At 35.7% G+C, this 208,219-nt stretch overlaps 4 protein-coding genes across 6 annotated transcripts in view; 3 read left to right on the plus strand and 1 right to left on the minus strand.

Annotated features, from left to right (window-relative positions):
* The window catches only part of LOC136027718 (SID1 transmembrane family member 1-like), a 97,279-nt gene extending 48,463 nt beyond the window's left edge, over window positions 1-48,816 (plus strand). Inside the window, exons 10-20 of the mRNA XM_065705172.1 lie at window positions 3,144-3,288; window positions 5,075-5,158; window positions 8,564-8,793; window positions 11,226-11,489; window positions 14,298-14,445; window positions 23,410-23,607; window positions 28,456-28,573; window positions 31,936-32,175; window positions 34,545-34,783; window positions 37,485-37,709; window positions 46,285-48,816. Coding sequence (XP_065561244.1) covers window positions 3,144-3,288; window positions 5,075-5,158; window positions 8,564-8,793; window positions 11,226-11,489; window positions 14,298-14,445; window positions 23,410-23,607; window positions 28,456-28,573; window positions 31,936-32,175; window positions 34,545-34,783; window positions 37,485-37,709; window positions 46,285-46,347 — 1,954 coding nt within the window. The 3' untranslated portion in view covers window positions 46,348-48,816. The remainder of the gene's footprint in view (window positions 1-3,143; window positions 3,289-5,074; window positions 5,159-8,563; window positions 8,794-11,225; window positions 11,490-14,297; window positions 14,446-23,409; window positions 23,608-28,455; window positions 28,574-31,935; window positions 32,176-34,544; window positions 34,784-37,484; window positions 37,710-46,284) is intronic.
* Window positions 48,817-54,537: 5,721 nt separating this feature from the next.
* Window positions 54,538-158,141, plus strand: LOC136027282 (rho GTPase-activating protein 44-like). Of its 2 annotated transcripts, none has more exons than XM_065704370.1 (16): window positions 54,538-54,681; window positions 68,662-68,766; window positions 88,771-88,921; window positions 90,735-90,811; window positions 93,114-93,299; window positions 95,327-95,420; window positions 101,820-101,970; window positions 113,781-113,930; window positions 117,076-117,256; window positions 121,034-121,246; window positions 134,438-134,520; window positions 136,512-136,689; window positions 142,641-143,130; window positions 145,259-145,450; window positions 153,280-153,814; window positions 154,367-158,141. In XM_065704370.1, the coding sequence occupies exons 2-16, from the start codon at window positions 68,702-68,704 to the stop codon at window positions 154,486-154,488; spliced, it is 2,868 nt and encodes a 955-aa protein (XP_065560442.1). In that variant the 5' UTR covers window positions 54,538-54,681; window positions 68,662-68,701; the 3' UTR covers window positions 154,489-158,141. The 2 variants fall into 2 exon arrangements, with proteins under 2 accessions (XP_065560442.1, XP_065560444.1); XM_065704372.1 differs by having other exon boundaries at window positions 54,559-54,681; window positions 68,593-68,766.
* On the minus strand, window positions 158,095-180,818 carry LOC136027283 (large ribosomal subunit protein mL62-like). Of its 2 annotated transcripts, none has more exons than XM_065704373.1 (5): window positions 180,639-180,818; window positions 172,334-172,379; window positions 171,090-171,232; window positions 167,734-167,903; window positions 158,095-158,291 (listed from the first exon to the last, which is right to left on the minus strand). In XM_065704373.1, exons 1-5 carry the CDS (start codon window positions 180,771-180,773, stop codon window positions 158,204-158,206), a joined length of 582 nt encoding a protein of 193 aa, XP_065560445.1. In that variant the 5' UTR covers window positions 180,774-180,818; the 3' UTR covers window positions 158,095-158,203. The 2 variants fall into 2 exon arrangements, with proteins under 2 accessions (XP_065560445.1, XP_065560446.1); XM_065704374.1 differs by lacking the exon at window positions 158,095-158,291 and adding an exon at window positions 163,488-163,615.
* A 15,591-nt stretch (window positions 180,819-196,409) lies between these two features.
* Window positions 196,410-208,219, plus strand: part of LOC136027284 (NAD-dependent protein deacetylase Sirt6-like) — a 39,031-nt gene continuing 27,221 nt past the window's right edge. The window contains exons 1-2 of the mRNA XM_065704375.1: window positions 196,410-196,552; window positions 206,480-206,607. Of these exons, the coding sequence (XP_065560447.1) occupies window positions 196,487-196,552; window positions 206,480-206,607 (194 nt within the window). The 5' untranslated portion in view covers window positions 196,410-196,486. The remainder of the gene's footprint in view (window positions 196,553-206,479; window positions 206,608-208,219) is intronic.

Here is a 208,219-nt window from a genome sequence, read left to right on the forward strand (position 1 = left end):
TAGGGTTTGTGAAGGATTATCTGCGTGCAACAGTGGGAAATGACAGACGCAGTGATCTCATGATCATGGCCGTTGAAAAAGAGGAAAAATTGGATTCGGACATATTAGTCGACGATTTGTCCAAACAGCGAAATTGCCGCTACCCCCTGTTTTGAGCAAGTTTGCTCAATCTTGTTCCGGTTTTTGTGTCTTCATTAAAAAATGTGGGAAAATCCTTGCCCCACTTCTACTATTTTGTGAATTGGCTCCACTAATAGTCCAACAGATTGGTATCTTTTATTGGGCCTTCTTCTACTTGGCACATTTTATGCTAATGAAAAATATTGCCTGAATACAACGGCTTTTATACAATGTATAAAGTGATTACAATATTAGCATTTATCTTTTTGGCTCTTTTAATGCATTTGAATGTGACGTTATTGATATGAAAAGGGTTTTTCCAAAGTTAAGGCTCCAATAGTGAGCTGACCATCAAAATATTGTCATGCCCCAAAGGTGGGGCATGCGCCCCACCGTTGGGAATCACGGCTCTAAGGCGTTGCTGGGTTATGCTGATATACCTTTTTGATAATCCACATGTACATAATGTGTTTTGGTTTAGTTTGACACTGCCCTCAAAATCCCCTGAAAAGTTTGTTTCAATACCCTTAGCATTAGCAATAGTAGTAATTACAGCAGTAGTAGTCGTAGGGGCAGTAGTAGTAATAGCAGTAATTGAAGAAGTGGTAGTAGTAGTAGTATTATGCACATAACGCTTTTTTATTAGTTAAAAATTCCCTTCGTCATGCCCTAAAAATTTCTACTTAATACCCTAAACCGTTTCTGAGATATTGATGATACGCCCTTTTGTCAACCTGCATGTACATAGTCCGTTTGGATTTAGTTCAGTATACTCCTCATCAATCCCTAAAAATTTCACCTTAATACCCTTAGCCTTAATATTACTAGTACCGGTAGCAGAATCATTAGTTTTACTACTGCTAGTAGTAGTAGTATGCACATAGTGCCTTTTTATTTGTTCAACATTTCTCTCAATATACCTTGAAAGTTTGAAAACTGTTCTTTAGATATTGCTGATACGCCCTTTCGACTGCCCGCATACACATAGTGTTTTCTTATTTAATTCAATATCCCCTTAAACATTTTCTGAAGGTTCTGCCTTAATAGCCTTAGCAGTAGCAGCAGTAGTTGTAGTAGCAGTAGTAGTTGCTCAGTATTCCCTGAGAATTTTGCCTTAATACCCTTAGTCTTAGTTGTAGAAGCAGTAGTAGTGGTAGTAGTAGTTGTACTTCGCACATGTTGCCTTAGGCCAGTTGAACATCCCTCTCATCACACCCTGAAAGTTTCAACATAATAACCCAAGGCGTTCCCGAGATATTTCTGAAACGCCTTTTGACAACCTGTATGCACATAGTGTGTTCTGGTTTAGTTCAATTTCCCCTCAATATTCCCTTTAATCTTTACCTTCAACACCCTTAGCCTTAGTAGTAGTAGTAGCAGTCGTAGCATTAATAATAATAGTCGTAGTAATAGCAGTACTAATAATAGCATTAGAAATAGCAGTAGTAGTAGTGTCGCAGTAGTAGTAGTAGTAGTAGTAGTAGTAGTGCACATAGTATCGTTTGATTAGTTCAACATCCTTCTCAACATGCCCTGTAAGTTTCAATCTAATACTCTGTGTCGTTTTTTTAGATATTGCTGATATGCTCTTTTGGCAACCTGCATACACATATTTTAATTTAGGTCAGCTTTCCCTCAACATTCCCTAAAATTTTCACCTTAATACACAGTCCTAGTAGCAGAAGTATGCTTAAAAGTAGTAGTAGTCCTAACAGTGGTAGTGGTAAAAGTAGTTGTAGCGTAAGGCATACTACCTTTAGGCCAGTTGAACATTCCCCTCATCATGCCCATGAAAATTTCTACATAATACTCTAAGCTGTTCCTAAGGTATTCCTTATAAGCCCTTTTGACAACTTGTTTGAGAGTTTAATAGTTTAAGTAGTCGTGTTGGTAGTAATAGCAGTAGCAGTAGAAGTAATAGTAGCAGCAGTATTAGTAGTAGAAGCATGCGCATATTTTCTTTTGGTCTGTTGAACGTCCACCCCCCTCCATCAGGCTCTGAAAGTTTCAACCTAATGCCCTAAGCCTATCCTGAAGTATTGCTAATACGCTCTTTTGACAGCTTGCATGCGCATAGTGTGTTTTTATCTAGTTCGAATTCCTCTCAAGATCCATAAGCCGTTCCTGAGATGTTGCTGATACGCCATTTTGACAATTTGCATGCACATAGTGTTTTTTGATTCAGTTCAACACTCCTGTCAACATTTCCTGAAAGCTTCATCTTTTACCCTTAGCCTTTTTTGAGCCCAGGGTCAAACTTATCTCCGTTTCTCGACATCAAATTATATATTTAAATTATGTTCAAATTGCTAAGGGTTTGGGGGGTCATTTCGTTCCCAAAGGCAGAGCTAGTGGACCTTTCAACTATGCTAAACAAAATGTCTATCTTAATGCTTAGACTGGATGTCTTTAGAAGTTGACGGAAAAAGAGGGCGTTGGAGGGAGGCTGGTTGCCCTGTAGTAACTTTTGACCCATAAAAAGGGCACTAGAACTTTCAATTTGTAATTGAATAAGTCCCCTTCAACGTTTCTATGACAACTCCTTCCACGTGAAGTGGCTTGCTGAAAAGAAAAAAAAAACAAGCAAATGTGTCACAATAGAACACAGTAAATAAATTTCGAAATAAAACCAAACAAACAAAAATCAACATTACCACTTACATTCAAAATAAGTCCCGATGCAAATTAGCGTGTTTGGGACGATCCAAAAAAAACGGCCAAAACTTCTTATTTTACCCTCATCTTCCACCCCTACTAAACCATTAATCAGTATTTCGAAAATTAATATTTTTATATGGAACTTGAATACATTCCGCACTCTACACTATAACTCATCGTAATTCCTGACATGCACCAACACTCACCCAATCCAGTGAATGAGTCTATTTCTCGTTTAACTTATCCGGCCTATGGTAAGCAATTTTCGTTATTGCTCTCTGTTCGTCTCTGTTCTCAATTTTCGTCTTTTAATCGATTCACAAGTGAAAGTACCAACAATTGATATGTTTTTCGCTTCTTTCTAGACTGGACGAAGAAAGAAACATCATAGTTAGTCCATCAGAGCCGGAATTTTATCAGTATGTATTCGATGAAAACGTCACTGCTGTGCTTGTCAATGTTACTTCTCCAGACGATCTTTGTATGACTGTATCTGTGCAAAATTTAACTGTAAGATTCATTCAGTTTCTCCGCATTTTTGTCTCTTGTGAACTTCTCGTGTTAAATACTGAAAGATTAATATAGCTATTGATGTCAAAAAAATGTCGGAATATGTTGCATTTAGTAGGAGTTTGATATTCCATATTATGGAGTAATTTGATAATATGCATGCTTGACTGCATGTTGTTTAGTGGACAGACCTGTAATAAGAGTGGTGGGCCTTTGGGCCTATTCTCCTCTCCCCTAAAAATTGAGCTATCAACAGCTTTTTCTTTGGTTTCTTATATACTCCTTGTCATTCGCCTACTTTTGGCACTTCTTTTGGCTAATGTTTATTTCAGGGCAGAAATCAGATAGAATATACCGTGATATTTTTGATTCAATGATCTTTCCAAACATAAAAGTTGCTGCTGTCGCAATTGTGTCATGCCAAATAATTAGGTCAGATAAAGCCCTATCCTATATATAAAGTTTCTGGATTTTTTTTTCTTTTAATTGGCTTTATTTGGGATTATGAACAAACTGCTGATAAAAAATAAGTACAAAGAATAATGGAATACTCACAAAAGTAGCAATTTTTTGTATAACCTAGGGCTATACATGACCTTATTAAGGGGGGGGGGTCTAAGACGTGATTGCGACGACAGTGATTTTATTTGGAAAGAACATCGAATGGAGGATTTAATAGTACATTTCTTTTTTTCTTATCTGATATCTGTTCTGTAATAAACCTTAATGAAACTAAAACCTATGAAAGATGCTATGTAAAAATTTCAGCTTTTTTCCTAAAAAAATTATTTTCTATGTAAACCTTCATAAGTTTGAAAATGCGCGTTCCACTTCAATCAGCCGCTGCCCCTGATCACGTCTTGGACACAATATTTTATAAACTCAAAAACCTAATAGACCATAATATACTATTTGATAGACTTTTATTTGAGTTTCAAGTTAATTCTTATTTAACTAGAATAATTTTATCAATTTTTTTTTTTGTAAAACCCGAAGAGCGTAATCCCTTTACTTTTCTTAAGACCTTCATCCAATTACAATTTTGTCCCCTATAAAACATTTCCAGGCCTTATTTTATTTCTAATAAGAATTAATAACCTGGACGGTGACTTTTTGAATTATTGGATCTTTTTTCATTTAACTCTCCTATATGTATGTTGTAAAATTTATAAACTGGCTCTATTTTAATAAATTTTAAATTGACATCTATTTTAATAGATGTCAGATGAACCCATTACAAGCAATATGACCTTCAATCCTTCAAAGCCTCTAATTTTGTCAGTACATTTTATAAAAAACTTATCTAATTTTGCTTCCTCTATCTCCTCCTCGGTGCTGAAATATCGTTTATATCTGTGAAACTGTTGGGGGATTATAATTTAAATTGAGTTAAAATGCGAATTAGTGGTTTGAAGCGTTGCGTTACCGTCCTGGAAAATAATGAATTTAAGATCTAGTACAATCTATACATATGGACAACTTTAATGTTAAAAGGTTTGGTAGACGCTATTATCTACTAGGTGGACTAAGATCCTCGTGCAGTTATTTGATGCGTTTTAATATCTTCTCGTGTAAACATGTGAACAAAAGTTATCCTTTTTTCTGTAAAAGGACTCTTCCGAAACAATCTTCCAATTATTGCAAAGAGAACAATTTCGCAGTGTTTTTTCTTACAGTTCTATCTCTTTGTGTCCAGTAAAAGATGGAGTCAGTTTTCACTATTGTTGTTTGAACAAAAGAATAGTGTTTCAAAAAATTGTCTTTTTACATTGCTTCGATTTTTCAGTGTCCATCATTTGGGAGGGATGAGGAAATGCGGTATGACAGCATTAGGCAGACAGCTTTAGACAGAAGTGGTTTAACTATTACCGTAAGTGATAATTGCTTCTAGTTTTCTTTTAAACGTTGAATCTCTGCAGACACATTGTAAAAACATACAGGCTCGTTACCTCTCTTTTTCTAAATATTATTTTTATCTTTCTTATTTTACCTGAGCCCACTGTTGTTTTCAAAACCTTCTGCAGGTAAATTTTTAAGCTTTGTGTTTTTCAATTAGTCACTTCTGTTTTTTCCTGATGATTTTTAAACTTACAGTCATAAGACCTAGAGCCAAGAGACAGTCAATGCACAAAACACTGTAATTTGGCAAGCCTCTTCCCCTAAAAAATGTGGCTAAAAAAGGACTCAAAATTCGTTTCTCGATAGGCTCAAAGCGTGTGTATTTAAGTCTTTGGGCTTGGGGAACGCATGTGTAGAGTTACAAAGAAGAAAAAGATTGGTCAGCCCTCAAAAGAACACTGCCCAACTTAGGTCTAGAAAAGGACCAAACAGGGATTTTCCCAAGCCGCTTCTTATGGATTGTTTTTTTTTTAGCAACTTGGTATGGGAGTCAATCGATTGGAGATTGAAAGCTGTTACCCTCTTACGAAGGCTGAAAGTGACTCGAGGGCAACCAGCCTCCCTCCAATGCTCATTTTTGCTAGCCCTCCCCCAAATCCCAACGACATTGAATCAAATTTTGAGACATTCCATTTGGTTAAAAATGTTGAAAGGTATATAGTTATGCCTCCAGAATTAACCTCACCCGCCAATCCTAGAAAAATGGTCGTAAATACCTTAAATTAGCCATTGTTCACAGATAGACTTTAGCAGAAAATGCGACCATCCTTGGTTTTGGTTTTCCGATCAGCTAGGAGCTCTTACGGGTCGTTCACTATGCGAATATTCCCAGAGTTTCCCAAGGGTATACTCTTGAGATGCTAAACGTGCATAAGTAAATAAAAAAAAAACGTTAGCTGCATCCGAGTTTTCAAATCATTTGCAATATCTCGGGAATGGCTTTGGAGATTGAGTCGAAGCTCTCTGGGGCTCTTGGGGGGAGTTCAATGGAATTCAAGTTCTGACTTAGAGGAGAGGCCAGAGATTTCTGTTTGTTTTAAGTTTGAATTATTTTCTTACTTTATTCTTACTCGTCTTTGGTTTTGTTATGGCTCTGTACTTTTCCTCGAAAAACTTTTTTTGGAAATGTTTTTTTTTTAATCAGACTAATAAGAACCATTAAGGAAGAAAAATAAAAGTATTTCACATTTAGAGAAAATTGAAAAGAGGAGATTAGAACAACAAAAGTACAAACACTGTTTAAATGCAAAAAAAAACTGTTAAAATGATTATGTATAGATTAAAAATTTGGAATTTTTATATTAATGTTGAAGTAAATGTCTGCCTCTCTAAATGTGGCCAGCGGATAAAGAAAAAAAGCTTATTTTGTAAACATTTCCAAAAACGGGTGAGTGGACTCTTAGGAGCGCAGATACTAAATTTCTTTTTTATTAAGAAGATCTTTAAGTATGCTTTGGGAACGTGTTATTAGCGGTTTGAATGGTAATTAGAATATAGGAGGTGCCTTTAAATGTAAATTTAAAGTAAAGCTTTTCTTTCAAAAGTAAAGAGCAAATTGAAAGCTAAAAACAAGTAGAAAATAGCTAGTTTATGTCAGCAAACCTAAAAGGAGTAATATTTAATATACATAAAGAACGAATAGACATGATTTGAAACGGTGAGTAACGATGCAACCAAAATAAACGAACAAAATTTCTACAAACGAGGTCAGTGTTATCGCTCCTCCAATTTCCAAAAGATAGGTTACTGTTTGTCCTTTACTAAAGTTAAATATGCTGTTTTAATTGAATTTGTCTTAATTTGTCTTGGCAGATTGAAAGCATTACAAGTTCGCCAAGTCCTATTTGTCTGGGCCGATCCAAGATATTCCTAGTCGCTCCATTTAGTCTACACTGATTGAAAATCTTTTCCCGACGGTGACTTCTTTGGGTCATTAAAGACTTTTTTTTCTTTTTTTTTTAGACTTGACTTTATTAAACAAGAAATGATATACATAAAAAATAGAAAAATATACATAAAAGTATTCTAAATCTAGTAACTCCTTTGATCTCCGCTGATCAAGCATATTCTAAGTACGGTAAGACCTATGGGTCTGGGTAGACCCTGTATTGGGCCTGTTTCGACACAAAATATCGGTCGACTATGAAATTTGGGATTCTATATCTACTTAGTCTTTCCTAGTCAATCTTTGCTAATTCAACTTGATTGTATTGATTATGACATTAGGGAATCCAGAATTTTATCGTGTTTTTAGTAACAGATATTGTGTGCATATGGGTAGATAGGGCTTCTTGACGTTTAGTATGTGAAACACACTCTGCTATATGGATTTTTCCTATCCTAAAAACTACTCACGCTACTAGATCAATAGCACGGCTTCTGAACGAGGGAATAGATTGTAGATGTTGAAATACCAATAACCTACGGAAAGATACTTCTTTTTGCTTTGCGCAAAGGTCAGCTTTGTCATTTTTTGAAAAACATTCATCTTAGTGGGCTGAACTCTGTGGAATATGTTTGTCATTCATTAGCTCTAGTATTCTTACTAGGAAGTAACTATGATTTAATGTTATATTCGTCGATTGCGGTTTTTTTTAAATTGCAGCAAGGTCAGCTCTGCTAGTTTTTGAAGAGAATTCACGTGGGTATATTGAACTGAGTGAAACACGTGTATTGTACGTCAGCCATAGTAATCTTGATAGGCTTCTGGGATGCTAGTGTTTATTGTAATATATTTAAAGATCTTGCATGTCTATATATATATATATATATATATATATATATATATATATATATATATATATATATATATATATATATATATATATATATAAAATCGATTATTTGTGGTTTTCAGTGTCCTTTGGAAATTAGGCTGAACCATCAAGTTAGCAATGTGAAAATCTTGCAGAATAATATAGATCCATGATGATAAACATAGGCTATAGAAATTCCATCTGAAAAAAGACATAAAAACAAGAAACAGAAAATTCAACTATGAAGGAAGTAAGGATTTTGCCATATGAGAGCCGAAACACTCACCTCCCGATCGTATAGTGATTAATGCGAACGCTGGATGACAGAAAGTGGGGGCAAAAGTTCCTAGTTGCTATTGGCAACACGTGAAGATATTGGAGGGAGGTGACAAAGGCAAATGTATATTCTTGAGGGCTGAAGTTCCGACCTGCCAAGCTGCGGGAGGTGTCGTAAGCCAAAGAAGCGTAATTTTTGCTAGCAGAATCTATTTGCTTTGGCCAGTATATTTGTGTAAATCGAGCTTTTCAATCTTGAATCCATCTATAGGCATAATAAGGTATGAATTTTCTTTTATAGCCATACACGGATAAATGGTTATGTTTTTTTTTTTTTTTTCCAGAAAGAGAAATTTCCAAATGGATTCTACTTGGTATTTTCTGTAAAGGCTGATGATTATGAATGCAGTGGAAAAAAGGACCAGCAAGTATACATGAGAAGAAAGCGTATAATGTTCAGAATAACTGAGAAATTAAAACCTAGTCAGTTTTACACTGCAACGCTGGGAGTTATTGGAATCTTTATGTTGTTTTATATTCTTGGAGTATTCATTTGGATTGTGCATTGTATTACGTAAGTTGGATTTCAACCCTTTATTTCAGTCAGCACTGTATTATGCAGTATTTTCCTGCAGTTTCCATTCTCTACTTTATACATTATTTTTGTGGTCATTATTTCGGCGGTGCTGTACTGTTGATAAAGCTATTAGCTTTCAAACTGTATCAGAGCTATGGGTCGATTTTTTTGCAGTTTTATATATCCTTTGAGGAAAGCAGTATTGAAGTATAAGTACTGTACGCAGGTGTGATACCTTTTTAAGGAAGCTTTTAAGTAAAATACTTTTCTTTTGTTTAAGTTTTATATATGGTTTAATTTTATCTCTGCTTTAATATGCGGATAAAGGAAAAATTTAAATTGAGCGTTGATTAAAATCCATCGCAAGATACTTGATTTAAATTAAGAAGTTTCTTAAATTAAGTTACTGTTATTCTCAAGGAAAAGGTTGTGATCTAATATTGTTATGAACAAACACTTCCTGTTCTTTATCTATGAATTTTTATAGGAGTGAAAAATGCTATTTGATAATTCTCTCAGCATGTGTTTACTCATCTCGCAGCTTTTTTGTGTAGAAAATTCCCTTTTTATATCTTCTAAAGAGATAGCTAGTGTAAAATTTCCTTGCCAGGTTGAAAAGAAGGAATTTGTATTTGATTAGGGGAGTCTATTCGCGAAAATATGTGTTGGGGGCAATTTTTTTAATCTAGGGGGACAACTCTGTTGTTTTATCGATTATTTTCATTAAAATGCCAAAAATAGTTTTCAGTAAAAGTACCAAAATAAGTATTTTCTCTAATCAAGCCCGCTCTCTCCCCTCACTTGACATGCCTGAAATTGATGGCTGTTGTTAATTCTATTACCGTATAGTAGTTTATAGTGTCGTACCATAGTAGATTATAGTAGTAGTATTTTCAGAGAGGTCAATTTTAGCTCCTTGATTTATCAACTAGCTAAGCTGTAAGCTAGTAAAGAGAGTACTAGGGTCCATCGCAAACAGGACATCATTGTAAAAAACCAAAAACCAGAGGTTTACACTCCCAGAGGTTTACCTTTAAAGCAAAGAAAATCACAGTTTTGTAATTGGGTGCTCTGGTATGTCCCTTTTTCTTTCTTTCTTTTTTTGACACTACTATTTAGTTGCTGGAAGATTGCAGAGAGGCGGAGTGAGAGCGTTTGGAAGCTAAAATATACCATGAAAGCTACAGCATTGTCCCCTAAATATAGAGAAATATGATCAGATATCTTTTTTGCGCTAGTTGTGTAGATTTGCCTTGCATAGGCTGAGAAGTGAGAATTTTGCTTGTTTTAGGTTTCAGTTTTGCTCTTTACTTCCATGAGAAAAACTTTTTTTGTTAATAGCTTCCAGAAGAGCTATACTTTCCATAGCCTTCTGCAACGCATCAAAATGTGTAGATCCCAAATTTGATTCTATTTTGATAATTAGATTCAATTTCATTCTATAGAATCAAATATAATATTTGGATTCTCTTACATAGCTGCGCTTAATTTCACTGGTTAGTTGATCATTCTATCTGTTTTTTTGCAAACTGAAGTCAATATTTTGGTAAAATTGCGATGCTTTGCGATAGAATTGCTAGATAGAATAGATAGAATTGCGATAAAATTGCGATAGAATCAAATAGAATACTTTGATTCTCTTACATAGTTGCGCTTAATTTCACCGACTGGTTGACCATTCTATCTGTTGTTTTGCAAAGTGAAGCCAATATTTTGGTAAAATTGCGATGCTTTGCACTGAGATTTTAAAATCATTCTCCCAGGTTGTAAGTCAAATGCTATTTTCCTATAGCGGTGAAATGCGTATTAACAACAGACACGAGCAGATTCTTTGATGAAAAAATAAATGTGGCTTCATTGAAAGCTTTAACATGAATAGGCCAGACAAATTTGCATATTTTTTTTTTTTTTTAGCTTGATAAAAAATTAATTAGTGGGGACACCTCTAATTTTCAAAAGTAGTAATAAAACTATTTTTACAAGACGTAGAGCATTGTTAAGTAGCCTCTCGATTTGCCGAAAGATTCCAAAATTTTTGGCTGTGAATTTTTTTTATTATTATCAGTTTTCTTTAAAATTGGCCATTTAAGATATGCTTCTTTTACTATTTGTAAGGGTTGTACTAATCATACAGCTTTGATTTTTTTTTTGTCGTTTTGCAGATCTTATACCGATAAATAATCCCAAAGATTCTTAAGTTTGTAGTTATAAGATATGATTCTTAGCAATAATTTTTAATATCCAAGATTTACATGTTTCTCATTGGCTTAAGTTGGCGAGTTAGCTTAAGTCAACAGTCTTTAGATATTCTGGCACACCCCCCAAGGAGCAATTAAGCCAATGAGAAAGGAGTAAATCTCGTTTACGTTTGGAAAATCTTGTTCGCTTTTAACCAGGGAGATTCGCTTTAAGAGCAAATTTTTTTCTAGTTCTGGACCTGCCCCACCGTTAGAGCGAAGTTTATTAGAAGCAGAAGATAGCCAAAGATATGGAACAGCGTCATCACTTGATCGTCCCATTTTCCCCGTTAGAAGTTACGAAGGAAGATTAATTGATAGTTTCGGTAGCCGTCGCCATATTACCGCTTCTGGGTCTGTATCTGGCAACAACGAAATCGATTCGAAAGAATCTTCACTAAACGAAGAAGAGATCGATATGCTTGAAGATGCTTATCTTGATAAAGATGTCTTCAGGTAAATTACTCAACCCTCGCACTAACGAGGAATACTTTTCTTTTATTTTGTTTCATTTGTTTCAGTTAGGCTCAGAAAAAGAAACCTGTGTTTAGTCACCTGTCTCTGGTTGTATCTTTTATCTCACTATTGGGGAGTGCCATCTAAATTTTCTTAGGGAAAAGCTTATCTGTAAAAAAAAGTGAACACTTATTCTTTCAAGAAAAACTGAAACGAGATAGATTTCAAGTTTTGGGGAAAATTTTTACATTTTCAGTTGTTTGAATGTCTTTTCCTGCATTCTATTTTTGTATGCTGTTTGACCACTGTTATAGCGCACCAAATCTTATACTATTTGCATCCATCTAGTCGCTAAGAAAAATTTAATTTATGGAACTTTAATTTTTAGTTTCTTTCATGGGTGGGAAAGTATTTCCTAAGCTCCACCAGTATTGTAGTTCCAATGACCATACAATGTTCTGAGTAATATAGCCTAATATATTTCTAAGCGTACCTGGAAATGGGGGGCATTTTCACTTGAATTCAGCCAATGTTCACTGCCCCTTATCTCTCCAAAGAATTTCAAAAACTTCACTTTTTGGATTTCAGCAACTCCTCTCCCTTAAAAAAAGAAAATATCCCCAACTAAAAATTTGGCTATCTATTTATATTACTTGCTTTTGTTGCTGTTCCTTTTGTTAGGATCTTGGTAATTGCTGGTAAACTGATTTTAAAGGGTAGAATTTTGTACGCGGCTTTGTTTATATAAGTCCATGATATCTGTTGTATAGTTAACAATATTCCTTTAGAACAATCCAGTGTCCTTCGATATGGGGGTAAAACTGAGATTACAAATGGTAGCTCCTAATAGTATGCCATGTTTTGATTTTGCAAGCAAAATAAAGCACAGTGTTTAGTTTTCATTAACTTTCAAATATTTGCCTTAGGTACTTAAATGAGAGAAGAGAACCCTCCGCTTCATGGTGATCCTTGCCCCTTCTTTTCGAGCTCCTTTCCTCTATGAAGGGGTCCAGACCTGTTAATCTAGTTAAATGGCATGTCAAAAATTCCAACCATCTTCTCTCTCAGGCTATATTTTCAATGTTCAAGACATTTCAAGTTTTCAGTTAGATTTTCAGTTGTTTTCTTCAACGTTACAAGGTAGTAATCACTGTTCCTCTATACAAGTTTCTTTATATTGAGGAATTTTCTGTGGATTCTTTTGGGCTTCGGTCAGACTGACCGTATTTCAAACAGTAAGCTGTATGAAAAATATGCTTTCTACAGCTATACTGATCATGCTTTCTACAGCTATACTGAGAGAAAGGTTGAGATGGTTAGGACACGCTCTGCTGAGGAAGAGTGACAGATTGTCAGATCGCTCTTTCTGGCCAACCATCCAGGGCCAAACAAAAAGCAAATTGTCCCCTATTGTAGTGGGAAGAGGTCATAAGAAAGAATTAAAAAAAAAACGGACTTCATAGGAGTGTGTAACGATAAAAGTTTTGAATAAATTAGGATAGAGGAATAGTGTGCGCAACTGTATTGGCGTCAGGAGTCTTGGTGTTTCTTTTAGTTAGTAGTAGTAGCAAACAAATAATTATCAAAAGTTTTTACACTTATAAACAATAATAAAGTAGGTGGGTTACCATAGTGTTCCTACTCTTGTTCACTTCTACTTAATATGAGAATATCTATCTGGCTTTTAAAGTTACTTCTTTCTTTCTTCTGATTCATATTTTAAGCTAGTGAGTTATTAACCTACGACAATAGGATTTGCTAAGAAAGTGTCCAATCTGACGGTAAAGTTCCTTTTGTATACTAATTGGGTTTTCCTTCCTCTTGCTTTCATAGCTTGTTTTCATGGAATTATTGTTTCTTCATTCTTACTTGAAAATATTAATTGGGTTAGGAAATTGTCCAGGCTAATAGGAAGTTCCTTTTGTATACTAATCAGGTTTTGCCTTGCTCTTGTTTTTATGGCTTCTTTTCATAGAATCGTTGTTTCTTCTGTCTTAGCTGAAAAAATTGTTCATATATTAAGATTTACATTCATGATTCCTTATCGAAATAGTGTTTATATATATAGCTGGCACGTACGCAGGGCGGGGGGGGGGCCTTCGGGCCTGCCCCCCCCCACCCGAAATTTTGTGAAATGCTTAATTTCCCCATGGTTTCTTGGGATTTCTGGGAAAAGTAGGACATTTCTTAAGAATCTAGATACATGTGTGAAGCCTTTTTTGGGGGATTTTACAGCATGTAATTATCCGGTCAAGTCACTACCCAATTATTAACCCATTTTCTGTCTAACTTTTTACCCTCTTTGAAGTAATTAGCAATTGTATTGTTATTTTTTTTTTGTAAAGAAAGTTTGCTTTCCACAGCAAGATAGAATTATCCTTGATATTAGGGCGTTTATCCCCCCTTTTCAGGATAAAGTACAGCTTTTAATGGATCAATTATAGAAACTATCATTTTCAGTTAAAATCTACGTTTTTGCAGTAAAAGAACTACCTCCCACAGCACCCATACCGCACTGTTAACCCTAAAATTTGCCTTTCAGTGGGATATAATAGATTAATCTCTGGTTCTAAATCGCTATGAACATAACCTGAGCCCAAAACGCACTTTTGAGGCTTCAGTCTTCTTCCCATCCGCTACAATACTACAGATTAAAATTAATCTCTATTTTTCGATGTACGTGCTTTTTGCATTACTAAATAAAAAAAGTGCTACTTTATATCTGCTGTTTTGAAGGTTTTGCCCCCCCCCCGAAAAAAATTCCTGCGTACGTGCCTGATATGTATTGTGAAGCTTTTTCCCTTTCAGGACAAAAACGTTTCTCTACGTCTCTGACTTGGCTCGCAAGGACCATAAGTTTTTATCAAAACGGTTTTACTCATACATTTGGCAATTATTAACTCTGTCTACATTTTATGCTCTTCCAGTAATACAACTTGTCATTACTTATCAAAAGGTAAAATTTACTTACTAATTACTCGTTTACTGAATGAATGAAGGAATAACATTCTGTAAAACCACGTTTTCAAAAATGAAAAAGAATTTATCAAATTGCTTCTAAAATAGCTGATATAGCGAAAAGAGGTTTCATTTGCTAAGTTCGCTATCTGTTGTGGCTAATTAATGAAATTATTATTGAAGTACCCAGTGGTTGGAACGGTCCTTGTTGATAACTTACTTCTTTTTTGTTAATCTTTTTTACAAATAATAATTTTTTGAGTAAAATGTATATTTCCTTTAGAAGTATATCCCAAGTCCTAGGAGATATTTTTTTATTAAAAAAAATTATCGGTCCAAACACATCTAAGTGAGGGTGGTCTGTCCCATTAAATGATCGATTTTAGGTTTTATAAGATTTCTCCTATCTTCAAGTTTTTATGGGGAGGTTGAACCTAGAACCCATTCCCCCATTTGCGCTCTTGCTAGCCATATTGCTGGCAGAATTTCAGCTAATCAATAACACAGGCTATAATCTGTCTGCCCATTCAAAACAATTTGAGATTTATGCTGGCTTGAAAGTCTTTGGCAACTTTGGTCACTTTCATTCCTGACAAATGAAGTTCTAAGTGTGTAATGTGTAAAGTGCGGTTTTTGCTCCTCATGGGAACGATCTTCATCCGTTTAATGTTCATTTGAGCCTTCATGTGAAGACCATATTTTAGACTGAATTTATGTCTGTTACCAAGGCTAATTTCATCGGCAGCAGCCTTTACCATTGTCCTTTCATTGTTTGTAATAGTGTGACTATTAGTGAAGCCATTTCATTTTGAAAAATAAAATATTTGAATCACTGCAAGTGTGTCATTATCACTTTCTTTAGTTGTTATTGTCCTTGATTTTGATTAATTTAAAAAAAACTTTTTCCACATAACAAGTTTTTCAAGGAAAAGTAAAGAGCTCCATTAAGCCAAGAATGAGCAGAAATAAATTCAAATAATCTTCCAAGCACAAAACTACCACAAATCCCTATCAATAAATGAATGAAACTCAAAACTAGCAAAAATTACAATAAATAACCGAGTCAAACTTAAAAAAAGCAAAGTAAGAAAAGTTAAAACTTTTGAAATATATTTTGTTTTCAGTAAAGTAAGAAAAGTGAAAACGTTTGAAATATATTTTGTTTTCAGTAAAGTAAGAAAAGTGAAAATATTTGAAATATCTTTTGTTTTCAGTAAATTGCAAATTATGTTATGGTCTTGACAAGGTATGGAGGTTATCAGCCCTACTCATGTTAATTTTTGCTCATTTTGAGTTTGACTCGGCTAATTATTGTAATTTTTGCTCGTTTTGAGTTTCATTTATCTATTGATAACCATTTGCGGTAGTTTTACGTTTGGAGGATTATTTGACTTTATTTCTGCTCATTCTTGGCTTAATGGAGCTCTTAAGTTCTCTTTTAAAAACTTGTTTGTGGAAAAAAAATTTTTAATTAATTTCTGTTCGTTTTTTATTGACATCGTCTTTTTCATGAAAAAAAATTTACATCTTTTCAGTTTTTTCTATAAGAATCTATAGAGTGGGTTGCTGTTTGCATGTTGGAGAAACATTTTCAATAATTTTTAATCCTGGCACAAACAGTATTTTTTAATTTAATTTTATAGCTTCTGAAGTTGACCTGAAAAATAAAACTTTATATCATTCCCATAAGATTATATTTATGTTCTTTGACAACCTGGATACACTTACGCTCTTTTTATTTATTTAAATTGTAAGAGCAGATGTAGTAATAACAGTATCCTCAGAAGTTTCAACTTAATACCCTCAGTCGTTCTTGATATATCGCTGAGGTGTCTTATTGATAACCGTAAACACAATGTCTTTGGATTTATTTTAAAAGCAACATTTTGTTTAAATCATAATGGGCCAATTGCATAATTGTGGGGGCTCCACATGTCTAATATATCTAAATATAGTTGCTGAACCATTCTGTTGTGCTAAACGAAACGGCTGTCTCGGAATTTTGACTGAATGCGTTTGGGAAATGAATGGGTTTGAGAGAAGGGCTGCTTGCCCTCCAATCTCTTTTCACTCTTAAAAAGGGCAACAGAACTTTTAATTTTGAATCGAATTAGCTCTTTTAAAAGTTCCAGTGATATTACTAGCTATTATTGAGTGGTGGTATCTATGATATTGCTTATATGCCCCTTTGAAAACCTGTATCCATACAGTTTTTCGTTTAATTGAAACACCTAAACGATCCCTATAAGTTTCATCTTAATACCCTTACCGTCATTTGATACAGTAATTGTATTGGTAGTATTAAAAGTATACATTTAGTTCCTTCTGGATAGTTCAAACTCCCGCAAAACTTACCCTTAAAGGTCTAATTTAATAACATAAATTGTTCTTCAGATATTGCTTTGCTACCTTTTAGAAAGTCCACATGCTCAGAGTTTGCTTTGATTTGGTTCAACATCCGTCTAAATATTCCTTAAAAGCTTCACCTTAATACCCTTAGCTTGTGCAGTAGCTATAGTTTTAGCCGTATTAGTGGCATTAGTATGTACATAGCACCTTTGATTTCTTCAATATCCCCTTCAACATAGGCAGAAAGTTTCGGTTTAATCAACCATTCCTGAAGCATTTCTGAAGCATGCAGCCGATTGACAACCTGTAAGGGCATTGTGTGCTTCGAGTTAGTTCCGTATAGTTTCTATATTTCCCCAATGTTTCACCTTTATATCCTTGGTTTTAATGGTAGTAGCAGTAGTAGCAGTAAAATAAGTTGTTGTAACTTAAGTTTTAGTGGCAGTAGTAGTGATAGAAGTACTAATAAGTGACAGTAGCAGTAGTATGAAAAGCAGTAGCATTAGGATGTAAATATTTTCGTTGGTTAGTTCAACATCTCTCACAGCAAGCCCTGTTAGTCTCAACTTCACACACCAAACTGTTCCTAAGATATTGCAGTTACACCCTTCTGACAACCTGCATACAGAGGGCGTGTTCTGGTTCAGTTCATCTTCCAAAATTTCACCTTCATATCCTTAGGCATAGTTATAATATTATTAACAGTAGTATTAATGATATTACTAGTAAAAAAAATTGAATAGCGGTAGTACTACTAGCAGTAGTAGTATTAACATATTACCTTTTGGTCAGTAGAACATCCCTCTCATCGAGTCCTGGAAGTTTCAACTTAATGCAATTAGCCATTGCTATGACATTGCTGATATGTCCTTTTGATAACCTGTATGTTCATATACTTATTGAAATTTTCATATCAATGCTCTTAGCCCTACAAGCAGTTGCAATAGAAGTAATAGTAGTAAATATAGCAGTAACAGTAGTATTAGCAGTATTGTGCACATGTTGCTTTCTAGTGTGATAATCTTCCACTTTAAGTATTCACAGAAAGTTCTAACTTAATACCCAAATCAATTTTTGAGATACGCTATTTTGACAATGTGTATGCACATAGTGTCTTTGGATTTAGTTCAATTTCCCCTTAATATTGTAAATGGAGTAGTTTGGTAGTATTTGTGGTGGTAGTTGTAGTAGCATTGATAGCATACAAATATTGTCTTTTTGATCATCTCCCTTTTATTTCCTGAATTTCCAAATTAATATACTCAGTTATTCCTGGGTTGCACCCTTTTGACAATCCGTATACTCATAACTTGTTTCGATTTAGTTCAACTCTCCCCTCAACATTCTCTGAAAATCTCACCTGAATATCATTCGTCTTCTTGGAAAGTAAGTTCAGACATGCATACGTTTCTCAATAACATATACTATGTGTAAGCAGTGAATGAATTGCCTATCTTTCAGTCCTTGTCCTGAGGACCATGGGGAGGTTGACATCCCCGAAGACATAATTCCTTATCTTTTAACAATGCTGAACAAAAACAGATCTCTTATAATTTCGATCTAATATTTTTGGGGAATGAAAGGCTTAGGGGAGGGCTGATTGCCCTCCATTCACTTTTGACTCTTAAAAAGGGCACTAGAACTTCCGTCTTCCAGTCAAATGAGCTCCATCCGATCCACAGTTTATACGACTACCAGTTGTCCTGGGGACTATGGGGAGGTTGACATTCCCAAAGACGTAATTACTGGACCTTTCAACAAGGCTGAACAAAATAGCTCTTTTGAAATTTCGATCGAATATGTTTTGGGAAATGATAGGCTTTGGGGAGGGAGATGATTGCCCTCCATTAACTTTTGACTCTTAAAAAGAGCACTAAAACTTCCAACTTCCAATCAAATGAGCTCCATCCGATCCAAAGTTTATATGACTGCTCGTTCCACAATACCTTATATGCCCACGGCATAACTTACAACCCTTGCCAATGGGCTCCGGGGGATTTTGTCCACCCTAATGACATTGTTATTTGGGCTATTGTTTTGGACTATTGCTAGCAAACTGGCTATGTCACAATTTCAATTGGATGCGTTTTGGGAAAAGAGATGTCAGGGAGGGGGCCTAGTTGCTCTCCATCATTTTTGACTCTTAAAAAAAAAACTAGAACTATACCTTTCAAATCAAATGAGCCTCTTCTAAAGTTCACACGACCACCTCTTCCGTATAAACCTTATATGCCCCTGGGGTATAACTCACAACCTATACCCCCAGACTCTGGGGGATTACGTCCCCCTCGAATGCCTTATTATGTGATCTTTGGGCTATTTTTGAACAATTGGCTATCTCAAAATCTTCATTGGATGTATTTTTGGAAAACACGACATAGGGGGGAGAGGGGAGAGGGAGACTGGTGCCCCTGATCGCTTTGAATCTTAAAAAGGGAACTAGAACATTTGATTTCCGATCCAATGAGCTCCCTCCTGAGTTTTTATGACCACCCTTTCTTGAAGAATATTATATGCTCTCGGGGTATAACTTGAAACCCTTGCGCTAAGGGCTTTGGGGGGGGGGTGTCATCCTCAAAGCTATAATTTTCAGACCTTTCAACTACACTGAACAAAATGGCTATCTCAAAATTTGATTAGATGTGTTTTGGGAATTGATGGGTGTGGGGGGGGGCTGATTGCCCTCCAACAATGTTGACTATTAAAAAGGTATTTTCAATCTCCAATCGAATGAGCCTTTTTGAAGTTTCTACAACAACAAATCTCAAAATTTATATCAGATACATTTCAGGAAAATACGAGGTGTGGGGGGGGGGGCTATCCTCCCTCCGATCACTTTCAATCTAAAAAAAAAATACGAGGTGTGGGGGGGGGTCTATCCTCCCCCCGATCACTTTCAATCTAAAAAAAGGGCACTAGAACTTCAGATTCCAGTTTAATGATTCCCCTCCGAAGTTTATACGACCACCCTTTCTATAAAGACTTTATATGCCCCCAGGGCATAGATTACGACCCATGCCCTGAAGGATGGGGGGGCATTATCCTTAAAAATATAATTTCCGGATCTTTTAAACACGCTGAACAAAATGACTATCTCAAAATTTTGATTGGATGTGTTTGAGGAAATTTTGGGTGTGGGAGGGGGGTTAGTTGCCCTTTAGTAACTTTCGACTATTAAAGGGGGCACTAGTCCCTGCAATTTCCAATCGACTGAGCATTTTTCGAAGTTTCTGTGACAACAAATGGTCATCTCAAAATTTCTATCAGATGCATTTCAGGAAAATACGAGGTGTGTGTGTGCGTGGGGTGTATCCGCCCTCCGACCACTTTGAATCTTCAAAAGGGTCCTATAACTTCTGATTACCAATTCAATTTACCCCTCCAAAGTTTAAACGACCAATCTTTATATTTATATTGCTATATCGTTCCTTTCATAGAGATCACAAGTTGTAAAATACAAAAATACCTTCTCTAACCCCCTCCCTAGGTACTGTGGAATACCTCAAGGAACCTTATTGGGACCACTATTATTTCTTGTGATGATTAACGAAATTGGTAAGGAATTCCCCCAAAGATGGAAATATGTAGATGACTTGTCGATCCTTGAAGTATGTCATAGGAATATTAAAAGTGACCCCGTTGAAATCCTAACCCAATGTTCGGATGAATCTAAGAATCTAAATATGACAGTAAATCCCACTAAATCACAGATAATGACGATCAACTTCTTGAAATCTACTCCTGCTTTTTGCGACCCGATCCCACGCGAAATGCTAGTGAAACATGTTAAGCTTCTTGGTGTCACAATTTCTAATGATCTTAAGTGGGACACACATGTTCCCAACACTGTTAAACAAGCAAATGTTTCACTATCCATTTTTAAGCTGCTAAACAAATTTAATTGTCCTAAGATACATTCCCTCCGTGTTTACTTATCCTTTATCAGGCCGTTATTGGAATATGCATGTCCGGTCTGGCATTCGCAACTTTCAAATGAACTTAGTGACAAACTCAAGTCGGTCCAAAAGCGTTCGCTCAGGATCATTTACAAAGAAGGCGAAATTCCATACTCCTTCCTCCTTAAAGCTGCACGCATTACCACCTTAAAAGAAAGGAGGAAAAAAATTCGCCTGCTTTTCGCTAAATCAGTCATTTCCAATCCCCGTACTGAGGACTTACTCCCTGATTTTCACAATCCTATTAGACTCCGACTCCCCCGGTCAGCCTCCTTAGCAATCCCAACTTACTCTCCGATTCATGCTGTTACAGAGAGGTTTCGTAAAAGTTTTATACCCTTTATTCTGGAACACCTTAATAATAATTTGTGATTATGTACTTGCCAAATTCCCCTTTTCCTCTATTGCCGTTTTTTATTATTTTTTTTTATTTACTGCAATGTTTTTGTAATTTAATTGTTAAGTTTACTGATTTGCCCTTTATCTTTGATGATTTTGCTTTTTTAATTTCTTTTTAATTTTAATTGTTTGACCTAATGTACTGTTTTGATTTTTTTTTCTTAGCTTTTACTCACATATAAAGCAAATTCGGCTCTATAGAGCTTGTAATAGTCTTTTGAAAATAAATATTATCTTATCTTATATAAAAACTTTATATGTCCCTAGGGCATAACTTACAACCCTTCCCTTGAGGGCTGGGGTAGTTGTCATTCTCAAAGACATAAGTTCTGGACCTTTTAACTAAACTGAACGAAATGGCTACCTCACAATTTTGATTGGATGTGTTTGGGGAAATGGTGGGCGTCGGAGGGGTGTTAGTTGCCCTCTAGTCACTTTTGACTATTAAAAGTGGTACTAGCCCCTTCAATTTCCGATTCAATGAGCTTTTTTAGAAGTTTCTATGACAACAAATGATCATCTTAAAATTTCTATTAAATGCATTGTGGGAAAATACGAGGTAGGGGGTATCCACCCTCCGATCACTCTGATTCTTAAAAAGGGTACTAGAACTTCTCATTTCCAATCCAATGAGCCCCCTTTAAAGTTTGTATGATCACCCTTTCTACATAAACCTTAAATGCACCCAGGGCATAATTACAACCCTTGCCCTGAGGGTTGTGGAGTGGGTGGGTGTAATCCACAAAGACATAATTTCTGGACATCTCAACTTCGTTGAACAAAATGGAGATCTCAAAATATTGATTGTATGTGTTTGGGAAAATGGTGGGCGTGGAAGGGATGACTTCCCCTCTAATCACTTTCGACAACTAAAAGAGGCACTAGCCTCTTCAATTTCCAATCGAATGAGCCTTTTAAGAAGTTTTTACGACAACAAATGGTCGTCTCAAAATTTCTATCAGATAAATTTCAGGAAAATACGACGTGGGAAGGGGAATATCCACCCTTCGGTCACTCTGAATCTTAAAAAGGGCGCAACAACTTCTGATTTCCAATCCAATGAGCCCCCTCCGAAGTTTATAAAATCATCCTTTCTATATAAACTTTAAATGCCCCCAGGGCTTAACTTGCAACCCTTGCTCTGAGAGCAGTGGGGGTGGGGTGTCATCATCACAGACATAATTTCTGGACTTTTCAACTACGTTGAACAAAGTGGACTGTCTTAAAATTTTGATTGGATGGGTTTGGGGAATGGTTGGCGTGGAAGGAGGACTAGTTGCCCTCCAATCACTTTTAACTATTAAAAGAGCCACAATGTCTTTCAATTTCCAATCGAATGAATCCTTTTTTGAAGTTTCTACGACAACTCCTTCGGTACGAATTGCCCTGGTCTAAAACCAAAATAATAATAAATATATTATACAGTGTGCCCACATTGCTCTTTACTTAGGCAGCGCTATGGCGCTGCCTAGATTCAGCTATTGGTAATAAAGTTGCTAGTTTACGAACCCCTTTACTTTGAGGATTGACTGTTTGGATCACTACCAAAATTCATCCCTTTCATAAAATTTGACTATTGGATGAAAATATTGGGGTTAATCAACCTCACGAAGGTATTCGGTATATGCCTACTATATAATCAACTTGGGTGGCTAAAGTTCAACCATTCAGAGTCGATTATTTCTTCCAGATAAAGGGGCATTATACAAAAAAGGAAATGTTTCTTTTTTTTCAATTTCTTATGGAGCAAGTTTTTTCTTATTCAGCATCTGAACATGTCGTAGGATATTATGTTGAAAAACGTATGTTGTTGATCAAGAACTTAGGAAAGTGTAAATCGAATTTTAAATGAAGTGTAAACCAGGATGTTCCTATCCTTACAGAAGATAAACAAAAAGGAAATGACTGCTTCGTAGGAAGAAATGAGCAGTCACTATATGTTTACAGAAAATTACACATACTTGCCTAGTATAAAACTTCAAAACAACATTTTTATGAGATTCCCTTGTTAGAATCGAATTTTCGATTCAAATCATTTTGTCATTTTTGTCAATATCTATGTTAAAATCAGTTTCGTTTTGCAAAATAGCATTGTTTAATAATTTGGTTAAAAATGGTCGTAACATGACAATTTGGTTAAAAATCGAGTGGGTGAGAAGAGGTGTATTGCCATGCAGATGGGTTATCTAAGGTTTCTCCTTACACCTTAGTTTTTATCCAAATCAGACCCTTTTTTTATTCAAATATTTTGTATTTAGGTACTTAACGATACTGGAGATCAAGATTTATGCTATTACAATTTCCTCTGTGCTCATCCTTTTGGTAAACTGACCGATTTCAACCATGTTTTCTCCAATGTTGGATACGTTATGCTGGGAATACTTTTTTGTATTCTTGTGTTTTTCCGTGATGTTAAGCATAAGCATATGAGAGAAAAGAATAACAAGCTTGAAAAGGTAATCTTGTACTTTCCACTTGTATGTCAAAATTAAATGTTGTGTTTATGGCGCAGCTCAGTTAGGTGGTTTTCTTAAAATTAATCTTTATTTAGTATATGCAGGCCTGCTTAGTGTACAAAATTAATGTTAATTTTTTGGAGTTTTACTGGGGGATCTAATTGACCTGTTTCCCTTGTAATTTAACTCCATTCAACTCGATCCATGTTTCACTCAGTCCCGTACAATTCAACGCTCAACTAACTCAATCTGCCCTTTTCTCTCTATCCCATGTACTTCAATCTTGATTCAACCCATATAAGCGGTTAGTTAGGTTAAATGAGGTTGCGTTAAACGGGGGCTGGGTTACACGTAAATCAATTGAAGTTATATTGAATTATTCTTGAGATATATATCAAAACCTGAAACAAGCTGAAATAAAGTCATATATTAAGATTAAATTAAAATGAAAACGAACTGAAATTATGATATGATGAATGAATAAATGAAACCTAAAACGAACAGAAGTTAAAATGAATAATCACGCCAAGCTTAAAAATAACAGATGTTACAATGGAAGAATAAATGAAACTTGAAACGAATATAAATTATAATGAATAAACAATTCAAGCTTAAAATGGACAGATATTACCACAAATAAGACAAGGGTCAAAGACCACTTGAACCTATTTGAGGCCAGAGCGTCATTTGCACTTTACTGAAAACAAAATATGTTTTAAACAGTTTTGCTTTTATCATTGTAGCATTGAAAAACCAAAAGTTTCCTCAAACCTCCTGGAATTCTTTTCTCTATTTATCATTTATATTCGCCTTATATACTTGTTGCACCTTAGGGTTTCGTTTTCAAGCCGATTGGGGACATAAAATTTCTCGGCCTGTTTGTGTGAATCTATTAGTCTGTTGGTCTGGGATAATCAAAAACAATGTAGTAACGCCATTTAGTTTGATCATGCTATAATTTCAGTCTAGTGACTTCTGAATGACTCTTAAAGTCATGAAAACCTGTTGTTAAGCAATTCTCTTTATAGAGGGTGACAGGGCTACCGGAATGCCTAACATTTTGGCTCCTAATTTTTTTAGCTAAAAAAAAATTCAGGATTTTTTAGTAGTGCTGTTTATTTAGTAAAATTGTTAGCAGAGGTAGTGGGAGTCAATGGCTATTAGGAATTTAATTTGGGGGAAATCAAAAGTATTATAATAGGAACTGTGTAAAAGAAAATTTGTTTGGGCCCTTTTCCGGGCCCCATATCTGTCAAGCATTATTGTTTTTTTCCATAAGTGCAATCAACACAGAAAGTCGGTAATACGTTTCTGGACCCTCTTTCGCTGTTGCGTAATTATCCCTATATTTTTATTTTGGAGCCCATCTGGGCCCTCTAATGCTGATTTCAGCATCTTGACACAGTTCAGTCACTTCAGTAAAAAATGGATGAAATATAGCACTCCTCTCTCCCATATCTCTAACTCCGCTCTTTAAATCGTCAGCATGTTTGAGAAAATATATGAGACTTAGAGTTTCTAATTGCAAAGATGGCGACAAGTTAGGTGACAGACAATAATGAACATATCTTTAAATAAAATGATTGCTTTTAAGTGATCCACTCATCTAGTCTCGCAAAATTTGTTTAATCTTGTTCTTTTTGTCCCTGTGATAGGATTCCTTTGTTGAAAAATTTGTTTGAAAATTGCAGAGCGTTTGAATTGAATTCTAAAGAAATTAATGACTTCTTTCAAAGTTTCTAGACAATTTCTCATAACAGGCATGTTGTACGAATGCCACAGGGCTAAGTTTAAGGAGTGACTTGCACAGTGAAAATAGACTCTATGGGGAAACTGGCCGCTGCTTGATGAAAATCCGTCTTAACGTTGCCTACTGAAGTATTTTAAATTGATTCCCATTTCATCTAAGGTTTGTGTCAACCAACTAAGGTCTGCTTTCAACCAACTTTTTCGTTTTAAAAAAGTCTATAATCATTGTCTTTGTTTTGACATGATAGACGACTAATTGACTAACAGGGGCGTATACTTCTATATAAACACTGAAAAAGCTCACGCGTGATTTAAATGAAGTTTAACAATCTTAGGAGCCCAAAGTCATGACAGCACGTGGCTTACTTGGCGGCAGCTTGGTATTGTTCCCAACTGCATTTTCATAAAATGTGTGAAGGTCGTACCTACTTGTTGTGCATACATTGCTCTATATCAATTGGATTAAAACTCGTAATGAATTTGGTTAATTTTTAAGACAGTTGCGTTTTAAATTTTATTTTGTAAAATTGATAAATTATTCATTTTCTTATCCCCGACACAATAAGATTTGTGGCGTACATTATCCCCTTTTTTCATTTTTATAACAAAGAATTATTTCCAGAAATATGTCGTTTCTGAATATTTGAAATCCAACACTATCAATTCCTTTTTCATTGATTAGGATGAGACGATTTAATTACTTTCTCTGTGTTGTTTCTTAATTGTTCTACTTCTAGATTTCTTAATAAGAAAAAGTTGGAGCAGGTAAGCCGAGAGAAAGCAGGGACTTTGTACAAATACCATAATCGAAAAAAATACTTCTTAAATATAAATGGCATTGGGCTAGGGGTGGATCCAGGATTTTCTTTCGTGTGGGGCACTTAATAGGTTGTTCCAATAACTAGCGAACAAAGAAATACCAGCAATTTAAAGGGAACCTCAACAATTATACGTCGTAAGTAGGTAGTGGAAATGGTCGTAAATTTAATCTAAAATCGGGCGAGGGTTGAAGTTCTAATAAATTTATGGAAATCAAAATGATGTAAAAATATTGATGCAAAAAATAGTAAGTCATAAAAACCACTCTGCCATAAAAGAATAAAAAGCTGTTTACTCTCTGTATAAAAATATGATATTTAATATTTCTATATTATTTTTAGCCTTCACACTTTTGACCACTATAGCGAGTAATTTAACCTTTCTATTATCAAAAAAATAGTCTTGAACTATCTTTTGGAGTCATGAATCCTTTCGGAGTCATGACTATTTGCATAGGTCTAACCGTTTACCATGTCGCCTTATAATATGGCATTGGTTAGGAATTATGACGGTAATGAAGAGTAGGAAATGAGGATTAAGATACCACTCGTATTCGTCAATGCAAATATCTCGTTTAATATTTTCAGTACTGAAGATTCACTGCTTTGTCCAGAAAGATGAGAATTTGTAAAATATTTGCTCAATCTTAGATTTCAAAGTTTGAAGATCAGGTGCAGAATCTATATTTTGAGGCAGGAACACGTTTAATGAATAACATGTCATAGACGCATTGGAAAATCTATCGGTCATGTAAGAAATAATGGATTCTAGTACTGGAACATAAACAGCTCTTTTCCAATAAAGGGGGACTTTGTCTTGGTCATCTTGTGAGACAGTGGGATAATTTGATCGATAAGTTTGTTTTTTTGCTATGCTTGGAATGCAAACAGTCACGTCCATAGCTTCCATTGCTTTCTCTGCACTTTCAAATATAATCTGGAAAATCTCATCATACTTCTCCCTCTTTTTATTTAAAACCTTTAGGGGTTTGGATATTTTTTTCTGAGGGTGAAAATTAATCTAATGTTTACGTCTGAAGTAATCTGCATAGTGCAAGAGGTGTGTCAGTTATATCACTCAAACAGTAAACAGTAATAATAAAGTCGCAGGTTACAATTGCGCACTGCAAGCAATTAGCTTTTGTCAATGAACAACTGTCACGTCATGAAGACGCAATTCTAAGTGCTTCAACAATTTGAGGCATACTATTTCTGAATCTCAATATACTTTTGTGACGTTCACCCCAACAAGTTTCGCAGCAACTTTGTACATGATGACTTAAAACACTTTTAAGAACAAAATTTTGTTTTTCTGATGCACTAAAAAAAAAACTTGCAACTTCTGTAATATTACCTACAGCATTCCTGACATATTGACTTTTATTGCACTTGGAAATTGATAGGTTAAGAGCATGATATTTGCTTCCACAGAGGCTAATTCTTTTAGCACATTTTTTGGATCCCTGATACTGCCCCTCACATTTCAGAAATGTTGAAAATGCATCGAGCAAAATTAATGCCAACACAATTGTCAATGATTAATCAAATATCTTCCATTAGCTTAAGCACAAATTTGCCTAAAATTTCACCTGTAATGTTCAGTTGTACCCTTATAGTTCGCTTCTTGAAGGTCCATAAATCCAAAAAAGTCATCTACAATACTGCTGTCATAAATACAGTGCAGATAAAGACTAAGTTATAAGGTATGTGACGCATCCGTGGTTTCGTCAAATATCACACTGTAAAATTCAGCTTCGTGGATTCTTGTTTTTATAGTACTTATAGTTTCTTCAGCGGAACATTGTGTCAAGACATTTGCCATCGTTTTGCCAATATACCCCAACCCCAAATCTACCACTTTGTTAGGGAGTGGGTGCCCCCGCGCTCCTTGCCTTGATCCGCCACTACTTTGGATCTTTTTAATCCCTTTGTGTGTTCAGTGGAACTCGGATACTTACTACTGTTTTCGTTTCTTCATTTTCTTCCGTTTTTCGCAAATCTAAATGAAGAGATGTTCAAAAGAAAATGAGTAAACTATTAAAACACAATTGATGGCGTTTAAAAAAAATACAAGCTATTATTCATAGAGAATTGCATTATAAAAACCGTAATGATATGGACGAACCTATTCATTTTCAAAGAAAGTTTTACCAGATCTATTATCCAACAATTTGTGTCCAAGTTTGGTCGTTTGTTGCGTAAAAAACTAACCAGACTTGCTTACTTTTTTATCATTACCAAAGCATTACCAAATGTTTGAGAAATATCTGTTTCATTTCAGTACTATGGTATTCCTCAATTTTATGGCCTCTTTTATGCAATGGGAGTTTCCTTGATTCTTGAAGGTGTGATGAGTGCTTGTTATCATATCTGTCCCACACATGCGAATTATCAGTTTGGTAAGTATTTTGAATCTTTGTTTAATGGTGAGATATGCATATAGGGTCAGAGGGATGAATCTCCCTGGAAATACTGTGGAGAACTTTTTTTTAAGTGTTGGATTGACGAGGCTTTTTTTTTTTTTAACAGTGTCACCCAGAACAAACACCCAGTACAGTATGAGACCTTCTTCACCCAGCAAAGACATATTGTTTGAGAAGTCTCCAAACGAGATTTCAACACGCTTTTTTTTTATTTTTATTTTTTTTATGCCCTGTCGCTTGTCTCTTCCTGCAAAAACACTGCCCAAATTGTCAGTTCTCGTCGTTAACAAAGGTTGTTAACGACAACTGATAGAAAAACGGTAAACGTAAGGCAGTCATTCTAGAATTAGTTTTATTTTAAAATTGTGTAAGAAGACTTGTTGATAAACAGTTTATTATTTATCAAATCTATTGAAAAGCCTGCTTTAAATTAATCCGATACTGATTAAAAATTCTCAAGCCCTTAAATGTGAAAAAATTATGTTGTTTATTCTAGAATTAGTCTTACTTTTATACTTTGCAATAATATTTGTCGATAAGAGCTATTTTTCAAACCTTTTAAAAAGTCTATCAACGGCAATGAATATACGAAACTTTGTATTTTCCATGTCGTGGGCGCGGGTTTAATTGTTGCTGTTAGTTTTTTTTTCTAGTTGTTTTTTTTACTGGGAGTTATTGTATCCAATCAACGGTCGTATAATTTGGGACAAGTATCATTCAAGGATACATTGCAAATGTTCGTGGCCCTTTGAAAATATGAAAATTTGTATTTTCTTTGTCATTGATGCGTGTTTAATTACTATTGTTCTCTTTTCACCTGCGGTGACCGGACCAAACCAACACTCGTACAGTTTTGGCAAGGACTCATTTACAAATGGCACCCCTTAATAACAGTCAAAAGGTATCAAAAGGTACCCCTTATAACAGTCAAAAGTGATTTTAGGGCAACTAGATCCCTTCCTGTGCCGTCCCCCCTGGGGTCTATCATTGTCGAATGTAGCGTCGTGTCAAGATTTCAAGATAGTTATTTAATCAGAAAGTTTAAAGTATAAAAAAGAAGCTCTCATAAGATAATGGGAGCTTTGCCATCCCCGGTGCAAGGGTGCAAAGCTATCAGGGATTGAATATTTTATAGACATACTCTTAAACAAACCTTCGAAGAAATATAAGCATATTATACATTATAAGACTCGGATTTTACCGACATGCTAGTCAAGATATTTCCAATTTAAGCAAATGACTAATTTCAAACTAGAAAGTTTTCGAGTGAAATATATTAGAGATTTGAGAATGCTAAACATTTTTTGTGACTGTTTCTGTTAGGCCAGGCTGAAAAAACCTTACGGCATGATATTTTACCTGTCAATCATTCGTTTGCGATTTTGTCCAAGAACTGTGTCTGTTGAACTCCCTTAGCCGGTTTCCTGGACCATTCCATGTAGAGGGATTGCTTTTGACAGAGCTGGTCCTTAAGTGCTCAGTGCGGGGAATCTTCTCTTGTAATCTTCAATTTTTAATTCTTTGAAGTGGTGCCAGCATGGTTTTAGGAATAATGGCATGTACAGAGGAATGAAACAGCTGAGTGATAACATGTTCTTAGGACGAAGAATCCCACCCAGTTCTCATGCACAGGAGGATCAGACCGATCTAGTTCTGTACAACAAAAAAGTTTTAGCAAGAAGTGAATTTCCAAAGGACGAAGTTTGACAACTTTTTAATTGTTTTATAATTGAATAGAATGTTGAACAGGATGAAGTCAGGATGTTGATTCTGATTGGGTGCTTAATTACTCCTTAGTCTTGAGGACATTGAAGTTGAACATCCAGGCATCATACCGCTCTAGTATATTTAGAAGATCTGACTGTAGGTAGCTAAACAATTGTAGCTATTTGTAGCTAAACAAATATAATTTCCCGAGAACCTTCTCTCTTTTACGTGTCTTAACAAATTATGTAGACACGTAGGCACGGGGCTAATTGATGACATTTAGAAGAAAGTTGAGCATATTGCAACATTTGAATTGAACATTGAAAGCAGATGTAGTCCTGTTTGAATAGAAGAGTGTATGCCCTTCTCCTCCCTTTGTCCACTTAAAACGACGATCCCGAGGGTTGTTCGCATTGAGGTTATGGTCCTATTTTATTTGAAGAGGGCAATTTCAAACGTTAATTGCGGGTTCCTATGCTTTTTTATGACTTGGACGTGATTAGATGGTAAATAGATTCCTCCTTCCCTTTTGGCCTTGGATGCCATTATCTTCCATCCCTTTTGGCCTTGGATGTCATCAGGGAAGAACATGATGTGAGATTGAAATTCAAGATAGTTTTCAACTGAGAAAGAATAAAATGTACAAGGCTATGCTTCTGGAAGCAAAAATTTATTAAACAGCCAATTGGGAATGTATTTCGATTAAGCATCCAATATGAGTGCCTAGGGATCGAAACTTTCTTATTGTGGGAATAGTAATAATTAACAGATAACGTTAGCCTTTGAATTGAAGCTTTCCAGAAAAACTGGAGCTGACTGTAAAGAGTGAGGGTTTAACTAGGACGACAGCCTAACTCCTATTTATGAATACCTTATTTCGTTTTAAAAGCAGATACACACATGTGGCCTCTTTATCTTGAAGAATTATACTACAAAAAGGAAACTCTAGTGAAGAGATCGGAAATGCGGTATACCTTAATATTTAAAATAACCCAGAATATAGTATTTTTAAAAAGGACAGAAAATAAACTTCAAGACAAGTTCAATGAAGTTAAAAGGTAACCTTAAAATTTCGAAGAGAGGTTATTCGTAGTTTTGAGTTTGCTTCTTTTCTTCCCCAATGCCTTAAGTACGAATGCTCTATCTTGATTAATGTGACAGAATATTTTTTTTCCAAAGTCTAGATAATGAATTTGAGTTCAAATAGTTTGAAAGGCGATTCGTATATTAAAGTTAAAAACTTGCAGTTACCAACTAAATACAATTTTTTTCGTCTAAAACATTTGATAGGGTTTTCTATAATAATTTCGTTTTATTACAAAAGACTTGTTCGGTATGACTATTTCATGTATGAATGGGGCAGAAGCTGTCTCGCATAGGATAATTTATATTCATTTTACTTCCATTTGAAAAAGATCTGTTTCGTTTACTATAAACCGAAAAAATAGATACTGTATTCGAAGACTGATTGACATAAAAATTAAAAAGCGTAAGCTTTAAAGCGTAAACTAATGAGTGACGATTTTTATTAATCCCCATAACTTAAGATTTAGGTGTAGTTGTGCTTTTAAGGGAAAATATCTGTTTCACTAACTTTACTTTCACTGTAATTTTTGTCATTTTCTTTACAGACACAACTTTTATGTATGTAATTGCCATCCTTTGCATGCTCAAAATCTATCAAACAAGGCATCCTGATATTGTGGCCACAGCTCAAGCCTCTTTTGGGATTCTGGCATTTGTTGTTATTGCCGGTGTCATATCAGTCTATGAAAGCTCCATATACTTTTGGGTCATCTACACAATTTTGCATCTGATGGGATGTTTAGCTCTTAGTGCTAGTATCTATTACATGGGGAGATGGAAACTCGGTAAGTTGTGTTAGTCTTTTCTAAAGTTTTATCCAGGGGAACTGCCGAAAGCTGATCTTGGGGCTAAGTTGTCACACCTTCACTTAAAAGAAATACTTAGGATATTTTTTCCTCTTCTTGAAATAAGTTTTTCGCTTGAACCCCAGAGGACTTTTTTTTCTAATCAGTTTATAAATTCTAAAAGTTTTTGGTTTCAACTTTGAACAGTTGAGCAATGTGCAGTTCGTGACGTCACAGTTTCGTCTATAAAGAACGTATTGGCCCTGTGGTGTTTCTAATTTAAGTTCAGTTAATTTAATTTTATTATAAAGAATTCTAGATTTCTTACACTGTTGTTTCAATGAGAATCACCTCTTTATAGTTATCTAGCTGACCACCCGGCATGGCTCAGGAATCCTTACAGTGCTTTATTTTCTGGTTTTCGTATCACATCCCTAATTTTTCAATTTTCCTGGTTCCTTTACCGCCACATTCTGCCCCCGCCCCTTACCGCCTACCAAATAACTCCTTCTTACTCCTCTTAAGATTTTCGTCACACTTACAGCTGTTTTTGCTGTAAAATCAAAATATTAAAAAAACAAGTGATTCCGCCTGGATTTAAGTCAGAAACATACTGCGTGAAAGGCAGTTAACTAAGCAGATTAACTTATGAAAAGATGTCATTTAAGCTTTTTTGTCATAGGTGATTCAAGTTAAAGAATATTCAAATTAAACCACCCTCGCTACTTTTTGAATTTCTTCTGTACGCAAAACTTGAGATAGTTAAGTGTAATAATATCAGATGCCAAGACAATAAGTAATATAAAACCGCATAATATAAATAATTTGACTAATTATATAAATAATTGAAAGTTAATCTCTATGTCAATCTCTTCTTACCTTCTTATACCAGAGAGGGTCACATGTACCGAGTATAAGTCCAATTGGGAGACTCATTTAAAAATACATAAATGTCAGACCGACAGAAAGACAAATAAGGCATTTAGGGCATAGATAAATGTCATCTTAAGCTATTCCTACTGTGGAAGCAGGGCTTACTTCGCTCAAAGTCGTAAATAGTATCCTTTTCAAATATCTTTTTAATCCATGTTTTTTTTCTACTTTGCTACGTCATTTTTAGCTACTTTCAGTGTTTACTAAAAAGCCTAGTCTATGTGAAACTATCAACGAAGAATAAACCGGGAGAGATTTCAAACAATATATTGGAATGTGTTTGTGTGCGTGAGTAACGGTGGAGGTTAATCTTTACTTAAAAGTAGCTGCAGATCCGCCGTAAAAAAAAATGTTTTTCACGAAGATTACTCGAGAGTTCTCTTATTATCAAGTGATTTTTATACAACTGGGATGTACAAACTCTGTTATACAGCAAAGGTTGGGATTAGGTCTGAAAAAGTTCCCAAGCTGCCAGTAACAGAAATCGACAGAATTTCAAAAGCTGCCGACACTTCAGCTGCACAACTTGTGTTTCGACAGCTTTTCTTTGTGCAAAAAGTATTTTTATATGTAAAAATGGTATTTTGCGACAAAATCTGCCAACAAATTTGAAAACTGCCAAGTAGCATTGGTACTATGCTACCCTACTTTTTGTGCGGTGGATTTGGATTTTCGTTGATTGAAGTTAAAAATACTTTGCATGAAAACACCTTTAAGTTCAAATCATTCCTTCCATTACCCCAAAAGAATAGAACTGGGTTGCCTGAAATATCCCAAATGAAATTATTGTTTTTTCTAATTTTCTGAAAACAGAAAATTATTTTTCTGTTTTCTGTTTTAAACAGAAAAATACCGTTTAATTTATCAGAATTAACCACTTAACAAATTAATAGATATTTTAATAGAATTCAAGCTTGAGTTTTATTGTATGATAATATTACATTTTATGCTTTTTAATTAATATTGGGTTATTTTGATAATATTAAACAAGTTAAATGATCTAGCGTCAGCTCGGGATATACTAGAATCTCTAGCCAGTTTGCCTGTAGTATTATCACACTAATATCATGCTTTTATCAAAAGGAATTTTGTACATTGCCGAGTCAAAAGGTGCTTCTGTCAAAAGGTACATTGCCGAATCGTCATGCCGAAGATCATTTGATATTTTTAATCTCTCGGTTAATCAAAAACTTACAAAATTCAGAAAAGCGTTCTGATTTTTCTTTTCTTTTTTCTCTCTTTTATTTCTGTATTAAAGTTTTACTTTTTTTTGTAATTTTTTTAAGTTGAAGATTCAGTGTTTAGTCTATGTCTATACAATGATCCGTTTTTTGTGTCACTAAAATTATCCAACTTCTTATATTTCCCTTAGTATGCTTGTTTTACTAACTCTATGCTTTGTTGCTATTTCTTCATAATTTTCATGTCATTTTTAGACTTTGGAATCTTTAAGCGAATTTACCTTACGTGGTTGAATGACATACGTGCTGGATTTAGTCACTGCTTTCGACCAATGTATCCTGATCGTATGATCCTCCTAGCGATTGGTAACTTATTTAACTGGGCCTTAGCTGCTTATGGGCTACACACTCAACCCCCAGATTTTGCCTCGTACCAACTTGCTATTTTCATTACGAATTTGATGCTCTACACCCTCTTCTACATTGTCATGAAGGTAAATGAAACTAATATTAATAATAAATATGTTTGGCTGACAGTGCTATCATTAATTTTAATCATAGAATTTCATGGAAATTAAATGATAAGTTTCATTGGCAAAACGTCTGACCTTTAATTCTTTCCATTTCGAAGTTTCTACAAATTTGAAGCGAACGACCTGTAAGATTGAAGAATCAAAGTCAATAGATTAAATTGTAGTTTATTTTTTACTCTAACTTTGTTCTTATGTCCTTGTCAAGCTAGGAGTTGTGACGCGAATAAAAAGCTGTTTCATGTTTAGTGGTAAAGTAGTTTGGGATTAAACAAAGACTATAAGTAAAAAAGAATCCCTTAAATTCCCTAGACAAAAATATCAGGAAACAAACCTCTGGTGTCATGCTTACAGCAATGTAGCTCGTGAGCTACCACAGCAGAGCAATAAAATTATGGGCTTTGCATATAGCATTGGACTGAGACTAGAAACTCGTAAATGTAAAACTAATAAGTAAATGTAAAACTAAAATAATAAAGATCTTTTTTTTTCTGAAGATGGTGCATATCTACAAGAATAAGTGAAAAAAGTAGATTGTGCCTGAAATATATCTGAATCAAATAAGATTAAAGTTCCAACAAATTTTCGAAAATTTGGTCTTCCTGATATGAATTCTTGCGTTCTTACTTGTCACTAGCTACAAATCCCTACTAAATTGAACTGGGGTTCAATAACCTCTTAGGTGGATGTTTACGACGAGAATCGAGCCTTTTTCTCCATAGTGGTCCAATCAGTATATGGACCTCTGAAGTTTAACTTTAGCTTCTGAACAAGTTTGGTTGACTTCCGCCAGCCCGTCTAATAATTAGCCTGATTAGAAGATATACCCTATTGCTCCGTTTTCTAGAGGTCGCATCGTGTTTGAATAAATATGTACAATTATTATTCTAGCTCTTACTTTCCACAAAGTTTGAATGGAATCCGTCCTCCCTTCCTGATGGATGTGCTCATGACAAGTATTTAGACAATGTCACCTCTCATCAATTTCATTGAGATTGAACAACCTCTTCAGGTGGATTTCCAGATGACGGAAATTTAAGGACAGACTCTCCCTACAAAAACCATATCGATTCCAAAACGCACAACACGAAAATGTAATCTCAGTTTCCTTCAAATCTTGTCGAATTACGAAAACCTGTTCGTTAAATTTTTCGATTAAAAATGTTAGGCCCCTCCTGTTCTATTCCCTACAGAAAGAATATAGACTGTGAACCCATAAAAGTAGAAGTAGAGCACTAGAGACTAACGAGACACTTGCCCCCTCCCCTAAATTCGCGCCACTGCTTCCCACTAAATTTGATTGATATCTGACAGGCACAGATATATTATTATAGTGAAAATTACATCAGGTTTTTTTTTATAATGTCACAAAAATCTCTACAATAATTTTTTTCTTTGCAATTATTGCTTAATTTTATGCTATTGCTTAATTGCTTTAATTTGCTATTGCTTAATTTATATAGCAAAATCTTCGAAATAAACAATAGAAAGTATGTAATAACTGATTATTTTTTTTTTATCACCTTTACGCAAGGAAAATATAATTGAAAATTAACCCTTTCTGTTAATTGTCAGGTGACTCTCGAGCTGCTGTACAAGTATTTAGACTTGAATTTAGTAACTATTGTCAAGGGTCAATGCCTTAAAAGTCTCATTTCTGTATTTTTTGACGTCTTTGAAAAATGACAAATCCGCTTTAGCAGAAACAAAAAGAACTAGAAAAGGTTTTTTCTTTTAAGAGTGGGAAATAGGAATTACTGTTTTGTGAAAGTGTTAATTTTTTTCAAATTTTTGGGTAAGCTATGATAATTTTCATCTGAAAAGCTATTGAGTTTAGCCCACTAGTAAAAGATCTGAATGTTTATTTTTCTTGTCTCTATCCTGTCATTGCGGTAAGCAGCTTCGGACTTTTGTATGATGTAACAGCAATGTCCTTTTTAAGTAAGATTTTTTGGATGATTCTTGTATCTGTATGTTTTATAACCATTCTCATGAATATTAAAAAAAATCGCGTTCCCTGCTTGAGTAGTCGTTTTTTTTTGTTTTTTTTTTAAACACAAACATACAAAAGAAACCCAATAGAATTTGTGTTCAGGTGGTGTCATGTCGCCTGATCATGGTTGCAGCGATAGCTGCAACCTAGTAAAGAACTAACCACGACCCATAGTAACCAAATTTTTAAAACGCGTTAAAAAGAACTGTCTCGTGAAAAAAAAAATGCCATTTGTATTTATTCAGGAATGGTAACTTATATCTCAATTAGCCTTAAAAGTTTTTTTTTTTGTCGTAAAAAAAATTCGAAAAATAGCATGAAACCCCTTGAAAAATGGTATTGGATCGAAAGGTAAAGTCCGCCGCTGGTATCACCTTTGCCAAAAACCCTATACGGTGAACTTACAGCCGCCTCCCCCTACCATGAACAACAAGGAAGATCGCTTTTAGCATAGGTAGCGCTGATGTGTCCTTTTTTTATTGCTTCTTGTTCTTTTTGTAAGTATTAGGGATTGATTATAATCAGTGAATTCGTCATGTCATATCGTTTTGTTGATTTTGGGATCTAACGACGAGGAATCTGTTCAATCTATATTATGATGTTTTAAGTGTTCCACTATTAGCTCTAATGGTAGAAACAAAAATCGATGCATTTCCGTTGTCCTTATTTCAGATTCGTTATGGTGAAACAGTCCTTGTCCAACCCTTGATCTACATCTGTTTGTCACTGGTTTCTTGGGGGGCTTCTTTTTATTTCTTTATAATCAAGGCTGCCACATGGAGGATGTCGGCTGCTGAATCAAGACACTACAACCAAGAATGTCTAATCTTGAATTTTTACGATTATCATGATGTCTGGCATTTCCTTTCTGCGTCATCAATGTTCTTCAGTTTTATGGTAAAATTCTCATTTTTTTTTTTTTTTTTTTTTTTTTTTTTTTTTTTTTTTTTTTTTTTTTTTTTTTTTTTTTTTTTTTTTACTTGTCCGTTTGTATACTGTCTTATTTCCTTTCGTTTTGGCTACTAAACGGAAAGTTCACAGTTTAGAAAGTTAAAATTGCTGCATAATAACTAGAATCATCCTTTTCAAACCATTCTGTAGTAACCCAAGTGAATATTTCAAATTTAACTTAAAGTAAGCCCGCTATGACAAACCTGACGAAGTCCCATGGGTTGTTTATAAGGAAAAGAACTTAATATAGTTTCGTTAACCCTAAAAAAACTTTTGATATTCCCATAAAAGCAGAAAAGCACCTAGTAAAGTGCAAACTTCTGCCCATAGTAGCCAAAAATTGTAAAAAGCATTTTGAATAAAACTGTCTACTGAGAAAAAGATTCTATTTAAAGGTGATTCAGCAATAATAATGTTATATAGGATTATTATCTAATATAGTAGAAGTCTATTTTGAAAAAGAGCTTGAAGCTCTGCGAAAATTCAGGCGGATTGAAATGAAAAAGTCTACCATTGGGATCACCATCGCTGAAAGCCCTTGCCTGTAGGTTTTGAGTCCTCGAAAAACAAGGAAAAAGTTTTTTTGTATTAATTGAAAAAATTCCGAAAAAGAAGTTTTACTAAGAAAAGTAAAGGCCATATTAAACTTAAGATCGGCAGAAATAAAGTTCTATTATAATTTAAACTCAAAATGTTACTATTAAAGAAAAAATGAAACCCAAAACGAACAGAAATTGAATAAACAATCATAGCAAACAAACACACAACAGGTGCTAATAAAAATGAATACATTAGTCTTAAAACGAGTAAAACTTAACTTGAATATGCAAATCAAGCGTAAAACGAAAAAAAAAATCACTAAAAACAAGAGTTTGGCTACTGTCCCCTTCCCTAACTGTAAGAGCGTAAAGCCTATTGCGTCATTGGCGCTTTACTGAAATCGAATTATATTAGAAATATTTTCTTTTGTATTTATTGCAACATTGAAAATAAAATAAAAATTACAACGAAATAAAATCTTGAACTGATTAGCTTTCAGGAATTAATATCATTATATATAAAATGTTGAGTTTAATTGTATTAGTTCTTTCCAAGGCTGTTCAAGACATTTATAGTTTCCAGTAAAGAGCCAATGACGCAGTAGGCTTTAAACTTTTACAGTTAAGGAAGGGGAATGTAGCCGAACTCTTGTTCATAGTGATATTTGATCGTTTTAAGCTTGATTTGCATATTCAATTTCAGTTTTAATAGTTTTAAGATTTATTTATTCGTTTATTCATTTATTTTAGTACTTGTTGCACATATATTTGTTTTCTAGGTTTGTTTATTTAATTTTTGTTCGTTTTAGGTTTCATGTATTCTTTGATAGTGAAAGATTTTTTTTCGTTTTAAGCTTGATTTACACATTCAATTTAAGTTTTACTTGTTTTAAGAATTTTTGTCCATTTACATTAATGCCTGTTTTATGTTTGCTTGCTATGATTGTTTATTTAATTTCTGGTTATTTTGAGTTGGAATGATTGTAGTGTTTTATCTCTGATGATCTTAAGTTTGATCTTTTCTTTGAATTAACTTCTGTTCATTTTTAATTGCCAAAGTTTCAAGTTTTTCAAAATTCACTATTTCAAAATGATTTTTTTTTTCAACATCGAAGTTTCATTGAAGTGTCAAAACTAGTATGAAAGTAACAATATCAAAGCAACAAGGCATCGAAGTAAAGAAAGTATCAAAGTAAAAAAAAGTATCAAGGTAAAAAAAAAAGTCTCAAAGCAAATTAATTGCCAAAGCAACAATAAGCAACATGCATAGCTTACAGCCTTTGCTCCGTAAATTTGATGTTGAAATCAGTAAATCCAAATATCAAAGTAACAGCCATCAACTTCCATAACTCATAACCCTTAATCCGGGTGCTAGGGGGGTGATTTCAAACCCTGAATTATAATTATCTGTCCTTTGGACTATTTTGAACAAAATAACTATCTCAAAATTTTGACCAGGTGCCTTTGAGAAAAAGGGGTGGGGAATGGTTGCCCTTTGATCACTTTTGACTCTAAAAAAAGACAACTAAAAGTTTCAATTTCCAATCGAATGAGCCCCCTCCAAAGTTAATACGACCACCCATTCCACAGAAACCTTACATATTAACTGTAGCTAACTTGCATAATAAGGGATTTTTCAACCCCTAAGGTATAGTTCTTTGGATTTTGGACTATTTTGAACAAAATGGCTATTTAAAAATTTTGATCGGATACATTTGAGGAAAAAAGGACGTGAAGGGGGGGGGGTTGCTGTCGGATCATTTCTGACAGTTAAGAAGGGAGCTAGAACTTTCAATTCTCAATCAAATGGGCCTTCTTCGAAGTCTATACTACAACCCCTTCCATAGAAACCTTTTGTGTTAAGAATAGACAGCTTGCATAACTTACAGCCCTTGCCCTGGGGGCTGAGGGTTTGTTTTTTCAACCCTGGAGGCATAAATATTTGACCTTCGGGCTATTTTTAACATAACAGCTATCTTAAGATGCATTTGGAGAAAAGAGGGCGTGGGGGGCTAGTTGCCAATCGATCACTTTGACTCTTAAAAAGGGGCTTGAAACTTCCGATTTCCAATTGATTGAGCACGCTCAGAAGTTTATACGACCGCCACTTCCATATGAACTGCCTCTGGAAAAAAAAATTTAATGTTGAAGCTATTCAAGATTTATTGATTCATTTATATTTGCATCTGTTATCTTTATGTTTGCTATTATCTTTAATTTCAATTTCAGCTTGTTTTGAGTTTTACTTATTCTATAATGGTGGTTTCTAGCTTTTTTTAGTATAAACTATAATAGGAATTAAATTTTTGCTACTCTATAGGGCAATATGGCTCTTTACCTTTCTTTGAAGAATTTCTTGCGAAATTTCGTGCGAAATTTGAATGGAACAAACTTATATAAATGATTACCATTTACAAGCAGTATATAGAGCTGTGGGACCCACACACATATATACACATGCGCTTCTACTGGGAGGATATTGGGGGGTTGGGTTTGATGTTAGTGGGTGGATTGGGCTCTCTGTGTACAACCTTCAGGCGGTGGCCCTGTTTTCATAGATCTCAGTGCACAACTAGCTGCGCATACAGGAGATCTGGAATCAAAATGTCCTCTTTTCTTAATAAGAAACCTTGTATGTTATCAATGGAAAACTTGCTTAAGTCACAGTCCTTGCCCGGGGGCTGCTATGAATTTCTCAACGCCTGAGTTATAGTTATTTGACTTTGAACAAAATGGACTGATTTTAACTCTATTTGTTTTTGTTTTTTATTTTGAACTGTTATATGTAAAATAGTAAAAATTTTGATCGGGATTATTATATTTCCATGAGTTTTGGAAGAAAATATCGTTCATGTTTTTTTTTTTTTTTTTTTTTTTTGGGGGGGGGGGTCTGGTCCTGGAGGAGTAGAGATCAGCTCCTATAAGTTTTGGAATAAAATGTCTTTAATAATTTTTTCCATGGGGGCGGGGGATCGGGGCATGGAGGACAAGAGGTCAAGTCACATAAATTTTGGAATAAAATATCGTTAATATTTTTTGGATGTGAAGGCTTGGGACGTGGAGGTCAGGGGGTCAAGTCCCATAAGTCTTGGAATAAAATACCGTTAATATTTTTTTGGGGGGTATGGAGGGCCAGGGGTCTTCTCCCATAAGTTTTGGGATGCCGTTAATTTTTTTTTGGGGGGGGGGTCGGGCCCTGGAGGGCCAGGGGTCAGCTTCCACAAGTTTTGGATTAAAATATCGTTGATGTTTTGGGGGGCATGGAATGTCAGGGGTGAGATTCCATTGCTTTTGGAATAAAATATCGTTAATAATTTTTTTGGGGTCGGACCTTGGAGGAGCAGGAGTCAGCTCACATAAGTTTTGGAATAAAATATCGTTGAAACTTTTTGAGGATCGAACCATGGAGGGCCTGAGGTCAGTTTCTATATGTAGAGGGAGCCATAACTTTCAATTTCCAATCATTTGAGCCCCTTTTGTAGTTTATACGACCACCCCCTCCATAAAAATGTTATATGCCCCTGAGGTATAACAGACAACGCTGCCCCCATGCTCTGGAGGGCTGTGTCGACCCCGAAGTTGTTGTTATCTAATCTTTGGATTATTTAGGACAATATGACTAACTAAAAAATTTTGCCGGATGCATTTGGGGAAAAGAGGGCGTAGGGGCGGGTCTTTTTGCCCCCTGATCACTTATGACTCTTAAAAAGAGAACTAGAACTTTTCAATTTCCAATCAAATGAGCCCCTTTGAAGTTTATAGAACCAGCCCTTCAACAAAAACCTTATATGCCCTCGTGACATAACTAACAACACCTGGTCCTGGACTTTGGAGGGGGGGGGGTGTCGACCCCGGAGTTGTTGTTTTTTGTTTGATGTTTTTACTATTTTTAACAAAATGGCTATCTTAGAATTTTTGTCGGAAGCATTTGGGGAAAAAAAGGGGGAGTTGCCCTCCGATCAACTTTTACTCTTAAAAGTGCCACTAGAACTTCCAATTTCCAATCGAATTACCCCCCCCCTCCGAGGTATTCTCGCGCACCCCCTCCATATGAAGTGGCACTTAGGAAAATACTAAAACATTGAAGCCTAATGGTCATCTTGTGAAAATGCTTCATATATGAGTTCATGGTTGCATGAAAGCTGCAACCTTCTGAAGTCATGGCTGTAGCAAAGCTGTAAATTTGTGTTTCATTTATATAGGTGGTAGTTTCAAAAATAATAATGGATGTCTTTTGTTCGGTAGTAGATTTCAGTGTTTTTCTGTCAAGCTGCCTAAGGGAAAAGAGGAAACGGTATGGCGTTTAGCTAGAGTGCATCAGCTGCATAAAAGTAATTGGGAACAATTGATTTCGTAAAGAGATTAATTAACAGTAAAATAATGGTGACAAAATCATGTCAGTGTTCTCCGAATATTAATTTAACCATTAACCTCTCGAATAACTGAAACAGAATACATGTCAGGAACTATTAAAGAAGAAATGGAAGCAAACAGTGACATTAAAACTCTAAACAGACAGAACTTACCCTGCATATAAATGACTGAGGTTTCCTTATCCCCTTTCCTTTAAGTTAAAGTTTAACCCCCCCCCACCATACTTAAAGAACGATTGCCAAAACACAAGGGCAATGGGAGGGGGGTAAATTATTTTTTTAGTACCTCAAGAATGGAAGCTTTTTGAGAGGCATTGTTTTGTTTAAGGCGTCTATCGTAAAGTGCTAAAAGTCTCTACCTTGAAAGAAGCTGGACCTAGCACTGTTTTCGAGCTACCCATGCCCTCTTGAGGTGGAAGTTAAAAATTTGAAAAGACAATTCTTGTAAAATGGTCAATATTTCCTAAGAGAAGTTTAAGATACTTAAAGAATTGATGTATTTTAAATACGCTTTCTTGAAGAAAAAAAGATATATAAAAAAAAGTGTCCCTATCAAAGGTCGTAAACATAGAACACTTAATCAAAATTATCGTGAAAAATCAACGAAGCTGACTTGTTAGCCGAATAGTTATTTAATCTGAAAAGAGGATGCATATCCTCTATATATATATATAAGAATCAAAATAATTATGATTGTGGTACAGTAATTATTTAGTTGAATGAATGATTATTGCTCCTTTCGGGCTTGTTAAACGTGCTTTCCTATTATTCATGTGCTAAGTAACTTCGGGTGTTTTATAAGACCTGTTAGTCTAGCTAACTAGAACTTCAAATAATGACGACCCCTCCCCCCACCAAAAAAAATATGTATATTTCCAAGTTCTAGGGCCCCTTTTAAACAACTGAAGAGTTCGCTTCTGGAGAGACTTTGTATCTAAATAAGCTTATTTTTGCTAAGTAGCACTCAATGTGTATTTTGTAATCTCATCTGTATTTAATGTAATTAAATATACCGAAGAGCTTAAGTTTGATTTACCAGATTGTATCCTGACACAGTGGGGTAGAGGCTACAGAACAGACTACATTCTACGATGGAGTAAGACAAGATTGCGGAGGATGTACTGTAGTAGCTCAAACTTCTAATCGAAGCTACTCAACTGTGTTGTTGGAGTTAAGATCTATAAAAGAATTTATCAGTGAACCAATGGATAATGCCGCAAAACTCTTGTAATGCCGTAAAATAATGTAAATAACACAAGATATCAAATCGAAATCATAATCCTGGGGAAGCATCAACTTTGTACTCTGTGGCTCTTCTAGGGTTACATTCAAGCTTGAAATTGATCTGGGACTTTCAACCCTGTTTCTTGTCGGTGGTCTTGATTGAGACCTTAATTACTACTTGATCCTTGAGGTTGACACTATACAAAGTAATGATGTAAAGGTTTACTTCGAAATAGCAGAGGTGTAGCAGATGTGCAGTGCGGTTTATGAGATTGTTTAAGGGAAAAACAATCGTCTGCACGACAAAGGACATTCAAATTTTGAGGAATCGACAAACCCCAAAGAGGTTAAACGGTGTCACAAAGAAAAAATTTGTTGTTTTAGTAAAAGTCGATTGGTTCTTTTTTTTACTTCGTGTTTAAAAAAAAAAATAAAGACATTCTTCCATATCGTTGGAGTGGTAGTAACTTCAGCTCTATTACTACCGATTTGAAAAGTCTTGAGCCCTGAGTTGAAACATTTGAATTCCTAACGAGCTTGCTCAAGCCCTCCTTTTTCAGGAAGCTCCGTCAAAGAGGTTGTCGAATCTTAAGGAAAACAAACTATGAGATATGTCTGCATTACCCCAATCTATAGCCAACTCCTGTGTCCGTGGTAAATGAGTGCAAACGCTGTATGCTTTGACTCTGTAAAACCATACTGTCTGTCGACGGACGATAACGGTGCTGTAGGCTTGGAGCTCGTAAGAAGGGTAGATCTTGGGTAATGTTTGTAAAATGCGGCGTGTCGTTGTTTCTTTATAAGAATTGAGACTGTTTCTTGAAATTTTACATTCGCTAGGGTTTTCGGGTCCTAGGGTTCTAAGGAGTCTTAAGAAATAAGTCTGTAGTAGTTTTTTCAAGATAATTGCTTTGGGTAATTTTTATTCTTAACTACCCTGCTGCCTGTTGTCGTCAAACGACAATGTTCACCTTTATAACTTGCGGTAACTACGATAACTTGCGGAGTACCCCAGGGCTCTATACTAGGTCATCTTTTATTTTTAATATTTATAGATCGGATTAAGTATTATTTGTCAGAGTCTGGTATAATCCTATTTGCAGACGATACTCTTTTACTTGTAGCTGCTCCATCAGTTGATCTACTTTTTGATAAAATGATAAAGGCAATGACCGAGTTTATTGAGTGGGCAGATTTCAATCTTTTGACATTAAATTATAATAAAACTAACTACATTCTATTTTCTCGGATATCTAGTATTGAAACTAATTTAGAATTAATAATAAATGGAAATCAAATAAAAAGAGTAAAGGTAACAAAGTATTTAGGTTTTATGATTGATGAAAATCTATCATGGAAAACACATTCAAATATTATAGCTTCAAAGTTGTCCAGATCTCTGGGTGTGCTTCGCCGAGTTAAAAACCTAGTATCCTATAAAATTCTTCGGTTACTTTATTTTGCTATTTTTTACCCGTATATTTGCTATGGTTGCTCTTTATGGGCTAGTAATTTTGTATCATGTTATAAAAAAATCAAAAAAATCCAAAATAAAGCCGTTAAACTTTTATCACCTAAAACTTTATTTACTCATAATATTAATGAACTTTATACTAAGAATCAACTTTTTGATATTTCAAAAACAAGAGACTACCAAGTTAGTATTTTCACATATAAATTTATTAATAATATACTTCCCTCTTCTTTCGAAAATTTTTTCTCCATTAATTGTAATCTTCATAGCCACGATACACGAGGGGCATCAAATCTGGTACACCCATTTAGAAATACGGCTAGAGCTCCTTTCGTGATTAGAAATTTTGCCCCCTCTGTATGGGATATTATTCCAATTGAAATAAGAAATTCGAGTCATTTGGCTTCCTTCAAGGCTGTTGTTGAGAGATTCTTCCTTGCAAAAGAATAGTATGTTAATGATGCAAAAGTATAGTAATAATGCGTGAGTGTCATAAGTAGAATCTTTGTATGTAGTAATATGTAGAGTAGAAATGACTGCCACCTGCTGCCAACAAGCCCCTCGGGGCTTTTTTAGCAGGTGCAGCAAAATGTTTTGTATACATGTTTGAAATAAATAAAATAAAATAATCTATATCCCTGATCTTGCTCTGTTTTTATGAGAAAAAAAAAGGTGCAAAACATTTTAAGATCCGAGACGGTCAGAAACTTTTCCGCGATAAAAATTCTAGTCGGAAATGGTTAGAGGCTTGAATGTTCCTAATTTTGTTTCTCTAAACTTACACTATGGCCCCCTGTTCCCGGCTTGTCCCCTCTATTGATGTTTGTTGTTTCCATTTTGAAGTGCTTCCTCGTTATTGTATGTAGATTATATATTTGCACCTTTACTAGCTGTTTTTATTTGTCTTTCAGATCTTATTATCATTGGATGATGACCAGGTGTATCGACCGAGAGATAAAATCCCTGTGTTCTAATTATTGGAAGCGAAAGTGGAAGTTTTACATGCCAGTACTACTAATATAGGGCAGTAAATATATTTTTACTCTCGGAAATATACTTGTCATGCGGGCACGAAATTTATGAGTGAATATTTTATTGCGACTTTGTAGTCTGATACCTCAAAAGTCTACATCCTATGACAAATTCTTGAAAACAAGTCAGATTCTACTCAAAAAGGAAATAAAGTGATCCTTAACTCATTTTGACCCAAACTGCTAAAATGACAATTATATTCTCGAAAGATGAGTTGCTCTTATTTTTCATCTCACGTTGGACCTTTTTGCACCTATAAATGCTATTTATAACAAATCATGGGTGTTTCATTATAAAAGAGACATCTCGAGGGATGCTATGTTCTCATTTTTCATTTCTCCTTGGACCAGTTGCATCTATAAATGCTAGTTATAACAACTCATGGTTGCTTCATTATAAAAAAAAAAAATGCTAATTCTATTTTATTTTCTTTTAATTTTATTCTATTTTGAATTCCTAGCATTCTATGAATTAATTATATTCTTTGGTGTATTTTATTCTTTCTGATCATTTTTAGATCTTCGTTACTCGTAAAAGGGGGGGGTGTTTAAGAGGTGTTTGAGTATGTCTCATGCCATGGTTTGGGTATTGATATGCACTCATTTAGTCATTAGGTCCTTCCCTTCATCCACCTTGGAGAATTCCGTGTTCTCTCTTCAAATAATAAACCTTGGCACTTGTGCTGATATACGTTCTCTTGGTTTGAAGAAAAATTGTCTCGGTACTATAATACATGTTCAATTTTTGTTCTAAAGATAATTTAAATTGCTGTTTTAATCGACCACTGTAAAAAAAGGTTCTTAACTAAAAAGGGAAGTTACAGAAGGTATTAGACGTAGAATCATAATTGTAATAAATTTATGTGAAAGCAGAAAAGATTGTATTGCCTTTTCAATATTCCGCTGCTTCATTAATATTTCCTATTCCAAAAACCGTTTAAAAGCTTAAGAGTTTTGAGATAAAGACATAATGAAAATTATTCTCACTCTTGTTATTCTTGGCGTTATTCATCCTAGGAACTTGTATTGTTAATAAATTTTTAAGAATTTCTTCTAAACTTAAAAATTTAATCAATCTTCAAAAATTTTAATCAATCAAGGAACGAAAAACCATTAGCATAATGGATTGCTTCCCTTTTCTCAAACAGAATTCTTAGTTGAAAATCTTGTTTCTATTCTATATCTGTTTGTAAAAGAGCTTTATAAATGACAGAAAACTTTTTTGATTTTCTTTTCTTTTGGTATTTACTTCTTTTTCTTCTTTCTAAAAGTTGTATGGATCTCTAATACTGTGTATAAATTGCACGAATCTCTCAAAGCCCTGATCTTTTGGCTAGCAAAAAACTAGCGTTAACGACTTCTTTTGGCTCTCTCCACTCACTTGGACCTCCGGCCCTTGCGCGCCTGATGGTAGCGTCACATATCCTTTGCTCGGATGATGCTCAAGCCTTTTGCCCCTATATGCTTGTTAATCTCTTGTAGCATTATCTTTTGCTTCTAGCCTAGTTGTTTTCGGCCTTTTTGACTCGGGGGAGCTTCTTTTCGCAGATGTCAGGGAATTTCTTTTAAAGTTGTGTCAGTTATTAGAACAGTGGATAAATCCTTGTCTGGGGACTATGATTCAAGCCTGTTGGTGGCATTTGATGACAACAGCCTTCGAGACGAATGCAAAGCCAAGAATAAATGGAGTTTTGCATTGCTGTGTTGGTCTCAGGTCAACAAAGCCTCAGCCTTCTAATATGTCATGATGTATTGTTTACTAATGTATGTATTTACTCACCAATTTCAGTTGCAAAATACAAAAGCACTTGGGTGACTCACATTTTGGTATTTATGCTAAACTATTTAACACTTTCCATTTTTATACGTTTTCAATCCTAAAATTTTGTTTTACATCTACTCTAACTTCGAAAAAAAAAACAGAAAAAAAATCTAGTACTTTCCTGGAAAGTCGGCTTTCTTAGGATATGTGTGTTATAGAGTGAAAAGGTCATATTTCTTTATCCTTTCTTCCATTTCTGCCGCTTCTTCTTTTTTAGCATAGATAGATTGTTTTGCTTATATTTTATCCTCCTTTTAGTTCCTTGAAGTGATTGTATTTGTCTTGCAACTACATTTCGCGTCTAGAATTTGTGTACACGCTTTTTTTGTTTTCTTTTTCCTTGGTGCTTATTATTATCATTTGTTTTGATTATCATATATTTGTTTGTTTGGTTGTTTTTTTTTGTCAGTGACTCTTTTCTGCTTTATCCTCATTTCTACTCTATCTGTAAAAATAATTGTGATATTAGTCGCTGACCTACCTACCATTTTGAATATTTTGAGACGGTTAATGTGATATCTACCTAGTGAAAATTTTGTAATTTCTTTTTTTATGCATTCTTTGTCAATAAATCCTCTTTGTGATCCTCTACTAGGTTGCAGATACCGCTGCAATAACGAGGACAGTTAGACATTAGTTTGTCAACAAGTAGATGCGATAATTAGTTGAATTGCTCTGTTATAGAAGCCAAGGAAAATGTTGAGTTTGATGGGCGTTTAAGGCATAGTCAAATTTTTCAAATGACAAACTGCATTGAGCTGATCACACACAATAAAGTCTTCTAAAACTTCCCATGAAATAGATTGGGCTTCTGAGATGTTGTCAAGTGTAAAAGTTTTGTCAACTTTACGAAAAATTTACCTCAGAACACTAGAAAACCGTCCAAAAATATCTTCTCGTTAAAGCACATTTAGTCTTGATATTTTTTTTTTTTTTATCCAATGATTTTCTAAGACTGTCCATCAAATTCTAAAAACCTAAAAATTACTTTTTCAGTAGTAATTTAAATTGAATATAGAACATTAAATTCATTAGTATAAGGAGATCTGGCTTTCATAGGCTCACCAGGCCCTTATCTATCTTTACCGTTGTAAGTTCAACTAAACTGAATCTTTGTAATAACAAATCTGTGGAAATAATTTTTCTGAAGGTAAAAGTTGTCATCTGATGTTAATTGGCCCATAAACGGCTGTATGCTTATCGAAAAGCTGTTGATCCGTGCAATAAGTTTTTGAATAAGATTGTTACTAAGAAACTCGAGAGAAGCGAGGTGAAGTTGAGAGAGGTATCTTATGTTATATTGATTATCAATCTGCCTAATTCATGGTCTTAAATGGAACAGAACCCATCTCAACCCTCGTCCTGTGGTCACCCTTGAATATAGACGTATTTTATTCAAAGATTCCATCAAAAGAATTTTGTCCCATCACCTTGCCGATCACCTTGCTGTTCGCGTCTTATGGATAAATATACTTGTTTTATATTTCTATTAAAGTATAATGTAATAACTGTTTTGTTGCCAAAATTAATGCTTTTCTTATTTATTTAACTTCACCTGCTGATATAGATCTGATATTACACTATGATCATTTTTTCTTGCATAAAATCTAGGATTGTGGACTTAACAGACATGGGCATTTGTCATAATTCTTTTCTTTTTGGAAATTAGAGTTTTCGGATTTGCACTCGTGCTTCAGAGTGTTGAGCTAACAGTTGAGCTAAACTTGGAACATTTTCAATTAGCCCAGATCAAAGGAAGCTATAGAAACTAGGTGCCACTCTTTAGCACTTCGGGAGCTTCTAACTCTGTCATGTTGAAACTTTCAGGGGTGTTGGAAAGAGGGAAGGTAAACTGGAAAATGCGAGTTGATGGCTATAGGGGACTATGAGGGAAACATGTTTTGTTTGTCTCTGGTTCTTACGGAAGTTCGTTGGCTGTTTATAGCTAAGGTAAAATGTTGTATGATGACAAAAACAAAGCTGTTGTCCGCTCAAAAGGGCTGTTTTGGAAACATCATGAACAACAAACTTCAATCTTACGGGCATTTTTCTTAAGCCATGAAGATTTGAAGTCCCAGGGCTGGGCGAATGGGTAGGTGTAGAAGGGTTGTAGTATTTGGCACTTTGGGAACCATTCGTCCTGAAATCTGTGCCAAAGATACTACCTAGCACCAAAGAGAACCCAACCCCAAAGAAAATTTTAAAGAAATTCTGGCAAGAAATTCTCCCAAAAATAGGCTTTGATATCTGAATTGGTTTTTGCTCCGATCGAGCTATAATCTGTGCAGAAAATGGCAGCCATAGATCGTTACTGCCGATATTAGTAGTGGCCAAGATTAAAATCTTGATGACCGAGTTTAGGACATTCTAATCAAAGATTTCAGCCTAGTTTAGGCACTCACCGAGTACTGGGGTCTTGCCATTCTCGAATTTTGGCCTACGAGAATTTTGCGACGTTTAGCTTATTATTTTTGCTAATTGATTTACACGGTTCAACGTGGCAACACTGACGAAATTGTGGTACTGCCATGACGATTATTAATTTAGAGACTACCAAAAAAAGATGGTCTTAGAAAAAATTTAAAGCAAAATAAATAAAATAAAATCCGGATATCAGTGAGTTTAATAGCAGAAATCACAACTTTGCGAAAGTTTTGTTTGAAACTGATGTGTTGTACTAAAGCTTTGTTAAAACCTTAATTCCGACTGCCTGCCTCAAAATATCAACTTATTCATCGTGGGAATGTCCCTACGCATCCCCCACCTCAGAAAGTAAATATATGAATCTATATTTCCACTTCCAGTCAAAATAAAGGTGACTACCCCCCGTTCCCTTAACGCCACGCCTGATAGGTAGTGTAAACGCTGCCTATTCTTTTGATGAAGAGCTTATAGGGATAAAATATCCACTCTCTTAAGATTATTTTGAAAACCTGGTTAGTTGGTTGGTCAGGAAGCATATCTAGCTTTTGGTATTAGAGGGGTTTTCACTCTAATACTAAGGTTACTAAGTTGAAACTCTGTTTTGGGTTAAGTATTTACTAGATATTATTCTTTACTAGATTGGTGGTTAATTATTTACTAGTTTCATGGTTTGTTCAACTCGATTCTTGGTTTGTTCTTTACTTGTTACATTATCTTGTCAGTAGGTAAGTGTGTTGCACCATTACCGTAGATAAGCATATGATGATTTAGATTTTTCAAACATTACGTTTTATTTTTAAATTTTAGTTATTATGGACTAGCGTCCACTCTTTACTATAATTCTAACGGACTTTCAACTGAGACATATAAACTTCCGTTTAACTTGAAAAATGGATAGCAGGAAATCCAATCAAATTGCTTTTCTCAAGATATTTCTGTAGTGCTAAAATTTAGCTCTGGCGGAATATTTATAAATTATTTTATACATGAGGTAAAAATAAATCATTATCGTCATTATTCAAATTTAACTGAATTAATAAATGGTTTGAAAATACGAATATTTGAGGAAATTCAACTCTCCTGAAAACTTACAGCCCTTTGAAAATATTACTTCCGCTTTACAGAGAGTAACCAATCCTTTCACTATTGCTGCTAGTATTGCTAATCGCAGCACGCGTATTCTTGCCGTGATTACTCCCAAGAGTACTGCCCCTACCATGACTACGTTTCCCATGGTTAATGTTTAAATGACTATTATTACCACTGCTAATAAGCCCTATCCTGACAAACAAATTGCTGATGAACAATGTTGACCAACAATCGCAAGATCAGGTTTGTTTATCAACAATAATTTTTGCGAGAACACAATTTTTTATCAGTGTTGGAAATAAATGGCAATATTCTCAAAATCAGTATTCAAAATCAACATTGTTTTAAAATTTTTAAATAAACTCATGTTTACTCCTATAATTTTCTTTGTGTATGCACTTTTTTAATATCTGATCAAATCCTGATTCAATTAAATACGACAAATTTTTTTCGGTGCTCTTTGGAGGGAAAAGGGGTAAACAATTAAAACAAAACGTATTTTCTCATGTCTTATTTTAGGTAAGAAATCAGGTCAAAATATACAAAGCAATCTTTATTGCAAGTTAACTGTTTTTTTTCTCATTTTAAGGGAAACTGAAGTATTTAAAAAATCTTTTGTAAATAAAAAAAAAAATTTAAATATTATCAGTTTTTTACGAAAAGCTGCATTTTTGTTCAACAATGTAGTAGAAAAGTGGTAATAACTTCATCATGCATTTAAAGATCAAAATAGTGTCTTTAACATTATAAAAAGCATGTAGACGTATTTATATAAAATTTTGTTTTACTTTTAGAGTCTTAGCAAAAAATTGATTTGTGAATTGAAAATACAGTCATTCTTTAAAAGATACGTACTTTAGAAGTTGAGCCAAAAAAGTTTGGTTCCAGGCTACAATTATAACTTCAAAGTGAGAGATGAAATAAAACTTTAGTTGATTAAACCGAAAAACAAACAAAACTAATTTTAAAACAAATTAACTGTGTTACATATGTAAATCAAATATCCTCAATAATCTAAAACAGTGGATTCCTTTCAAGTTTTAATCAACATTGAAATATTTTCTAAAAGTTTCTGTGTTGGCCTTATTTGCTTTTTCTCGCTTCAACTTTGAATATATGATCAAGAAAACCTGTGTGACATGAATCGTGGCTCAGATTGTTCTGACACGGAGAGCAGCTAGAAATAGGGCATGAGAGACCATTTGGCTGTTGGAAAGGGTCATGTTTGGAGTTGTGACGAACCTCTGAAAAACAAAGACTTCTGAAAAAAGGACATGGAGCCAAAGATGTAAAACAAGCTTTTCTAAATTATTCAGTGGTTTGGAGTTTGGTCAAAAAATTATTAACACTAAAAATTGTGCCAAAGTCCCTGTAAGTCTAATTAGATGCGTGTTTTAAGACGTTAAAATGTATTACTAATTTTAAAAGAAAATTCTTCAAGTTTGTTCCAGCCAAACGAATTCAGGCAATTTTTCAGCACATCCACAAGAACTCGCTGAAAGTTACCAAATAGCAGAAAAACTTATGAAATTCAAAATATTCAGCTCTTTTCTTGGATCTTCTTTCGCGGTATTGTACATGATCCTTGAGAAAATTGCCGGCCCCGAAGATTGCGACGGCACGGTTCTTATGGGCTAGAGTTCTTGTCAGTGTGTTGCATTATCATGCATAGGATATGATTATTAATGTTAATATTTAGTTTACTATGGTTAGAGTGGTTCTTTTCCTTAACTTTTCAAAAAACTTCTTTTGATATATTTCCTTGCCATAAGATAAATGTGTTGCATCATTATGCATGTAAAAGATGATTTATTTTAATATTTCAGTTACTACGGGCTAAAGTTCTTGTCAATGTATGGTGCATCATCAAGTTCGTGATATGACGATTAATGTTAATTTTAATTTATGATGGGATAGAGCTGTTGGATTCATTCCTAATCTATTATAAATCAACAAGAGTTAGTTTTTACTATAAATGATTACAAACAGTAAAAAGCCTACTACAGTATTGCTTTTTCTGATTTGGAATAGTAGGAAACAAACCTCAGAGAATCAGACAGCTAAGAAACTCCAGTTCATGTTGTGGTTTGTTCTTTACTAGGTTTCAGACATATCTAAAACCTTGATCCCGATAAAACTTACTTTTATAATTAACTGTGAAATTTTTAGCTCTAGGCTAAAGTTTCTACTGTTTTAAAAAGTATAGTTGAGAGAAACAGTCAAACCTTAGGGTAAAGAGCGGGGCGTTGATGAGGAAGCAGCCCCTTTCATATACGAAGTAATTTCTGTTCGTTTTAAATTTTAATGTCGCTCCTTACTTTCAGTTAAAAAAACTTGTTTTTTTAACTGATAAATTAGGCGCACCGGTGATAATTAGCGCGGCGTCGGGGTGTTGCTAGAAGTCGGAGAAACTAAAGATAGACGAACACAAGCTAAATAAATTGATACCATTGAAAATTTTCAGTCCAACTTCTTTATTATATACGTCTTGATTGTGGTTGATCGTGATACGTTTTGTTTGTGATTTTCGTTACTGACAGCCAATCTAAACCTATTTCTTTAAGAGGAGTCTTTTAATTGGGATTCAAATCTATTGCAAGCAATTATAATAAGCTATATTGATCATGGGTATGACAAGTCTAAGAATCAAACTGACCTTGTCAGTTATCTCTTTTTGTGATTCTGTTAATCCTATTAGCCATAAGAGGCACTCATATCCGGAACTTCATTTTCGGATTATTAGGGTTACTTTATTTCTGTTGATCAATTTTCTTTAGATAGCGCTTTGTAAAAAAACTGACAAACCACAACAATGCTTGTCTAACTAGTTTTTTTGTATGATTTGAATGAAATTCATCTTGGTTGATTAATTTCCAACTATCTAATTTTATTATAGAACCAGAGAAAGTGATAAACACATAGTTGGAATTACATTATAGAAGGTACATTATGTAGTGGATTAAATTAGCCAAAACAGAATTTGAAAATAATGCTAGGCTTGCCAAAATTGGCCTAAATCTGATTAACTAGGCATTTAGATTTAGTGGTATGATTTGGTAAAAATATAGTTAGTTGACTTCTTGCTATCTCGGAAAGGGTTTAGGTTAGGAAAATGAAACTTTCAGGGATGGGTCTACAGGCTAAAGTATGCCATGGGAAGGTATTTTAAAGTACCCACCTCCACTTCTTCTCCCTCTAGAGAGCCCTGAAATTTGCCTGCATGACAGCTCTTTCATGTTTCTTTCATGAAAGAGGATTCTTTTCATTGGGATTCAAATCAGTCGCAAGCAAATAAGCTATATTGAACATGGGTATGACAAGTCTAAGAATCAAACTGACCTTGTCAATTATCTCTTTTTGTGAATCTGTTAATCCTATTAGCTGTAAGAGACACTCATATCCAGAACTTCATTTTTGGATTATTAGGGTTACTTTATTTCTGTTGATCAATTTTCTTGAGATAGCACTTTGTAAAAAAACTGACAAACCACAACAATGCTTGTCTAACTAGTTTTTTTGTATGATTTGAATGAAATTTATCTGGGTTGATTAATTTCCAACTATTTAATTTTATTATAGAACCAGAGAAAGTGGTAAACACATAGTTAGAATTACATTATAGAAAGTACAGTATGTAGTGGATTAAATTAGCCAAAACAGAATTTGAAAATAATGCTAGGCTTGCCAAAATTGGTCTAAATCTGATTAACTAGGTATTTAGATTTAGTGACATGATTTGGTAAAATTATAGTTAATTGACTTTTTGCTATCTCAGAAAGGGTTTAGGTTAGGAAAATGAAACTTTCAGGGATGGGTCTACAGGCTAAAGTATGCCCTGGGAAGGTATTTTAAAGTACCCACCTCCACTTCTTCTCCCTCTAGAGAGCCCTGAAATTTGCCTATGACAGCTCTATATCTAGGGAAGTTTTGACAAAACAACATTTTACCTTATTTTTTGGTTACTAGTTGCATTTTCTTTGCCTTTAGTTCTGAATTCCAATTCAATTCAAAAATGGAATTGAGCAATGTTATGAAACTGAAAACAATTTTGTTGTAGGGTAAGACAACCAGTACTGGGACACTTTGATTGCTCTGCCTATTCTGGGACAGAATCTTTGATTGAATTACAACATATCCAATGCTGGGACAAAAGACTAATCCTGGACACCTAATCTATAGCCTACATTTTTTCTGGGTTGCTTCTAAAAAACCTATTGTCTTTTGTCCCAGTATTGGACATGTTGCAATCCAACCAAAGATTGTGTCCCAGAATAGGCAGAGTGAATAAAGTGTCCCAGTACTGGTTGTCTTACCCTACTTCAGTTAAGCAGAAGATCTATTTTGTAAGGTTTAACTTTTATAACACACATATATTTAAAGGTTGTCAAAGTTCAGGGCCCTCTAGAGGGAGAAGGAGTGGAGGTAGTTGCTTCAAAATATGTCCCTAGGACATTCTTAGTCTGTAGGTTCATCCCTGAAAGTTTCATTTTCCTAACCTAAACCCTTTCTGAGATAGCAAGAAGTCAATTAACTAGAATTTTACCATATAGTTTTCTTGAAGGAATTCTTTTAAAAAGATTAAGTAGGCTCTTATTGTTGCACTTCTAGTCTCTGGAATTAAACACTAGGCTGTGAGGTTCTAAAAACTAGCCTACCTTGGCCTACTGTAAACATTTGGTTAAAGTCTAGTTGAAATTTCTGTCTATGGAAAATAGTTCACAAAGTTGAATGATGCTCAGAAACAAATCATGTGCCTAAAAAAACCCTTGGAAGGTATTTTGAGGTCTCCAAGCTAGGCCTACCACTAACCTTACCCCTCTGAAGCGCAACAATCTTGACAAAGCTCTAGAATTGTGCCTCTTAGAAAGGAGACATGATGGAACAAAGAGAGACTCTTTTAGATTTCTTAATTACCTTAAATCACAGCTTGGAGTGAAATAAGGACTTTTGATCCTGTTGAATCACTCCTTGTGATGACAGTCGCATACGTGGTTGATTAGATTCGGGTGTATCCCAGTCAAATCTCCATGGTTTGTCACTCCACTCAGCATCCAGACGGTGTTTGAATACATCTGTTGATTCAGCAGAAACAGTGTTCTCCTTGGGGTTGTTCCAGAGGTTCACAATCCAGTTCAAGAAGAAGCTGCCTCTTGCTCCAGTCCTTGTATGAAATTTGCAGATTTTTTTTGGGTGTTCTCATGTTATGTGGGAGGGGTCAATCTCCAGGAGCTCATTTTCTTGATTGGTAGAAAGGAGTTCATGTGCTTAGATGATATCCACATGTTTCCACCTGTAGACTTAAGAGGGGAGGTTGAATTCCCTCAGCTGTTCACTGTGGGGCTTGTTTTCCATACCAGCAATCAGCTTAGTGGCCCTTTGTTGGATTTTCTCAAGCACTAACTTGTCCTTTTTAAATCAAGGGGTGGCCGGGATGGTCCCCACCTCCAAACACATTCTTACCAGTCCTTTGTAGAGCTTGGTGATTACATGTCTACTTCTGCTGGAAATGATGTGTTTAATGATGCCTAGGGCTCTGCTAGCATTGGCTGACATCTTCTGTAAGTGGGAGCTGAATTTCAACTGGGAGTCTACAATAACTCCAAGGTCTCTCTCCTCCTGAACATGCTCCAGTATGTGGTGACTTCCAGGAATTATGCTTGTCTTCATTGTCTGTGTTTTAACAATTCATCCCTAGCCAGGATACCACCAGATGGCTAATAGAATATAGTGCAGTAGAAATAGAATTTTTTTTTATTCAAACATTATGTATAGGAAAAAAACGTCTAGCCAACTAGGTGACTAATAGTAATGACAGTGCAGACCTATTGGCTATAGGGTGAGCAACATTAGTGACTGTGTATACAGGAAAGGGGATTAGCAAATCAGCTAGGTTTTTTTTTTCTGGCTCCCAATTTAAACCTAAGAAAGTCAAGTAATAGCTTTTGTTAGTAGGCCTATTGTAGAAATAGAATTGTTAAACAAAACATTGCCAAAAAACAATGTCAGCTAATAAATTAAATACATACAAAATATTTAATGTTTTGGCAGGACTTTCAAAAATACAAAGAGTAAATAGTATAATATATACATGGGTCCTGTGGTGGCGCAGTGGATTTGACCTTAGCTTGGTAATACGGGACCCAGAGATCGAATCACGCTGCAGGAACGCACTGCAGGGCCGACGCAGGGACCATAGTAGTCAAGAAGCGTCGTTAATTCTTAAAAAAAATAATAATATATACATGGGATATTAATAGATAACTAGTTACTAACTCTATAAAGTATTTACTGTTCTCTCATTAGCTGACTAGTTCAATAATTCAAGCTGAAATGTATGTATAGGTGAGATCTAATAGCCAACTTATTGGCTAATCTAAATGTGTGAAACCTCAGAAACTTTATTGATAGTTGACTTAATGGAAAAAGTTCACTGTTTAGAAATTGATCACAAAGAAATGGTAGGAATCAGCAGTATCTTCCTGATTGATGTAGAAGAAAAAAAAAACACTTGAAGTTATGTTGGATTCCATCACTAACAAATTAGACTTTGCAATTCAAGTTCTAGATATAGGGTGATCAATCAGCAAATATGGAACTAGGCTTATTAGTCAGTCACAGAAGTTTATTTCTCATAAAGTGTCAAGAATGAAAGGAATAGAATCTCAAGCCAAAAGTTTACAGCAAGTTGGAATCATAAAAGTCAAACACAATCCCAGGCTCAAGAGAGAAACACTTTCAAACTCAGAAAAGCTGAAGCTTATCAAACTAGTACTATTTCAGCCAAAGATCAATTTTCCTATAAACAAGGAAATCCAATCCCAGGGTTCCAAACATTAGTTGTGTGTTTTTTTTTCAACTGGCACAATGAGTATCTACAACTAGAGTATATTGTTGAGAACGATGTTGCCTACTCCTTTGCCTGTTTGTGTTTCTAGCTGAATCTGGCCACAAATGCAGAAACAATGATTCTTCATTTATAACATGAATTAGAGACTGGCACAAAATGCAAAGCAAGAGTGCCAAGGCTGGAATGCTCATCACTCACTTCCAATCAAATGATCACAAAGCTTCTGTAGGTGATCTTGTTTGTTTTATAGAGAGAGATAAATTATTACCAAGCTTAGTTAACAGGTAAAAATTAATGGAAGATATAGAGCCAGAAAAAGAAAGGTAAAGAGGGTGTTGTATTATATATATGTTTCTAGATGTTACCACCACTCTAGGTAAGCAAGTGTAAACATTTTATGGGAAGAATCATCATAGGGAAAATCATATTGAGCTACCCAATCTTTTTTGAGAAAAAAACATCAAAACAGGCCATTGAATAAAAAACCAGATGAAGCCAAATGTGGCCTGCTATCTGTTGGGTAGTAGCTAAAATAAATTAATTGTGATTGTTGCAACAGAGCTAGTTCAAAAATTGTAGCAGAAGCTAATGAAGCTGGTTTTTTGGTGTCTTTCCAGACAAAACACCCACTGTCAGCCATTTACAGTATTTAGCTGTAGATGTAGTGTGCATTGATAGAGAGGGAATTGCTAAAGAGCATTTACCCATCATTATAGATTCTGAGTCAAAGAAAGGAGCCAAAATAGCAGAAGAAATAATTGGAGTGCAACTACGCCTCCTCCCATGTTCATTTTTCCCAAAGTCACCAGATCAAAATTTGAGATATCCATTTTGTTCAGCATAGTCAAGAAATTTTAAGAAGTATGTCTTTGAGGATGACTTAATCCCACACATTCCCTGGGGGAAGGGCTGCAAGTTATGAAATTTGCCCATTGTTTACATATAGCATGGGTCTCCAAACTATGGCCTATGGGCTGTATCCAACCTGCCACATAATTTCATCTGGCCCACCAAACAAATCCTTGTGTGGTGGTCTTGAAAAAAAAAATGTTGTATGTCTGGCATTGCAGAATTATTCAAAGCTGGGGCTGTTAATTGGTGGTGCTCAGGTGACTCAGACGAAGTCACTTTTCCTCTCTCAATTGTGTGAATTACAGATACTAGTACTGGTAGGTATGTGTTGTGCATTTCAACCAATCAGTTGTGTGTAACCGTATATTCTGGGGATGGAGGGCGAGTGGGACTTTGTTGTATTCTGTGCGGTTCTGTGAGATAGAGCATGGGGGTGAGTGAACTGAGGTTTTGATAGGGTTTGATTGCTGATGACATTTTGCAAGCAGTGTTGTCATTGGCTATGTGGTTAGGGTGCTTTAGCACTATGAGCAGAATGGAGTTCAGCAGTGTGGTTGGGCATTCACATGTAAGCAGAGCATTGGCCTTCACAACAAACCATTTGCTATGGAGGATTTCATGTGCTTTTTAACACCCATACAAGCTGTTTTTCCTGTAGAAATTATTTTATTTATTTTACCCTTATGTTTTGAGATATGGAAAATACAAAGAAAAGAAAAGTAGACAGTGAGTGTTGTCAGTTCAATGACAAATGGAAAATAAAGTACTTTTTTGTGAAAGTAAATGATAAAGCTTTATGCCTCATATGTAGAGACAGTGTTGCTGTTCTAAAGGAATACAATATTTGTCAGCACTATGAATCTAAACATGGCTCAAGTTAATCTCACATCACAGGAGCAGAACGCACTAAAAAGTTTGAATCATTTCAGTCTGCATTCTCAACAAGTTGTTTTCAGTAAGAAAAAATCTGAAAATGAAACTTCAACTAGAGCCAGTTACAAAGTTGCCTATGCGTTGGCTAAAAAAGGAAAACCTTTCACTGATGGTAGTATCATAAAAGAGTGTATAGTGGAAGCAGCAGGAGAGGTATGTCCAGAAAAAGTAAACCTCTTCAAAATGATAAGTCTTGGGTCAAATACTGTTGCTTGTTAGATTTAGGGGGCAACATAATTCAGCAAATAAAGGAAAAAACAAAAAGCTTTTGCTGGTATTCTCTTGCTTTGAATCAATCAACTGATGTGTGTGATACCTCTCAGCTCTTAGTATTCATTCATGGCGTTGATAGTGAATCAAGTGAATCAAGAATCAGCATCAGTTCACAGCATGGAAAGCACAACAACTGGAAAAGACATTTTCAATGAAATAAGTAAAACTATAACAGAATATAACCTGGAATGGAAACAAGTGCAGTGTGTGACAATTGATGGAGAAAAGAATATGTCTTGGGCAAAATGGGGTTTCGTTGGGCAAATTACAACTGCTTGCAAGGTTGGAGGATTCTCAAAACCCATTTTTCTGCATTGAATTATTCATCAACAAGTATTGTGCATAAAATATGTTGATATGCCTTGTGTCATGAAACCTGTTGTTTCTGTGGTTAATTTCATTAGATCTCATGCACTCAACCATCACCAGTTCCATGATTTCTTGAAAGAAATTGATTTGGGGTTTGTTGATGTTGCCTTATTATACAGCAGTTAGATGGCTTAGTTGTGGAAAGGTTTGCTGCATTTCTTTGAGCTCAGATCACAAATTGATTTATTTCTCACAGAGAAAAATAAACCTTAGTCATTATTATCAGATTGTGAATGGATTTGGAAATTGACATTTTTTGCAGATACGACAGGTTATATGAATCACTTGAATCTGAAATTGCAAGGCAAAACAAGTTTGGCCAGTGACTACTTAGTTCATGTCAAGGCATTCAGAGCAAAACTTGCGCTACTTGAAGGCCAGATGAAAGTTAAGAATTTTGCTCATCTTCCATGTTGTGGAAAATTTCATGCAGAAAGTAAAGTTGAATTTCCTTCTTCATTTGCAAATGAAATAATTTCAGATTTGAAAAAGCAGTTTCAGGAGCAATTTGCTGACCTTGATGCCGAAAAAAAAATCAGGCTCTTTCATAATCCATTTGACTGCAATGCTGAAAATCTTCCAACTCTATTTCAAATGGAAATTATTGATCTCCAGGCAGATGACAAACTGAAAGATAAGTATAGAGAAGGAAATCTGATTGAGTTTTATAAATGTCTGCAGCCAGATCAATTTCCAAATTTGATAAAGTTTGCTTGTAGTTTTGTTTCCATTTTTGGTACAATGTACTTGTGTGAACAAACATTTTCCAAAATGAAGTATGTAAAATCTAACTATCAAGCAAATTTGTCTGATGATCATTTGAAGTCTATTCTTACAATTGGCTCATCCTAATCTGGAACCTGATTTTAATGAAAATTTAAAGTCAAAATGACAGTATCATTCATCACACTAATTTTGTTGCATAAAACTAAAGACAGGAGTCTATTTAGTTTACCCTGATTTGTTCCAACAAGATATGTTTTAATTTTTTTATGTTTATACTCTAATATTTGAGGAAATTAAATTACTGGCACTGATTTGTTTTTTTTTTTATCCCTTCGGCCTGCATAAATATGGGAAATATATAATATGGCCCTTACATTGAAAAGTTTGGAGACCCATAACATATAGTATTGGTTATTGGGAAGTATACTGACGTTTACAGGCGGATTTTTTTCTGATGGCATGGGGGAAGAAAATTTCCATGAAGGGGGCCCTGGATTTTCCAGCTCTATTAAAAAAAAAACAATGAGAAACTAAATAAAAAGCAAGTTTTCCAACTGAAAGTAAGGGGCAGCATTAAAACTTGAAACAAACAGAAATTATTACTAAAATGTGGGGGTTTGTCCCTTCCTCAATACATTGCTCTTTGTGCTGAAGTATTTTTACTGATTTCAAAAGACCTATTTATTCTAATTAAATGGCCTTTGGTATTCAGGGGTCATTCTTAAGTAATTGCAACAAAACTTGAACATTAGGGGGCAAACCCCCTCATATACATAATAAAAATATACAAATATAGAAGTTTGTTATGTAAGTTAATTTGTAAGTTATGTATATTTATTACTAATAAAAATGTTTGTAAGTGAAATTAAATACTCTAGTGGTCTTTTTAAGTAACAAAAAATTAGAGGGCAACTAGGCCCCCTCCCCCACCCCTTTTTTGTTTTTTAACTGAAAGTAAGGAGCAAACTTAAAACTTAAAATGAATCAAAATTTTTTTGTATATGAAAGGGAATGTCCCTTCCTCAACGCCCCACTCTCTACCCTAAAGTGTGACTCTTTCTCACAGCTCTTCTTTTTAAAACAATAAAAAACTTTAATGTAAAAAGTAGGGTGCTGAGGGGGAGACAGTTCCTTTCATATACAGAATAATTTCTATTTATTTTAAGTTTTAAATTTGACTACTTACTTTCAGTTTAAAAAAAACTTCTTTTTTAAACTTAACTCAATATTTAAGATGCCTAGAGGGAACATTACCGTTCTTTTGCAGGGATTTGCAAAAGCGCTGGAAGCATCATTGACTTTGCTGAGTTGTTCTCTCTAGCAAAAAAGAACAGACAAGGTTGCCTTTATTTTACAGTGCATTCACTTTAGCAAAAATTATCACAGTGGCACTGGCTGAAGGTGAACAAATATATAGCAAGATGAAAGTCATCAAGACAGTTTGAGGTCAACTATGGGAAATGATTATGTCAGAAAAATACCTACTGAAAAAAACCTCTACCTATGTGTAGAAAAGTGGAGAATTGAAAAGCTGTGCAGCTTTAAAAGTTTAGCTTATTTTCCTTGTCTTGATTGTGGTTTTCCCTAAGTTTTTCTCTGCAATGTATGCCAATTTTCTGTAACTAATAAACATTATTTTAACACATAAAAAATTAAGTAAAAATGTTGGTTTTTGTCAGCACCCCCCAAATTCATCAGCACATTTTGGGCGTCCACCCCCCCAAAGGCAAAAGGGCGCCCTGTACCTTGGACAGAAATTTGGTTGAAAAGAAAGAAACATAATCCTACCATTTGATTCTCCAACCAATTTTCTTAAAAAATCCAAAAAACTTTAGAGTTCTAGCTGAAAGTTTTTTTTCTATCTTGAAAAGTAGCTGAGTTAGCTGATTGAATCCAAGACCTCAAAACTTTTGCCTAAATTTTTGGTTTTTAGTCTTTTTTATAAACTTTAGGTTTGAAAATATGATTTCTGCTATTCCAAAACAATTTTAAGCCAAATCCAGGCTTTTGTGCCAAGTTTAAGAAATATATTCTGAATCTTTGAAACCTTATAACTCAGGACTAAGGAAAAGAATAAGGTCATTAAAGGTCAGTTTTCTTTAAAAGGGGAAGGGATGGATATAGGCACTTGAAAATATGTTCCCAGGGTAGCAGTGAGGCTCTGGATTTATTCCTGAGAGTTTCATTCACTTTTCTTGTCTACTTTCCAAGGCAGAGAAACGTCCCTCGTCTTGAATTACCACTGTCATCACCATTGAATTCCCTCCTCTCCCCTAATACATGCAGCATTAGGCTAAATATAAAAGTTTCCTGATTTTTTTTCAAAATGGGTAACAGTATTGCCTGAGTATTCACTTCACAAAAGAAACACAATAATAACAAAATAGTAGTACCTTGTAATTCCCTAATAGATACAATTTCCAAAATATAATATTTACTGTCCTGTCAATGCCCCTCCCCCCTCTCTTCTGTCTAATAACTCCATATAAAATAATATATAAGTTATTTTTTTCCAAATGTAAATAATACATCTCAATTGTTTTTCATTTCTTTATGCATCTTGTCACCTTAATTACCTTCATTTGTACTTTGAAGCAAAATAAGGTCCAATGTTGGATCTGTTCAACTCCATCGTTGAGATGGCAGTTAAAACACTTTACACAGAATATAAAAGTAGGGTTGTGACTGTGTTTACAGCCCAGTGACATGCCTTCTGACTAACACTATGCTAAGATAAATGAAATTTAAGCCCACGTGGTAACAGTGACCAAATATAGGTGCCAATCACCTAAGATAGGTATGATACGTATCAATCACTGTTTATGAGACACAGATGATGGGCAGCTCTAGTTATATCTTGAAGTTTTGGCTTCCTGTTCTTTGTTAAGTCTCCTTTTAAAAACTTCAGCTGATGTTGGACACACTGTTTCCTCACTTAAACAGTTCCCATCATTGATACCCTTTGGCTAAAGAAGTCTTGTCTAATTCTGCAGTTAAATCTGGACTTATGAAATTTCTTACAATTACCTTGTGTTCGTCTTTTGTTGGGTAACTGAGTAAAGAACTTATTTTGGGATTAGTTGACAAATTTATATGTGAGTAGCATGTAACTGTGCTTGTGTTGGAAGGTCAAAAATGGGAGTTTTAGGCTAGATAGCCTTTGACTATATGGTTTTTTGCCAAGTTCAGAGATGCACTTAATGGCCCTTCATGGTGTACCTTCAATCAACTGCATATCACATATAAAAAGCATACACACTTATAAGAAGTACCAGCAGATAAGGTTCCAAAGTCAAGAACTTGGTCTTGCAATTGCCTTGCATAGCTTCAAGAAAATACCATGTGGTTGGCTTGTAAGTGTTCTTTCAATAAGTCCAAGACTTCAATTTGCTTTGGAAACAGTATATGTAGAGTGTTTGTGAAATTTTAGAAGATAATCTTTAGTGACTCCCAGGTCTTTGCTACTTGTGCAAATTGGGAGAGGAATGGCTGTGAGGTCTTGCTACCATTCATTGTGTAATGGTGCTGAGGATTATTGTTACCAAAATGAGTCATGACACATTGATATACTAAAAGAGAGAAGTCACCTGTCTTCCCATGCCTATATGTGATCAAGGTCAGATTGTATTAATGATTTGTCAGATACACCAAATAGTTTTGTATCATCAGTGTAATTGCTGACTTTGTAACTGCTGGTTAAGTGATTGCTGCCTTAGGGAATCATGTCATCTGTATAAAGAAGAAAAATGTGTGTCCCAAAACTGTTCCCTGGGGAACACAGCTTAGGACATAACAAGGCTGGGAGTAGGTACATTTGCCATCTGTTGTGAAGCACCATACAGTCGGAGATCTACCAGCCAGGATGTCCATTAGCCAGTCTGCTAATTCATGGTTGATTCCTCCTGATGTGTTAATGGGTAGGCCTAGTTGTATTCTTGACCTGTTGAAGCCTTCATGAGATTGCTAAAGAATTGGGATCAGTTGGATAAATATATTGTTCAAATATATTGATAACAATGGAAGGAGTCATGGAAATCTGAATAATAGGCTAGCAACATGCTTCATATTGTAAAGTAAGAATTTCAGCATGGTTAGTGTTTTGTATAGTTTTTGTGTGTAGTGTAAGATTATATCTAGAAACAATAGGGGAAAAATTGTATTGACAGAATAGCTTCATGCTCATACAATAGGCCTATCTAGTACTGCAGCAAACTGATCCAACATCATTTTTCTGATTCCCCTCTTGGTGTGTTGGTCATTTTGCCATCATATTCTATTCAACTTCCTAAATAGCCTATGAAAATTCTTTCATTTTACAATTGCTTTATGTTTGTATTTTAGTATCAGCAGAGTTGGATGTGTCCATGCTCTTTGCCTTACTCACGTTTAGTAGAATTTTGCTTTCTCTGTCTTGTCATTTGTGGCACTTTTCCAACATTATGACATGAGAAAATGACTGATTTGGTTTTTGTTCACCTGTCAGAAGGTACCCAGAAGTACATTTAAATGATTTTTGCCTGAAGCAAACTACCACCTAATGTAAATTTTTTGCTCAGTGAATAATTGATCAAGAGTGCACTATCCTTATTCAGCTTGCCGTAGCATGTTTACCGATAATTAAGGGCATTTCTACTTACCTGCATTTACTTTACCTTTTAGATAGCCAGCAGCACATATTACATTATCCCTAGGAATGTATTTAGTGACTGACTATAGCACGTTGTAGAAAGTATCTATTTCCTCAACATGAACTGTATGGTCTGAGTATAGCAAGTAGTGATGGTCATTTTGTTAGACTTATAGAAAGCAAGCTGTCATTGTATGTTTGTTAGCTTGGTTCAGTAAATCGATGCTTTGGGTACAAGTTGCAAAATTACAAGTCCTACTCCAGCATGGTGAGCAAAGTGTTGACCACTAAGTACTTTGGCACATCCATTACTAAAATCCTCTAAACACTTGAACTCAATCATTTAAGAAACCTCGCTAATAAAGGTCAGGGAAGCATGATATTCACAAATTCATAAATAAGGGGGATTGATCTGTGGCCTAGAATCTTGAGGGGGAACCCCAGGAGAAAAACACATGCAACTAAATTTTCTACAACAGCCTTGTACATATCTTGGATAGGAACCTGAAGATAGGTTTTTTGAATATGAGAATGATGGATCAAATTTTCAAGACAGAGCAAGTTACCAAAGAGATAAGATAATACCTCATCAATATGCTTTTTCTCATTGAAGTAAGCTGGACTGGAAATGATTATTACAGAAAAGACGATAAAACAAACTGTTACTGTTTTGTTCAATAGATTTTATCATTAAATTATCATAAATCACACTTGCTAGCAAGGATGAATCCTGTGTATTAGGGCTTTCAGTATAGTTCAGGTTAATTTTCAGTTTAATACATGAAACAATAGACTGTATGTCTTATTTTAAACTAAGCACTATTATAATATCTAGCCCAATTACATTACGGATTTTTTTTTATTTTCAGATTTATTTCTAGTCTAACTGACCCCCCTCCCCCTCCCCCAAGTCTAGATATAGTCTTAGACTTTTTTTTAATGGTATAATGCAAACCAAAACAGCCAACATAAATTTGTCTTGTACAGCCCAGAGCTATATCTAGGCGAAAGAGTGGAGGGGGGCTGGGACGCAGTGAAAGTAAAAGCACCAATTCACTTAACCCTAATTTAGTTCAACTCCTTCAGCACTCTAGGTTGAATGGTGTTGAGTTGCAAAGGGTTGACTTGAATGGGGGTTGAGTTATATGCACACCCAGATGGAGCTGCGCCTCTAAATAGGTTTTATTCATGTAAACTTCTCAGTGTCATCTGCTTGAAACTGGTTTTTTACACTATTTGATAAGCTGTGATAAATGATGTCCAAAAAGAGATTCCATGTTGCAATAAAAATTAATCACATCAAAGGTCACAGAATAGTGCAACAAGGATAAAAGTTCTTGCACTCACAAGTAGTTGCAGTCACAAATAGCTGCATTTACAGCAGTTGTGGTAGTTGTTGTATTGGTAGCACTGAACCTTTCTACTCATCGCCCTTAGCTGTTCTTAAGATTTTGCATATATAACCTTTTGATATCCTTGCTTCACATAACGTCTTCTGATTTGGTCAACATCAACCTCAAAATTCCCCGAAGTTTCTCCTTAATACTTTTAGACTTTTTGGACACACTCAGGATTAAATATTCTCCCTTTTGATTAATAAATATTATTTGTTAACCGTGGGTAAATTGCATACATATCGCCCTCGTTTCCGGGGCTATTTGGGTTGTATCTTCCCTGAAGCCATTGTTTTTGGACCTTAAAATATTTCAAACAACATGACTATCTCAAAATTTTGATCAGTATTAATTAGGGGGGGGGGTGGCTATCCTTCATTCACTTTTGACCCTTAAAAAGGTCACTAGAATGAGAAATTTGCGTAATTTTTGGTCCTTGTTCTGGACTTGAGTGGTTTTTGTCATCCCAGAAGGTGTATTTCAAATATCTTCAGCAAACTGACTGTTTAAGAAATTCAGATTCAATACCAGGGATGGTTTGACAGTACCCAGGGGCCAGAAAAAAATGGGCTTCAGTCACTTTTGGTCCTTCTAAAGGTGCTAGACCTTTCAATACGAAGTGACTTAGATAATAAAAAATATTTGGGAAACATTTAGATTTTGCTTAGTAGATGCTACTGCACTGACTTTGATTTCCTTGTGGAAGTATAATTTATTTCTACGAATCAATTAGGTGTTCTGACATTAAAATTGAAGAAAAAAAAATCTATGAACAAAAGTAGACTAAATCCATCTTATGTCTGAGACTCACTTTAAGTGTTTTTTTTTTCAGATGCTACAAATAACTTTATAGAGATAATATAAAGTTCATCTCACTGATTCGCCCAATGACTTATTTTAGGTTCCTGTTGATGAATAAAAGAAGAATGACATAGTAGAAAATGGCTGACAAAATGAAAAAACAGTTTTTCTTTGTAAAAGGACTGGCAAATCAGTCGTTATTTAGGTATGATTCAATTTTGTTTCATTTTAGTTTTATTGAACTTGAAATTGATGTGTATCCATTGTTATGACGTATCAACTGCAACTAATATTTGTTCAATATTTAAGTTAACTTTTTTTTTAATAATCTAGCTGTGTTGAAGTACTTTAATCTTATATTGATCTCTTTAAGAATACTTTCATGATTAATAACCTTTGTTTAAAAGTTAAAACAAATTGAAATTCTTATAAATACTAGTCTAGTTTAGATGCTATTATATCGAAATGCCAGGGAAGCTACCTAAAACCCCAAGTGCTGGGATTAAGTTTTCTTCCAATCCCTGCTGCCATTGGTTAGCCCCATTGTTACTATAGTCCCCACATAAAATCACCAATAAATGGTTCACAATGGCTTGAAATGAGGAAAACACCAAATATGTAAACGCAGCTAAGCTCTGGCACTAATACATGAGGGCATTAGTCTTTGAGTTCACTGCCTTTCTCAATATCTGGATTTTACAGTAATTTTTCAATACAACTCTATTTTATTTGTATAATTTTGCCAGTTTTAGAGTTTTACCCCCCCCCCCAGAAAACAAAACAAAAAAATCCTGTGTTTGTGCCTGCTGAAACTGCCCCTTCATTTGCTTCTTTCTGTCAAATCAATCAAATTTATTTTTCGTTTTTCAAATGGTTTACAATAAAAAACGGAAACATTTTCAAGTGATTTCAAAAGTAACAATCTTAAGAAATCTTACGAAAAAGCCCTTCCGCAATGTTAAGAAAAAGCCCTACTAGGGAAAGGCAGACCTTGGCCCTCGCCATGTGCGTCCCTGACACAGCGTCGAAATGTCGTGGTGAAAAAGCAATATTCCAGTCTTTAAAGGAGAGAGGATGTTGAAAGGATGATACTACCCCTCATTATTTTCAGAACTTTATATGTTGTATTCAATGTACAATATTGGAATCGAGCAGAAATAAAATAACACGATTTTTTTCAAGGGAATGTAGAAAGCCACAATAAACCATAACGCAAACAGTAGTCATCCTAAATACAAGTGAGGCTATCCTCCTCCTCTTCTCTTTCCCTGTATGCCAAAATCTGTTGCTCATGTTTTACTGAAATCATTTAGAATACAACAAATATACCCTATTGTAGAAGCGTGAATCGGTTGAGAGCTGGAGATTATTGCCCTCTATATGTTATTGTCCATTTTAGATGTGGGGAAATACATTTTTTAGCATTTCAAATGAAAAAAATTGAAAAGATTATGTTGCCTTCCCCCTAAATTTTGAAAAAAAAATTGTATCTTTATTTTTTTAAAAGAAGAATTATTACTTGCTCTCTCCTTACATTTGTGAATTGGCACCCTTTGTGTTGATCAAACAGTTCGTGGTAACGAACTGTAGTAAGGAGCGACCCGGCTCAATAGTAACCAAAACTCTAAAAAATGGAATTTTTATACCAATAGCTGCATCAAAAGAATCGCATTTAAATGCTGATTTTAAATATATAAGTTTCATCAAGTTTAGTCTTACCCATCAAAAGTTGCTAGGCTGAGAAAATTTGCGTTTTTTTAGAAAATAGGGGGAAACACCCCTTAAAAGTCATAGAATCTTAACGAAATCATCAGAGAACCCTACTATAGAAGTTTCAAGCTCCTATCTACAAACATGGCCCCCTCCCACGCTAATTATTTTCCCAAAGTCAACGGATCAAAATTCTGAGATAGCCATTTTATTCAGCGTAGTCAAAAAACCTTATAACCATGTCTTTGGAAACGACTTACTCCTCCACAGTCCCCGTGGGAGGGGCTACAAGTTACAAACTTTGACCAGTGCTTACATATAGTAATGGTTATTGGGAAGTGTACAGGCGTTTTCAGGAGGATGTTTTGGTTGGGGGGAGGGGTTGAGAAGAGGGGGATATACTGGGGGAACTTTCCATCGAGGAATTTGTCATGGGGGAAGAAAATTTCCATGAAGGGAGCGCAGGATTTACTTGCATTATTTAAAAAAAAAAGAAAAAATACATATGAATTTTTTTTTCAGCTGGAATTAAGGAGCAGCATTAAAACTTAAAACGAACAGAAATTATTACCCATATGAGGGGCTCACCTCCTCCTAATACCTCGCTCTTTACGCTAAAGTATTTTTAGTAATGTCAACTATTTATTCTACGGCTTTTGTGATTCAGGGGTCATTCTTAATGAATTAGGAAAAAATTTAAGATTTAGTGTAAAGAGAGAGGTACTGACGAGGAGGCGAACCCTCTCATATGTGTAATAAAAACATGAGAATAAAAAATTCTTTACGCAAGCGATTTAACGAAAATTACACCATCAGATTCAGTGTATCAGAAAACCATATTGTAGAAGTTTCAAGCTCCTATCTACAAAAATGTGGAATTTTGTATTTTTTGCCAGAAGGCAGATCACGGATGCGTGTTTATTTGTTTTTTGTTTTTTTTTTTTTTCCCAGGGGTGATCGTGTCGACCCAGTTGTCCTAGAATGTTGCAAGATGGCTCATTCTAACGGAAATGAAAAGTTCTAGTGCCCTTTTTAAGTCACCAAAAAAATTGGAGGGCACCTAGGCCCCCTCCCACGCTAATTATTTCCCCAAAGTCAACGGATCAAAATTCTAGAGATAGCCATTTTATTCAGTGTAGTCGAAAAACCTTATAACTATGTCTTTGGGGACGACTTACTCCCCCACAGTCCCCGTGGGAGGGGGCAACAAGTTACAAACTTTGACCAGTGCTTACATATAGTAATGGTTATTGGGAAGTATACAGGCGTTTTCAGGAGGATTTCTTTGGTTGGGGGGAGGGGTTGAGAAGAGGGGGATATGCTGGGGGAACTTTCCATCGAGAATTTGTCATGGGGGAAGAAAATTTCCATGAAGGGAGCGCAGGATTTACTAGCATTATTCAAAAAAAAAACAATGAAAAACTAAATATGAAAAACTTTTTTTCAGCTGGAAGTAAGGAGCAGCATTAAAAATTAAAACAAACAGAAATTATTACAAATATGAGGGACTCACCTCCTCCTAATACCTCGCTCTACACACTAAAGTATTTTTAGTAATTTCAACCATTTATTTTACGGCTTTTGTGATTCAGAGGGTCATTCTTAATGAATTAGGACAAAATTTAAGCTTTAGTGTAACCCCCTCATATGTAATAAAAACATGAGAATACAAAAGTTCTTTACGTAAGCTAATTTATAAGTTACATAAATCTTTTACTAATAAAAAGATTCGTAAAAAATTAAAAGTTCTAGTTGCCTTTTTAATTAACCAAAAAATCGGAGGGCAACTAGGCTTCCTCCCCCGCTCTTTTTTCTCAAAATCATTCGATCAAAATTATGAGAAAGCCATTTAGCCAAAAAAAAAAAAAAAAAAGCAAATTTCGTTTTAATTATTCCTCTGCGGATAGCCAAAATCAAAACATGCATTGATTCAAAAACGTTCAGAAATTAAATAAAAAAAACAAGTTTTTTTAACTGAAAGTAAGGAGCGACATTAAAACTTAAAACGAACAGAAGTTACTTCGTATATGAAAGGGGCTGCTTCCTCATCAACGCCCCGCTCTTTACGCTAAAGTTTGACTCTTTCTCTCTACTCTTCTTTTTAAAACAGTAAAAAACTTACTTTTATAGTGCTTGTCAACAGCACTATGATAAGATCAGATTTATTACAAAAAGCCTGCAGGCCATAGCAACACAGTACACAGTCTACAAACAAAGCTCAGGAGCAGAATACAACTTTAGATAATATGAATAAACAAAAAGACAAAAGAAACACACCAAGAATCAACATTTTAACCAATAAACACCAATAACAATAAAAATCAAATCCTAAAACCATAATAAGCTATCTTCTCAAACATGACTCCCTATTTTTAATGCCTAAACGGGGAAACTTATACAACTGTTTAATATTACATGCGTTCCTCTCAGCCATCCGCTCCCAAAATTAACCAGCATTCACTCCCAAACACTCATCCAAAACTTTCATTACGCAATTCAGACATCTCTTCACATTCGGATACAAAATCAAATGAATTATCATTCACACATCCATACATAAGCCAAAATAGGGTTCAGTCGCCAGCCTAAACTCTTCCAAATATTTTCTTCCCTCACCTAAATCCAAACTATCCTCTCTTACCAACAACAAATTCTTCAAATCCTCTTTATTCAACCCAAGTGTAAAATAAACCTCAGCCCCCAAACACTCTTTAGCTTGGGAGTAAAACCTCGAAGACATAGATTGGTCCTAATGAGCTTGCCACTCTTGGATTTCTTGGTTATTTAGGGTTCGCTGGACTTCCTCTTGGATTTTTTGGTCATTTAGGGTTCACTGGACTTCTTTCCATACTGAGACGTTTTCACCCATTGGACCTTTTCCTTCATTCCACATCTCCGAAAGGTCATAAAGGTCCAGTATTTTTTTGACCTGATTTGGCCACGAATCACGTCTACCGTCCTTCAAGCTCTCCAAATAAGCTGACTTAAGAAGTCGAACTCTAGGTAGCCTAATTGTTTTCTCCCAGAATTTCGCCATTCTAACCAATGTAACACTCCTTTAAATAAAAAAACCTAACATTATGAATGTATTAACTAAATGAATCCTAACATTCTCTTAAAATGTCTTAGCTGAACTACTTCTAGCTTAGCTGCTTTGCCAAAACTCCAAACCTCAGAACCCCAATGTAGACTAGAAGCTACTTTTGTCTGGAAAGCTTTTCTGGATTCTCATGTCAGCTAGATGACCTAAATTACTTCTCAAAAGCAAATTTATTACCCTGTAACCCCTTGAGTCACAACCTTCTATATGCCTAGACATCCCCCTTAATGCACTAAACTCAACATCGAAATAAACAAGTATTTCTTTATCCTCTAACATCGTTCCTCGAAAATTAAAATCAACCTCGGAATTAACATCTCCTTTGCTCCTAAATACTAATACTACTGACTTCTTAGCGTTCAACTCTAAATCCTTCTTTTCTAAATAATTTTTTATTATATCTAATTGCTTCTGAAATTATCTCTGCTATCCGCCACTAGAGCTATGTCATCTTGCGAATAATATACATGATAGCCTAAACCAATCCAAAGATACATAAGGGGGCTCTAATACTTCTCATAAAACTATCTGAATCATTAACAATCAAGGAGAAAAGCTTAGGGAATAAAGTTCATCCTTGTTTTACACCCTCATGAGACATAATCAGCCTAGAAAATTTTCCCATAACCTTCACAACAAATTTCACCCTCTGATATATATCTGCTATTATTGTTACAAGACAAGACGGCAAGCCGGCAACGAATCGACTCTATTTATCAAAAAAAAGAGAAAAAAAAGGGGGCGACGAAGAGAAAGAAAAGAAAAGAAAAAGACCGAAAAGAGGAGGACCGCACGATATTCAAATCGTCCAAAGTGTTGAATGTCAACCTGAATCCGCTTGCATCGGGCTAAGTATTTTCTTCTTATCTAACCAATCTCTTAGCTTAAAGTCCAGAACCTTACAAAACAATTTACTTACCACATTTCCCATAAAGATAGACCTGAATTTTTCATGTAACTTCCTTTTATAAATTCCTTTTATTTATTAATTCATTCTTATAAAGAAGCACTGCTGCCGAAGGGTCCCATGAGTGAAACCAAAAAGCTTTCTCCCCTTCAAACGAGAAATTTGCGGCCAACATGGGTTTTTAAGCTGCCCTTCCTAACCTCAGGGTCTTTGTAGATAGATCATCTGTCTGTGGACGCGAATTACCATTCATCTTTTTCACCTGATCCCAAGTTTCTTGTTGAGATACAGGCCTAATTAAGTCTTAATCACTCTCTCTTAAAGGATATGTTACCGTCCCTAGACCTAACTCTCTATCCTCTGAACCATTCGAGTCATTCACCTTGACATATTCTGACTCCCCATTTTCAAAATAATCTGACCATGTCTCAACTGGCGGGACATGTACGAATCTAAATCTATTTTCAGTTCCTGTTTATATCTCTTCAAAATTGTAACAGCGACCAAGCAGTGTTTCCACGATTTTTTTATCGAAATCCCATTGGATAGTAGGAAAACCGCTAAAAGTCCCTTCCTACTCGGCAAAAAACTCTAAATTGCCTCTGCTGTATGTATTGAAGGTGCAGCTACACGATGCACAAACCGTGCAGTCTTTTTTTTTTGTCCAAAATGATCACAAGTTTATTTACACAGATAGAATAATACTTTTAATTAAAAAAGTATGTAGTTTATGTTGCCATTCAGAACAACTGTCCAAATATGCTCTGCTGAAAGATGCTGCTTTTTCCACATCTCTAAACCTGTCTTCTAGCATTTGCTAAGCAGCACAGACTTTTTTATTGCTAAATAGTACCTTTACTTATTCGTCCATAAGCAAAGGAACTATTCACTTGTGCTCTCGTGATTGGACACATTTGAACGAATTTTTTTTTAAAGTCGTTAGGATTATCGTGGTTGCGAATATGCTTAAGTCCCATATGGATTACCATCAATGAAGAAAAAGGATACAAGTATCAAGGTTTTAATCAGTCACCAGCGCCCACTAGTCAGCTTCTTCAAAATAAAAAAATCGCCAAAGCAGGATTCCAAAATATGCAACCTCACCCTTAATCTCTCGTCTTGATTAGTGACGCCATCGTATGAATCGTATCCACATGGTCTTCTTTGCAGTTGTGGTATTACTTGGCTCTGGCTGCATTGCTCATTTGGAGCGTTCTCTCTTGACAAAACCCGATGTGAACGGGATGTCACTAATTGCAAGGTGAAGTAAGGAAAGAGGAAGCCATGGTCCTTGCTTGCGCCAAAGACATGTGACTTCCTGAAAACGAAAAATAAATGAGCAACAAAAAAAATGCCTTAAGTATTTATTTGCACATCATTGTCGGAACTGGGACATATTATTCACGAACATTTTGTTTCATTTGGCAATGAAGAGAATTGTTTACAAAAAAAATGCTAGCGCTTGGACACTAGTAAAGCTGCCTTTTCTGAGGAAGTTTTAGTCTTTGCTAGTGTTAGCTTTCTTTGCATTTGATAATCCAAGACCATTGATATGGCTGTTTTATCAGGTATCTTCATTATATATTTGTACTCCCATTAGACCAGTTGTCATTGACTGAGTAAGACGGTTGTGTTGCTCATTTTTAACGTTTTTTAGCTCACTGAATAGTCTCTGTCACGATATTGCTAAAGGAAAGAGTCAGTACCCGTTGGATCAATATTTTGGGATGAAGAAAATGCACATCTCGACCACTATTCGTCGGATCAAGTATGTATCCAGTGTTCTTTTCCTGATACATTTTGATGATACAGATTTACTGAGAAGTCAGTCATTACTTGATGTTTCCAGTCTGCATCAATCTTTGCTTTATTCATAAGGGTGTACAAAACTTGTCGAGATGGGTTGATAGAATTCTAAAGCCCAGTTCATTGACAAATTTTGGCACTAAGACTTTGGCAAATTCCAAAGTAAGATTTTCAAAGTTGAAGCATGCTTTTGTTTGGGTATTTGCTGCAACGTAAAAGCCTCAAAACGCTTTGCGAAACAGTGCAAGTTGTCCTCTCTCGAGTAATGGGTCACTCACTAGCGAAGCCATGCTCTTTCATGCTTTAATGGCCTGACATTCTTGTTGAAGGGGTAAAAATATCCATATTCCCTTTTTCATCAATTTTCAGTATGCTTGAAAGGATCTTGCAATACAAGTTCATAAATTAGCAGCAAAGGCTCTGACTAACTCTTCTGCTTCTTGTCTTATGAAAGTCAAGCAGTGTTTTCACCAAAGGGTTCCGAAGCGTTTCTAATACTTTATCATAGACATGAGTTGGGTCTTGAAAAACACATTTGTGAAACACGGCTTTAATTCTCCTATCGCTTCCCATCCTCCATTATAAATTTCTACAATTCACTGTTTTTGCTTCCTAGTTCTGGATTTAATGTGACACGCATGTAAAATAAGAGTTCTGTATTTCACAGTTAACAAATAATGACAGGTTTCAAGTTGGTTTGTTTCCTTTTTTTTTTACTTTGTTGTTTGGGCTAAAAAAAAAATTATATATATATATTTTTTGCTTTACACTGTTTGTATAGCGTCTACAGAAATTACACGCACGGGAATTAATTTTGGGGTAGGACCAACCCCCTTTCCTCCCCCATACATTCATAATGATTTTAAAATTTGATATATGTAATGATGTATAAATAATTGTTTTGTGGGACCTATAATTTTGTTTTTGGCCTATTTTTTCGTATACCTCCGTTTCTGTTTATTGCGATAAAGTGGTAAGAGTTATTGACTATATCAGAGAGGACTATCTGAAGTTGACCTGCCAAGCTGTGAGTTTTTCGAGAAATGTTTCTGCCTTCGAGTGGAAAGCTCCGTTCAAGCAGACATGCAAGCAGGGAGTATTTCGGATTGAAGTTAGAACGAGCGACGACTCCCTTGCTCCGTGGTATCGATTGAGAGGGAGGGGCGTTTACCTCCTAAGATCTTCCCTCCTAGAGTTTGAAAAATATCTTCTTTTTTTAGTATTTTCATTGAAAAATTGCTTTGCTTGGTATTGTCATTCAAAACCAACAAAATTGCCCCCTTGTCATTTTTTTCACAAAGTAAATAGAAAAAATTTCGGATTCAGTAAGGATCAGTTTCACAAGGGTCTAAAAGTGGTGCAATCTACTTAAACCAACGGTTTCTTTTTGGGAATTTGGTTGAGTTTGTGATTTCGTTTTAGTGTTTGGGACTAAGTTAGAAGAATGATTTCACTTGTGCCTCCTAAAATTTAATAATTTTCTAGTGAAATTGGAGACTTCCCTTTGCTCCATTCTTAATAAGGATATTAGAAACTTTGGTCATAGCAAGAAACTGAACTCTTGATTTAAGAGAAGTTATCTGAACTTAATATCAACGAGAGGCCATGTTTTCTTCTAATGCGGATCTTCTAGGATACTTGTAAACATTTTGTCGCCTTTCCTGAGGGATAAGACAAAAATTAAGTGTCTATTCTTTTTCAAACAGTTCGTGGTAACGAACTGTAGTAAGGAGCGACCCGGCTCAATAGTAACCGAAACTCTAAAAAATGAAATTTTGATACAAATATTTACATCAAAAGAATTGCATTTTAATGCTGGTTTTAAATATATTAAATAAAAAAAACAAGTTTTTTTAAATGAAAGTAAGGAGCGACATTAAAACTTAAAACGAACAGAAATTACTCCGTATATGAAAGGGGCTTTTCCTCCTCGACACCCCGCTCCTTGCGCTAAAGTTTGATTCTTTCTCGCAACTCTACTTTTTAAAACAATAAAAAACTTTAGCGTAAGGAGCGGGGTGTCGAGGAGGAAAAGCCCCTTTCATATACGGAGTAATTTCTGTTCGTTTTAAGTTTTAATGTCGCTCCTTACTTTCATTTAAAAAAAACTTGTTTTTTTTATTTAATTTCTGAAAGTTTTTGAATTAAGGCCGTGATTAAGTGAACTTGAAAACATCGAGCTTCAGAATTGAAGTAAGGTTACCCTTCTGTCTTTTAATTCTCTAGAGATCGTCGATTGTCAAAACTTCAAATAGCACCAATTATCAAGTCTTGTCAAAGGTTTTGATTGACAGCTTCCTTTGGTGAGATGCTTCAGCCGAGAAATAATAATATATTTGACAGTGTCTTGCAAAGCTTGGTTACCGACCAAGGGAGATTAGAAAATGAGCAAAAGAGCACTATCATTCTCAAGTACAAAATGCCCATGTATATGCAGCTGTGACGGCATGCATAGAATGCATTTTAAAATTTATTGTTTTTTCCACTTTATTTCCTAGGGATAGGCTATTTAAAATACCTCATTTCATTAATTCGAAACTAAACAGCGAACTTAGTTGAAAGCTTTCTTCGAGGATTCTTAGAAAACCAAAGTTTTCTTACAAATTAAATTAAAAAAAAAATAAAACTGAAAGTAAGGAGTGACATTAAAACTTAAGACGAACAGAAATTACTTCGTATATGAAAGGGACTGCTTCCTCATGAACGCCCCGCTCTTTACGCTGAAGTTTTTTACTGTATTAAAAAATAGAGTTAAGAGGAAGAGTCAGACTTTAGCGTGAAGACCGGGGCATTGATGAGGAGACAGCCGCTTTCATATATGAAGTAATTTCTGTTCGTTTTATGTTTTAATGTCACTCCTTACTTTCAGTTAAAAACACTTGTTTTTATTTAATTTAATTTCTTAACGTTTTTTAATCAATGCATGTTTTGATTTATGCTCTCCACAGATGAATAATTAAAACGAAATTTGGGTATTTATTTTTTTGGCTAAATGGGTTTCTCATAGTTTTGACCAAACGATTTTGAGAAAAAAATAGGAGCGAGGAAGGAGGTATAGTTGCTCTCCGATTATTTGGTTACCTGAAAAGGCAACTAGAACTTTTAATTTCTTACGAATTTTTTTTATTAGTAAAATTATTAGTAAAAATAAATTTTACTAGTTAAAGACATACGTAACTTACAAATTAGCTTACGTAAGGAACTTCTGTATTCTCACATTTTTATTACATATATGAGGGGGGCTCACCCCCTCAACAGTACCTCCCTCTTCACACTAGAGCTTAAATTTTGTCCCGATTTCTTAAGAATGACCCCTGAATTACAAAAGCCGTAGAATAAATAGTTGAAATTCTAAAAATACTTTAGCGTAGAGAGCGAGGTATTAGGAGGAGGTGAGCCCCTCATATGCGTAATAATTTCTGTTCCTTTTAAGTTTTAATGCTGCTCCTCACTTTCAGTTGAAAAAACTTTGTCATATTTATTTTTTCATTGTTTTTTTTTAATAATAGTAGGAAATCCTGCGCTCCCTTCATGGAAATTTTCTTCCTCCATGAAAAGTTTCCCCAGCATATCCCTCTCTTCTCAACCCTGCCCCAGACCAAATGAAAACGCCCCTGAAGACGTCTGTACACTTATAAGGATTTAGTTATAAGGATTTCCGACTACGCTGAATAAAATGGCTATCTCAGAATTTTGATCCGGTTACTTTGGAAAAATAATTAGCGTGGGACGGGGGCCTAGGTGCCCTCCGAGATTTTGGTCACTTAAAAAAGGCACTAGAACTTTTCATTTCCGTTAGAATGAGCCCTTTTGCAGCATTCTAGGGCCACTGGGTTGATACGATCACCCCTGAAAAAAAAAAACAACAAATAAACACGCATCTGTGATCTGCCTTCTGACAAAAAATACAAAATTCCACATTTTGCAGATAGGAGCTTGAAATTTCTACAGTAGTGTTCTATGACTTTTAGGCAGATCACGGATGCGTGTTTATTTGTTTTTTTTTGTTTTGTTTTTTTTCCAGGGGTGATCGTATCCACCAAATTGTCCTAGAATGTTGCGAGAGGGCTCATTCAAACGGAAATAAAAAGTTCTAGTGCCCTTTTTAAGCGACGAAAAAAATTGGAGGGCACCTAGGCCACGCTAATTATTTTCCCAAAGTCAACGGATCAAAATTCTGAGATAGCCATTTTATTCAACGTAGTCGAAAAACCTTATAACTATGTCTTTGGAGACGACTTACTCCTCCATAGTCTCCGTGGGAGGGGTTACAAGTTAAAAACTTTGACCAGTGCTTACATATAGTAATGGTTATTGGGAAGTGTACAGGTGTTTTCAGGAGAATTTTTTGGTCGGGGAGAGGGGTCGAAAAGAGGGGGATATACTGGGGGAACTTTCCATCGAGGACTTGGTCATGGGGGAAGAAAATTTCCATGAAGGGAGCGCAGGATTTACTAACATTATTAAAAAAAAAAACAATGAAAAAATATATATGAAAAAGTTTTTTTTCAGCTGGAAGTAAGGAGCAGCATCAAAACTGAAAACGAACAGAAATTATTACCCATATGAGGGGCTCACCTCCTCCTAATACCTCGCTCTTTACGCTAAAGTATTTTTAGTAATGTCAACTATTTATTCTACGGCTTTTGTGATTCAGGGGTCATTCTTAATTAATTGGGCCAAAATTTAAGATTTAGTGTAAAGAGAGAGGTACTGACGACGGGGTGAACCCTCTCATATGTGTAATAAAAATATGAGAATAAAAAATTCTTCACGTAAGCTAGTTTATAAGTTACGTATATCTTTTACTTATAAAACCATTCGTAATAAATTAAATTTCTAGTTGCCTTTTTTTATTAACCAAAAAATTGGAGGGCAACTAGGCTTCCTCCCCCGCTCTTTTTTCCCAAAATCATTCGATCAAAATTATGAGTAAGCCATTCAGCAAAAAAAAAAAAAAAAAAAAAAAAAAAATTCAAATTTTGTTTCAATTATTACTCTGCGGAGAGCCAAAATCAAAACATGCATTTATTCAAAAACATTCAGAAATTAAATAAAAAAACAAGTTTTTTCAACTGAAAGTAAGGAGCGACATTAAAACTCAAAACGGACACAAATTACTTCGTATATAAAAGGGGCTGCTTCCTCATCAACGCCCCGCTCTTTACGCTAAAGTTTTTTACTGTTTTAAAAAGAAGAGTTGGGAGAAAGAGTCAAACTTTAGCGTAAAGAGCGGGGCGTTGATGAAGAAGCAGCCCCTTTTATATACGAAGTAATTTCTGTTCGTTTTAAGTTTTAATGTCGCTCCTTACTTTCAGTTGAAAAAACTTGTTTTTTTATTTAATATATTTAAAATCAGCATTAAAATGCGATTCTTTTGATGTAGCTATTGGTACCAAAATTCCATTTTTTAGAGTTTCGGTTACTATTGAGCCGGGTCGCTCTTTACTACAGTTCGTTACTACGAACTGTTTGATAAAGTTGGAGGACAAGCAATATAAACAAAGGTATTTTATTTCAAATGACAATACAATTAAGTATGTAACTACAAAGAAGGATAGAATGTAAGGAAAATGAATTTTCCTGTTACCGGTACTAGACGATTAATCTTATAAGTACGGCTCTTGTATTGGAACCCCCTGTGGAACTTTGGGATCAAAGCATCAATGAAGAATCCTTTCAGCTTGGGAAAAATCTTTTCGGTCCAAAAGCCTGGATTGCGGTCTATCTTTTCAATTTAGAAGTCTTTCTGGGTAAAAATCATGAAAAAGCAAGTATATAGCTGAGCACATTCAAGCTGACTGATTGTACTTGGTAAAAGTAGTCGTGGCCTCGTTTGGGGTTGACCAGTCCATTCTTTCCAACTTCCATGCAATAGTCCGCCTTAGACTCTTTTCGGTTCTTTATCCACTAGCCTATCCCCAAATTTCTCGCAGTTTCGCAGTTCCATACCTCGCTTTGATTTAATTTTCCCCATGATTTCGGCTTTTTGTGCATAACTTTCCTGAAGGCTCCTGACTATTTCTCATTTCTATGTTTCTTCATTGCATTGAAATAATTTATGAAAATTTCACACTATTAACAAGCAGCTGATTATTCCAGCTTGTCATTTTCGTCTCTAGGGGTTATTATCGGCGATCTGAAACGACTCTTTATGGCAACCGACTTGTAAAAATTTCAGGTAGCTGAAAATATTCTAGGGGACTGTTAGAAAACAGGAAAATACATCAAAAAATGGTTCCAATCATCTTATAGGTTATTGTCTTCTGCACATGATAGTACCAATTTTGTTCCAAAAGCAATATCCTTCATAGAGTACACTTGTGAAAAATCCCTAGACATTTTCTAAGATTTCTAAGCAATTAGAGGAAATAGAACAAAATCCTTTCAAACATTTTGTAGCATCTTCAAGAAGCTATGGCCTGATATTAAAAGCGGCATCTTCCGCCAATGAATACTTGAGTACTTTTTAAATATAAATTTTCAATTTAACATGGGATTTTCGAGTTCCATCAGTTCACTTAATCACCCCCTTAATGCATGTCTGATTTTGGCTCTCCGTACATAAATTACTAAAATGAAATTTGCATGTTAATTCTTTTTTTGGCTAAATGGCTTTCTCTTAGTTTTGATCAGACGATTTTGAGAAATAAGGGGTGGGGAAGGAGGTCTAGTTGCCTTCCAATTTTTCGGTTACTCAAAAAGGCAACTAGATCTTTTAATTTTTAACGAACGTTTTTATTAGTAAAAAAAAACGTAACTTAAGAATTAACTTACATAACAAACGTACATAACTTACGTTACGTTTTATCCCAATTCTTTAAGAATGACCCCTGAATCAGAAAGGCCGTAGAATAAATAGTTGAAATTATTTAAAAAAAATTTAGCAGAAAGAGCGAAGTATTTATCTCCTCCTAAAAACCTCGCTCTTTATGCTAAAGTATTTTTAGAACCCTTCATATGCGTAATAATCTCTGTTCGTTTTAAGTTTTAATACTTCTCCTTACTTTCAATTGAAAAAACTTTTTCATGTTTATATTTTCATTGTTTTTCTTTATAGTAAGGCTAGAAAGTCCTGCGCCCTTTTCATTGAATTTCTCTTCCCCCATGAAATACTCCTCCAAGGAAAGATCCTCCCATATAGCCCCCTCCCCTGAACCCCACACCCAAACCAAAAAAATCCCCCTGATAACATCGGTACACTTCCCAGTAACCATTACTGTATGTAAACATTGGTCAAAGTTTGTAACTTGCAGCCCCTCCCCCAGGGACTGTGGGGGGTAAGTCATCCCCAAAGACAAAGTTATTATGGTTTTCGACTATGCGGAACAAAATGGCTATCTCAAAATTTTGATCCGTTGACTTTGGGAAAAAAATGAGCGTGGGAGGGGGCCTAGGTGCCCTCCAATTTTTTTGGTCACTTAAAAAGGGCACTAGAACTTTTCATTTCCGTTAGAATGTGCCCTCTTGCAACACTCTAGGACCACTTGGTCGATACGATGACCCCTGGGAAAAAAAAAACAAAAAACAAAAAACAAATAAACACGCACCTGTGATTTGTCTTCTGGCAAAAAATACGAAATTCCACATTTTTGTAGATTGGACCTTGGAATTTTGTGTTTAGGGTTCTCTGATACGCTGAATGCGATGGTGTAATTTTCGTTAAGATCCTATGACTTTTAGGGGGTGTTACCCCCTATTTTCCAAAATAAGGCAAATTTTCTCAGGCTCGTAACTTTTGATGACAAAGACTAAATTTGATGAAACTTATACATTTAAAATCAGCATAAAAATCCGATTCTTTTGATATATTTTAGAATCGAAATTCCGTTTTTTAGAGTTTCGTTTACTATTGAGCCGGGTCGCTCCTTACTACAGTTCGTTACCACGAACTGTTTGATAAGTTTCATGAAGATTAGTTTTGCCCATCAAAAGTTACGAGCCTGAGAAAATTTGCCTCATCTTCGAAAATAGGGGGAAACACCCACTAAAGGTCATACAATCTAACGAAAATCACACCATCAGATTAAGCGTATCAGAGAATCTTCTTGTAGGATCAAGTAGGATCACAGGATCAAGTTCCTATCTATAAAAATGTGGAATTTCGCATTTTTTGCCAGAATACAGATCACGAATGCGTGTTTATTTGTTTTTTTTTCCCAGGGGTGATCGTATCGACCCAGGGGTCCTAGAATCTTGCGAGAGGGCTCATTCTAACGGAAATGAAAAGTTCTAGTGCCCTTTTTAAGTGACCAAAAAATTGGAGGGCACCTAGGCCCCATTCTAATTATTTTCCCAATGTCACTGGATCAAAATTCTGAGATAGCCATTTTATTCACCGTAGTCGAAAAACCTTATTTCGTCTTTGGGGGGACTTACTCCCCCACAGTCCCCGTGGGAGGGGCTACAAGTTACAAACTTTGACCAGTGCTTACATATAGTAATGGTTATTTGGAAGTGTACAGACATTTTCAGGAGGATTTTTTGGTTGTGGGGGGGGGGTTGAGAAGAGGGAGATATGTTGGGGGAACTTTCCTTGGAGGAATTTGTCGTGGGCGAAGAAAATTTTCATGAAGGGAGCGCAGGATTTTCTAGCATTATTTAAAAAAATGAAAAAATAAATATGAAAGAAGTTTTTTTCAACTGAAAGTAAGGAAGAATTAAAACTTAAAACGAACAGAAATTATTGCGCATATGATGGGCTCACCTCATCCTAATATCCCGCTCTTTACGCTAAATTATTTTTAGTAATATCAAAAATTTATTCTACGGCTTTTAATTCAGGGGTCATTCTTAAGAAATTAGGACAAAAGTTAAGCTTTAGTGTAAAGAGCGAGGTACTGACGAGGGGGTGAATCCCCCATATACGTAATAAAAACATGAGAATACAGAAGTTCGTTACGTAAGCTAATTTGTAAGTTACGTATATCTTTTACTAATAAAAACATTCGTAAAAAATTAAAAGTTCTAGTTGCCTTTTTAAGTAACCAAAAAATCGGAGGGCAACTAGGCCTCCTCCCTAGCTCCTTTTTTTCTCAAAATCATTCGATCAAAACTATGAGAAAGCCATTTAGTCCAAAAAAAATGAATATGCAAATTTCTTTTTAATTATTCATCTGCGGAGAGCCAAAATCAAAACATGCATTGATTCAGAAACGTTCAGAAATTAAATAATAATAAAGAAAAAAAACAAGTTTCTTTAACGGAAAGTGAGGAGGGGCATTAAAACTTAAAACGAACAGAAATTACTTCGTATATGAAATTGGCTGCCTCCTCATCAACACCCCGCTCTTTACGCTAAAGTTTTTTACTGTTTTAAAAAGTAGTGTTAAGAGAAAGAGTCAAACTTTAGCGTAAAGAGCGGGGCGTTGATGAGGAAGCAGCCCCTTTCATATACGAAGTAATTCCTGTTCGTTTTAAATTTTAATGTAGCTCCTTACTTTCCGTTGAAAAAACTTGTTTTTTTATTTAATAGGGAGAAGAAAACGGAATAGCAGTGTTCATAAAGTAGTTCTTTTCGTTTAACTCAGCTCTATATGTATCTCATCACTATATTTGTTTCTTACATTAAAACGGATAATTTTGTTTTCCTTCAGCAATTTGTGGTTATGAAAGTGTGTTGAATTTCTATTGTTTGCAGCTGTTCAATGAAACTTAACTTATTGATCAGCTTTGATCATTAGCTTTGATCAGACGATATTGAGAAATAAGGGGTGGAGAAGGAGGCCTAGTTGCCCTCCAATTTTTCGGTTACTTAAAAAGGCAACTAGAACTTTTAATTTTTAACGAACGTTTTTATTAGTAAAAAATATACGTAACTTAAGAATTAACTTACGTAACAAACTTTTATAACCTTATATTTTTATTATGTATACGAGGGGGTTTGTACCCTCGTTAATACCTCGCTCTTTACACTAAATCCTAAGTTTTGTCCCAATTCTTTAAGAATGACCCCTGAATCAGAAATGCCGTAGAATAAATAGTTGAAATTACTAACAATACTTTAGCATAAATAGCAAGGTATTTATCTCCTCCTAAATACCTCGCTCTTTATGCTAAAGTATTTTTAGAACCCCTCATATGCGTAATAATCTCTGTTCGTTTTAAGTTTCAATGCTACTTCTTCCTTTCATTTGAAAAAACGTTTTCATGTTTATTTTTCATTGTTTTCTTATAGTAATGCTAGAGAATCCTGCGCCCTTGTCATTGAATTTTTCTTCCCCCATGACAGATTCCTCCAAGGAAAGATCCTCCAACATAGCCCCCTCTCCTCAGCCCCACCCCAAACAAAATAAAATCCCCCTGAAAACGTCTGTACACTTCCCAATAACCATTACTATATGTAAACACTGGTCAAAGTTGGTAACTTGCAGCCCCTCCCCCAGGGATTGTGGGGGAGTAAGTCATCCCCAAAGACATAGTTATTATGGTTTTCGACTATGCTGAATAAAATGGCTATCTCAAAATTTTGATCCGTTGACTTTGGGAAAAAATGAGCGTGGGAGGGGGCCTAGATGGCCTCCAATTTTTTCGGTCACTTAAAAAGGGCACTAGAACTTTTCATATCCGTTAGAATGAGCCCTCTTGCGACATTCTAGGACCACTTGATCAATACGATGACCCCTGGGGAAAAAAAAAACAAAAAAAAAAACAAATAAACACACACCCGTGATTTGTCTTCTGGCAAAAAATACAAAATTCCACACTTTTGTAGATAGGAGCTTGAAACTTCTACCGTAGGGTTCTCTGATACGCTGAATCTGATGGTGTCATTTTCGTTAACATCCTACGACTTTTAGGGGGTGTTTCCCCCTATTTTCCTAAATAAGGCAAATTTTCTCAGGCTCGTAACTTTTGATGGGTAAGACTAAACTTGATGAAACTTATATATTCAAAATCAGCATTAAAATGCGATTCTTTTGAAGTAGCTATTGATATCAAAATTCAATTTTTTAGAGTTTTGGTTACTATTGAGCAGGGTCGCTCCTTACTACAGTTCGTTACCACGAACTGTTTGATACCGCACAGGATGTTAGTTCTCTTTAAAGTGTCAACCGATTGCCAGATTAGGCTATTTAATATATGTGCCTGCCAATAAGTATCTTGATGAAAATTCTGACCTATTTTGTGACGCGTTATTCTCGTTCCCTTGGCTTTGGCAGGTGTTTACCATAGGCAGTAAACACCGTTTTAACATAAAAAAGTCTTTGCCCAGCCTTGTATTACTCTCTTGCTATGCTGCAACATGTTATTCGTAGGTCTTTCTTATGTATACTTATTAGCCGAAAAAGGAAGACTGTGCATACTAACATTCTTTCTTCTCCTTTTAACTCTATTAACTATCCCATTAGTATTTGTTCCAAAATATGTGTCTTTTATGAAATATAATGAAGTGAAATAAAACAACCCGCTGTAGTTCTCTTTTATTTTTGGTAAGAATAGTTGCAAATTTTTTTCAGGAACAACTAAAAAAACTAAGTATATATCAGCCTGTTCTGATCCTCAGCCAATCTACTGTGAAGTACCCCAGGGAACAATTTTAGTCCCTCGCCTTTTTTGATTATGGTAAATGAGTTGGCGAATAATAAGTCGGATCGCTTTAAGTTCGTTGATGATTCTTCCGTACTGGAGCTGGGTGAAAAGAGTGTTTCAAGGGAGGCAGACAGAATAATGGTGGGTTTACCACGCTAAGCTGAAGAGGGCAAAATTATCATCAATCGGGAAAAATTGCTCTATTAACTTTTTCTTTTCTGAAGGACAACTCATCCCTTTCTTTATAGAATGTTTCTGGTTGCAGCATCATGAATATCCAACTTTATGGAGTATACCTCACACATGACTTGAAGTGGGAAAAACAGACACAGGAGATGATCAAACGGGCAAACCTGGGTATCCTTTTTTTAAATCTCCTTGCTCGTCATGCTTTCCCAGCCCCCACCTATTGCGTATTTTTCTTGCATTTTTCAGAACCGGCAGAATATGCTTGTCATTTTTGGCATTACTGTCTGACTTCGGACCAGAAGGACCGCCTGAAAAGGATCAAATACCGAGCTCTTCTGGTAGTGTTTCAATATTTCAAAGTCCCCTATTGCTCCCTTTTGAAACAATTTTCCCTTACAACTCTTTCAACGCACCGTGATATATTGTGTTTTTGATTTGGTGCCGGTATTTTGGAAAATCCGCGGTTTCGTGAACTCCTCCCCCCTGAGTATCTCCTTTCCCACCAACAACTCCCGCGACAAGTAGCTTAACCGGTACCAAAAATACAACCGGTGCCAGCGTGGCATATGCGTTACACAAGTAGTTTGTTCCCTCGTTCGTCAAGATTTTTAATGCTGCATTCACTCGTCAATAATTGTACATATTAATTTGCTTTAGTTCATTATTCGTTTTTTTATAAAGCTTTTTTTCTTTAATAGTTGGATATTTCAATGTCTAAGGCTTTAGTTTGACTGCGTGATATTTCGAACCAATGTATAAATTGGTATGACGATGGCTATGGCTGTGATTTTTATGTGTTTAGTACTTTATATTTTATTATGACAAGAACTGCCGCTGATCGGCATTACCGAGTAAGGCGTTTGATAATAAAATCAAACTAACCAATTGTGGTTGTTTTCTGGTATTTTTATCGTGTATTTTCTTAATTTTCCTCGAAACAAATAAATTATTTTCTTTTTCAACAGGACTGAGAAGACAGAAGTATTAGATGAGTCATTATTGTTAGCTGAACGGCGGATTGATGCACTACAAAAAGCATGCAGCGTTTCGGCCCGAAAAATCCTTTCGTGTTTAGCAGGCCATGGGACAGATGCGACTACTGTTGAAAAAAGAAGTGTGAGAATATATATATATATATGTTATACATATTGCTCTGGACTAATCCCCTCCCTGCAGAGAATTCCTCTCCATGGAAAGTCCCCCCTACCAAAGAAAAAACCCTGCAGACAATTATCCCTCCGGGAAATTGCCCCACGTGTAAAATTGAGCAGCCAAAAGAGGATTATAACCTACTAATGCTCAAATGGACTAATCCCCTCCCTGAAGAGAATTCCTCTCCATGGAGAAAGACCCCCCTACCAAAGAAAAAACCCTGCAGACAACTATCCCTCCGGGAAATTGTCCCACGTGTAAAATTGAGCAGCCAAAAGAGGATTATAACCTATTAATGCTCAAATGGAACCCAGAGCATTTCAACAAATTGTCCTGCCAAACACTTTGTCCTGAAAAAGTGTATCAAAAAGACACTTCTTAGAATAAAAAAGTATTAAGCTATGTTTTTAATTTATTTGTTTTGTTGTTTTTTTGTCAAAAACGATATACATCAGTCCTTTTCGTGTATACCCTTAGAAAATTATAGAGACTGTATAGAAGACTATAAACTCGGTTCTAATAATCAGCGAATAAATTTTACTCACTGTTTTACTGACTAAAAAAGTAGAAATATCTATGCAACTATTGGAAACATTGTTTAATGAAATCCTTTTTAAGTAGATTATATCTATCAACAAATTCCTCTCAGTTTTTTTCGAATGCAAAGTTATCTAGTTGCAGAGTCTGTTTCACGGCTGACTAATAAAAACAATTTAGTGTAGGCTCTTATGAGGAGAAAAAAAAATCTTTTATACATAGCATCCCCGTCGACGTTAAATATAAAACAAAAATAGAATTTGCAGGGATTTCTGTTTCTTATAAAAAGATGACAATATGTTGGGATGAACTGAACAGAAATAATTCAGAATTTTTTTAAGAGAGGAGGGATATATAAGAATTTAGTCGAGAGAGGGGAAAGCCTCATAAAAAACTGTCAAAATCTTGAGACCTTTAGCTTTCTACTTCCTGTGTGACAGCAATCAGAAAGGTATAGATAAAGAATAAGAAACTAGGATTTGCCTTGTCCCTTCACCTTCCCCATTCAACAAAGCTTTCCTTGAAAATTTCACCTCAATCCTCGAATTGTGAGATAAAATATAGGTGACGTACCAAAGCTATAGCTTCTGAAACATACATTTATGAAGAGAAAGAAACAAATTCCCTTCCTGTCTTTAATTGAAGTCAACTCGATCCTCTAGTCATAAGAAACAATAGGATAGACTTATCAAAACTGTAACTTCAGAAATGCTCATTTACGAAAAAAAAAATTTAACCTTCCTTCCTGTCTTTAATCGGAACTAGAGAAAAGTTCAGCTCGATCCTTTAGTCGTGTAGCAAAGTAGGATAGATTTTCCAAAACTAATTTTGAAAATAGTCATTTACTAGATCAAAAATTTCCCTTCCCTTATTTTACCGAAGTCTTTGTCCATCTGCACGCGTATCTTGCTCTAGTAATGGGTTTTTACTTCTTAAATGCAATGTTTACCCCCAAAAAGAATGTATTCTATTTATAGGAGAAACTATTGATTTTGAGGTCGGAATCCACAAGGCTCCGACTAAGATTGCTATCAGTAGCATATTAATGACTGAGGTGGTGCGGCTTGTTAGTCGGTTTTACGGCTTTGATGCAGTCATACATAAAAGTAAACAGTTTTTTCTGGACTTGTGGACGTAGTTGTACATATCACTGATATTTCACCATGAGAAATAAAGAGAAGAGAATTGCCATTTTGTTTTGAAACTTTATGATGTATTATAAGTATTGTTTTAATTTCAGAAAAAAATTCCTGAGATTCTTTTGGCTAATTCCATGTTAGAAGCCAGCACTCCTTTTGGAGATTCCAGCGTTTTAGGGTGAGTCTAACTCTCTTTATCGTGATCTTTCCCTTCCTCTCTCTCTCTCTCTCTCTCTCTCTCTCTCTCTCTCTCTCTCTCTCTCTCTCTCTCTCTCTCTCTCTCTCTCTCTCTCTCTCTCTCTCGTCTCCCTCTCTGATGCTATCTGTGTCTCTTTCTTCTTATATATATATATAACTCTGTCCCTGAACATGACATCAAACGGGAAGGTAGAAATCCTCTAGGCTTAGATCGTGCAGATGATTTGTATGTCTTAAGTGGTTAGAAGAGTTCACAGTGCAAGGGTAAGTTTGAAAAGAAACGTTAAGAAAAACAATTCGCTTAGACTAGGAGTAAATGAGGGTGAAGTGGTGATGTTTGGTGGCAAGAAAAATTATCAAGTGGATAACTCCACTTACACGGGTAGTATTGCTAGTAGTCCCCGAAGCGGCGCCGAAATATAATTCGACCTACATTCGACTTCTTTGACTACTCTATATTTATGTGGCAATTCCCTGGTATCTCTCTCTTCATTTGAATGCTCAGAAAACCATTCCACTTATGTTCACTTTGCCATAGTTTTTCCATTACTAGCATCCCATTGATTAATTGCTTTCATATTCTGCAATCTGATCTACAGCCTCTCTCCTTTGACTTTTGAGACATATGGTAGTAGGATAGATTTTTTGTTAGTTGCTGTTATTTTTGCTTTATTGAGCCACAGTTGAAAATTCAAGGCACTTACCCAGAAATAAAACTCAAACACTTCCCTTAAAAGCTTTGACAACATTGTTTTCTTATATAAAAAATAAGCGTGTTGTCGGTGTGAAGTTAACATCGAACGCTTAGCAATAACTATTAGTCTTGTGTCACTGAAAACTCTTGCTGCCGCACTTGCTGATGGCAGTGATAGAACTTTTCTTGCCGGAGCTGCAATCTGTGGCAGCTAAGTCGAATGTCTTTTCTAGAAGGCAATGGTTGTATTGATTACACAACCGAAAAAGGATCTTTTAATATCTATCAACCAAATATCACAACCATCTAATAACCACATATCATATCAGTGGCACTCAGGGTACTCATATCAGAGACCTGACATGTTATCTGATCAATCAGCATCCTTTTCTTTGATCTGCGATCATGAAGAAATTTAGAGTTTCTACCCTTTTGGGAAACCCTATTAGCCATATTTACACGAGTCGCTGGGTAGTTGATCCACTTACAGCACCAGATATTACAGTCTCCTCTTAACCCTCTACATAGGCTACTTCCTCTTCGTAAAATATAATTTCTGTAACGACATGGCTGTGACATTTCTGCAACATTATCTGCTTTATGGCTCTGAAACATTGGTGCTTCAAAAGACTGAGAAGATCTGTTAATTTTTCAAGAGGATTTGTCTAAGGATAGTTTTGGGTACTCGTTTGTCAAACAATAAGTTCTGCTGAAAATACGGCTCGGTACCATTTTCTATGGCTATAATGTAAGAAAGTTAAGATGACTAGGCCACTTTCTACGAATGAAGGATGACAGAATGCTAAAGATTGTGCTTTTCAGCCATCCTTTTGGGACAAAACAAAAAGCAGGTTGCCCCCTGATTGGCGTGGAAAGAGGTACTTAAAAAAGACTTAAAAGAAATTAAAACTTCATGGGAGAGGCAAAAAGTGAAACTTAAAATATGTTGGGCTGCAGCTGTGTTGGCATCGGGTAGCCCTGTGCTGCGGCAAACTTTTTGTAGTAGAAGTTATAGTTTTTACGAACTATGGCAACTTGTTATGAACATATCCTGAAATTAACCTGTGTTTCGTCAATTATTTACTCGATCACTGTACCTCACTATATATTCTTTATAACCAGGAATGATTTGGCCGCTTTTCAAATGAAGATACTAAAAAAAAAAAAAATCAAATTTAGGGGGGGGGGATTTAATACTATTGTCCAGATGAGACTTCCTGTATGCTGTAATGAGCCCTGCTGTATGTATTGGTGACGTCTGAGATTTTTCTAGAGTTTTCTGTACGATTTAATTATTTCTTCTCCTTTTTTTAAAACAAAAACTATAAATGCAATATTTGTAAATACGGTTCCAAAAGGGACTTTTTATAAGACGAACTTTTGTACTGTCTTATGTTTAATGCTTCCTCTTTTTGAAACATTACTTCTTCCTTTTTTTGAACACACATTTCTTCTTTTTTTGAAATGTCCTTGTGAAAACACTGTTCCTAAACATCCACATCTGCATTCTTCGCTTGCTACATCGTCCTAGTTATTTGGTCGGATCTGTGCTAAAATTCTAATTGAGGCAGTGTCTATTTTCTTGCAGGCGGATTCTCCATGAAGTAGGGTCTATAGAGAATGAACTTGGCTATGAACTGCTTCAATATGAATTGAAAGTTGAACAAATAGTAACCTCCCATTTACAACAAGTTGAAAGCGAAGTAGCTGCCATTTTGAAGAACAGGCGAATCCTGAATAAACTGTCACTGGAAATGGATGCTTCTCGAAAAGTGTATGTAGACTTTAATCACTCTTTGTGCTTTGCTGTAGATTTCTATCCTCTAATAATAATGTTTTTCTTCTTTTCTTCTTAGATGAGATGATCCGCTTTGTCTGACCAGTTCACTAATAAGACATTTTTTTCGTAGACTTTACGTTATGACTTTGAAGGGTTGGCACCAATCATATTGGCAATTCAACTTGTTCTTTGAAACCTTTGATTGAACACAAACAAATCAAAACTCCAAATATTTGTCGTTTTCTAAAAATTTTTAAAAAAGGACATACGACAGCTCCCTCAAACTGGTTTACTGCGGAAATCAAGTAAACTCAAAAGGGTGGGCATACAGATGTGTTTTTTATGTTTGTTTTTTTTTAGACCTTTTGTGTTTTTGGCTTCTTTCTGTTTTTTTTTTTTTTTTTCTTATCACAAGTGAATGTGTAATGATAGTTCACCAGCTAAGTTGAAACATTATAAACGAGCCAGTAAAAAATGCATTCATTTTTAATTCAAAACTCAATCACTAGACGTTAGTAAGTAAATAGAAGTTTCACTGAAATCTTATATCTTTTTTTTTTTTTTTTATCTGACTGAAACATAAAAACTGGTATGTTTTTTTATCCTTAGAAAGCCGTTTAATAATAAAGTATTGTTATATTATGTATTCAAAAGTGGGTTTTATATCACGGAAAGTATCTTGCATGAAAAAAAGGCAATTCCTTGGCGAGATGGGCGTTTAGTCTTTTACATTTTTTTAAAACTGTCGTTTTCGTTTGCTCATTTGAAATTTGCTCAATTTTTCACTTCAGTGGTTACGTGTGAGTTGTTTTGTGAAAGAAAAATGCTATTTGGAACATGCCTTAAACGGGATTTCTAGTGGTGTTGTAAATAGTATTTATTTGCACAGAGCTTACTTAAAAAAATTAAGGAACTGAGTGTGTTCATTTTGCAAGATGTCAAAATTGGACCTTAAAATTGTTAGATACGGCTTCGTTGACTTAAAAGAAAATCTTCAGGAATTAATTAATTTTAATTTTTCTTTCCCGTGTGGATCTAAAAACGTGTGGCAACATTCCCTAAGTATATATCAATGAAAGATGATTGACACTTGCAATAAATAACTTTTTAAAAGGCTCATATACACTTTTTGAAGGTCGATCTATCTATTCTAGTAATAAACTACAAGTAATTAGTCCAGACCGAGCGAAATCCTGAAAAACAGAATTATTTCACGCATTAAAAGAATCCATGTACAGTAGTTTTGAATTTGAGTGCTCTTTGTAAATAGCAATGAAGATTGCACCAAACCGAATCGACAATTCTACAACTTTATACTGCAAAATAGAAGTTTTGGTCTGAGTAGGACCAATTGATTTAATAATTCTGAGATAATTAATCAGTTTTGAGCTATCGAAAAACCATCTTATGGTCCTCTTGATTTTAGAGGACATAGTGCCTCGGGGCGGGTTGTGTTCCTAAATATATATGCTTTGTGACTAAAAAATTTTTTTTTTGTGGATTTTAATTTCAAACTCTTTTGAGACCATTGATTCTTTTGACGCTTCTATATTATTGAAGTGTTATATGCCGTTTTTCGTGAGCAAAGTAGGATTCAGAGTATTTTTATAGAAGGAATTTCTGGTGCTTTGAAGCGGTATATTTGATTAAAATTAAAGTCACTGAACTTCCTAGAAAGATTATTCTGCCCAAAAGGGTTGGTATTTTACATATCATCATTGTATTTTTACTAGTAAATAAACAGGATGCTATTTATAAAGCATTTTTTTTGAGGATTTTGCCGCCATTATGAACGAGACTCGAAATAAATTGAACCGCATGTTTGTACCCACTCAGCTGTTTCTTTTGTTTAGTTAAATGATGTGAAATCTGGCTGTCGAACCAAAGTGTGACTCCTGCTAAACCCAAACTTTAAATTGCATTGTATATGTAATGATGAAACGAAACCCTTTTATTTTTAAATAAGTTCATCTACTTCTAATCAGAACCCAAATAAAACAAATAATGTTTACACTTTTTAGGTATCAGTCAAATCGTATGTCTTCAGGGAATACCAAATCTGACCAACTAAGGGAAGATATGGAAGACAGCTACCAAAAAGTGGAAATATCAAAGGTAATTGTGGTTTGGAGCACTGCTCCTCATTTCTTATATTTTCTTCTTTCATGATCAATGGTCCGTGACTCCCAAATGCAATACAGTGTGGTATCGTGGAAATCGTGAAGCTAAGAAGTATTCTAATAAAGTTTGCAAAATTTTCAATAATTTTTTTGAAAAAAATCAGCAAAGAAATAGACATAGCAGGACTGTTCCAGCTCCAAAATTAAAGTTCTTAGAACCCTTGTTAAACGCGAGATTATATGAGGAATCGTGATACGAATACTAAGGCTCGAATTCATATTCCTTAATGGTCTAATCATTACAGGATTGACCTCCTTTTTTGCAGTTTGGAGCAACTTAGTGGCATAAATTGAAAGTGTGCCTCACGTCAAGTCCAGCTATGATAAATGACTACTGGAAACATAGTTATCAACCAATGTATTTGCAATTGCTGACAAAGCGTCTATGCACTCGATACCGCGTTGAAACTGAAATCGAGGGGGAAGAGTGTAACATTTTTCTTAAACTCTTGAATAAATAATAATACAGAAAGTTTGCAGGATGTTGTTGAAACAGTAATAGGGTGGAAAGATGTACACGGGACACGAGTTTACCTCTCTTTACGATTAGAGTAAGATCAAATACTAGCTGCATAAGAAGGATCAGATGCTCTGGGAGCTGGGGTCCCCCTCCCCATGAAAAATCCCACCAAACACACAATTGAGCAACCGAAGAGAAAGTACAAAAAAAGGTACCTCAAAATATCGATCAGATGTCTTAAGGGTTAAACAAAAGGACTAGATATCAAAAACAGTTTTTGGGCAGGGGCTGGCTGATCCCGATCACTTTCGACTTATAAAAGAGTATCCTCCAAAATTTCTACTACCACGAAGGAGGGGGGTGAGGAAGAGGTAGCCTTCCTTCTAAATGGAATAAATTCTGTTAATTTTGGGATTTAATGTTATTCTTTACTTTCGTAATAACAGTGTAGACCAGAAATAAGGTATTAAATGTTGGTTTGTAACTCCATCCCCTCCCCCGCCCTTTCCTTAGAAATAATCCTGATTTTACCTGATATATATATATATATATATATATATATATATATATATATATATATATATATATATATATATATATATATATATATATATATATATATATATATATATATATATATATATATATATATATATATATACAAAAATATCACCTACAAAAACTAATATAAAAAAAAGCCCAATGGCCTTCAAGGTGGTCTAATCAAGGTTACCGAACCCCAAAACTCTTCAAATGGCGTATATTTATTTGTCAAAACATTAAAATAATGATAATAAATCGTAATGCTAATCATGCTTATAGAAAAGAAAAGAAAAATGTTTCTTAAAGTGCTCTTATTTGTTAATCACAACTTAATTTTACCATCATAAAAGTATCCTTTGTCCAAAGTGGCCCTTTTATTATATTTAATTCAGATTATATTAAATATTGATGCTTAAGTGAAGCTTTTGAAAAGAGCATTGATAATTGTCGAAGCAATCACTTTGGTTTTGAATCGGCTAATCAATAAATAATTGATTAACTGATTCTTTATACATTTTGAAAGAAATGTATAGAAAAGGAAAAAATACAGTTGAAAATTTAGACTAATGTAACGATATAAACTAATACAATGCTGGAAAGAATATCTTTTGCCATTTATATTTTCAAACCTTCATTAAAGTGCATATACACTGAATAAAACTAAATCAATATTTTTTTTTTTTTTTTTTTTTTTCATTTTTTTTTTTTTTACAGAATGAGGAAACTTATAACCTCATGGTAAAAAAATACTGTTTATTAAGGAAGCACCCAAGATCAACGCTCTTTGCCAAGTAACAAATTAATAAATATGATATACCAATATAGGTAAAAGTAAACAGGGCCCTGCAAAGTGACACAATTCTCATATCTCATGGTAATAATGTCTATGTTTTTGGGTGCAAGTTCTGTTAGAAATTAGGGACCAGTCGCATCAATTAGACCCCTAACTTTTTCCTTCAAAAGGGCGGACAGAAATATAAAAAGTATTCCTGGATATCATTGCCAACATTCATGTTATAGTCTTCCTAAGAATTCAAGGGAAGTATGGAAAGTTAATAATTTACTGTATCTAAGTCACTTTCTTTACATGAACCCTTTCTTTATTTCCCTTTTGTTTTCAGGTGATGACAATATTCAGTCAAATTAGTCTACTACGAACATCAAGTAACTCAAACACGGTGTTTATGCAAATGACTTTGCGTTTTTTGCTTGATTCTACTCCTTATTGCTTTGTCTTTTTTTTGGGTTAGGGACTTTTTTATGCAGACGATATCGCGAAGCTGAAGAAATGGCTTGGCTCCAAGCTATATCCAAACGTTTTGTGTCAGAATTTTGCAGGTTAAGTAACAGGGTAGATTTTATGAAGAAAGTCAACATACATAATTTTGAAATCTAATATTCTATATGCTTAGCCCTGATGACATGTCAGTGACGCTCTCCTTTCGAGAAAAAATGAGTTGTATGTCTAACAGAAGTTGATTTTTAGCCACGTTGAGAAATACCATTCCCTCCACCGCACTTACCTTGGTACAGTTTGTTTTTGCAAGAACAAAACTGTTCTCTTTTAGTCTTGTATCGCTGAATGATAATGTGTGTATTAAGAATATTTTTAATCCAAATAAATTACTGCATTGAAACTACTTGATACCCTCTCAGATCCTTATTAAACAAGCAACCGGTCATGTTGCTATTGTTTGGCCAATAGAACGTGTTTGCAAAAAAAAGAAATAAGACAAATAATAGAACTAAAATTGGTACAAGATCTTCAACTTATATGCTTTTATAAGTGTACCAGGATTAAGTTGAGACGTAGTTCTCCTGATCATGTTCTCAGTTTATGTTGATACGGGTAAAAAAAAAAAAACTACAGAAGATGAACCTCTTGTCTTACTCTTTGTTTTGAGGCTTGTCTTTTTATTTTATTTCCTGGGTTCTCATCTTCTTTTTCCTTTTTTGTTCTGAGACGTTTGAGTGGAGATCTCGGCAGAGGTGCCATTTTGGCCAAATCTTGGGGTGGGCATGGGGCATTTGACAGAACTTGAAACTTTTATTATGAATCTAACCTACTTTCAAAGTTTAAAATGATTAATAGCAAATAGCGTAATTACTAATAGGCGTGTAGATAGTTCAAATCATTTGAACAGAATGGATTATGTTGGACATAATGGATAATTATGGCCGGAAAAGGACCCTTTGTGGTGGAAGCTTGGGCCCTTCTGAAAAATCTTGGGTGGGCATTTGCCCCCCCCCTGACCCCCCCCCAAAAAAAAAAATGGCGCCTTTGGATCTTGGCCGAAATATTAGCATTTTCTCCTGTTTCCCTGGCCACATTTTACCTCTTTTTTGTGTCTAACAGTTTCTTAGATTTCTGCGAGTCTGCTGTTCGTTATTTTCGATCCTCCTGTTGTATTTTTGTCAATATTTGTTGGGACGCTTAACAATTTTCTTGAAATAATTGCTGTTATCTCTTCTAATCTTCTAATTTCATTTTGTTTTTCAGCAAAATTCTAGTGGGATCTTTATTGATTAAATCGTATGTTTATTTATTCATTAAGGATCAGGAATGTTTTCGGCTGTCTTTTAGATGGAACTTCCAGATAAGCTAGGACGATGAAATTTGGCAGGCGTATCAGGGACCGGACCAGATTAAATTAGAAATAGTCATTTCTCCGATTTGACCATCTGGGGGGGGGGAGTGGGGGGCCGGTTAATTCGGAAAAATAGAAAAAATGAAGTATTTTTAACTTACGAACGGGTGATCGGATCTTATTGAAATTTGAAGTTTGGAAGGGTATCGTTTCTCAGAGCTCTTATTTTATATCCCGACCGGATCCGGTGACATTGGGGGGAGTTGGGGGGTGGGGGTTCTAAAATCTCGGAAAACGCTTAGAGTGGAGGGATCGGGATGAAACTTGATGGGAAAAATAAGCAGAAGTCCTAGATACGTGATTGACATAACCGGAAAGGATCCGCTCTCTTTGGGGGAGTCGGGGGTTAATTCTGAAAAATCAGAAAAAATGAGGTATTTTTAACTTACGAAGGAGTGATCGGATCTTAATGAAATTTCAGTCTTCCACGTCTTCTGTGAGAGTTATTCTTAATGTCAGTTTTTTATGGATTTCATTGGGGTAAGGGGGTATCACTACAATTCTTCTGAACCTTTTGTCAGAGTTTGGCTCTACATTCGCTTATTAGATTTTACTGAGAGGAGAGGGTAAATTCTCTGTGAGTTAATACTTCCTTCTCCTACTTCTTTCGATCTGTCGATGGCCACACGTAGTCATTTTAGGGACAGGAATTAACAGGCACAACTAAGTGTTGTGCCTTATTTGTTGTGCTTTTTTTTTATTTTTAGTGGCATGTTCCAAAGGTACCACTAATGCAGAAGTTGCCATAATTTTAAATTCTTGTCCCAAACTTTATGATCCATCGAGAAAGAAAAATTCAGCGAGGCAGGTGAATTTTAGATATCTGAATTGACTTGGACACGAGGTCAAATTTAGCATTGAATAATGGTGCCCTTTCCGTCTATTTTCTAATCTTTTTCAATGTAGTTGGCCACATGTTAGTCATAACTTAGCTTTGACAAGCAGAAGAAGTGGCGGTACACAAAAAGAATCTGGAATAACTAGATAAACGTTTCATAATTTTAAAACTCGTCATTTTAGGGACAGGAATTAGCAAGCACAACTAAGTGTTTGCTTTTTTTATTTTTAGTGGCATCTTCCAAAGGTACCACTAATGCAGAAATTGCCATAATTTTAATTTCTTGTCCCAAACTTTATGATCTATCGAGAAAGAAAAATTCAGCGGGGCAGGTGAATTTTAGATATCTAAATTGACTTGGACACGAGGTCAAATTTAGCATTGAATAATGGCGCCTTTTCTGTTTATTTTCTAATCTTTTTCAATGTAGTTGGCCACATGTTAGTCATAACGAAGCTTTGACAAGCAGAAGAAGTGGCGGTACACAAAAAGAATCTGGAATAACTAGATAAACGTTTCATAATTTTAAAACTCGTCATTTTAGGGACAGGAATTAGCAAGCACAACTAAGTGTTTGCTTTTTTTATTTTTAGTGGCATCTTCCAAAGGTACCACTAATGCAGAAATTGCCATAATTTTAATTTCTTGTCCCAAACTTTATGATCTATCGAGAAAGAAAAATTCAGCGGGGCAGGTGAATTTTAGATATCTAAATTGACTTGGACACGAGGTCAAATTTAGCATTGAATAATGGCGCCTTTTCTGTTTATTTTCTAATCTTTTTCAATGTAGTTGGCCACATGTTAGTCATAACGAAGCTTTGACAAGCAGAAGAAGTGGCGGTACACAAAAAGAATCTGGAATAACTAGATAAACGTTTCATAATTTTAAAACTCGTCATTTTAGGGACAGGAATTAGCAAGCACAACTAAGTGTTTGCTTTTTTTATTTTTAGTGGCATCTTCCAAAGGTACCACTAATGCAGAAGTTGCCATAATTTTAAATTCTTGTCCCAAACTTTATGATCCATCGAGAAAGAAAAATTCAGCGAGGCAGGTGAATTTTAGATATCTGAATTGACTTGGACACGAGGTCAAATTTAGCATTGAATAATGGCGCCTTTTCTGTTTATTTTCTAATCTTTTTCAATGTAGTTGGCCACATGTTAATCACAACGAAACTTTGACAAGCAGAAGAAGTGGCGGTACACAAAAAGAATCTGGAATAGCTAGATAAGGACCTCGTAACTCAGGTATCTTATTTTAAATCCCGACTGGATCCAGTGTCATTGGGGGAAGAGAGGGGGGGCTGGAAATCTTGGAAGACGCTTAAAGCGGAGAGATCAGTATGAAATTTGGTGGGAAGAACAAGCACAAGTCCAAGATATGTGACTGACATAACCGGACCGGATCCGTTCTTTGGTGTATTGGGGGGGGGGGGGTAATTCGGAAAAATTAGAAAAAACGAGGTATTTGTAACTTGCGAACGGGTGGTCAGATCTTAATGAAATTTGATATGTAGAAGGATCTTGTGCTTTAGAACCCTTACTTTAAATCCCGACTAGATCCGGTGACATTGTGGGGAGTTCGAGGGGGAAACCGGAACTCTTAGAAAATGTGAAAATTGAGGCATCTTACTAATGGGTGATCGGATCTTAATGAAACCTGTTATAAATTTGCGCAATTTTTATTATTTTTTTACGTTTTAATGTCCACTTTTTACATATCCTTTCTCACTTCCTCCTTAAAATTTAGTATCGCGTATATGTTCTCATAACTTGAGTTTTTTTTATGAGATTCTTTGCTCCATAATTTAATTTTAATTAGATTTTTCCGCTTGTTCTAGGATTCTTTAGCAACAGAAATCTACACTCTTTTAGCCAGGGAGCCTGAGTTTGCAAGTACCATTTTGAAATATGCTCAACTGAAAAGAGATTACCATAGAGCTGCCTGGAATTTGCTGGAAAGAAACATTCCTAAGCTGGAACAAGTAATCAGTGAGTAATTTTTGTTCTTCAGTTTCTTTCATTATAAGGTTTGTTGCACAATCAAATAGTGGATAATCTTGCCCTACCCAAGAGGAAAGGGCGTATCTTACATTTTTGTACTTTTTGCGGTCAGCAAAAATAAGCCTGGTAAGTTTTTCGTTAAGCAGTCTTTGTTTGAAGAATTAAATGATGAAAACGTCTTTAGGAACTGAAATTTGTAGCTCTATTGTATAGTTTCAGTTGTTTTTAGAATCCAAAATTGTATCGGGTAAGGCCTAAGGGTGAAATGTTTTTTGTTATACCGGTCAGTGTACGTCTCCTGTACCCCCTATGAAGTAAATATGTTTATGCAAATGTATTCATGGATAAATGTCCTTTAGAAAAACTTTTAAACTTTTTTATAACTTTTCTTGTTTTAAAATAAAGTGCGACATTAACCCTTTTGTTTAGGGCGTGGTGACTTGTCACTGACAAATACATGCACTGTGGAAAGTATACAAGCAAAGTGGGTCGGGAGGATGTCTTACTTGTCGCTCTGTCGATATTGATTCGAAAAATCCTCCTCCCTTCGAAACATTGAGAATTCGGTTGCCTAAAAATGCTCTGAAGTGGTGGAGGAGTTAAATTCGGGAAAATTTGTACAATATGCCATTGTTTTTGTTCTGGTGGGGGAATCTTGCCTGCTGTAGAATCAGTGTTGCGATGGGTGGTACAATTGTACCAGATTCAGTACTTTTTTCTCTGACCTGTACATCTGTACAACTTTTTTTTAAAGTCAGAAAATCAGTACATTTACGTCGAACTGGTACAAATTCAGTACATTTTCTCCAAAACTAAAAAAAAGAACGATTTTTACTTGTAAACGGAACCTTTACCATTCATTGCTATGGCAAATACTCTCGCGACTTGTCTGTCTGCTTTTATTTAGAGGTTAACTCTATGGTAAATTTGGAGTCGTTACGGAAAACGGAAAGTTGCCGCGGATTTTCAAAAACTAAAAATGCTATCATCTTAACTCCAGTTGTGAGGTAAGCCTGCTGAAGTCTTCTTCAGATTTGCCATGTCAGCAACGCTAAGTATGTAGTGTAGTGGCTTATTCAGATGATTGTTATGTACGGTATTTGTGCAACACGTCCTTCTTGCAACCCACATTGCTACAGGCTCGATCACTAACTTAGTGATCTAACAAAATGCACATTCAAACCTACAAGTTCAGACTGTTCAAAATATCTATCAGTTATAGTATGAATGACAATAGGTTTTATGTGAGCCATACCTGTATGCGATTAGCCCCCATGTTTCTTAATGAAAAGCAGATAGATGTTAACTTGTGGAAAAGCAGATAGAAGAGGCTTAGAGTAGGAGTGACTAGGAGTGTAGTGGAGAGCATATCGGCTAGACATATGCCATGGTGAAATCTACTTTCATGAACCTTTCATGTGCAGCATACTTGGGTAGAGGTATACTTATTTGAATGTTTGTTGACTTTGAACTTTGCCATTTTCATGCACTTGCTGTGACTAAAGTTAACTATCAATTAGCCAAAGTAGGCAATTAGGGGCCTCTGAAAATAGTCTACCTGAATAGGTATTTTGGATCTTCATTCTACCATTTAGCCCAGAACTGCACTGTTTATATTTAAGTATGGTAACTGTTTAAATAAGCATACCTCTACTGTACCATTGCTAGTTTTGGAATAAAAAAAGCAGGAACCTTTATTGTATTTTTTTTTTAACCTGTAGGCTACTCTACCAAAATCAGGATAATTAAAAAGATGACAGGCGCACACATCTTTGTGATCAGAGTTTTCACTGTCTTTGTCACCGTGTTTATTGCCCAGAACTGCACTGTTTATATTTAAGTATGGTAACTGTTTAAATAAGCATACCTCTACTGTACCATTGCTAGTTTTGGAATAAAAAAAGCAGGAACCTTTATTGTATTTTTTTTTAACCTGTAGGCTACTCTACCAAAATCAGGATAATTAAAAAGATGACAGGCGCACACATCTTTGTGATCAGAGTTTTCACTGTCTTTGTCACCGTGTTTATTGGAATATCAGTACATATTTCGATCACCCATGCATTATTTACTGCTATCACATAACACAGTTTTTCAGGGAAATCTCTTTAGGAAATCCGTACTTCTGTGTTGTGTGATTGTAGAAGGGAATCTCTGGTTTTTTTGTCAGCATCTGTTTACCTGATCAAGGGTAAAGCTAACAAAAAAATCCCAAAGTAAAATTACTATCTAGCCTAGTATGCTTGTCATTCTTACCGTGAAAAAAGCTAGTTTTAATCCTCTTTTTTGATTTACCATACGTAGTAGAGAGTAGCTAGTAGATACATGGAATTATATGCTATATATCGTTTTTAAGGACAAAATGAAGCAATCAAAACTTCAACAGTTTTTCAAAAAGCCAGGACCTCCAGATGAGACAGATAAGGGACAAGAAAATCCGAACAAACCCACTGAAGAATTGCACGAGGTGACAGAAGTACAGACTGGAATAAACCCTGATAGCCGAGCAAACTTGGGCAGTGATAAGAACAGCAAAAACTGTGACCAGGATATGATATCACTAGGTGAAGAAAGCGGCAGCAGTACTGAATCTAGTGAATCTGAAAAGTCTGACTCTGATGACGAATGTGTTGATGAGAGAATGAATGTCAAGGCAAAGCCAAAAAAGAAAAAGACACATTACAAGCACAAATTTAACAGTGACTGGCTTTCTGACAAAGACCTGCAGAAATGGATTCGGAAGGATGAGAAGGACAGTACGAGATTTATGTGCCTGGTTTGCAACAAAAGTTACATTGGAGGAAAAACCCATGCTCTTCGACATTCCAAAAATAAATTCCATGTAAAGAACTTTGAGGTAAAGCAGCATACAACTGATCTAGCAAACTTGTGCTCCAGTAACGTTGAATTTAAGAAAAGTGTGATGTTGCAGAAGAGTGTTGAGAATGCAGAGCTGAAGCTCAGCGGCTTTATTGCTGAACACAACCTGCCATTTAGGGTTATGGAACATCTGCCAGAAATCCTAAAAAATGTGTTCCCTGATTCCGTGATCGCAGGTAAGATTACGTGCGGCCGTGACAAAACACGAAATATCATTGTGAAAAAGTTGGCACCTGATGCAGACCAGGCTCTCTCAGAGAAATTGCAGAAATGCAAGTTTTCAATCTTGTTGGATGAATCGACAGACAAATCTGTTGTTAAATCTATGGCTGTTGTTGCTCGCTTCTGGTGTCCTCAGTTAAAACGTGTTTGCGATCGCTTATTAGGACTTGTCGAGGTGCCATCAGCAACAGCTCAGATAATGAAGGGAGAAGTAGATAAGCTACTCAGCGTCAGAAATATCCCAAAAGAGAACTGCATAGGTTTCGGATGGGATAATGCCTCTGTGAACATGGGGGAGGTAACGGGGCTGAAGGCTCTTGTGAAAATTGACAATCCGTATGTTATTGTTGTAGGCTGTGTGTGCCATAGCCTTGCACTATGCGCGTCTAACGCCTCCAAAGAGATCCCACTAGAATTTGATGAGTTTGTCCGTGATGTATATAACTATATACAGCATTCACCAAAGCGTATTGCAGCATATGCAGAGTTTCAGGGGATAACAGATACGAAAAACCATAGACTGCTGAAAGTCTGTGACGTCCGTTGGCTGTCTCTCGAATCCATAGTTATGCGAATTTTAGAACAGTGGAGAGCTCTGAAAGTGTACTTTTACGAGGAATTCAAGGCCATCAAGTCAGCCTCTGCTGAAAAGGTCCTGAAAATGATGGAAAATGTGTACACGAAACTGTACTTGCAGTTCCTGGGCTTCATTTTGCCGCAAGTCAACAAGCTGAACATATTGTTTCAAGCTGAGGGGGTTAGGCTGCACTGCCTTTGCAACGAGGTCTCTACGGTATTTGGGACCATCCTAAGGAACTTCCTACGTCCGGAAGTAGTTGAAAACAAGCCGTTAGGGACCTATGATCCGTCCAACCGAGAGTATTTCTTGCCTCTCGAACGAATCTATGTGGGAGCAAACGTGGAAGCTGAGGTTATCGAGAAAAATATTCCTGCCCCAACAGTGCATGCGTTCAAACTAGTGTGTCTGAAGTTTTATGTGAAGTTGGCAAAGGAGTTTAATGTCCGCTTTTACTGCAACTCAACCTTTAAGGTTCTGCAGAAAATGAAAGTGATCGACCCGGTTGTGGCTGCCTCTGGCCGAGAGGATTTAGTACCAGTACTAGTCATGTTTCCTAACTTAGTCAACCGACAATCTCTAGAAGAATTGAGCTCTCAGTGGCGATCAATCCCTGCTGAATCAAAGCATTTGCCACCCCAATACTTGAAAAGTCCAGAGGTGTTCTGGGGGAAACTGAACGAGCTTAAAAATGGTCTTGGCTCTTCAAAGTATGCAGAGCTTTGTACATTCATGTTTTCTGTCATGTCCCTTCCACACTCATCGGCCTGTGTCGAACGTATTTTCAGTGCAGTGTCGGTGGTTAAAACGAAGTCTCGAAACCGCCTTGCAGTTGACACCATTTACTCCTTGATTCGGACAAGGGAGCATATTCGTGACCATGGTACTTGTGTCTCCTGGAACCCTCAGGAAAAAAAGAAAGGGTCTGAAGAACAGGCAATTGTTGAAGTAGAAGATGATCAACAGGAGGAAATTGAGTCTCTGCTAAGAGATATTGAAGACGTGATGATCTCGTGATAATTCCTAAGAAGTTTTAGTTTTTAAAAGAAGTGAATATCTTGTTTTTCTGTTCATTCCTACTTTTGTATCCGATGATCTAACATAAAGAAAGATAAATAACGCCGTAAAATGGGCCGTAATTTTAATTTGAGCTCATTCCGAGCTCCACAACTCAACAACCCCTTTCTCGATTAGAGCCAGGCCCATAGACATAACATATGTCCTCCATGGACAAAGCATATTTGGAGTTTTTGTTTTGGTTTTCTGCGGTTTCTTCCGCTTCACTCTGCTTAAAATTGCTATCCTTTTGGTTATCACTTAGGTTAGGCTACTGCCGCTTTCCGTAAGCGTTGTTCAAATTGGTTAAATAAGACGAATAAGGGATTTTCGGAAGAGACATCTCTGGGTCCGTGGTTCGTGGATCCAGTGGAATTTCTTCGCGACTCAACCGCTTTTCCTTTGTGGCAGATTTTGCGTGACTTTCCAGCTCTGAGTTACCTTCATTTGGCAGAACTAATTTACCTCAATAGGCACATTTTGGCTCTTTGGCTACTGAGCACGCTCTAGAGCCAAGCTCTATTCCAGAAAACACGAAGGTGCGGAAAAATAAGGTTAGAAAAGAAAATGGGAGCCATCGGGAAGAGAGAGAAAAATAAGCGAAAAGAACGGTATTGTATAGATTCGTACAGTAGCGCGAAAGAAGATCGCGTGTTGCGCGAAGCGCAACACGCGAAAAAAATTTTTTTGCGTCTGGTACATTTTTTCCCGTGAAGTACATTTTTAGACCTATGTCTAGTACAATTCAAAAAATCAATATCGCAACACTGTGTAGAATGTATAAAGTTTAATGTGGCTTGTCAAAAGCTGTTAGCATAATACCATTTGTATAGTACTGGAAAAGGGAAAAACTATTCCTTAAGCAGGATGCGATGTTTCTTAAAACTACACCTTTAAATTCAACTGACTTGAAAACCAGACAATGGAAGCATTGGTCCGCTTATGGGCAAGTAAACCGCATTTTCCCGCTGAACGATGGTCATGTGTGTTCGTTTGTGTGTGTGTGTGTTTTGTTTTTTTAGAGATGGTTGCATTGAACTAATGGTCTTAGTGGAATAGTCCGAGTTATTTGAACGGGAATCTAAAGTAATTGTAACTCTTTTTTGTCCAACTGTTCGTGGTAACGAACTGTAAGTAAGGAGCGACCTGACTCAATAGTAACCGAAACTCTAGAAAACGGAATTTAGATACCAATAGATACATCAATAGAATCGGATTTTTATGCTGATTTCAAGTATATAAGTTTTATCAAAAGTTACCCATCAAAGGTTGTGAGCCTGGGAAAATTTGCCTTATTTTCAAAAAAAGGGGGAAACACCCCCTAAAAGTCACAGAATCTTAATGAAAATCACACTATCAGATTCATCGCATCAGAGAACACTGTTGTAGAGGTTTCAAGCTCCTATCTGCACAAATGTGTAATTTTATATTTGTTGCCAAAGGAAACATCACAGATGCGCGTTTGTTGGTTTTTTGCTTTTTTTTCCAGGGTTGATCTAATCGGCCCAGTGGTCCTAGAATGTCACGAGAGGGCTCGTTCGAACGGAAATTAAAAGTTCTAGCGTCCAATTTAAGTGACCGAAAAGCTGGAGGGCATCTAGGCCCCCTCCCACGCTCATTTTGTTCCCAAAGTTACCAGATAAAAACTTTGAGATATTCATTTTATTCAGCATAGTCGAAAAGTCTAACAACTGTTTCTTTGAAGACGACTTCATCCCTCAAAGACACAGTTATTAGATCCCCCACAGTCCCTGGGGGAACGGGTGCAAGTTATGAAATTTGCCAATTGTTTACATATAGTATTGGTTATTGGGAGTATACAGATATTTTCAGGGGGATTTTTTCGGGAGGAGGTTACGTGGGAGGATTTTTTCGTAGGGAAATCTATGGCCAAATTTACCGGCATTATTTAAAAAGAATCAGAAACTAAATTAAAAAAAAAGTTTTTTCGACTGAAAGCAAGGAGCAACATTAAACTTAAAACGAACAGAAATCATTGCGTATATGAGGGGTTTTGCCCCCTCGTCAATGCCTCGCTCTTTAAGCTAAAGCTTTTTAGTACTTTAAAAAGAGTTATTTATTCTAACTAAACGACCTTTGTGATTCAGGGGCCCTTCTTATAGAATTGGAATAAAATTCGACCTTTAGCGGGAAGAGCGAGGGGTTGAACTCCCTCATATAAGTAGTAATTTCTATTCGTTTTAAGTTTGAATGTTGCTCCTTACTTTAAGTTGAAAAAGCTTGTTTTTTTTTTAATTAAATAGCAAAAGGGATCGCAGTGTAGCAAACTGCCTTTTTTGGACATTATTTGCCGCAAAACAACAATTTTATCTCAATTAAGACTGAAATATCACCGAGCGATAGCCAAATGGCTCAGAAATGTCAGGAAGCTATATAGAAAACCTCTCAGTTTGAATTTCGCTATTACCGTGTGAAGGTGTATTCGTCTCTGAAGATATAAGCTGTCTGTACAAATGATAATCATATACAATTATTTATCATTTGACTGTCTGATTCATTTGAGACTCCAATGATTTGTCAACAGAAGTTCATAGCTGCACGCATGTTACAAATGTGCTTATTGAAGCTGCAATTAATTGCTGAATTAATCTGTCGAGCAAAGAAAAAATTGAAATAGTGGGAGTTGACGGGTGGGCAGCTTCCTCATGTTTAGGATGGCCTTATTCTATCGTCTAAAGTGAATTCACCCAGATCAGCCCATTTTACCCTTGAATTGCTGTTGTTCAAATGTTAAATATTAGTGTAAATAACCGAAGGTTACGAGAGGGGATATAGCAACCCCTTCTCTTTTTAGGATAATTTTTTATTTTAGAACGAACGTAAATTAACGGAAAAGAATATCTTGTTTTCACGTGAAAGTAAGAAGCGACCTTAAATCTTGGAAGGGTCAGAAATTATCCAGTATGTGAAGGTCTGCAACCCCTCCTAGTCCCCCCTTCTCCACTCTGAGCGTTAAAGTTTGACTTTTTTCTCACTCCATCAAGAATGAATAACATGTAACACGAGAGGATTATGACAAAATTACTGTTTCTCGTAAAGCTTCCAGAATCGTAAGGCTCATTTAGTTACTTTGAACAGCAAATTTTCCAGTTCTGATGTTTCGAAAAGTATTCGGTAAGTATAACGCTTAGGTCTAACAAGACACGATGTCTCACATTTTATTTTTGAAGAAAAGTGATAAAGCATTGGCTTCTATATGTGGCTCGTTTTAAATTAGCAACATTGATAGGGTGTCAAAAAATGAGAAAAGCTGGTTTTAGGAGCATAGCGTATTCGAAACTGTCGTTAAAGAAGGTATCATCATACAAAAAAAAATCTTCCTGAGGCATGCCATTCAAAGTTTGAGGGATTGGCAACTATGGCTTTTGATTGATGGAGAAGAAACGAAATCCGAGTGTCGGTCCTGCGATCCTTTTGTTGGTGAACCCGAACATCGCTCTTTGCTTCGATTTAAAAACAAAATTGTTCTACTCTATAAATAACAAGATCTACCTTTTTTATTCTTACGATTCAGAAATTCCGATTCACAGACTTTTCTTTGCGTATAAAGGACCTCATTAGGGTTTATAAAAATGGTTTGAATGTGTTGAAATGTTTTGTGTTTTATAGGTGAAATTATAGTTGAACATTTATTCTAATTTCACTTTATTTTTGGGAAATTGTCTGAATTTTTTGAGTTAGTACATAAGCTAGGAGCTAAAATAAAATTTTACTTCGTAATCTTTGAGACTAAAAATTTTGAATTTGTAGGGTTTTGCCAATAATGTATTCACAGTTTAAATGATTAAAAATCGTACGTTTAAAAGCTTGGACTTGACTTAAAATGTTTGAAAAATAAATACTTTTTTGTAATCGAAGTTTTTCAGTTTTTTAATTTTCAGTCGTCGTCGCCATCAGCCATAACGTTCTTTTTCTTATTCCAAAGGCTTCTGTGATTATCGACAATGAGTTTCTCGTGTTTTTTCTTTCTTTTTGAACTTTCTAAGCAAAATCTGCTTTTGTGGTAATTGCTGACAGCAGGGACACATTTATTAGGATTTTGTTTTTAGGGTTAAAAGTTTATAATTAACAAAAAGATTGACTGATGCATAATATTTCATTATTAGATATTGTATTTCATTATAAGATATTAGTGCCCAATATATTTCATTTTCATTTATTCGGGGCTTGGAATTAGTCCCTAAAAGTCCTTGAAATCCCTACCCAGTCCCTTGACTCCCCGCAAGTCCCTAAAATTTTCTATTTGAGATAATTATTATACTTGAAAACTGAAGCATGATATGTTTGAAAGACACTTGTTGGGTAATATTGCTTCTCCACAAATCCGCTTATACTGGTCTCTTGGCTACACCGTTGCAGTTCAGAAAGAAGCAACAAAACAGTGGGAAATTTGTGTGTAGCCAAAGTGTTTATTAACTGTTGTAATATAGGCGGTTAATACCAGCACAAACTTGGTCTATATCGTGGGTGGGATAGATGGACCACATTATGGTACCGTTCAAGGATGGAGAGTAACTTTGGCTTATAGGCTGGGTAGGATGGACTGGTCAAATCAGCTGCAATTTCCCTGAGTCCGCATCTAAATGTCATAAATACGATGTTTGTGAAAGAAGCTAGAATACTTAGGTGCTTGAAATGTCTTGTATTATATTTTTTCTGGCAACAGCTGCGATGGCAGTAGCAATTTGTTTGAAGTTTGAATATCTAGCTAATGAAGGGCCGTGGCCGTATTTCCGTTAAGAATTGTTGAAAAACAAAACATTCTGATCCTTACGCATTAGAGTATGATGACATGACGAATTTTGTCAATGGTAAAAAGCTTCAAATAAGTATTAGGCACTTTTGCTGTCAGCAAGACCAGGTCGTAAGCCAATACCTTGATCCTTCTTTTACTGGGGCATGCAAGCGGAAAATTGAAAGAGAGTGGACTTACGGAGATGAATAATGCTGGTCTTCAGTCGTATCAGATGACCACGTTGAGCAGCGATGGTTATACGTCAACAAGAGTGTTTTGAGCAGCGATGGCTCTATGTCAACAAGAGAGTTTTCAAGTAAAATTAAAGAACCGAACAACCAAGACGCAGGAAAGCATTTCTAAAAGATTGGTACCTGCATGTTGTGAATAGTGCGTATCGCAAGACTATCTCGGTGAGGATATTGCAGGCCTGGTCATTGAACTGTTTTACTTTTCCCCCGGATGGTCCTTAAGATGTGAAGACTGGTATGTTATTAAACACGAGTCAGTACCCCAGTGCAAGCTCGTGAGGTAGGTTCCTACGTGTTTTTCAACCTCATAGAAGTGACGGAAAGAGTGATTGAACAATTTAAAGCCATGTGGACCTACTTTCTTGATTTTGTCCCAAGGAAAAGATCATCGTTAGTAAGTGGCTCTCAGTATAAGAGGATAATTTCGTCAGTCAAATTAGAGCTGGTGCTTTGCTAAACTGTACATTGAAGTCTCCAGTCCTGACCCATATCAGGATTTGTGTACCTATTTTCAGAAGGAAGAGCCTCTGGTTCACACTTACGCTTTGACGCTGTGGATCATGTTACCAGTTTCTTTTCTCGTGTCTCGAAACCGGACATTTTCTATGGGGATTTTTGATGCAGTAGTACTAGACTGCATCATAAAGAAGTATTCTTGGCTCTTGAAAGTATCAGCTGTGATGAAAAGACGCAACGGTTTTGGAAAGTATGAATCGAAAGACAAAGGCTCTGTTTCTGTTGGGCATCCTCCAGCATTTTATCGCCACTTCCAAGCATTTGACCGTAGAAATTCGCTGTACATGGTAGGAAGAGGTGCTGTCCCACATAAAATTTTTATTTTCCTTCTTTGAGAAAAGTTCCTTTGACCTTTAAAGGGTTCTAGATTTCCTACGCCAGTTGCCAATTAGTATATATGTTGACAGGTTTGATGCTGTGTGGTTTGATCCAGTTGGATGGTGAACCTGAAGATCTGCATAACTAACGAGCTGATAGCTTTTGGATCCATCTCCTCACATGTAGCAAGGATAGGATATATCCTTATTTGACTAGTGTCATAAGTGTTAGTCTCGTCATTTCATATGAGAGGGCAAATGTAAAACGTAAAATTAAAAACTCACTTAACCAGCTATAGACATTGATACTGGAAAGAACTCCCTATGCCCAAATGACCTTCATAGATGCATAGAAGCCGTAGTTTAGAAAATTGAGTTGTATTCCATCCCCTCTGAGATTGTTTCTTATGCGAGGTCTGACCAATATCTTGAATACTTAGCTACCAAGAAATTTGAAGAGCTGAAAGATAAAAACATAAAGAGATTTTTCTGACTTAATCAGTGAGATACCTGATCTAGGTATCTCGTACTCTATATCAGTCCAGCTAATCTCAAGTATTCTTCGCAGGTAATTGTTCTGAAATCTATGCAATCTTTTCTGTACAGCTTAAGACAGACTAGGAATCGTATTCGCATGTCAATATGGATACCACATTGCTATTGAACAGGCGGAGCTTCAGAACGTATCTGCTACATCTCCAAACATTATTTAATTGAGAGAATGCTGCACTTGCATCTGCAATCCAGATCATAATTGCCATCGCAATGACCCCCTTGAGTTATTGTGATACCCATGTACTTGAATTCGGTAATTTTCTCAATTTTAATTTCCCCACGTTTTTCTTAAAAACAGTTTTTAAATAGTGTGAATATAACATTTTCGATATAATGACGACTTTAATTCTTTGTAGGCTTATTTTACTATTTTCATTTTAGTTTTTATTTTGCGGTGACGTCTTTGTACAGGCGGAGGTGCGGAAGCAAATGTGGGAAAGAAAATAGTTTAGGCTCAATTGTTTGAATTTTTTTTTAGGGGAGATCCTTATGATCAATCCTATTTGAGGGCAGTTCTTCTTTTTCTTCTGCCTCTTACCCTCCTGTGTATTGTTTTGTATAATAGGTTTTTAATGATTGATCCTTCTATTTTTTTTATTGTATTTTTCTTTTTCAATATTTGTTCTGAAGTATTCTTATTATATATCTAATCAGGTGACATCTTTCAGGTGACAATCCGGCTCGTCCTGTGTTTGGTACTAAATTGGAAACACATTTGGAAAGTTCCGGTAGAACTATAGCCTTCCCAATTGAAGTATGTATATGTGCCCTTCTTGAAGTTGGTTTGGAAGAAGAAGGGCTTTTTCGTGTTGCTGGAGGTATGCACAAAATATTTGATCGGTGCAAGCTTAGAGAATGAATTGATATAGCTCGAGTTAATGTTCTTCTTTTATATAAAGGGTTTTTTCCTTCTGGCCAGTATAGTTTATTGATCAGAAAGTTGGTCAGTAATACTATCAGAGTCATAGGATTTAGTAAAATGTGGTGTCCCCCATCTATTTTTGCCCCGAGCCTAATCATGTAAAATGGATTGATCATAGGAAGTTGGGGGAGGGTTCATTAAAAGTTTTATTGTCCTACTTAAGGATGAAACCGATTAGAAGAAGAGAAACCAACAAACCTTTTAACACGCGTGTTGAGCTTTGAACACTCGTGTTGAAGTACTTGAATATATGAAGAGTGTAAGAATTAGCGGGTAAAATTGTAAAAATTTCGAAGTTTTGGGTAAAATAATCTGCTAATTAAGTCAAAACAACTTAATATCAAATAACAAAAATTAGAACGATTCCATGAATAGTCATTTTTGACAGAATTGTATATAAACGGAAGACGTTGATATCAAATAAAAAATCAAATAATTTAGTCAATCTGAGAAAAATCTAATTGTATTTTGTTTACTTAAGAATACTTTATTTACCTATGTGCCCATTCAGATTGATGCTTTTTGACTAAAATGATTTTCTGAAATTCTATCAGCCCTTGAATAATCGCATTTGTCAAGTGTAATATTTCCTATTTTGTAGCCGTCTAAACATGAAAAAACAGGAGGGTTACTACTCTTGGATTAAACTTGCTCGGAACAGTATGAATCCATACTTGCAGTCAAGGCCGTATCCTGGGCGGGGGGGGGGAGGGTGTTTGAACTAGGGCCCGAACGATATATCGGCCGACTGATAATATCGAGCTGATATGAAGGTCAGTGGTAGTATCGGATCTCGGAAAAAAAATATCGGTTATCGTCTCGCTTTTTTGTGCAACTTTTTCAGAAGCTTGCACCAGATTTCTTCAGGTAATTTTTGCTTGCCCAGTCCTTGGGGGTGGAGCCACCAGCTAAGGGTGAACATGGTGGAGAGTTCAGCAGAGGTGAGACAAATGAAGTCAAAGTATGTTTGTTGTCAATACTTGTTAATTAACACCAGGTGCAGCAATGTTCTAAATGTATGGTGACTTCAAGAACAGAATCCTCTACCAAAATAACCAAAAAGAATGCAATAAACCATTCGTTTTTGTTTAATGAATGTTTACTTGCGTAGGTGAAAGATCTAAGATTCAATCGGTTAAAACAATGATGACTAGTCAAGGGCGCAGCTAAGGAGGAGAGGGGATGTTTTAAGGTGAGGAGGGGGTTTTTCCAAGGTTTCGCCGCCGCGTGACAACAGCTTGGAAATTTTTCTTGTGTGTCCGTATTTGTCGGCATACTGGACGATTTTTCGACATACTTTTTAAATCCCTGCACCTAGCTGCACCCCTTAACTATACTAAATCTAGCCGCACCCCTGTATCCAGTGTCCCTAGAATAGATTCGTTAGTAAGACACCATATCATATGAGTGTAAAATAAAGTTTTCACATTAATATGTGTTTGATCAAAATTCAAAGTCCCGCTATTGGAATTTGGTTTTGAATATTCAGTTTCAATAAATATCTTACGCATCTTTCAGTTATATTTTCACATATTTGTTTTTCAAACAGTTTGTGGTAACGAACTGTAGTAAGGAGCGACCTGGCTCAATATAAACCAAAACTCTAAAAAACGGAATTTTGATACCAATAGTTACATCAAAAGAATCGCATTTTAATGAGGATTTTAAATATATAAGTTTCATCAAGTTTAATATTACCCATCAAAAGTTACGAGCCTGAGAAAATTTGCCTAATTTTAGAAAAAAATGGGGAAACACCCCTTAAAAGTCATATAATTTTAACGAAAACTACACCATCAGGTTCAGCGTATCAGAGAACCATAATGTAGAAGTTTCAAGCTCCTATCTACAAAAGTGTGGAATTTTGTATTTTTTTGCCACAAGACAGGTTACGGATGCGTGTTTATTTTTTTTTTTTTTTTTTGTCTTGTTTGAACGCCCCGCTCTTTACGCTAAAGTGTTTTACTGTTTTAAAAAGTAGAGTTGAAAGAGAGAGTCAAACTTTAGCGTAAAGAGCGGGGCGTTGAGAAGGGAACAGCCCCTTTCATATACGGAGTAATTTCTATTCGTTTTAAGTTTTAATGTCGCTCGTTACTTTCAGTTAAAAAAACTAGTTTTTTTTATTTAATATATAGCTAAACCTGCTTCTTTGATTAAATTTTTTTCTTATTTGTCACTTTCACAAATATCTGCCATTTCGTTTGTGTTCAGAAGCTTTTGATCAGAAGGGTAAGCAAAATTAAACAATTTTTGTAAATGGCCTAATTTTTGGAATCCGCAGTGAATTATTGAGGTTGTTCTTTGCTGTGTAATAGACCAGAAAGAAACATGTGAGTATGAATATGGGCAGAGAATGGGGGGTTTAAAGTTCAGGTAAGGGTTTTTTTCCAGAGGGGAATTTATTGGCAAATTATATCACTATCCTATCGACACGCAACCAATATATTGGCATCGATATCGGATCCCAGAAATCCATATCGATCGGGCCCTAGTTTGAACCCCTCCCCCCGAAATATTTTTCCGACTCATAGAAAGTAACGAGAACGAATATAAACAAAATTTTTATTCATTTTTTCAAGTTTTTTGTAAGCCCCCCCCCCAAAAAAAAAAAAAAATCCTGGACAAAATCCTGCTTGCAGTTCAACAATCGTTTTAGACTTACAGGGATGAACGTTCTTGCGCCGTTAGAATGGAAATTTCCTTGTTATATAGTAGTCTGGTAGGGGCTATGCAATATCCGGTGAGAAAACCTTGTTTTCGCCTGCTGAAGAACTAAGGTCGCCATTTTTCCATCATCTAAAGTAACTGAATAACGTAAGATTTATCAATAGACTTCGTTTATATCGGATCTTTTCTCGTATAAAATAAACATTTGATTGAAATCTGGCTTGATGGCTGGTGTCCAAGTCCCACTTATCATTTGATAGAAAATTAGCTCTTCCAAAGATTGGGTTTAACACCCAGGTTCTACGTATAAAACATTTTACTTCTATTTTAGCTATATCTGTGAAGTGAAGAGAAAGTAAAAGTTTTTATTACAGGAAGTTCAAAGATCCGTAAATTAAAAGCTGTTTTCGACGCTGGTTACTGTGATCTAACGGCTGTAATAGAAGACGCACGCGATCCCCATGTTATAGCTAGCGTCCTTAAGTCTTACCTGAGAGAATTGCCTGAGCCATTACTCACTCACGAGTTGTACGAAGAGTGGATTCACAGTGTCAGGTGAGTGGTTAGAATCGTAAGGTATAACAAACCTACCAAGGAATCATGCTTCGCTAAACATGAAAGTGGAATCTATAAAATTTCTATTTTTTATCTAGCTTCAAAGAGCAATTACTAACGATGGAAATTTATTCACGGCTGTACTTTCCGCCGCATCTTTTTGTTTTGCTTGTATGTACATTTTGTCATGAGAAAATGCATAAAACAATGTACTTGAAGCTCTTTAGCAAGACAACAGTACGATGAGATTTTTTGGATGTTTAATCCTAAAGAACTATTTGAGAACAAAAGTTGTTCTTTAAGTCTGCTAACTCCGGGGCTCAAGTTCAAGACTCTCTACATACTAGGCAGGCTATATACCTCTAGACTGTACTACAATGGTATTTTCAGAGAGCATAAAATCTATACAGGGGATAGGAGTCAACGCCCAGCCAACATAAAAATATTCATACAATTGGTGTGGTGTGGGAGCAGTGCTTTGGTTTTGTCCTATTTTTTTTTGTGTGTGTTAATTTTCTTTTGTTCACAAAGTAAGGTCTTGTTTTCCTTGTCAGGTCAGTGTCAATTTTGTTCGCATTTTAGCTTATCGTGAATAAGATATAAGGGTCTAATCATTGTAGTTTTTACGGGAAAAGTGTGAACCATCCTCAGGATCAGAAAATGCGACAATTACATTTTGGAAAGTGATACATAATCCGTGGGTATAAAACTACCCAAAAAGGGTGGTTTACACGTTTCTAATACCTAGAATTTACAGTGTTTGAACTAAAGTAGAGTTTTTATAATCTATATTAAAGAGGGATTATCTAAAGTCGTTCCTTCAAACTTTCGTTTTTTCTAACCATGTTTTCGATTTTAAATGGATAGCTCTGTTCAAGCAGGCAGGCAAGAATTCTAAAATGAAGATACACTGAAACCTTTAAGTGCTTTAGATGTGTGACGGTTTCTTTGACTCGTCTCTAAAATATTTTTTTAGACTTATAAATAGAAAATTTGAAAGATCCAAGAAAAGAGTATATTTCCACAGTTCCAATTTTATTGCCATCTATTTGGCACTAGCTCCTTGTCTTAACAATTTCGGTTCAGTTATGCTCTTAATTTTCTGCGTTTGGGGTTGAGGCAGAAGAATGGCATCACATGCAATTTCTGAACGTCAATAGCTCTCTCATTGTTAAAGCAGCCAGAACTTACTCTTTTGTTCCCATCGTAGTATCATTATTAGAAAGATAGATTGTGGAAAGAAAATAAACTCTTGAACTAAGAGAGATACATTATTTTATTTATTTTCTTTTTTTTTTAATGCTGATCAATAACTCTTGAAGGACTGATAAAAGGCTGTAGCGCAGGTTTTTTTGTGTTTTTTTTTAACATAAATCAGTACCGAATATACCGTTTCAAAAATTCTGAAGGGCGGACAGTCTCATCGCTGTGATACACATATAAAAATCGTATTATGACTAAAAAACGAGCTAATACCTGACTCGGTGCAAGAACGAAAATATTCCTGAATCGGTGCAAAACAAACATAGAGTTACAAGTACAAATGGGCCTGTGGTCCCTCTGTCCCCCTCCCCCACTTGGTAACAATTTAGAAGAAAGGTAGACATGCTGTCCCTTGTTTGATGCAGAATCATGCCAGCATTCTTAATTTGCGCTAATGAAGACACAAAGTTCTCTCCACCCCATCAATTGTCCCTCCGACCGCCAAATTTTTTTACTGAACGCCGGGGGTGTCTTTTTTGGTTTGAACCAAAGCCGCGCAAGAATATTCAACATTTATGGTTGGAGAACCAAAGTGGGCTAGTGTCCTCCCCAATGCCCCCCCCTGCCAATTTTTTAGTTAAAATCCTGGCAAGTTGCACCTTGCTTGAAACGGAATCATGTAAGGAGTTTCAATCAGTATGACTGGAGGACCAAAGGGGGCCATGGACTTTAGTGCCCTCGTTCTCATCCTGTCGCCAAATTTCTAGTAAAAAGAAAGAGGTATGTGGTACTTTGTTTGAAAAAAAAACATATAATTATTTTCAATCTGTGTCATTGAAACTAGAAAGTGAGTCCATGGTCTTTCCCCCTTCTTCCTATCTCCCTCCCAGAGATGGAAGGATTTTACATTTATACGCTATTTCTGACCCCTACCTACCTACCTTCCGTCGTGTGGTATTAGGGTTCATTTGATTGGCAAGTGATTGGCAGTGAAATTTGATTGGCAGTTATGTACAGCCAAAGAGACGTCAATTAAGGTATTTTAGTTTTTTCATTACTCAGGGATTTCTCCTCCGTCACGAAGAATGACTTGTAAGAAGCATGCAAAATTATGTCCATCTTCAAGGGAGAATGGTATTACAGTTCTGCTAACTAGTCTACCTTCTATTCGTTTCTGACTATGTTAGGCAAATTTTCCCCTTTTTTTTTAACACCTCTTCTCAGTGGCATTACATTTCAAATTTTTCGAAAAAATACTTAAAATTTAGCTGTAAATGCCACGTTTTCGTATTTCTACTTTAAATATTATAATTTATTTGGAGAATTGTATTAGCTTCAAAGTAGTAGTGAAAGAGTAGTTTTGTACTTTTGTACTTCTACAAAAGTAATTCTACCTACAAAGATATGCCATACCGCAAAGAGAACGTCCTCCTGTCACAGAAAGTCCGTCACTAAGGGATATAGCAATAGCTTGTCCATAGGTTATTTAAAAGTAACAACATTGACTGGGCGTTCAGCAACAGAGAATAAGTTAATTTTAAGCAAAATTAAGTATTTTGAGACCGTCTTTAAGGAACGGTTTTGTTTTCTGTAAGAAAAGACTTTCTTGGGACATACCATCTTTAAAGTTTTCTGAGGTTGGCAGCTGGAAGTAGCAGCTATTGGCAAAAAATAAAACCAGAGAATGGCCTCTGCGACATAGTAGTCGGCCAAGTCGACCAAAGGCAGCTGTCACGCTTCACCTTGCCTAAGTAACGTGGATTTTTTTTTGTAGCTTTTCTACTTTCTTTCGAGCTGTATTGGTTCAAATTACTTGAAAAGAACTTTAATTTGCCTATCAAACTAAGTTGCTTTATAATATTTACTTATCCGTTATTTACTTTTTTTCTGTCGAAAAATCAAAAAAAGGTAAAGAAAAAGAAGATAGGACAAATAGATCACAAATATTAACAAAGCAAACAGAATTAAAACAGAACCTAAACAGTAAAATTACGTTTTGTTTCTTGCTTGGATTGTTATTTGTGTGATATTACGTAACCTTAAATAGAGTTCGAAAGATCTCGGGTGCAAACAAGGTGAAAACCAAATAGAATAGAATGTATCGTGGTGACCATAATCTATTATTTGAATTTGTAACTTGTCTAGGCAGTCCTTAAATTTTGTCACACCTAACAACGAGTATCAACAAACGCGTGAGATACAATACTCAATCTGAACGAACTCAACCTCATGCGGACTATGCTAACATGCATGCATGTAAATTATTGGCCAATCTTTTTTTTTCACCAGGCAGTCTGTACATTAAGATGAAGACTCAAGTAGTGAAATAACAGCTAATAAGAATGATTAAGCACTTTCTAATGAAATAACGGATAATTTAGATAGAGTAGGGAATATAGAATAGGGAATATGGCAGGTTAAACAGAAAAAAACCTCATTTCTGGGGGGGGGGGGTTTTCTCATTGAACAAATCTAGGAATGTGATCTACTTTTCTTTTATTTACAGTATCAAGGCCAATAAATAAAGACGTTTTTTTTACTATCGAGATTTAACCTTTGAATTTTTCTTAACAGGGCATCGAATCTTGACGGTCAGCTTCAGTCTATGAAGAATGTATTGAAAAAGATGCCCAAACCGTATTTTATCAATCTCCGCTATCTAGTCAGATTTTTTTCCGAGTTGACGAATTATCAAGACGTGAACAAGATGACCCCGTCGAATATTGCCATTGTTATAGCTCCTAATCTAATATGGATCCCTGATGAAGATGGAAAAAATGCTCTTGGGTGAGTTGATCGTGCTAATTGAACAGTACCTACTCAAAAGAACATAGGAAATAAAAAAAAAAAGCTGAATATTGCCTATTAAATTTCGATATGTCACGAGGTTTAAAATTACTAGCACAAAAAAGGGTATAGTAGACAAATAATAGTGAAAAGTTGCCTTCGTCTAAATTGTCAAGACAAGTTTAGCGGCAGTCAATTATACTAAAATAGCAAAAATTTGCTTTAATCTTTTTGTCCGAATAATAGCCTTAAAACAAAGCTAATTATCGATAGATGGCAATGGTGATGTTCATATAAGGAAGGGAGCTAAATTTCAGGTCCTAATTTGTTATGGTCTCTAGACGATCAGTTTCTTTTTCCCTTTTTCCAGAAGAAGGGCGAAAATTCAAGTGGAATCGCTAATTGAAATTAACCATACGTCTAAAAGTGTTGTTTTAGTTGTGTATCAGTTGCGGAACTCCTTTTGCAATCCACCCCTAATCTCACGTGGACTAGATTTCAAATCCACCCAAAAGTGTCAGAATGACAATTGTGCTCTAAAGCTCGAAATTTTCAGTGGCAGGATAATTGATAATTGAAAAGGTCTTTAGAATGATTTTGGGATAGATTTTGGTGAAGCACCAAGTGACGATTTGTGTGGCAACGTTATAAAAAATATCTTTGAGTATTATTGGAAAGGTTTAAGCTTAGAAGGAAAGAGGTTTTGTATGATAAGTTACCTGGAGACAGATTTTATGAGAATAATTGAAAATAGGGCAAGTAGAGAAGGCTTGAATAAGGGAAATGCGAAATGGAGGGCTTTGAAAGTATCTGGAATATGCAGCCAGGCTGCTTATTAGTAAGATATCGGCTTGATATAATAATAATTGAGAGTTCGATCCAGATGAGTAATCAGTTCGGTCCAATCCTAGTTAAAAATAAGAACGTGGCATCAATCATAGGGGTTAGGCACCGCTATTGCGCTGCCTAAGTTATGGTTGCATAAATGTTTCATCTTCGGTTTAAGTATTAGGTTAATTTATGGCAGTACAATAATTTGCAGAGCGATTTGGGCACAATGTTTGTTTGTTTGTTGTTGTTGTTTTTTTTTTTTTTTTTTTTTTTTTTGGGGGGGGGGGTGTTTTAGACCAGGGTACTTCGTATCGAAGGTCAAAATAGTTGTCAAAAGTAATTGGAAGGCAACACTCCCCATGTCCATCAATTCCCAAAACACATCCAGTCAAAATTTTGAGATTGCCATTTTTTCAGCGTAATAGAAAGGTCCCCACGCGCCCTCAGCGCAAAAGTTGTAAGTTTTGCCCCAAATAAGGTTTTTATTGAAAGAGTGGTCGTTAAAACTTCGGAATGGACTCATTTGATTGGAAATCATATGTTCTAGTGCCCTTTTAATGAATCAAAGTAATCGGAGGGCAGTCCAATTCCCCCCCCCCCTCCCGCGTCGTATTTTTCACAAATGTATCCGACAGAAATTTAGATAGCCATTGGTTCAAAAATTATCCAAAGATCATATAATAAGGTCTTTGGGGTTGGCAGAATCCCCCAAAGTCTGGGGAAAAGGGTTGTAAGCTATACCCCAGGGGTATATAAGTTTTTTATGGAAGGGTTGGTCGTGTGAACTTTAGAAGAGACTTGTTTGATTCGAAATGTATAGTTCTAGTTTCCTTTTAAGAGTCAAACATGATGGAGAGCAACTAGCCCTCCCCTTTCCCTGACATCCTCTTTTCCTTAAACGCATTCAGCTGAAATCGTGAGATAGCCTTTTTGTTAACAGTAATCCAAAAATTATATAACATTGTCTTTAGTTTGAAAACAATACCCCTAGAGCCTATGGGTTGTGAAGGTTGTAAGTTATGCCCTGGGGTATATAAAGTTTTTATAGGGGGGCAGATATCCTCCCCGCGCCCATCATTGCTCCAAACACATCCAATTGAAATTTTGTAATAACCATTTTGTTCAACGTAGTTAAAAGAGATATGTATTTGAGGATGGCAACCCCACAGTCCTTGTGGCCAGGGTTGTAAGTTGTGCCCTTGGGTCATATAAGGTTTTAATTAAAAATGATGATTATATAAGCTATGGGGGGGCTTTTTGGACTAGTAATCATAACTTCTAGTTTTTTTTAGGTTTGAAAGGGATCGGAAGATAGCTAACCCCCCCCCCCTCGGAAGCCAATGATTCCTCCAAAAACATTCAATAAAAAATTTTAGATAGCCATTTTGTTCAGCGTAGTTGAAAGGTCCAGTAATTGTGTATGTGAAGATGACACCACCCCACCCCACACACACACACACACACACACACACACACACACACACACACACACACACACACACACACACACACACACACACACACACACACACACACACACACACACACACACACACACACACACACACACACACAGCCCTCAGGACAATGGTTGTAAGTTATGCCGGACTGGTGGACGGGGGCATATAATGTTTAAATGGAAAGGGTGGCGGTATAAACTTCGAATAGGGTTCATTGGAGTGAAAATTAGAAATTATAGTGCCCTTTTTAAAGTCAAAATGATAAGAGGGATACTAGCCCCCTCCTTTACGGTCTATTTCTCCCAAGTGCATCCGATGGAAATTTTGGGATAGCCATTTGTTCAAAAGCAGTCCAAAGATCACATAGCAAGGTTTTTGGGGCTGACACAAGCCCCCAGAATCTAGAGTCATTATTGGTATTAAACCAATGATGAATTTGAATGTACCCAAAATAAGATTGATATTCTAATTAAACTCAAAACGAACTGAAATTACTAGATATGTGAAGTGGGAAATTTTCCTGCTTGCACTCCAATCATAGCGCGATTGTTATTTGCGCTTCGCTGAAAGCAATATATATTTTAGGCGATTTGAAAACGAGAGAGAAATAAAAAATGGAAAGCCACATATATTTTTAAGTAATTGGTCTTTTATTATTATAACATTGAAAAATATGTAGATTAGTGAAAGTTTTCGAGTTTATTGCGATTACATTTTCTAGCATCAGTCTAGTTTCATCAAACTAATATGCATTAAAGCTCAATTAATATTTCTCTATTCCCAACATATTTCTTTAAAATGCATAAAAGAGCCGAATAGATTCGTTATTACAAAACTTGACTGCAAAGAATAAAATGGATTTCTTTAAAAAATTATACTACTTATTTCTAAAGGTAATTGAGGCACCATTACTCCAAATGTTTAAAAAAAAATTAAACTAAAAGAAGAGTATTGACATAGAACTGTTTCTTTTAACTTGAAAATTTTCTTTAATTTGGTCTTGATTGTTATTGGAGAATTCGTTTTTAATTATTTTATTTTTAATCAAAAAGTAAATTTAAAATTAATTTAGTTTTCATTTGTTATAACATCACCATAACGCAACGAAGGAAAACGACCTCCCATGACGAATCAATTTTTACAACAACCAAAAAAAAATGGTGCTTTCTTTCGCTTCTCTTTCGTTTAACAAAATATAAACTTTATTTCATTGAAAACAAAATGTATTGTGAACAGTTTAGTTTTTGTATGGCTATATCTAAGTGTATTTTCGAAGCAAAGGCCATGATTTTTTAGAGGGTTTCAAAAAAACTACAGAGTGTATCAAAATTTATTTATATTATTTTTGTAGTCATTTTAATTTATGATTAAAATTGAACCTTTGCGTGAGGGTTGGGGGGGCCGATACATAATAACACCTGTCACTCCGGATGCATTGTTTGGGTGTTTTGTTCGAGGGGGCTTGCAAAAAAAACTCAGCAAAACGCATCAACACTATTTTATTTGCATTTTGTAGCTTTTTACGAGTCTTAATCTTCATCTTCGTCTTAATCTTCGGGTGATGGGGGGTGGGGGTGAGCTGCAGCCAGGCAATTACTTTACCCTGGATACGGCCTTGAGTTTTTTATTTGACTAAAGTCCATTTTTTATTTCTCGCTCGCTTTGTAATTGCTTAAAATATATATTGCTTTCAGTAGAGCGCGAACAACAATCGAGCTATGATTGGAGTACAAGGAAGGAAATTTTTCGCTTCATATATCTAGAAATTTCTGTTCGTTTTGAGTTCGATTAGAATATCAATTTTATTTTGGGTGTATTCTAAGTTCATTATTGGTGTAGTTTTTTATTAAGTCTAATATCCGTTTGTTTTAACTGTTTTATCTCTTACACTGTTTTAACTCTTATTATATCTGTTTTTTTATTTTTAATTTAAACTGGAGCACAAGACAGACAACTTCCTGGTTCAATTAAATAGTTACTTGTGTTCGCTTTGAGTTTGAGTTGAAGATTAGTTTCATTGTTTGTAACTTATAAGTTCATTATTGATTTCAGTTGTTTAAGTGGTTTCTTTTAACGTTTAGTTGATTATTCATTATAATGTCATTTTTACTTTGCTGAAGACATATTTTGTTCTTTACTTTTGTTAAGAAAAACTTGTTGTTGTTATGGCACTTGGTATTAACCAACTGACATATAGCAATCGCAAATTCTGTCGGTCTGTCGGTCCCTGTTTTGCTACTTTAGGCACTTCCAAGTAGGCTAGGACGATGAAATTTGGCAGGCGTATCGGGAACCGGACCAGATTACATTAGAAATAGTCATTTTCCCGATTTGACCATCTGGGGGGGGAGTGAGGGGCCGGTTAATTCGGAAAAAATGGAAAAAAGAAGTATTTTTAACTTACGAACGGTTGATCAGATCTTAATGAGATTTAATGTTTGGAAGGATATCGTGTCTCAGAGCTCTTATTTTAAATCCCGACCGGATCTGGTGACATGGGGGGGGAGGGGGAAACCTAAAATCTTGGAAAACACTTAGAGTGGAGGGATCGGGATGAAACTTGGTGGGAAAAATAAGCACAAGTCCTAGATACATGATTGACATAATCGTAACGGATCCGCTCTCTTTGGGGTAGTTGGGGGGGGGGGGTTAAGTCTGAAAAATTATAAAAATGAGGTGTTTTTAACTTACGAACGGGTGATGGGATTGGAACGGATCTGATCCATTGGGGGGGGGGGGGGTTAATTCTGAAAAATTAGAAAAAAGGCGTATTTTTAACTTACGAAGGAGTGATCGGATCTTCATGAAACTTCATATTTAGAAGGACCTCGTAACTCAGATCTCTTATTTTGAATCTCAACCGAATCCAGCGTCATTTGGGGCAGTTGGGGGGAGGGTTGGAAATCTTAGAAAATACTTAAAGCGGAGAGATCAGGATGAAACTGGACGGGAAGAATAAAAACAAGTCTAAGATACGTGACCGATATAACCGGACCGGATCTGCTCTCTTTGGGGGGGGGGGGGGGTAATTCGAAAAATGAGGTATTTGTAGCTTACGAACGGGTGACCTAATCTTAATGAAATTTGATATTTAGAAGGATCTTGTGCTTTTAAGCTCTTATTTTAAATTCCGACCAGATCCTGTGACATTGGGGGGATTTGGAGAGGGAAACCGGAATTCTTAGAAAACGTGAAAATTGGGGTATTTTTATCTTACGAATAGGTGATCGCGTCTTAATGAAACTTGATATATAGAAGGATCTTATGTCTCAGATGCTCCATTTTCGGCTCGAATTGGATCCGGGGACATAGGGGTTGGAGGAGGGAAACAGAAATCTTGGAAAACGCTAATAGTGGAGAGATTGGGATGAAACTTGATGGGAAGAATAAGCACAAATTCTAGATACCTGATTGACGTAACCGTACCGGATTTGCTCTCTTTGGGGGAGTTGGGGGGAGGGGTTCAGTGATTTGGCGAGTTTGGTGCTTCTGGACGTGCTAGGACGATGAAAATTGGTAGGCGTGTCAGGGAGCTGCACAAATTGACTTGATAAAGTCGTTTGCCCAGATTCGACCATCTGGGGGGCTAAAGGGAGAGGAAACAATAGAAAAAATGAAGTATTTATAACTTACGAGTGGGTGATCGGATCTTAATGAATTTTGATATTTAGAAGGACATCGTGACTCAGAGCTCTTATTTTGAATCTCGACCGGCATTAAGCCTCTGATTTTCCTTTTAAATGAATCTATTGGTTCTTAGAATTTTGTTAGAGCTCATACCATATGAGCTCTTGGCTCTTAGCTCTTCTTGCCTCGTCACAAGTGCCATATGAGCTCTTAGCTCTTGTTTTATTTAATTAAGGATATTTTGAATGTTTAGAGGAGTGTTAAACAACGAAAAGGCAGTGTATGATTTAAAAATTATCGAGAGAATCTTGAATATTTAGAAGTAAAGGAAATTTTAATGGCACTTAGTATTTACCAAGTGACATATAGCGATCGCAATTTCTGTTGGTCTGTCGGTCCCGGTTTTGCTAGTTCAGGCACTTCCAGATAAGCTAGGACAATGAAACTTGGCAGGTGTATCAGGGACCAGACCATATTAAATTAGAAATAGCCGTTTCCCCGATTCGACCATCGGGGGGGGGGGGCGGTTAATTAAAAAAAAATTGAAAAAAATGAGGTATTTTAACTTACGAGCGAGTGATCAGGCCTTAATGAAATTTGATATTTAGAACCTCGTAAGTCAGACCTCTTGTTTTAAATCCCAACCGGATCCAGTGTCCATGGGGGGGGGGCGGAAATCTTGGAAAACGCTTAGAGTGGAGAGATCGGGACCAAACTTGGTGGGAAGAATAAGAACAAGTCCTAGATAAGTGATTAATATAACCGGACCGGATTCGCTCTCTTTGGGAGAGTTGAGAGAAGACCTAATTCGGTAATTAGGAAAAAATAGAAAATTAAGTATTTTTAACTTACAGACGGTTGATTGGACCCTAATGAAATGTAATATATAGAAGGACCTCGTGTCTCAGAGCTCTTATTTTAAATCCTGACCCTATCCGACGACATTTGGGGGAGTTGGAAGAGGAAACCGGAAATCTTGGAAAACGCTTAAAGTGGAGAGATTGAAATGATACTTGGTTGAAAGAATGAGCACAATTCCTAGATTCGTGATTGACATAACCGGACCGGACTGGCTCTCTTTGGGGGAGCTGGGGGGATTTGCTAGTTTGGTACTTCCACATATGGAAGTACCCAAGATTTGGAGTATGGCTTGTAGTCTAGGGGTATGATTCTCGTATAGGGTGTGAGAGGTCTCAGGTTCGAATCACAGAACACCCTAATTTTTACATGAAGAAGATTTGAAACTAGATACTTGATCAATATAGCCATCGCTGAAAGTTGGTAGGCATATCAGGGACCCGACCTGATAAAATTAGAAATAATGGCTTCCTCGATTTGACCATCTGAGGGGAGCGGAAGGACGGTTAATTTGGAACAGTTAGAAAGAATGAGATATTTTTAACTTACGAAAGGGTTATCGGATCTTAATGAAATATGATATTTAGAAGGACCTCATATCTCACAAGTCTTGTTTTAAAAAATCCCGACCGGACCTTGGAAAACGCTCCAGGGAATCTTGGAAAACGCTTAGAGTGGAGAGATTGTAATGAAACTTGGTGGGAAGAAGCTCTTGGCTTTTCCGATCTCGTCACAAGTGCCATATGAGCTCTTGTTTTCAGTAAGGAGGAGTTACAGAAGGCAGTAAAAGAATTATAAACAATATAGTTTCAGGCATTAAATCTCAGGCATACTAGGATGAAAGATCTTTGACATATGGTGGTTGCTAAATTAGAGATAATATACTAAAGATTACGGATAGGAAATAAGACTCTTTGATACGTTCAGTAAAATACATCAATATAAATTGAAAATTGTTGCATAAATATCTGGCTAATGCTCAAAAGCAGAGAAATGGAAATGAGAATGTGCCAAAACCTTTTCCAGTTGGGATAGAAGCACACTAACAACAGAATAATACTACTTTATCACAATTATTATTCTCGTCAATGGTATTGAAGATATTTTTTTGGATTTTAGTGCAATTTTATGAAACAGTTAAAATTGTGATGTTAAAAAAATCTTATGGTTTCGAATTTAACAATGCAATGCATTTTTTCTTGTTTTCCACTTAAAATAACACAAGAATTTTTTAGTTAGAAGGAATATTTCCTGAAAAGTAATTTATAGAACATTCTGTATTGCTTTATATATATATATATATATATATATATATATATATATATATATATATATATATATATATATATATATATATATATATATATATATACTAGCTGTTGGGGTGGCGCTTCGCGCCACCCCAACACCTAGTTGGTGGGGCGCTTCTTGCCCCCCCAAGCCCCCCGCGCGCGTAAGTCGTTACGCGCCATATTAGTTACGCGCCATTGTAGTTGTGTCCCTGTGTCCCACCTGTGAATATAGATAGATTTATATGTGTGTTTCAAACTACGTAAAAATTGCGAATATACAACATTCTTGGCTTTCCCATTGTCTGTGCATATACAAAGCCGTATGTACTAATAATGACGTCATATGCAAACGCTCTTTTTACAAACAAACAAACATGCATACACACAACTCGTTTTTGTATAGATAGATAGATAGATAGATACAATACAAATTAACTGCGTAAAACTTGCGAATATACAACATTCTTCGCTGTCCAATTGTCGCTGCATATAAATGGATTGTCAGGTTTACCGACCCTCGAACATGCAACGTACAATTGTCCATGGGAAAAACAATCAGTATTAAGATCTATACCACATTTTTCTAATGATTGACCTTGAGCTTTGTTAATGGTGATTGCAAATGCTAATCGAATTGGGAATTGCAATCTTTTAAATTGAAAAGGCAGATCCTTTGGAATCATGGGAATGCGAGGAATAAGAACAGCCTCACCCTCAAAAGGCCCTTTCAAGATTGTGGCCTCTATTAGGTTTGCCATTGTTTTTTTTACGGCAAGTCGCGTGCCATTGCAAAGCTTTGGTGGGTTGATATTTCTTAAAAGTATTATTGGTACGCCTATTTTTAGTTGTAGCACGTGTGGTGGAAACCCTGAAAGATCCAGGGAATTTAAAAATTCAGATGGATAATTAACCGCTTCATTTGGTTCCAAAACTGTGTCGACTGACTTGTAAAGGACTGCCTGGTCTCGAATCTTGGTCAAAACAATATTGTTGATTTCGTGGACGTCTTTATTTTTGGGTGCGAGAATCGCTCTTTCACTTAGCCATTTATTATTTTTATAATTTTTTAGAATATTCGGAAATACTTTTTCAATCAATTCATTTTTGGGCGTCACTAAATTACAGAAATCAGCAGGTAGTTGTATACGTCCTGAAATTGAGTCTACTAGGAGCTTTCCGTTTCCAATTGCCAGCAATTGATCTGAAAATGTTTGACCAGAGTCATCGTTTTGCAATCGGACACGCATATTTGTAGTTAATTTTAATGTTTTTACGTGTGCCCATAAATTAGAATTTTCAGGCAAGCATTCATTTCGTCTGCAGGAGTTGATCTAGGTATTATAGGTAATGTTTGCCTGAAATCTCCCGCAAGCAATATTAATGTGCTGCCAAAGGGTTTCGACTTCCCTCGCAAATCTTTCAAGCATTGATCCAGAGCCTCGAGCGATTTTTTGTGTGTCATTGTGCACTCATCCCAAATAATAAGTTTGCATTGCTGCAATACTTTACCCATCCCAGATGATTTGGAAATATTGCACGTGGGGGTTTCTGTAGAATGCAAATTCAGAGGCAATTTCAAAGCGGAATGAGCAGTTCTTCCACCAGGCAGCAATGTTGCGGCTATTCCGGACGACGCAATTGCCAACGCTATATCATTTTTTGATCGAATTGATGCCAGAATCAGTTTTATCACAAACGTTTTACCAGTACCTCCTGGCGCATCCAAAAAGAAAATTTCTCCAACGTTGTTATCGACACAATGCATTATCGTATCATAAATGTCTTTTTGTTCCGACGTTAACTTGGAAATGTCATTTTGTACATACGACAATAGATCACTCGTACTGTAACTTTGTTCATGATCCAATTCTACACATGTCGAAACAGCAGCGATACGGTTAGGTGAAGGCATTCCCAAATCCTGAAGAGGTTTATCTTCGGACATTTTTGACTTATATTTTTCCCATAACTCTGTAGGAGCTGATGGAGAGCAAGTTGTTAAAATGATGCCAAACAATGCACGAATTTGACTTGGGGTTGACGTTTCACACGCGTCATTGTCGCAGTTATCCCAGTGTTGGTCATTCTCCAATAAATTCAGAGCTTGGCATGCACTACGGTAAGTGTCATGTATAGTACCGTTTACACTTCTCAAATACTCAAAGGATGTCGGACCGGGTACATTCACCAAAAGCAGGCGTAGAAAGAAGCATTCATGTTGATTGGGGTGAACGGTGTAGTCATCCTATCGTGAAATCTTTGAAGATGGTAGGTTGGCCGTCGACTGACTTACCCTGTTTCCGACGTTCAAATACTTTATTTTTAGTATTCCACGTGTAATACGAAGGCACTTCCGTATACAGCAGTTTTTTTTGCAAAAGAATCATTTTTGCAAAACGAAAAGAAACCGGTTAACTTTGTATCCGGTGGATTCAGGGCTCTTTGTTGCACGTTGGTTTCCGAAAAATAAACACGTTGACCATTCTGTAAATGTACCGCTAAGTGAACAACAGCTGGACTACGTTCATGTATCGGAAATGAAAGAATTCGCCAAACAGCTTCATTACTGCTTATGTATCTTCCAGCCTGATATTGTACGATTTCGTCGATATCTTTGATTTCGGGCTGCAAGCCAAAAACTGCCATGTCATTGCCTTTGTTGACGTATTTACATATGTATTTGATTGCCTTTACGGAGTTACAGTATTCAACGTTTATGTGTGCATTAAATGTTTTTGATAATAATGGGGAATATGGAACAACCCACTGGTTATCTACTTCGATGGTGGTACCGTTACGCTTCTTTATTATTGCTGTTTTACCGCCATCTTCAGTAGATCTTCTTCTATATTGTGGGTAACCATCATTGCCAGTAATTGTGTTGGATACTAAAAGTCGAGGATATTGCTTTGTGCACCTTCCTTTGGCCATGCATGGTGAATTTTCGTTCAGTGCACCGCAAGGTCCATGTATCATATTTTTTACAATAATATCATGTAACCCCTTATCGACATTTTCATCAGGTATTTCAGCGGATATCACATCATCAATTTCGTTCGAAGGAATTTTTTTATGTAGCCAGATTAGTATATGTGCGTGTGGCAAACCTCGTTTTTGCCATTCCACTGAGTACATCCAGCATCGCACTGACCCAAACACTTCAAGTTTTACTATGTAGTTTATCAGTGATTTCAACTTTTGCCGGAAGACACGGGCCGTAATGTCATGTCTATGAACCGCCGATTGTCCTTGAAGTAAAAGCTGCAGTATCTCGTCCCAAGATTGATTACATGTAAATGTAATAAATAAATCTGGACGACCATAGAGACGAACATACGCAATAGCATCTTGAGCATATTCATGCATATGACGGGGACTGCCAGCATATGACGAAGGTAAAATTGTTAATCTTCCAACGTTTGTGGTATTACCGTCATTTATAACTGCATCTCGCAAATGAATGTATTGTTCAGAGCGGAGCTTGGTCTGATTCAGGCGGATATATAGCAAACGTTCTGATTCAATTTTAGCATACATATCAACGACGAATTGGTGAAACAATTCACGGCATTTGTTCTTTCTTTCTCTATCAGCCTCAAGCCTGTTTCCTTGCTGTTCTTTTGATTCCTCGGCACGCTTTCTTTTCTGACTTTCTCTATCAGCAGCAAGTTTTTTGGCATAGACTCTTTGACCATCTTCCTCGGCTGTTGCCATTGTAAGTTCATCAGTCATTTTAAAGTTAAACATTAATAGATTTCTACGTGAACACATGTCTTAAATATCTTTAATGACGTCACCGTCATAACAAAAATGACGACAACTATCTTCATGACGTCAGTCAACACACAAACATGACGTCACCTGACAGACACATCCACAGACAACTTATTTTTATATATATAGTATTTTTTACAATAATATCATGTAACCCCTTATCGACATTTTCATCAGGTATTTCAGCGGAAATCACATCATCAATTTCGTTCGAAGTAATTTTTTTATGTAGCCAGATTAGTATATGTGCGTGTGGCAAACCTCGTTTTTGCCATTCCACTGAGTACATCCAGCATCGCACTGACCCAAACACTTCAAGTTTTACTATGTAGTATATCAGTGATTTCAACTTTTGCCTGAAGACACGGGCCGTAATGTCATGTCTATGAACCGCCGATTGTCCTTGAAGTAAAAGCTGCAGTATCTCGTCCCAAGATTGATTACATGTAAATGTAATAAATAAATCTGGACGACCATAGAGACGAACATACGCAATAGCTTCTTGAGCATATTCATGCATATGACGGGGACTGCCAGCATATGACGAAGGTAAAATTGTTAATCTTCCAACGTTTGTGGTATTACCGTCATTTATAACTGCATCTCGCAAATGAATGTATTGTTCAGAGCGGAGCTTGGTCTGATTCAGGCGGATATATAGCAAACGTTCTGATTCAATTTTAGCATACATATCAACGACGAATTGGTGAAACAATTCACGGCATTTGTTCTTTCTTTCTCTATCAGCCTCAAGCCTGTTTCCTTGCTGTTCTTTTGATTCCTCGGCACGCTTTCTTTTCTGACTTTTTCTATCAGCAGCAAGTTTTTTGGCATAGACTCTTTGAGCATCTTCCTCGGCTGTTGCCATTGTAAGTTCATCAGTCATTTTAAAGTTAAACATTAATAGATTTCTACGTGAACGCATGTCTTAAATATCTTTAATGACGTCACCGTCATAACAAAAATGACGACAACTAACTTCATGACGTCAGTCAACACACAAACATGACGTCACCTGACAGACACATCCACAGACAACTTATTTTTATATATATAGATATATATATATATATATATATATATATATATATATATATATATATATATATATATATATATATATATATATATATATATATATATATATATATATATAATTGCGCTTGTTTAAATTACTATCTTTTAAAACCACCAAACCAGATGATATATGATTTTGTTCAGTTTTTGAAACCCTTCTCGAAGTGCTATTGCTCAATTGTGCTTCCTGTTTGATGTCTTGAAGCTTTAATTTTATGCAAATTAAGTTATTTTTAATATTGTGCCAATGTTTCTTTTTGTTTAATTTATAGGTTGAATATGAGCCTGGCAAATACATATAGTTGCATCCTTGAGCATCTTATAAATCATTGTGAATACTTTTTTCCTGGTTCAGGTAAGTCCTAGAAATTCAATAATGACAAAATTTAAATACCCTCAAATTTTCGCTATGTTATTGTTTAGACCCTTGATTCCTAACATGGAGCTCATTTTATGGGGTGGAGGGGGCGTATACTCTTAAGGAGGATCCGAGAATAATTCATACCCTGATAATGGGTCTTTGGGTCTTCTCTCTATGGTGGGTGTGGGGGTATACTCTTAGGTGGAATTCTGAGAACTATCCATAATAAGGTTTTTCGTAGGTCTTGTCGAAAAGGGAGGAAGCTACTGGTCTCTGCTATTGTATGCATCAAATAATGTATTAGGCAAATTTATGGAATTTGAAAGCATGAATTAGGGAAGTTTAAAAATGATTCAGAGATAGTTAAGATTAGAATTGTTCTTAAATAATCCAACGGTATTAAATTTTTATTGGAAAAAGTAAATAACAAATCAGAGCCTGTAAGATTATATAGATACTAGAAGACCATATTTTGTTGGCTCGTCATACAGGATTCAAATTAATTTGGTCTTTTTGATACCGTGAACGGTTTAATGATTATTACCTATTTTAAGATATCCTAAGTCAAAAAATGACCCGAGTAATTACCGATCCATTTCTATTATACCTTTTTTTTTCGAAGATTTATGAGAAAGTAGTCCATAAAAGAATGTATGATTACCTCCAGGAGCAGAATCTTCTTTGTGATACCCAATTTGGTTTTTGTAAAGGACTTTCTACGGACCTTTTAATTCTGAAATTTGGTTGACTGGGTGAATGATGCATTTGATAAAGGCCTAATACCCGCAGCTTTACTATTAGACATTTAAAGGGCATTTGATACTGTTGATCGTGATAAATTACTCCAAATTCTTGAATCAATTGGTGTACGTAATGTGGCTTTAAAATGGTTTTGTTCGTATTTTAGTAATAGAGCTCAAGTTGTACAAAATGCAAATGCAATATCTGAGCGCCATCTTTTACCGTTCGGAGTGCCACAAGGTATAATAATGGGACCACTGCCTTTTCTCATTTATATTGCCCATGTAGTTGTAGCTAATATCATAATATTCGCATATTACACACTTTTTGTTGCATGTGAAAATCTCCCTTCTTTATTTAAAAAATGGAAATTGCCCGGACAGAATTTGTATCGTGGGTGCTTAATCAAAGTACTTAACACTAAATTATGGTAAAACAAATTATATTTTATTTTCTAGAATCGGATCAGTCCAAACAGACCTCAATTTAAAAGTAAAAAATAATATTATAAATAGAGTAAAAACCATTAAATATCTTAGATTTATTATTGATGAAAATATTTCGTGGAAAGAACATGCCAAATCAATTGGTAACAAACTTTCAAGGTCCATTGGAGTTGTCCGCCGTCTTAAATTCCGTTTCCCTAAAAAAAAATCCTGAAAATGACTTATCATTCTATTTTTCATCCCTGTTTGTCTTGATGCTCTATATGGGCAGGTAACTTCATCTCATGTTATAAGAGAATCATCCAAAATAAGGCCATTGAAATTATATTACCTCTTCAGCATTCAGATAACATTAACCTCCATTTTAAACTTACTAAAATATTTGATGTTTCAAAGACAGGATTTTCAGATTGCAACTTTTTGTTTTAAATATTTTAAGAACCTCCTTCTATTATCATTTGAAAATCTGTTCTCTTTAAATCAAGATTTGCATACTTATGAAACGCGAAATTCATGTGACATTGTCCACGAGACACCGTCAACAAAAAGAGTTTCTTTTTTTAATTAGATTTTTTGCACCAGCTATTTGGAATCGAAGGACGTCTTGAACTGATTCTAATAGAGGGAAGGGGGATGCTCTTCCCTTTTTGCAGGTATATAGCTCTTGCAAACATAGACCATTTTGACTTGTGAGTTGGAAAAGAGGTGTCTATTCAGAAAATTAAGCAAGAAAATTTTTAAAATATTGCTAGTCTTGAGAAGAAAAAAAACAATCATTCTGATTGTTGTTTCTTTTAGAAAGTATGGATTTCTATATAACGTGCTCGAAAGTGGTTTTGGAGCAGGCGTCTCCCAAGTCAATTCAGAGTAGTTCCCGTGTTTCTGCTCCTGAGTTTACACAGGAAGCACCGACCATAAAATTTCATAAAAGGGTCGGATCGTTTGATGCCGCTGTTGCTCTGGCTAATGGAATTGAGTAAGTTGTTTTCTTTCGTTAAAAGACTTGATTAGTGTCTGAACGTTCCTTCAGAGTCTGTAATAACTATCTATTAGCCCATTCTTATATTTATTTCATTCGAATTAAGCCCGAAAGGCTTGAGAAAAACTTCAAAGAAATATGAAATGTATCGTCGATTGCCTGAACTGGCGTGGAAAGCTTTTTTTATCACTGCAAGTCTTCCACGTCTTCTGTGGGAGTTATTCTTAATGTCAGTTTTTTATGGATTTCATTGGGGTAAGGGGGTATCACTACAATTCTTCTGAACCTTTTGTCAGAGTTTGGCTCTACACTCGCTTATTAGATTTTACTGAGAGGAGAGGGTAAATTCTCTGTGAGTTAATTCTTCCTTCTCCTACTTTTTTCGATCTGTCGATGGCCACACGTAGTCATTTTAGGGACAGGAATTAACAGGCACAACTAAGTGTTGTGCCTTATTTGTTGTGCTTTTTTTTATTTTTAGTGGCATGTTCCAAAGGTACCACTAATGCAGAAGTTGCCATAATTTTAAATTCTTGCCCCAAACTTTATGATCTATCGAGAAAGAAAAATTCAGCGAGGCAGATGAATTTTATATATCTAAATAGACTTGGACACGAGGTCAAATTTAGCATTGAATAATGGCCCTTTTTCTGTGTATTTTCTAATCTTTTTCAATGTAGTTGGCCACATGTTAATCATAACGAAACTTTGACAAGCAGAAGAAGTGGCGGGGGAGAGTCGGGTAAGACGGACCGGGGGGCAAGACGGACCTTTTGTCATTGCTCGACTTGAGCGTCACCTTTTTATCACTTGTAGAGCTAGAAACAACGGCCATCTAGTGGCAAGTTTTGGAGCGAAGTCTGAGAGTTGAAGCCAATCTTGTCTTCGAGAAAAATATTTTTATTCGTTTTCACATTCTCGAAACCGGCTTTTGAGGTAAATGTTTTTCTTTTCTGGTGTTTCTAATGTTCTGTTTTATACTGTGGTAATTTTTCTTACAAATATGGAGGTCTAGGAGAGTGTGTGAGACATTAATTTTTTCATTGCAGCGCCATCATATGTTATAATTTTTAACTATTCCGAAAAAGCAGGTTTAGGTTAAGATGGACCACAGAGACAGCGGGTAAGACGGACCGGTCCGTCTTGCCCCCTATCATCTGGGATCTTTTTCGAAGTTATTATTTTTTACGTATTTTGTGAATATTGTGTTGCATTTATTGTTCCCGCATGTCAATTAGAAATATATTAAGCTGTCTCTCTTTTGCAGAATGGGAAAGTATACTAGGAAAACCACCCGCGGTCTCCACGACCAGGACTCACTGAGAGCAGCTACTATGCGAGTTAAATCTGGTTCGCCGCTTCGCAAAATTTCGAAAGAGGTTGGTTTGCCACGAAGCACAGTGCGAAGAGCAGTTGCAAAACTCGACGCAGCAGAAGATCCCCAATCAGTGGAGTTGGCAACTACCTTCAACTTTAAAAGTATGTTCTCAGCAAACGAAGAGATACTTCTGAGGGACTATATGATTACGGCACAGCACATGCATCATGGATTTACGAAAAAGGAAGCAGGTCAGCTTGCATATGAATATGCCCAGGCCAAAAGGAAGAATATGCCGAAGAACTGGACTGAAAATAAGTGTGCAGGAAAAGACTGGATGAATAGCTTTATGAGTCGTGTTGGGCTTTCCCTAAGGTCCTCCGAAGCGACAAGCCTTGCCAGAGCCACCAGCTTCAACAGGACGAATGTCAGCGAATTCTTCAATAATTCTTCAATAATAATCCGCCGAATAGAATATATAATCTAGACGAGACTGGAGTAACCACCGTTCAGAAGACACCAAAGGTGGTTGCAGAAAAGGGATCAAAGCAAGTTGGACGCATTACTTCGGCTGAGCGAGGGACGCTGGTAACAGTCGTAGGATGTATCAACGCAGCTGGCCAGTCGATAGCCCCTTTCTTTGTCTTTCCACGAGTGAACTGGCTTCAAAGTTTTCTCAATGGCACGCCCCTTGGAAGCACAGGAAAATGCCAGCCGTCTGGATGGATGACAGCCGAAATCTTCCCGGATATGATACGCCATCTGATCTCCCAAACCAGTTGCTCGCCCACAAATCGACTTCTGCTGATTATGGATAACCATGATTCGCACGTCTCATTGAGCGTGGTTAATCTTTGCTGGGAAAACGGCATTGACGTCTTAACGCTTCCGCCACATTGCAATCACAAGCTGCAGCCTCTTGATGTTGCTGTTTATGGGCCATTCAAGCGATACTACAATGAAGCAGCTAACTCGTGGATGATTTCGAACCCAAACAAGAGGATTACCATTTATGAAATCGGAATATTCGTTGGAATCGCTTTTCCAAGAGCTTTCGTCATGGAAAACGTACTAAGCGGGTTCCAAAAAACAGGAATATACCCTTTCAATAGGAACGTTTTCCAAGATCACGACTTTCTCAGCGCCTTTGTGACAGACCGACCAGCACCAGAGACGTCTCCCGTGACAGGCCAGTCTGCAGTTCCATCAACCAGCCCTGGCGACGAGAGCTTGAATAACGACGTGCTGCCAACTACCAGTAGCTCAGTGATTTCTGCGACTATGCCAGTGACTCCAGAGTCGGTTCGTCCTCACCCTAAGGCGAGTTTCTATGCAATAGACGGAAAAACGTCTAGGAAAAGAACAAAGTCCAAAATTCTGACGAACACACCTGAAAAAACAGACTGGAAGAAGAATTTGATTTGAAAAGGAAAAAATCAGAAAAGAAAGCTCAAAGAAAAAGGCCTGAAAAGAGAAACCTCTCCAAACAGCCTGGGAACGGGGAAGACAGCTTCGATGAACATATCGAGCTGGATGATGAAAGTGATGACAGCTTGCATTTGGATGGGTCAGAGGAGGAGGAGTTTCTTGATGGAACCGAACCAAAAAGTGGGGATTTCTTGGTTGTGAAAGTGCCGACCAAGAAGAGCTTCAGGAATTATGTTGGAGTTGTGTGTGATTGTGAATCTGATGGTTTCCAAGTTCAGTTTTGGAAGCGATTAGCTCCATCGAGCAAATTCACGGCAACTGAAGAGATGAGCTTCGTGAGAAAAGAAGAGGTCATCATGAAGCTGCCAAAACCGACCCCTTCGGGTGGAACGACGAGACAGTCGGCTCAGTTCGTGTTTCACGTAGATTTGGCCTCGTACAGTGTTTAAATATAGTTATTTGCTAACTTTTTACTTTTTTACTTACTACTAGTATTGCAAGTATTCGAAATAAAATTTTTTAGAGACAATCAATCTTTTTGAGCAATTGGGTCCGTCTTGCCCAAAGGGCTGGTCCGTCTTATCCTATGGGGTGGGCAAGATGGACCTTTTGACCTACTTCAGTTTTTTTTATCTGGGCCCGGAAATACGGCTGATTTATGTGTGAAGAAGGTTTCTTTACGTAACTCAATGTTTTGGGGACAAGTTAGACACCTTTCGTCAGTCGTTGCTTGTTTCCAACCTCTTCCGCAGACGAAAAACCAAAATGGGGTCCGTCTTACCCGACTCTCCCCTACACAAAAAGAATCTGGAATAACTGGAATCTGGAATAACTAGATAAGCGTTTCACAATTTTAAGACTTGGTGCAAAATGTTTGGGAATATGTATAAAGAAATTCCCTCTGATGTATCAAATAAGTTGATATTGTTTTCTTTTTTATGATATATATATATATATATATATATATATATATATATATATATAAAACAAACTATTTTTGTTTTGATTATTATCATGATATCTGTTTGTGAAACAATTTTATATTATAAACCCATTCTACAAAATAGAGGGGGATGGAAAGTGGCATTTTAGAAATTTTACGAATGTTATTTCTAAAAATTTTAGTTTGGATAGCTGTGACCTAACATATGTCGGTGATTTACGTTTTCTTTCTTTCTTTTTTTCCCCATTCGATTAGCTTTTCGATTGAATGCTTCTGTCACAAAAATGAAACAAAAACTGGAATAATTTATTTTAACTGGTATTTGATGACTAAGTCAGTTTGGATATTATTACTTTTATTATATGAAAAATAAACAATAGGTCGGATTTCTAAGAGTGGTATTAAGCTTGATGCAATTTTTTAATTTTTCATTTTGTGAAAAATTAATGATAAACATCTGTAAATTGTGATAAATGTAAAAACTATTTATTGTAAAAACTATAGTAGATGGAGAACTAAAGATTTAGCCAGTTTGCTGCTGAAGTAGTAGTATTTCATTATGCGAAAATTTTCATTACTTTTTTTTAATTGATCAGATTTGGTCTTCAAACTATCTTTCGATACTTACATTTATCGAATAGTATTTCAAAATAACTTTCATGGCTTCAGTAATTCAGCCTCAGATGCTTGCTTTTAAGTGATGAGACGAGTTTGTTTAATCCTAGATTCTTATCCTTGGACATTATAAAAGGCGGAACTGCATTTTCGAGTCAGTAAGCTCTATATATTTTATATTCTTTTTCTTTATAAGTGTGAGTGACTGCTTATATTTTCTATTCAGAAATCCAGTTTATATATTCTAAAACAAATTAGTTTGTGACAGGAGGTTTATACTTTTCTATAAAATACCTGGAAATCCACTGTTATGTGTGTCCTAATGCTCAAAATTTTAAATGGTTGAAGAAATACTACCTCCATTTACTGGATTACAAAAATCACGATATTAATATTTTAACTTGTTTTTAAAGAGTTTTTTCGTTGTTTCGTACTTTTTGACTAAACTAAGAACAGGGGTTTCTCAATCTACTTTTAGACACTTTTCATATAAACTTCCATAAGATCCTTGACCCCACCCAACTCAAATTCACTCCTCACGTTGAGAAATTTTAAGAAGCTTTTAATTTATTATAACCATCATAGAATTGTCTCCTAAAACGTGGAATTTCTCCAACGGGGGAGGGACATTACCTTTTGAACCACTACTATAAACTAAAAATTAGACTATTATAGAAGAATCTTCATTATTTCTTTTTTATTCTGTAAAATTGCTCAAAAATATTTAGTTTTATCCTTTCATTCTATTCTCTACTTTAAATGAAAATTGCCTGAGTGATATTTTGAATGTGGTGTGCCGTATCTTCTTTTGCTTCTACTTATTTTTCTTATGTGTTCCTTGGGAATTTAGGATGGTGATTAAATTCAAAAGGCAAAATGCACGTGTATATAAAGGGTCAATTTTATCGATCAGTTTTTGTTCTTAGAACAAAAGCTGATTTGAGGAGAAACGCGCTGAAATTTCAAACTTTTTGTGATTTTCTTCTTAGAACTGAATGATGTTTGAGCCATTTTCCTCCTCTTGAGTTTTGCCTTTGAATGGTTGATTGGTTGATGAAATTTAATTTCATAGAAAATTTGGTTTAATGCGGTTAAATCCGTATTTAATTAAAATTTACCTACTAAATTTATACCAACTATTATACTGCGCTGTGTGTACCTTCTATTTGGCAAAAAAAAGACGGATGTAGAAATGTAAAACACATTTTTTTTTTCTGGTAGTCATTATTTTGACGTTGCCTTCCATTGTATATATCCCAGGTACAATTTTAGTTTCTTAGTAATTTAAATAGTTCCTATCACAAATAGCTGTTCTTCTTATTAGGAATAAGTTGATATGTTCTTGACTGTCCTCCTTAGTCTAAAAAATACATTTCAAGCAATCCTTGCTTTTGTTAATGAACATTGTAGTAAGAACATCTACCGTAGCTGTTTTATGTTTTTTGGATCATTTCTAAAGGTGGTAAAGTTTTTGTATTTTGGGAAAAAATTCGAGCGACGCTAGATGTTTATAGAATGTATTTAAAGATATTCAAGATATTTATAGATTATTTATTTATGTTTAGTGAATGTAATTACCTCGTTGCTTTAATGTCAAACGCACAAGGATAATTGTCAACCAGTAATCTTAATTTTGTAACTTAGGTCCCCCAGTAGCCCAAAGCTTCCAGTAAGAAGAAAGAACAAACAGGCTCCTGTTCCGCCAACTCCTCCAAAATTAGAAGAACCTATTCCTACACAATCCGATCAAAAGATAGAAGTTGAAAAAGTCAGACCCCCACTACCACCTCCGCCGTCTGAAAGGACTGCTACTCTTCCAAGATTAAAGGAACAGAAAATGAAAGAAAGGAATCAGTCAAAAGAGGATTTGCTCGCAGAAATAGATAAAGAAGTTCATAGGAAACTTGACTTGGAAGAGAAGAGAAATATTGAAAGTGGCGAAGTTGTTGAAAAACAAGAAAAGAGCAATATTGGACTTTCAAGGGCTGCATCAATAAGAAATAGGGCGGCGTTGTTTGAGAAACCCTTGGTAGATGACGCTAGCAGAATGTCAAAGAGTACTGGCACCCTGACTGGGGATGTTCCTGAAACGTCTGTTGTTCAAAGAAGGTTAACCTTTTTGGAAGGACAGCAGGTAATGAAATAAATATTCGCATCTTTCCATTTGAAGAACATATTTAGGACCTAAGCTTTTTTTTTTTTTTTTTTTTTTTTTTTTTTTTTTTTTTTTTTTTTTTTTTTTTTTTTTTTTTTACGAAGCAGAAGACAAAACAGAGACTAGTTAGGAAATAAATCCTTCATTCTTTTTGAAAATAGTTCTCTATTGTGAATTCTCAATCCTTAAAATAATTTATGTTGAAGGGGGGAAGGGGAGACAAATTTTCTCCAATCCTAGCTGAAGTGCAAACGCTGCTGTTTTGTATTTTCTACGCTTGTCGCCCGACTCAATTTTAACGTTTTTGCGTTTTACTGTCATTATGAGTGATTAATTGCAATATTTTGTTTATATTTCACATAATTTTTCACTGCCGTTGGTCTTTACTGTCATTTTTTTTTTTTTTTTTTTTTTGCTGCAATATTTTCCTATCAATATTACATCCAGAGCAACAAAGACACTTGTTGAATGTTCGAGGCCATCGAAATGTACTCATCAATTTTATTTTGTATTATCGCATCGTAATATATGCAGGGGTGTTTACACAAGAATTCTTTCTGGGGAAAAAGGGGTTTGACAGAAAAAGACTTACAAGTCAGAGATAGATAAGACTATCTATATCTCATTATAAATCTGTCGAGTAACCTATATGGAAAATTTGCTCTTTTTTTAAATCTCAAATGGTAATTTTTCAAATATATAAATGTGTTTATTTATTTTGGTTCACGCAAAATAGGTTTTAACTTTGGTCTAGGTCGGAGCTCTACGGGATTACCAAACATAGAAGGGCTTCGCTAAATAGTGTAAAGTACTTTCGAGAAAATGATCATATGTAAAGAGTTGAAACAATATCCTTATAAAACCTTCTTAAGTAATTAATTTAGTTCATAGGCTTTTACAGAGTCTCTGTGAAACAGTACAAGGGCTTTACTCGCCGTAGCCAACAGAATAATAATAAAACGCAATAAATACCTTTAAAAATACCCGAATTTTTTTTGATTTTTTTTCCTCATTTACCATGGGAAAATTAGGATTACCTACTGAGTGATTTCAAAATTGCAATTCCAACCATTTTAAGGGAATACTGTTAAAGGGTTTTATTCAGCTCCAGGAATGTAGTCAATTTGTATATCAAAAGTACAGTTTAATCCGTGAAATTGAGTCAGGGTAGCTTCCGGTTAAAATGAGTCTGGAGCCTATGGTTAAACAAATTCCCAGGTAACATCTGAATTTCGATACCAGGTTAGGCGAAAAACGTTTGGTATTGCTGCAACAACAAAAGAAGAAGTACAGTTCAATGAATTTATTTCATCACTTTTTTTTGCGTCATAGGAAATATATTTGTGACTATTTAGATCTACAAATTGATTCAGCGACGCCTCGGACATTGGGTTTCTAAAGTGTTTTCTCAATCTTCTTAAGGGTGAAAAAAATCCTGTCAGTCATGTTGGTTGAAACCAGGAACGTAGCGAAACTCGAAAATAGTGCATGGATATTGTGGAAAAAGCATGTATCACAGGCATTTATGGTGTATTGGATTTTTTCATAAAAATACATTCTGTGGGCCAGGCTTCACAGTACTGGAACCTGATCCAACTGTAACCTGAAAGCTGTTAAGCCAAAACTTGAATTCTATTGCTAAACAGCTTAAGCTCAATGGTGCCAAATGTATGGGGGAGGATATAATGCGTTTCTCAAAATATAGGGGGAGAGACATTATTTTTTTCAAATGGAAATACGAAAAAGGGTATTTTCCATTGACAATACCAAAAGTATATACCGAACGCAAGACTCCCAAGGGAAAGCTGGAAACATGTGTAGGTTTTACAAAGGGTAAAATTTATCGTGTTGCATCAAGTTCTAGGCGACACTGCATCTACGTTTGTAGTAGCTGCTGAATGTTAATCGGCAAGTATCGTTAAAGCAAGAAGTTTGTAAAAAATCGCTTCTTGGACAATACTTTCTTTAGCACATAATTAATTCGTATAGAAAGCCGAAAAAAATGGAATGGATGAAATATTTCCATGATTTTTAGTGTTTCGGGCTAAGGCGTTGAAGTGGGCAATATTAGCAAGGCATGGTTTATAATTCATTACTTTTCTTTAAGGTTCAATCAGTAAAGATGCCAGTTCCAGCAGAAAGAATACGACCTCTTGGAACTGCTCCTGCTGAATCCAGTATTCAAAGATCCAATGAAAAATTTGCCACTGTTGTTGAAGTGGAAAAGTCGAAACCTTTGATTCCAGAACGTCCAACAGCTCTCCCGCGGCTAGAAAGGAAAAACTCTTCGTCAAATGAGGTATAGAAAGCGAATTATATTAATCTTCATCTGTAATTTACTATGTTCTATATATTGCTGTAGAATGAATCAATTTATTAACTCAAAAAATTATCGTTAGTCAGGCTGACAACCCCCATGCCTTCTCAAGACCAAAACATAATTTGCGCTTTACTGAAAAAACAAAAACAAATGGCTATGGATTGTCAGTTGAATTGACATATACCGATATTTATTCCTTAAAGTTTTTGATAATTTGTTATTTATGAAAGTAAAAAATAGCGAAAACATTTAAAACATATTTTGTTTCCATTAAAGCGCAAATTATATTCTGGCCTTGAGAAGGCATGGGGTTATCAGTCCTACTCATGTTAATTTTTGACCGTTTTGAGTTTCATTTACTTATTGTGTTGCGAGAGCAACACTTTGGTTTTGTCCCGGTTTTTTTTTTTTTTTCCTATGCCGCCGATCTCAGCTTATTCCTGGAAACTGGTAAGGGTCTAACCTGTGCGGTTTTTACGGAAAGTGTGGACCTCAGGCCGGATTGATGAATATGACATTACATTTTGGAAAGCTCCGTAGAACTCTTGCCTGGGGCCAAAAAGGATGGTTTTTGCTTGTCCTCGAGCCAGAGCCTATGGTGTGCGAAGTGAAGTGGAGTTATATAGCCTATGTCAGAGAGGAGTATCTGAAGTTGTGCAGCCAAGCTTTCGTTTCATCAAACCATGTTTCTGCTTTCGAGTGGAAAGCTCCGTTCTAGCAGGCAAGCAGGCAGGCACCAGTTTCAAATTGAAGATGGACTAAAATCTATAAGTGTTAAATATATGCGGTAGTTCCCCGGCCCCACAGCCAATATATCTTCTTTGAGTGATAAATAGAAAAATTTACAGAAACAAAAAAGTGCGATTTTCCCACTGGTCCGAAAGTGCTGCCATCTATTGTTTCTAGCCATTTCTGTTCGTGATTTCAGCTGACTTTACCATTCTTTTTTTTCTACTTGGGATTGCAATAGAGAAATGGTATCAGATATACCTCTTAAACTTTAAAAGTTCTCTCATTGCTAAAGAAATTAGAGCTTATCCTTTGCTCCTTTCTAAGTGGTGGTGTTAGAAAGTTGGCCTCCGGCAAAAAAGTCAACTTTTGAACTAAAACAGATAGAATTTTTTTTCAATGACAATCGATAGACCTTGATGAGCTGATCAAAGTATATGTCATCCATTTTTTGTTACAAAAATTCCTTCATGACATACACCAGTTTGAAAGTTTCAAGGGGTTGACAACTTCAGTGGTAAGGTACACACTTGAACCAAAAATAGGCCGATACCAATTGTGAGATATGTAGGGGACTTCCAAGCAACAGTCGATTATTAGCTTATAATCATCTTTGGCAATGAGAAGTTTGCAACTTTTGCTGATTGGTGTACCTATTATCTGTTTCTGGTGTAATTGATGGTAAGAACAACTTGGTTCCCGATTGTAAGACATGTAGGGGAGTTGTAAGTAATAATCGGCTGTTAGGCTACAATGACTTCAGCGACAAGGGGTTTGGAACTTTTGCTAGTTGGTGTACCCATTATTTGTTTCCGGTGAACTTGGATGTATATCCCAGGAGAGGGACTTGTAAGTAAGAATCGGTTGCTAGAGGAGGCTCACGAGGGGCTACAAATTTGTGCAAATTGCTACACATCTATGGAATCAGGGACCCATAAATTTCCTGTAATGACTCGCCATCCAATAATAAGCGATCCTGGATGGCGAGTCATTACAGGAAATTTATGGGTCCCTGATGGTATTTTGATCCTGAAAAGTTATAGATAGCTTTATAATACCAACTAGATTACATAAGATAATGTTCCAAGTTTCCATTCGTCACGATGTCTACGATTGAAAAGGATAAAGTTCAACCGGCTGCAAAGTGACATTTAGGTGCCTAGTAAGTAATAATCGGCTGTTAGGTTACAATCATTTTCAGAGATGAGGAGTTTGCAACTTTTGCTTGTTGGTGTACCCATTATTTGTTTCCGGTTGAACTTGATATCTATCTCGGGAGAGGGACTTGTAAGTAAAAATCAGTTCACTTTAGGCTAGAAATTTGTCCAAATTGGTGTACATTGTATTCGATCCCTGTAAATCTGTCGGTAAGAAAGTTCATATCGATGGTCTATCAATCACTGTAACCTAGAATTAAGATGTTACGCAACGGGTACAAACGATAATACAAAACAATGAGGTAGTTTCGTAATAATTAATAGAATGTCATCTATGGTATTTTGATCCTGAAAAGCTCCGGATAGTTTTATAATTAATACCAACTAGATTATACAAGATATTGTTCCTAGTTTTCATCCGTTACGATGTCTACGATTGAAAAAGATAATGTTCAACTGGCTGCAAAGTCAATTTAGTCCTTTCTTTCAATATTCTTTTGTTGTTGTTTTTTCAACGCTGGGGTGTGATCATGTGATTACTGATTGCGTTCTTCTTTGAACATACTGTTTTAAAAGCTTCGATAGGCTGACAACTTCAGCATTTAACCGATAGCGAAGAAACAAAACCAAAGTGTTGCTCTCGCAACACTTTAATCGGCAAAGCCGGACAAAGGTTGCCGCAACGCTTCACGTTGCCCAGGCAACGTAGGTCTAGTTTTCATTTACTTATTACGCTTGGAAGATTATTTGTCTTTATTTCTGCTCATTTTTGGCTTAATAGAGCTCTTTACTTTTCTTTGAAAAACTTGTTTTGTGGGAAAAGTTTTTTAAATTAATTTCTGTTTGTTTTTTGTTGTTTTTTTTTGACATAGTCTTTTTCATATTTTTAATTTTTTATATCTTTTCAGTTTTTTCTATAAGAATCCATAGTTTAGGTTGCTAATTGTATGTTGGAGAAACTTTTTCAACAATTTTTAATCCTAACTCAAACCGTATTTTTTTATTTAATTTTATAACTGCTGAAGTAAACCTGAGAAATAAAACTCAACATCACTCCCATAGGTTCTATCTATGCTCTTTGGCAACCTGGATATACTTACACTCTTTTTATTTATTTAAATTCTAAGAGTAGAAGTAGTAATAGCAGTAGCCCCAAAAGTTTCAACATGATACTCCCAGTCATTCTCAATATATTGCTGGGGGGTCTTATTGGCAACTATAAGCACAATGCCTTTTAATTTAGTTCAAAGCAACATTTAATTTTAAAGCATAATGGTCCAATTGCATAATAGTGGGGGGTGGACATGCCCAATATCCCTAAAGACATAGTTGCTGGACCGTTTTACTATGCTGAAGAAAATGGATGTCTAAAAATTTTGACTGGATGCGTTTGGAAAATAAATGGGCTTGAGAGAAGGGCTGCTTCCCTTCCAATCTCTTTTTACTTTTAACAAGGGCACCAGAACTTTTAGTCTTGAATCGAATTAGCTCCTTTAAAAGTTTAAATGATATTTGTAGCTATTATAGAGTGGTGTTGCCTATGATATTGCTTATATGCCCTTTTGAAAACCTGCATGCATACAGTTTTTTGTTTAGTTGAAACTCATCCTAAACGTTCCCTAAAAGTTTCATCTTAATACTCTTAGCTTCATTAGTTACAATAACTGTAGTGATAGTATTAAGTTTATACACATAATGCCTTCTGGCTAGTTCAATCCCCCACAATTTACCATTAAAGGTCTAACTTAATTTTGTAAGTTGTTCTTCAAATATCACTTTTGTCACCTTTTTGAAAGTCACCTCCTGCTCATAGTTTGTTTTGATTTAGTTCAATATCTACCTAAATACTCCTTAAAATTTTCGCTTTAATACCCTTATGTTGCGTAGTAGCAATAGTTGTAGCAGCATTACTAGCAGTAGGCGCATAGCACCTTTGGTTTCTTCAACACACGCTAAAAGTTTCAGCTTAATACCATCAACCGTTCCTGAAGTATTTCTGATGCGTCCGCTCGACAACCTGTGTGGGCATAGTGACACTATGTATCGTGACACACTGTAACTGTATCGAACTGATTTGAAACACACTATGATAGTGTGTTTCGAATTAGTTCGATACACTTTCTATATATCAAAATTTTTCGCCTTAGTACCCTTAGTTTCAACTTCACTCGTGAAACTAATCCTAAGATATTGCTGTTACACCTTTTTGACAACCTGCCTACAGACGGCGTGTTGTGATTCAGTTCACCTTTTCCCTCAAAATTCCTTGACGATTTCACCCTCATACCTTAAGGCATAGTTGTAATAGTAATCTCAGTAGTAGTATTGATATTACTAGCAAATAGTATTGAATAGCGGTACTACTACTAGCAGCAGTAGTATTAACATATTGCCTTTGGGTCTGTAGAACACCCCTCTCATCAATTCCTGGAAGTTTCAACTTAATACAACTAGCCATTGCTATGACATTCTTATATGTCCTTTTGATAATCCCTTTGTACATATACCTCTTGTAATTTTCATCCTAATGCTCTTAGCCTTACAAGTAGTTGCAATAAAGTAGTAGTAAATGTAGCAGTAACAGTAGAATTAGCAGTGATGTGCACATATTGCCTTTTGGTGATATGATCTTCCCATTTAAGCATTCTCTGAGAGATCCAACAAAATACCCAAATCAATGCTTGAGATACGCTATTTTGACAATATGCATGCATATAGCATTTTTTATCTTGTTCAAATTTCTCCTAAATGCTGTAAATGGAGTAGTGTGGTAGTTGTAGTGGTTGTAGTAGTATTGGTAGCATGCAAATATTGCCTTTTTGATCATTATCCTTATCATTTCTTGAATTTTCCAAATTAATATACTCAGTTATTCATGCGTTACATCCTTTTGACAATCCGCATTCACGTAACATGTTTTAATTTAGTTCATCACTCCCCTCAGCATTCTCTGAAAGGCTCACCTTAGTGCTCTTCGTCTTTTTGGAACGCAAAGTTCAAATATGCCTACCTTTCTCAATAATATATACTATGTTTAAACAATGAACAAATTGCCTTACTTACAGCCCTTTTCTTGAGGACTGTGGGAAGGTTGACATTCCCATAGACAAAATTACTGGACCTTTGAACAAGGCTGAGCAAAATAGACTTCTTAAAATTTCGATCGGATCTGTTTTGAGGAATGATATGCTCGGGGGGGGGGGGCTGATTACCCTCCATTCACCTTTGACTCTTAAAAAGGGCACTAAAACTTCCGACTTTCAATCAAATGAGCTCCATCCGGTCCAAAGTTTATACGACCACTCGTTCCACAAAAACCTTATATGCCCTGGGGTATAACTCACAACCCTTGCCCATGGGCTCTAGGAGATTGTGTCCACCCTAAAGACATTGTTATATTGTCTTTGGACTATTGATAACAAAATGGCTATCTCGCAATTTCAATTGAATGTGTTTTGGGAAAAGAGGATGTCAGGGAGGAAGGAGGGGGGCTAGTTGCTCTCCATCATTTTGACTCTTTAAAAGGGGACTAGAATCATACATTTCCAATCAAATGAGCCTCTTCTAAAGTTCCATGACCACCCCTTCCTTAGAAACATTATATGTCCGTGAGGCATAAATTACAGTCCTTACCCCCAGATTCTGGAGGATTCTATCAAACTCAAAGGCCTCGTTGAACAAATGGCTATCTCAAAATAACCCTGGCCCTAAGAGCTGTGTGGGGTTGTCATCCTCAAAAACACAGTTTCTTGACCTTTCAACTACGCTGAACAAAATGGCTTTCTCACAATTTTGATTGGATGTGTTTGGAGAAATGGTGGATGTGGAAGGGGGGTTGGTTGCTGTTCAATCACTTTCAACTATTAAAAAAGGCAATAGCCCTTTCAATTTCCAATCGAATGGGTCTTATTCAAAGTTTCTACGACAACAAATAACCATCGCAAAATTTCCATCAGATTCATATCGAGAAAATACGAGTTGTTGGGAGGGGGGGGTCTTCCACCCTCCGATCACTTTAAATCTTAAAAAGTGCACTAGAACTTCTGATTACCAATCCAATGAGCCCCCTCCAAAGTTCGTATGACCACCTTTCTATAAAAACTTATACGCTCCCGAGGTATAACTTACAACCCTTGCCCTGAGAGCTGTGGGGAGGGTTGTCATCTTCAAAGACAAAATTTCCAGACCTTTTAATTATGCTGAACAAAATGGCTATCTCAAAATTTTTATTGGATGTGTTTGGGGAAATGGTGGCCGTAGGAGGGGGTTGGTTGCCCTTCAATCACTTTCGGCTATTAAAAAGGGCACTAGCCCTTTCAATTTTCAATCGAATGAGCTCTTTTCGAAGTTTCTATGACAACTCCTTCGATACGAAGTGCCCTGGTCTAAAAAGAATAATGCATAATACATTGTACCCACATCGCTCTTTACTTAGGCAGCGCTATTGCTCTTCCTAAGATCAGCGGTCTGTAGCTCTGAAGATTGGTAAAAATTGCTAGTTCGAATTTTTTTATGGTTATGGGAATCGAGAAACTGGGTAGAAAAAGTTTAAGTGAAGTGTCTAAAATTTTCATTAGTCCTTCAAAAAAAATATATCATGTTGTATATTGTGTCAAGATAAAATCATCCTAGCTGAGAAAGTATACTGTTTTAAAACAATTTTATGTTGTATTCCTGCCAAACATTAATTGACTCTCTGAGAACTGAAGAACAACATTCAGCATCTCTTCCAGATTGTTTAGACATAATTCTGGAAAAACCGATCTTGAACACCAAATTTGGATTTCCAGGGTTGTTTCCTTAAACTTTTGATTCGATTCCTCTTATATTTTAATCGAGTAGTACTATGAAAAGTACGCAAGATGATATGAACTTTCTTATATACGAAATTGCTTTGTTCACTTAGAAGATAATTTCCAAAGTTGTCGTGACGCATCAAGTTTTTGATATCCTAGAGGTAACTTTTTTTCTAGACAATAAAGAATTTTTTTCTTATGCGGAAGGACAGATCTTCTAATAACTGTAGTTGGTTTTCCAGAAATAAGATTCCTTCTGTAGCTTTTTGTTAAATTTGTCAAGTAAAATAAAGAATAAGTTTTCTAGATAAGAGCATCAAAGGGTAGTTTTGCAAAAACAGGAATGTTTTTGTAGGGTTAAAATACTTGATAATTCCTAAAACAACTTGAAATACGAATGAACCCCCTACTAACTATTGGTTCATTTTTCAAAAGAATATTATAAATTGGGTCAATATTGAAATTTCCTGTGTCCCTATTTATTGAAAGATTAGCAAATTTTTTGCTTTTTATTATTTCAATAGCCTCCCTTGCCCACTGAGAAAAACCTCTATCGTTAGAAGCGAATTTATAAATAGGACATTCTTCAATTGGGTTCATGTCTTGATGACAACAATTCAATGATTACAGAATTTGTGCAAAGTCTTCCTGAGTACGTCTAGAATATAACCTTGGTACACAATCTTGCCAGTGCCTAAGAACATGGCTCTATCACGGGATTATCCTTCAATCCTTAAAAAGAGGAGTTTCTTTATCAGAAAACTGCTTTTTATATTAATCATTCATTTATCATCTAAAATTTACAACCGTTAAATTAATTTTTTATATACGCTTGCTGGACTCAAATATTTATGATGCCCTCATATTTATATCACAGCTGTTGTCTATAATTAAGTATAACTTTTATATGGTAACTTAAACTATGTCCACACTGTCATTTTTCGAAATTCTAGTATATGAAACCAAGCAATGCGGAATTCCTTCCTTTGAAGAGAGGTTTTCTTTTTCAGGTCAAAGCTCTAGATTCTGTACTGACGAGTTCGAAATTGTCAGTGAATTCACGTTCTTTTAAGACGGTTTAATGTTACCATGTTTAAAAATGGCGACGGATTTGTTCTCTTTTTAGGTTGGTAAAGCAGTTTTAGAGAAAGCTCACGTTTACTCCGTAGACAAACATCAGCCGTCTTTTGTTCAAGTTCCACCGCAGCAAGATGGACTTACTAGGAAAAACTCTGTGAATAATTTCAACATCGAATCGAAACAAGAAGACAAAGCTGGTAAACAGATTCAACCAGTGGATCCAGGTATCCAAACTGAGATTGTGCACATGCCTTCCAATATTACTAAAATTCAGAATTCTAACGATCTTAAAACCAATTCAGTCAATGATAAGGAAAATAGTGGTGATAAAATCGATTTTATTGAATCTGGTGGATTTGCCGGTGATATTGAAAAATATGCTTCAGATGAGCCAGCAATGCAAGAGTTTACAGGAAGAAAACAGGATGAGACGACTGACAGAGAGTCTAGTGACAGTGACGCTGAAGGACGCAAAAAACCTGCCAAGCCACCTAAACCTGAAAGGATAACTAAATCTGTCGTCAGGAATTCCGCTGAACTAGGTGACACTGTCACCCAACAAATTTTGGAGAACACAGAAGGTAGGTCTTTTTCTCTTTCCCTCTGTATCTCTCTCTCTCTCTCTCTCTCTCTCTCTCTCTCTCTCTCTCTCTCTCTCTCTCTCTCTCTCTCTCTCTCTCTCTCTCTCTCTCTCTCTCTCTCTCTCTCTCTCTCTCTCTCTCTCTCCTTCTCTCTCTCTCTCTCTCTCTCCTTCTCTCTCTCTCTCTCTCTCTCTCCCCCTCTCTCTCTCTCTCTCTCCCTCTCTCTCTCCCTTCCTCGTGGTTTGTGACTGCTACTTTGATAAAAAAAAAATTTAAGTAGGGACGAAGGAATGAAAGGGAATTAATTTGCGTGGTGTACTGCTAACTATGTGATTTTAGCAATACAAAATGTAATAATTTGTTGTTTTGTTTGCAAATTCAGAGCGATATTTAAGCTTCATTGATTTTTTGGGATTCTTGTGGCTATTAATACTTACTAAAAATTATATTATGAAGTTGGGCAAATAACTCCAGTAAGATTTGTCCTCGTAAAAGTGGGAAGATCTTTCCCCCACCTTCCAGTCAGATATGTCAACACCATATCTATTGCAGGTGCACCTGTAGCAGTTAATGATAATGGAAGACCTCCAACGGCGCTTCCACGACCTTCTACCCAGATTTTTCCTGCTACCAAGTCAAGAAGTGATAGTAATGCTGAAAGCACTGATTTTTGAGATGACCGACAAATTGTGACATCTACTGGTGCCTTTTATAGCACAAAAAAGTTTGAGTCTTTGAAGTCTTTCATGTGTTAATTAGAAAGACAATGCTTAGCCCTTAGATGCGCAACATCTCTAGTCCTACCCTCCCTTATTCTTTTGCGTAATATTTATTTTCTGTGCATTTATGGCTCTGTAAATGAGTAGTTTCTTTTGATTTTAAGTTTCTTCTAATTTTCCTTTGAACTGGGTGGAAAATTGGCGATATTTATGCTTACGATATTTATTGAGTATTGCTACCATTAGTGAGCATTCAATGCACTCTTACGTTGCATTTTTTTTTAATTCTTGGGCAGAAAATGAAACCAGATTACAAAATCTCATAAATCAAGAAGAGATGTGACATGACAAAAAGAAAGATGTGACTAAGATTCAGTTGTTATTAGAATTATATGGCTGTACAATGGTTCATATTAAGGAGGGGTTGTGCAACGGCTCAAGTTGCACCTAGGATTCTTCTACACCACAGGAAATGATATTGCTTTGCTCTTAAACAGTCTTTTAAGAAATTAATCATCTTTTTACTCTATTAAGACCTTTAAATAAAACTAAAGTTAGCTTAAAATTTGGTCAAAAAAATATTCGCTGAAAAGGATAAATCGTTATGGATGCTTTCCTAATATCTACAATTCTACTCAGTTCTGATGTTACTTAGTGATTTCTCTGTAATTGACATATATTTGCATTCCAGATATTAGTTTTCAAATGCTTGCATAATCCTGGATGGATCATTATTCGATTTGTTTTCTGTAATTGCCAAAAAAATATACAATTGTATAGTGATAAGTTTCTTGTGTCTATCCTCTTTATGGAGGTTTTTCAACATAAATTAGTGTAGAACTTCGATAATGGCTTCAATATATGTGCTTTTGTGTTGCCAGATTCTTTTAAAAAGTGGAGATTCAGTGATTCTCAACATTGCCTTTTATGAGGCAAACCTTCATAGGTTTATCCTAGTTTTCATAGGTGCTTCATAGGTTTATTTTTCGTCTTGTTCTGAAGTAATAACTGGGCTCGTCTTCTAACTAAGATGTGTTTTAGTTGTGATTCATGCCATATTCTTTTCCAAGTACATATCTAAAATCAAGAGGATAGAGAAAAAAGCTATTGACCCTAACATTCTTGCAAAACGTCGACTAAGGGCTTAAAAAGAGATTTTTTCGGAATATGCCCGTGAGTAAAGGTCAAATTTGTTAGTATTTATATTCTTGTGCTATTTGTTTCGTTTTCGTCTTGTTTGAATGCATTGGTCTCAAAGTTTACTGAGCCCTTGAAGACAATGCACGACTACGTGTTGTTTCGTACTAAGACTACCCCTTGCCAGAAATGACTGGCTGCAGACCCCTAATGTAGGAAAACAGCTATTCAAAATGTATTCAAGAAAATAAATATGAAATTTACAGGAAAAACAATGCTCAAAAAGATTGCTTTCTTATATATATAAATTATAATGTATATGGGTTGATGGCACAAAGGATGAAGCATGAAAAATACACTGGGTTATCTCATTCTCTTTCGCAGAAGACGCGTGCTGGTACAAGCCAATACGCTGAAAGATAAGGGTTCTGGTATCGACCGATCCCTGATACATTTGTATAGTACAACCTTATGTTTGGATGTCATGAGACATACAACTTCCTCCTGCTTTTATGCATATGTGCACAAAAGGGCCAATTTTACTACTAAAGGCTTAAAAAATAAAAAAAAGAGTTAATCTAGACGTTCCAATAAGAAAATCCATTTATGTGTACAACTTAAACTTAAGATAGAGAAACGGTAGGCAAGATGTTCGTTTTTGTTTAGGGTTCTTTTTTTTCTTAAGTGGTAAATTTGGAAATCAGAGTAATAAAGGTAGCCTACTCCCCAGATTCTCATTAGTCAGCGTTTCTGAAAAGAAGACAATAATTCAACATCTGGTTACCCTCTTAAGGCACGTGGAATATCACGATTTTCTCATATTTATATGAATGATTGGACAATTTTTGTGGACGAATTAGTCCCTCCTCCTGTCCTTCGAAACAAGTCCTGCATACGGGCCTGGCCTTCATATTTTAATAAGAAGGTCTCATAATTTTATGTCAGAATTTTGAAGATATACAAATCCAGAGACGCTTCTTCTTCTTAAATATCATCTGTTGGAAGTTATGGAAAGACCTATTTTCGACACGTTAGACGAATACAATTGGGTACAACCCAACTACTTGCCAATAAAATTATATGGTATAACTCCTAATATGTGACTCAAATTATCCAGCTTTGAAGTTGCTAACGACTATTGCGAAGCTAAGATACAATTGGACTACATCTCTTGTCCTAAAGCAGAACAAACAGCAATATTTATTCAAGGGTACTGAAAATTAATGATTTTAAATGTGAAGCTCCAAATGTAATTGGTGGTTTTTAAAACCTCTGAAATACCAATGTGGTGGAAATCAAACGTTATGTATGGAATGAATCGTCTTACATAAAAACCGTGATAAATTTTACAATAAATAAATCTTAGAATAGAAATCATAACATCGGTGCTGCAGAACCTTGGGGATCGTAAATCTCAATTACAGAGTTTGCCAGGTCATTTGTATAGCCCTATAATTGTGTTCAAGTCTTGATTGATCATCAGAGTACATCAGAGGTTTTCCTTTTCTTTGCCAATTAGGCTTGGTTCCTTTGGTATCTACTAATAAACGCATTCAATTTCAAAGGCGTTATGTTCATCACATGAAAGAACACTGTCAGTCAGTATGTGACTAACTACACTCTTTGTAATATATATCAGTATGTAATTATCACGCTGTGTTAAGGAAGCTGGCTAGTTAATCAATTAACTAGCTAATTAATAAAAGAAGCTGGCTAGTTAATAAATTAATTTTTGCGCTCGGCAAGACAGATATTCTTGCTTTATTCAAAAACCAAAAAAAAGGCTTCTGAGCTTAGGAATAGACCGAACTCGGTAGTCGAAAATGGTCTTGGCTAGAATAACCTTGATTCTAAAGCTTTTACTCATATTCGTTTTTTCTCTTTTTTTGAGTACAGCTTAATCGCGGTAATTGCCCTTAAAATAGAACTATGTTGTATAGTTGATTGCTCAATTTAGCTTTGAATTATAAACCGATTGATTATACGCTAAAAATGAAACTGAATCTCTGTCGATCATCAGAAGAATTATCTTTGCTCGATTTTTGATCATTAACAAAAAAGAAACAAAAAACGTCCTCGAAAGTTGCCAGATTGTTTAACACTAAAAGTATGTAGTAAAGTAAAAATAAAGCTTGTTCAAAAATGAATGAAGTTACATTCAGACTTTAGAATCGGAACAAGTAACTGATGGTCTTAAAAGCCCAATTGCAAGGTTTTTTAATTTTATCAAATATTTGAGACAGTTGCTGAAATGCTATAATGTTCAGGCTTAAATTACAATGATGTCCCAAATGCTTTAGTTTGATGTTACTTGAAGAGAATATGATGTGACGTTTGAATATGTACCAGTGATTATAATTTTGCTTAGCATGTGTCTTTTGCTATTGATAAGTTACGTACGTTGCTGTTTGTTTACCATTGCAGTTGGCTGATATTATGCTTTATTTAAAAATAAATTTTCAAACAATGAACGAATTGTATTGTTTTAATGCAGGTGCTGATCTTTCCTCTTTCAAACAATGAATGACTAATGTTATTCTAATACGGGCGCTGATCTTCCTTGTTTTACTGTTGTACGGTTTTTCTTTTCTCTTAATCTTTCCATAGCTGCTCGTTCTCTCCTAGAAAAAAAAATGAATGAGAAACAAAACAAAATGATTTTGACTCCAACTACTTTGCATTACAGCTCAAATCCTGTTTTTTTTTTTTTTTTTTTTTTTTTTTTTTTTTTTTTTTTTTTTTTTTTTTTTTTTTTTGCCAAGAGTAGGTTTGAGAAAAGAAGAAACTACCCAAAAGAGGTATTACGAAATTCTCGGATAACATATTACAAAACATCAGATCTCCAAGTCATGCCCAATGGCCAACTCGGCTTACGAATTTTTTCTCGGCGAGTTTAAGTTCTTTAATTCAATAATAAAAAAAGATTTTCACAAAAATATCAGATTATTCACCCACAGTGAGGTGAACCCGTGTATGGGTCATACGCTTAACAAAAAAAATAATTAATACTATCTCAATTACCGGAACAAATACTATCTCAATTACCGGAACAAAAAGATGTTCCTTTAACTCTCTACGTGGTAACAAAACAAAACACCCTATAAATTGTTAACTAGAGATTTATTTAAATTTGCAAAACTATGAAATTTATTCCAATTATATATAATGCTGTGACCTTTCTGAATTTATTAAAGGCTAACGAACTCCAGAACTGACACGGGTCGAATAACCATGTGAAATCTGATTATCATCAATAAAAAGTATACTATGCAAATAAAAACCAGATCTACGTTGCATGGGCAACGTGAGGTGTTGCGGCAACGTTTGTTCGGACTCGCCGAGCAAAGTGTTGCGAGAGCAACACTTTGGTTTTGTTTCTTCGCTTCAATTAAACGCTGAAGTCTTTAATCTGAAAGGATATTAAAATAAACAAGTCCCCTACATGTCTTACCACTGGAACCAAATTGGTCTTGCCATCAAATACACCGGAAACGAATAATAGGTACACCAACTCGCAAAAGTTGCAAACTCCTCATTGCCGAAGATGATTATGAGCTAACAGCCGACTATTGCTTAAAACTCCCCTATATGTCTCATGATTGGTATCGGCCTATTTTTGGTTCCAGTGTGTACCTTACTACTGAAGTTGTCAACCCCTTTAAACTCTCAAACTGGTATATCTCATGAAAGAACTTTTCTACTAAAAAATGGATGACATACACTTCGATCAGCTCATCAAAAGCTATCGACTGTCGTCGAAAAAAAAATCTATCAGTCTTAGTTCAAAAGTTGACTTTTTTGTCGTAGGCCAAGTTTCTAACGTCATCACTTAGAAAGGAGCAAAGGATAAACTCTAATTTCTTTAGCAATTAGAAAACTTTTAAAGTTTAAGAGACATATCTGAAACCATTTCTCTACCGCAATCCCAAGTGCGAAAAACCGAGTGATAAACTAAGCTGAAATCACGAACTGAAATGGGGAGAAACAATAGATAGCAGCACTTACGGACTCGTGGGAAAATGCCACTTTATTGTTTCTGTAATTTTTCTATTTATCACTCTAAGAAGATATATTGGCTGTATAGATTCTTTTGGCTGTATAACACTTATAGATTCTAGTCCATCTTCAATTTGAAACTGGTGCCTGCCTGCTTCCCTGCTAGAACGGAGCTTTCCACTCGACAGCAGAAACATGACTTGATTAAACGAAAGCTTGGCTGCATAACTTCAGATAGTTCTCTCTGGCATAGGCTGTAAAACTTCACTTCGCTTCACACACAAGGCTTTGGCTCAAAGACAAGCAAAAACCATCCTTTTTGGCCCCAGCCAAGAGTTCTACAAAGCTTTCCAAAATGCAAAGTCATATTCATCAATCCGGCCTAAGGTCCAAACTTTCCGTAAAACCACAGAGGTTAGACTCTTACCACTTTCTAGGAATAAGCTGAAATCGGGGTGCTAGGGAAAAAAAACACGACAAAACCAAAGTGTTGCTCTCGCAACACAATGACCAGGTAAAATATGTCGAAAATGTTTTATCATATAAAGAACGGGATGGAAAGAAGGGAAAAGATCCAGTGGAAGAATGTTTAATATTTGATCCATACTTTTCGTTGAAAAGTAAGTTGAAGAAGGGTAAGAATACGGGCTAGCCTGGCAATTTTTCAATGTACACAGAGCTTTATTTTGTTACCTCTAAAGGAGAAGAATATGAGTTTCAAAAGTATTCGAAAAAATAATAGGACAGTAATTTATATATGAATGTACTGGAGAATGATAAGAGATTTCAGCGCTAAAAAGCGGCAAAATAAATTTCAGAGGGTTCACCATTCCAGCATTCCTTAACCCTTTCATTCGAAGATAAATGACATGACTTGTAAATGATAATCTTGAACATATTATTATCTTGATATTCAATATTATCAACTGTTCCTATTTCTACGAACAGGCCCCGAATATTAATCGACATCACTTCCTGTGCTGTTCTTCCAATACGAGAGAAGACGATGAATTTTGTCTTAGAACAATTAATAGACAATTCATTTCTTGAAAGCCATAGGATAAGTCTTCTCAATGTTGATTCCAACCTGAGCTTCTAAGACCTTGAGTCGGGCTGCTGATATCGTATGCCGTGTCATTGGCAAATAATATATTAAGGTCAATATCTTTGGCACTATTACTGATATCGTTCACGCAAACGAGAAATTGCAGTAGACCCAAAATAGATCCTGACTGAAATTAAAGAGTTTCTGGGGATGATGGTCACTTCCGCCGTCATACTAATTTCGGTTTCTTAGGTATGACATTGCCTGGTCGTTAACAGGGCCTCTTATACCGCAGTTATCTAATTTTGCTTGCAATATCACGTGACGTGTCAAATGCCTTTTTAATGTCTATAAAGATCGCAAAAGGAATATGACCTTTGTCGAAGGCATCATGAACAAACTGATCCATGGCCTGAGTCATGAGTCATGGCACAATATTAAATATCCAGCTCTAGCGTTTCTCCTTTTCAATTACAAGCCTTGTGTCAATATGATTAAGTATTCCCACCTGATTAGCTGGTTTACTAACAGTGGGGCAATTTGAAAACGACATTTGTGACCCTTTAAGGAATTGGAAAATTATTGATGACTAAAGAGCATTCAAAACGCCTCCGGTTGAAACCGGTTCAGTACTGAGCATTAAGTTCTTTTCTTAAAATCAACACGGAATCGGAAAAGAAGGCCATACGAAACTTGTTCTTCAGATATATCAAGATCCTTTTAAGTCGTCTCCTTTTGTGGCACAGAATACCGTTATATTGAAGCAGTATCATACTACGGATCCTTTCCTAGTCGTCGAAAGGAAACTTGCCAAATTTAAAACTGATGTAATCAATGCTTGATCATTTCTGGACTAGAGCGATTTAATAGAATATGGGTGAAGTGTAAATTATGTTTTGTTTTTCCTTTTTTTTGTACCCCATCTTTATTTATTTTTTTTTCATTTTGACGAATAATGAATCAAATAAAACATTAATGTCACCAACCAAGAACAAAAGCCTTACGTCATTGGTCACAAGCCTATTTCTTTTACATCCTTTTCTAGTCTTTTCATAGGGCTATCTCAGTCCTGTATCTGAACTGTTTGACAACCCTTGTGAAATAACCAGGCTACAGTTCTTTAACCCAATAAGTGTTAACTCCCTTTCAACTAATAAAAAAAATTGTAAAAATTCCTTTGTTTTTATCCTAAAAATAGAAACAATTTTTCAAGTGCCTTTTATAGATAAAAGAATTAATAGACAAGGAAAAAATCTATTGTGTTTTGCAGGAATCTCGACCGATTAAACGATCTACAGCCGAATATAAACCAGTAAAAAGGGCCCTAGGAATGAATCTTGTGAGGCGCCAATATTTTTAAAGCGAGAAAGTTTGGTAAATAACCTTGAAAATTTATTCTAGTCATACGATTTTGGTGAACATTCATCGATTCATTAGTGTTAAACCATAAACAAAATTCAGTATAGCTAAAACATTAGGTTCAGAAGCAAAGCTATAATGAGCCAGATTTTTAAACTCTGCGTTTTAATGGAGGACAAGAAAGGAAAGACGTTGAAAGAACACATAAAGAAAGAAATACTAATGCGCTCAAAGTGGAAAGAAGTAAACACTAAAACTTCGTTTCTGACGGGACGATAGGTAATGAAAGCGGTATGTCGAAAAAGGATTTGGAGATTTAACTGAAGCTGATAGATGATTCCTATCGGAAATTGGTAAATGCAACCAAACTGGGATTGGACTCCACGATTTTTTGGTAGGTCAAAATTTAGGAATGTGGAACGCCGTAGACGATTTGAGTGACGGAGAGCACATCGATTGAAGTAGTGAGACAGGAAATTTGGGATAGAGCTAGCGGTGGCTTAATCTGCAAGCTACTGATTGTTCGACTGCATTATTTGTAAGAGGCTGTTCTGACCCGTATCAGGCGGTTTCAAGTAAATTCACATGAGAGTAAAAAGCGTTTTCACACTCAGAATCACACTAAAAGAGGTAATAAACGGTGATGGAGTTCTAAAGCGAGTGATGTCATGTTCATGGTTTCATTTTTAATAGAGAAAGAGTAAAACTGCAGTCTGTTGTTGAGATTTTGTACCCAGTGGAGAATAGAATCTATTCCCAGTGAAATAGCGAAGTATTTCAAACTATACTATATGTATCCCATTTAACAAAATAGGATATGCACAATATATCAAGAATGGCTTAGGAGAGAAGGCAGAGGCAAATTTAAAGACATTACCTCTATATAGGCCATTGAAATAGCATATATGCGATATACCGCATATACACCATAGGGGAGAAGCCTGAAAATCTCAAGAAGTACGTTTGTGTGTATGGGGCCTTTAAGTTCCATGTTGAGGACGACGAGGCTAAAAGTTTTACGTCTCTGGCCCAACTAAACGTTTTTACATGAATATGGTCTAGCTAGAAAAGTGAATCAAAGACAACGTTACACCAGATTACCAAGTAGCGCATCCATAATATCTTGGAATGGCTTAGGGTATCAAACTGAAACTTCCAGGGAGTATTGATTTTGACTCGGGAGGGAAGCGCTAAAATATTTCCCCTTGTCCACCTAACGTTTCTACACTATCAAACCCTATGGGACCTATAATCTATTCACGATCGAATACAGAAGTAAATCAGAAGACACTGGATATTCGAACAAGCCTAAGAGGAAAAAAATGTTTTGAAAAATAAAACGGGTTATGTGACGAAACTTTAAGCTGATTTTCAATTCTTCTGAATAATGTATTGAAATTTAATCACCCAACCAAAATTCTATAACAAAACATTTATTACAAATCTATTGCACACAACTACAGCTGATCAAGAGTTTTGACAAGAAATTCAAATTTTGTTCAAATTTCAATTGCAATCCAGCATTTTAATTCTTAAGCAGACGAACTGAAAAAAAATTAATAAATATTTTTAATATTAACCAATAAAAAAGCTATATCAATAGAAAATGAACAGAAAGAAGATTTTTTTCAAAGAAAAGAAAAAGCCATATCAAAATTTAAGACGAGAAGAAACAAAGGTATGTAATAACTCAAACGACTCAAATTACTATCAATAAATAAATAAAACACAAAACAAATAGATACTAAATAAGATATCACATCAAACGCAGAGATTACAGATACTGCTTTAGATGAATAAATGAACTCTAAAAAAAACAGAAATTAACGCAAATATTCGGTTCAATCTTAAAAGAACAGTTTTACCACACAAATGGGTTGGCCTCTCTCATACGCCTTCTAAAGACCAGAGCGCCACTTGCGCTTTGCTGAAAACAAAATGCAATTTAGAGAACCATCTAGAGTTTGAGACATATAGCAACCTCAATCCTAACCCTTGATTAACCTTGTAATGTTACTTTTTGGCTGCGTAGATGCTGATCTTATGATACATATAAACACAAGCCCGAAATGTTAACCATTTTCAATAAACAGTAAATGACACTCTGACCTTTAGAAGGTTTAGGGGATGGTTGTCCCATTCCAGCTAGGCGTAATTTTGTTTGTTTTTAGTCTGACTTCGTTCGTTTTAACAGTCACCTATCTGTTATGTTTATGCTGGATATAATTATTTATTTTAATTTCTGTTCGTTATGAGTTTCATTTATTTCTGTTCGGGTTAAGTTTAATTTAATATATGACTATTTCTACTCCTCTTAGGTTTTAATATGGGTCTTTAGTTTACCTTGAAAAACGTATTTCAGAAAATGTTTTTGAATTAATGTAAAACATAAACATATTTAATTTTGTTCCTACTTAGGATAAGATACGACATTTATTTCAAAAATTGCTATCAAAAACACCAATGGGCTGAATTTTAATTTTGAACTCAATAAACGAAAACAAGATAAACGCATCAAAAAAAGCTTAAGAAACAATGATACACTTAAAACTAGAAAAAGAACGCAGAAATTAATTTGTCAGGATGAATACATCGTTCACTAATAATCATTTAGAACTGCTATTTTATCAATTTATCCAGATTATATATACATATATATATATATATATATATATATATATATATATATATATATATATATATATATATATATATATATATATATATATATTCGCTTGCAATGGCGGGCGCTAATAATTAATTTCGGTTTATAATTTCCACTATTTAGCTTCATTTCTTTTTTCCTTTACACATTAGGTGCTTTCAGGCCTTTTTTCTCTCCCTTTCCATGTTTTAAAAGCAGGGGAAGGAGCATCGGTTCAGATTATCTGCTGAACCAACTTTTTCACTGTTATTAGCCTTACCCCTCTGTTTGTGGCTTCTAAATCTTTGACTTTACTCATTCATTGCGGTTATTCAATTGGACACGAATGAAATTAATTAACAGAAGTTAGTGTCTGAGCAATGAAATTTTCTGCTTCCGTTCCATGTTCAAGAGACAATTCAATTGTGGTTCCCCGTCCGGTTCGTGAACCCTCTTGCGCAGTTGTTCTTAAGAATCTACTAGCTTCATTGACCACTCCAGTTTCCCGGAAAAAAATAAGCTTGATGTCCTTAGTGATCATGAAAGTACTATCTGTATAACCTAATAGACTGGGAAATCAGCGGGTTGTTGTGACTTGTGTCTGCCGAATATCCACCAACATCAGCCATTGGTGAACTGTTATAGATCAAAATAAAAATCCTTGATCGAAAACCCATTTGAATTGCACACGGAGTTCCTAAAAGCATCACTCACAAAAAATTGCACGACAATATACATGGTTTCATTCGTGTAGATAATATTGGAGATAAAAGGACCTTTTGATCGGATTTTCTTGATATTCCCTCCCTCGATTTTGCTATAACCGCTGGTTTAAGACTTAGTTATGAACTGTTCAAGCTTTGGGGTTTAACAGCACTTACCCCAGCACTGTATTCGATAGCAAAGCACCGATCATACGATTTGTACATGCCGAAGTGCTTCCAATGAACTAAGATGCCCATGCTGTGCTGGTCTACTCATTAGCGCAAGGGATATCCAAGTGCCGCCCATCCAAAATGTGTTAATTCTAAAACGATCGCGTTTCCTGTAACCCGAAACGCTCCATGCTCAGAAAAGCCCTCTCGGATGCTCCGAACTGAACCATGTTAACCAAAAAAGCCTTTGTCTTGTTTCCGTAAATATACATGGAACTAAAGATAAATATTTTTTGGTCGATGAGCTTTTGCAACAAGATGTAATTTTCCTCCAGAAATATCTACACTCTAAAGGTGAGCGAGAACACCCTTAAAGGGTGCTCCTCGCATTAATTTTTATTAAATAAGCGAGAAAAACTAAAGGCAGGCTTTCTAGTAGTTTAGTCATTCTTATCCGAAGTCAATCCGTACCAACACTCTTGCATTGTGATCTGAATACCCTAGCTACTCAACATGACAAGTTAGCTTACATTAACGTTTTTTTTTCCTGGTGACCGTCGTGAGTTACCATCATTTTCAACGTTTCCTAGTGCTAGTTCTCGTTAAGAGTTGGTTCTCCGTAGTATATTTAGAAGCAAAATCGAATGGATCATCTTGAGTCAATTGTCACAGTCAATGAAGACAAACTTGAACAGGACCAATTACCTCTCTTTTGCTCAATGTACTGGTATAAAGTGCATAACTGGAGGAAAATAAGCACTGAATTGTTTCTGTACGCTCTGTGTTCTTTACTGGTCAAAATAAAAGTAACAATTCGCTTCTTATAGGTCTCAGTTAAGTGTGACTGCAAAATTAGATTTAAATTCGTATTACCATCAAGTGATTTCGTGCCTCAAGTCAGCTGAAAAAGTCGCAGTCCCTCGTGATTGTGTCAGTAGAAAGACGAGGAAACTATTACAGAATGTTTACCCAAAGATTAAAAAGGTAAGACAAAAGGCAAAGTTTTGGTTAGAAATATAGATTACTCGTTGTCGGCCTAGTTCAGGCGTATTGTTTTCTTTGAAGTAAAAGACGAATAGTGAATTTGAATCAAGCCACCTTAATCCTAGTCTCAACGGATAAGGTGCACCTCGTGACAAAAAGTCGTGGAAAATGTGATTAATATTGAAAAGTGCTCACCAGTTTCAGCCAGTGATTATATTTCACATTATCAGTCTATTTTTCCAGAGTTTAAGACCGTAATACAGTCACATTTTGGTCTTCTGTCAAAAACTTTTTTACGAGTGTCTCAATACCGCGTGCCCTCGTTCTGCATGAATGTCATTTACTTTTAAGTCATTTACAGTTAGTTTGTGAAATGTGTATCGCTCATTCTATTGTGCCTGATAGTTTTTTATCCTGTTCAGTTACTTCAATACTTAGATGGGGAAAAGATGCATCTACTTATATTAATTACCACCCAATTACTGTTTCCTGTTTTCTAAGCAAGATTTATGAATATATTCTTCTTCCAGAAATACTTTAAAAATATGACTTTACAGATTACCAGCCCCGAAGCTCATCATATTCTTGGGGAGTTCTTAAGACAGGTTACTTGACCGAAAATACACTGTATTTATTCCTTTTGACACTTTTGGTGACACTTTTTCTTCTTCTTTTTTGTACTTTGCAGTGTCTATTATACATAAATAAACAATGATAACAATAAGTTTTATGCACAACCATTTGGTTGAAAGAGAGTATTTTTGGATTTGTTTTTTTTTCCTTGCGTCTGCTCGTGGGTCTGAGCAATGAGAATGATGTTAAGTGGCTGTTATTGTAGACTTGGCAAAAATCTGCTTCTGAAGAATACACTTACGGGATGGCAAAAAAGGTCTTCGTCTATCTTTTTTCTCTCCTTTTTAAAATCATTTTTTAGGCAATCCTTGTGAATGTGTAAACTGGAAGTCAATAAAGAGCTTTGAAGTCTAAGAAAAATGAAAAACTGGACCAAGCCAGATTGGCTTCTAAAAGACTTAAATTGTCCAGCAGGCCGAAAAAACGCATATTTATTGTGTAAAAAAGTACCCATATAAATTAAGGGAGACTGGAGAAATTCATTTTTTAGTGTTCTAAATTTGATTAGTTTACAATGCTTTACTTACCGTTTTCTAATTTTTTCCAGAGTTTCTTCAGTTACAGGTGCTGGAACGAAAGCTGCAGCTTTTATAACTGTTCTAATTTTTTCCAAAGCATCGGCTAGATTCAACTGCTGAGATCTTGTTAAGTCTGACTTCATAACAAAATAGCCATCCTTCGTTATGCGATTTGGGTTCTAAATAAATAAGGGAATATCTCAGGCCTGAAGAATGTGTAATCTATTTATATATACCAGTTATAAAAAAAGGAAGAATATAAATAACAAAAATGTTTACCGCAGATGTCAAAAGATTTTCCCAGAGCAGGAGGAGCGCATGACGACGGCAAGAAGTGCTTAACGCATAACACTCCCAAATCTTATTGGTGGATATCTGCGTAACTTTAAGGCGGTGCAGCGGTGGGAGGGATCGACTTTAGTCAGTAGTCACCAAAACTCATGTCTACATGCTAGAATTTTCCCGAAAGGGATTCTATGGACCAATATAGACTTTTATCTGCCATGCCCTTTTAGCACAGCAGATTTTTTTTTTTTCAAATACTCGACGTTCCATTCTTCATTTTAGAAAGCTATTTAGTAGACAATGCAGCACCTAAAAGTCGTCCCTTCATCCTATGTTTCAAAAAAATGCTTTGAATTGTGTCTACGCTCTGTGAGTTTGAATAATATTTTAAAATTAGCTAAAGAAAAGAAAAAAATTATCTTTGTCTTAAAAATTATTTTTTTGTCATTTTTTTAACAAGATTTGACTGTTAAAGAACGATTCTTCGTGTGAATCTTTACGCTAATTCAAAATATAGTTTTCTGTTTTCTAGCACTCATGGTTTTTTAGAATATTTTTTTAAGGTTTAAGTTGTCTTTGGAATCACGTCAAAATCAAGCAGCGAGTATTTAAATAAACAAATAAATAAAGGTATTGGACACTAGGTAGAGGAAAAATTTAAAAATCAAAATCGAGCATAAATTAGATATACAAGATATCAAACTAAATATAAACGTAAATTCCTACGAACGAAGAAAACCAATATGAAACGAGCATAAATTAAAAAGGAAAATGAAGTAAAAATTGAAACATAAAATGGTGTTGCTTCGGTAGCATTAAGTGTAGCAGCAACCTTCAGTCGGATTTGCTGACGAGCCTATTGCAGCTTTTTACTTTACTATCTACTGTAGTTTTCGACTCTTCGACATTTTTAAAATGACATTTTCCGAGAAGAATTTTTCTCTTTTAAAAAATGTTAACCTATTCCTTTAAGATTCGTGGTAAAACACGCTGTTTTGGCTTAAAACCAATTTTATTCTTCATCTTCTGAAACTGCATCACTACAGTTATTTTTAAAATACATCATCAACATAAGCTAATACTGTATTACTTTGGCCCAAAACATGAAACCTTGCCCAACCTTTGTTGCTATATAAAAAGAATGAAGCATCTATAAATTAAGGCTATGTTGCTTTGCCTCAAAGCGTATCCAACACGTTTTCGATTTATTTGATGGCAAAATGGCTTAATATTACTTTTATATTTGCTTAGTATGGATGGCTCTCATGGTGTCAATAAAATTACTAAAAATGTTCACAAGTTAATAGACCATTTTGCTCAAATGACTTCGTTGACTTTATTGCAGTCAGAAAAAAGTTGAGTTTGTTTAACTTTTTCCAAGAAAGTTAGCAAAGTTTACTCTGGGAAATTTCTCATGAGCTTCAAGAAACTAAGTCTTGCAGCTGAACAGTTACTCATTTCTTTACTCTGAAATAGACTAATATATGTAATATAAATATAGAGTCTACGTTTATAATTGTGTCTACTTGTTTAAAAAACAGAGGTGAGACTTTTAAAAGATCTTTTGATCAATACTAACTTTTTCAGCGAAAAAGTGCTTAGAAAGAGGGAAAGTCTAAAAGATAAAATTCTTGTGTCAGCATTAGAAACTTTATGGCATGAAGTTTTATAATAAAAAAAAACTCTGCTAGCTTTAGTGACCGTTAAAGGTATCATATTCAATGACCAGTGGAGCTGGTGGACAAAATGCGAACTAGGTTGTAACCAACGATAGATAATAGGTTTCAGTCGCTTGATTAAAAAGAAAATTATTTTCGTCTTTGTTATGCAAAATTGGTGGCTCTCGAATTTAAATTTATTAAGCATGCTTTGGCTTGGTCGTTCTCCAAAGTTGCACTCCCCAGTGTCTACTTCATCTCTCCAGCATAGCATTGGCTTTTAAACACAAAAAAGGTCCATATCTGTTCAGGCCTATGTAAAAACTTAAAGGTTTGGTGACCCACCCAATTTATCTACGAAATACATTTTTTGGAAAGAAATATCATCTGGATGACATGGTTTTATCAGGTCTCTGATTAAGGAAAACGGTCAGTAGAGAAACATCGAAATGTGTCCTTTTAAATGTTGTTGCCATTCCTCCTCAATATTTGAGCGATTATACGTGTCTTCTTTTTAACATATTATTTTTGTTGCATCTTTAGATAAGACGAGATAAAACGTTAAATCATGGTGTTCTAAAGTCATTTGCTAATTAATAAATCAACAGTTCAAATACATAATATCATGTAAAACAGCATATATGTGAAATGCCTCATGTAGAAAGCCACAATACAGATTATTGTCTGCAATAATGTTTTGTTTGTATAGGCCTCAAATCTGTGCATGGTTAAGTACGGAATTTGTAACCCGGAAACCGTTTGTTCACAGAAAATGGGATATTTTATAAATATCCCATTTCATAATTTTTTCTGATAGTATTTCGGTCCTATCAGGGCAAAATTGTTGGCTTATGGCATAAATAATGAAAACTAGTCTGTGGGGTATGATCCTCTTTGTTATAAAAAGACACTAGAACCATAATATTGATTAGGGGAGGGCCTAGAATTTTGATTAATTTTTTCGTGATAAATTTGAAGGCTAGAATTTTCTGGCCTTTCTTTTTCCCTAACAGATTTGTATAAATGTAAGTGAAAACTATGGGCTATACAAGATTATTAACTCCATCACTATTAATTTAGGATTGGTAATTTCAAACTTAACAAGTTCTGCATATACTCTAAATGGTGCATTCTTTTCATGCATGAGGATCACTCTTTGCTGGCCGTTCATTACCAAAACCAATTCGATGTAAGTTGGGAAGATATGGCAACGGGTGTCTTCTTTGGAACAGTCATAAAAGGGCTGTACGACATAACAGACAATTTTATTACAGAGTAATATAAATAAACTGACGAAATTTGCAGGACCTGTCAACGAAACAACATAGGACCATTTTCAGATGGAATATAAAAAAGTTATTTTTGTCTATTTTATGCTTATATGAAAGAAAAAATACCTTCAAATAAATGATCAAGACATACCTGTTCCAAAATTTTTTCTTTGAGTGCCTCTGGAATCCACTGAGCATTCTTTAAATGAAACCTAACGTCTACTTTGGTTGCAACCTTGTTCACATTTTGTCCACCAGGTCCACTGGCCATTGAATAGGATACCTTTAACTGCTCTGAAATCAACAGTATACACCCATTATAATAAGTAAACATTAAAGAAAATACTGAATAGTAGCAAAATTGGTACATAAAAATAGTAAAAGTCCCTGGTTATTTAAAATCAGGATTCTACAATTGCTTGAAAAATTGTCTGATTAGAATTCCACCAGATCACTGCCAATACTTTTAACTTTCACTTACAAATGTACTTCCAATCAATCAGGATTCTATGGTTGCTTAAAAAACTATATGACGAAAATTCCTTTTAGGGGCTCAATCTTGACCCTCTGTTTTAGGAAATTTTAAAATGCCTGTTCAAGTCCAGTTCTCAAACAAACTACATGTAGCTTCCCAACAAAGGGGACTCTCCTAGACTAGTCTTCAACTGAGTGTAACTTAAAATTCAATACCCTGACATATAAGTAGTGCTTTGTAACTTCATATTAGCAACAAAATATAATTTCAAACTTTCAAAAAATACACTCATAGGCTAACTAGATAGATTTCAAAAATAGATTGTAAAGAAGTTGAAAAAGAGCATTTATTGCTGCTTTTGATTTCAATGCACCAATCATCTAGTTGGTGAATATATTCCTATTTATTTCTCTAGTCCTTTACTGAAAATATGAAGCAATATAGAAGTTTTTGTACCTGTACTGTAACAAAAAGCAGTTGAAGATTTTTTAACTGTATAAAAACTAACACATTCTTATTTCTTTGCATTAGTTTTATTTTTTCAGGAAAGTGTAACTAGTTTGCAACTACAGTAATTTGAACAGTAACTTGTAAATAAACTTTTGAAAAAAAGCTGATACTAATTTGGGGTTGGGCATTATCCATTTTCAGTTTGTTTGTTTTTCAGACTTTCTTAAATAAGTTTATTCATACTAGATAGTTCACGTTTAAAGTGTGGAAAAGCTGGGATGATGGTAAATGAGAATTATAAATTACAAAGATCAAAAGAAAGATATAGAAGAGAAGCAGAGTAAAATATTTGAAAATAAAACCTTTCAGGAAGCACAGGTTAATCTATTGAAGAAAACAAACACAATCTTCCAGTTCTTCCAATAATAATGTTGGCTATATAAAACTTTATTAAAATAAAAAATAATTACCAATTGGCACATAGCCTGTGAAATTTGTGCCATCACCAGCTGGTTTCTGAAAATTAAATCACGTTAAGAAACCTTTTATGTAAAAAACAAGACTTTCTAAAAAAGTGCAGAGCAGATCATAGTGCATTGTAACTGAAAGTTTAAAAACGTGTATTAAAGAAACTATCTTGTAAAAAAAAATAAAGTTTTAAATATCATTTAAAACTGATACAGGAATGGTAAATATTACTTCAGTAGAATCCTTACTGCTAAAAGTTTATTGCAAAAAAAATTGTGGGATTTTGAGAAAGAGCTTTAAACCCCACGAAAATGGCGGCTGATCAAAACAATAACTTCATCATTGGTGTCCTCATCGTCAGGACCTTTGACTGGAGGGTTTCAGGCTCCCATTATGAAAAACAAAGAAAAACATGTTCTTTTGCCTGTGTTTTCACTCCTATGTCTCTTTTTTTTCTTTTTTTTTCTCTGGTGCTAGTGAAACACTGGAGCATTGTGGAGCTGTTTAAGGGATATCTTGAAATCGAATACTCATATCTGCATGCTTTTTATAGACTCAGCTTGATAACGCCAATGTAAAGTGGCAAATGGCCCCAAAAATAATCCTTTTTTGGTGCCATTTCTTGAGCGGAAAGGCTTAGAAGCATGATAATGATTCCATTGAAATCTACACTGTCAAAAACTCTTACACAGAGATTTACTTCCTCTTAAACACTCCCCCTCCCAGGTGTCTTGGCAATTGAAAACTCTGTGTTTAGAAAAAAATTCCTAATGAAAAGGTTTTTTCACTTAAATTTGGTTCAGGAATAACGACGATTATTTTTATTAATCTGAACAGCAAGGTATCATCAAGAAAACAGTTTTTCAGTAAATTTGAAAGAGCTTGAAACATTGATGTGTCTTTTTTTTCTTCTTCTTTGTTTCTCCACCACTGATACGACAATGGAAGATAGAAGAGAGCTGTTTATGAGCTTATCTGAAAACTAATGCATAAATCTACATGCTTTACATAAATTGATCTTGACAATACCATCATAAAATTCCATATTGTACCAAAAAGGCTTCTTGTGTCATTTCTGGAGTGAAAAGCCTTGGAACCATAAACAATCTTTGGCAATCTATCATCCTTCATCCATAAAGCATCCTAGCATCCTCAACCTTCCTTTCATTATAGGCCTAGAAGGGGGATAGAACCCTGTTTTTGCAGAGCTTATTGTTTGATATATGGTCAGTGAAATGGATGTGGTATCTAAATCTATCCTAAGACAATGCCCCTGGAAAACATCCAATGAAGTTTTCTCTGCCACTCAGAGCACCCATGTTTCAGAACCATACTTGACCACTGTCATTTTCATAGCTTCCAATATTCTAATCTTGGTTCATAGACTTATCTTTATATCCTTCCAAACCTTCTTGAGTTGTGAAAAAACCTGGACCTTGGCTATTCTTATTCTTATGTCTTCACAGCATCCACCATTTTTCCTAATAATACTATCCAGGCAAGGTAAGATATCCACTCGACCAATCTCCTTGTCACCCAACATGACTTTATAATATTCATTTATTCCTAGTCTTAGCAGCCTAATATTGTTAACAATAACTTTCACACCTATTCTTGCACCCTGACCCCTCATAACCTCAAAAATTCACTCGTTTTAGTAACATTATTATCTAGGACACTCAAATCATCTGCATAGCTTAAGTTTAGGAGCGTTTTACCACCCTATTTGATTCAATATTATCTTATGGCCTTTGCTGTGTCTCTTAGGACAAAGTCCATCAAAATTATCAGTATAAACAGGGATAGGACACAACCTTGTTTAACTCCTGATTCAATAGCAAACCAGCTAATAACCCCACTTCCAACTTTAACTGCAGCAATATTCATCTTTTACATACAAATAATCATTATTTTGTATATTGGCAGGTCTAATCTCACCAGGATAATCTGGCAGCATCAGTATATGTGGCAGAGTTGAATTGATGCAACTATTGGCTTGCATTAGAGAATAGATGATGTAGTCAAGCAGTTTCCATGTTTTTACAAGTTCTTCCTGCACTGATATTACAACCAGTGGGGAGTTGGAAACTTGTACTACCTTTGGAGGAGGTAATGGCCAAAGTATTGAGCCCAAGGTGCAGTGATCTGTATCACCACTAACAACTCCGTAACTATCTCTTTGGAGGGGAAATGGAACCCCCTACTGATATTGTTATGATGGTAATTCTTAAAAACTCTTTTCCTACCCCACCAGGGCTTGGAGAAAAATCTTGAACAGCTGTAAAAAATAACTCAGTTTTATTTCCCAATGTCAACTCTGGCCAAACTCACAATATTAACATAGAAATATAGACTCTAAAGTCTATAGATGAACTCTGAGGTCTGAAAGTGAACTAAAAACAAAATCACTATTTCCATAAAAGGAAAACTTGTGTTGGGGTGGACCAAAGAATGGCACAAACCAATCCAACAAATTAGAGTTCATATCAACTGGCTTTTTGGTTTAGCATTATCTTTCAATGACCAAGATCAGCCAGACAGAAATAGATTTTAAACAAAACTTTACTTATTGCAAAATGACTGCCTTTACAACAAGTATTTAGATTTACAAATTACACCTTCAAATTATATTATAAGCAAAACTAATCGAGAAGAAAACAGATCATTTATCTGAAAAAAAGGCACAGCCACAAACATGTACTTATCTTGAATACTATACAAGGATAAGGACCTGTACTAAAGATCTTCTATTGTCTGAATCAAATTCCCGTTAATAATCTATAACACTTAGGACTAAAGGGGCATGACTGATTCAGACACTTATTAATTATTAACCTAGAAGTGATATTTTGATCAATACATCCTCCCCTTTGTAAAACTGCATTGTTCTTCTCTAAAAACTTTCTCTACAACACCTTTTAGACTAATAGGTATCAGCATGGTAAGTAATTTGCTGCCCATGTAAACCAGGCTGATCTCTTCATAATTATTATGGTCACTCTTATCACCTTTCTTATAATAGGTTTAATTCAATTGAACTTTTCCTAGAATTGCTTGGTACTTTCCTTGTCCAAAAATTGTAGTCATAATATTCAGTAATTTGTCTCTAACTTTGAAACCACCAAACTCATTTAGGACGCTATCAGCACTTGACACATTATTATTTTTTAAGCACTTTCTTTAACTCTTCTTTCTAAAATAAATTTTTATTCACTTCCAAATTTTCAGAGAAAATTCACTCTTTTCTGGACTTACAGCATTTCCTGCAACCTTATCATGGCACAACATATTCTCAAAACGTTCTGCCCATCTCTCTCCCACACTATCCTTATCTCTAATTAAGGCCTGATTTCTGTCTTTAATTTAACTGGGGCAGGTCAACTACAAGATTTTACTATTATTCCATCTTGCTGCATCTTCCAGATCTTAAGCAATTGTAGCCATGGCCTCGATTTTACATCTTCTTCATTCATATGTTAATGCCTTCTCTACTTCCCTTACTTTTATTTTATTCTCATATGATCTGTTACTCAAAACTTCTTTTATAAGCCCCTACTCTTTTCCACCTAGCTTAATATTCAACCATTTTTGTGGACTGTGAGATAATTAAACATTTTCACCTTTTGATATTAATTGTTAATAATAACTTAGCATGCATGATATTTTTCTCTTTAAATAACATAAATGACCTTAAAAATGCAACCTCCAGTCCTTTTTCTTGCAGAATTTTCAAATTTGTAGGTCTATGATACCCTACTAGCTAATTTGTGATACTGTAGCCTAATGGCTGAAGCTATGACATTAGCTAATTTATGTTATCATAATCTACAATAGCCTAGACTAATTTGTCTAGATCATATAACACACTTTTTTATAAACCAAATAACTACCAGCCTATTGAAGTATCTTAATTGACCCATTTTTGTCATTATTTTTTTTAATTAATAAGCAAGATGTAGACCCAGCCCTGAAAAAGTTAAAGTTCTAGTTAGAGTGGCTTATTGTTACCTTGAAAAATAGTTGAGCTAGGTGAATGAAAATTCCAGGAATGAATCCAGGGCCTAAGATATACATAGAGTAGATTTTGTTAGGCTATGATGTTGAGCTTAAGAGTGATGTTTTTGTTAAAGCAACTATCTCTAACCTTTTCTTATTTTGCTGCCTCTTGTTTTTCAGTCTTTTTTACATTAGCTCTTGTTTCTAAAATGCATGTCCTTTTACTTTAGCAATATATATGAAGGCTTTTTATCTAAATCTAAGAAATAAATTTACAAGTTTTAACACTTTATATATAAGGTTAGAGCAAAGGTGCAGAGCTCAAAACACTTTCCTTGTGCCTTATTTATGTAGTATATCTATTTTGCAAGGTTTCACTACTATGACACAAGGATAATCAAATGTCAGCAAAATGTCATACACAAACCTGTAAAAAGACTCCCAGGTTTTTTTTCAAAAGTAGCCTAAATGAAAATAAACTAAAGAGATTAACTAAAATGGAAGACCTAGGTCTATTTCATCTATTATAATAGATGAAATAAGCCTAAGTCTTCTGTATTTTTTAGGCTAATTATTTTAACTGACTATAATGCTGTAAATTGTCAAGAGAAAAATCAAGGGATTACTAACTTTAGGCTAGAAGTAATGAATTAATTTATGTTTATCTTGGTTTTGCTGTTTCAAGTTTCATGATTGAAATGTACTAGGAAATGTTTTCTCTAAATAAGCATTTTGCTGGCAAATCAAAGATATTAGGCATGTAATATTGGTGCCATTGAATGCAGGAGAATAATTGGAATCAAAGGAAAATAAACTTTGGGACAAAGTTGTTTATTGTGTTTTTGAGCTCAATAGTTATGTGATTATTATTCCTGCCAGAAACAAGTAATTAGACTCTGTTTGTCTAATATTAAGCACTGTCTGAGTACTGGAAGCTATTCAAGCTTTTTCCTATTTCTAAGGCTTAGAGGGTTCCATAGAAGTTTACATTATAAATCAAGACTTAGCAAAGGTATGAGGCACAAAATCATTTCTTGGGGCCAACAACAATTTGAGTTGTAGAATCAGACCATTTTTTTAAAGTTTGACAAACCTTTAGCATTTGGTCACTTCTTAAACAAACATGTTAATAAAATAAAAGTAGTGGTAGATTTTTCAGTTCATTGATTATTAAGATAGTTACCTTTAGAATATGAATTTCATTGTGAATCTGAATATAAATTCATCTCTGTTGCATATTTTCACCACCACCACCCATATATATATATATATATATATATATATATATATATACCCTGAATTGTACATTTACTAAAGTTTTCAATTCACTGATTATTGAGATAGCAAAGAAATAAACATAGACTACACATCCTGAATCTAAATACAATATGTATTTCAATCAGATTTTCTTAGGTTATGTTGGGAAGATTTAATTTTCTATACATTATAAATAGATTACATATATACAACTAGGGGTATATATTTGATGATAAGGGGGGAAGCAATGGGTAGTAACAATCTATAATGAAAATGAATTTTATACTTAAATTTGGGATGAAATTGTGATTCTAAGTATGTCTATTTCTTAGCAATCTCAATAATCATTGAGCTAAAAAAACTACCAAAGTAGTACCATTAGATGCCTTATTTTACACTCTTCTTGGAAAATTTTTCATTGTTCATATTATTCACTTATAAAAAAAGTGAATGTAGTACTCAATGCCTTTTTTAAGCACTTTACAAATATAATAATTGCTTCTATTGCAAATTCAAATTTAAGCCATTTTTAAGCTAACCTACTCTTTGGATTGGAACCTTATGGCATATTGATCCACACCTCCATTAGTCGGCTTTCATATTTTTGATATTTGATTGGAAACATGTATTTTAATTGAACATTCAGCATCAAGGAAGAAGAAAATGGCATAATATTGTAAAATTTATTTTTCTAACTTAATCATGAAAAATTGGTGCTTGTGGATTATATAACATTAAAAAATGGATTTATAACAAAACCGAAAGTTTGAGGCCAATATTTTACGCCTTTTTTAGATGCATAAACTAGAAACATTTTGGTCATTTTTAAGAGCTCAAAAACTGCTTAAATTTGAATTTGTAATAGAAGCAATTATTATATTCATAAAGAGCTTAAAAAAGCATCAAGTGGTATACTAATTTTATTTGTTAGCTAACTCAATAATATGAACAATGAAAAATTTACCCTCTTCCCTAATATCAGTCATTTTCTGACAATGTACATCCCTTTCTGATGGTCCTGGGTATAGACCTAATATCTTGTTCTGTTGTTCTATATCATGTTCTCTTTGCTAACTAATTTTCTTATATTACTGACAAGGTGAAAAACATTTTACCATATGAATTCATTACAATAGTTAGAGGTAAACAATCATCTAAAAAGGAGGATAGCAACTGAAGAAAACATGATAATCTTATGAAATTGGGATTGAGCAAAGTTGTGAAGCTGAAAAAAGTTTCATTTTCCTAACCTAACCCCTTTCTGAGATAGCCAAAAGGCACTAAACTAGAATTTTACCTATTTGGTAAAATTTCTACTTTTAAAACTAATGCTTGTGTATGTTCATAAATGGATAAAATTGGTGCAAACAGTATTACTGGCTTTCATATAAAGTGAATATACCACTCAATGCCTTTTTTATGCCCTTTACAAATATAATAATCACTTCTACCACAAATTCAGATTTAAGCACTTTTTGACCTCTTAAAAATGACCTATATATGGGGTCATTACAAATCTGTAATAGTTTAGAAACAAAGTTTTGCTATATATTTGCATATCAGGGGGTGAGGTTAAAGCATAGCATATATTAAATATGTAAACTAACCATTGCTGTATTTTTTTTTTTTTTTTTTTTTTTTTTTTTTTTTTTTTTTTTTTTTTTTTTTTTTTTTTGTGTGTGTGTGCTTTTTGCTGTTACACTGGTGATTTCTCTTGTCATTAAAATTCAATGTGCATAAACACATAAAAAAAACAGCAATGGTTAATTTACATATTTAATATGTGCTATGATTTACCCCCCCCCCCCCCTGATGTGGAAATATATAGCCCAAATTTGTTTCTAAACTATCATAGATTTTTTATATCCCATATTTAGGTCATTTTTAAGAGGTCAAAAGTGCTTAAATCTGAATTTGTGGTAGAAGCAATTATTATAGTTGTAAACAGCATTAAAAAAGGCATCAAGTGGTATATTCACTTTATATGAAAGCCAGTAATACAGTTTGCACCAATTTTATCCATAAATGATCAAGCATTCTTTAGAAAAACATACAGGTATAGGCAAGCCTAGGCTAGGTAATAAACTCAAAAGACCTTGCCAATAGGCCTATATTAATTAGTGTTCTACTTCTATTAATGAGTCATTCATTGACCTAGCATTATTTAAGTATTGGTAAATTTCTAGTTAATTGACTTCTTGCTATCTTGGAAAGGGTTTAGGTTGGGAAAATGAAACTTTCAGTGATGAATCTATAGACTAAAGTATGTCCTGGGAAGGTATTTTGAAGCAACTACCTCTACTCCTTTTCCCTCTAGAGGGTTCTGACCTTTGATGACCTTTAAAAATATGTGTGTTATAAAAGTGAAACCTTGCAAAATAGATCTTCTGCTTAATTGAAGTTCAACAAAATTATTTTCAGCTTCATAACTTTGCTCAAATCCATTTTATAAGCTTTTAAAGATATGCAAATACACTTCCCAAATTTTGAAAAAAAAACATTGATATGGCTCAAAATTCTACTCAAATAACAGGAATTGTATTTTCAGAACTAAAGGCAGAGAAAAAGCAACTAATAACTGAAAATTAAGGTAAAATGTATTTTGTCAGAATTTCAATAGGTATAGACCTGTCATGTAGGCAAATTTCAGGGCCCTCTAGAGGTATAAGGAGTGGAGGTGGTATTTTAAAATAGCCTACCTTGCAAAAGCAGAAGAAACCTATTTTGCAAGGTTTCACTTTTATAACACACAAATTTTTAAGGGTCATCAAAGGTCAGGGCCCTCTAGGGGGAGAAGGAGTAGAGGTAGTTGCTTCAAAATACCTTCCCAGGACATACATTAGTCTGTAGCCTATATTCATCCCTGAAACTTTCATTTTCCTAACATAAACCCTTTCTGAGATAGCAAGAAGTCAATTAACTAGAATTTTACTGAAGTATTTTCAAAGATATCGAAACCCCCTCCCCTTGAATTTGATCCAACAAATATAGGCTAGTCATCATTCCAATGAGACAATTAGATTGGGCTAGTCTAATCAACTGGCTGCCACCTACCTGAACAGATCTCAAAATATTCAAAGAGCTACCAGGATATATATTCTCTAGGCATATTGAGCTTTTATATTTCGAAGCAGAAGTGAAATATCTTCCATTCTGAGAAATCCAGTTAATAAGTCTTCTTCTCAACATTTTTCCCAGGTTGAATATTTTGCCAAATGTCTGTGAAGGAGACTGTCAGTTCATACTGCAAAGCTCACTTTTTTACCGACAAAAAAAGGAACTGTGAGACGAATCAAGCAAACTGACAAAAAAAAGTGTTAATAGAATGTAGAAATATTGAAAATTTCGTTTAGAATTGGAATATTATCTTATATTTACCAGGTTTAACTGAAAGTACTACTATCTTCAGAAGCATACAAAACTCCTGATTATGGGAAAAACATTCTACAAATAGTACAAATATCCTTTATGGAAACGCTGTTTGTATCACCGTTTCTTTCAGCGGCGAACAAGCTTTTTCTAGATGTTCAGAAAAATGCTCATAAGGGTACCTCCGTAAAATAAATGTTTCATTTAAGTGAAATAGAATCTACAGAAAAATGAAATAATTTTCTTTAAAAACTTTAAGTCTGTTTTTTCCCCAAGAATATTAATGTCATTTCAGGAGGTAGGGGTCTGGCAAGAGCTATTGCCCCCTGGTTTTAGGAGGAGTCCCAAATCGGTTGTTAATTTTTTTTATTGGTTGATGGTAACCTATAAACATGTTGTGTCAACGGAGATGATCTCAATTTCTGTTTCAAAGTGTTTTCTGAATGTTCTGGAAAACGTAAATATTAAAGTAACAGGATGAAAATCAGGGAGAGTCATGTGAGGTGTTCTATCTCAATTAGAAAGAGCCTTATTTATGCTAAAGAGAATGTTCAGACATTCAACAAGCCCAAACTACCAATATAACTTTATTTCTATTATTGAAGTGAGATAAGGTACCATAGTGTTATAAAGCCTGCAGAAACGCAATTTATTTTCTGTTACGGCTAACAAAACCAGAAACATACAAACACAGAAGTAGCTTGCAGTCCTAATTAATTTTTTTATAATAATAAAGTAAAAAAAGCTTTTGTCTGCTTTCACATGAGAAACTTGATGACAGAAAGTATGTCGGGACTCCCTGACAATTGAGTACGGGCTCGGTCGTTGAAATTATGTTTTCAAAATGTTATCATGAAGCCATTGTTACGAGTCGTGCCTTTTCACGTGCAACCCCATATTAAGGCAATTGCACCTTACACAATCTACGTTCATGCAATCTGCATTCAACTTCTTATCTATAGACCTAATCTTGGTGTGATAGTTGAAGCAACAACTTGAGATGGGCAGCATTTTTTTTCTCAAATTTTAAACGTATTCTTTTATCACAAATACCAATATTTGACTCTTTTTATGTTAACGCTCAGAAAGCCCCTCACATATAACTGTTCTTCAGTTAGAGAATATATCTGTAACAAGATTGACATGCTGTATAAATAAGTGAGCAAAGTAGTGAATATATTTGACTATGTTTTGGCAATTATCAAAACAACTAGCAAAAGAAATTTGGCTGCTCAGGCCCACTGATTTGCCAATAGACTTCCAACATTTGAATCTATTTTTGCGGTCCACACAGCAGAAATGTTTTCTGTGTCCAAAACTGTCTTCCCAAGAAACTACAAATAGTAAGACAGTTTTCTTCTAAAGTTAACAGCCTTATTATAACCACAAAAAATATTACCATAGATATGTCGACTGACTAGGCTTTTTTTTGAAATTCTCAAGAAAGCAAAATAACAAAAAGCAGCATATTCACTTTTGCATATAATGTCAGTCTCTTGTATGTTTTCTGAATTTCCAATACAAGAAAAGATACGTCCCTCCAAATTAACTTGTGTTTTATGGTCTTTAGCTGCTTGTAGTACCAAGATTTGACAGCAATAATATAAAACAGAAAACAGTGCATCAATGTCAGAGTCATAGACATGCTAATGAATTAAACTCGCGCCTAAAATGGGGACAAGGGATTGTGTTGTTTAGTCAACATTCTCATCTCTCTGGTTTGCCACTTGCAGTTAACACGGAAATAAATTTCAGGCGACTGGAAATAATCATGAAAATGTTGCATGCAATATTGAACGATCAGCGTTAGCATCATCTTCATTAGGATTAAATAATAAAAAAAGAAGTGTTTTTAACTGCAAGTAAAGAGCGACATTAAAGCTTAAAACGAACAATCTTATTATTCCGTATATGAAAGGGGTTGTCCCGTCTTCATCATCCCGCTCTTTACGCTAAAGTTTGACACTTTGTTACAACTCTACTTTTTAAAACAATAAAAAACTTTAGCGTAAAGAGCGAGGCGTTGAGGAGTGGACAACCCCTTTCATATCTGGAATAGTTTCTGATCGTTTTAGGTTTTAATGTCGCTCCTTACTTGCAGTTAAAAACACCGTTTTTTATTTAATTTCTGAACATTTTTGAATTAATGCATGTATTGATTTTGGCTCACCGCACACGAATAATTAAAACGAATATTGCATAATAATTTTTTGGCTAAATGTCTTTCTTATAGTTTTTATCGTACAATTTTGAGAAAAAAGGGATGGGGGAAGAGGCCTAGTTGCCCTCCAATTTTTTGGTTACTTAAAAATGCAACTAGAACTTTTTTTCACGAACGTTATTATTAGTGATAAATATACGTAGCTTAAGAATTAACTTACGTAACGAGCTTCTATATTCGTATATTTTTATTACGCATATGAGGAGGTTCACCCCCTCGTCAATGCCTCGTTCTTTACACTAAAGCTTGAATTTTGTCCCAATTGAGAACAGGAACTTTCAGTTCCTGTTCTAATGGCCCCTGAATTACAAAGGCCCTAGAATAGGTAGTTGAAATTACTAAAAACACTTTAGCGTAAAGAGCAAGGTATTGTGAAGGAGACGAACGCCCTTATATATGTGATATTTTCTGTTCATCTTAAGTTTTAATGCTGCTCCTTACTTCCAGTTGAAAAAAGTTTTTTTTTTTTATTATTTTCTCGTCGTTTTTTTATATGATGCTAGAATATCCTGCACCCCCTTCATGGGAATTCTCTTCCCTCATGATAAAGTCCTCCATAGAAAGATCCTTCCCTGTGACCCCCTTCCCCTCAACCCCCCTCCCATCCCAACGCGAAATAGTCCCCTGAAAACATCTGTACCCTTCCTAATAACCGTTACTATATGTAAACAATGGTCAAAGTTTGTAGCTTGTAATCCCTCCCCAGGGATCTGTGGGGGTTTAAGTCGTCCCCGAATGCATAGTTATTAGGTTTTTTGACCATGCTGAACAAAATGGCTATCACAAAATTTTGATCCGGTGACTTTGGGAAAAAAGAGCCTGGGAGGGACCTAGGTGCCCTCCAATTTTTTGGGTCACTTGAAAAGGGCACTAGAACTTTTAATTTCCGTTAGAATGATCCCTCTCACGACATTTTAGGACCACTTGGTCGATACGATCACACGTGAAAAAAAAAGAACAAACAAATGAACACGCATCCGTGATCTCTCTTCCGGCAAAAAATACAAAATTCCACATTTTTGTAGATAGGAGCTTGAAACTTGTACTGTAGGGTTCTCAAATACGCTGATTCTGATGGTATGATTTTTCTTGAGAATTTTATGAGTTTTAGGGGGGTAAAATAAGAATTTAGGCCGTCCTGGCCGAGTGGGTTGGTGCGCTGGATTCGGGATCCTTCGTCTGAGAGGACGCGGGTTCCAATCCCGGTGTACCCAATTCTTCAGTTTGGGACGGGGGTCAGTGGCGTGACTCTGTAAGCTTAGCCAGAGTCGACCCAGCTCTAAATGGGTACCCGGAGAAATCTGGGGAAGGTAAACAGGAAGGGTGTGCGAAAGCACAGGATGGCGGGCCCCCAACCCCCCATTGAACTTCCTGGCTGAAGGGCCAAGAAACGGAGATCAGCACCGCCGGTACGGACTGTAAAGTCTAATGCCGTATCCTTTTTTTTAAACTAAGAATTTAAAAGTAAGAATTTTATGACTTTTGATAGGTAAAACTAAATTTGATGAAACTTGTATATTTAAACCAAGCATTTAAATACGATTCTTTTGATGTAAGTATTGGTATCAAAATTTCATTTTTTAGAGTTTTGGTCACTATTGAGCCGGGTCGGTCCTTACTACAGTTCGTTACCACGAACTGTTAGATGTATTGTGACGCACGAGTTGAAACTTGCCGCATTTCTGAGTGTCTGGTATTCTGATGACAGATGTTTTAAGTCAGAATTCGGCAGCGTTACTATTATAAGCAATAAAATGGAAAGAAAACACCATTGCCAGTGCATGATGAACCTTTTCAAGGTGCAAAACTATTTATTCAGCTGGTCAACATGAATTATTATCAATAATTCCTAGCCTTGACCAGTTTATACAATATCCAGCCATCATGACAGAACTTAATCTAAAAAGTGGTTAAGATTTAGAATTTCTCAAAGGTAAGCAAAATGCACCCAACAATAATTTGGGATGATATTCACAGCTGTCAGAAGGAAATGACCAAATTGAAACCATAAATTTAACAATAATTTTTTTATACTCAATTTTTTGTATACATCCTTAATTAAATGTTTTAATTATAATGAATCTTTACGAACTATTGTGACAACATACCAAAAGGAAATCAAAAACTTTCTTTATAATTGTGAAAAAATAATATTTTACAGAGGGGTAATGAATAACGGCAGAATTAGAAACAGTTTGGAAATATAGTACCAATATTCCAAAAAAAAATAGAAAATTCCTGCATTGAAGTTTTCTGTGCAATTATAGTCAGGTCCGGATTCAACTCTTTCGTCTAAGGGGTGGAAGCGTCTTAGTTTGTTTTTGACCATGGAATCAAAGGAAGACATTAACTAACGCGCGAAGTTGTGATCATATATTGGAATGTGAATGCAATAATACGGAGAACATTACAAGATTTGATACATTATATATTCATAAGATGAAGTCGAGCCTCCTGGGAATATTCTTCCCAGATTAATTCTTTCGATCACCAGAATAGAATGCCTTTTCAAAATCAATAAAATACATGTACATTTTTTGTCCCATTCCCTGAACTGTTCAAGCATTAGTCAAAGCATTAGTTCAATTAAGATCAAAATAAGATCAGATCAAGACCTATCAGGTCGAAAGCCGTGGTGTTCTTCTTTGAGCTGTGAGTCTATGACTGTTCTTAGGCACTGTAATATGACTGTGGCTTTTATTTTACTAGGCAAAGACGTTCAGTTGGTATCCCTCCAAATGTCACAGATAAGCGCATTGCCTTTTGTGAAAAGTTTGACCAGTATGCCTCTGGTCAAATCTTTTGGAGCTTTTTCAGTTTCCCGAATGACCAATAAGAGAGCAGTCCAAACAGTCATTCAGACTCAAATAGATGTCTTCAGCCTCTCTGCTGTGATCCCCTTTAGTCCAGATGCACATCTATTTTTCAACTTTTTCCCTGCTGTCGTCACTTCTTCGGTGCTGGGAAGATCAACACTTACGTCAATTTGTAAGAAAGGCGGATCCGGTCCTGTTTCTGGAACATTAGGTTTGGGTCTAATAAAGCCTTTCTCAAAATATGAGGCCCGTGTTTCGTCAGATTTCTGTGGCTCCAAGACTATCTCTCCGTTTTCATTTTTTACAAAGGATAGCCTATTTGTTTTCTTTTCAAATATTTTGTTTGTCAGTCAATAGACCATTTTCGAGTATCCTTTCTTAGCAGCTTCTTCAGCAAGTGCTGCTTGTTCCTCAATGCCAGTTATTTTGTTTTTCATAGCACTTCTTTTCACTACCTTGTCTTTTTCTTTGTAACGCAGTTGTAACTGGGCTTTTTGCTTAGGGTTCGAAGCGTCTCTTTGCGCTTACTGATACATTTCAAGGTGTTATCCGATATAAATCGTTCTTTCTTTCATTTCTTGAAGTCGAGACTGGTCTTCGCAACATCATGATACACACTTCTGACTAAGGTCCATATTGTTTCAACATCATAATCATCAGCTCCGTCAAGCAAGCTTAACACTTTCAATTTTTATATAGCGATGTGCAGAAGTTTTTGCGGATGTCAGGATCTTTTCCACTTATTTGCGTGGTATTGTTTTTGTTTTGTGGCTTTAGACTTTCGCTCCTGAGCTTTCAGTTTCATTCTTACTTTGACTATCATCAGGATATGATCCGAGGTAGCATTTGATCCTCTAAGGCCCCCCACGTCAAATAGGCTAATTTTTATAACGTCTTTGAATGACAAATAGGTCAATTGAATCCTCAATTGAATCGGTCTGGGGACATCCATGACTACCTATGAATTGTTTTGGTTTCGAACACGCTTATGCCTATCATCAAGCCGTTTCTTAGTGCCTAGTCAATTAGCAGTGTTGCATTTTCTTTTATCTCTCCCATACTATGGGGGCCCACAACTTTAGAGCAGTACTGGCGGTCAGCACTGACGTTAGCATTTAGATCATCAACTACACAGAGCATATCATTCCAGGGAAGATCTTTCTCGGCTGATTGTAGGCGATGTTGTTCATTTTTGTAAGAGTAGATATAAAGCTGCCTGTCATTATTTGTTCCCTTACTGGGTTTCAATTTGTCATCGATTTTTGTGCAAGTGCTGACATCAGAATTCCTACTAAAGTGTAGTGGACGGGTAAATGACCTTTAAAACCACAGTATGTCCATCACCAAGCTTCTCTAGTCAATGTTCTGTCCAGTGTATTTCAATGAGAGCCAGTATATCTATGAGGTATTATCTAATCTCTTTAATAACTTGCTCTTTTTTGGAGCTCTGGTTCATCATTCTTACACTCCAAAAGCCCATCTTTAGGTTTTGTTTCGTTGTCAAAAATTGGGCTCAGGGGAATACTTGGGTCGTTTTTCCATAAAGATAATGTGTGTGAGGCTGTTTTAGACATTTTGGTTGCAGATGTGTTTCCCTTGACGGTTGTCACTGAAGGTCCCGAGTCTGGGCTAGAAGCCCACAGACCAACCCTCCTTTTTTATGAACTTGGGAACGTCACGCTCCCCCTACTTCTGTGAGGCAAAGATCCTTACATGGTTACGTGAATACTGATACAAAAACCACAGAAATTTCCCTCTGCAAAAATATTAGCTCGAGTCGGTAAATGCCGCAATTTTGCTGACTCAACTTCTAAATGCATTCAATAAATAAATAAGAAAAATATCAATTTAAGAGGAATCCAAATACTTGAAAATACAAACAGAGCCTTTTTCCTTATATAACTTCTTTCGCTTCCAAATTCTTGTTCTCAGACGTTAATGCAGCACTTCCTCCGGCTCAAGTTACAGATTAATCAAAAAGATGAATAATAGACATAATTACAACATACAGCTGATCAACATAGATTAAAATACCGACAGAGCCTCTTCCATTATCTTGATCTGGTTCTGTAATTCGAATGCACCCACCTCTCCTTACATTCTACGGCTATAGGTTTAGTGCGGGAAAAGAACATCAGTGCTACCTTTGCATAATCGTGATTTTCGTTATTGTTTCTGGTGGGCGATTGTAAACTTCAGGCTCCGGTTTTTTATTTCATTTGGATATAATTTGTAACATATTCTTTTTCCAAAATTCTACAAAAAGGCTATTATTGTAATTTAAACCTTCTGTTCAGTTGAACATAAACTTCCATTTATAGTGCATAAATGCGTTCTTTCCTAGGTTGCAATTATTACTTCTTCTGGGCTGTTTATCGAGAAAATCTGATTATCGGGGAAATTTTTAATTGCAATAAGTCTCTCAATTGATGTTAAAATAGCTGAAGGAATGGATTTGAACTTGGTGCCAGTCAATTCTACATTAATTCTTAATTACAAATATATTATTTACTGGCTACATTTATTTGGAAGCTAGTAAATGTAGTGATTATGATTGCTTTGCTTTGCTAGTGCTTGTGTTTATTCTTGCTGTGTGTGCTATGCTTGCTTATATTGCTTTTTCTTTATAGGAGCTTGGGTTAAATAAATGCATTAATTACAATCGTTGCATGGTGTCAGAAGTGGGATCTTGGCATTGAAATCTAACAGCACTATGGAAGTCCAGCACCCATCCATAAACTGGGATGCCACCTCCTTGGCAGATGAATGGAATCGATTTGAACAGCATGCCCGGTTGATGCTTATAGGACCGCTGGCAGAAAAGACAGAAAAATCTCAGTGTGCCTACCTGCTTATCTGGATGGGAGAAAAGGGACGAGAGATCTTCAATACTTTCGAAATGGAAAAGAGTGAAGCCAACAAAATTGAACCCCTTATCAAATACTTTAAAGACTATGCAAGCCCAAAGAAAAACACTGTGTTTGGAAGATACATCTTCCAGAAGAGGGACCAGTTAGAAAACGAAAGTATTGAAAGGTACATCACAGAATTAAACACATTGGCCAAACCATGTCTGTACACAGAACAAGATGAAATGATTCGTGACCGAATTGTCTGTGGACTTCGAAACCAAGCTGTTCGAGAGAAACTGTTAGCGAAAGGTGACTCATTAACTCTTGAACGTGCAGTGTCAAAATGTAGAACCTACGAAACAACCCAAGCTCAGCTAAAATCATTCAGTGGTAGTAAACCAATATCTATCAAGCAGGAAGTTGATGCAATCACACGTGGTTCAAGCCGGAATAGTTTCCGAAATCTGAAAGTTTCTGTTAATAACCACATCAAGGGTAGAGAATGCTATTTTCGTGGTGGATCTTGCTCGACCAATCATGCATGTCCAGCGAAGGGGAAAATATGTACACAGTGCAAGAAGCCAAACCATTTCGCAAGGGTCTGTCGCAGCAACAAAAACGTAAACACCATTGATGAAGAAACTGAGTCATTCAGAGAGGCAGTCGATGATCAAGAAACAATTTTCCTGTGTGCCATTGACAAAGGTAGTGGCAAAGATGAAGCGCTTGTCCCACTGACCTTAAACAACCAGCTTTCAGTGAACTTCAAAATTGACACAGGAGCCCAAGCAAATGTCATTCCCAAAAACATTTTTGACAAGCTTGACCCAAAACCGAATCTGCAATCAACTAATCAGCGACTGACCAGCTACTGTGGTGCTAGGATCCCTGTCATTGGCACTTGTGACCTTACCTGTAGCCACAAACAGTACCCTAGGGGTGCTCACAGATTCTATGTAGTCGACTCAGCATCAACCCCAATAGTGGGATATCGATCCAGCATAGACTTGAACCTCATCAAACTGGTACTCAATGTTAATGCGGAACAAACCAGCATAGACGAGAAGTACAAAAGCCTCTTTGAAGGCATTGGCCGACTTGAAGGGGAATGCAACATCCATCTAAAAGATGGGTCCATACCAACCGTCTATCCGGCCAGAAGGGTACCAGAGGCATTAAAAGACAAAATCCAGGACGAACTTAACAGAATGGAAAGAGACGGAATCATTGTAAAAGTCACGGAGCCCACAGAATGGGTAAATTCAATGATGATGATCGAAAAGAAGAACGGAACTGTAAGGCTATGCATAGACCCAGTAGACCTCAACAAATGCATAAAGCGCCCTTACTATCCCATACCTACCTTAGAAGATGTTACAGCCAAGCTGCATGGCGCAAAGGTGTTCAGCAAAGTGGATGCTCGGTCAGGGTACTGGTCATTAGTCCTTTCTGCAACTGCATCTGAGATAACAACATTCAACACTATATACGGGCGTTATCGATTCCTAAGAATGTCCTTTGGCTTACTTTCAGCACAAGATGAGTTCCAGCGCCGTATGGAAGAGGCATTTGAAGGGCTGGAAGGAGTAGCCATCATTATTGATGATATTCTAGTGTATGGAGCAAACCAAGAAGAGCATGATGAAAGACTCCAAGCTGTTAGGGAAAGAGCACTAGAAAAAGGTGTTAAATTCAACAAGGATAAATGCAGCTTCAGTGCAAGCAGCGTATGCTATTTTGGGCACGTAATTGGAGCCGATGGCATGAAACCAGGCCCAGAAAAACTGTAAGCCATAAAAGAGATGCCCAGACCTCAGAGTCGCGAAGAGCTGCTTACCCTCCTTGGAATGTTGAACCACCTCACTAAATACATTCTCGACCTGTCTACTAGAAATAAAAGCCTTCGAGACATACTCAAATGTGAGCCATTCTCTTGGAGTCCCGAAAATGACCAGACGTTGGTAGAGCTCAAGCAGTCAATTGTGTCAGGCATCTCCTTCTTCAACTAAAAGAGCTTGAATGTGGAGCTGAAAGTCGACGCGTCCAGCCATGGCTTGGGAGCGAACCTCTGTAGTGATGGAGAGGTAGTAACATATGCGTCCCGTGACTTAGCAAAACCGAGCAAAAGTACTCCCAACTTGAAAAGGAGATGTACGCTATTGTCTATGGATGCAAGCACTTTCACCACTACCTCTATGGGAGACGCGTCAACGTAATCACTGATCACCACTCGCTTGAGACAATAGTCAGAAATCCTATCCACAAGGCCCCTCCAAGGGTACAGAGACTAATGCTACAACTCCAACCATGCGATATTCATCTGCAATTCCGGCCAGGTTCAGAAATACCAATCGCCGACGCTCTTTCTCGTCTCCACCTTCCGGATATCGATGAGAAACTAGCAACAGAAATAGACGTGCATGTTCATCAGATCTCTAAACATCTTCCTGTAAGTGATGAGAAAATCCTACGAATCCAGGAAGAAACTTCCAAAGATAGCCAACTCAGGATTCTGGCGAAAACAATCCATGAAGGCTGGCCGAAAAGCAGAAAAACATGCCAGTCAGAGGCACGTCCGTTCTGGAATATCCAGCATGAACTGTCAACAAACAGAGGGATCATCTTCAAAGGCGAGAGATTGGTCATACTCAAGATATTACAGCCAGGCATCCTGAGACAACTCCACGCTGCTCATCTTGGAGCAGAAAAGACCAAGCAAAGAGCCAGAATGCTGGTTTATTGGCCTGGCCTGAACGCAGACATTGAGCAGTATGTTCGTAATTGCCAAACATGTGCTAGAAACATGCCATAAAACCAAAGAGAGTCTATGATCAGTCACGAAATACCATGTCTTCCTTGGCGAAAAGTCGCATCCAACCTATTCACGCTCAAAAATAATGACTATCTTGTAACAGTGGACTATCATAGCCGTTTTTTTTAAGTAGACAAACTCAGCTCCACTACGTCAAAGGCCGTCATCTCTAAACTCAAATCTCATTTCGCCAGATATGGCATCCCATCTATACTAATATCTGACAATGGCCCTCAGTACTCTTCAGTTGAATTGCCAGAGATTTTGATTTTGCCAGACATGTCCTGGCAGATTTTGCCAGGACATGGGGATTCACTCACAGAACATCAAGTACAATCTACCCCCAGTCCAACGGCCTTGTGGAAAAGACTGTCCAGACAGCAAAGAGCCTCATGACGAAGGCATCAGAAAACGGTGAAGACCCATACTTGGGACTGCTCGAATACAGGAACACACCCGTGGATGAACTAGCTTAGCCGTCCCAGCTTCTGATGTGTCGTCAATTGAGGACACTTCTAACATGTACCACTGACCACCTAAAAAAGAAAGTGGTCAGCAATCGCAAGTTATTAGAGAAACGCACAGCTCTCCAGAGACAACAGAAGTGTCATTATGATGCGACGTCTAGGCTTCTTCCGTCAGTAGAAGTAGGGAAATCAGTATACGTGCAGATGACTCCGGATGGCAAATGGAGCCCAGCAAGAGTAATTACCAGTCTGAGGCCCCTCGATCCTACGTAGTTGAGACAGACGACGGGTCTGTCATAAGACGGAATAGAGTTTACCTCTCAAGCCGCCTTGGCATTGACTCGGAGACTAGAGACCCTGGTGGGCCAACTGTCATATCTTCGGCCCCATTCTCTACTCCAAACAAAGAAATTCCGGCTCAAAAATCACTGTCACCACCCGGAAATCAGCTCAGCAGATCACCGCTGCGCTCCTCAGCACCACTAGACCGAATGGAGACAGAGCTCACCTCATCTGAAGCCTCAATTCAGCCATGTGGAGCAGCACCTCTTCCCCAAGTCAGTGCAAGAACACGATCCGCAAGAGTGATCAACCCGCCAAAGAGATTGAACCTGTAAATAGTTGTGTGAAGTGAAAAGTATGCAATGTGTATCCCAGGAGTACATATAAGAGAATTGAGCCTAGCGCCTTCTCGTACTCATAAAAAAAAAAAAAAAAAAAAAAAAAAGTGTTAAGTGTGATAGTAGATTTTACTATTGTAACAAACCTGATGTGTACTTAGAAAACACAATAGAGAAGCGAGCCTAGCGCCTTCTCGGGATGTAAATAAATTTAGTGATATCTCAGATAGTAATGATATGTCCAGTACTGGTGTATTGTGAACCAATTAGTTTAAAGTGAAAAGAAGGGAGATGTAGTGATTATGATTGCTTTGCTTGGCTTTGCCAGTGCTTGTGTTTATTCTTCCTGTGTGTGCTACGCTTGCTTATATTGCTTTTTCTTCATAGGAGCTCGGGTTAAATAAATGCATTAATTACAATCGTTGCAGTAAAGACCTAACCACTAACAAGAATTCTGGTGGTTTTGCTTATCCAAAGAATAACTCTAAACTAAAGAGAAAAAGTTTAAATAAGTGCTTTAAATATAGAACTTGTTAAACCAAATTTTTTGAAACAGAGTTAATCAGTAAAAATTTCTGTTTATTAATAAACGACCTAGTTTCTATACTTTATCAAAGCCTGTTTTGAATAGTATCTATTTTAAAGAGACAGTTTTGGAATTAAGATTCATCTCATTTAAGCTTCTTCTATAATAATCTTCATTCACAAATCTGTTTTGCTGAGTCTGAAGTGTGGCAGTGGGCTGAGCTCCTGAATTCAGTGATCATCAATGATATTTATTTACTATTATTGCCTTGAACATGAAATTGTAATTATTGCATCCAACAGTCTTGAGCTTAGATGTCTATTAAAGTTGATCTATTTTATTCCAACGTTGTATTGTATTGATTTGGGCAAATACAACCATTCCTCTATTCATTCATTCATTCCATGAGTCTCTAATAATAAATATCGGGGAATCCTTTTTCTGCCATCCAAACAAAAATTAACGCGTAGTAATTTTATGAACTATTGTGTTTTCCTATCAAAACATTGCTTAGAAACTTGTGAAAGAGACAGAAAATATGACTTTAAATATTTCTTAGTGTCAGTAAGTTCTATTGGTGGTTGCTTTGACCTTTTTTTCCCAACCATTGCCTGGCAGAGATGCTGTAAACAAAGTTTTGAGAAAAGACGAGTGATATCAGAGGCAACACTCTAGCGTTACCTCCAGCAAAGAGCCATAAACCCGCAAAGCATTTTTTTCTTTTATAAGCCAATTTGTGTGGAAGCGGTGATGGTTGAAGCTTTGGAGGGGGCTCTTTCCATTGGGGATTGAAAGGTCTAGTATCATTTGTAAGAGTTAAAAGAGATTGGATGGCAAGCATTCCCACTCCTGTACATTTTTGCTATCTGGATCCCCGTAACCCCCAAAGATATCAGATAAAAATTCAGAGATGGCCATTTTGTTGAAAATGGTTGAAATGTTCAATAGCTGTGCCTCAAAGATGGCACGATTCTTACAGCCCCTTGGACCAGGGCCGTAAATAGTGAAATCTGCGGATTGTTCAGACACAGGCTCCGTAATTGCTCAATAGGCTCTATGCTTCTTTGATGGAGGGCATGGGATTGTCTTGAATTATTTAGTACACGTTTCCCGGGTTAAAAGAACAATAAAGTTTATTTTATGTCAAAGGGATCATGCCAGTTCATTTCTCACTTTATATGTTTTATTAAGAAATGACACTAGCTTTCTTTAACTAAAAGAAATTGGTAAACTTTTCTTGTTTCATTAATGAAAGATTCATTCCCTCTCAAACAAAATTCAGGAATGGTAAGGATTTGCTAGTGCAGGAGAATGCGATCGGTCGTTCATTAATCCAATGAGTGTAGATGATTTATGGCGTGCCACTAAGAGCTTATTGCTTTATGTTGTCAATAGATATTCATCTGCAAAGAGGATACACAGACCCAAAACCCTCCCATTTATGTCGAAGGAATTAAAAATGTCCAGTGCAAAAATTCTGGCGGTTGCATTCACAGAATTTGAATAATGTATATTATTACCAAAGAAACAAACAAGCATGCGACAAGGTCAGAAATATCTCTAGAAAGATTTCTAAGTCCTATTACGAGGCAATAGTTGCATCACATAAATAAAATCATAAGAAATTTTGGAAATATACCTCAGATGAAAAGCCTGGAAGACATTCAGTTATCCAGATTGCATATAATGGCTGTAAAATTGATGATACCCAAGCAATAGCAAATTCCCTAAGTCATCAATTTGCCTTTACCTTCACACCTGATGACAGAGTTCCACTCCCTGATCCCCTCCCCCCAAAAAAAATATGAGATCTTAAATGTATTGCCACCTATTACTATCAATAGAGTTAACCTTGAAACCCATCTTAAAAATATGAACCCAAATAAATCAGTTGGACCAGAGGGTATTTCCCCTAGACTACTCAAAAAAGCACATGTTGAACTCTCTCTTCCTCTTACCCAGCTTTTCCAGAAGTATCATGCAGAATGAAATTTAGCGCATATTACCCCAATGCACAAAGACAGTAATAGAGATGAGGCAGTTAACTACAGACCAATCAGTATCACCTCTGCTGTGAGAAAAAATACTTGAAAGCATAGTCAACTCTAGAGTCAGTCATTCAACATCTGATTCAAAATAAGCTGTTGGCCTGTGCCACCATGGTTTCCACTAGATTAGTTGAGACAAACTTTATTGGTCCATATGAAAATGTCACCGAACTTATGGACAAGGGTTTCCCGATTGACACGATTTATCTGGACTTTGCTAAAACATTTGATAAGATATGCCACAGGCGACTGCATATTAGGCTTTAAGGTATTGGTATTAATACAGAACCTATTGACTGGGTGATACTTTTCCTTGGTAATAGAAACCAAGCAGTTAAAGTGTTTGGGAATAATGGACAATCCTTTCTCTCTGATGTTGTGGAATTAAGATGGGGAGTACCTCAAAGCCCAGTCCTGGGCACAAATTTATTTAATATTTTAATATTTAAGAGTACTTTCAGTAGTCGTTCACCCTCAGCTGTTTAAAAGCTCTATAAAGGATTAATTCGACCTACGCTAGAGTTTGGCATGTGCATTGCCAACCCAGTTAATAAATCCGATCAGGATACTCTACAATTAGTTCAGAGGCGTACAAATAAATGTGTTCGAGGTTTCTAAAACATTCCTTACCCTTCCTGGATTGAAAAACTAAATTTATTCTTACTGGCTTATCGACGAAAGAGAAGGGATGTGATTATGGCATTCTAGCTGCTCAACCATAAAGAACTTATCCCAAATGTCTTTCAACCAGATGTCTCTTCAAAGACAAGAGGGCATGATGAAAAAATTTCAAAAAGCGAGCCAACTCAAGACTACGTAGTAAATTCTTTTCTACTTGGGTGGTGAATCTATCGAACTCTTTATACCAGGAAACAGTCTCTTCTGCCAAAATTGAGTAATTTGAATCATCAGTTGACAAGGTATAGTGGAGCAAGCCCTGACGATTATTTGTGACTCATCTATCAGGCAGCACAAAATATTCACTGACCAGTGAACACAGGGTCATCCTATAGCTGGTAAGTGGGGTTTAAGGTAATTTAAGGTAAGTGTTAAAACACGCCTGTAATTGCCCGACGTCAATCAAACGAAGAAAGAAAAAAAATGCAGGGTCTGGCGAACCTCTAAGATTTCCGTCAAATAAAAAAGAAGAAGAAGATAATTTTCCTCTAAAATGTCCTTTAACTATGCTGAGGGCCTCTCTCCCTATGAAGAAAAAGGAAAACTAGGACTTCCAGAGGTAACTTTAGGCTAGTTGATTTTGCGGAATTAATAACCTTGTTAACCCATTTGTATTGTACACCTAGCCTACTTACCAGCAAATTCTTTGGTAAAATTCCTAGGCTATTTAGCAGGTTTTTGCTTATTAAGAAAGATGATTGCTTTCTAGTTTAGGTAAAAGTCAAGAATACCAACTTTTCAGAAGGATACATGCTAGAACTAAGAGAGACATTTATAGATTGCTTATTTTGGGTAATGTTTATATTAACAGACTAGCCCAATCAGGTAGGTCTAACTGAGAAATAAATATACTGTAAAATTCTAGTTTAGGTACTTTTGCTATCTTGAAAAAGGGATAAGTTTGGAAAATTAAATTATCAATAGCCTAGTGAATCCAAGGCCAAAAATATACTCTGGAAAGGTATTGCCAAGCTTCCATATTAACTCTCTTCTGACATCTAAGTCTTAGAAATATGCCTATTTGACATGTATATACTTATTGAAATTTTGATAGAACATTATTTTACCTTAATTTTTGGTTAACAGTTTCTTTTTCTCTTGTTTTAGTTCTGAAAATTCAATTTCTGTTTTTTTTTTAGTAGAAATTTAAGCCAAAGGGCTTACCAGTGAATTTTTTAAATATAAGAAATGTATTTGCATATCTTTGAAAATTCATAAATTGGGATTACATAAAGCTGTGATGCTGAAAGTATTCTTGGGCTTCATTTAAGCAGATGGTCTGATTTTCAAGGTTTAACTTTCATAACACAAGGGTTTTTTAAAGGTCATCAAAGGTCACTGCCCTCTACAGAGAGAAAGAGTAGAGATAGATGCTTCAAAGTACCTTCCCTGGATATACTTCAGTCTATAGACCCATCTCTGAAAAAATTATTTTTTAAACCTAATTCCTTTCTGAGATAGTAAAAAGTAGCTAAACTAGGATTTTACCAAACTTATCTCTATAGTGAAAATTGCATCCTGAATCCAAATTCAACATTCATTTTTGTCAGAAATAAACTTTACCCCCTTCCCAATAAGTTAATAACAGAAAGCTAATTGTCATCTGATTCTGAGAATTAAAACTTTATTGCTTGATATTTATTCTATAAAATCACAAATTTGAAATATACTTTGTTTTTCAATTGCTTGTTCAAATAGATACCATATGATGGCAAATTACTCCCACTGGGCTGGCTCTAGTGAGAGGTAATTGGGTCTATGCTCACATTGTGTTATGCTGTAGTAAAATAGGGGCAGTCCAAAACCCATCTCTGTTTTTTTCAGAATGCCAAAGAAAAGTGATATTTCCAAAAAGAGTTAGTTTACCTAATATACCAATCCAGGGCATATATTTGCACATTAGGGGGGGGGGGTGAAGTAAAAATATATATATATATTTATATATATATATATATATATATATATATATATATATATATATATAGAGGTGAGGTAAAGTTCATTTCCAATGTCAATGAAATATCAAATTTGGATTCAGGAATTAATTCTGACTATAGAGATAAGATTGCTTCTTAGGTACCTGAATAGTCTATTACCCCTAATTTTCTGTTCATTTTCATTCTATGGACATCTAATGGTTTTATAAAATAGGGGCATTGGATTATTAGCCCCCAACCAGGCATTGTATTCCAAGCCATGGTTGCCAGGTTTTCAGCAGAATGTGTAGCCCAAACCAGCATTATCACTAGTTGAAACCAGCCTAAAATTAGCAAATGCCATTATAACCCTATTATAGTGCTGTTATGGATAAAAGAAGGAAGAAATTCAATTGGCATATCAGATAATCTGCACATAAGTATAGATCAAAAGCAAACTAGAGCTCTGTGAATGAACAAAAGTAGCAACCCCCTCAACTTATACTGTTGTAAAATTGACTAGTGTGTCACTGAAAACAAATATTATATAAAAGCAAAAAGGCAAATTTACACATTCAGTTTATTGCATGCATACCAAGATCTTCTTGAAAAACAGTGTTACAAGTGGCTGTTTTTTTCTAGCAGCAGAAGAACAACCTTTATTCCATTTTCTTGCTTTCAGTAAAGTGCTCATCAATTCCACTTGAAAATATCTTTATACTTCCCAATAACAAATATCAAATATAAACAATGGGCAAATTTTCATAACTTACTGTCTTTTCCCTGTGGAGCATGGTGGGTCATGTCATCCCCAAAGGCATGGTTACTGAACCATTTGACTATGGCTATTTCAAAATTTTGATTATACAATCTTTGGAAAACAAAGGGGGCTTGTACTCCATTATTTTTTGTCACTTAGAAAGAACAATAGAACTTTCAGTTCCTGTTCTAATGAGCCCTCCTCTTATCTCCTAGTAGCATTGGTTTGATACAACTACCCTTGGAAAAAAAATAAAGAAATTAACACACACCTGCAATCTTTCTTGTAGCATGAAATGCAATCCAAATTTTTCAAAAGGGAGTTCAAAACCTTTACCTTTTTAACTGGCCAGAAATGTCATTATGCTGGTTTAGAAAAAAGAACTATGTAACCAATTTCATAGCTAGGTCCCACCGCTCAGCAGGTGGTAGGCTTGTATATATTGATTCCCATTGTAATTAACAAACTCAAAATGAGTCAGCTTTGTTTAAATACTTTGGAAAATGGAGGGTTCCATTGGGAACACTTCAAACTTTGAAGGGTTTTCTTATCTAATTGCATAATACCTTTTTTCACTTCATTTTTTTTACATGTTCTGATGCTTGCTTTCTTGCAAATGCTGGTATTCCTCTTTGCAGCTTATCCTTTAACTATGTATTCCCTTGTTCTTCCTGAGGCATATCTTTTAGCTGCATATTTGTTTTATCTTCACTTTTGTTCTTGAGTAGTTTTAATTCTTGCTGCTGCTTATCTTTGAACTGTATGTTTGTCTGTTCTTTACTTTTATTTTTGATTCATTGTAACTGTTGCTGATGGAAGTATTCACTGTATATATATGTTCTTCATTTTCAGTAAAAAAAGGTGGATACATCATTTGGTGCCTATTTTTATGCTCTTTGCAAATTCAGTAATTGCTTCTGGTGCTATATCCATTTGAGGCCTTAAAAGGGCTCACAATAGCCTATAGTAACCAACATTTAAAAGATATATTTTTACAAGACTAGTAAAAAAAAGTGCCATTTGTAGCTGATTCAGAAATGATAATTAATATTTTCATTGGTCTTAATACTAAATGGTATTTTGAAAATCAATTTACAGGGATTTTTAAAAAGAGCCTGAAACCCCTTAAGAATGACATAGTAAAACAAAATGTATGCTATTGTCAGGACCAGATAAAGGACAGTTGGGCCCTATGCTGCTATCAAAATTAACACTATTTTTTCAAATAAATGTTGTTAATAATTCCTGTAAGTGTTTCTCCTGGAGAGAGATCATTTTTCTATGCTGAAACTAATAAAAACTATCTGATATCAATATTGAATCAGGAATACCTTAAATAGTTCAGCCATAATGCAATTGAAAGTGAAGACACAAGGATATTAGATTTTCAGACAATTCTAGAAGAATTTTTTGAAACAAATCTTTGAAATGCATAAATTCATGTATTCATATTCAGCAATGTAAATCTATATTCAATAAATGGTTCTATATTTTGTAAATGAGAAACAGTTATTATTTATTTATTGATTCATGCATTTATATGTGTTTAATTTTTTTCTTGAAAATGTTTCCTTATGGTGGGAGGGGGGGAATCAGGTTGTTTGGATTTTCTGGCCCCCAAAAAAACAATCTAGACCAGTTACAAGTTTGGGAAAAAATGTTGAGAGCCTCCATTTTGGAAAAAAAAACATGTGAATAACATCATACTTTTGAGCAAATTTCAAAAGCACAAATACATCATTTTCGCCTCAAGGGTGGTTTTATTGTTTTTAAATATCTTCAATGCATGTAAAAATACACAAGAAACATAGCTGGTTAAAAAATACCAAATATAGTGAGTATTTACAAAAAGCATTTTCAGTAATTTCATAGTACCTAGAGGATAGAAATGTATATTAAAAATTACTCAAAATAAACAAACTGGGCCATCAAATGAGACAAGATCAAGACAACCTGAGAAATGTAAACTCATAGGGGGTAAAAATAAGCAACCTATACCATCAAATGCAAAAAGACCCATTCAAGCAGCTAAGGCAAAGGGCATTTAAAAAAATATTTGAAGTAACAACAAAAACAAGAATGAAGAAAAAAATACATTTAAAATACTTGCAAATACTATTATTAATGATAAACATTGCTTTAGACATACAAAAGCAAGGATCAGAACATGTCAAAAATGAAAGTGAAGAACCAAGAATTGTACTGTTAGAAGAAAAATGAAAGCAAGGATCAGAAAAAGTCTAAAATTAAAGGGAAGAAGAAAGAAATATTACATTAGAATAATAAAACCATTGCAATCTTTGACACCAACAAATTGTGGTGTGAAACCCAGTACAACCATGCAAAGATGCTGCAAGCGACATAAGTGTAAATTTCAAGTCATTGGGATCCTACAATGCTGTATGTATTCACTGTGGTGTCCTCTATTTTTCCTCAGAAAAAGTAGCCAACAAAGGTGATTTATTTGGATGTTGATGTTTGCTTTTTCAAATTGCATTGTCACTTCCACAGTTTCCTAATGAATTGGTTTGGCTTGTTATAGGATGTCACTTAATGTCTAATGACTCTTTACTTCAGAGGTCTACTAGCAAATGCAAAACTTGAGCTTATGTTTTGCTTTAGCTTCATTCACCATAAGTGATGATTGAACCATCAAAAGTAATGATGTTTTCAGCTTCAATATAACTTATCACAAAATCAATCTAGTCCCAAATCCATCACAGACCCCCTGAATGTGATTTTGAACCACCTTCATATGGCAAAAGGTGCTTTTTAGACCCCAGTGAAGCTCTTTTACCTAAGAACACATTGCCCATCCTTTAAAACATGGGATCTCTTGTGTTCTAATGGAGCTTTTGGAAGAAGTATTGCAAGATACAAACAACTATGCGTTAGGTTACATGAACATGTGAAAAGTCAAGGATGATGTAAATCACCCCATGTCTTCACCAGGGCAGCAGCCTTGGATACAGGACAAGTGACAATGAGAATCAATGTATCAAAACATGCCATGTAGCCATCCCAGGACTGGTGATAAATCCACAGTTCTCTTGGTACTGTATATACATGTGTATATTGTGTTTTTATATAGTATATAAATAATATAACATATAGTGTATAATATATATATAACATATAGTGTATAATAATATAACATAGTGTATAACATATAGTGTAAGTATTGCAAGATACAAACAACTATGCGTTAGGTTACATGAACATGTGAAAAGTCAAGGATGATGTAAATCACCCCATGGCTTCACCAGGGCAGCAGCCTTGGATACAGGACAAGTGACAATGAGAATCAATGTATCAAAACATGCCATGTAGCCATCCCAGGACTGGTGATAAATCCACAGTTCTCTTGGTACTGTATATACATGTGTATATTGTGTTTTTATATAGTATATAAATAATATAACATATAGTATATAATATAGTATATATATATATATATATATATATATATATATATATATATATATATATATATATATATATGTTGAATTTAAATTTTACGAAAATTTTTAATATGGAGAAGGGCCCTGCAAAGGAATTTCTAATTGGGCCCATACCTAGTCAACCCAGCCCTGGCCATTGGATCACCATTATTGAAAATTCTAAATAGGAAAGTTACAGCCCCCACCTAGAACAAAAGGGAAAGTCCCGTTTTTTGCATAGGTATCACTAATGCATCCTCTTTTCTCTCTCTCTCTCTCTCTCTCTCTCCCTCTCTCTCTCTCTCTCTCTCTCTCTTTCTCTCTCTCTCTGTCTCTCTCTATCTGTCTTTCTCTCTCTCTCTCTCTCTCTCTCTCTCTCTCTCTCTCTCTCTCTCTCTCTCTCTCTCTCCCGCACTGAAGCTAATTTTTCTATAAGTATGAGCTAATTTTTCATACTTAGTTAGTTTTTAACTAATTTTCTAACTTTTCATCATTGTCTAAAATCTTTTTGGGCCCAATTATAACAGTAATGATTAATATGTTTAGAAATAATAGTAAAAGAAATAATACACATAAAAAATATATATATATATATATGTATTTTTTTTTTTTTTTTTATTTTTTTTTTTTTTTTTTTTTTTTTTTTTTTTTTTTAGTTATCTAAATTTATTGTCATGAAGTTGTATTTATACACTTCGTACTTCTAACTACTATGCTATCACAGTTTCCTGTTGGAACCACTTTGATTTCAAATTTTGTTTTGAGTTCCAGGTCTAATCAGCATAGAAGTAGAGCATATCTAGACCCAACACAGATAAACACAAACATATAAACAAATGAAGAAAAATATAAGCCTAAAATGAAAGAAAAATAAACCAAAACCGTTACTGAAAATCTTTAGTTTTGAGGCTAGTGATTCTGCATTCTTTCAATTTCCTTTGTTCCATCATTGTCATAAAGTATGTTTCCTGTAAGCTTATCTCTTTTTAAAAAGAATGTGTCTTGTCTAAGATTCAAACCAAGTTACCATTGCCACAGGCAAGTGCTCTTACAACTGCACTGTCAAGTCTTGTGTAATAATGTTTGTTTTATGCTTGTTTTTTGTGCCCAATCAACCATTTATGTTGTTTTACCAGTACAAGGCAGAGTATCCTACAAAAACACAGTACACGTAATGTTTCATCTTGTCTTGGCATACAAAAAAAATAAAAGTATAGGCCATATCTACCTTGTGTGGGGTGATTATCTAGGGGAGTTGTCTTGAGGTAGAAATGGAGGTATGGACCAATGTGCCTTATATAAATGTCAAGATAAACAAGTAATATACATAAGTTCAAAAAAGAAGTTTGTTAAGGTAACTTACAGGTTCCACTGGTTACCATGCTAATAGACAAGTTCAATAATGTGGCCCTCAAGCATCTAAAATTGTTCTGACAATAATCATGATAATAATAATAATCTCCTTCTCTCCCCATTTCCTATTATATATTTTAAAAATGCTAATGCTTAAAAAAAGAAAATTCTGTTCCATTTTCTTTGAGACATGAAGCATTTCTTAGCTTGAGAGGAAAATGCCTCTAGAATTTCTTAAAGGAATGCTTGCTTTGATCACTACTCTATAGTGTCATTTATCACTGAAATCTTCAGCACCTGAATTCTAATGAGGCTGTATCCGATTCAGGAATGATGAAAATTGGAGATTTTCAAAAACCACAACCACTGATTAAAACATCATTAAAGTTCACCAAATACTGCTGAATAACCATCAGATTATAGTGAGAGACATAGCAGTGGCTATGAATATCAAGATTGCAGCAGTACCTGTAATCTGATAAAGATCAAAATCATGGCCAACAGTTGGTAATTTAAGGAAGAAAAAAAGAAACTAATTTGTAAAGAAACTTATCTAGCAACAGATATCTCCCATGTAACATTTTTCTTGACACTTGGTATCTACCAAGTGACATATGGCAATCGCGAATTCTGTCAGTCTGTCTTTCCTGGTTTTGCTACTTTAAGCACTTCCAGGTAAGCCAGGACGATGAAATTTGGCAGGCATATCAGGAACCGGACCAGATTAAATTAGAAATTGTCATTTCCCCGATTCGACTATCTGGTGGGGAGTGGGGGGACAGTTAAATTGGAAAAATCAGAAAAATGAGGTATTTTTAACTTACAAACGGGTGGTTGGATCTTAATGAACTTTGATGTTTGGGAGGATATCGTGTCTGAGAGCTCTTATTTTAAACCCCGACCGGATCCGTTGACATTGCGGGGAGTTGGGGGGGGGGCTAAAATCTTGGAAAACGCTTAGAGTGGAGGGACCGGGATGAAACTTGGTGGTAAAAATAATCACAAGTCCTAGATACGTGATTGACTTAGTCGGGACAGATCCGCTCTCTTTGGGGGAGTTGGGGAGGGAGGGTTAATTATGAAAAATAGAAAAAATGGGGTATTTTTAACTTACAAAGCAGTTATTGGCTCTTAATGAAATTTGATGTTTGGAAGGATATCGAGTTTCAGATCTCTTATCTTAAATCCCGACTGGATCCGGTGGCATTGCGGGGAGTAGGGGGGGGGCTAAAATCTTGGAAGAAAATTAGAGTGGAGGAATCGGGATGAAACTTGGTGGGAAAAATAAGCAGAAGGTCTAGATACGTGATTGACATAACCGGAACGGAATCGCTCTCTTTGGGGGTGTTGGGGGGGGGGGGTAATTCTAAAAAATTAGAAAAAAATGAGGTATTCTTAACTTACGAAGGAGTGATCGGATCTTCATGAAATTTCATATTTAGAAGGACCTCGTAACTCAGATCTCTTATTTTAAATCCCGACCGGATCCAGTGTCATTGGGGGGGGAAATCTTGGAAAACGCTTAAAGCAGAGAGATCAGGATGAAATTTGGTGGGAAGAATAAGCACAAGTCCAAGATATTTGACGGAAATAACCGGACCGGATCCGCTCTCTTTGTTGGAGTTGGGGGGGGGAGTAATTCGGAAAAATTAGAAAAAATGAAGTATTTGTAACTTACGAACGGGTGATCAGATCATAATGAAATTTCATCTTTAGAAGTAGCTTGTGCTTTAAAACTCTCATTTTAAATCCCGACCAGATCTGGTGACATTGGGGGGGATCTGGAGGGGGAAATCGGAAATCTTGGAAACTAGAAGTCTTGGAAAACGCTTAGCATGGTGAGATCGGGGTGAAACTTGATGGGAAGAATAAGCACAAGTTTTAGATATGTGATTGAAATAATTGGAACGAATCTGTTCTCTTTAGGGGAGCTGGGGCTTTTAATTTGGAAAAATTAGAAAAATTAAGGTATTTTAACTTAAGAACGGGTGACCGGGTGTTAATGAAATTTGATATTTAGAAAGAACTCATGTCTCAGAGCTCTTATTTCAAATCCCGACCAGATCTGTTGATATTGGAGAGAGTTGGAGGGGGGAACTGGAAATCTTGGAAAAGGCTTATAAATTTTGTAGATACCTGATTGACGTAACCGGACTGGATCCGCTGTCTTTGGGGGAGCTAGAGGGTGGGGTTTTGTGCTTTGGCGAGTTTGGTGCTTCTGGACGCGCCAGGACGATGAACATTTGTAGATGTGTCAGGGAGCTGCACAAATTGACTTGATATAGTCGTTTTCCCGATTCGACCATCTAGGGGGCTGAAGGGAGAGGAAAAATTGAGGTATTTTTAATTTACGAGTGGGGGATCGGATCTTAATGAATTTTGGTATTTAGAAGGACCTCGTGACTCAGAGCTCTTATTTTAAATCCCGACCGGTATTAAGCTTCTGATTTTCCTTTTAAAGCAATCTATTGATTCTTAGAATTTTGCCAGAGCTCATACCATATGAGGTCTTGGCTTTTCCGACCTCGTCACAAGTGCCATACGAGCTTTTAGCTCTTGTTCTTTAAAGCCAGTGGTTATAGAGTTCTGAAGGAAGGTGAATTTGAATTGAAATGAAAATATGTGGATACCTGTTTAAGTAAAGAAACAGATTGTGGCACATCATAGTGTAATTTTCTGTTCATAACTCTTCTTTTTCCTTTTTCTTTCTCTTTCCCTTTTCCTTTCCATTCATACCTCTCTCTTTCTATCTATAATTGATTTGGACTTACGCCCTTTGATTCATTTTCCTTCTTTTCAGAGGCTCTGACTCAACTGCCCTGTTTCTACCCATTTCTATCTCTTTCTATTCCTCTCTATGTCTCTTTCTTCTTTCTTTTCTTTCTTTACACTTACAAATCTTCTATCTAGTGCTGTTTAAAAACAATGTAGTTACTTAACTACAAATAAAAAAATATTTAAAGTTATATTATAACCTGGTTTGCTAACAGTTTTTTTTTATATTGCAATGTTTTTAGAAATTTGATTCCGATGATCAAATAAGAGCGAAGTGTATAAAACTTGCAAAATGGATTGAAGAGGCAACTCATATTGTTGTGCACACAGGAGCTGGAATCAGCACTTCAGCTGGAATACCTGACTTTAGGTAAGAATATCTAGCTAAAAGAAGAAAGAACAAGAGCTAAGAGCTCATATGGCACTTGTGACGAGGCGAGAAGAGCTAAGAGCCAAGAGATCATATGGTATGAGCTCTAACAAAATTCTATGAATCAATAGATTGATTTAAAAAGGAAAATAAGAGGCTTAATGCCGGTCAAGATTTAAAATAAGAGCTCTGAGTCACAAAGTCCTTCTAAATATCAAAATTCATTAAGATCCGATCACCCACTCGTAAGTTATAAATACCTAATTTTTTCTAATTTTTCCTCTCCCTTTTGCCCCCCAGATGGTCGAGTCTGGGAAAACGACTTTATCAAGTCAAATTGTGCAGCTCCCTGACACGCCTACCAATTTTCATCGCCCTAGCACGTCCAGAAGCACCGAACTCGCCGAATCACTGAACCCCTCCCCCCAACTCCCCCAAAGAGAGCGAATCCAGTACGATTCTGTCAATCACGTATCAAGGACATTTATTTATTCTATCTACCAAGCTTCATCCCGATTCCTACACTCCAAGTGTTTTTCCAAGATTTCCCCCTCCAAATCCCCACAATGTCAAAAAGATCTGGTCAGGATTTGAAATAAGAGCTCTGAGACATGAATTCCTTCTAAAAATCAAATTTCATTACGATCCGATCATCTATTCGTAAGATATAAATACTCCAATTTTCATGTTTTCCAAGAATTCCGGTTCCCCCCTCCAACTCCCCCGAATGTCACAGGATCTGGTCGGAATTGAAATTAGAACTTTAAAGCACAAGATCCTTCTAAATATCAAATTTCATTAAGATCTGGTCACCCTTTCGTAAGTTACAAATACCTCAATTTTCAAAATTACCCCCCCCCCCCCAAGTCCACCAAAGAGAGCAGATCCGTCCAGTTATGTCAGTCACGTATCTTAGACAGGTTTCTATTCTTCCCATCCAGTTTCATCCTGATCTCGCCGCTTTAAGTATTTTCTAAGATTTCCGGTCCCCCCAACTGCCCCCCCCCCCCAATTACGCTTGATCCGGTTGAGATTTAAAATAAGATATCGGAGTTACGAGGTCCTTCTAAATATGAAGTTTCATGAAGATCCGATCACTCCTTCGTAAGTTAAAAATACGTCATTTTTCTTATTTTTCAGAATTACCCCCCCCCCCCCGCAATTGAGCGGATCCGTTCCAATTATGTAAATTACGTATGCAAGACTTCTGCTTATTTTTCCAACCAAGTTTCATCCCAATCCCTCCAATCTAAGCGTTTCCCATCATTTTAGGTCTCCCCACCCCAAACTTCCCCCAATGTCACCAGATCCGGTCAGGATTTAAAATAAGATTTTTGAGACACGATATCCTTCTAAAAATCAAATTTCATGGAGATCCAATCACCCGTTCGTAAGTTAAAAATACCTCATTTTTTCTAATTTTTCAGAATTAACCCCCCCCCCCCCCAACTACCCCAAAGAGAGCGGATCCGATCCGTTTGTGTCAATCATCTATCTAGGACTTGTGTTTATTTTTCCCACCATGTTTCATCCCGATCCCTCCACTCTAAGTGTTTTCCAAGTTTTAGGTTTCCCCCTCCAACTCCCCGCCCCCATCACCAGATCCGGTCGG

This window comes from Artemia franciscana, chromosome 5 (assembly GCF_032884065.1).
Source record: "Artemia franciscana chromosome 5, ASM3288406v1, whole genome shotgun sequence".
NCBI lineage: Eukaryota > Metazoa > Arthropoda > Branchiopoda > Anostraca > Artemiidae > Artemia > Artemia franciscana.

Excerpts from the sequence above, each read along its gene's own strand:
- LOC136027283 (XM_065704373.1), bottom strand. The coding sequence starts at position 180,773 with ATGTTGAGAAGAAGACTTATTAACTGGATTTCTCAGAATGGAAGATAT. Across the intron at positions 172,380-180,638 it reads ATATTTTGAGATCTGTTCAG|AAACCAGCTGGTGATGGCAC; the intron begins GTAGGTGGCAGC and ends TTTAATTTTCAG. Across the intron at positions 167,904-171,089 it reads AAGAAAAAATTTTGGAACAG|AACCCAAATCGCATAACGAA; the intron begins GTATGTCTTGAT and ends TTATTTATTTAG.
- LOC136027282 (XM_065704370.1), top strand. The coding sequence starts at position 68,702 with ATGGCTGACAAAATGAAAAAACAGTTTTTCTTTGTAAAAGGACTGGCA. Across the intron at positions 95,421-101,819 it reads AAAAAGTGGAAATATCAAAG|GATTCTTTAGCAACAGAAAT; the intron begins GTAATTGTGGTT and ends CGCTTGTTCTAG. Across the intron at positions 143,131-145,258 it reads CCTTTTTGGAAGGACAGCAG|GTTCAATCAGTAAAGATGCC; the intron begins GTAATGAAATAA and ends CTTTTCTTTAAG.